Below are 232365 nucleotides of genomic sequence, written 5' to 3'. Positions count from 1 at the left end.
ATACTATGTCATCCTTACTTCTGTGCTGGTGGTGGTGGTGGTGGTGCTGCCTTCAGAGCTGGGGTCCCAGCCAGCAGCTGCAGCTCTACGGCTGCCCAGCATTTAAGGCAACGCCACCATCAGCAGCAGAGCAGTAGTAAGGGTGGTAATACCATGACACGCCTATAATAACCTTGTGCCCCTCCCTCCCCCCCCCACTCCTCCCTTTTGGGTCAGGACCCCTACAGTTACAACACCATGAAATTTCAGATTTGAATAGCTGAAATAATGAAATTTATTATTTTTAAAATCCTATGACCGTGAAATTGGTAGGACCCTATAGATAAGTAAAGCAAGTGCCATAGGTTCAAATGGAGGTCCCATGAGGTATCTGAGTATCAGGCTGAGATCCCAAGAAGGCGTAGGATCCTTAACCTGGAGGTAAAGTTCCCTAATCTCTTAATAAATCTTGAGGACACAGGGTGAGCAAACAGGGAAAACCCTTTTAGTAGGGAATGAAATGCTGATATCGCGTCCAGAAGAACCGTAATGGAGCTCATTGATAACCTGATTTTTTCAAGTATCAGGGGGTAGCCGTGTTAGTCTGTATCCACAAAAACAACAAGGAGTCCGGTGGCACCTTAAAGACTAACAGATCTGTTAATCTTTAAGGTGCCATCGGACTCCTTGGTGATTTTTTTCAAGTTTTTACTACAAGATGGCTGAGAGCGAAGAGGATTCAGGCACAAGATGGTGAGGATGACACCAGTGGTTGAACCTTTTCCATCTCTGAAGGTAAGAAATCCAGGCTGACTCTCTTCTGCTGTAATGCCTGTTGTACTTCTGTTGAGCAGGTGGACTCTAATCCTGTGAACCATCTAGGAGCCATGTTGGTAGGCAGAGGACCCCTAGGTTGGCGTGAATCACGCAAGCTGCATCCTGGGAGAGGAGATGAGGGATGGACGGATGCCCGAACCCTGGCAGGACGTGCAGGTGAAGCAGGTAAGGAGACCAAGCCTGTCTCAGCCAGGTCGGTACTATAAGGATAACCCTGGCTTTGTCCTGTCTGATCTTATTCATCACTCTTAGTAATAGCAGTGTTGGAAGGAATGTGTAGAAAAGGCCCTTTATCCTGGGAAGGAGAAAAGCATTCCCCAAGAGTGGCAACCTAGGCCTCCTTGTTGCTGAAGCGGTGAATAGGTCCACTTCTGGAAGTCCCCATCTTTGGAATATCCCATGAAGGATTTGAGAGTCCAACACCCCATTTGTAGTCCTGGGAGAAGCACCTGTTGAGCATATCGTCTGAGACATTCTGGGCTCCAGGAAGGTAAATGGCTGAGATCTGAATCTGATGGGCTATACCCTAGTCCCATAACTTTATAGCTGTGGTACACAAGGAGGGGGAAATCTTGTTCCTCCCTGTTTGTTGATCTGGAACACGCAAGCCACAGTGTCCATCATGATCCTGATTAAGTTGCACCTGCTGAGGGGTAAGCACTGAAGGTAGGCATTCCTGACTGCCCTGAGTTCCAACTGGTTGATAGGGAAAGCAGTTTCCTGAAGTGACCATCTGCCCGGAGTTGCAAGGGTTTGGAGCTGTGCTCCCCAACCTACCAGTGAGACGTTCATTGTCAGTTGTTGTTGGTGTTGGGCGGATAGAAGGGACGCCTGCACAAACAATGAGTTGATTTTTCCACCAGTCTAGGGAGTTCTTCACCTGGAGGGGAACCGTGACGTGTTTTGTCCAAGCTGTCTCTGATTGAGCAAGAGGTCCTTCTGAACCAGCCCTGAAAGCAGCGGAGGTGTAATCTTCCATGTTTGGTGACAAAGGTGCAAGCTGCCAGATGAGCTAGTAGCTGTAAATCGTTCCTTCCTGCAGTTCGGGGACTGCCTTGAATTGTCATGACCAGATTTGCCAAGGTCATGAATCTCTCCATCGGAAAGAAGGCTCTGGCTGCTGCTGAATCCAAGTACACCCCTTGTATTCTCTGTACCGGAGCTAACATGGATTATTTACATTTAGCTGGGGACCCCAGTCCTAGGAGAAAGCAAGAGATTTCTGGGTGGAGGTCAGCACTGCTTCGTAAGATCGGCCCTCGAGTAGTCAGTTGTCGAGATACGGAAAGGCTAAAATTGCCTCTTGCTGAAGGTAAGCGGCCACTACCGCTAGAACTTTTGAGAATACCTTTGGAGCTGAAGAGAGGCTGAAGTGAAGTACTCAGTATTGAAAATGCTCCTGTCCCATGGTAAAACATAGTTATTTCCTGGGTGAATCGCTACATGGAAATAGACGTCCTGTAGGTCGAGGGCCAAAAACCAATCTCCTGCATCTAGAGAAGGAAATATAGCTGCCAGAATCACCTCTGGAACTTCTGAGACTTTGCAAATTTGTTGAGTCATCTTAGATCTTCCTCAGTGTCCTCCAGCGGGGAGGCCCCAGTAGAAAAAGGAGGCGAGTCCTGTGGTACTGGGAAGCAACGGTAATCCAGAGATCGGGGTCTCGGTACCAATAGTCATTCGGTATTCATAAGCAGTGAGGACTCCGGCTCGTCTAAAACTGACAATCCCTGATGCAACAGAATTCCGGTGGGTACCAACGAAGCGGTTGAGTTGGATGGTACCATTAACCTGGAGCACATAGATACTGGGGCCGAAGGTGTCTAGCGCTTGAATTTTTCCCAGTACCGACAGTGCCAAGTGAGAAAGCACCGATGGTAAGTCTGATGTAGATGGTGCTGTTTTAGAGAAATGTCTGTCCTGGACCTCGTTGTCCTTCATACATGGTGCCGTGGGCCTGCTGGAGCTGTGCTTCTCCAAAGCAGTCTGGGATCTCCTGGTCCTGCCGGTACCGGAGGAAGAATCCTTCGCCTTCACAGTACGAAACCAAGAAGTTGAGGCCTCCGACAGCACAGACGTAGTGGGAGATCGAGGCCTTTTGGGAGCCATCTCCTGGTGGTGGGAGACTGAGCTCCTCTTCTTCAGAGCTTTTCCTGAAGTCTTCGCCCTTTTAGGGGAGACCGGAGCCAAGGTCGAAGGGGCACTGGATCTGTCTGGAGACAGATATACAGGGGGAGTGAGTCTCCTGACTCGGAAACAGGTCAAAGGAAGCACGCCATCATCAGAAACCTCAGTTTGGTCTCCCGATGCGTCTGTGCTCTAGATTTGAGAGCTAGGCGAAAGTTACACTTTTGACAGATATCAGACTCTCACAAGCAACGGATGCGCTTAGAGTGCCCGTCACAGACCAGGAGACGTAGTGTTTGAAGTCTGGTGAGCCGGGCATGCCCAGCCAGGCCAAATAAGCTTCCTGGAAAAAGGAGAGGGGGAAAAAACCCAAACCACTCACTGTATCTAATTCTATACTGACAACTAACGGGAACTAGAAACACGAAACTAAAAGAACAACTGTAGAACATTCAAGGCTCCATCTCAGGCCAAGGCTGTAGAGAAGGAACTGCTGTTCGCCCGTGCAGATCTGTATACCCTTGGTGTGCGGCATGAGGTTGTATAGAGCTTGTGCGCAGGCAGAACCACACTGCTAACAGAAAATCTCTGATCCAGGGCTCGAGAGGCATACGTGTGCCTGAAACGGAGCACCCATCGGGACGCTACTCGAAGAGCCTGAATTTATATCACTTTTCATCTGAAGGAGTTTTATAAGCTATACACTGTGATCATATCCCTGTTACAGACACCCAGAAATGGGAGATGGAAAACAACCATGTAATTGTGAATTGTATTAGACGAATCTACCAATTATAATTATATTTTAATTATAATTTAATATATAAAAGGAGAGGGGGAAAAACCCAATAATTATATTTTAATTATAATTTAGCAGATAAACAGCACTAGGTCACTACTCCCATCCTTGAGCAGGGTAAGGGGGGAGGGATAGTTCATTGGTTTGAGCATTGGCCTGTTAAACCCAAGATTGTGAATTCAATCCTTGAGGGGGCCACTTAGGGATCTGGGGCAAAAATCAGTACTTGGTCCTGCTAGTGAAGGCAGGGGGCTGGACTCTATGACCTTTCAAGGTCCCTTCCAGTTCTATGAGATAGGTATATCTCCGTGCAGCCTATTCATTGAAAAGTAGGGCTGGAAGGGACCTCCAGAGGTCATTTAGTTCAGCCCCCTGCGCTGAGACAGGACCAAGTAAACCTTGACCTTCCCTGAGGGGTATTTGTCCAACCTGTTCTTAGAAACCTCCTGTGACGGGATTCCAACCTCCCTGGAAAGCCTGTTCTGGAGCTTAGCTCCCCTTAGAGTTGGAAAGTTTTTCCTAACATCTAACCTGAATCTCCCTTGTAGCAGATTAAACCCATTGCCTCTTGTCCTGCCTTCAGTTCCTCTTTATCGCTCTAAACACATTTGAAACCTGTTACCAGGGCTTTGTCCAGCCTTGTTTTAAAGATGAACTCTAAAGGAGGGGGAAAGAGTGGTTGTGCTCCTTTTGTGTCCTTATGATGCCGTAACAAGAGAAGGGTGTTCTTATTTCCCTTTGTGAAAGGGGTTAGTAGTTCAGGCTGTGTTTACCTGTGGGGTTCCCTGAGTGATGCAGGAGGTCAGCGTGGATGATCACAGTAGTCCCTTCTAGCCTTATCTATGAATCTGCCCTAGAAGATGGTATGGCAGGCTGGAGAACTGGTAGGATTACATCACGTATGCCCTGGCAGGGAAAGCAGATTGAACGGGGGGTGTGGGCGTGTGAATATTTCTGTTTAAAACTGAGTGTACTTTGTTGCTTGAGAGAGAAATTTTCCCTGTTAAGGATTCAACACCCTGTTTCTTCAGTTAAGCGCTGGGAGATCTCCTGATCTGCACTTCTGACTCGCCAAACACGTCCTCAAACCAAAAAAAGGGGGTGGGGGTGGGGATGGACATTCCTGATTTTTTTTTTTTAAACTCTCAAGCCTTCATTCTAACTCCTAAATAAAACAGTCACACCCACCCTGCACCCGTATTTCCTGCTGTCCTGTAAAGGTTTCAAGCGCTGTTGCCCGTTTTCCTTGGGAAACCCTCAGTATAGAGTCTTGCCCTCTGCAAGTACTTCCTAATCTGGAGCTAATTGCTCTCTGCTCCATTAAGTCTCGTTAAAGCGCCTATGCTCACCTGGAACAATTTGTCTACAGTCTCATTCCCAGGTTTCTCTTCTGCATTGTGTCACAGGGCGAGACATGCTTGCTTCAAGCGAACCTGCAGCCGGTAAACTATGATGGGCAGCCCAGCATACAGGCCATTGGCACATGGTGCAGGAATTTCATGCCGCACGGAGCTATCCTTTGACAAAGCACCTTTCAGGACTAGTTGGCCTTTGCCCTCCTCCCTTCAGAACGTGAGCCCCCACCAATAAGCATGGGAGGCAGGTGGGTCACTGAGGCTCCGATCTCTTTTATCTGCACTCCATACCCCCCCCCCTTAGCTTCAAACGTAACCGGCCGGATTGATTTCTGGCCCCTTGCTACTGAACTATAAGCCTGAAAAGCTCACAAACCAAACCCTGCGACGCCAGCAAAGGCCTGTGCTGTGTTCAAAGAGACACATAGAAGCTTGCTCAGCTGGGTGGGGAAAATCAAGCCCAAGAGGCCCCTGCGTGGTCCATCTCAAGGGGCTCACAGCACCAGAAACAATCTAGGTGCCAAGTGGGAGGCCCCGAATCTGGTGGGTCACAGAGGCAGAGTCTCCGTGCCTTGTGGAGATGGTTTCCTACAGGTCAGGACCGGGGGGGACACTAATGTGGTAGTAGGAAGGAAGCTTGGTCCACTGCTGCCCTGTGGCATTTAGTCTGTGGTTAAAGCTTCAGTACCAATGTCTTTCAGGAGGGCTGAGGTTTTATCTGCACCGTGGATTTGCCCAGATTCCAGCCCCTGCTGTAGCTGCCCTGCTGCAAACCCCAAGCGTAGCCAGAAGCAGCCATCCGGTGCCCTGGGGTGCTTTAGCACAGTTTCAAGGGTGGCTATAAATGGGGCAAACCCCAGCCTAGATTGGGTCTGAGTTTGTTCATTCAAGTGCTGGCTTGGGACCTGCAAGAACTTCTGGCTCACTGTGGTGTCTGTCTGCACTGTACACTCATCCTCGCATTCTCAATGTCTTTATTCTTGCTTGTGCCCTAGAAACCTACTGCCCCGATTCCCAGCATGACGTCTATGTGCAGCGGCTTGCAGGGAGCTGTTTAAAGGGCACCCAGAAGCCCAGTAGAATTGTGGCAGCCATGTCTCTAACTTCATTCCAAAGTGTTAGAGAATTGGGTGTTTCTGGCCGCTGAGTCTAGGAGGCTCAGAATTTCTTCATCAGCCCAGGTGCTCCCGAGCGCTCTCCTGGGCCCAACCAGCAACGTTTGGCATCGCTGCCTCGTTTGGGGCCATTGTTAAATCAAGATGAGTTGCAATCACGGATGGGAGAACTGGTGAGAAATCATGCACTACAGGATCGCAGGGGCCAGGCTTCCAGTTAACAGGATGCCAGGACCGTGGCGTTCAGTAATGCAGACCGCAGCAGCCCCCAGAGGTGTGACCAGGATACTGTGGGTCACGAGGGGATGGGGGGGGGAGAGCCAATTGTAAGATGTGAGCAAGTTGGGCTTGTGTGTCTTGCCTACATTAGTGCTGTACGGCTGCAAGCTAGCACACAATGAGACCAGTGTTGCGGGATGATCACGCCAAGGCTACCCAAGGTATAAAGATGGCTTTAGGATGTTGGATGCCTGTATGCTCTTTACCTCTCCTTGCTTTAAAACACTGAAGGGATACGTGTCAAAGGCACAAGGGGCTGTTAGGTGCCCCCTCCCACTGACTTTCAGCTGCCTTTTGTGCTTATGACAGTCTCCCTAACTGTACTCTCCCTCACCCCCAGGACTAGCACAGTCAGAGGCTTCCCTTAGATTTGCTTATCATTGGTTATGTTGACGTCTGCAATTCTTCTTGTCCCGACGAGCAGTCATTTAACCATCACAGGGTTTGCTGTCAGCACATGATCGACTCAGACCAGTTGCTAGAGCTAAGTGCAATCACCATACGTGAGGCCTTCAGCATTTGTAACTTTATTGCAGAAAAATCCACTATTAACATATTTTACAAAGAAAGTTGCACTTTGGTGTTTGGCGAGTTCTGTTCCCCGCCCCCCTCCCGCCCCTGGGGGGCAGAGACGCAGGCGTGGCTGGGACAGTCAGTCCTCTCCCTTCAAGCTGTGTGTAGAGTGTCTCGTTCCGGCAACAACAGCTCCACCGACACCCTTGCGCCAGCTTCAGCCAGGAGGAAGTTCCGCTATTTCCATCAGCGCTGTCTGTGCATCTGTTGGTGCCAAAAATTGGCAGCACCCTGCCCTCCAGCCGGGGAAACAAGGCTGCAGCATGAGTGAAATTTCTGTGGTTCCGACTTGGGAGTTTGATGCCTGTGAAAACTGCCCTCTAATTTTCACACAACGAGAGGGGGAAAAAAAATCTATTACACTCCCTCCTGCAGTTACTTTTGGGGGTGTCTCATCACAGGTAACAGACCCAAGTCTACAGCCAACAGGAAAACCCTAACTACTGCATGATCTCTTCACCAGCTACTCCCAAAGCCACAGAGCAATGCAGGGAGTGGGGAAGTCACCTTCTCCAGCTCGTCTGCCCTGGTTCCAGACGACCAGTTCTCCAGCTGCATGGCCCGAATAATCTCCATTACAGCCAAGGATAGGACTTATCTATGCCCTGCTGGTGGGAGACTAGGCCCTCCCGAAAGCTAATGTGGGCATCGCATGGCTGTGAAAACGGTGCAACTTCATGGGGCGGGGGCCTCGCCGGAAGAGATGCTGACTGCCCACAACTCCCCCAGACTTTGCTGGCCTGAGGGAGCACAAGCACCGGCTGCCAAGACGACAGGCTGAGACCTGAGAAAACCAAGGCTTTTGTATGATACCAACTATCCCAGCATAACTCTCCACAGCGAGACCTCGCCAACCGCTGCCCAGGTCCCAGGCACAGCTGAGAGGGACCCCCGAGGAGCCTTCAGAAGGCGTAACAAGATAGGAAGTAGAAATAGGCAGGAGCCACTGTATGGGAAGCGAGAAACCCCAGTGTGTGTGTGTTGGAGAATGGGGACAGGTGGTAACACAGAACAGAAAAAACCACACCGCCTCTCTCCAGCTGCACACATGGACGAGACGCATCCTGCCCAACACGCTAACGTCTGTCCCTAGGGAGCCCAAAGGCAGCTGGCTGCCCCCAGATCCGCTCCTGTTTGTTTGCTTATTATGCAGCCGCAAAGGCTCCCAGGAGACGCAGGGGCAGAGCTAGCAGCCGCTGGGACTGTTCGAGGGACTTCAGAAGCAGAGGAGCAGCATTTCTTGACCTCCAAACCCAACACACTGGAGGGACAAGGCACAAAACAATGGCAAAGGCTAGTTCGGGGGTGCGGGGCACAAAGTGCCCTTGAGAGCCGCCAAGCAGCCTGGGCCAGGCTATGTCGATAGCGAACTAAGGAGCTCCCCGCTCGCGGTACTGGGGAGGGAAGTCGTGGCGCAGGGCAGCTGCCGGCCACCAGAGCTCAGAGCAGGTACTAAGTGCAACAAGCGACTCTCTGATACCCGGGAGAAGTTCCCTTCCCACGCTGAGGCGACCACGGGGCAGCCTGCCTGCGGGGAATGGTTTAGGCTTGTGCTGCTGCCTCGAGGGAGAGAACCAGGGATTTTGTTTTCTTTTGAGACAGACAGGAGAGTCCCACCCGAGACAAGGCCACACAAGCCCGTTATGTCGGTTCCCTCCCAGCGTGAAGAAAAACCTCCCGCTCACCCCCACCCCCAGGGGCACATTCTCCTCCCGCAGCCAGGGGGCTGTTTTTCTGGGGGGCAAGGAGGGGATTGCAGTTTACCACAGTCCTGCTAGATTCTCTGGAAATTCAGGAGTGGATCCCACTCCTGAACAACATGTGCAAAAAAACACAAAGCAAGAGGGAGCCAGTCTGCTCCCCGCCCTCGTCTCCCAGTGGGAAGTAACATTCTCCTTTGCTTGCCTTGTGAGGACCGACACTGCATTTCCTGACACAAGGCGCATTGTGAGAGCAGCAGCTTCTGAGACTTCCAAGCGAGTCGGCAAAACATCAGCTCGGCCCTCAGGCTAAAATGCAAGGTGACAAGCCCCTCTCCCATCTCCTCAGCATTTTGAGGAGGCTTAGGACCCTCGGTGTATGGAGAGCAGAGGGAAGGGCCAGTGCTGGGCTCTAACTGGCTCCAGCTCTCAGAATAAACTTTAAAACCAAACTTTTACAAAAGTTTTTTAAAACAAACCAACCCACCCATCTGCAATGAGTGTTTCAGTCAAGTGCAAAATCAAAGCCGCCTTCCCCCCATCCTCAGGGGATCTTCCTGAACCAGATCCTCAGGGGCCTACTGCTCAGGGAACTCCAGCGCTCCCCCAAATCTGGATGGAGGGCCCTCTTGCTGCCTAGTAGGTGTAGAGGGAGAGGGGCGTATCCTCCATCATGTCGTCCTACGAGCAAAGGAGAAAGACACACATTAGTATCGGTCATGGCATGGAGGGGGAACTGGTCTAGATCTGGGGTGCTACTGCATCCGAGGAGAGGGGTCCAGCCAGTGCCAGGCCCACAGCCCCTCCATTCACAGTGTAGCTGCTTTGCCATTTCCAGCCCCTGTGCTCCCCGAGCAGTGCCTCCCTTAGTCCCTGGCAAGGGCTCGCCCTCTCTGGAGGCGCTACCTTCCCTTCCTCCTATGGCCTCTGGAAGGGGCCGGAGGAGGCAGGTGTAGGAACACGGCTGGGAGACTCCCCTCCCCCACAGGCCCACTCATACAGCTCAGATGACAGAGGAGAGTCTCAGAGAGAGGCCTGGTCCCAGCCTCTCCCTGGAGGTGTCCTGGGACCGGGCTCTCTTTCCCTCATCCCACCCCTTCAAGGCCACCACCAGTCCGGCCAGTGAGGTCCCCCATCAGCAGGATTCATCAAACAGATGGGTGGTCTCTGCGGAAGGACGCGAGGCAAACACCACACCGCTCCCAGCCCAAGCCGCGAGGTCCTAGGATGGTGAATGTATCGCTGTTCCTCTGTGGTGTCACTAGGCAGGACGACCGGTATGAAATGGTTACTTACTGTAACTGTGGTTCATAGCTAGAGAAATTTGCCTAGCAGTACCCATAGGGGGCGACGCTCACGCCTTGTGGCCATAGCCCCTCCCTCCCCTGGCTACCCTCCCTCAGTTCCTTCGCACCGAATGCCAGGACCCGAGAGCCCAATGCAGAGGGGATGGAGGGTGGGTTGTGGAAAACACACCTGCATCACATCTCAAAGAACCACAGTTACTGTAAGTAACCGTTTCGTCGTCTTCGAGTAGATGCGGACGCGTATTCACAAGCAGTACCTCCCCCCACGCCCCCAGGAGGCAGGGCTCGGAGTCTACCTAAGCCTGCCAAAGCCTGCCTCCACCCTGGAAGATGCAGTTATGGCATAATGGTTTGTGAACCTACGTATCAACGACCACGTAGCAGCCCTGCCAACGTCCAATATGGAACGGCACTGAGGAAGGCTATGGGCATTGCTTGCACCCGAGTAGAGTGAGCTCACACCTACTGAGGGGGGCAGAACTGAAGCTATTTCATATGCTGTCTTGATGCAGAGTGTTACCCATTCGGAGATCGTCTGTGAAGAGATCACCTGACCCTTCATCTGATCTGCATATAACACAAACAGGCAGACGAAGCATGAAACGGTTTAGTCCAGTCCAGACAGAAGACTAGACATCTACAGTATGGAGACGTTGCTGCTCCGGAGATGACTGCAGCTTAGGAAAGAACACAGGTACCGTCTGGTTCCAATGAAACCGAGAAGCCACTTTAGACAGAAATTTTGGATGTGGTCGTAAAGTCACGTTGTCTTTGGAGAATTGTGTATAAGGAGGCTCTGCCATCAGGGCCTGCAACGCTCATGCTCGCCTTGTGGAGGTCCTTGCTACTAGGAATGCAGTTTTCTGACACAAAAGTGGAAAGGGACAAGATGCCAGGGGCTCAGATGGAGGTCCCATTAAGGTCGCTAGGACTGAGTTAAAGTCCCACAGAGGAACCGGCTCTCGGACCGGGGGATGTAGACGAAGGAGCAATTTTAAGAATCTTGCTACCATGGCACTGGAGAAGACAGATCTTCCCTGAATGGGGGGATGAAATGCTGATACTGCTGCCAGACGTGCTTTCAATTAACCGAATGCAAGCTGCAGGGACTGAAGGTGCAGCAGCTATTTCAAAATGTCCTGGATAGAGACCAGCCACGGCTGGATTCTGCGGGCTAATGACCACACCAAAAATCGCTTCCATTTCACTGAATAGGCCATCCTGGTGGAGTGTCTTCTACTGTTAAGGAGGACTTGGACAGCTGCCGAATGCTGCTCTTTTCCCCCCCCTTCAGCCACTCAGCAGCCACATTGTGAGATCCAGGGAGCTGAGCACAGGATGCGAGGTGTGGCCTTGGTTCTGAGTAAGTTGGGATGGGGAGGCAGCGGTATGGGAGGCCGAATAGACAGTGCGAGAAGGTCGGAGAACCAGCACAGTCTTGGCCAGGCCAGGGCAACGAGAATGAGTTTGGCCTGATTCGCCTTGAACTTGAGGATGACCTGAGGGACGATCAGGATCGTGGGAAAGGCATACAGGACAGCCCGCTGCCAACTCGATGCAAAGAGTCAGACAGGGACCCGAGGTCCCCCCGGAGAGCAGAACAGATGACATTTCCTGTTGTCTCTTGTAGCGAACAGCTTGATTGTCGGGATGCCCCAAGCTGTGAAGATGACCCGGAGAGCACTCGTCTTCGAGGACCACTTGTGACTCAGGGAAAAATACCTGCTGAGACAGTCCGCGCGATGATTCTGAACCCTGGGCAAGTGAACGGCTATCGGATCGTTCTCCTTAGCGCTGATCACCTCTAGGCAAAACAACCTGGAGTTTGCTCCCCCTTCTTTGTTCCCATAATACATCGCAGTGGGAACTGTGTGAATCTCTTGATAGGCATAGCATGCATTGTAGATGGCCCGAAACTACAGCACATTGATATCGAGCGAGGCCTCCCGCTCCAACCACAGCCCCTGTACTGTCAGCGCTCCCAGGTGCACCAACCCAACCCATCAGGGACGCGTCGGTAACAACCAACCTGGTTGGCAAGGGCCAGACAAAGGAAACGCCTTGGCAAATGTTCTCTGGACACATCCACCACTGCAAGGAGTCCAGGACCAGTGGATGAAGACAAATTAAACCGTCTAGAGGGTGAAGAGTAAGACAGTAAACCATCCTGAGCCGCATTTGAAGGGGGCAAAAGCGCAACCTTGCAAACTGGACCACGTGCATGCAAGCAGGCATGGGGCCCTGGAGCCTCAGACACATCTGAACTATTGTGGGAGGCTGAGACTGCAGACTAAGGCAAAGATGGCGAATTGCCTGAAAATGGTCGGTTGGAAGAAACGTTGGACGTCGTGGAATCTAACGGGGCCCCAGTGACCTCTCTTTTCTGAGTGGGAGCCAAGGTTGACTTTCCAGTTTTTAGAATGAGACCCAGATGATGGAGCAAGTGCACTGTGATGCCGATGTGAACAAGAACTTCCCCTTCATAACCAGCCGTCCAGATACGGGAAGATGTGAATTCCCTTCTTCCTGAGAGATGCTCTAACAACCACCATGCATTTGATAAAAAACGGGGGGACGGAAGAGAGGCCGAATGGAAGCACTGTGCACTAAACGTGGTGTTTTGCCACAACAAACCGAAGGAACTTTCTGTGGCTTGGCAAAATTGCCACATTTAAGTAGGTATCTTGAAGATCAAGAGCCGCAAACCAGTCGTTCTGAGACCATGCCGGGAGAGGAGTCAATAGGGACCATTCGGTACCTCATGGACCTGATATTTGTTGAGGATGTGAAGGTCGAGGACAGGTCTTACTCCTCTCATGGATTTGGGTACCAGGAAATACTGGGAGTAGAAGCCATGACCCTGGTGTTCCAGCAGAACCTCCTCCACTGCTCCCAAAGCCAGCAGAAAATGGACCTGCTCGAAGAGCACTATCTCATGAGACGGGTCCCTGAAGAGGGATGGGGAGGAATTGGATAGCATAACCCGACATGATGGTGCTTAGGACCCAGCTATCGGTAGCAATCGAGCCCCAAGCATTGTGAAAGTGGCCCATCCTGTCCCCAAAGTGGGGAGATGAGGAGGGAGGAGCAACCACTGGAAGTTCCAGCGTTCCAGAGAGGGCATGTGGACTGGCCGAACCCGACTGCTTCCTCCTGTGGGAACTATGCTCCTTTCTGGGGTAGCCCCAGTGCCTCGGAGAAGTGAAAGTCTGCTGCTGCTGTTGCATGTCTCTGCATGGTTGGCCCCCAAAGACTGCAGGGGAGTCCTGGAGTCCCTGAAGGAGCGCAGCATCTTTTCAGTTTTGTCCAAGAACAGTGTTTGGCTGTCGAAGGCCAAATCCTCAATGGATTACTGGACATTGGGGCAATGCCCAAATTCTGCTTAGCCACAGGCAGTACCGAAGCTGGCATGCTTAGCCGATTCAAGGAGGGTATCACTGATAGGGAGGGTGACTCTCCCAGGGGCAGACAGCTGCAGGATGTCCACCAATTTGTGGGTGTTCTCTTGCAAGAACTCCACTTGGATACTGCGGGAAGCAGCTACATGCCACAAAAGGTCTTGGCACACCTTAAAATCCTCTGGTATCGAAGGCAAGGATGAGCGAGGCAGCACAGCATCGTCTGGAGACGGAGACGAGGCCCTCAACTGAACCAAAGCTGGATCCTGTTAAAGGGCTGATGGACCCGGATGGGACGACTACGGAGGCTACACCAGTGCTTGGGCCTGCAGCGGATCAACAGTCACCACTGCAGACCTGGCCAGTGATTTCGCCTTCAAGCAAGACAGAGTGGGACCTCCGCAAAGGAGGAGAGTCCCACAGATTCCAAGGAGGCCACTGGCACGGATAAGGCATTGGTAGCCAGCAGACACCGAGCCAGAGAAGAACGCCAATCCTGGTACCCATAATGGTCTGGTCAGCGGTCCCCCATGCTGGTCAGGGGATGGAGCGCAGGAGGATGACAGCTCCGACTCAGAGGTTGGGGAGCCTCGGGATCCCGGGGATAAGCGTGGAGTGAGACCAGAAGAAGTGAGTAACCGACTTGTCCATTGCCCAGAACGAGGCAGGAAGCGGTGTTGCCCATGGAAGCGGTACGGTCGGCACCGAGCATGCCGGTGCCGGAAGCAGTGTCAATCCCAAAGTCAGCAGCAGCAGCACGGGAGTGTTCGATGGTACCGATGTCGAGGGCGGTGAAAGGCGCCATGGAAGCATTTGCTGGGCCGACTGCGGTGGTGCCAAGCAGAATCCCACTCCCGAGGTCCCCTATACCGATTCTGGTACTGGCTCTGCACGCTGGGGTGCGGTGCAGACAGACCTGAGGGTTCAGTGGCTCGTTCAGTCGACCGACCGGACTATAGACGACACAGTCCTGGACCAAAGAAGAGGTCAGGACCAAAAGGCAAAGGAGGTCTGTAGCTGCCTGGTATGCCGCTGACCTGGAAACAGTCGGTACTGGCATCTCCCTCATTGGTGCTGGACTCAGACACCCGGGGGCCAGAACGGGAGTCAACGGTACAGGGTTTCTAAGCTCCCTACTCAGAAGAGTTAGCGGTACTCGCACCATCCCACAGGCCGGTACCTACTCCGTGCCAGCCCACGCTTTTCCTGGGGGAGGCAGAAGAGTCACTCCGAGATCTGGAGCAGTCCGGAGTAGTATTATGCAACCTTTTCCTTGGCAGAGGCAACAGGGAAGGGCTCCTCCGCTTCTTCGGGGAGGCAACTGCTCGGGAACGTGAAGCGGCAGCGCTCTGAGTCCACGGGCGATCTCCAACCCGACGTGCGCCTCGGGACCGAAGCAGGCGCTGCGTCAGGCGAAGGTCCCGAGCCACTTGAGCCTGTCCCCTGAACGACGTGCAGATCGCACAACGCTCTTTAATGTGGGCCTCGCCAAGGCAGAGCAAGCACCGTGTGTGGGGATCGCTCCCCCACGCAAAGGACAACGTTTAAACCCTGGTGAGGGCATCCTCGAGGAAAACAAACAAATACAACTAACACAAAGGGTACTATCTATCTAGCTATCAGAGGAAAAAACTAAACTCGCTGAGATATTGGGAGGTTAAGACCCTTAAGCTCTGACTCCAGCCGAGGGGTGATAAGAAGGAACTGAGGGTGGGTCAGGGCAGCGCTGCTTCATGTAGCCAGGGGAGGGGCTGTGGCCATGAGGCATGCACACTGCCCCCTATGGGTACTCCTAGGCGAATTTCTCTGGCTCCAGTGTGCTGGGCGCGCACACACCTGACTGGAATACATGGCTGCATCTACTCGAAGAAGAACTTTGTCTTTCAAAGGCTACATAGAGTGATCGCTTCACCCACCATGGAAATGCAACCTCCTCTGCGGGGGGACATAGCAGCTGTTTAACAGCCACCCAGGAACACTGCATAACACATCAGGGCAGGAGTGAGGAAGAATACTGACTCTGGATGTCAGGCTGCCTTCACACTGTCTGTCTGTCTTCTGGAACAGGGCTGGCAAGGTGGATCCTGTCGCTAAATCTCTCGTCACCTGACATCCTGGCAATGAACCTTGGAGGAGGCTCTCCAGACCCCCCCCCACCCCAAGCCCCGCTCCCCTCCCAGTCACTGGCATGAGGAATGAGCCGAATTCCCTCTGCGCAGCTTGTCGCCGTCGCTGCTAGCACGGCTAAAGGGGAGCTGCAGCGTGGCCTGGCCACACAGCTGGGAGCCAGCCAGGAACTCAAGGCACAAGGGCCCTGGGCAGGGCGGGGGCGTTGCTCACCATGGGCAGGTCCTGCAGGCGCCGGAACTCCATCCGGCTGTGGCGCTGCCGGTATCTCAGGAAGCCCACCAGGGCCAGGATCCCCACCATGATGACGAACATGGAGATGACACCGATCACCAGGGGGTCGGCCCCCATCGCGCCGGCAACAGCGGAGCTGGGCAGGTCTGCAGGGAGGAGGAGACGGTACCGAGAGGGTAAGGTCCCGGGGCTGGAGCAGCCAATCCCAGTCTCCCCCTGGGCTCTGCCCTACAGCACCACAAGGGCTCCCCCAGCTCAAACCCACAGGTCAAATGCCTCTCCCATGCCCCTGCACTTGCTGCGCTCTCAATAACCAGTTAGGGAGAGCAGAGATCGGAGCACTGGGGCCTCGAGAGCATTTACCTTGACCATCGTCGTCTCCCACATCCAACACAGAAGCCTTCTCATGCACAGGATCGGCTGATGACTGCCCTACAGTTGTTGTGGCTGCCCTGTTGGGGGAGGAAGCTCTGGGGGTTACCGTGGTGGTGCTGGGGGTGGTAGTTGCAGGTGTGCTCCCTGTTGTCATGGCAGCAGGGACGGTAGTGGGCCCTGCGGTGCTCTCCTCTGTGGCATTCTCCTGGGCTGTTTGTGGGGTGGGTTCAGGGTTCCCTGCAGTGGGTTCAGGGTTCCCTGTCGTGGGCCCCAAGGTGCTGGATGCAGAAGGCTCCAGCTGGGAGCTGCCCATTGTTGCTGCACAGAAGAAAAAGAGGCAGTTACCTACAAGGTGAAATCCTGAGTCTGCCCATCCCCACCCTGCATGGCCTGGAATGGGTGGCAGGCGGCGCTGCTGGCACCTAGGGGACATGCCCAGCTCCTGGCATGAGCCCAGAGCGCTCTCTGCTCCAGGTTCCCCCTGGGATCCTCAGGGAGGCAGTGGAGAGGCCCTGAGCCCCCTGCTGTTCTGTGTCGAGCTGTTCAGAAGGCCACCAACTGGAGCCCTGGCTCTGTGCCGGAGAACAGAGCGGGGTGGGACGTGGGCAAGGCTTGGGAGGGCATCTCAAGCCTTTCAGGCTAGCAGGCCGATTCCCCCATCGAAGAAGAAGATTCTTTAGCACCAATGAACATTTACTTCTTCTGGAGGTTGAGAGAAAGTCTGAAAAGGCCATTCACCCTGTCTTGTCCTCCCCCCCACCTCTCCATGGCTACGTCCCATCACCTCCAGGTGGCCACCAAATGATGCTCATCTCCTAGCAGAGGAATCCCCACAACAATGCCCCAGAAGGAAGAGCAGGGATCCCCGGCAGCCTGTGGACGTGCCTGAGAGCTATGGCACTGAAAAGGGCGACAGGACTGTTGGTCAGGAATAAACTACACGAGCCAGGACAGCCGGGGCGCTGCCCTCAGGGGAGCCTGCCTACCACTCTCTGTGACAAATGCCATACAGATTAATCACCAAGTCAGTAAGTAGTTCACAACCTGTCAGAGCCAGAGAGCCCCCTTCAGAGCCTGGGCGTGTTGAGGGGAACAGGTCTCTGAGCTGAGAGCCCCTCTCTAATCAGCAGCAATGCCCAGAAAACCAAGTCAGTGAGAGTCCCCATGCCATCCAATGGGATTTTAGGGCAGTGTGGCAGACCAGGTCACCCTTGGCCACCCTGCCCTTTAACACGAGGCCTAGAATCAACAGCAATAGCCTCTCTGGAAACGTCGTCAGGCCAGAGAAGAGAGATTACGCTGGCAGCTGTGACCTGCTGCCATTAAGGATCCCAGCATGCAATGCGCCCTGCTCAGAGCTACCTAGCCGCACTGCATGCTGGGATTTTCCTCACAGTTTCTGGTTGATGATGGGGGGCAGGGGTAGCTTCTATCTATCCCATGCTACAGAAGTTAGGGGTTGCTCGCGCAAGCTGCCAGCCCCAGATACCAGCTGGGCAATCCTGCTTTAAAGCCAGCCGGGCCAGGTACTGCTCTCACTTATACTGGTGTGACCTCACCGCGGTCACGAGAGCTGCTCTGGATCGACGCGGGTATAAAGGAGAGCAGCATTCGGCCCCTGGGTGAGTGTGCTTGTTACCTAGGAAGGAAAGGGTTAATTTGTTGTACTTTTGAGGAAAGATGTAAGGGCCTTTAGCAGCAACGGTTTATAACTCTCCCCCTCCCAGGACAGCTGGCTGATGTGGTAAAAGCCAGGGAGCAGCTTCCCCATCTGCATATGAAAGAGGAACCAGCAGCTGCCACAAACCTTTCCCACTTGCCCTAGCCTCAGGATCCCCCTTTCACTTACCAAGGGCCCAATCCTGTGAGGTGCTGAGTGCCCCCGACTCCAGGCAAAGTCAATGAGAGCAGAAAGGCACTCAGCACCGCACGGGGCCAGGCCTTAAGTCCCCAGGCTGGGTGTGCTGTGGGAGAAGGTGCCCCCTACGCACGGGTGAGCGGCGGGGTAGCGAGAAGCCTCACCCAGCGCGTCCTTTGGTGGCTGATGCGTTGGAGTCACAGTCGCGGCGCCAGTCGGCCCCGTGGGGCTGGAGGGCTCTGTTCCATTTTGGCCAGGCTGGTTTGCATCTGTGGTGTTGGCAGCCAGAGCCGGAGGGGGGAGCTCCGAGCTGCTGTTGGCCGACAGGTTCTTATTCCGAAGCCCCGTCGTAGCATCCGCTGAGACGGCTGGGGCAGGAGTCTGCAGCCTGACGCCGTTGGTGGTGGTTGCGTTGGGATCGGGTGGGATGGACTCATCCAGCTCGACAGCGCGGGGGCTGCTAAAACTGGGGTGCATGGCCGCCCCGTCCTTATCGGCGCGAGTCACAGGAGGGGCGGTCGCCTTCGGGCTGAAGCCACCAGCCTCACTGAGTGGAAGTGAGCCTGGCCCGGGGCTGGGCTGAGCTGGTGACACCGCCTGGTCAGTCAGGGTCTCCTGCCCATCTCCTAGTGCAGGAAAGAAAGAAAGAAACGCTGAAAGGGGCCATGTCCATGCCACACAAGATAGGGGACCCAGGGTATAGGCGGGCTAGGGAGGGAGGGCAGGAACCAATCCCCAGCTGGCCTATGCTGCATACAGCATTGCACAAACAATAGGGACCAGAGAAGGGGTCCGGGCAGCAAGCCTGCCTCTGGAGCAGCAGGCGCTGGTCTCTACCGAAGGCAGGATGCCTGATCAGATGGAGCCACATCAGCTCCACCGTCAAACCTCCCGCTCCTATCGCACTGTGCAGGATGGACGTGACTCTGGAACCTCTCCACACTCACCTCAATACTGGGAGTTCAGTAAGAAGAGTGTGTCCGAAGGCCAAAGAGCCACAATTCCACAGTCAACAAAGAGGATGACCGCAAAAAAAAAGCCCACCCTGGTTCAATCAGGAAGTGAAGGTGCCATTTTAAAATAAATTTAAAAAAAAACATAAAAGGACAAAAAGGGGAAGTAGATAGCAATCATTATAAATCAGAGGTTATGAAGGGTAAAATATTGATAAGGGAAGCTAAGGACACGAGGGTGAAAAATTAAAAAGGTCTCTAAATATATTAGAAACAAAAGGAATCTTAACAATGATAGAGGCTCATTACTAGATGGAGATGGTAAAATCGTTAATGATGCAGAAAAGACAGAAATGTTCCATAAATATTTCTGTTCTGTATCCGTAAAGAAGGAGAATGATGTAATCATATGAGGATGATTAACTACTTTCCAGACCCTTGGTAAGGGGGAGGATGTTAGACAGCATCTACGAGAAACAGACATTTTAAAATCAGCAGGCCCAGATACCTTGCATCCAAGAATTCCAAAAGAGTTGACTGAGACTTCTGGCCCACTAATGTTAGATTTTAAGAAATCTTGGAATAGCAGGGAAATTTCAGGACTGGAAGAATGCTAATATTGGGCCAATATTGTATTCAAAAAGGGCAAGCAGGATGAACCTGTTTACTGTACGTTGGTTAGCCTGACATCTATCCTGGGCAAAATAATGGAAAAGTTGATGCAGGATTCAATAAATAACTAATGGGAATATAATTAATGCCATTCAACATGGTTTTATGGAAAACAGGTCTTGTCAAAACAAATCTGATTTCACTTTGATGAGATTATACATTTGGTTGATAAAGACAACCATGTAGATGTAATAAATATGTTTTGTACTGCACTTAATTCAGTATCCTGTCACTCTGATTAAAATATTAGCACTATGCAATATCAAAACGCATGTTAAATGGACAGAGCTGACTGCCAGATCTTAAAAAGCAGCTGTCACTGGGGAACCCTCATTGAATGGGGGTGTTTATAGTGGGGTTCTGCAGGGTACTAGGCCTGACGCTATTCAATATTTTCATCAATGATTTGGAAGTAAATATCAAATCACTGTTGATAAAATATGCAGATGGCCACAAAGACTGGCGAATGGCCAATAAGGAGAAGGACAGGGCAGTCATACAGAGGAATCTGGATGACTCAGTAAGCTAGTCTGTGAAAACAAAATGTGTTTTAATACAGCCAAATGCAAAGTTGTACATCTAGCAACAAGGAATGCACCCCATAGCTACAAAATGGGGGACAACATCCTGGACAGCAGTGACTCTGAAAATACTGAAAGTACTTACTCATGCTCTTAACTTTAAGCACATATATAATGCCTAGGGTGACCAGATGTCCCGATTTTATAGGGACAGTCCCGATATATGGGGCGTTTTCTTATATAGGCTCCTATTACCCCCCACCCCCATCCTGATTTGTCACACTTTCTATCTGGTCACCCTAATAATACCACTGATGCCAACTGCACGTACGTATTTGCAGTATTGCGGCCACAGCGGGGAGCCCAAGTGGTGCACCACACACAGTGAGAGGCCAGACGGTGTCAGTTACACTCATGTAGGTCTTGCCCTGATTCCAGCCATCAGCGGCCTGGCACCAGTACAAACCCCTAGTGTAGGTAAAGCTCGCTGCAATTTGCATCAGTCCAGCTTAGGCTGGTTTCAAGAGCTTAGACCCCCCCCCCCCCCCCCATCGTGTCTCCCTTACAAATCTGGCTCCCAAGGAACACCGTGGAGAAACGCTGCCAGCATCGTGTTGGGATCTCTTGACAGAGCTGAGAGAGGCCGGTGACACAGCAAGGAGATTGCATGTTAAGAAGGCATGAAAGAGAGAGAGAGAGTGTGTGTATGTGTCCAACAAAAGGCACCAAGCTGAGGCCTTAGAAGGGAGAGGCTGATGGAGCTAAATTTATACAGGCTAAAGGAAATGGTATTTATGGGATTGTGAAAGCCCTATAAATATCTGAAGGGAAATATACAGCAGAGGACTAAGATCTAGTAATAACAGGGTTGAAAAATACACCGGCATAAGTAGGGGCTTAGGGACTGGCAGATGGACCCGCTAAGCTCGCGCTGACGGTCTAAGACAGTGGGTCCGAAGTGTTGTGTGCCTACCGCTACCCTGCCCTACTCACAAGCACTGGGTAAGAGGCCAGAAGCTCCTTAGGCTATGCTAGGCAGCTCTCAGCTGTATGATAGATCCTCCCATCATACACACCCACCCACTTCTCCACACCTACCCACACTCACACTCTCTCACTCGGAGACTGCACTGTAAACAGGCAGTACTTGTATGGGGGCAGGAGGAGGGGGTGTGAGAGGGGCTGGTGGGCCAGCACTGCCCCAGGCTCACAATGCCCATTCCCCATTCGGAAGCTGCTCAGAGCTGCGTGCAGACGCTCACCCAGCCGGCTAGCTGGAGAAGGGGGAGCCGAGGAGGGAGGATCGGCTTTGCCTTTCCAAGGACAGGGCAGGCTCCCAGCTGGAGGCCAGAAGAGCAAAGTGCCCCTAGAGTCCAAGCTTCAGAGAACCAGCCTGGACCAAAGCAGGGTGCAGGGTTAACCCACGACCTCCCGCCTCTCAGGTGCTGGCTGTGCAACTGCCCAGCCCTCATTGCCGCTGCTGGGCGGACTAGCCCTGCCTCACACGGGAAGGCGCGAAGCTGCATGCTGAGGAAGCGCTGAGCTCCCGGGCCCGGGGGCTGAGTTCCCCAGTGCTAGGCTGGGGTGCTGGCTCTCAGAGCGGACGGGTGGAGGGAGTCAGGGCATGGTGCGGAGCCACGTGAGGCTGGCTGAGGCCCTCTCGGCGTAGGGAAAGGGACGGCCTGAATCTCGCGCTTTCCATGGCAAAGCATGCTGGGAAAGGGGAGGAGCTGGGGGCCCTTGAAATACCAGCTCCTCTCCCTTCGTTTCAGCCCGCTGTAGGGAAGTTGGCCCCGGAGGCTGACTGAGCTCCTGGGAGTCAGCGGGTGTTGGGGGTGCAGGTAGGGACTTGTCTAGGCTAACAGCCTTCGGGTTTTAGCTGCTGCTGGGCTGTGGGAGCTCTTGGTGATTTATATTGCTTGGGGGAGCTGGTCTCTGCTGGCTCATGGTGCAACAGACCCCTGGGTACAGGAAACCCCTTCATCTGTCCCTGTGTACCCCCTGCCCACTCCCACGGCGGGCAGGGCCCTCCTGTCACTGCTGGGGGTTGTGCTGTACCCAGGAGGCAGGGCCTACAGAGTCTGTCTGCCTGGCGAGAGCCACCTGGCTGTGCTGAGGGAGCAGATGACACCCACCCACCCACCCCCCGCCGGAGGGGTTCTCGCCTCCCTTCAGGAGCTCTGCCTGCGGGCCTCCCTCCTGCAGGGGAGAGGGGGCAATATGGAACTAGTGGGGGGGTCTGGGTGAGATGGGCTGGGCTTTGTCTCTTCTTGCTGCCCCAGCAAGACCACTGAGGTGTGTGGCCGGCAGGGATCTTAGTGTAACCGTCTTTGAGGGGCTCCTTGGAGCTGTGGTTTAGAGGGCATGGTACAGGGAAGCAGCACGTAAGGGGGCACTTGAAGGTATTAAAAGAAGCTGTGCGTAGCTGGAGCCGCTGATCTGTTCAGCTGTCCCTGTGGTGCACACCGAGGCTACTCGGAACGTCACATGAGCAGCTAGAGCAGAACTCCGAGCTGTCTGCTCCAAGAAGCCGACCCCCGGGCCTGGAGCTACAGGAGAGGCTTTGCACCACCGACAGCAAAACACTCAATCCTGCTCCTAACCAGTACATGGTTACAGCCAGCTCATAGCTGGCTGAGCAAAGCGCGGCCTTTACCCTTTAACGGGATGCTGTGGCCATTAAGGCCAGAGGAGGTAGTTTATTGGACGAGAGGAAGATGGTCCTGGGGGCAGTTGGCATCTGGGAGAAGGAAGGTACAGGGCTATCCCAGACCACTCTTCCCGTGAGGGCAAGGCTCCCCTCTCTCCCAGCCAGCACAAACAGGGGTGGGGTTATTAAACCCACCTAGAGAGTGTCAAGAGCCTGACTAGCTGACTGAGTGGGTGACTCAAAAAAGGAGTCTCCAAGCTAAGCCAGGGAAGAAGCTCCTGAGACCACGAGGAAGAACTCGGCTAGCACCTGAGGGGAGAGTCTACAGGACAGGAAGGGCCAGGACCGGAACTGCACAGACCCAGAAGGAGGGCTGTGAAACCTTGAATCTACAGGTATGTCTACACTGCAGTGTAAGCCCAGGGCTAGCAATAACTTGAGGCAGCAGACCCTGAGTTTGTTAACCTAGGGCTCTAGCATCTACACTGGATTACGTGGGCCGAGTCCCACATCCCAGACTTCCTAGCGCCCTTCCAAGATGTGGCCACTCTAGCCCCTTGTTCATGGGGCAGTAAGTGAAAACTTGACTGTCCACCAAATCTGACTGGCCAGAGGAGAAAGAAAAATCAGCCTGTGGGATACTCTTGGCAGACTCCCAGAACATGAGTCCACCGGGGCTGCATCTACACTGCAAAGCAATAGGGCTTGAGCCCTGGGTCCCAGCTTGACTCAGGCTTAGACCCTCCACCCCCATGGGGTCCTGGGACCCTGTATCCGAGCCCTGGGTTAGAGTGATTTGTGTGTAGACAGAAGGGGGGTTAGGCTTGAGCCTGAGTTCAAACTCTGGGCTTACATTGCAGTGTAGACATCCCTAAAAGGGAGCTCTGGGGGGAGAGAGAGAAGCTGGTTAATCTGAATAAAATAGTTCCAAGGCAGGGGGAATATTGTAGTCTGGATGTAGGTGGGTATAAGTGGGTTATTCTCAGAATTCAAGGGGAAACTGAGGCAGGGTGCCTGCAGGACCATTCCAGACCCTGAGGCAGTGCTCTGGGACTGCACCCACCTACGACATGCAACACTACGACATTTCTGTCTGTAATGTGATCACTTTTAAAAACCACCTCTGATCAGTTTGGAGCAACAGCTCAGCGGCATAACAGCTGCCCCACTCAGCTCACTGAACATTAACTCTGAAACCTAATGATGACCAGTCAACTATTTCCTGTTGAATACCAAATGTGTTGTAGAGCCCTTCGCCTACCCAAAGATTCAGCACTTTTCTCTAACTACTGGATTCAGCCTCTCCCTTCGAGGAAACCGGCACTTCAGGAAAGGCAAAGAGCGCACCAACACAAGCGAAGATGCAGCTCCTTGCAATGACCTCCGGCTGGGGAACCAGAGGGGATAGAGTTTCCTGACCAAGAGGAGTCCTAGAGGAGGAGGGTTGTAACCATTTGAGGGGGAAAATGCACCCCGTTGCAGATACTGGTGGGAAATGCAGCCTACTCCACGGTGAGAGGAGAGGGCTATCTGCTAAGGCCGAGAGCCATCTAGGTATTGCAGACGGCTCTGTGATGCAATGCTGTTACAATACTAGATCTCCAGCGTTAACCTGAGCTGACACCAGCTCTGAGACTAATACACTATAAATGTGCCATAGTACAGAAGAAGAAAGCCAGTTGAGCATGAGCTGCAAAGGCTTAGCTCAGACTTCATAGCCGTGCCCCAGCAATCCGGCTGCAGTGTGCCAGGCTAAGCGATTGAGGGGTTTATTAATAAAAAGAATCTGTAACCAGCTCCAGATCTAAATTGCCTCCTTGGTGAGGCTGGAGACGTCTGCACCAGGGGCGCGAGCAGAGCTGCTGCTGGGCCTTGTCCCGAAGGCTTCTGCTTTGTGCCTGCGCTTTCCTGGAGAGTCCAACGTAAAGCGTGTTTCACCCCCCATCTCCCAGCACAGGCAGCCTCCCGCTCGGAGCCAAGGTCTGCAAGGCCATTCTAGAGACAAGCAGGGTTCCCCTCACACAGGGACAGACGGCCTCCCGTCTGCCTGAGGAACCAGAACCCCCCAGTTCCATGTGTCTTGTCTCTTGGAATCCCAGCCAGGAGCCCCCCCGGCTCCCTTTCGGAAGCAATTCATTAGCCAGATCCAAAAGCTGGAAGCGCCACTCTCTGAATTAAACTAGGGCGTGGCCAGCAGCAGCTGGGCCTGGACCCAGGCACCTTTCCCCAGCTGAGAAGACCGAGGTAGCAGGGTCCTTTGTTCCCCCTGTGAGATTGAGCTGCGTGGGAGGCACAGCTGGTTCCAACCTGCAGGGACCAGGTTTATATTTAAACCCAACCACTGTCCTAGACTCTCAGGACGCCCAGCATGCTGCTGACACGCACTTAGCAGCTCCATGTGACCCTTCAACCCCGAGCAAGGCCTGTGCCCTCCCAGCTCCCTAAGTGACGGACAACGGACTTGGATCTTCCTCCAAAGGTCAGGGACCAGGAGTAAATCTCAACAGCTGCTCACGCCGATATTTCCAGCTCCAGTCAATAAAGCAGCAACAGCCTGGTCAAACCCCAATGGATCAAACGCACAGCAAGGGTCAGAGGGACTCTGATGCGTATCTGTTACACGGGGGGCAGGTGACAGACTGGCACTGCATTAACTAGACTGATGGGTTTATGGGATCTTCAGTATAGAGCAGTCTGAGAGTCTTGTTCTCAGACTCTCTTGTTCTCTATGTTCTTCCCACTGGAATCACTGCTGGGGAAAGGTGCTCGCTTGTCCCCTCTTTATCCACCGAGCAGATACAGCACATACAAGGGCAGGGCAAGGGGCCTCTATGCTCCCCCTCAACCCTGCCCTGGGAAGCCCATGCGTGAGGAGGTCAATCTCCTTGACCCATTCACTCTGTGGCACCTCTTCTGATTCTGCCCAGGAAGCCAATTGAGATGGGTTGTTAGACGGGATGCCTGCCCACCAGCTCCTGATCTGGGGAAACGCTTTCAGGCACTGCTGACCTGGGCTGGATTTGAATTGGCAGCCTTACGGCGAAGGCTGCATGTGCCCTCTCTTTTATCTGCAGCAGCGAGGTGTTTAGGTCTGGAGGGTTTCAGCAGGGGGAGGCAGCACGTGCACTGAGTCCCTTCCGAGACTTAGAGCAAGTGCAACTCGCCTCCCCCCCCCCTCCAATCTTGATATGCTCCTGGCTACCCAGGCCAATACGCAGTGGTCATTAAAGGGGTATCCAGTGCTTTCTCGAGGTCCTCGCTCCCCTGCCTATCTTAGGAATCACTGCTAGCCCCCTGCCCATGAGCCCAGGAAGCAGGACAGTAGCACAGATGGGAATACAGCATCTGGCTCTGCGGAAACCCCATCACTCAGCATCAAGATAAGTAAGTTCACCCTCGGGCAGCACCTGTGCTGGAGGAGTTTGTGAGCATCAGCAGCTGGCATTAAGGAGACGGGGCGTGTGCAGAAAGTCTCTGTGCCTCTTCTTCCCCCCTCTCCCCGAACTCTGCTTCTCCTTCCACTTGGAGCTCTAGCCCGGTCTGGGGGAGGAGCTGTGGAAGTGGGGGCCGGTACCGACAAGGCAGGGGCTCCTGGAGAGGGTTTGCAGGGAGGAGTACTGGACTGAGGATGAGGGGCAGAGATGTTGGCAGAGAATGCTTGACCAGTCCCTGGTAGGCAGATAGCAGATGTTGGCAGCTGGGGGCTGTGTCCAGCAGGTGCAGGGTTTCACCGCCTTCTCCATCAGAAGATGATCAAGGAGATGATCCATGCCGCAGCCCTAGGATTAAGGCTCTTCCGTCAGAGAATCCTGCTTTACTTAAAGGCTGCATCACTAACCCTGCACTTCCTGCAGCCCATGGTAAACATACAGCTCAGTATATAACTAGTGAGCACACAGTCACTCTCCAACCCGCCCTCCCCCCACCAGGGGAAGTCCGCGTTCAAACGACTCTAGCTGGCATCCTATACGCCAGCCCTGAAGACACTTTCTGAACCTGACCACACTTGCCCAGACGAGGTTTCCTGCGTGTGTACGTGTGCAGCCTGCAGCCAGGAAGGCACAAGCTGGCACCGTGGGGAAATGCACCACCTCAGGCTGCATGACCTGCTCTGGGAGGAGTTCAGTGGAACCAGTCTCGTTTCCACTGAATCCACCCCCAAAACCAAAGGCACAGGGTAAAAGTGTCTGTCTCTGCTCAGAGCCCTGGCACTGGACTAGCAGGGGGTGGTGTGGGCTGGGACGCAGGCACGCTGAGAGCTGCAGATCAGGAAAAAACCTGCACGCCCCTAGAGCCAGGCCACCAGCCCTTTCCGTTCATGGGCACTACAATTACCCAAGCAAACATTTAAAGAGATGAAGACCAGGCTAATGAGTTACTCAGCGTCCTAATGAACCAGACACAGTGCCTGGGCTTGAGGACAAGCCAGGAAGGAGCAAGCATAAAAGGCATGGGAGGGAGACAGCTTACATATCGATGGGACAGTCTCAACAGCCGCTGAGAGTGGAGAGCCAGGAACTGTCTCCTGTGACAATGGCAGGGTAGCGCCTTGTAAAACAAACAGCACTGGCCTCCCGGGTGCTGACGCACCCTCCCAGGAAAGGTCACAGCACGCAGGGAACAATTTGTATCGTGGGGATGCTGAGAGCCATTGAACCAAACAGTAAACCCTGGATATGATGGAGACCACATCAAACCAGGAGGTGCTACCACACCCCCAGTGCCCCTAGTTCCAGCCCCTATGTCCGCACGCTTGCCAACAGGAGAGTGACTTCCTAGCCGGTAGCTACAGGAAGCAGAGTGCCAATGGACAGCCATTCCCCCCTCACATGCATTTCAGCCCTGTCTGGGGGATGTATCTTGCACTAAGCCCTTCCAATGGGGTGCCAACAAAAAAAGACCAGCGCCAGGGACCAGCCTAGAGACACCAGCGGTCTGATCGGGTACGCCAGGGGTGGCCAACCTGAGCCTGAGAAGGAGCCAGAATTTATCAATGTGCATTGCCAAAGAGCCACAGTAATAAGTCAGCAGCCCCCCAGCAGCTCCCAGTGTCTCCCACCCGCCAGCAGCACCGCTGATCAGCACCTAACCCTCCATCCCTGCACCTCCCGCCCGCCGCCATCAGCTGTTTTGTGGTGTGCAGGAGGCTGGGGGGGGGGGGGGAGGAGGAGCAAGGGTGCAGCAGACTCGGGAAGGGGCGGGGGCCTTGGGGGAAGAAGTGGAGTGGGGGCTGGGGCTTGGGGCAGAGCCAGGGGTTGAGCAGTGAGCACCTCCCAGCACACTGGAAAGTTGGCACCTGTAGCTCCAGCCCCGGAGTCGGTGCCTGTACAAGGAGCCGCATATTAACCTCCGAAGAGCCGCATGTGGCTCCGGAGCCGCAGGCTGGCCACCCCCAGGGTATGGTGACACTCAGAGGTGGCATAATGGGAAGAGCAAAGCTCAGAAGCGGTTTGTGATGCTGAGCACAGGTGTGAGGGTCAACAAGTATCGCTTCAGAGGGGGAGGCAACGGCTTAGCCAGCGGAGGCCCCGCACCTAATGCTGAGACGAAGGTTGGGAAGGCCTGGCTCAGGGCTGCTCTTGATCAAGTGACGTCCTTGCTGCCAGTCAGCGAAAGATCCCATGAGAGCATGACACCCTGCTCCTCACCCCTGGGAGAGGGGTTCTGGGAATCTCCTCTTGCCAAGCCTTGCACCTCTGTTTAGTTCACACCTGGGCACTGTCCATGGGCCACGCTGTAGCGAATGGGCTCTCTTCCCCACAAGGGACTGCGGAGATTGCGCTCCGGGTGCCCCCCCCAGCTGGGATTTTAAAGTCGGTTCCTTGTTGTAACTTGCAAGCTTAATCAATCGAAGAGTAGACAGAAGACTTGGCATCAGCTGAGACCTGGCCTTGATCCTTAAAATACAAGAGTCAGAGGCACCAGCAAGAAAGCATTCGGAGTGTTACCAGAAAACTAACCCCCACAATGGGGCCCCTATGCATCAGCAGGGAGGCCAGCCAGCTATAACTCTGTATCCAGCACCACAACAAGTACAAGCCTCATCCACATCCCCACTACAAAACCAAACCCCACCAGGGGAATGGGATGATCCAGAGGGCCAGGGGACGGACTACAGCATCAGTCACTTCTCGACTGCCACTCCAAATCCAGCCATGGGTGGTAAGGACCAGAGGTCACTACCGTCCGATGGCTGCTTCGGGACCGGTGTGAAATGAGCCGGTGGTTTCATAAGGGGCTAAGTGTCCACATCACAAAAACCACTCCCGCAATTGGCAGCGTTGCTGGCGTTTCCCGCAATGGTGGCCAAGGATTTCCTGGGCCGTGGAGGCAGAGGAAACAGTCTGCTTCTCGGCACTAATGCCACCTAGCACTTCTCGTCTGCAGATCTTCCCGCGCTTTCCAGTGTCCACAGCCCCCTTTTACAGATGGGCAAACAGAGGCACAGGCGGTAAAGGGACTCGCCCAACATCACACAGTAAGTCTGTTGCAACCTAGCACTGTGCCCCCCCTTAAATTCTCCTGCTCCCTTGTAGCCCATCTCAGCTTGCCCTGCAGTGTCACAGGGTGGGGTCCCTGCTCCCCCATCTTACTCTGAGCTCCTTTTTCTTCCATCTTTGAGCACTGCTCGCTACCCAGACAATCCTGGTCACTTCCCTCACTAAGACATATGCCGGGGGGACGGGGGCTGACTAGTTTTAAAACAAAAGCTTCACAGCACTAACACATTTCACTGTTAAAGGAAACACTGGTCACCCTTCATAACAAATTGCGATGGATTGATTCAGGGATGGCAGAGGGGTCACAGCAGAGCCACTCGCCTCTCCCATCCATCACCATCACAAGCCCCTCTACTATCCTCGTCTCTGGAGAGACTCTAGTGCAGAAACGTTCCTCCTGCCGGTGCACGTGCTAGGTTATTGCTCCCTGTGGAGAGTGAGGGAGCTCTGTGCATTAGCTCCGATGTGCCTCAGTTTGCCTGTCTGAGGTTATCCTGTTTGACAATAGGGATTTAAATTAAAGGAGGCCATTAGGAGGAAGCGAATCAATGACAAAGATGCGGCACAGTCCAAAGAATACCAAGGGTCACCGAGGAAACAATGAGGCAGGTATTAATTGGGAAATGTCCCCTGCCTGTCTAGCAAGGTTTATTCGTCCCAGACCCGAAGCTAGGCTCAGCGGGGTTACTCAAACCTTGGAGACGCTGGCCTAGGGAAGAAGGGAGGGTTCAGTGGGCTGTCAGGAGCTGCTCCGCGAACTGCAGCCTAGGGAGACAAGTAACGGCTGAATGGGACTTTCTAAAGTGTGCAATGAACGACGAAGGCTTACCTAAGGGGAAACAGGTGGACCGGCCATGCACAAGGCTTTGTTCTGAAGAAGCAGTTTGAGTGCCTTTAATCAGCTGCTATCACAGGCTCCTGAAGGGGAAAAAAAGGCTTGCAGGTGCAAACTCACTTGGGCCTGTCAGTTTGACAGTTGGTGAACAGGGGGCTGGAGCCCTCAGAGCTAGCCCATGAGTGGCAGGAGAGGAAGGAAGCAAGGGGGTGCCCTCAAGGGGGACTAACAGGATCTAAAGTGCAGCCTCACCCTGTAACGGAGACCCTGCCCAAGTGGAGTTTTTAGAGCGGGACTCTCTTCCCTTCCGAAGCAGTGCTAGCTTCGGGGGCCACATTCCCGCCCTCCAAGAGAAGCTCTCCTGTCTAGGCTGGGCTGTAAACGCAGGCTCTCTTAGATCACAGGCCTTCCACCTCACTTGCCGAGCTGGCCCTGCCCGTTCCACCTTAACTCCTGTGCACACCACTGTTCTATGCATCTCTCTCCTCAGGGCAGCAATGAGACAGCAGGGGAGGGAGTTGGAGCTGTGACAATCCAAGCTTTATGCATTGCTGCTGCCCCTCCTGCCCAGACTGCTAGTGGAGACGTCTATCCTGGGAGCAAAACAAACAAAGCAACCCCAGCACAGCCCAAGGTGGCGGGGAGAACAAGCTGGCTTCATGGACCAAAATACTCTACACATTTATTTTTAAAATCAAGCCCAATGCTGCCGAAGGAAGCGGATTTCCAAAGGCAGCAAAGAAAGACACTATTGAAAGAAGCTAACACAGGCCAAATCCTCGCTCTCTCAGCAGAGAATGAACGGACGAGTTAGAACAAATGGCCCGCAGCAGCCGGAACATTTCCAGAGGGATCCTCCCAAGTCCCTTGGTTTTTTTAACAAAAGAAAGAGGGCTTTAAATGGGCGTGCATGCAAGTCTCTAGCACTTTAAACACCGATCACCAGGCAGACTTTGCCGGAGTTCTAGCTTGACTGCAGTAGCGGGACCGGATAGGTACGAGTGTTAGCAATGTCGGAAGTCCTTGGATAGGCAGGCGGGCTGTTGCCCCAGCCATTTTTAGAAGTGCCATGTAGCCCTGCTCAGCTTGGTCTAGGGGAACTAGTTCAAAAGTGACAGAAGCTTCCAGGGCCTGGTCTACACAAACTTTGTATTGGTTCAACTATGTCAGTTAGGGGGGACTTAACTGAAATACGTCAACCAGGACAAGCCCTAATGTGGACACAGTTACGGGGCATTAAGGTGCCTTGCACCAGTAGTTTATTCTCCTTTCCATACAGGCACTTTTATACCAGTACAATTTTGCTCATACTAAAGCTTGTACCAATATAGTTAGAGCACTAAAACTCTTGTGACTAGACAAGACAGAGTCTCGTTGGAAGTCAGGAGCCTGCGTAACTTCTGCAAATGGGCATTAAGGACTTTAGAAAGTTTTACCCCTAACGGCAGCACTTAGCACCTGCCCAAGCCTCACCTGCACTAGAGATCCCAACATTGCAAGTGCTGGTGGAGCTGCAGCAGGGGGACTACTGCTGGCAATTTTTAGAAAGTTTCCTTGGTGGAAACGGGGTCACAGAGGCAAAGAGGTTCAAAGGATGTTCCAAAAATCCTGAGTTCTAGATGACACACACACACACACACACACACACACACACACACACACACACACACACACACACACACACACACACACACGAAAAGAACATGAATGCTGCAAAGCCAAGAACTTCAATGTTAGGCACAGTCAGAATTAAGGCTGCTCATGCAACTTCAATCCAGCTTCCTTGTGCAGCTGCAGTACGACACAATCTTCAATTACATGATCAGATGATATTTTTTCCACAGGACCTCTGCCTCATTCAGGGCAAAGGACGGATGGTGCAAAATCAATGAACAGCTATTCAATATTGTTTTCTCCATATTGTTCAATGTATTGCCCTGGGCCTTATTTACTGCACACTATTCAAACCCGGCTCTGAAGACAATGTTATTCATTGCCTCGCGGACTCTTCTGTGGTGCCCATCAGTAGGGTATCTGAGTGCTTCACACACTGCAATTCCTTTTCCCAACCCCTGTGAGATGAGGAAATGCAATTATCCCCACTGGGGAGATTACTCAAAAAATGTCAATTAATTGAGATGCCTAGCATGATCTAGCACTTTGTGTGTTCAAAGCACAGCTCCCACTGACTGCAACTGCTTAGTCCTTCTTCAAATCAGATCCCAGGGTCTCAAGTGAGTTACCCAGAAAATGAGGAACACACAGTTAGTGACCTCCTGTGAAAAGTTTGGTTTAAGGTGATTTGACTAGCATCCCATAGGCACACTGTGACAGAGGCAGGGACAGAATCCAATTCTCCAGGGCAGCATCCTTTCTCTTCCTGCATCCCCTGCCGCAGCACTACAGACCTTCCACAACCGATGAGGCAGGGATCCTCTAAACAACAGCCTCCTTCGCGCACAACCCTGCTCCACCCCAGAGCAGGTCTATTTCTATTCTGTGCAATGAATGAGGCAGAGGTCCCGTGGAAAAAAATCATAGAATATCAGGGTTGGAAGGGACCTCAGGAGGTCATCTAGTCTAACCCCCTGCTCAAAGCAGGACCAATCCCCAGACAGATTTTTACCCCAGTTCCCTAAATGGCCCCCTCAAGGATTGAACTCATAATGCTGGGTTTAGGAGGCCAATGCTCAAACCACTGAGCTATCCCTACAATTGTGTAGTTAAAGAATGGATCCTAAAGCATACACACAAGAGGACTGAATTATGGTTGCATGGGCAACTAAATAAGCAATACTGCCAAAAGGGGTTTTTAGTAATATAACCAAGCCTACACTAGGGGTTTTGCAAGGACAGCTGTGTCGGTTCCTCAGGTGGTGATATTTTTTCACATTCCCAGCTATGCCAGCAACACGTTTATGTGTAGACCGGGCCCGACTTTCAAGCTCACACGGGAAATCAGTGGCAGAGCAAGAACTGAACTGTTTCCCCCAAATCCAAGACTAGTGCCTTCACTGCCGGAACGTCCTTTATCTCATTCACAAGCTGTCTAAAAATCCTGCCTGATGTAATGATAAACCTTCCTGTCCAGGTCATAAGCTGACCAATGGCTAACTGAGAAAGCAGCTAGTAGGAAAAAAGCCTCCTGTACAGGCAGGTTATTCCACAGCTGTCCACTACAGGGTGTGTTGCAGTTCCTCTGAAGCAACTGGAACAGGCAACTGTCAGACAAGATACTGGTCTAGATGGCCACCGTCCGAAACCCATATGACAATTCCTAGGACTGTGAGAGGAGCTTGGTATCTTACCATAGCCAAAATACAGACACACTACTCTGATGTGGTTACAGCCGATACGGGTCAATGCATGCACACAGGATTTTTTCCCAGTGCAACTGTGCATTGGCCACACACACACCACACTGTGTAATTGTGCTGGTGCATTCTGGGAAAACACAGGCAGCTCTCCTTTACTGCCTCAACTGCTGGGGCCAAGGGCTGAGGCAAGCGGGTGTCTCCCACGGTGGACTCTTTTCAGGTTGTCTTCCTGCACAGAGAGCTAGGACTGTCTCACCTCACTACCCAGGCACTGCTAGAAGGCCGAATCCGTACAGCAGCAGAGCTGTGAGAACCAGGATGCAGCCTGAGTGTTGTGCAAGGAGTGTGCTTAGGAGGCAGGTGTTAACATGGATCCCGTGTTAAGTCAACCACGTTACACACTCAGGCTAGGTCTGCACTGCACAATTAATCAGCAGCCTGGTCCAAGCACTCAAGTTAGTTTAGGCCGGGAGTGAATATTCCCACTGCAAAGCCACAACCATGTTACTATGTCCTTCCGTCTCTGCGCCTGCCCATGTGTGTCTGGGGGCACTGCAGTGAGGACCAACAAGAAGAATTCTGCACATCTAGGGAAAAGAAGGCTCAACTGAACATGGCAGCTTCTACATGCAAGTTTCTGATAGCCCTGCAATTCTACAGTAAGTGAAAAGTAAAGGGGGGGAAGTTTTTCTCCCCCAGACAACTGCTTACACATCATGCAAGGCACAACCCAGTGTCATCCTCGGTAGATTTCTCCTCCCCAGGAGCCTAGATTCTGAGCGACCCCGCATCAGCCACAGCGCACAAGCCGTTTGGCAGGGGCATGGGCTGCACAAGTCACATTCGGGGCAGGGTTAAGTAACAAACAGCTTTTCACTGGGTCCAGTGTGAGGTAGGAGAAAGGTGCGACATCCCTTCTGGCAGCAGATCCCATGAGACAAGCTTCTCCTCTGACAAACGGAGCAGGGGGTTGAGGGCCCTTGGCACCAGTCAGGGCTCAGCCCCTTGAAGTAAAGATGGGCCCAAGCTGCAAAGAAGTTTGGATCCTAACCAGAACTTCCCCAAAGTTCAAGAGATTTGCATCTTGGATTCTGGCTAAGGATCCAAGAACATAGAAACTGCCACATTAGAACAGACACAGGGGCAAACTAGCTGAGTCTCCAACAGTGGCCAAAAGCAAATAATCAAAAGAATGAAGAATGCCACAAACTGTACCTGGCTGTAGCCCAGAAGTGGAGATTTTTCTGATCCCCAGCTGATCACCCACTTATACCTTGAAACAGGTTACCAGGGAGGTAGGGAAGAAAGAAGCCTCATGGGATGGGGGTATCTACCCCACACTAAAAAGAACAGGAGTACTTGTGGCACCTTAGAGACTAACAAATTTATTTGAGCATAAGCTTTTGTGGGCTACAGCCCACTTCATTGGATGGTTGGTAAGACAACTCCCACCTTTTCATGCTCTCTGTATGTGTATATATATATCTCCTCAATATATGTTCCATTCTATGCATCCGATGAAGTGGGCTGTAGCCCACGAAAGCTTATGCTCAAATAAATTTGTTAGTCTCTAAGGTGCCACAAGTACTCCTGTTCTTTTTGCGGATACAGACCAACACGGCTGCTACTCTGATACCCCACACTGGCACTAAAAGGGTTAAACTGGAGCTAGAGAGCTTAACGAAGGCACCAGGGCTGGGAAGGCCCATCTGAAGACGAGGCCCAGCTGCAGGAGGAGGTGGGTGATGAGCATAAAGGGAAGAAGCCCAGAGGTGAAAGGATCCTATAGTCTCTCTCTGGTGGCTGGAGATTGAAGGAAGGGCCTAGTGGGCGGCAGATGTACAGAAGCCCAGGAGGGGATTGTGGGGAAGGCCACGGTAGGAAGAAGTCAAGGGAGGCAGCAGAAGCAGATCTCAGCTGTTGGCTGCAGGGTCCCTGGACTGGAACTCAGGGGAGAGGAAGGGCCTGGGTTCCCCTGCTGACCACAGGGAAAGATGGTGCAGGAACACCCTGATGGGGGGGGGGGGGAAAGAGAGAGAAGCACTATTGAATTAGGAGCTGGGTTTCAGGTAGAAAGCCCTGGGAGGTGATGCGCAGCACCAGGCCAGGAGACCAACCGTGCAGAATAGAGCCCTGAAGAGTCTGCCAAGGAGCGAGCCCTGCTAAGGGTGAGGAGTTATGTTTGAGTCCCGTTTATTGGCCCAGAAGAGAGAGGTCAAAATCTGACCGGGCTGGCATGAGAAGAGGCTGACCACTACAGGGCCATAGCAGCTGTCAGTGGGGCGCACTAGATTGGGGAGAGGCTGCTATGTCATGCCCAGCTATGGGGGTGAGGCTCCAGGGATGAGTCAACCCATCCATACCCTCCTTTAGTATTATGTGCTAAACACTCCACCCGTCATTTCAGCACAATTGCTTAGGGCCACCTCCAAAGCCCACTGACGTCAATGGAAGACTTTCCCCTGACTTCACTGGGCTGAGGATCAGGCCCTCATACTTCTCCATCTCTGCCACTTCTTCTTTCCGAAGGCCCCAGACACCTAACCCTTCCCCCTAATCCATAGCTCCCACTCAGAGTGAGCCCCTAGCGCGAGCGCTACTGATTACTATCGCACACAGGCAGGGCTCTGATGGCAATTAAGGTTCTCTAAATGCTTAGATCAAAAAGACAAGGACAAATCCCACTACTGAAATAGTGCTTTACAAAATTAGTCTCCCTTCTGGAATATGGAAACATTCCCCTAACTCTTAAGTAGTCTCATTGATATGGGGTCAACTTATGCTGTAGCCTGTGACTTTTAACAGTGATTGTTCATTACCGTGAGTTTTGGGAGTACCTGGTATAAACTGCAAGAATGAAAGAATGCTCTCTAAAAAAGTGCTCGATTTGTATGAGTATTAAAGTTAGCATTCCTGTTTTTATCCCCTAGGCATGAGAGCTACATACAACTCTGAGCGAAGAACGCTGATCGCTTTTCCAACATGTTGGGTTTACTTCACCCCAACTCTGTGCTGGTAAATGGTGGGTTTGGCATCTCATGAAGGGTCCCCATGCTGGCATCCCAGCAAGCAGAGGCAGGTACTTAAATTACTGTTAATTGTTTGGCCCTTCTACAGAACCTTCAATCCACAGACTTCAAAGCACTTTGTGAAGGTGAATGACTCAGCCCTGTAAAGTCACTGCTTCCCACCCCCAAGATAGGTCCCGCTGGACCTACACAGAACTCAGGTCTCCTAACCCCGCAACCTGCAAGAGCAACCCCCCTTCCAATGCACTGAAGTGTTCTGGGAGGCATTCAGCATCAAATACTGAAGGGTTTCCTAGCTTTGTTGATCCCCTTTAAACAATGTATTTGTATTTTACTGTAGCACTTAAAAGCCTGATCCATGGACCAGGACACCACTGTGCTAGGAGCTGTACGAACACAGAACGAACAGCCCCCGTCCTAAGGAGCGCACAATCTAAGAATAAGCAAACGGGTGTACAAGGAAACAATCCGAGGGCATTGATCAGCACCATGAGCAGCAGTGTCTTGTTCGGCACTCACTGATGTATGTTGTAAGAAGTCTAAAAGAAGTACAAGAGGCAGGGGTGAGCACCCTGAGGCAGAAGGCAGTAGCGGCAAAATCTATAGCTTGAAGATCAATGACTCAGCCCCAGAAGGATCTGGATCAGTGGTTTCCAAACTGGGGTACGCGTACCCCTAGCAGTACACAAGCTCTTGGGGAGTACACGAGAAAAATCCTGTAACGGCAGACAACGCATTTCATTTAGTAAGACTTGGCAATCTAATCACAGGGTCACAACAAGACACCTATCTCAGATGGGGGTACGCGGTAGACTATGTTACTTGGAAAGGGGAACAGAGCCCAAAAACTTTGAAAACCACTGATCTAGATGAATCCCACCTGTCTACTCAAAGGATGGCAGGGCCTCGTCAGAGGTGGAGAGACATTGACAGCAGGTCCTGACTGGGCCAACCTCCCAGCGGGAGCTTGGGTGAACAGCACTGGCAAGGGAGTTTATCCCTGGTGGCGTTCACCAGGTGACCCGCGTTTCTCCTACACACCTGCGTTGCGGGATGGGATCGGACCCAGGCAACGGGAGAGCCAGCCCCAGGCACTCTGCTCTGGCACCAAGCGCACCCATCACTAGAGGGGAAGACCAGCTCCTGCCCTGCCTGGTGCAGACCTCAGGTGCCAGCCAGGCACCCACCCAGCTGGGGCAGTGCTTAGGGCTCCAAGTAACAGAGGTGGTGAGGGCACCATGCACCAGCCCCACACCCCAGCCAGCCCCCTGGGGGCCATGCGGAGTTACTACCACCGGGAGGGGAGGGTGCCCCCTGCCTGGCATGGGCGGGGGGGGGAGGAGCTGGCGCGGTGCCCCCCCGGGTATGGGCAGAGAGGGGGCAGAGGAGCTGGGCGGGTCCCCCTGGGGCATGGGTGGGGGGGAGCTGGCTGGGTGCCCCCCCATGGCACACAGGGCCGTAGCAACAAAGAACGTGGCCCCCTCCGAACGGTGGCCCCCTCCGAACGGTGGCCCCCTCCGAACATATGTCCTGGCGGGGCCCCTTACAATGCAGAAACTGGAATGCGGTATTTATTTTGCCACTTTTAGGGGCCCCCTTCCTTGCGGGGCCCCCTCCGATCGGAGGGTACGGAGGGCGCTCGCTATGCCTCTGATGGCACGGGTGGAGAGGGGGAGAGCTGGCTGGGTGCCCCCCCAGGGCACGGGAGGAGGAGCTGGGCGGGTGCCCCCCCTCGGCACAGACGGAGAGGGGGGAATTGGGCAGGTCCCCCTCGGGCACAGGCGAAGGGGGGGGGGGAGCTGGGCGGGTGCCCCCGGAGGAGCTGGCTGGGTATGGGCAGAGAAGGGGGGAGCCGGGTGGAGGGAGCTGGCAGGGTGTCCCCCCGGCATGGGCGGAGGGGGGGTGCTGGCTGGGTGCCCCCCTGGCACGGGCGGAGGGGGGGGAGCTGGCCGGGGGCCCCCTGGCACGGGCGAAGGGGGGGGAGCTGGCCGGGGGCCCCCTGGCACGGGCGGAGGGGGGGGAGCTGGCCGGGGGCCCCCCTGGCACGGGCGGAGGGGGGGGAGCTGGCCGGGGGCCCCCCTGGCACGGGCGGAGGGGGGGGGGGAGCTGGCCGGGGGCCCCCTGGCACGGGCGGAGGGGGGGGGAGCTGGCCGGGGGGCCCCCCCGGACACGGGCGGAGGGGGGGGGCTGGCAGGGTGTCCCCCCGGCACGGGCGGAGGGGGGGAGCTGGCCGGGCACGGGCGGAGGGGGGGGGCTGGCTGGGTGCCCCCCCCGGGCACGGGCGGAGGGGGGGAGCTGGCCGGGCACGGGCGGAGGGGGGGGCTGGCTGGGTGCCCCCCCCGGGCACGGGCGGAGGGGGGGGGCTGGCTGGGTGCCCCCCTGGCACGGGCAGAGGCGGGGGGGCCGGGGCTGGCGGTACCTGGCAGCGGCAGCAGCACCCCGCAGAGGAGACAGGCGGCGGCGGCGAGGCGGAGCAGGGCGCGGCCGGGCCCCTCCATGCCGGGCTGGGGGGGCGGCGGGCGGCGCGGGGGGATAAGGACCCGGGCGGTGGTCGCGGGGGGCTCGGAGCCGTCGCGTCTCGGTGCCCGGCGCCGAGTCAGGGGCGGGCGGCTGCTGCCACGTGGTTCCTTCCCCCACACACTGGGCGTGTCCCCCCCGGCCTCACCGCCCCCCGGGTCGCCCCTCCCACCGTGCTCCCCGCCCCCGCCTCCCACCCCCTGACTGCCCCCTCCCCCGGGACCCCCGTCCCCTCCTCCGGGCCGCCTCCCCATCCCCACGCCCCCCCGTGCTACCGGCCCATCTAACCCCCCCTGCTCCCCACCCCCTGACTGTGCCCTGGGACCCCTGCCCCCTACTGCCCCCCACCAGACCCTCAGTGGATCAGCCTCCTCCCTGTCCATCCCCTGTGCTCCCCTCCCCTATGCCCAGCTCCCCCCCCCCCCCGCGACTCCCCTTCCCCTGTGCTCCAGGGAACCCCACCCCCTACCTGCCCACTATGCTCCTCTCCCTCTGTCCACACCCCCGGGACTCGCTGCCCGCACCCCGAGGACCCTGTGTCCCGTGCTCCCCTCCCCATGTCCCCCCCACTGTGCTCCCTCCCCTGGGTCTCCCCCGGCCACCTCTCCCCCAGGAGGACCCTTTGCCCCCTCCCCCCTTGCTCCCCTCCCCCATGATTATCCTCTGCCCCACACCCTGTGCCCTCCTCAGGTTACCCCACCATATACATACTCTGGCCCTGGTCTCCTCTCTCTAACCTGCCCCTCAGCCCCAGGTGCTCCTCTCTTTGAACTGCACTGCTGCCCTCCCCCTCCCTCCTCTGCTGGGGCCTTCCCTGCGCTGATCTTCCTCCCCCCAGCTCCCCAGGGGGCACCCCTCTGATCTGCCCTCCTCACCCCACAACCACCCCTTATGTCCTGCTGTTCCACCAATCACCTTTTCTAACCCCAGGCAGGCCGGGCTCTTTGCCATTGGCCAGAGCTGCCTTTATTGGGGGGAGGGGGAAGGGGAAGCCCTAGGAGTTACCCCATTGCCCATACTATATTATATATTATAAGGCTTGGCTAAGGTGAGGGGGGTGGACACTCAGCCAAGGGGTGAGATAGGAGCCTTATTATGCGCTGATGTTTGGCCCACTGATGACCCCCTTCCTTTCTTGGGGTAGAGGAACAAGGATATTTGTTGCACAACATTTTGACAGAATGCTCAATGTCTAAAGAGAGATCTTCATCTGCCGACAGGGTTCCATGTAATGTATGCCCTTAGCCCTGTTTATTCCCAGATTGTTTCCCAGGTCAACAGACACATTTAGCTGCCTCGGGGCCAGGATTTAGAAGGTGGCGGTTTTTCACCCCATCTCCCATCCTGTCGGACAGATCTTTTTGGAACAGATCTCGCCCACACCCTAGTTATCTGCAGCCAAGATTTTCAAAAGTGCTCAACACCTACAAGTGGGGATCCAAGTTCCCATTGAGGCATCAAAATAAGTGAACATCTTCTTCAAAGAGGCTCTACACATCTTGTAGATATTGGGCACTAAGCTCTTGCAAATCTGCTCTTTAGTAAGCACCCCAATGGATGCTGGATCCAACACCAGGTGTGAATGCAGAGTACTTGAAAATCTGTCCCTGAGCTCTTTTGAAAATTGGCCTGACCTGTCTAGTCAACATTTAAAAATAGGAAACATATTATAAAGCCATGCTGCCAGCCAGCTGAGGTGGGCTTGGCCATAGCATAGTTTGGTTCACATTGCTCTCAGAAAAATAAAATTCCAGCCTACAGTGTAATTTTTCCCTGATAGCCACCACAGTTTCATCAACGAGTGGAACTGATCTGGCACATGCCAGGAAAAACTAGCGCTTCTCTGATGCCCTCTCAGCTTTTGCAGACTCAAAGATTTTATTTTTAAAATAAATTAAGTTTCAAGCCCTTGTGGTTATGAGGAAAACTTCACCAATGTGACATAATGCAGTTATCTGCCTGAGTCTGCAGACAGGCATCCTGAAGCAACAGATCCAAGAGATATGAACTTCCCTACTGCATCTCAGGGGGGTTTAACTCCGAAGCCTAATTCTTAACTACTTTACTTCTGACCACTTTAGCAGAAACAGCCGGCTGTCCTGGAATTATGGACAGAGTTTGGTTCTGTGGATGGATGGAGCCTGAGTATAGTCCTCCAATTTCTTCCTTCCTCACTCTCCAATCTGACACCTAGACAGGGCCCAAATAAAAAAGGTTGAAAACTACTTTCCCCCAATGGTTTTGCCTTTCTTTATTCATTTGGCAAATGTTGATAGATTTTCTTCTACTGAGTTATAAATGGGATTGAAATTAACGCGGCTCTGTGGGTTTAACAGCAGCTGAAATTATTATAGCCTCTTATCAAACATCTTTGTCATCAATGACTATCACCAGAACTCTTGGAAAGATGTTTGGTAGCTCCGTGTTGCTGCTGAGCCACCAACGGAATACAGAGTGGATTTGTATGGATTCGAGCAGAACAGAAGTAACTGTTGTTGTTTTTTTAATTTCTCAGTGACTAGGTGGTAATCTTGTATAGAAATCATAGTTAGAATCTGGTAAAAAGTTATAACAATCGAGAGAACATATTTGGGGTCAGGTGGCCGTGAAAGTGTATATTTTAGTTGGGGCAAGTTCTGTGTTTGTACAGGGCCTAGCACAGTGGGGTCCCAGTCTGTGACTGGGGCTCCTAGGTGCTACTGCACTACCATGTGTCACGGTTCAGGGCAACTGCACCTGTATTCCCCCTTGTGGTCCACCAAAGGCACCCATGCTAAGCTCTCAGCTCCTCAGCTGTCACCTCTTTGGGTAGAGACCCATGTCTCTCTCCCTCCTGACCAGGGTTTTTCCAGGCTGCACAGTTCCCTGCCTACACTGGGATATCCCCAGCAAGCCAGACTGCCTAAACAGGCCAGCATCTGCACTTTGCTTTCTCTTTGCAAACTTATGAACAGCGAAGTTGCCAGCCGTTACAAGTTACCACACAGCCCTTTCTAACAAAGCACTATTTATTCCTGAGGTAAAAGCATTATACAGAAAACATATTTCAAAAAAACAATACAAGTTCCTACAAGAATGCTGAAAGCTTACCAGAGGTCACCCATTGGTCTTAGGGGACCTCTGTAGGCGAAAGACCTTTCCGGGAAGAATTGGGGGACAACTTGGACAGAAGGTCCTTTCCGTTGACTGGATCAGAAAGAAGGCCCTGAGGCAGTTTAAACTCAGGCTATTTATCCAACAGTCCTTTCTTTGTCTGTTGGTCTCTGGAGAATCCAGTGTGAGCCAGTCTAGGCGAGCCTTTCCAGGTGCTGGGACTTCGCTGGAGGCGTTACCGCCTGAGTGAATTTGCCTAATCACCTCCCACTGTTCTAGTCTCTGGAGAAGCCCTGGTTCTCCTCCCCCATGCAATCACATACAATCCCTGACTCACAATGATACATAAACTTCAGACAGTAAGATCTCCCAAAGATATCATGGGAAATTGCCCTGTTACACCATGTATGTGCACCACTGCCCTCTACTGGATGTAATCAGAATTGCTCAACTTTGTGTTGTACATAGACCCTCTATTGCCAGCAGATAATTTGAACTTTTGGAATAACAGCATCTGAATTTTTTCCACCACAGTATTCTGAGTGGTCATGGTGTGCAACACAAGGACATCTAGGTGGATAGATGTAAGATGGATTCAAGGGCAGATTTTTCCTAGGAAGTCACTGCTAAGGATGACTGTATATAACCCATTGGCTCTTCTGTCTCTAATACCCTGTTGAAATACGTGCCAAGGTCTTGCAAGCTCCTGACTCCTCACTTCTCAAGAAGGTGGTCTCTCTGGAGACACTGAAACTATATATGTTACAGCTGTCCTATGGATAGAGGGGCCTTGAGTTGTCCAGGTTACTAGTCCATTTGCTTTAATTAAGCAGTGACACTTGATACAAGATATTTTCAACAGCATAGAGATTATGAAGAGCATCATGCTGCTATCATGCCCTAGAGCAGTGCCTCTCAAACTTTTGTACTGGTGACCCCTTTCACACAGCAAGCCTCTGAGTGCGACCCCCCCTTATAAATTAAAAATACTTTTAAATATATTTAACACCATTATAAATGCTGGAGGCAAAGCGGGGTTTGGGGTGGAGGTTGACAGCTCACGACCCCCCATGTAACAACCTCATGACCCCCTGAGGGGTTGTGACCCCCAGTTTGAGAACCCCTGCCCTAGAGGCCGGTAGTAAATATCCTGAAAAATATGTGCAAAGGCGACCCCCTGCAGGTCACTGCTATAGTTTACCAGTTCTGCTCATTATTAATTATTATTAATACACATAATTGAGCACTCTCAGTATGTTCACGTCTGTAGAATACAGAAAGTACACAGGAAGCTACTGTATCGAAGTAACACCACCTTTGTGATGACACTTACTGCTCTTCCATCACTGGAGAAACACTAGACAGCTATTTTTCATTCTATTACTGGTGCAGAGTTAATTATTGTGATTCAATATTATCATTAGATGTTACAAAACAGCACAGTAGTCAGCGGAAGATACAAAGGAACTTGGAAGCTACAGTGAATCTAGTCTTTCATTCCATTTAGCAGAAGACTTGGAGTTCACAGCTTGAGGGAGGTAGAACGACAATGAATACAGAGCGAAAAATACCATGTGGTATCCATAGCAGCTTCTGAAATAAAGTTACACACGCAATGATCAATGCATTGACTTCTGCCAAAGTCATGTTCTGTTTTGCAATGTGCTTTAGCTTCTGTCTGCTTGTTTCTGGCTGAAAACCAATGTATGGACCAGACCAGAGATTATAATTATGATGATGTAATTTAATACAAGGAAGCAGATACACCATGGGAAAACAAGGGAATTAGAAAGAGCAGGAGAGAGACAACCTTACCAGCCTGTAACTATGGGAGAGTCACATAAATACAGTGATGTGACACTGGCCTCTATTGGAATGGCTCAGCTGGTTTCACAGGCCCCGAACAATTAACAATTATACGATATTTCCCTTCATCGCAAGCAGAGCTGAAGACTCTGAGTGTTATTCCCACTGCTGTCATGACATTCCAAGCAGTCACTGAGTGCAACATAATGACAACTGTGAAGTCCTTGGTGGCCACAGATTGGTTGCACTACAACACACAGGACAGCTGTTCAGACATCAGTCATGGAGATATTGTCAGGGACAAGATCAGGATAGGAGGCTGCATGGGAGAAGTGGGGGGAGAGAGAGCATTTGGTGCATTGGCAAGGAGCAGCAGTTCCAAGCACTAGACTGGGACTTAGAAGATCTGGATTCTATTCTTGGCTCTGCCACTGACCTGCTGCATGACCTGGGGCAAGTCACTTAATCTCGCTGTGCCCTATAGCCCTATAGACGAATGAGTGGGATTCTATTCTGCCTCACGTGCCCTCGGTAAAATTACTAGCTCCATTCTTATCGCAGAAAGGTTGGTGGCCATCAGGATTTATCTTTGATCAGACAGACATAACGACGTGGCACCCAAACTGTATGCACTACATATCTCTTCTGGAGGTGCTTTACACCTGGGGTGCTACTCAAAAGTGGGACTCTGTATGGCTGAGTTATAAACCGTCTGCAGAAGGGGGATTCTGTTACCAAAGGGAACATTGCTGGCAGCAGAGTAACGAAAGCAGAAAAGATAGCCCGGGTGATTATTTTTTTCAGGATCAGTGCATAAGACGAGCAAGTTTTGATAAACAGCAAATCACAACCTAGGGAGAGGAATTTGTCAGAGAAGGGAAGATGCCCCCAGGTCACTAACAGCACAGCAAAAGGGAGCATTTGCTCTGCATTTTTCCAGGCTGTTGCATCTCCTCTGTCATTGCCTCCGATGTGGAGAGAGATGCCATTAATCTATTTTTGATAACTGTGACGCAAGCAGTGAGCCTGGCTACAAGGCTGGAGGCTTCTTGTTCTCCCTCTGTCTATCGCTCCTCATTCATCTTTTTCCCCACAGGGACACTTCATGGCTACGTAACCTAGGGGGAAGGAAGAATGGATAAAAACAGTTCAATAAAAGAGATCAGAATAGCTCCAGAGCTATACTTGGGGAGACATAACAAGCATGGTGGCGCTGATGACTCAAGGGATTGGAACTGGGCTAAACAGCTGGCAGGCTGGGGGAGCACTAGGTCTGGAAGCTTAGCCACAGGACAGGGTCTCCTTTTCCTCCCTACCCTTTGGGAGGAAGAGCAGGGGAGCTCAGTTAAGGAACCGCTGTGTGGTGCTTTTCCTTCTCAACTGTTGAGGTTCTTTAGAACAAGAGAGCAGTTTGAAAGAGGGGTCAGTAGGCCGGACTGCCACGAATCGGTGGAGGAATCCAACAGCAGCAGACCCTAAAGACAGACAACAACTGAACGTGTTTGAGGCAACTAACATAGGGTCAGGGTTTGGATTTGAGCGATTCATGGCAGTGCGGCCTACTGGCCCCTCTTTCAAACTGCTCTCTTGTTCTAAAGAACCTCGGCTTTCAATTGAAAAAAAATACAAACGTCTCTAGCTGTTATGGTTGCGAAGAAAACGTAACGAATGTGAACAGAGTGCAAGGAAAGCAGACATAAGTCTACAGACAACCTGCAACCCTAACTCTGAGAGGTGTGAGCTGCCCCGTTCATCTCAGAGAAGTGTTAATTCAGCTGATCCCTGAGGAGAGTTTAAATGTCAACACTGCTAACGATTTCAAGCCTCGTGTGGGAAAAGAGAAGCAGGTACCCAGACCGCAGCATGCACTGTGACTCACCGCTAAGCGTGGTGCCACGTGGCATTGGGAAGATACCAGCACTTATTGTCTTTCCTCCAATCAAAACGCTGCCAAGCCCAAGGAGCCCTGCCGAATCCATGGGCACATTCAGGCCTCCCAGAGGGGAAGCACTGCTCGGGGAGCCCAGTGGAGCTCAAGGAGCTGCGTGACCATCCTTTGAACATCCGCACAATCTATGGCAACTCAAATGGCAGAGCATGGGTGGAGCTTGGATAAGTCCCGTTGCCTTTTTCCTTCCAGTTTGACCCCTGCATTGGACGAAGATTCTGCCCTCTGAGTCAGCGAGAATTCCTCTTGGAGCGTGAATGTGGTATAGCAGGTCCACCTTGGGAAGGGTGAAGAAAACTCCTCCTCTTGTGCCTGGCCTCTTCTGCAGGCTAATGGAAAGGGTTGGGGTCATGCCCCCCGCCATCATCCTTCCTTCACTGCTCACAGTGGAAGCGTTAGCAAACACATGAGTCTCTGGGATTCTGGCTAGCCCCTGAACAGGAGTTCAAAATAGAGGGCCAGGTTTTTTGTGCCCTCATGTACACACCAAAGCTGGCTCACGGATATCACTCCCCTGCTGTGATGTTTCACTGCCCCAAGCTGAGCAAAGTGCAGACAATAAACCGCATAAGTGGAGCAAAATGACATCTGCTTTTTCAAACTCTTTCAGTCGAGATCATCTCGGGTGTTATTGGTAACAAAATTTCAGACTTCTAACCTGAACATGTCCCATAAAATGGGGCGGGAGGTGAGTGGGGGAGAACTACAGTGACCATAACCCCTATCAAGAATACATTGTCTCAACCCAGCTGATGTTATTGCATTTTAATGTATTATTTAGATTGTGGTAACTCCTAGGAACCCCACCCATAGACCAGAACGCCCTTGTGCTAGGCTCTCCACAGACAGATGGTCCCTGCCTCAAAGACCTTACAAGCCAAGGCAAGTATAAGACGAGGCACCAGATGGGTCTGACAAAACACCCAGGGGGAACACCAGGGAACAATGAGCAAAAAGCCGTGCTCACCGCACACCAGCTGCCTAGCCATTAATATCTATCTGCCCAGGTAGTTCTTTTTTTGTTTCTAATCCAGACTTTCCTCACACTGCAACAAACCTCTAGCTACCCAGGGAAGGTCTGCACAGGTAAAAAAATAATAATAATAAGGCCTGCACTAGCAAATCTCAGAGCCTGGGTCAACTGACTCGGCTTGCGGGGCTAAAAATACCAGTGTAGATGTCTGGGCTTGGGCTGGAGTCTGGGCTCTGAAACTCTCCCCCTCGCTGGGTTTCAGAGCCCAGATGCGAGCCCCAGCCAAATGTCTACACTGCTATTTTTAGCTCCACAGCATGAGCCCAAGTCCGTGGACCTGGGCTCTGAGTCCTGGATGGAAGCTGGAGGCATGTAGGTACGTGTAGCGGTCAGTAGGTTTCCGGTGTAGGGTGGTATTTATGTGACCATTGCTTATTAGCACAGTATTAGCTACACTGATGACATCTTCATCATCTGGACCCATGGAAAAGAAGTCCTTGAGGAATTCCACCATGATTTCAATAATTTCCATCCCATCATCAACCTCCGCCTAGATCAGTCCACACAAGCGGTCCATTTCCTGGACACTACTGTGCTAATAAGTGATGGTCACATAAATACCACCCTATACCGGAAACCTACTGACCGCTATACTTACCTACATGCCTCCAGCTTCCATCCAGGACACACCACACGATCCATTGTCTACAGCCAAGCTCTAAGATACAACCGCATTTGCTCCAATCCCTCAGACAGAGACAAGCACCTACAAGATCTCTATCAAGCATTCTTAAAACTACAATACCCACCTGCTGAAGTGAAAAAACAGATTGACAGAGCCAGACGAGTACCCAGAAGTCACCTCCTACAGGACAGGCCCAACAAAGAAAATAACAGAACACCACTAACTGTCACCTTCAGCCCCCAACTAAAACCTCTCCAGCGCATCATCAAAGATCTACAACCTATCCTGAAAGATGATCCCTCACTCTCACAGATCTTGGGAGACAGACCTGTCCTCGCTTACAGACAACCCCCCAACCTGAAGCAAATACTCACCAGCAACCACACATCACTGAACAAAAACACTGACCCAGAAACCTATCCTTGCAACAAAGCCCGATGCCAACTCTGTCCACATATCTATTCAAGTGACATCATCGTAGAACCTAATCACATCAGCCATACCATCAGGGGCTCGTTCACCTGCACATCTACCAATGTGATATATGCCATCATGTGCCAGCAATGCCCCTCTGCCATGCACATTGGCCAGACCGGACAGTCTCTACGCAAAAGAATTAATGGACACAAATCTGACATCAGGAATCATAACATTCAAAAACCAGTAGGAGAACACTTTAACCTGTCTGGTCATTCAATGACAGACCTGCGGGTGGCAATTTTGCAACAGAAAAGCTTCAAAACCAGACTCCAACGAGAAACTGCTGAGCTGGAATTGATATGCAAACTAGACACAATCAACTTAGGCTTGAATAGAGACTGGGAATGGCTGAGCCATTACAAACATTGACTCTATCTCCCCTTGTAAGTATTCTCACACTTCTTATCAAACTGTCTGTACTGGGCTATCTTGATTATCACTTCAAAAAATTTTTTTCCTTTTACTTAATTGGCCTCTCAGAGTTGGTAAGACAACTCCCACCTTTTCATGCTCTCTGTATGTGTATATATATCTCCTCACTATATGTTCCATTCTATGCAGCCGAAGAAGTGGGCTGTAGCCCACGAAAGCTTATGCTCAAATACATTTGTTAGTCTCTAAGGTGCCACAAGTACTCCTGTTCTTTTTGCGGATACAGACTAACACGGCTGCTACTCTGAAACTGGTCACAGTAAATCCAATTAGTTTCTCCGAGAGCTCCTGATTGAAGGAAGGGTGGTTAATTACTAGATCAGCCTGACCTGGGAAGAGCTAAGGAAAGAATTAGCCCGTTAACTGAAGAGTAGAAAAGGAACACAGGAAGGCTACGCAGGAGAGAGAGGCTAGCAGTCTCTGGCAAAAAGTAACGATGATTGTAGGACTCTGTAAATAGAATTGCTGCATGGGACTGTGAGAGGGGCGTGGTTGGTAAAACACAAATAAAGTACCCAGCAGCTGTTACAAACCGGAGGTGTCAGAGCCATTTGTGCAAGAAGACAAGAGTGGAGAGCTGTGGCTCCTGGGTATTACGATAATACAAATCAAATATAAGAATAATTAGTCAATTTATTATAGACGTGATCCTACAACGTGCTGAGTGCTCTGGCCCCTGTCCAGCAAGGCACTTACGCAGCTGTTTCACTTCAAGCACATCTTAAGAGCTTTGCTGGATCAGGCCTGGCAGCATCATTTAACACAAGTGCATTTGTGATCACGTCTACAGTGATTAGGATGTTGTGGTATCAGTGCAGGATACCCAGAGTGTAGATGTTATGATTACCAGAAGTGACCTCCTTATATTAAGAGATTTTCAAGGCCAGAAGGGACCACTATGAGAGATCCTAACCCAGTGGCTCCTGTATCATGCCCATCACTTCTGGTTGAGCTAGCACTGTTCTTTTTAGAAAGACATCCAGTTTTCATGCAAAGATTTCAGCTGATGGAAAATCCATCACCACATCCCTGTTGCCGGCCCAGAGGGCCCGAGGGAGCAACAGGGTTCGTTGCCCGGTGTGCGTCGCACCAATAGACACACCAGGGTGGAGAAGCAAACCAAATTTATTCAAGAGCTCTGAATAGGCACTAGGAGACCAGCATGTCTCAAATCAAGCGCAGCAAATACAAGCAAGTTTCCCATTTTATATTCCAAGCTGTTTGTGTACAAGCCTTTGTTCTGTTCCTCCCTTACCCCTCCCTTCCCGACAGCGGTTACAGCAGGCAGTACATTGTGGCGTGTTATTAGAAAAGTTCTCGTCCACATGTTTATCTTTAACCTTGCAAGCTCTACGTAGTAGGCCTCCCCCTTCCCCTTTCCCCCCTCGTTATTCATAGATTCATAGATTCTAGGACTGGAAGGGACCTCGAGAGGTCATCGAGCCCAGTCCCCTGCCCGCATGGCAGGACCAAATACTGTCTAGACCATCCCTGATAGACATTTATCTAACCTAGTTATCACTACTGCTTTTGCTAGTGTGAGCGAAACTGCAGCTGTCTGCTAAAAAAGCTGACCGTTACATATTCTGCTTCAGCATTTAGACTGTTAGCATGGAGGCTGGTTAAAGTTCACAAGATGGAGTTACTGTGGCTCACTTAGACCCAGAGCAGGGGGGTTTCATCGGCACTTATGGCCTTCCACCCCCCCGAGTTACCTGGTAGCTATGCCTAGTGACGCCAACATCCCTAGGTAAGTTATTCCAAAGGTTAACTCCCTCACTGTTAAAAATGTGCACCTTTATCTCTTGCTTTAATTTGTCTAGCTTCAGCTTCCGGCCATGGGAACTTGTTCTGCCTTTGTCTGCTAGATGAAAAGTGCCCTTTACTTCAGAAATTTTCTTCTCATTTAGGTACTGGGATCAAGTCAGCTCTTAAGCTTCATTTTGTTAAGCTTTTATTTCTCATGACAAATTTCTCAAGCACATTTTCCAGACCTCAAATCATTCTTGTTGCTCTTTTCGGAACCCTTTCCAATTTGTCAACATTCTTTACGAATTGTGGACCCCAGAACTGAACACAATATTCCAGTAATAGTCTCACTTAGACAGCGGTAATAACACTTCCCAACTCTGGCTTAGTATACCCAGGGCTGGCTCCAGTTTTTTTGCCGCCCCAAGCAAAAAAAAAAAAAAAAAAAAAAAAGCGCTCGAATGCTGCCCCTTGAAAAGTGCCGCCCCAAGCACATGCTTGGGGCGCTGGTGCCTAGAGCCGGCCCTGAGTATACCTCCCCCATCCCGCTTATGCATTCATGTTAACAGCTGTCTGGAATTTATGAGTAGTCAGAGATTTGATTATTTTGTAAAGAAGAAACATCCTTCTTTCATCCCACTGTCCCAGGTGCATTTCAAATGCTCTGAGGCAGGGAGTTCCCCTCCTGTCTCCTATTACCAGAGTTCTTTTTATGTCTGTTTTTAGTGCCACCGGGTGCATTAACCATTGCCTGCTCTTTGCAAGGCCTGTGACGCTCAGACAGATAAAGTGATCTCTTTGGGGAAGGCAGTCATACTGAAAGAAGAAAGATGTAAACCACAAACCACAGAACTGTTTTCTGGAGTATTTGATCTCTAAGCAGGACAACCAGCACAAGGGCAGCAGGAGGGGGAGAAGGGGGAGCCCCCATAGTGAACAGAGCTTCCTGTAGTGGTGTTTTCAGGATGTGTAACTCTTGCCTGTTCTTCCTGAATGCAAACAAAAGATCATTACAAATAAAGCAGCACTGTGATCTCTGCAGACCTTTCTCTTTGATCTCTTTCCATCCAACATTAGTTTTCCTCCTTCCAGGAAACAATGGAAAGCTCTATAAGCCATTCACCTTCTGCAGGCTTTAGTACCAGAGTTTTGCAAGTGTCGCTCAGACCTGTTCGCCGGGGAGCTGCAAATAGTCAGCATGTAACTTTGGTTTCAGACCAGGCTGTCGCTGTTGATGTATGTACACATGTGGTCATCAGCTCAACCCACGCTCTTCTGCTCCAGGCCTCTAGCACTTGAGGTAAAGAAGAGTTTCCGTTATCTGTCAGCAGTACTGGGGCTCATAACAATATCCCCTTTTTAAGTCCTCTTACAAATGTGGATCATTTCCTCACGTAATTATGAGCATAATGTCACAAGTGATGGGCACATTAAAAATAGATAGATCGGGGTGGCCAACCTATGGCTCCGGAGCCACATGCGGCTCTTCAGAAGTTAATATGCGGCTCCTTGTATAGGCACCGACTCCGGGGCTGGAGCTACAGGCGCCAACTTTCCAATGTGCCAGGGGGTGCTCACTGCTCAACCCCTGACTGCCACAGGCCCTGCCCCCACTCCACGCCTTCCCGCCCCCTCCCCTGAGCCTGCCGTGCCCTCGCTCCTCCCCCCAGTCCTCCAGAACCTCCTGCACGCCACAAAACAGCTGATTGGGAGGTGCAGGGAGGGAGGGGAGACGCTGATCGGTGGGGCTACCGGAGGGAGGGAGGCACTGGGGCAGGAAAGAGCTGATGCGGGGCTGCCGATGTATTACTGTGGCTCTTTGGCAATGTACATTGGTAAATTCTGGCTCCTTCTCAGGCTCAGGTTGGCCACCCCTGAGACAGATGAACAGTGTTTCTACAGAGCAAATGAGGCTTGTGATTACTAGATTGCACTGGCATAGGGTAGTAATGTTACTCCACACCCCCAGTTCATATAAATTCCTGCATATGAAAGTTGCCAACAAAGACATCTGTAGTTTATATTAGAGACACAGATTGAAATCATGTTGAAATGCAGAAACTGGGTGACATTTTTGGAAGGACAGTGTGGGCGAAAGAGAATGTTGTTGCTTCAGTAGGCATTATATCCCAAATAGTTGGAATGGCTACCACAAGGTGTCACCTTGGAGCTAATTAATATCTGCTTTAAAATACCAACTGGTATAAGAGAGTTCTGGGGAATAGCTAGATTAAAAAAAAATGTGTTGCAGGTAGTTTCACTGAGAATGAAGCAGCAATGGACACTTAATTCTACAGGATTCCCACCACGCTGAATATTCACAATCTGCTGCATGGACATGAAAACACTGAGATGTTTAAGTTTGGTTTACGCAATCTTTTAAATTTTGCTTGAGAATGAACTGTTTGAATAAACTGCACTTGAATTTAAAGCCCCAAAGTGTAATTTAAGGGAATTTCTTTTGAGTGAAAGGGGCCATTCTTGAACTCATGCTGTCAAGAGGGCAGACGCTTGCAATTTTGCTACAAAGGCAGCTGTCCCCTAGAGCAGGGATAGGCAACCTATGGCACAGGTGCCAAAGGCGGCACGCGAGCTGATTTTCAGTGGCACTCACACTACCCGGGTCCTGGCCACCAGTCCGGGAGGCTCTGCATTTTAATTTAATTTTAAATGAAGCTTCTTAAACATTTTAAAAACCTTATTTACTTTACATACAACAATAGTTTAGTTCTATATTATAGACTTATAGAAAGAGACCTTCTAAAAACGTTAAAATGTATTACTGGCACGCGAGACCTTAAATTAGAGTGAATAAATGAAGACTCGGCACTCCACTTCTGAAAGGTTGCCGACCCCTGCCCTAGAGCATCAGAAAACAGAAGTAGCTGACAGATCTGAGTAGTTCTGTCTGCTTTATTGGGACAGCTGAATTAGGTTCTGATGAGTAACTTAATAATTCTCTATGTTTAATTGTAAACATTGGATAGTGCTCTATGGCTGAGATGTTAGCAGAATACACATTAGGGTATGTGGGGAATGTGTGAAGTTTTGAGTTTGTGGTAAAAACAACAAGGAGTCCTTGTGGCACCTTAGAGACTAACAAATTTATTTGGGCACAAGCTTTCGTGGGCTACCACTTCATCAGATGCATGGAGTGGAAAATACAGTAGCAGGTATATATATACATTAAAAGATGGGAGTTGCCTTACCAAGTGGTAACTGTTTTGTTATTTTTTAGCTAGAGGAACTCAAAAGAAAAATGGGGAAAAATAAGATAAAATTTAAAAAAAAGAGAGTGCTTTAAAAATGTCTCCTCTGAAAAAGTTAGTAAAGATTTTTCCATTAAATTGACATAGAAAAGTCCATTGAAAAGTTGTGCAAAATTTGGAGACTAAATTTAGTGACTAAAGTGTGAAACAGACTCTAATCATGCTTTAAGTGTAAATCTCAACGCAACTTGAACAATGGAGTTGCTACTGATGCTTCCATTATGAATGTGAATCAAACTTTTTTTAGACTAAATTAGAAAGAGTAGACTGCAGAATCAATAACAATACACAGAGAAAATATTATATATTGTAGACAGAACTGGTAGCATTGCGATAGTTAAGGTTGCCTGACACTTCCTATTCTGAGATGGCTTTTTTAAGTTGCTCATAACTTTGCCAAACTTGAACTGTTCAGGCTGAAATTGTATGTTGTTTATGTATCAAAAGCAATTAACTGAAACCCAGGATAGGTAAGTCTCCATTAAACTGTAATGAAGTGACATTTGTTGAGAGACTAGCCCTGCAGAAGTCATTCAAAAAAGAATGAAGAGATGAAGAGTTTTTTTGCAGTTAGCTTTTCCTTCGGTTTAGATGAGTGTGTATGTTTATAATATTTTGCCTTTCCATCTGAGACTGTCAAATCACTTTATGGACATTAATGAATTAAAACTTACAACCCATTGTGAGGTTGATAGATGTCATAATTCCCATTTAGCAGATGGGGAAACTGAGGCACAGAGGGCCAAATTTGTCCCTGGTATAACTCATTCCAGTGAAGGCAATGGAGGCAAGACTGGGAGAGAGCTACTCTTCACAGCATCATGTCCCCACAACCTGAACAGATTTTTACAGTGCAAGCTAGTACAGACTCTGTACTCCTTTCTCTTCATGTGTCATTATATAATGCCTGCATCTGTAACTTTCACTCCATGCATCTGAAGAAGTGAGGTTTTTTACCCACAAAAGCTTATGCCCAAATAAATCTGTTAGTCTTTAAGGTGCCACTGGACTCCTTGTTGTTTCTGTATTCCTCTGTGCATGTTTCCCTCTGTGCACAAAATGTCCACTTCCAGGTTGGTATTTGCTATCAGGCAAAATTTCTTCCCCTTGCTTTATGTGTCTGACTACTTCCAAAATGCTGAAATCATTACATCCCCCTCAGAGGATGGCTAATATGTGACCTAATACATCTTTCCCCTCTATTTTCTATGTAATTTCTGTCACCACATATGTTTATTTGTTTGAGCACTAGGTGTCACCATAACTTTATACTCGGGTCAGATACGTGCAGCTTGGCACACATGGTAGGAGTAAATACCCTCAAACAGGGGCATCTAAATTTTGCTCACCTAATGGAACCATGTTGACAATTTTCCAGAAGACCAATTAACTTGTGTAAAATGAATGAGGCTGCAGGTATTCTGATATTTAAACTAGAGGTACGGCCCTATGGAGACAACAGGTCCTGGCATGCAGAGCTCTGTCTCAATCTGATCAGAGATGTGGTCCATAAAGATGGCAGGTACCAGCAAGCTATCACAATACTTCTGGATTAAATGCTTCTGCTTGTGCCTTCAGTAGTTGTCTGCAACAAGGATAACAGCCTGCTACCTGCTCACGGCTCAGGGAACTCTTGAATTGAACTAGTAGAGAGAGTTTTGGGGAGCTGAATGATCAGAGTTCCATCCGCATTGATCACTGTGGGGTCTGTAACAAAGTGACCAGGGGTGATTTACCACAAGATGCCCCGGCGGGGATGTGAACTAGTAGGAACCTTTACCACTTGGGGCCATGTTGTCTGGGGAAGAATATGTAATAACCATGCATAGTGTAGTGTGTGTCCCCTGGGATTATAACAACTCACTGATTGCTAACACTCATTTAGCACAGGTGCTACTCAGCCTTGTGCGTTTGGTGCTGAAGGTCACAGGATTGAGCCCTGCAGACAACCCTGGGTGCTTGGCCATGGTCAGTTACACAGCCACTGGTAATCCAAGCAGAAGGCTTCCCTGTTGTCTGAGGCAGAGTGCATCAGTCCCCCCCCCGCCGCCCCGCAGGTCAGGCCCTGTCTCCCTCTGTGTCCCCCCCCCCACAGACCCTGTCGCCCCCTGTGCGCCCCCCCCCAGGTCAGGCCCTGTCTCCCTCTGTGTCCCCCCCGCACAGACCCTGTCGCCCCCTGTGCCCCCCCCACAGGTCAGGCCCTGTCTCCCTCTGTGTCCCCCCCGCACAGACCCTGTCGCCCCCTGTGCCCCCCCCCCCACAGATCAGGCCCTGTCTCCGTGTCCCCCACACACAGACCCTGTCGCCCCCTGTGCCCCCCCCCGGTCAGGACCTGTCTCCCTCTGTGCCCCCTCTGCACAGACCCTGTCGCCCCTGTGGCCCCCCCCCACAGGTCAGGCCCTGTCTCCCTCTGTGTCCCCCCCCACACAGGTCAGGCCCTGTCTCCCTCTGTGCCGCCCCTGCACAGACTGTCTCCCCCCTTGCACAGACCCTGTCTCCCTCTGTGCCCCCCCTGCACAGACCCTGTCGCCCCTGTGCCCCCCCCCCAGGTCAGGCCCTGTCTCCCTCTGTGGCCCCCCCGCACAGACCCTGTCGCCCCTGTGCCCCCCCCCCCCAGGTCAGGCCCTGTCTCCCTCTGTGCCCCCCCTGCACAGACCCTGCGCCCCTGTGCCCCCCCCCACAGGTCAGGCCCTGTCTCCCTCTGGGTTCCCCCCCCCCCCCCAGGTCAGGCCCTGTCTCCCTCTGTGCCACCCCTGCACAGACCATCTCCCCCCTCGCACAGACCCTGTCTCCTCCTGCAGGTCAGGCCCTGTCTCCCTCTGTGTCCCCCCCCCGCACAGACCCTGTCGCTCCCCTCCCAGGTCAGGCCCTGTCTCCCCCTATGCCTCCCCCGCACACAGCCCGGCTGCCCCTGTGCCCCCCTGGCCCTTAGAACGGGTGGCGCAGTGCATGCTGGGTCCTGTTCGCACCACGGCTCCGGACCAGGCTCTCGCCCATCACCCCTCCCACGCCATTGATGCACTAGCTGTTGACAGCTTCACGCCCACTCGCCTCAAAAGCATTTCTAATTGGCTCTTATATTTGTCAATCACCATCAAACTCACTCTCATTGGACAATCTTTTATTTACACACCGCCTTCAACGGCTGGCCAATCGGTTTGAGGCGCCCCTAGCAACGCCCCCTCCATTCCCTCCTACTCAGTCCCTTCCCTTGCTTCCTAGTGGGTCCGGCTGTTGCCGGAGCGTTGTTGCATTTCATTGTGGACGGCCGAGATGGCTGTCAATCAAATAATGTTGGCCAACCATAAGGGGGAACTCTTTGATTGGTCGAGCTGGGCCTGTCCATCAAGCATCCAGCGGTGCCGATTGGAGGCAGTGGTTGGGGCGTTCATCGTTCGGGGCCGCCCCCTGTGTTGGGGCCTGGGTCGCTCAGTCGCAGGCGGACCCACGGTGGCGTTGAGGCGAGGGGGGCTGGGCCGAAGCGAGGCGCTGGCGGGATAGAGGCTGGAGTCTAGGCGTGAGGCGGGGGCGCAGCGGCCCCTCCCCTTGGGCCCGGCTGGTGGGGGGGCTCGCCCCACATGGCCCCCCCTCACTTGCGGCGGAGGCGACAGACCCTCCCCTGGGCGCTGAGGGGCCGGGGGTGCCGGTGCGGGACGCGGCTATGAGAGACCTCCCGGCGCGCGGGCCCTGCTGCCGCCCGGGCCTCGCTGCAGGTGAGGGCGCGGGCGGGGGGGAGCTGCCGCTGGTGTCCGTCACTGCTGCTGCGGGGAGGCCCGCGGGGCGCGGCGGGGCGGGGCGGGCTGGAGGGTGCGTGGGGGCACTGGGGCTGGAGGGAGCAGCTTGTCAGGGGGCGTGGGGGGAGCAGGGGGTCATGGGGCGGGGGAGGAGAAGGGGGTCGGGGGAAGAACGGGGGTCATGGGGTGGGGGGAACAGGGGGTCGGGGGAAGAGCAGCTTGTCATGGGGGGTGGGGAGGAGCAGGGGGTCGGGGGAAGAGCAGCTTGTCATGGGGGCGGGGGGAAGAAGGGGGTCGGGGGAAGAGCAGCTTGTCATGGGGGTGGGGGGGGAGCAGGGGGTCGGGGGAAGAACGGGGGGTCGGGAGAAGAACGGGGGTCATGGGGTGGGGGGAACAGAGGGTCGGGGGAAGAGCATTTTGTCATGGGGTGGGGAGGAGCAGGGGGTCGGGGGAAGAGCAGCTTGTCATGGGGCGGGGGAAGAGCAGCTTGTCATGGGGGCGGGGGGAAGAAGGGGGTCGGGGGAAGAGCAGCTTGTCATGGGGGTGGGGGGGAGCAGGGGGTCGGGGGAAGAATAGGGGGTCATGGGGTCGGGGGAAGAACGGGGGGTCGGGAGAAGAACGGGGGTCATGGGGTGGGGGGAACAGGAGGTCGGGGGAAGAGCAGTTTGTCATGGAGCAGGGGGAAGCAGGGGGTCGGGGGAAGTGCAGGGGATCATGGGGCGGGGGGAGCAGGGGGGTGGGGGGAAGAACTGCTTGTCATGGGGCTGGGGGGAGCAGGGGGTCGGGGGAAGAGCAGCTTGTCATGGGGGCGGGGGGGAAGAAGGGGGTCGGGGGAAGAGCAGGGGGTCATGGGGCTGGGGGGAGAAGGGGTCGGGGGAAGAGCAGCTTGTCATGGGGCGGGGGAGGAGAAGGGGGTCGGGGGAAGAGCAGCTTGTCATGGCGGCGGCGGGGCAGAAGGGGGAAGAGCAGCTTGTCATGGGGCGGGGGAGGAGAAGGGGGTTGGGGGAAGAGCAGCTTGTCATGGGGCGGGGGAAGAGCAGCTTGTCATGGGGCGGGGGAGGAGAAGGGGGTCGGGGGAAGAGCAGCTTGTCATGCGGCGGGGGGAGCAGGGGGCCGGGAGAAGAGCAGCTTGTCATGGGGCAGGTTGTCAGGGTGTTTGGGGGAGCAGGAGGTTGGAGGGGGACCAGCATGTCACAGAGTCGGGTGGGGAGCAGTGGGTCCGGGGCAGCATCGTCTCTTCCTGCCCCACGGGTTATTTTGCAGTCTGCTGCCAAAAACCATAATACTGGGCTTGGTTAAACAGGTGCACGTGGGTCTGTTTGCGTTGAGATATTTGGATGAAAGGTGCTATTAAAATCCATAGCATTACAGTGGAAGCTCCTTAAGCAGCCACCTAAGGTACAAACACAAATCCAGCCACTCTGGTACAGGGAGGGTTCATCGGAGCCGTCCTTGTTACCACTGCATGTCCATACTTTAAAGTTATCACTTCAATGCCAGGAAGGCAGTGCTTGGTGTGGGTTTCACTGTTAGTATTCCTTTCTGTGGCACACCACCAAACTTGTGTTAATGACAGACTTGGCCATGCAGGTGTATGTTTATATTTTTTATGGTTTTCAGATGAAAGATGCTTTTTAAATTTAAATGATATTTCTTAGTACTGTATATGCCATTCCAGTTACTGTGGAACTTTTAAGTGCTCAGGTGAATACTGAGTCTTGTGAGTTGAAACAATTGCAGTTATTATTTGATGGAATTGTTTTTGTATCTTATCCTGAGTTCTCTGAGAGACTTTTATTTGTATTTTTTGTGTGGTAATAGGTTGAAACTTATGACCATTATTTAGGTTAATAATATGAACTGTTCTTTAAAAATGAGCTTTACATATCCTCTGAAGTAGTAATCATTTTTCATAATCTGAGATCAGAATTATAGCATCTCACTCAATCTGCAGATCAGTAAATTTATAATCTGCACATGGAATGATGCATTGGAATTTATAACTTTAGAAAAGTGTTTTATGGGAAGGTCTGACATGCCAGTGTATGTTCCATAAACATTTCTACCAAGTCTTTTTGGCTTGAAAATGTGTGTATTATTGTATAATCTGCTAGGTCAATAGAAGGTGTGTGACCGCTGTCTGGCCCTTACCGCCTGGCCACAGACATCTGCCATATAATTCCACCTGCACTAGTTTTGCTCTGGCTTCATGTAAACAGCTGCATATAAAACATGATTAGCTTGTACTGCAGATCTTTGTGGCATTGTCCAACACTTGATGGAAAGTGTATGCTGTCTTTCTAAATTCACTGGGCTAAGTCATTCTTGTGCCAGTACATCACCTGTTTCTACTCTGAAGGGTTGAGGGATTGGGGGGCGGGGGAGATGAGGATGGGTATTTCTTGCTTCAGTGTATAATATAGTGAGGCACATGGCAAAAATGAAATTATCCAAAATTGAAAGTGTACAGTGCCTGTAACTTAAAACATTATCCTTTAATAATAATAATAATTAATAATTAATGAAAAGGTTTAACTATTACAAGATCCACTGCATTGAAACATGTATGTTTATAATTGTGGCTCTTTATGCAACTGATTTCACGAATATTTGTGATAGGTCACAAAGCTGGAGGTGGAGGCTCTTCCATTAAGCATACAATCAGAAAAGAGCAACAAACAGTTATGATCTGTTAGCTTATTTGGTTCCTTTTTTGTATTATTCCTGTAACCCAGAATTTTTCATATAAGGATGTAATGAAAGAGTATTATTACAGGCCACTGTTTTGCAAATGAATGCAAAAATGACTCTCTTCTGGGGTGGGGGAACAGTCAATATTTGTGTAGAGCTTTGAAAATGTAAATTATGTAAGCTGACCTCTGCTCTGACCTTCATTCTCTCTTCAAATTTTAATATATTATTAAAAAGGAACTAACAAAATGCATATGCAGCAATAAATATATCTCATGATGGGTCACTTGTATCCCTCCCGCTATACCCCCATCTGTTGTCTAGCCTCCCTGTGTTATGTCTGATTTAGATTGTAAGCTTCTTGTCACATGGACCTGTGACTTTTTTTATTGCACACCTACCATGCTAAATAAACAATGTTATATATTGTTATTGTTATAGTTGTTGTAAATAGTTGATATGCAGAACTTCTGTGATCTCTGTAGTCACAAGGTAAATAACTAAACTGCCTGTGCTTTTGAAGGCACGCTTTTGAAGGCATGCTTTATGTGTTTTAGCTCTGTGAGTTTATAAATGACATATAAAAGCCAAGTGTGCATTATTGTGACATGAAGTAAAATCGTCTGTTATTTCAGCCAGGTTCTTATCTTTTCTCTGGCTGAAATGTTAGGAGAGATTTTAATCTTCTGTTTATGTTCTGTAAATTGAAAAATAAAAGTTTTTAAAATGACTATCCCTCATGAATGGGAATAACCTAACAGATCACATGTTTCTCTTCCCTTTTTACACTCATCTCATCTCTCATCTCTTCGTTTTATCTTTCCCAGCACTTCTTTATCTTTTGTTCCTGCCTTTGTTGGGCTGGATTCTTCATTGCCTTATGGCCTGTTTGCATTGGCTGTGCTGATGCGAAGGGGCTGCAAAGTACCCCTTTGCTGCTTCCTATTTCCTGAGAATACTCCAAATGCAGAGGGGGATAGCCCCAGTGAAGGGGTGGGAAGGGATATGACCAATGCATTCCTAGGCCTTGACTATTAGGTGTCTTGGCCTCCAGGGCATTATTTAGGGTAACTCTTACCTGTGTTGTGCCTAAGCAAGCCCCAGCAACTCCAGAATCCAGGAGGCAAAAGCCACTTCCTCTCAGTACTGCTCTGTGTAGGGATGGACAAAGTGGGGTCATTATGCCTTCTAAACCAGTGGTCTCCAAAGTGGGGTGCGCAAGAGGATCCTTGGGGGTGCGCGGCAGGAGGAGCACTTTTTTTTCCCATCCGGTGGGAGTCCGAGCGGCTTTTTCTTTTCTTTTCTTTTCTTTTTTGCTTCGGCAGTTCAGGTGGGAGTCTGAGCAGCTTTTTTTTTTTTTTTGCTTCGGTGCGGCGGGGGTGCGTGCTCAAAAATTTTTTACTGATAGGGGTGCGCGATCAAAAAAGTTTGGAGACCACTGTTCTAGACAGCTCACATTTCCTGTCTCTCAAAAGGGATATGTACCTTGCCTGAAATGGATTATTTAAATACAGCAAACATGTGTTGTAACCAAGCTAAAGCAAATCATAAACCTGTCTTTAGCCTGCTTAGCATAGGGTCTTGTGTGTGCTACAAAGTGGAACTGTTACAACTAGGTTAGGGGACTAGCAGGTGGTTACCAAGTCCCTTAATAGGGTTACCTTTAAATTAAATGGACCCTAGAAGTTATTGGCAGGAACACTAAGGACATAAAAGTTAGTATTTCAGGCTTATTATTATATTTACATTTCCTGAATGAGTGTTAGATGCTTAAAAATGTTTCTGACCATTGTACTTGCTTGAATCCCAGGTTCTGTGTAGGGGGTTAATGACCGGTCAGTCCCTTTTACTGAATTCAGACTTGGCTGGATTCACAAATTAGGTGAGATGTTTGTTTCAGCTCAGCCTCTTTTGGCGGTGTATTGGCCTCACAAACTACCACACAGTTTAGCCAACTGACAGTCTCTGGACCAGTGGAGCAGGGGTAATGCAGGTCACTTCTGAGGAACTTGGGGTCTTTTTGTGGAACGCATACATTATGATAGCACTGGCTAGAGTCAAAGTGGCTCTTTCAGGAACAACAAAGATCAGAGAAATATAATATGAATATAAAATTAAAAATTCAGGATTTAGCATTTGTTTGTAGCTCAATATCCTGAGTTTAGCAGGGCCAAATGTCTGATGTCCTATAGCGCTAATGATGGCACTTGTGTATATTTGCACTTTAATGGTTTTACAGTGTTTTGAAAAGAGAACTAATTCTCACAGCCCCATGTGAAGGAGTAAGGTAGATATTATCATTTTACTGATTTGGGGGTGGGGGAAAAGAGACAGCAGTTAAGTTACTTGTTGAAATGGCACATCAAGTCAGTGGCCATGCAAGGATTAGCACTCTTGCGCTCCTAGCTTCTAGTTTCATGCTGAATCTACTACACTATACAAGCTTCTGTAGCTGTGCAGTCAGGGGCAGCCTATGGAAAATCATTGACACTGGAACAACGTTCTGAGTTCTTGATGTTAAATCCACCATATTTCCAGGTTTGACATGCAATTAATTATGCTTTACTAATAGATGTGTCCTAATATTGTGGACCAGTGTTTGGGCTACATGTGGTGATGCATAGGGAAGAAGTCACTGCTAAATCTTTGCAATGGTAGCTGAGCCTGTGTTCCCATAGCTAAGGACTCTGCTGCAAAACAAGAAGTGGATGGGGAATGACTGTACATCCCCTTTTCCTCTCCAGTCACCTCAGCTGCCTGCATAGATGACATGTCCTTGGACTGTCTGACCTAGGAAATTATATTGTATTAGAACGCATTAACTAACGTGATGTATAACTTTCAGTGTAGCCAAGTGCTATTGGGTTAAATGTGACAGCTCTTGCTCTACATTTGCAACGGGATTGTTTTGGATTCTGTTCAGTGCACTTAATTTACTACTTGGTATGGTTAATTAAAGTACCTCAGACTTACTTGACAGTTAGTTAAACCCTGGATGATTTAATTGAGAATGTGATCATTAGTGTAATTGGCCAAAATGACACTAGGCCTGTTTGGAATGCTTCTTACTTGAAATTTTCCTCTTTCTAATGCTGCATGTACAAACCTAGTGAGAAAATGAGACTAATACAATTCCTACCCTAGTAATTTCCATGGATATTTTTTACACTGAGTAACTGTCTGGAAATTAGACTAGCTTTAGGTGGCCTAGATGAAGGAATGGGTTACTTGAGAATCCAGATGGTAAAACCTTTCGGGTTTTAATTTTTCAATGTGGGACTTATATAGATCTTCTCAAAGTTTTCACCATGTGATTTCAGTAATAAAGGATGGTGCATGTGTAGTTCTTTTTTTGAAAGAACAAACTAATAGGGAAAGCATATTGAGAGACTGATTTTTTTCTTTTTTCTTTTTTTACCTCCAGTTGGATTTTCTTCACAGAATTCTCAGGTGGTGGTGTTTTTTCTTTATTTTTTATTTATTATTTTTTTTTAATGGTACCCAGTTGCTTATGAGGTTTTTCTTATTTCTCTCCTGCTTGATCTAACATCACCTTTGTTGTGCTTGGTGATTGCTAGCATAGGGGACAACAATAGTCTCTTGTATCTTATTTTTATATACAGTTTCACCTAAGAACTTAACAAACTGTGTCCCCAAGTGTGCGAAGAACTCCAGTGGCTGGACCCCTGTGCCCAAGTGGTGCCTGACTGAAGTCTGAGGAGCTCTGTGGGTATGCAATTAGACGCCCATGTGAGTTGACTTGGGCTAAGGGACTGTTTAATTGTTGTAAGCATTTGGGCTTGGGCTGCAGCTCAGGCTCTAGGACCATGCGAGGGCCCGAGAGCTTGGGCTCAATGTCTACATCACAATTGCCCCTTAGCTCAAGCCCTATGAGACCATGTTAACTGGAATGGGCCAGACACAGGTGTCTAATTGCAGTGTAGACCTAACTTGTGCAAATTCAGGGGCTTACTTCATGTGAAATCCAGTGCAGAAGTGAGGCTTTGATTGTAAGCCCTTTGGGGTAGGAACTGTGACAATCCTCTGTTGAGACAGCACCTAGCACATTATGGGTGCTACTGCAGCATAAATAAGTCATATCCCAACTTTGTGCCTTCCACTAGTGCTATTTTATCTAGTCCTTCTCCAAAGATGGGCTCTGTCTAAACAGGAAATATAAATGAGTTGCTGCTGCGTTTCCTCTTTGCACCTTGTTCACTATTCTTGAGCACCTTCCTCTTCATCTCCTTTCAGGGCTTTGGAGCGGAGTCCGGAGCTGGAGCGCGGAGCAGCTCCGGAGCAGTGGAGCTGCAGATTTTTGCCTGGAGCCGGAGCAGAGCCAGAGCACAGCTCCAATGCCTTGTCTCCTTTCCTAGTGCCTCTCTAAATAATCAACCAAATGTTAAGTTCAGATCTCAGTTGAAGCACTAAGAATTATTATTATTAATTTTTAACCTACCTCAGAAATTGTCGGAGCATCAGCCTTATGGCTCAGCAGGGGATGCTTTTCAGAGGCATTGGTGCTGTTCTCTTCTCAGTTGCAGTAATGCCAGGCGTCATGCCTGTGCTGCTGCTTCTGTAGCACTTTCAGACTATAGCTCTCAGAGCAAGAATATGAGGTTAGAAATTGAACCTTGATCTCGTGCATATCAGTGGGCCACAACAGCATAATATTCAACGAGCACAGAACCCAAGTGTGGTCAGCTTGTATATGTTGTGGGAATTTGCATGGTAAATTCAGCTTAGGAAAGTGTTCATAGAGTTTTATAGGAACACCACCATATCCTGCATTGTGAAGATCAAGCAATCCCTAGCCAATGTTATTAATACTTTCTCCCTGATTTTCAAGGATTTAGTCAAATAAGTGGTAGGATACTTGAACAATGCAACATATTTTTTTATTCTGTAACTGCTTCTTTCCTTTTTCTTGAGAGTATAATCTGAATGTTATTTGGCATTGCAAAGTAAAGTTCACTATTGAACAGAAAAGGGGTTACCATCTGTTTTCTTGGCATTTTGGCACTGAAGTAACATCTTCTATGAAATAAGACATGCATTGCATACAAAACATGCTAATAAACAATATTGTTGTGTGTCCAAGGGACAGCTGGTGAGCCTCCGTTTTTTTTAAATGCCCTTTAAAACTCAATAGACTATTTTTAAATTGGCATTTATAACTGTTTCAGGTTTAGAGTTCCTACATCTGTGTAAATAGAAGTATATGATTTAATTGGGGATTGGTCCTGCTTTGAGCAGGGGGTTGGACTAGATGACCTCTTGAGGTCCCTTCCCAACCCTGAGATTCTATGATAACTGCCTCATCTGTTCCTTGTCTCATTAGTGACTTCACTTGTCCACTTTTCAATATATATCACTGTTTTTTCTGCTTCAAGCTCCCCTCTTTTTTCCTTCTCTTTACCCTTAAAAATCTGTTCACTTTGTGATGAACTCAGATTCTCCAAGGACACATTGAATTGCTGTAAATGAGCAGTTAAATATGAAAAGATGAACAACCTAGTGAGCCTAAAGGTTTAAACAAAAAAGTAGGCCACCTGTCAAGTTTGCCAGCGCAAGTTTGGTTTAATAGGCTCCAGAGTCATCCTGATTACTTCATTGTCCTCTTTTTAAAAAAACAAACAAACAAACAAAAAAACCCATTCCCTTACCGGTGTTTTTTCCTTTTCTACTTGGCAAACATAGTTTATGTTCTGTGTTTTGAATTGAACGGAAATTAATGTAGCTTTAAATAAAGAAAAAAGAACCCCAAAACCACTCTGGAACTTTACCTTGAGTGGTAACATCATTGATGTTATAATAGACTTGGAACTAAATCTTCGACTGTCATTGCTCCATTGACTTCAATGGAACTGTGGGCAGGTCTACACTACAGCAGGGATTGAAGCTTTGAGATCGATCCACTGGCAGTCGATTTAGCAGGTCTAGTAAAGACCTGCCAAATTGACTGCAGATCGCTCTCCAGTCGACCCCTGTACTCTACCCCCCGATGAGAAGAGTAAGGTAAGTCGACAGGAGATTTTCTCCTGTCGACCCCCGCGGTGTAGACCCTGTGGTAACTTGACCTAAGGTATGTCGACTCCAGCTATGTTCACGTAGCTGGAGTTGCGTAGCGTAGGTCGACTTACTGCAGTTATGTAGACATAGCCTGTGATAATTTACACAGGTTGAGGGATTCAGAGTGGTAGCCGTGTTAGTCTGTATCAGCAAAAAGAACGAGGAGTACTTGTGGCACCTTAGAGACTAACAAATTTACTTGGGCATAAGCTTTCGTGGGCTAAAACCCACTTCATCAGATGCATGGAGTGGAAAATACAGTAGGAAGGGGTGTGTGTGTGTGTATATATGTATGTATGTGTGTGTATGTATGTGTGTATATGTATATGTATAAATAAAATCAGCAGGAGGAAAAAATCACTTTTGTGGTGGTAATCAGGGTGGCCCATTTATAAATTTATAAACTAAGTTTTTAAATTGTGTAATTTACATGGATGGGTCATTACACAAACTAAAAACTATTTCCCTATGCTAATTCCCCCCCCTCCCACTGTTACTCTCACCTTCTTGTCAACTGTTTGAAATGGGCCACCCTGATTACCACCACAAAAAGTGATTTTTCCTTCTGCTGATAATAGCCCACTTTAATTGATTTGTCTTGTTAGAGTTGGTAAGGCAACCCCCATCTTTTCATGTTCTCTTTGTGTGTATATATATCTTCCTACTGTATTTTCTACCCCATGCATCTGATGAATTGGGTTTTAGCCCATGAAAGCTTATGCCCAAATAAATTTGTTAGTCTCTAAGGTGCCACAAGTACTCCTCATTCTTTTTAGAGATGAAGGGAGTTGGCTCTGAAGTTGTAGTGTATGGAAACCTGAATAAAGGATGTAGGTGCTGCTGCTACTGACACCTAATGAAGATCGTCCTATATCTGATTTTGATGTGCTGCTTTTTGGACCAGGGATCCTCAGTCAAGTCTTAGTGCAGAGTGGTTTTCTTGTGATGGCAGCAGAGTTATGGGAAGTGTTCATTAACTGTTACTCTAGTACGGTAAAGCATAAAACATTATTTTTCTCGCCGGGTCCCTAAAACTAGTACAGTAACTCCTCACTTAGTCGTCCCAGTTAATGTTGTTTCGTTGTTACGTTGCTGATCAATTGGAGAACATGCTCGTTTAAAGCTGCACAATGCTCCCTTATAATGTTCTTTGGCAGCCCCCTGCTTTGTCCACTACTTGCAGAAAGAGCATCCCATTGGAGCTAGCTGGTGGGGGTTTGGAACCAGTGTGGACCAGCAGGCCCCCTATCAGCTCCCTGCTCCCCTAAGTTCCCTGTGCGGCAGCTACTCAGCAGGCTATCAATTGCCGGCAGTTCAGCTGTCCCTCCGCCCACTGCCATGTGCTGCTCCTGCCCTCTGCCTTGGAGCTACTCCCAGGAGCCTCCTGCTTGCTGTGCGGGGGGAAAAAGGGGGAGCTAATGCCAGGGTGTCCCCCTGCTTCTGCACCCTGCTTACCCTATCTCCATAGAGCGGAGGGGTGGGGGAGGAGACACAACAGGGCTCAGGAGGGAAGGAGCTTGCTGGTACCTGCTGCTGTCTCAACTTCCTGATCTACTTAAAAAGGCAATGTACTTAGAGTGCGGTCAGCATACTTAAAGGGGCAATGCACATCTCTCTGTCGCTCTCTCCCACACACAGAGTGTGTGTCTCTGTCTCCTATGCTGTTTCCCCTCCCTCCATTTGTGCTGCCTTGTAGAGTGTGAGGCTACATTAACAACGTGTTAACCCTTGAGGGCTCAGCTGAGTGCTAGTTCATCATTTAGCGCTAAGGCATTCCCCGGGAAATATCCCATCCTCTTCCAATCATCATTGCTGTGTATTTCCCTGGAATCTAACCCCCCCATTTACATTAATTTTTATGGGGAAATTGAATTTGCTTAACATCGTTTCACTTAAAATCGCATTTTTCAGGAACATAACTACAATGTTAAGCGTGGAGTTACTGTAGTATTAAAAAATCTTAGTGAAATAGAGAATGTATTTTATTTGACTAATTAAAAAAACCTTGTGTAGGAATAGAAGGATTTTTCTTACCGTGTTTGGGCCCAATACTTTAAGTATGTGTCTCTTTAATCTTATAGCCAGAAATATAAGGTATTTCTGGAATCTAAAGATAGAAAAGGCCATTTAAGGTGTCCCAGTCCATCTGTATGTTGTTCCCTTTTGTACGCTTACTAGGATTCTGATTATTTTTCCTAATGAGAGTTAAATTTGTCAGGCTAAAGAGGTGTGAATGAAGAGTTGGACTCTTTTTGGATATGTCCCTAATAGTAGTATCTAATGAAGTTTATGTAATTTTCTTTTTGTTTTTTAGCATCCCACCAAAGCAGAAGAAAAACTACTCAAGCACCTAAGATGTGAGAAATCCCTCCTTTTTCAAAAGGAACCATTTATTTTCCAAAATGGATCGAAGTAAACGGAATTCAATAGCAGGATTTCCACCACGCTTGGAGCGCATTGAAGACTTTGATGGGGGTGGCGGAGGTGACGGGACTGTGTCCCAGGTGGGGAGAGTTTGGACCTCTTCGTACAGAGCCCTGATAAGTGCCTTTTCCAGACTTACACGTCTTGATGACTTCACCTGTGAGAAAATAGGCTCTGGTTTCTTCTCTGAGGTGTTCAAGGTGGGTGGCTAACCTTAGTGATTCTCCTCTTTCAAGTCAATGATGCAGCATTTTGTACAGAGGCTGTGTTCGAGTTTCTGAATGAGGGCCTCTCCTGGTCTGCTAGTCATCTGGAGTTCTTGTATGTGCTTTGCCTAGGGTGAGTGAGTGGTGGGGATCTTGGCAAGTAGCATAAAAATTTCACCCAACCACTTACAATATGGTGTGTCATTTATTTTAGGAAAGTTGCAGAGGAGGATGGGGGAAACGGTGGAAAATTTTTGGATTGGCTTTTTGTTTCTTATCTGTTTTATTAAGTGCATGCACACATTAAATATGTATCTTTTATATGCTGGGAAAACTGTGGTCTGGATGTTTTCCATTTGGCTTTGTAATTGGGCCAGCAGAACTGCACTTGTTTCTTTAGTACAGGTTGCTGATCTTCTTTGCTTCCTAACAGGAGAAGGAGATGTGTTGTGATGTTGGCACATAATTGTGGAATCTGAAACAACATGCTGTAGTTTATTGCACAGTGCCTCTGTACCCTCCTCCTCTTTTTTCTGTTTCTGTCTCTTCTCTTCATTCCCTCCTGCTTTCTTTTCTTTTCTGATTCAGTTTTTCAATAAAAAGAATCTCTTATTCTTTGAGCAGTCTGGGGTTGTGGCAGTCACCTGCTTCTTCTCAGTGTTTGGAAAGTCAGTAAACACTGTAAAGCCAAGATGAGATTGCACAATCTCAAGTTTATTGTGTCAGCAGTGTTCTGCAGTTCTGGCTCTTCTAGTAAGGTTTATAGCCATTTTGATTTTTGCTAGGTATTAGGCCAGGCAAAATATTTTTAAAGCTCTTAACTTTGCTATAGAGGAATTGATAAATGCATTGACTTTTAAACTTTAAGGTGTTGCAGAGATTATTGGCTTCTTTCCCTGATTTTATGGCTTTGAATAAAGTCATACTCCAAATTGTATTTACATCTCTGTGACATGAGCTATAGCATTTCCAGATGTTACACTAGTGACATAACATTTTTGATAGTCTTTTGTACTGTGTATTTTAAAATTGTAAAAGCTCCTAATTCTGTGGTTAAGTGCTTAAATTACCAATCAAAATAAAGGTTACGTTACATAAATTATGATTTTAAATTTTGTTTACACCTCTTCGCACAGAAATGTTCAACACTCCATACGTAGCTATCTGCTTTTGGTGCTAAGGAACAGCCTATCAGTAACTAGAGAAAGTGAATTTATGTTCTAATGGTACACAGGATGATGCTGTTTGTTGTTTTCATTTCTAGGAGCTACTGTAACCTCAGCAGGCCCTGTACGTGCTGTGCAAACAGGCTTTTTAGATTAAATTGCTCGTTCTTAATCTACCACCTAATACTGATGGATTTTATGAGAAAATCCATGAGGAGGAGAAGGCAAATGTTCCAGGCAGAAGAGGCAGCATGGAAGAATGTCAGGGAACAAAAGTTGGTGAGGGATTCAGTGGGAGCAGTTAGGAGCAAGGTGTGGGCAGAGGAAAGATATATTACCAGCATATGTGCTAGTTGATCTACTGCTTTAGTTTTCTAGATGAGATGGTCTTATCATGACAGGCCACAGGGAAGATCTTTGCTTCTATATACGGTTTAGTGTAGGCAAATAATGGCTCCTACTGAGCTTGGTTTTGAAAAATCAATCTACTTGACATTCTCTAGTCCTTTGACAAAGGTATTTAACTTGTAACTCCACTGCAGAGCCCGTCTCTTGAATGAGCATGTTACACGAGGCATGCATTTGACCTATGGTGGTGATGTGGATTTAAAATGTAATATCTCTGGGATCTGTTCCTCCAAAAGTGACGGCAGATCATCTGCAGGGAGAAAAGATGCCCAAATGGTGGAGTCTGGTTCAATTCCCTCCCTCCCCCGCCCCCCAATCTGTAGGACAAGACTTTGTTTCAATTACTGTGGAGCAAAAGGGATGAGAAACGTTTTAAGATGATATTTTGTGATGCAGTTTTAGTGCTCATTTGGATGGTAAGTTTGTGCTCTGCTATGATGTCAGTAGGGCCACCTATGTGATTAACCCAAGTTCACTGATGCTCTGATTTCATATTAAGTTTCTTGATGTATGTCCAGTATAGAGACAATTTCATGGTTCAAAGGATTACAAGTTCATCTTGGTCTGCAGTCTCTAAGATGGAAAATCAAAGTCAAGAAAAATCCAAGATAATTCTAGACATTTTTTTTCTGCGGCTTTGTGAGTGGGTAGAAAATCCAACTTTTTAGCTTAATGAAATTATATGAAATAAGAGCTTTGGTGACACCATTTTGAAGTATACATCAAACATTGGATTAAGAACATAAGAATGGCCATACTGGGTCAGACCAAAGGTCCATCTAGCCCAGTATCCTGTCTTCCGACAGTGGCCAATGCCAGGTGCCCCAGAGGGAATGAACAGAACAGGTAATCATCAAGTGGTCCATTCCCTGTCGCCCATTCCCAGTTTCTGGCAAACAGAGGCTCGGGTCACCATCCCTGCTCATCCTGGCTAATAGACATCGATGGACCTATCCTCCATGAATTTATCTAGTTCTTTTTTGAACCCTGTTATAGTCTTGGCCTTCAGAACATCCTCTGGCAAGGAGTTCCACAGGTTGACTGTGCGTTGTGTGAAAAAATACTTCCTTTTGCTTGTTTTAAGTAGGCTTTGTACCTGTAACACAACCAAGGATACTTTGAAAGGCTAACTGGTTTCAACATGATCAGTTCATTTTATTTGTCTAATTTCTGTGATTAGCTGTAAAAACTCTTTTTTCCCCCCAAGTACAATCCTTCACAATGGATGCAATTGCTTGCTGTTAAATTGGGGGTTGTAATAAATACTAGTTTAAAATAAAGTACCTTTATGTATAACACCTATTAATGCAAAATCATGAGAAAAACATAGCTAATAGCAAGTACAACACGTTGTTTTGGTTTTCTATTGATGGTTGTGTGCCAAGGCAACTCTTAAAATGCACTATTGAATTCTTGTTTTACACATTTCCTATAATAATTGCAGATAAAATTTCTAGTGGAACTTTAAGGGCTTTTAATGTAGCAACAGTGACAAGTGCATCTGAAGAAGTGGGTTTTTTACCCACGAAAGCTTATGCCCAAATAAATGTTAGTCTTTAAGGTGCCACTGGACTCCTCGTTGTTTTTGTGGATACAAACTAACATGGCTACCCCTCTGATACTCAGTGACAAGTTACTTAAATCCAAATGGATGTGTTTTGGGGTTTACGCGGCATGGAGTATTAATCTGGCATATTATTAGCCAGCAGTGTAGCAATTCTAGCATCCTTAACGTTATATAATACGGAATTGGAGCTTAATATTCTTCTGAGCTGTCACACTGCAATAGCTGGTATAGTTAGAAGTAGTTGGCTAATAATTGGCTTCTGGCTTAGACTCCACAGGCCCGTGCAGAACATGAAGGATTGTTCTCAAATTGGGCTGGGCATGAAAAATCTTTTATTAATAAAACAAAAACTTTCAGTTTCCAGCTAGGAGGCAAGTGTACTGCAAGACCTTCAGGTACTGATAGTGCTATAATTTAATGTGGGGGAGATGTGCGTCAGACACTGAAACTAAATACCATACTATGAAACACACACTGTTCATTATATAATACAGTAAGACTGAAGTGAACGATTAATTTGTCTTTTGTTCAGAACTCCTGCGAAAAGCATTTCGTGCTATTAGCTTTATACAAGGCCTTATGTACTCTGCAGCAAGCTGTAATTAAACTCTGTGGTAAGGCTCCTGAATTCTGTGACAGACTGGAAATTCTTCAGCCGCCTTGGGTGGATTTTAAAAACAGGTTTTTTTTCCTGACCAAAATATGCGTAATACAATCAGCCCAGAATTCCCTGTGGCATTTATTTTAATATTGATTCTATTTAATTCACTCTGCCCATGAATTTTCAGTTTCCAATGTGCTGAAGATTTTTGTATTGACAGCATAACGAACTGGCTTGTGGAACCTGTTACTAGGGATTCTGGAAGTTTTGGCAGCTATGAAGGGACAATAGAGGGTTTTGGAAGCCAGGAAGGAATGAGAAGGAGATTGGGATTGTGGGATAAGCACACTAGCTGGGTTTCCTTACTAAAATGATCTTCAGTGAAATAATTAATGTTGACAGTTAAACACCTTACAAAAGTCTGCATTACATCTATGCAGTTACTTTTATCAGTCAAACTTGTAATCTCTTCAAAGAATGTGATCAGGTTTGTTTGACAAAGACCTATTTTCCATAAAACCAGATTGACTGGCATTAAAGACTTAAAGGATAGGAATGTAATTATCAGTTGAATCCCATATATTTAGCTTAAAATGTTGCTCTTGAGCAATCTGCTGAAGGTTTCAGTATATTCCATGTCATACTGGCATTTGATACCCTTCTAGATTAATTTAAAAGATATAATCTTCAGACTTATTACAGTATTTCCTGAGGCCTTGTGTAAGTGCAGTGAGAGGAAGGTAAGTAATGGTGTAAAGCAGACTTGTATTGTACATTTAGAGTACAAAGTAAGGGCCTGGTCCTTCAGCTGTTTTTTTGTTTTGTTTTTTTGTGTTAGACACCTTAAAATTACAAGGAATTTTTTAAAATAGAATTTCTTTATATAGAAATCTACAATTCATATACTTGGCAGTTAAATTTCTCCTTTTTGACAACTTCGTTTATAAATGTTCAATCTCTTGAGGCATAATCACTTTCCTGGGAATGAATGAAAAGCTGGGGAAGGAAATAGAATGAAACTATTCAATAATGTAATGGCATTTTTAGCAAAAATTACATTTTTGGAGGTTTGCCTAAATGTGGCTGTGATGATCTCTCAAGACTGAGGAAGACACTGATCTCAAACCATTAAAGCACAAGTTTCAGTGCTGTTAATGGGGGAGGGGACCTAATTATTAAGAGTTTATTTTGGGTGGAGTGTGGGAAGGAAAGATTATTTCCATTGCACTCAAATAATGACAGTACCAGCATTCCTACATTTAAACATTTTAGCACACACTAATTCAAGTGTGGTGGGCCACTTTCCTTTGATCCTATGCTGATTGAAGCTAAAATTCACTGTGCTGATTCAGTTCCTTTTAAAATCTAAGGCTACGTCTACACTAGAAACTTCAAAGCACTTCTGCGGCAGCGCTTTGAAGTGTGTGTGGTCACGCCGAGTGCTGGGAGAGAGCTCTCCCAATGCTCCTGGTAATCCACCTCCACGAGGTGAATAGCTCTGAGCGCTGGGAGCACGGCTTCCAGCACTCAGAGCCTGTCCACACTAGTGCTTTAAAGCGCTCAAACTTGCTGCACTCAGGGGGGTGATTTTTCATACCCCTGAGCCAGCAAGTTAGAGCGCTATAAAATGTAGGTGTAGACAAGCCCTAAATGTCACTTTAAAAAAAAAAAAAAAAAAAAAAAAAAGCATTTACAAGGACTTCCTTTAGGTCTAAGTTAATACATACTAGATAGCCACACTGCACTATGTGTATGTGACTTCCTTATAATTCATACGGAAAGTTTGTCAATCTTTGATAGCTCTCTTATACATAGAACTAAAAGGAAAGTACATTTTGTAATAAATTATTTTGTTCATGCTTTATTTTTGTATATATGTATAGGCACATTCTTGCACCTCTTGCTGAATCCATGAATAACAGTGTTGTATATTCTTTGAGTAAAAGCAAAGGACTAATCAGTTTCACTTTCTAATTCCATGATCTCATGAGTTTGTAATGTTCTTTTATTTTGAAAGTAAAGTGGCCATATGATCTGGTGGCTGAATACTCTCAGATGCCATGGTTATTGGTGCGGCCAAACGTGGGACTTTTAGCATCAAAAATGAGAGGCCTCTAGTGCCTGAGCTTAAAAGACTTTCCAATATTCAGTGTGTGACTCTCCCCAGCAGGCTGCCAGCTCAAGCCAAGGCAGCACTCACATGCTAATAGAAACAAAAGAAATGTTAAAAGGTCATAGTGTGTTCAAGCCAATTCACTTGTTAGAATAGAACAAATGAGAATGTTATCACAGATTTCAGAGTAGCAGCCAGGTTAGTCTGTATCCGCAAAAAGAACAGGAGTACTTGTGGCACCTGACTAACAAATTTATTTGAGCATAAGCTTTCATGGGCTACAGCCCACTTCTTCGGATGCATCACATTACATATATGAGGCATATGCCCGATAATTACATTTGCCCCAAATGCTTGAAAACTAGTGAAATGCTAATGTTATTATTTTCACTCATCTGAAACTTGTTGATTTACTTTGCACTTAGTTAGCTCTAAATCAAAAGCGTGTATTACATATTAAATAAATAAACTGCACCTACATGCAGTATTACATATTAAATAAATTCTTTTCCTAATGCTAACACCTTATAGTAGCTCCATCTAGGTGGTATTTTCCTAGTTTGTTTATGAGAAGGTCATGCGAGACAGTATCAAAAGCCTTACTAAAGTCAAGATATACCACATCTACAGCTTCCCCCCCATCCACAAGTGTTACCCACAAACCTAATAGCTTTCTTTGACCGGGTAACCCTCAGAGACTTATGGGTACTGGCAGACATTACGTCTCTGTTATCAATTGAACTTACAAACTCTAACCCAGCTGTTACATATTTTACCTGCTTTAACCTCTCAATACATCTCATTTCTTTTCTTAGCTAATAAATCTTTAGTTTATTTTACTAAAGAAATTGGATGTCAGCATTGTTTTTGGTGTGAGATCTGGAGCATCCATTGACCTGGAGTGAGTGACTGACCCTTTGGGGTTGGAAGAACCTAATGTGTAGTGAATTTTGGTTCTAGTAACATTTCATCATAAAGTTCATTTTGTCTGGATGGTAAAGAGGGGCTGGAGAGCTTAAGGGGACTGTCCGTGGCTCCTTGGTAAGACTAACATAGTAGTCCAGGAGTGCACATTTGCTACGGGCTTGGTGAAATCTAATTATGGGCTATACCACCAGTTTGGGGGTGTCTGCCTTGTTTTTTTGAGAGTCTGACCTGAGATTGGCACTCTTAACTGTAAGCCATACTAGACACCGTGACCCAGAATCTTAATGGAAGTGAGAATTCGCTTTAGATCAGGTGGTAAACTCCTGTATTTTTGGTGCTGGAGGTTCTGGGTTTAATAGATGTTCATGCTCCTGGTGTCTGTATTTACACCATCTTTCTTTGTTATAAATGCATAGCATAAGTACTAAATATTACTTATCTGTTAGGAGTCTCGCATCTTGCTATAAAGTACATCTGTTTTTAAAACATACTTTTTAATAAAAACCTTTCAACACTCACCTATTAAAAGCCTCAAACCATTAACTGAATTTAATGCTCATTTAAGGTGCTGGATTGACAGTCATGGAGTCCTCTTTTCATAGAACTCATTGCAAACTTCTGTCCATCCTAACCCCTCTTTCCCTCGCCTCTGATGCCCTGCTAACTTAGCCTAACCCTGATTTTGAAGGGCCATGCTATGTATAAGACTGCAGTGGGACCCAGTTTGAGCTGCTTCCAGGGCTAACTACATGTGTTTGGCTCAAACAGCAGGCTGCCTTCAGCCCAAGCTTCTCTTTTCCTGAGATGTTCAGATCAACTGTGCAAGAGGCCAGTGGATGTCCCCAACACATGTCCCCTTCCAAAAGCAGTAATGTGACCTTCATGTTTGCCTGGTGGAAATAAGGGAGGAATCACCAAGTGAGCAGAACTGTGAACAAATATCGGGGGGAAATAGAAATGCAGAGAATAAAAAAAATGTGTGGTGTGGGGAGGGAGGGAGAAACAACCCACCCACCAAAAAGGACAAGGGGGTGGGGAGAAAATGGATGGAAAGGAGAGGCAGCAAGAGCAACATGTGAACTAGGGGTACAGTACAAGAAGACATGGGTGAGAGGATGTCAAGCCTCGATATATTCAAAGAGGAGCCCAACCGGGAAAGAGTTTGGAAACCACAGACATGGGACATTTCAGGGAGCACGCTTCAAACCTGGAATCCTTAATTAACCTTGTGTGTTAGCAGGTAAATAAACAATAAACCATTTGAACCTTCATGTTTTAAATATAAATATAAGCCTGCACATTGTTGACAGTCTCATCAGAAAGGCCAAAGATGGAATTGACATGGAGACCGAACTGCACTCTCATCATTGGAGGTGGTCACATTGGCTGGGTGATAAAGCTTTAATAGCCACTGTCTGTGCGGCACCTGTTCTCTGCATAAATAGGACTTCAGTCTCCAGGTGGTCAAGCCAGCACCTTTAAGTTGCACTGAATTAATTTAAAGCCTTTTAAAAAAAAAAAAAATACTACTAAAAAAGGAGGAAATTCTGGGAGTTCAGAGTAAATGTATCATTTTGTGCTTTTTATAATATATTTTTATTTTTCACATTTTATTTAAACATTAATCTTAAATGTTAGGGCAGGTCCACACTAAGCCCCCAGTTCGAACTAAGATACGCAACTTCAGCTACGTGAATAACATAGCTGAAGTCGAAGTATCTTCGTTCGAACTTAAAGGTACTTACCGCGGGTCCACACGCGGCAGGCAGGCTCCCCCGTCGACTCCGCCTACTCCTCTCGCGGAGCAGGATTACCAGCGTCGACGGCGAGCACTTCCGGGATCGATTTATCGCGTCTAGACAAGACGCGATAAATCGATCCCAGAAGATCGATTGCTTGCCGCCGAACCAGCGGGTAAGTATAGACGTACCCTTAGGATTGCTATGGCATTTGAAGACAAACATGCAAAAGCTAAAGTGTAATGAGACAAATCCATAACTAGTGCAATTGTAACTGATTGGGATTTTAGGATGAATTTGACCCAGAGTATAATACTGAGTTGTACGGTTGTATGTGTTTTAATAACCTCTACCACACTTCCCTCCCCTCCCGTTTTGTCTCCACATTTGAAGCCATGGTTGCATTCTTGAAGGGGGTGATAATATTCACAATCATTAAGTAGGAAGAGTACTTGTGTGTAATTTTCACTTTATAAATGAAGGCAGGAAAAATGCTGGTTTTGAGCATATTCGCTGTTGGGATATGAGGTTTACTGATGCTAACTACTTGTAACCACAGCTTGTTTCATGCTGCTTATGCAAGTTAATATTTTTGGCTTTCTGGACTTACAGCATACTAAGCGGACAATGTTTTTTCTTGTCTTTTTTAGTACATTAGACACCACTGCATTTAGTTTCTCCTAAGAACTAGTCTTTGTATTGGCCACTAGATATAATCGCTCTTTTCAGTGTTGCCTTTGCTATGTTTTTCTTTGTACAGACTTAATGATAAAATATGCTCTCTTTTCCACCTACCATGGTCGTTGTAAATGCAGCAGATGATGCATCTTTCTTATACTTGCCTTGCTTCATATCGCCCTTCCAAAGTAAAATAAAACCTTGTAAGGAGAGCCATTGGGCAGAGAGTGGCTTCCTAACCAATTTCCATCATTTATATCGTCTAAACTCTTATTTGTTTCTCTCTCCTTACAGTTGGTTCTTAGCTGCTGCTGTAACTGTCAAACACAGGTGAGGGAGCTCAGATATTGAGGGAAGATTTTCTTGTAGAAAAGAAGTATTGATTTCAGCCACTCACCTAGGGAGCTGACTCTAATAATTAATCATGAATGGAACTAGTGGCGCAAATGAGCAGTCTTCTACATCAATGGCAGTAAAGGTTTGTTGAAGTCCCCTCCCCCAACAAAAACCTCAGAAATTATTTGATTACGCTTAGAAATAAGACGGCAAAATAAGAGGCAAACCCTGAAAAACCCTTGCCTACACTAATATCTCGGACATTTTTTCTTTCCCCGTTTGCCATTACTGAGCAGAGTCACATTTGTACATTATATTCTACTGCTTCATATGCGTGCACCTAACTTTGCGGAAACTCTAAATCTGCAGGCAATTAACGTAGTCGCATACAAATGCTAAGGAGGCATTTCTGAGATGCTATATGAAGTACCCTGATGTGTTGCTTTCTGGTATATCTATATGTAAAGGGACCCTGCATATTTTCTCTGTTTGGTGACCTGTGCATGCTTTGTCCTATTTGTGGAAGACTTGGCGATTCTGTCAAAATGGTTGAAGGACTAGTCATGCAGATCTACAACAGAACAGATTCTGTTTTGCTTTCATCCAGAGATACAGGTGTAACTTCTCTAGGTTTCTTTTCAAGCAAACTAATAGCACTTCTAATTGTGGGTAAAAATAATATAAAGGCAGAACTGCAGTAGAAGTCAGCTGATAATATCCGCTAAGTCAGCCAAATCACACAGGAAACCTCCAACCCACATCTGCATTTTCTGCTTGTCACTACTTAATCTACAGGTTCTCGCTATCATTTTCTGACATGTCCTTCTGAGCAGCACTATCACTAGGCCTGTACTAGGAAGATGAATTTGTCTGTTGCATTGAGGAATGTCCTTTGAGTTAGCCTGAATTAGTGTAACTGATGGAGTAGGCAGTCTTCAAACACAGCTTAAAATGTAGAGGTGAGGATGCACAATACCCTTGATATTTGTGGGTCCTGCATAAATCCGTTTGACTGGTGTGTAAAGGAGTTTTTTATTTATTTCATATAGATTTATATAAATGTTAAGAGGGCACCTGTTCACATGCTCTTAATACCCTTGACATAGCATATTATTTGTGATGTATGTAAGTACTGGAATACTGTGTACATTTATAGTGTCCACATTTTAAAAATGATGTTGAAAAATTGGAGAGGGAGCAGAAAACAGCCACAAAAATGAATTGAGGGCTGAAGAAAAAGTGCCTTACAATGAGGGACGTAAAGCTCAATCTGTTTAGTTTATCAAAAAAGATTGAGAGGTGACATGATTCACAGTGCATAGGTACCTTCTCATTGAGAAACTACTGAGTATTAACGGGCTCCTCAGTCTGGCAGGGAAAAGGAGCACAGGAACCAATGACTGGAAGCTGAAGTCAAACAAATTCAAATTGGAAATGAGTCACAAATTTTAAGAGGGTGATTAGCCATTGGAACAAACTACAAAGGGAAGTGATTTGTAGTTCACTTCCCTTCACTTCAAATCAACACTTCAAATCAATGCTTTTCTGGAAGACGTACATCAGTCAAACGCAAGTTTTATTGGGCTCAGTATAGGGGTAACTGGGTGAAATTGAATGGTCTGGGATATACAAGAGGTCAGTGGATGATCTAATGATCCTTTCGGGCCTTAAAGTCTATGAATAAGTTAATTGCAGCAGTAGAGTTCAGTATAATAACTACCATCACCACCACCACCACGCCATGCAACTTAATCTCCTCTCCTCCAACAATTCTCCTCCCTTACAATTTCCAATCCACTGCACTCCCATTTTCAGATGCTTGTGAAAAAAAGGGGAGCTTCACAACATGGCCGGAAGGTGATTGGACTATTTCAGATTAAGTTGGGGGAGCGGCGCAAGGTGATCTGGTTCTGGCTGAAAGCAGAATCTGTGCATTTTACCCCTTTCCTGTTTTCTGTGTAATTTGAATTGTAGCCTTGCTCATCTGTCTCACTAGCTATACTGAATTATCCTCCTTGGCTTTGTTTTAAGGGGAAAAATAGGGTACGTTTGCCATCATATTAGCTCAGTTGAGTTAGCTTAACATAAGTGAAAAACCCTGTTAAAATTCAGGCTTTTCAGTTGCCTTACGCTAACCCGATGGAAATATCACGATGGAAAAAAACCCACCCTTTTTGCCCACCAAGACCTACGCACACCCAGTAGCTCACAGAGTATCTTTTATTGTGCATTGTCCCTCACTCACAGAAGTAGTGGAAGGGTTAGGATATAACTACTAACTAGAATTTTTAAAAATGTAGGCGTTAAAGGGAGATGTGTAGAAAGAGTACTACAAAATAACCAAAGTGCTTTTGCATGTTGACATGAAGTGATATTTGAGGAAAGGAACCAGTCTGTCTGCCTGATCTGGATGCCCCTTGAACTGATAATGGTTTTGCATTTCTTTAATGCCTTTCAACATTCAGATAGTTCCATAACCTCTTTGAGATAGGTGAAGGACATAGAGGGATCCCTTGACCCATCACTGAAATGCAGCCACTGTTAACAGTGTGCAGCAACACTATGCAAACACTTAGGGCAGGCAGTGAAATATATTACTGTATCCAGATGAAACTGTAGAGGGAATTCAGAGGAATTTGGCCAGGACACTGAGCGGCAAAACAAATATTAAATATAAAATATGCATATGGGCTCTTTAATGACTGCAGGTAGTGATAACCTCAGTTTTACATCTCATTCAGTAAAATTGTGATCCCTTTAACATCATCCGGGGACAATGATTCATTATGGAGCTTGAGGGAAGAATTCTATCTACTACTGTAAACTGCCAGGACTGTTTCCTGTAGCATCTAGAAGTTCAGTGGAGACCTCCCGTTCAAGGCATTTTTCTCCTTTACACTGACATTCATGAGTCAACAGCTTCAGCTGCTGAATCCTTAGAGTCCTGTTGCTTATAGATTGCAAATGAATAGGAACATGGGTGGTTCTTCAAGTTATTGTCTACATGGATTCCACACATGAGGCTCATGCATGTGAGATTGGATTCTTTTGGCCAGCAATGTCCATTAGGGCTGTGCCTATGGCCTAGATGTCTTTGCACCTCCTCGCCCAAGAGTATGCGGTGCTGAGTGAGTCTGACCTTCTTCCCTCAGTTCCTTCTTGCTGCCCATGGCAGTGAGACAGAATCCTTGCTGTGTCCTCCTGCTGCTTTGCATGCTGTGCTGGTTGACTGGTCTTGTTGCTCATTGGTGACACTGACACCCACCCACCAAATTGCTTATTTTAGTCAGGTTCTGGTTTTTAGGCTAGGAACCCCCAGCCCCTCGCTCCCCTGATACTGAGGCTCTATCAAAATGGCAGAAGCAAAATCTCTGGGATTAAGGACCTGTCCCTGACATGACACTTCAGTGCCACTCAGTGATGGGCACTCTAGGTGCCTATTTTGTTTGGGAGGGATGTTTTCTTACACTATGTACTATATGTATATACCTCTGACAGGTAGGAAGGAGCAGTGCTCCAGAATTGAGCTGCTAAGGCATAGGAGAAACTGTAGGCCAAGTGTAATGGGGTGTGTGTGACCCTAAGAGCATCCCAGGGCCAGGGGCTCACTGACATCCGGTTTCAGCAGGTCTGACCAATTTAGTGAACCCCAACTCTCTGGTTACGATCTGTATCTAAAAGGTGTCATGTAATATGGCATTGGAAAGCTATATAACTCAGGCTTGCTTGTTGCTAACTCTGAATGTCCCGGGCAGGTATAGTAGTAAAGCTTTTTAAGGCACATAAGGGTTACAGAGCAGGCAGTGACACAACCGCTCACTGGTCTGGATTGCACCCCCAGAATGTGACAGGCAGTGGGGGCGGGGGGCAGGGAAGAGAACAGTGGTGGCACAAACTTTTTGTGACTGGTATCCAAAATAAATTCTGTTTGATTATTATGTGGGCCATGAAAGCTTAGAGAGAGGTTACTGAGATGTGTATTTAGTGGTCTACTTGTACCATCATAAGAACAGCCATAATTGGTCAGACCAAAGGTCCATCTAGCCCAGTATCCTGTCTTCTGACAGCGGCCAATGGCAGGTGCCCCAGAGGGAATGAACAGAACAGGGAATCGTCAAGTGATCCATCCCCTGTCGCCCATTCCCAGCTTCTGGCAAACAGAGGCTAGGGACAGTTTGGACATCACTCTAATGTTTCTCTTAAGCAGCCACCACACAGCAGAAACTAGAGAGAATCCAACAACTTTATCTGATCTAGTAAATTCTCTGATTTGTGGTAGTCTTGAAAAAACTTTAAAATATCAACTTGAACATCACATTTCTGTCTAGAAAACTTTGTACCTGCCGCTGTTACAAGTAAGACTTAACATTACTGTGACTGAAAGAAATTAGCAAAAAACATTATTTTTTGAGTTTCTTTCCCCTGTTTAGTCAGTCAGCTTCTTCCTGACTGAAAAGACCTTCCTCAGCATCAAGAAGGGAGCAGAACAGCCATTTCAGTCTTTTAAAAAAAAAAAAAAAAAAAAAAAAAAGTTTAGGACCACACTATTTAAAAAATGTTCAGTGAGAAATTGTTTTTTTAAAAAAGCTTCAATTAATTACATAAATATTAATGTTATTAGCCACATGGAAACTTCTCTAATTGTTTGTTTTGACCTTTTAAAACTTCCTATGCTAAATTGTTGGTGTATTGCAGTTAAATAGGGTACTTACTTACAAGATGATAAAGGTGTTCAGATACTACGGGCTTGTCTACACTGGCACTTTACAGCACTGCAACTTATGAAATAACACCTCCCTGAGCGCTGCAAGTTTAAGCGCTGTAAAGTGCAGTGTAGACAGTGCACCAGCGCTGAGAGCTATTCCCCTCATGGAGGTGGGTTTTTTAGAGCTATGCCACAACTACACAAACCATGTTAAAGCACTGTCATTGTAGCGCTTTAACGTTGCCAGCGAAGACGTGCCCGTTGGCTAACAGGCAAGACAGAATAAACTAGATAGTGACTGCACTTCTTGTTGATTGCAGTGATTATTTTTTTGTTGGTCATTTGTGAAGTGTGTCAGGCCTTTGCTTTCCTTCTGGATGAAAGGGCTATGTTAATGTGAGTCATTATCATTGTGTGGCTTTCCAGTAGAAAAGCAGGTGGCAAGACTACACTGGCACGAAAATATCTCTCTTGTCTTAGACCTCACAACTTTTCAAGCACAATTAAAATGATCTGTGAGCTTTCTGTTCTTGGATGGAGATATAGTGGGCTGGCTGCACTGGGATTTTTTGATTTTTTTGCCAGCTGGCAAAACATCCATGTTTGTGTAAGCCCTTTCACAGCAGGGTACTGAGGGAAAGGTGCAGGGTTCCTGTTGTTCATATAAGTGGACCATGTTGGCATACTTCCAGTATTAATGTGAGTGACCTTATGGAAGAGAGTACATAGCACGGGAGGATCGCTATGATGGACCTTTTATGTGGGAATTTTTAGTTTGTTTCTTATAGTGACAATACAACAGGGAAATAGGATGCCTCTCAGATGATGGATTTTAATGGTTTGTGGCTAGTGCCTATCTGTGTGCTATAGTGGTGGAGCATGTTTGTGCCATTGATGAATATATCAAGTATAGAAAGGAAAAGTTCAAAGAAACTACTATGGATGTACTGTAGTAAATTGAAACGCTCTCCTTTTCCATCCCAAATGCTTAGGATATACTTTGACCTTGACAGTGGATGTGAAGAAGTTGGGAGGCGAGGAGAGAATTCCAAATTGCTTCTATTTAAAACTCTTGTCATCTTCTGTCAGGTCCAGCTTTCTGTCATCAGCAGATGAGTAGTTTTCTCTCTTTTCTGAATTGCTTGATTAGGCCTCCTATTTGTTGGACTCTTGGGGGTGGGTGGGTGTTTGAAGATATGGTAAAGGTTGGTGAGAGGACAGATGGTTCTGATAGAAACTGTTCTTGGTGTGTTTGATCATTTCGAGACAGCTGATTGTGTCGGTGGGCACACATGTGTCAGAAAGATGAATGTTACAGGGACATTGATCAGAGCTCATATAGACTGGCCGTGTCAGTGTGGTAGAAATGTTTCCTCTTTTCAGAATCTGCATGGGGAATTTAAAGATCAACAAATAAACTATTTTTGGGGTACCTCTACCTCATGACTAACAAGTTTTTTATGCAATGGAGAGAGATGATGATGTGCATTTGAGGCCAAATCTTGTGCTGTGACCTATTAGAGAAGGGATAGCTTGTGGTTTTTCTTATCAAAGTACTGGTGCACAAACTGAGCTGTTTTAACTTTTCTTAATCTTAGAAAATTTCTGTAGCTTATGTAAATACTGTAATAATATTATAAACATTTTGGTTATACATTATAAAACCAGCGCAATCAAGGGAATATTTAGCAGATGCTTTAACTTGGGTGGTGAGATGATACTGAGTAGTACATGGGTAGCCGTGTTAGTCTGGATCTGAAAAAAGCGACAGAGTCCTGTGGCACCTTATAGAGTGCCTTATAGAGAGTAGTACATGGACATCTTCAGAGTGCTCCATAGATTTAAAGTTCTCAACACCCCAGGCAGGTAGGTAAGTTTAGTCATCCTCGTTTTATAGATGGGGAGACTGAAGTATAGAGGTGAAGTGTCTTGCCCAGAGCTACTCGATGAGTTAGCGACAGAGCTGATGTTAGAATTTGGGAATTGACTCTCAGCCCTATGCTGTCTCAACACACTTTGTTGCTTTCTTTATCTTGGCTTTGTCATGACTTTTATAGCATAATGAAAAATTAAACTAACTCCCTGGGTTTCTTTTCTACTCCCACACCACTCCCAATTGCCACTTCTAAGTCTGAATCTGAGTTTGCTCATAGGTCTTTCAGGGCAGTTTTATGTAGAAAATTTTATACCTAATTCAGCTGAATAACCCCCCCCTTTCTCCTCCCCCTGGCTGTGCCTGCTTATATCTAATGCCAAAGTCTGGAACAGTAGCCCTCTGATTGAACTGTGTGCTTTCTCTCAAAATAAGATTGTAGTCCCTTTTTGGCTTTCTTCATTTGACCAAGAACAAGCTAATGAAAGGGAAATATGCACAGTTCTGTATCAATAAATGGATTGTAAAAAACCAAACCAAAACCCCATACCTACTGTATTGGGCTCTGGTTCTAAATTTACAGTGCACCGTGGAGTCAAACATAACCCTAGCAGAAAAATGAAGTGTTTTTTTTTTTAAAAGCATATAATGAATGGATTTACAAAGTAATAAAAATTGTATTGCTTTTTCATTAGTTGTCAAATTTAATTTGGTTCGCCAAAGAAATATTGGGTAAAACTTATTTGACCTTAGGTGTAGAATATATCACAGTAATTGTAAACTCACTGCTTTGCAGGACCAGCTATTTGAAGTAACCTTCAAGTTGTTGGACTTGGCTTTTGGTTTAGTTCCTAATAACCAGTCTGTTGTGGAACTAGCGCAGTGGTGGGCGAACTGCGGCCACTGGAAGCTGCGGATGGTCAATGTAAACAAACTGTCTTGCGGCCCGCCAGCAGATTACCCTGACGAGCAGTGTGCAACCCACGGGCCGCAGGTTGCCTACCATTGGCTTAGGTAGAGTGGAAGCAATAGATTTAATGTTTGTTTGTTTTTTCAGAAAACTTTTACAGTTCCACATAATGGATTATTTTATAAACTCTTAGTAAGCAATTGCCTAACCCATATTTAAAGAGGTAAGGAATTATTTAGTGGATCGAAAGCAGAGAGTTGACAATACAAGTGTATATTCTTTTGTGCAAGGTTGTAGGAAAGGATTCTACAGGGCTCTGTATTTTAATTAGTACTGTCCTTTTAAAAAAACAAGAAAAAACCCACACCAAAACACCCCTCTCTTCAAGCTTCAACAAATGAAATCACTAAACTTAGAGGGTTCCAAAAGGGAAGACACAGACTCAGAGGGATGTAGCTGTTTTACAGGGTATATTCGATCAGACTTTGAGGTGGATGGATTATGAAATTTAACTTGCCTAAGTCTAAAGTTATGCACTTGGATAGAAATCCTGTCCAAACAAGGTTGTAGTTTAAGTGGTACTGAACTAGTTAATGCTGTAGAGGAAAGAGTTTCTTTTCAAGTGTGTAGTGACAGTAAAGACGACTGAATAGGATGCATTATGAGGAGTGGATGGTGTTATTGAAGACCCAGGGTTTTGTGCTAACTGTTTATAAAGACTACTTTTTGAGTACAGTGTCCAGTTTTGTTCACATTACTCAAAGAAAAATTATAGCTAAACGAGAGAGAGTGCTCTTTAGGGCATTAAAATTAAGGGCACAGAGGGACCAACTGTAAGGAAAGTAACAAAACTGGGGTTATTGATCTTGAGAGTAGATGACCTTATACAAGTATTTAAATTAGCTAAAATTTATTATAAAACCTAAAATTGGTGAACATAAGAATGGCCATACTGGATCAGACCAAGGGTCCATCTAGCCCAGTATGCTGTCTTCCGACAGTGGCCAATGCCAGATGCCCCAGAGGGAATGAACAGAACAGGGAATCATCAAGTGATCCATTCCCTGTTGCTCATTCCCAGCTTCTGGCAAACACAGGCCAGGGACACCATCCCTGACCTGTTTGGTTATTAGGCACAGCAGAACTTCAGGTTTAAATTGTGGAAAGTGAATTAATACATATAATAATATAACTTCCTAAAATCTTATTTTATATAAGTGGTGGATAAACTGAACGGTCCTCCAAAAGAGGTAGTGGAATTGAGCAGAATGTATCTGAAGGGGCTATGTCAGCTTAAATTTGCCTCAAAATTAATTTTATAAAACCCAGTTATAATAAAGCCTAAGACCAATAGAAATACTTTGACAATTGATTTTAATTCCAATGCAAACAATACTTAGGCAAACATTCCCCTGCAGTTGTTGAAAACTAAATATTTGCTGCAACATTAAGTATCTGAAAGTGAAACTGATTTTTGTTGCCCAACCTGAGAGGTAGAAAGCATAAATGATGACACATGAATTGGATTGTTAACATTTTCTCTTAATATCTGTTGTGTAGTGACATAGGTAAACACTTGTTACAACTCAAGATTTTTACCTTGACAATGTGCCATTAGCAGCGTAAGAGGAATGGTTGTGGAATTTTATAATGTAAAGGAGAATTTGTTTATTGCTTGGTAATAGCCTTTTTGGGGGGGTCAGGCAGCAATACATGGCTGGTCATTCTTTTCTACTCCCATTTCTCAGTTTGGCTTAGGGTATTTTGTGTGTGTTTTCTTGCACAAAAAAAGTAAAAGCTTAACCTTTTTCAAAACTTCTAGTAATTAGAAGTGGGAATGGAGCCAAAATCTCATGCGGGGGTGTGTGTGTGGAGAGAACTTATGTAACAAAATGGACTGCTTTGCGATATAGATGAAGAGTTCCTCTCTGTCTGTCCTGATATCCAAAGACCTCTGTAGGGTTGACTCTAGCTACCTTCCAGATCACCTCTGTATCAGCAACCATGATTTCTCATGACAGCAACCTTCCACAGGAACAATGAAACTGTCATCCCTGGTTGAGAAGGAGGAGGGAGCAGGGCTATCGTGCATTGGAGACAGCTTTCAGGGGATTTCGAGTGTGTGGAACTCCCTCCCTCAAGAGACTGAGTGACCATGGAAATAACTACATTTGGAACTAAATAAAACGCATTTCTTCAGTGTACTTTTTCTTCAGTTTCTTTACGCTTGCTCATACAAATATGAGCAAATTTACCAAGCTTTTTCTCCTACAAGTAGTGACAGAAGAGGGAGAAATGGTGGTTTTTAAATACTTGGGAGGTACTCAAGCACTCTGGTAATGGAAAGCCATGTTAAAGGCTAGAGATGGCATAGTTGTTGTTAACTTGTTTCAGACACGAAGGGCATATGTCCTGCTGCTTGTCATATGCTACTCTGTTAATGGCTCATTGACCTTACATTTCCTGCCATTAAAATGTCATCCGCTCATTTTGCTTTTATTCTGTAGGTGAGACACAAAACTTCAGACCAGGTGATGGCTTTGAAGATGAACATGCTGAGCAGTAACAGAGCAAATATGCTGAAAGAGATCCAGCTCATGAACAGGCTGTCACATCCAAACATCTTAAGGTACTGTTTTTTTCCCTATTGGGTAGGAAGAGGGCGAGAGAGGGTTCCTAAGAACCTTTTTTTAAAGGTTTTTGTGTATATCTAGAATTTTATGGATCCACAAGATAGAGAGCCTCTAATTTTAAAATAGGATTTTTCATACTAGAGCATATTACGTAGCTTGGCATTCTGCATGCAGTAATAAGCAATAACTGTTTCCTCAGACGAACATGAAAGTCTTCATAACGTAATTGTCCCTACAATCAATCAACTGATATGAAGGAAGAGATTTGATTTCTACTTTCTGTCTTAATGTGCATAGTTAAAACTATTGTGAAAGGGTCACATAATAATCAAGCTTCAGTATTTTAATTGATAACTACCTATGGGGATGAATTTCACAGGTTAACTATGCTTAGTGCAAAGTTGTATTCCTTCCGCTTTGTGTTAAATTTGCTGCCCTCTAATTTTGAGTGTTCCCTTGTTTTTGTATTGTGAGACAGGATAAGAAGGATTGAAGACTAGAAATTAGAGTTAAATTAGTCTGCTCTGATTAATACTTCTCTTTTCAAGGGTAAATCATCCACGTTTTGCAATAGCTTGTCATATGTCATTTCTAAATACTTCTAAGCAGCTATTATTGTTGCCACCCTTTGTTCCTTTTCAGTCTCAGCCATACTTTCCTGAAGGTTAGGTGACAAGCAACAGGCACTGCTTCAGCTGAGGCCATAACATTGTTAGAATCTAATGTTATGATGATTATCATCTGTACTGTGTACCCAAGTAACATGGGTACACTGTACAGATGATAATCATCATAACATCCTGGCAGGCATCCTGACTGAGCTATGATATTGACTGAAGTTTTTTCTTGGGGAGTCCATCAAGTTCAGAGCCCGTCAGTGTTTGTAAGAAGTGTAGACTCATTTTGCCAATGTGCATTACCTTACGTTTACACAAGGTTAATTTATTGAAACATTACTCTGCAAAATACCCCCAGAATGTTTAAATCTGTAATACTTATTAAATTGAAATGACAGTTTCCTCTTCCTCCTCCATATTCTTAAATAACTCAGGTCCCAGTATCAACTCCTGGAATATACTCACTGTTAACTTTTCTGTTCTTTGGAACGACTCTTAACCAGTTATTAATGCAAGGCAATATACTTTACCCCTTTACCTCATTTGTTTCCCTTAATAGTCACTTATGAGGAACACTTATCAGAAGTGTTTGAAAATCCCCATGAAGTACCCCACCAGTTCAATCTATTTTATTATTTTTTTCCAAATAACAGTTTGGAGAGGCACAATTTTTTCTTACAGTAACCATGCTGGTTTGACCGTATCAGATTATACTTATCCAAGTGTTGTACTAATCTACCCTTAATCAAACTCTCAGTCCATTTTCTGTTTACCAAGGTAGGGCTCACTGGTCTAATTCCCAGCATTTCTGTTGGTGTTCTCTTTTATTTTATTTATATTTTTTAGGGGCATCAGGTGGGCAACTTTCAGTTCTTCAGGAACAATAACTTTTTATAAAGAATATTCCTCACTTCATTTCATTCTGAATACTCAGATGTGTGGCGTGTGGTCCTCCTGGGCAGCTGATAGTTGCACTGGAATACAATTTGCAAGTGACTTTGTTTTACAATCAGTGTGTCTCAGTGCTTTCCATATCAAGTTTGCAAAAAAGATGAATGTTCTAATTGCCAGTCCTACAAACTTGCTCTGAAAGTCAACCTGTTTCTTTTCTGGCCTGTGCTTTGTCATCACCAGTAATAGAGACTCTGTTGGCCAAATGCTGCGTTCAGTTACATCTGAGTAGCCCTGTTGCTTTTGGTGGGGTTGCACAGGTGTCAGTGAGAGCACAAGTTATTGGGTCTAATACAGGGGTAACTGGGTGAAATGGCCTGTGACATAGGACGTCTGACTAGATGATCTGATGTTGCCTTCTGGCCTTAAACTCTATGAATTTATGAATAATTTGAAGACAATGGTGTTGCACAGATGGCTCTGAAAGGGAACAATAATTCTGTTGATTATACGCGAACCAGAAGATAATCCAGTTTGCTCTCCCAGTGGTTCTGCAGGGCTGACAGTAATAGATCTTTATTCCCTCCCACTCACCTTAGGGAAGGACATACAACTCTGATTATGTAAAAATGACCCCTTCTTATTCAGCTCACCTGTTTTCTTGTGTGTGTTCACTTTTTCAGAGTAGAATTCACTTAAGTTTTTCAAATTGCTTGATTTGAGGCTTCCTCCTTAGGAAAAATTCATTGTCTATTAAAATTGCTGATTTTATCTTTCCTATTGGAAAGTGCCCTTGAAATAGGAATTTCTTCATTGTCTACAGTAAATACCAATATAAAAATTTTATTTCACTTTGCCAGTTCTTCATCTCTCTCACACTTACTCCATGCCAGTTGTTTTTTCTTTCTATTTTAGGTAATTGATACTTTGTGTTTGTCCTCTTCAGTTTTATTTCAGACTTGAGCCCTACCTGGCACAGTGTATTTTCCAGTCTCCTTAGGACGATTGTGGCAGGATTTCCACCTTTTAAGAAGTTGTCCCTCTCTGTCCCCCAACTAATAACATGAAGTGCTACTCTGTTCAACATGTGTATTTTACTTTACTCTTTTTCATTTATATATTTTTGTACAGAGGTCTATACACCATCTGTGCCTCTAATTCATTGTTGTAAGAAATGAGCCGACAGGCTGTTAATCCTGTTTAGTACAATTTTTTTTTTCATGTATGTATGCATACCTGACATGCATTTGCTTTTGCAATATATAGTGGTGAGGGAAAAAACACACATGTAAGTCTCATTTAACAGTAGCCTGGATCACTATCCGATGTAGATCCTGTCATTAGGAGAATGTTCTACAATAATATGGTTATGTTGAAGGGTTTTCTGGGATGACTTTCTGGGATTCTTGTATTTGGATTTAAAGAGAACCATTATTTCCTAGTAAAATTTTAAATTTAAATTAAAATAAAAATTAAATAAAATAAATAAATAAATAAAATTAAATAAATAAATAAATAAATTTTAAAATTAATGGAGATATCCCATCTCCTAGAACTGGAAGGGACCTTGAAAGGTCATTGAGTCCAGCCCCCTGCCTTCACTAGCAGGACCAAGTACTGATTTTGCCCCTAGATCCCTAAGTGGCCCCCTCAAGGATTGAACTCACAACCCTGGGTTTAGTAGGCCAATGCTCAAACCACTGAGCTATCCCTCCCCCCAGGGATTTAAAGACTATTCTGTAAATTTACTATTCTAAATCTATTTACTATTTCCTAGTAAATTTTACGTCCTTTGAATATGTAACTTTTCAGTTCCAGGGATTTAAAGACTATTCTGTGCTTCAGCTTGCTTTTAACACTCTTTTCTTCATCACTTTTTTTTAAATCTGCCCCCTAAAATTCTCTTCCTTTGTTATTGCTAGGGAAGGTGTTCTCTCTAATGATATCAAACCTAATTGTTCTGTGGTCAATGTTTAACTAATGCATCTTCTTCACTTGACTCTGAGGTGAACTTTGGTCTTACATAATAGGTAAATATAAGTCAATATCTCTTAAAAGCTCTGACGTGCAGTAAAAAACAATTGTTTTATGGCAGTGGTTTTCAAACTATGATTTCTAAGTCACCAGTTGGCCATCTTCCTTGTGTTCTGCAGACTGAAACCTTTTGAGAGCCATGCTGTGTGGGGGTTTTTGTGTGGTTGGGAGGATCTTTCTCCTAGGAAGTGGTTTGCAAAATTATATCTCTTTCCTCTCCACATTAACATGTCTTCCTGGTGTAGTTAGTAGCCAGGAACCTCTTTATCTCATTGACGTTTATTGTTCTACCCTTTGTCTGACACTAAATTAGGTGGCTTCTTTTCACAAGCATTCCTGTTAACCCACACTTAACTTAAATATTCTAATATAAAGTTACTTGTTTTTTTTACTGATAAAATCACTGTCATCACTCATATTAATTAATTTCATTTGTTTGAAATTCTGCTTTTGCTTGTCTGCTGGCTGTATTGCCCCATCCTTATTGCTGGAAATTCCTGGCTAGTTTCTTTCTCCTAACCCACAGCCACTTACAGCTTTGTAGACCCAAGTGCATCTCAGCACTTGATGGATTTCTTCAACTCTTGGTTTTATGGGGAGTATTTATTTTTTTTTTCTTTTATTGCCAAGCGTCTAGTTTGCGTGCAGCTAAGGTGAAAGCCCATCATCATCCTTTGCTATGCCTGTGGATTGTCTTTCTTATTTCAAAGTAGTATTTAGGCACAAGAATGTCAAGATGCTCTAGTTTGTTTCCCAGGGCTTAGTGAATATGTATTAATCTCTATCCATATCCAAGGTTTTAGAATCATATGTTGCCCCTGGCTCTGGGAGTGGAATAAGTAGTCTAGCTGTGTTCTTTGTGTCTTTCATATCATCACCAATATTAAAAGATTCCGCTGCCCAAACTCTGCCCTCAGCCAGCGAGCTACCACAGCTGGGTCAGATGAAGTGGAAAGTTAAATCTGGGTCTCCACCTGTTGGAGATAATGCATCCCAAGCTGCCTTGCTGCCACCCCTGGCAACCTCATGTACGTGTTGAACGTGAGAATCTACAAAAATAGAATCTTGGAGTCTCCAACACAATGTACCTTTGAGGAAAATGAAAAATTGCCAGTGCTACCCTAGGGATTATCTCTGCGCACACACAAAAATAAAACAAAAATGGAGCCACTTTGTCCATCTCTCTAAGGGATATTTTTGAATATATTTTGGTACCTTCTCTTGTAGCTATATTGGCACGGTGGAGCTAACAGAAATAAAAAGCAGTATAAACTTAGTTCTGCCATTAAGTCAGCAGGCATGACTCTGAACACACACTGGGAATAGATCTGTTGAGTAAGAAGGTGCCATTTTTGCATAATCATTTTCTGGGCCATAACTTAACTTGAAACCATCTATTGAACAATGTAAGCCTTAAAGAGAAATGTAGGAGAGGAATCTTGGTTGCTGATATTGACATGCAATCATCTCCAGAAGTTCCAACCCAAGGCAATCTACAGGACTCTGATCCTTGTGAGATCAAAGCTCTTTTGTCCCGCTCTGTGTTCTACAGTGCTCACTAATGGAGGAGACTGTTAACCCAAGTCCTCCCTCTCCTGTGCTGTCTTTTAGATTAGTGCACTTTCAGTATGTGATTGAATTGCAGTCTTTAATATCACTCCTGTTTGCATGAAAAATGCTTCTTTATTTAATAAGTACTTTAGGGCCCTTTATATATAAAAATGTTCTAGACACAGAAAGTCTTAGCTCATGTCTTAAATGTCCTCATGGGAGCACTTTAAAATATTGCTGTGTTTGGCAGCGAACATGCAGGCAGATTGACTCATTGATTAAACCCCACCGTCTGCAAATGTAATAAAACTAAAATAAAGTCTGTGTATGTGTGTAGTTTGAGCTGTCTTGAAGGAGAATTCCTTTCATCTGCTCGCACATACAAATTCAGCATCCTTGAAATATAATGCCAATCTAGTTCCTTTTGCTGCAGTTGGTCCCCATCAAGCTCCCCCATCAGTGGAATAACTTGTGATTTGAGTATGTTACAATAGGCTGACTGCTGGCATTGTTTATTTTAGCACCCTCAATATGTTTATGCTGAACCATGATTTGTAATTAACAGTTGGGAGTCAGAAAATGATTTAATAGATTCATTTTCCCCTATAACCTGGATCATCAAAATAATTCTTTTAGAAATGGTTTGCACATACTGGTATAACATATTGTTGGAGAATAACAGAGTTCTCACCTTTTGTTTGTTTGTCTCTGCTTCCACAATATATAAATGTAAATAAAAAATTATGAAGTTGAAAAGGGGCTAGGTGAGATGACTTACCTTTGGACTAAAATGTGATATGGATTACAGTGTCAACAGTAAAAAGTTGTTAAAATGCATTTTTATTTAGCATTACATCTAGTACAGTTAACTATGGAAGGTTTTTAGTGCAGATTTAGTGAAGTCCTTCCCTGTGTCTGTTGTCACATTTTGGGGTGCAATCCAGACCAGTTAAAGGTTTGTCATCTCCTGCCCTGTTACCCTGGGTGCCTTAAAATGCTCTGCTGCTGTAGCTCCCTTGTCTGGACACTCCCAACCAGCATACAAACATGCACTGAGTGTCTGTGTTGTAAGTAGCCCTGGTTCAGTCATTCTGACTCCAACAGCCTGCTTGTTACACAATTCTCCGCCAGTCTTGGTTACTACTAGCCAAGTGACCCCAACATAGCCTCAGTCCTGAACTTCCCCCCAAACTGCCTGCCTTGAAGTGTCCAGTCCTCTTCTGGACCACTCAGAGAAATAATGAAGTTAGTTTGCTGCTTTAAAGAGACAGCACCTAGCAGCTTGCCACAATAATTGGAGTTAACAATTATTTCAATTTAAACACAGCACTGGGTTGGTTTAGATTAAAATAAACACATTTGTTAATGGGATGTAGGCTTAGTGATACCAAGTAAAAGAAATAAAGCTAGAAATGGTCACAAGCAAATAAAAGTAAATTTTAGACTTTTAGATGTGTATTTTCAATCTAGCAAGGCAGTCTTTGTTTAAGATTGTTTGTTTGTTTCTCTCACCAATTACTCTTGGTTCAGCATGGTTGACTGTCTCTGAGTCAGGATCTTCCACAGAAGTAGGAAGTGGTGTCATCTTGTCAACTTAGGTGAAAGATAACACCTCCCCTCTCTTTATAGTCCTGTAAACCTTTGAAAAGCATCTCTCTCAAAATTCATTGACCCTGCTTCCAGAAGCAGAAAGGCTTCCTCATGAGTGCAGTCTGCATCTACCATCGATAATTATTTCTTCCCCTGGTTAGCTTGATGGCCTTCTTTACCTTTTTATGTAAATGTACCTCCATTGTCTCTGATGGTGACCAGGTTGGCTAGACAAATAAATACCCAATTCTTTGTGATCCAGACATGCTGACTCCCCAGCCACCTTGTGACCTTTGGTTCTGTTTACTGCATGTATAAATTGCAATTCCATTGTTCCTGGCCACCCTGCTTCATTTGTATTCAAGACCTGGGCAGGCCTGTTTCTACTTTGCTCAAATAAAGACTTTAAAACATCGTATCAGAGGACAAAAATAACTTCACATATGGCATTGTTATATTCCACAATGATATTAATGACCAATGTGATGTTTAGTTTTCAGACGATACCTCACGAGGTTTGTACAAATATCGTTGAAGTAATGTGTGTAGGGTTTGAATACAGAGTGCGTAGGGTCACGTCCAGACTCTGCCGTCCAAAAATATTCAGTGCCATGGTACAAGCATATTTATATAAGCCCTCACTTTCTCGGCACTGAAGACAGTGCATCTCACCAAGAGGAATAATCCTTAATGGCTCAACAAGCAGGTCTACTTCTCATCCAGAGAAATGGAATCTCACTCGGGGCAAAGAATTTCTAAATCTAACTAAGTAGTTGTATCTTCTAAATTGCAGCTGCCTACATTACCTTCAGCACAATTATTTTTCAGCAGTATTTGGGTTAGCTTGGAGGCTCACTGTTGCCTGATACAGCACATACAGGAGCAAGTTATCCAGGAATTTGGATTGATGGAGCTATGTTGTTGTTGTTGTTTATTTATTATGTCCTTTAAATCTGTTTTCCAGATTTTTAAAAAACTTAGATTCTTTCGTAATGATTAAATGATTCAATTTATGTTGCTTGTAAATATATTAACACTGTCTTGGTTTCTTTTTGCTTGCAGGGCAGTTTCTAATAGTGTGGGGTTTTAGAAATGTATTTGTGATCTAGCCTGTTTGTATGAGCTACTGAGCCGTGTTTCAGTTCTATTTAAGGGGTAGAAGCATCTTTATTTCCCAGACAGAAAACCAGTATTTCTCATTGTTGTTAATTTTGTTCTTGTTTCTAGGTTTTGAACTGCTGCCTGTTCCTGCAGTATCTGAGTGCTCATAGTAGTAGGCTGCAGAACATGGCATCTTTTTCTGTTTGTTTCTCTCTGATAGAGACACTGTCAAATCTTACTGGCCTTATCTTATCTTAGCTTTTATACCTTCTGAATGAACAGATAAAATTATCTATTCTTTGGTCTCAAACTTTTCTTCTTTTTAATAAAACCACAAGCTGTCACATCAGTATCTTAGTGCTTTGCGTTTATTGCTTTCTATTCCTCTTCAACTTAGATGTGGGTGTGTGAATACCCACTCAGGCCTTGGCTACACTCAGGACTTCCCAGCGCTGCCGTAGTCGTGCCGCCAGCGCTATGAGAGCTCTCTCGCAGCGCTGTAAGTACTCCACCTCTCCAAGGGGAATAGCTTGCAGCGCTGCGAGCGAGTGTGCAGCGCTGCAGGCTCTGATTATACTGGTGCTTTACAGCGCTGCACTCGCTGCGCTCGGGGGGGGGGGGGGGCGTTTTCACACCCCTGAGCGCAGCAAGTTGCAGCACTGTACAGCGCCAGTGTAGCCAAGGCCTAAATGGCTGTTTCAATTTTACTAATGGTTTTAGTATTTAAAAAACAAAAAGGCCTTTGTGAAAACCTGCTGTAGGTTACTTTTCTTCTGATAGACTATATTTTTTACTATAATGGATGTGGAAAGATATATTAAATAAGAAAATTGGAATCAAATAATTTGGTGGTTTGATATTGAGATCGCCTGTGACCCAAGCAGTTTAGCTGACAAAATTTACAAATTCCACCAGAACAGGTTAACACCATTGAAACTTCTGAATTCTACCTGCTTTTTGTCCAATTATTTTTCTTCTGTGGCCACCATTCACCATTCCCTTCGACAAAGAACAGCCTTGTTTCACAAACATCTCGTTGGATTAACATCAGACTTGATTTAAATAAATTTTAAAAACCCATTCTTTTCCAAAAGATCTCCGTCTGTCATGGATGTGTGGGGTTAATTCATTCTTTTATGTGAAATGTTTGAAGATTCTTAGATGGAAGCTCCACATTTAGGAAAAAAAAATGTAGTTTTTTTGAGGAGCCAAGTAGAGTTACCTGGATTTTGTGGGTCTGAGTGAGTTAGTGTGTGAGCTTCTGTTGGAAGCTGTTTTACAAATTTTACTATAGAGTTCCTACTGCCTAGATGTACTGTATTAACTTCCACATTATACAAGTAGCTAAAATGGATAATCTGAGTCCAGCTTCTTTTGTCAGATATATTGCATAAGCCATGAGACTTATGTTCCTACGACATACCGTTTGATTCTTGTCTTGAAAGAAAAGGAGGTATAGATTCTTTATAACCTGTTTTAGATATCTGGGGTTGATTGAAATGTTAGTGTATGTATTTGCCACAAGGTGCAACCTTTTTAACTGAGCAAAAATGTTGCAATAATAAACTTTATTAACAGCAATATATCATCAGTCTTCTTTGTTTCACAAAGGACAAAATACATTTTCAAGCTCTCAGAACTTGTGCAGGAGTATCCGCTGCAGTCTGGGATCTAAATGTCCTGGAAGACCAGAATTGCATATCAGACTTGGTGGTTTTGTGAATGAAGCTGTAATTCTGTGTGGTGTAGCTCAATAGCCTTAGTTTAATCAAATGTATTTTAGAGTTTGCCTGCATAATGTCAGTTACTTCTCGAACGGATGTATTTCTGACCTTTTAAAGGTTTTTAAATATGAATGACCTATTTACAGATTTCCTTGTAAGTAATTGCCCGTAGGAGAGAAGAGGCAGCAGCTGTATAGACTGGATATCCAAAAGTCTCTATTTCTGAACTCACCATAGTTTTGCATTATATGAACCAGAGAGTATTTACATTTTCACTTTTTCCCCCATGGTAAAGAAAGATATTATATGGGGCAAGAGCGATGGAAAACCAGAGTTTATGGTGCAAGTTCCATTTTTTTTCTCCTTCTTACAGAAAACAGATTTTCACAGCTCAGCTTATGCAAAGGCCCTTATCTATACTGTTTTTCTTGGGTTGCCTGTAATTTACCAGTCAGCTGTTAGACAAGAGAACAGTAGGGATCATTCATTTCTTCAAAAGCAGCTTAGCTTAACTAGTACTACATGTCCCTTGCATCATTTTGTTTTTAAATACAAGTGTTTTAGGGTATAAAAGGTCATTATTTCTACAAATAGACCTTCACAAGTTTCCTCTGTCACATCCAGAATGGTCACATTTACTGAAATCATGCATTTCCACTCACACCCTTTTTTTGGGTGGGGTGGGGTTGAGAGTGCATGGAAGAGTTCCTCAGTCAGCCATTAACACAACTTAATAGTCAACATGTTTTTGTCCCCCAAGTGATCAAATTGTAAATGATACAACTGAAAATGGTTGTATTATGAAGCAAACACCTCATATTACAGTGATATGGGATCAACTGTGCACTTCTGGAGTCTATGTAGTATGTAAAAAGTCAGGCTTTAATGAACTTTCTAATGGGAGGCCTTGAATTTATTACATTCTGCTTTACTAGTCTTCATTCACATTTTGCCACATCCAGGGTGACATCTGCTACACAAATTGCCCTTTTGTGGTGAACACAAGGAGCTTAACCTGGTGGGGAGGCGAGGTGTGGAAATGAGATTCTGATTGCACTCCTGTAACCTAAGGCTGAATGTTTAGCATGCTATTCTCTTCATTGTGCTTAAAAACTAAGGACGATAGGTGCTTCTGTAGTACCAATACTAGGCGCTCCAGTCATGGACACGGGCCCCATTGTGGTAGGTGCTATACAAACACACCACAGAGAGATGGTCCCTGCCCCAAAGAGCTTACAGTCTAAGTAGTTGATTACAGTCTGGGTGGTTTGAAATCATATGATGACATAGTCATTCAGGGTAAAATGTTCACTTGCCCTATGTGACCGTGCAGGAGAATATGGGAGCATAAAGTGCTTCTCTTCTCCCCATACCTTTCAATAACAGCCAGCACAATGTAGCCAGTGCAGAAGGGGAAGTAATTTGCTATTTGTATTGGCTTGTAGCCAATTACTCAGCTTGGCTGTCCCTCCCCGAGCAAGTGGGAAGCAAGGTAATTAATTGTAACTCTGACCCCTTTCCTTTCCCCTGGTGACGTAGCTATATGTTGGCCTTTCCTCAAGGCTTGGAGAAAATGACAATTTACCCCTTAGTGAGTAATTTTCCACTTGAGTTTGAGTCTTGTCTCCTGAGCTCTATTGAACCGGGCATTCAAAATATTGTACCATAGCCCCTCACCCTTCTGTTAAGCTAGGATTTTAAATGTTCCGACCTGAGATGTGCAGTTTTCACTGAACTGATTCTTGCTTGTTTCTAATGCTTGAACATTGAACCGCTTCCTCTCTTCACTTCTGTTGTTTTTATTTATATATTTTTAAAAAAACCTTTGTTCTGTGTTTTGTAGGTTTATGGGTGTCTGCGTACATCAAGGACAACTGCATGCACTGACTGAGGTAAGACTGTTTATGTTCAGTACTGAACCGTTCGTTGTGTGTACTCCCCTGGGGCCAGATGCTACATTTTGTTGAGTAGCAGTTACTCATGCAAGTAGTCCCACTGGCTTCGATAGGATCACTTACTGTAAATGTTACAGAATCAGGTTCCTTAATTGTGTTTCAGTAATAGACTTCTAACACCCAACTTTCAAACACGGGCCCTTAATTAGATGAAAAATCAACATTTAGGTATGTAAAATGGCCACTAACAGAGTATCCAAAAGGCCAAGACTATAACAGGGTTCAAAAAATAACTACAGTGAAACCCCGCTATAACGTGCCCTGCGATAACGCGAATTCGGATATAACGCTCCGGCCGCCCCAAGCCTTCCCCACTGCCTCTCCCTCCCCCCCCCGTACCCCCGCTTCTCCTTTTGGTGAGAAGAGCCATTCTCCTCCCCAGCTGCTCCTCACTCTTCCTCTGCCCCTTGCACATCTCCCCTGCTCTCCCCAAGTGTTTCCTTCTCTCGCTGCATGGCTGAGAGCCCCCGCTGCTGGAGCTGCACCCTTTCAGTTACTGTTATGAGCAGTTCGCAAACGCACAAGTCGTTTTCTGCTCAAGAGAAATTGACCGGCTTGAAACTGACCGGCTTGAAATGGTAAATTTTTGTAACCTCGCTATACCGCGACCCCACTTTTATCGCGATCGAATTTTTTGGACCCCAATCATCGTGTTATAGCAGGGTTTCACTGTAGATACGTTCATGGAGGATAAGTCCATCAATTACTATTAGTAGGGATGGTGTCCCTAGCCTCTGTTTGCCAGAAGCTGGGAATGGGCGACAGGGAATGGATCACTTGATGATTACCTGTTCTGTTCATTCCCTCTGGGGCACCTGGCATTTATGCTTTATTTTTCATGCGTTTGTGGGAGGGGCATCCAAATCACAAATTTCTTCCTTTTCAAAATGTTTTCTTTGTCCCTTCCTGGGCTCTGTGGTGTGGCCACCATCCATCCAGCAGAGGTAGGCTAGACCAAATGTTCCCAAACTTTTCTTACTGCGTACCCTCTTCTAGATCTACCAGCGGCCCTCGTATCCTTACCCTTCTCATCACTGATACTTTTTGTTCTCTTCTTAACATTACCTGTCTTTAACCATCTGTCCATATTTCGCTGTTACATACAGCTATAGTTATAGGGTGACACATACAACCAAAACAAAACCCTGACTCAGTTCTGAGCTCAGTCAGACTGGACAGTTGCTGGGCAACTGAACCCGCGCTGTATGGTGATTGGAGGTGAGGGCTTTCATTGTTATGTTTTGAAGTAAATTAATGCCTGTATTTTATATAACAAATTCCCACAGAGTTTCATCTTTGTAGCCCATTATGAAAATGCAATAAATACAATAAATAATAAAATCCACCGTTACACAATTTCTCTTGCGTACCCCCCCAGATATGTCTTGTATACCCCCAGGGTATGCCTACCACAGTTTGGGAATGCCTAGGCTAGACTTTGTGCCCTCTGAAGCTCAGCAGTGTTTTTGAATGAGCCAAGGTGAGCTCTTGCTACCTCCATGGTGTTCCCAGTTCCTACTGACTCAGCAAGGGACTAAGTCAGTCTGAACTGGTGTGATCTCCTCTGTGGCAGAACCTTGTACAGCTGCTACACTATGACCGTCCTTGGGTGTAATATGATTTTAATACAGTTGCTGTAATTGCTATCCTGATTTTCCCAAGCATGTCTTACGTATTATATCTTAATCTATTGGAAAAGAGCTTGTTCAATAATTCATACCAATGTACTCGTAGGGCAGGGGTGGCCAACCTGAGCCTGAGAAGGAGCCAGGATTTACCAATGTACATTGCCAAAGAGCCACAGGAATATGTCAGCAGCTTCTCCCAGTGCCTCCTGCCCACCGGCAGCCCCGCCGATCAGCGCCTCCCCCTCCCTGCCCGCACCTCCCAATCAACTGTTTCGTGGGGGAGGAGCGAGGGCATGGCAGGCTCAGGGGAGGGGGCAGGAAGAGGTGGAGTGGGGGCGGAGCCTGGTGCAGAGCCAGGGGCTGAGCAGTGAGCACCCCCCGGCACATTGGAAAGTTGGCGCCTGTAGCTCCAGCCCCGGAGTTGGTGCCTGTACAAGGAGCCGCATATTAACTTCTGAAGAGCCGCATGTGGCTCCGGAGCCGCAGGTTGGTCATCCCTGTCCTAGGGCCTCGGCTTCTTAAATAAGTTGGAGCACAGAACACTCACCCTGGGAGAGTTGGGAGTTGACCAACTTGTGTGATAAAGTATCTTCTACTAAACTAGGTACTGTAATAAAATTGGACATGAAGTCATGTTTGGAGGATAAGTTTCTACATCCGATGTTGCAGTTTTTTCTTTACATGATACTGTGTTTTTAAAAAAGAAACTGGCATCACATTTCATGTGGTGGTGGGAGAGACATAGCAATCCTCATAATTCAGTTTTGCTCCTTTCACACACTGATTTTGTTGTGCTGTGCATATGATGTATACAAGAAATGCACTTGTTTTTCCCCCTAGTGACAGCATTTTCACAGAGGATATTTTGTTTCATTATGACATTTTATTGAGTGTCTTGATAAACTCCCCATAGTTGTTTTTTTTTTTAATATGAATAATAGAACAAAAAATTTTTGCTTAGCAATCTTGCATGAACTTCAGTGCTTTTAGAATATTTTTTACAGGACAAAAATTATTTAAAACTGCCTAATATGAAAACGTGTAAAAAGCCACAATACTGTCAATGCAGCTTTTTTTGTAACTTTGTATTGCGCAAAAATGTATGTTGCTTTTTAAAAAAGGTATGAGTGAGATCACCTTTAATTATTATTTACCAAAAGGAATCTGCCCACCATAACCATTTGTGAATTTTTTTTATAGAATTCAGCCAGTTGTTAGAGCACAAAAAAACATTTCAAGAGGTTAACATGCATATGATTCCATTAATGATTAAAATGGGGAGGAATATCTAATAATACTTTGTCCTGCCATGAGTGCAGGGGACTTCTCAAGATCCCTTTCTGTCCTATGATTCTTGAATGCATATACACATTGGCTTTGAAGTTCAGAATTCATTGGAGGTGAATGCGATAAAGGAGGGACAGGATAAGTTCACACCTTTGCTGCTGTTTGGCTGAAGCACATTAGCAGATTTTAACAGCTGTTTTTTCACAATGGGAAAGAGATGTTTTTAAAATGAAAACTTAGACTTTTCAGAAAATTGCAGGATGCAGCAGATTTATGAGAAGACCTTCAAACTGTGAGATGGACAGTTTTCTCAATCTCTGTGATATTCTCCAGTACTCAACAAAGTTGTTTTAAGAATTTTTTCTCTGTGCGTTTAAGTAAAACTCCTTCATGCCTATTACGCAAGCATTATTGCTCGTCTCTTTTGGGGTCTTTGATCAGGCTAAGCAGGGAGAATGCCCCCTCCCTGCTGCTAAACGTGTCCTAAAAGTGATCGGACTTCATTATGCGCTACTAAAATCTTAGAAGATACTACTGAGCATGCTCAGAAATGACATTTTCCTCCCAGATGCTTATCGTTTTAAACACCTCTTCAAAAAACAAACAAGCAAACAAAAACCCAAGAGAAACTTCCTATGGAGAAATAGCTAAGTTTAGAGGTGCTTGCTTGCTTCAGCAATTTCTGAATTCTTGTTTTTGGTTACCAGTAATTCAAAATAATAGAAGAGAGAATCCTCAGTCTTTCACAACATTTTACCTTTGGATTGAGGCAAGAAATTAGATGTTTCAGACCCAAGAAGAATGTTTGAGTTATGATGAAATGTTGTATGTAACTTTAATTATAGTGTTTGCTACTGCCCAAGTGAGAACTAAGGTAAATTTAACTAACAGCCTACATAATAAAATTGCTACATATGGGCATTTGGTCATGGAAGCAGTGAACACATGCAGGCATTCATTTAATACAGTAGCTGTTTTGTGGTTTATTAGTTCATACTTGTACAGTGCTCTGAAAATGTAAAGTGCTATATAAGTTCTGAGTAATATAAGTATATAAATTCGCAGTCCAAGTTTTGCCAGTTATACTGTCATTCCCCCTTCTGGAATATTGTGAACAATACTGGTCACATAGCTTAAAGGAGTTTCTGGGGCTTGGGGAACGGGCAGAAGTGAACGGCTAAGGGAATTGGTAGTAGGATACATATTCTTTACCTCTAGTGCCACGAGTTCCAATACAGCCCAGGGTGACAGTAGTGACCAGAACTAAACTACCATCTGGTGGCTGTTCACTAGTTTATGTGAAATAAATTGGTGTCATTCCATTTTCTGGTTAACGTGTCCCATTTAACAAAATCCACCAGCTTGGCTGATTCTAATCTTTGTCCTTATTGGCACTCTCAGGAGAGCTGTCCAGGACTGAACTGGACACAGAGGTTGAACTATGTTATCTTAAGAGGCCACTGCTTTCTAGGGCATGCATGAGGCAGTGCAAGCGGAATCTTCCATTACTGCAGCCTAGGGTTGCCACTTTTCTGATGGCTGGTAACCGGAATCCCGAGGCCCCACCGCTGCTCCACCTCTTCCCCCACGGATAAAAAAACTGGACATCAGGACTTGTCAAATGGCACTTGGACACACAAACTGAAACCCGGACTGTCTGAGTAAAAACTGGATGGCTGGCAACCCTACTGCAATCTGTGCTGGATCTGTTCTTTGGATAAATGGAGGCCTTCGGACTCCGACAGCACTGAAGATTTTTCTAAATTAATTACATCTATTTCCAGACTATGAAAGCTGCTTAAAAATAAAATAAAATAAAATATTTTGTCATGAAATCTGTTTAGTACAGAGGACCTACACTTCTACTGTGGTTGGGAGCAATTGGTATATTTTCAGAAGGATAACAGTTTGGAAAAGAGTCTGGAAAAGAGAAGGCTGAGAGGGGACATAACAGTTTTCAAGTATGTAAAAGGTTGTTACAAGGAGGAGGAAGAAAATTGTTTTTCTTAACCTCTGGGGATATCACAAGAAGCAAGGGAGATTTAGGTTGGACATCAGGAAAAACATCCTAACTCTCAGGGTGGTTAAACACTGGAATAAATTTCCTAGGGAGGTTGTAGAGTCTCCATCATTGGAGATTTTTAAGAGCAGGTTAGACAAACACCTCTCAGGGGTGGTCTAGATAATACTTAGTCCTGCCACAAGTGCAGGGGACTGGACTAGATGGCTTCTTGAGGTCCCCTCCAGTTCTATGATTCTGAAGATTTAAAATTAACATCTGAACAAAGAATTTAATCATGTCTAATTTATTTTTGTATGTATTTGTTCCTGTGACAAATTGTAATCTGAAGAAAGCTGAAGCCTTCTAGCAAATGTAGTGTAGTGTACATTAATTTTCCTGAGGCATGCAAATACCATCAAGTGGGAGGGAAGTAGCCGTAAAATCAGTTAGAGTAGCTCTGAGAATTGTAGAGGTCGTCCTCTGGCTGTTCAGGATCTGTGTTACCAGTATCTAGCACTTTACTGCTGGCAGGTGGCAAGTAGTGTTACATTTAACAAAACTTTTTCCATGTGTCTGATCATACAAGAAGCTGAGCACGCTGAGATCTGCAGAACAGAAGTTGTCTGCTTGTGGAAAGTGTTGATATTCTGGTGCTTGGTTTTGTTTTGTTTGTTTTTGGCAGCATTTGTACTCGTTTTTAATTGTCCCCCTCAGAAATGGGTTTTGATTGAAAACTGTCTGGCCAAGAATGGAAAGAACTGTCTGCTAATGCATGGGGTTTCCAAAATATAAAACTGGAATTAATTGGACTGGACTGGGACTCTGGATATGTTATAATTCCACAGCATAATCAATATTGAATGTGTTCAATGTGCTATTCAGACTGGAAGCTGTGGCATCTCTTTTGAGCAGTAGTACAGTATGTACCCTTGCAAGCACACCATTAAAAACATTTGGAAAGTGGAACTGATGCTATAATACAACAGGGCTGTAGAGTGCAGAGGGGGACATCTGGATTTGCTTCATTCAGTAGATAGCAGCCACTCATTAAGTGTTCACCCTCCTTGTGCAACTTTTTCTCCAAGTCCCTTGCAATGATTCCTCTGATGAGGCTCTGAGTAAGGGACCAGTAAGATTTTTATAAAATGCTTTTCATGCTGAAGATATATGAAACCATTTTACACACACTCTGAGTTTTATATATTCACAGTGCAGCATTGCTGACGGGAAACTGAAGCCCCGGGAGCCTTGTGTACGTCAGATGAAAAAATATTGCTATAAACTGTTGGTTGGGACATTTTGAGCTTGCAGCGTCTGCACAGTGCCACACAAACAACACATGACTCTCATCCCCAGGCATTTTACAAGCGTCGATTGTGCCAGATGGTAGCAACACTGGGCTTGTTACCACCAGTCCAGTGTACAAAAATTTCTCCCCATTGTGGACATTGTGTTGTTGCTATCTCATTCAGCCAGTCCTTGTAATTCCATCCTCCAATGTCTGGGGAAATTACCTGGAAGCCTCTACTGTTAGCATCAGTACTGGGCCCTATGGGTTAGGTGTTTCAGGAGTCCCAGATCCATTGAGGCAACCATGGCTGTAAGATGCTGTGTGTATCTGCTTACAGTCCTGAGGGAAAAACTGTGGGAGATGCTGGGGAAAAGTAGGGAAATAAGCCTTCTAGTGCAGTTGATGTCCCTTCAGTGGTTTCCTGGCTGAGGGTAGATTCTACCTCTGCTCAGCAGTTCTTCACACTAATCACTTTGTGTAGTATGCTTTACAGATGTTGCACTCTCAGGTTCCTGGAAGAGTGTTGAAGTGTGAAATGCTTCCTGAGTCCTCCAAGTGCTGCAGCACTGCTGTTTGCTGCAATATGTGCTGGCAGCCTGTAGTATGGGAAGATGGGGTGTTAATGTGTATAGGTGTGCCAAAAAGCATTACAAGGGAAATATATTAAGTGCTGCTATAGACATTTCTTTTTTAAAAGAAAACCTAAAGGGGTTAATTGAACCTGCGCACAGTTTCAACTTAAGGAGGTGTTTTTTAAAACTGTGTACTAAGCTTCAGGAAAAACAGTTTACAATGCAAATACTTCCAGACACGTTAATTTTCATCTCAGACAAGGGGATTCCTATTGGATTGTTCTGTCACATTATATTTGAATAGCTTATTGAACAAGACACTGCTACTTTTACTCCCATCAATCATAATCTTCTGTCATTTGTCTTGAGAGAAGAATGCTGTTATGTAGCAGTTCAGAATTCCCCTCGCCCCTTGCTCTGTGGATCCTTATTTTATATTTTGTGCTCATAATTCCAATTAGTGCTAATGGAAGCTTCTGTTGCTTTGGTAGGGAATTTTTTTTGTCTCTAGTGTGTCTGTTTGCATTCACTGGGAATCACTTTCCCTCCCCATCTCCACTCTAGGCAAGTTTTAAATGTGATCAGTGGGATTTGAGGTCTCGGGGTGGCGGGGTAGTTTTATTTATAGTACTTATAATTTACTGCTGGAGCCAAGCCCTGATTGGGAGGAGAGAATATAAAAAGCTCCTACTTCCCAGAATTGTTGTTAACTTACAAATTAAACATCTAATAACCAAGGCTTCCATGCTCTCTTCTGCTTCCATGAGCAAAGAAGAACCTGCAATTGATTATCCTCCTCAGGCATGCTTCCACTTCCCCTTGGAAAACCTTGAATGGGGTTTTGGCTCTGATTTGGGGAGACAGCTAGGCACCACTTGATTCTCCTTCGTCAAATCCACAGGCTACAGCATAGTCATGACAGGTAATGCAATTCTTAGTGATCATTATGCATCTCGGGGGGCTTTGAGACTCTCAAAATTTATTCTTTTCCTAATACACAAGGATTCCAAGAAAAATCGACAGGTACGAAAACCCCTGTGGGTCTGCATTAGTTCTAGGGCCATTCTATGCGAGGGGTTCCAGAGCACATCAACATCCTTCGTTTTCCCAGTGATCAGGGAGATTGGCCTACCTATTTGAATGTCCAGATTGACTGGATTTGTGCCACTGTCTCAGGCTTCTTGTGCCGGCCACACATCACTGCTGTGAAAGGACCCATCCACTGCGTTCTTGAGTGTTTTAAGCCCCTGGGGCCTGATCAGTGCCTGGCCACTGCTCCAATCTTGAGCTCCCTAGGCACACTCTCAGGGCACAGACCCTTTGTCTGGCACCCCCTCCTGAGAACTGGAACTCGCTGACCAGCTGACTGGCCCCCAGGCTCAGACTCCCCCATCACTTTAAACGTACCCTCTCCCAGAACTCCACCCCAAGGTGAGTACTTTCTGGTTTGCTGTTTAACTCTCTTCAGGAGGCACGTGGCAATTGTGAAGCATATAACTCACAGAGACACTTTGCACAGATTCTAATACCATTGCTGTTTTATATTTAGTCATATAAGCACAAGACAGTACTGATAATTTAGAAAACAATATGCATCCTAACTGTAATGTCCCTCTCGAGCACACCCTTCCCTTGGGAGTCCTTGGGGACCATCTGGGCTCAGGCAAGCAAGAAGAGTTTCCCCTGCCTGCCTCAAGGCTGCATCCGCGCCTATCAGCTTGAGCTGCTGAAAGGGGCCAAAGATCCCTTATAGATCTGTTCCTCCCTTCCAGTCTTCTCTGTCAGGTGACTCCCTTTCCAGCTTCCCCAGGTGACCAGAGACCCCTGCCAGGCGACTTTGTTGCCAAGGCAACCTCTTCTCAGACAAACCCAGTTCTCCTGGGTAGGAGCTATCTTATTCTCTAGAGCAATTTCATTTCAGTGGTAGAGCATTTCATGTCAATTACTCTCTCTTCTATTCTGCTTTTACTATTTCAGCCCAATGTGGAGGCAGACAGTCGAGAAGGTAAAAGGTTGCACATTCAAAATGGAATTGGCTGCTTGGCAAAGATACGTACAGAGTTCATAATCTCACACAGAATTCATAGATCATACAAACAGATTCCCCTGTTGGTTACAGTCAGTTCATAGAAAAGAAGTAGAATCCACAAGGGCCATTATTCTTGCTCAGTTCAGGAGGCAACTTAGCATCACTGGATCTCCAGCACTCTTCCCATCATGTCCCGATAGCCAACTATTCACCAAACAGTCGGTTTGTGTTGTGAGAGTATTTCCTCTGCAGTACTGCAGGAGCCTCTCCTTCAGGTTAGTATTAGTTCTTCCAAAGGGTGACAGTGCTGTTTCTGCAACAGAAGAGAATAGCAGTAGTTCCCTACTTCAGTGAGGGTAGCCCAGAGTATTGCAATAATAAAAGAAAGAAAGCTAGGAGGTGGCAAAGGGTGGAGACAAGAAAAGGGAAATTAAAAGGGAAGTAGAGACACCCAAATTTACCCTATTAGAAATATGTACTTGTCAGGCACGCACTAAAACTCCATCTCCAGCAAAACCAAAATGACAGAAGGGAAAGGGGAGGGCCCTTCACTTGACCCTATAGTAAGATTAAACATCTAAACGTTACCCTTTTAAAACTTTTGGTCCTTTTCCCCCCTTCCCTGGTGAAGTATTGTGCTATTCTGACACATTTTTGAACAGAACCCTGACTCATAAAATAATCACATCAAAAAGCTACCATGTTACTGCAGTTAAACACACATTCCTCCTTTGGCATGAATTTTCTCTTTGGCTTGTGCAAGTCTTTTTCCAGTGATCCAAGTGCTTAGTAGTGGAAATCTCTTGAGATATTTTAGCACATATTTCATGCAGCTAGTTTTAGTAACTGCCTAAGCCCTTTGAGAAACAGGAATCTGGTGTTTGGCAGTCATTCTTCACAAGTAAAGGATGAGTTTTTGTTACTTTTATACATGGCATTGATTCTTTTCCTCCTGACTATGCTTGCCTACAGCCAGCCTGTACTGATATAAAGCTTGCAAACTAGAATTAAGACTGTTTGTATACCTTACTGTCTTGTACTTTTAATTAGCCAAATGACTTGGAATCTTTAGTTTGAATATACTTGGTTGGGGGAGCTGGTACCTTGTTTTCTATCTAGGTATTTATACCATGTATTCCTCAGTACAGTGTCTGAGCACTGGTTCACAGGGAAATGTTCTTCCATTTTCTTGTACGTTTTCCCCACCAGTTTTGGTGCCCTGCCTTATTTATTCTTATGAGCTGAGTTTTTAAATCAACATTTTTAGTGTGTGTGTGTGTGTGTGTGTGTGTGTGTGTATATATACTTTATAAACCGTGCTGGTTTTGGAGATTTGACCAGAGTGGCAGGATGTCTACCTCAGGGTGTCATGGACTTTTTGCAGTTGTTGTGAATTTAACTAATCCAAGCTCTGCTCACCAGGAGGAAAGGGAAGATTGGCTATGGAAACTTTCTCTTGGAACTTTTTGCTGACTAAACTATGAGAATTTACCTGTTAATCCTAAACATTCTCGTTTTAGTTTAAGGGAGTGAATTTTGGATTACAGTGTTCTAAAAGACAGAAATTCCCTTTAAAAAGGCTAGGAATAGCATACAATGCTGCTGCCAGAGGGCAGTTTGTCTCTCCCCCCTGCCTTTTTTTTTTTTTTTTAACACCACCCAGTTCTGTGATGCCTCAGCAGAACTGCTGTACAAGTTCTGTAAGAACTCTTAAGTATGTGTAAAATTCTGTTGATTAAATTTGGGATTAAAATGATCCCTATGATTTACAAGCCAATGCACAGTGTGAGTTTTGGATTAATAATGTAAATCTTTATTTGCATTCCCTGTTTTTTCTTTGATTCAGTTCTTTCTAGGTTTCCTGTTACAGTTGCAGTTTCTGCTTGTTTTTTATTTCTGTTTTTCACATAAAGGAAAACAGGTAATCCCTGCATCTGGTACAGTAGCAATGGCAGTGGTGGTTGGGTGTGTGTGGCATAGACCAGTATCTATAAGAAAACTAGGCCTCTCCAGAGTGAAACTGAAAAGCCTGTGAACTCTGACACCAGGGTGATCGGTGTGATCTGAGACAGATAGTTATTTGCTAAATATTCTCTAGTGCAGTATGGCCACCTTGTACTGAACCTCAGGTGGATTCCGGCCATAGAGCAAGTGTATCTAGTTCCAGGAGGATCATGCCTGTGCATTGGGGATCTTCCGGTGGGACAAAGCGGGAGTAGCTGCTCCTATTCTGCCACTTCTTCCTTCTGCTTCGAGCATAGGGCTGGAGGAAAGAGGGTTGTGGCAAGATTACTCTTACGTTGTGTCAATCCTTCACTGCCGTTTTGTTCCTCTGGGGTCATTAGCAGCTTGTGTAAGAAAGAGCAGCTCTCAGGCTGCTCTGACTCCGTGCCGGGGGTTCACGCTTGCACATAATGGCTCAAAGATCGGGTGGGTGGTTTGGCTAGACCCCAGAGTTTGGCCCTATGGCGAGATTAATGATAATTTTGCATGAAGCAAAATAGTTAATGTATCTCATGACAGCATCAGGATGGACTCCGAAAACTGCAGTTGAGACACTCTTGTGCAAGCTGCACTAGGACTTCCCCTGCATTCACGTACGGGGCCTGTCGCAATCTGGCCTTAAGTGAAGAAACGAACAAATGAGGAGATGACAACACAAAAAGGGCGTGGGAGAGAAGGGCAAGAAATATGCTCGCTTGCATGTTCTGAGAGTAACACACATTTCTGATGTTCAAGAGATTAGTTGAGTATTTAATCTCTCTGTGACTGTCTTCCCTGCTGTAAAATAGGATTAATGCCTCTTCCAGTGGTGCTGGAAGAGTTATTCCATTGTTTTGCAAAGGGCTTTGCACTTCTAATAGCACTTTCCATCAGAGAATTTCAGTATGATGATTATTGCAGTAATTTTTTTTAAAAGAGCAATTTTTTTATGTTACGATAAACTGACGTAGATGTTAGGACATCTTTAGTTCTTTAGTCTAGTCTTGTCTTATTTATAAACCTGAAGTTATTTAATTTTACTGCAGGAGTAGTAGTAAAGGGGAAATGAACCTACAAGTCATGGTGCCTCTGTGGCCAAGTACTTGCTAAATCTGTCCTGTGTGAACGGTTGTACAAGGGTGCTGTAAAAACATACAGAATGTATTTACATCTGCCGTCTGTGTTCTCCACTTTCTGACTAAGGGTACGTCTGCAGTACGAAATTAATTCAAATTTATTCTATTCGAATTTTCGGAAGCGATTTTATACATTCGGTGTTGTGTGTTCCCACTAAAGCACGTGAATTTGGCGGAGTGCATCCACAGTACCGAGGCTAGCATCGAATGTCGGAGCGGTGCACTGTGGGAAGCTATCCCACAGTTCCCGCAGTTCCCGCCGCCCATTGGAATTCTGGGTTAAGCTCCCAGTGCATGATGGGGCAAAAACATTCTTGCGGGTGTTTCTGGGTGTGTATCGTCACTCGTTCCTCCCTCTGTGAAAGCTACGGCAGACGCTATACCGCCAGCAGATGGTGCAATACGGTGCACCGCCTCTCTCCTGGTACTATGAATCCACCTCTCATATCCTCCCATCTTTCTATCTACTCTTTTATCTAACCATTTCCCGCCGTTTTTCGGCCATCGTGAACTGAGCCGCACAGTTTCCACCGCAAACCCTGCTCTCCCGCTCTTGCAGCTCTAGCGAGCTTCCCGCCTCCGTGAAAGCTACAGAAGACGTTTTGGGCAAATGTCACCAGAGGTGAGGAGGCAGAGGATGGTGTGGATGAGAGACCTGGATTTGTGCTGGGAGGAGCGGGGAGATTGGGATGGAGAGAGCACAGATGCAGGTAGAGCCGGTGGAAATTTAGCAGGATGAGGATGACTAGGATGGGGAAGTGGAGCAAATAGTCAGTGAGAGGAAGGAGGTGGACAGATGCTACAGCCCAAAAGAGGAATGTGGTGAGCGATGGGTCAGAGGCAAATGGATAAGGTTATAAAATAAATAAATAAACTTAAGGTCAAGCTTATGGGAGCTGCCCCTCACGTAGCTGGAATTTGTTGTCCCACCCTGCCAGGGATGGGGGAAGAACGTGGCTGGGCTCCACCACTGAGAGGATCTGGGGTGGGGGACACACCAGGACAGGAGCAGTTCTCTGGTGTTTGTAGAAGCTCCCCCGCAGGTAGCTAGAGTGCTTTGTCCCACCCGCCAAGGAGGGGTATTGGTAGCGCACAGGTAAGGACACTTATTTGTAAAACGTGACATTTTAAAACCGAACGGTGTACCTTTCAATCTTTGACTCATTTTGCAACACAGAACAACCCCAGCGTGTCTAATCCAGTGAAGTGTTGTTTCACTGAAGTTAAAACAAAGTGCTTATTCTAGACTTTGTTTATATTATTTTCCTTGGGAACCAAATATTTTGTGAACTATTTAAAAGAAGGGGTGGGGGGAAAGACTTCAGTCCCCAAACACAGCTTGATACACTTCATGTGGTTTTAAATGGATATTTTTGGTATGTGAAGTGTCCAGGCTTTAACTAACAAAAGGCAGGAAATTCAGAGTTCTGGCTGAAACTCTGTCGTCAGTTCATCCCCTTGCACCCAGATGTTGTAGCATGCGCGTAATCCCTGACCCTGCAGTTCTCATGCAAGCAAAATGGACAAAGGTGTCTGGGAGTTTTGACTAAGTAAAGTCTCTGCAGCATTGCTATCGCCAAGTGTTTAAGCATGACAAGTCAGACCCTCTCTCTTCTCCCCCCCCCCCAAGCATGAGGTTGGGTTTAAAAAAAAAAATCATGATTTTTTAAAAAACAAAAACAGGTTGTTTTATTTGACTTCTGGGTTTGAGCCCTTTACACTTGGATCACATTTTTCCAGCTTTTTCCACAACTGTGAGGCTTAAACATAATTTTTTTTCCTAAAAATGAAAGTTAAGAATCTCAATTACAGGCCTTGAGGAGCTGGGACGTTAAGAAAAACACCAAATATTGCATGAGTTGGCCACACTGGATTGGACCCATGGTATGCAGAATCACTCGTTGCTCAAAGCTCCCCTGATGTGGTTATAGGAGAGCTGGTGTGCCTGCTCACAGGGTCATGATTTTGAGGATAGAAGGGAGTTTTAGGGCTTGTCTACGCTTAGCAGTGCTGCAGTGGTGCAGCTGTGTCGCTGTAGTGTGAAAATGCTACTGACACTGGCGGGAGACGTTCTCCCGTTGGCGTAGGTACTCCACCTCCCCAAGAGGCAGTAGCTGTGTTGACATAGCGCTGCCTACAATGGGAGTTTAGTCAATGTAAATGTGTTGCTCAGGGTGCCGCACCCCTGAGCGATGTAGTTATACTAACGTAGGTTTGTAGTATAGAGCACTGCTTAGTCAGAATTCTGAGTTTCCTTCTATTTGTTAACATAAGTCAGATTCTCAGTGATGTTTTTCACATACCGCATATGTGGGAGAGTTTCCTTGTAGTTATGCTGATTTTTAAAAAATTATACAGAAATGCACAAGATTGATTACAATGCACATTTCAGAATTAATTTAAACTATTCTTGTGAAGCCATTGGTTCATTGTGTGTATATCTGTTTTGACAGCTTAAGGCCTGCTCCTGTTTATGCTTGTATGTAGTCACATTAACTTTTATGGATGCGGATGCTTAAAATTAAACGTGTAATAGTGTTTTGCAGGATTGGGCCCAAAGCATGGTTCTCTTTTAAATACAAACGGTTTGAGGTTTCTTTGGAGTAAAGCACCAAAGCTGTGTTTTGGGGAAGAAAGTTGTAAGTTCCATCTGTATTTTCTCTCCCTTAAGTTTCTCCTTCTGTCACTTGACATGACTACATCACTAATTCATTCTTCCTCAGAAAGCAGGACACTATGAACTAATAGCCTGCAAATTTAACAAACCTCAAAACACAAACTTTGCATTGTCCCATTCTCCTAGAGGTGGAATGCTCTGGATGGCCTACAAGGGACTCCAATTTGACTTCTAGTTGCCATCTGCTCCCTGAGCCCCATAGGGAATGGGAGCACTGTCAATTCAGAAAGCTAGTGGGGAAAGAGGAATTCCTACTGTCAGTCAGTCAGTGACCAACTGTTTGGGTGGCATAAATGGACTGAGAAGAGTTGTATCCAATCTCCTTGCACCAGAAGGATGCTGTTGAGTATAATGCTGGAGTGGAAGAAACAAGGAATCAGCAAGGCTCAGAGAAACTTGCAAGACCTGGCTGGGAGTGGGGAGAAGGAAGTAGATTATAGTAAAGAAGAAAAACTGCTTTAAATTGAAAACAGCATGGAATGAAAGCATTATAATTGGACACACTAAAATAACACTGACTTGAAGACAGAAGCCGAGGTTTTCAAAAATAGGAGACTAACTTTAGGCTCCCAAGTCCATGTTTAGGCACCTAAATAAGTGGCCAGATTTTCAAAAGTGTTGAGTATCCACTTACTTCAATGGGAGCTGGGTGCTTAGCATTGTTGAAAATTTGGCCTCTTATTTAGGTAACTAAATATGAACTTGGGAGCTAAAGTTAGACTCCTATTTTTGAAAATCTTGGCCAGAATGTATTGGATTTACTTAGTGGACTTATTGCTCTGTGGGAGTCTGTTGGTAACTTGTTTCCTCAGTTTCTCTGTAATTCTGCATGAAGGACCTTTTTTGAGACAGTTATGTATATCTCTACCCCGATATAATGCTGTCCTTGGGAGCCAAAAAAATCTTACTGCGTTATAGGTGAAACTGCGTTATATTGAACTTGCTTTGATCCGCCGGAGCGCGCAGCCTCCCTCCCCTCCCCCCCCCCGGAACCCTGCTTTACTGCGTTATATCCGAATTTGTGTTATATCGGGTCGCGTTATATAGGGGAAGAGGTGTATTTAAATAAACTGATGTTCTGCACCAGGCCTGCCAAATGTGCCGCTCATGGTAAACTCTCCCTCCTCCCTGACTTCTCTCTCCAAGTGACCCATTGAAATTCATTTCTGGCTGCCAGCGTTTGGTATCACTTTCCTGTTATGTTTCAACAGTGAAAGAAATTAAGATAAGAAGCAGATAAGAGTTGAACTGTGAACAGCAAATTCCATTGTATTTCCCCCCTCCTTCTAGTACAAGATATTTTTGTATTCAGCCTTTTGAAACTAAATCCAGTTCTTAGTTTACCAGTCCAGTCAGTCTCATTCATCTCAAAGGACAAAAAAAAACAACTGGCATTGTAGCTACCTAGCATCTTTAACAATTATTATTTAGTTTAATAGGTCTGAGAAGCAATAAGCTTTTTGACCATTGAAAGAGAGGGGGAAATAAATCTGTATGCTAAATTTTCAGGGTCAGATTTTCCTCCGTTACCTGGTGTATATTGGTAGTTCATCCTGACTGGATACTACTGTCCTTGCATATATCTAATATTAGTGCCATCTCCTGCATCTTTTGGCATGTCCTGTTTTCTGATATTCTTCAGCAATTTTACCATTTTTTCTTCCACCGTAAATATACTCTTAACTACAAACACTGTTGTCAAGTCATTTACACTTTCTAAATTTTCCTTTACTTATCTATCACCTAAATCAGTACGTAACAGAGATCTAATAGACGAGGCCTTTAATATTTGTACTTGTGTATATCCACCTTAATCCTGAACCTCCATGTACTTCACAAACATCAGTTGTCTCCCAACACTCTATATAGGTAGGTGATTATTGGGGTATGTCTACACAAAACTGCAAAAAGTATTAGTGCTTTGAGACGCTACTGGATTTGGATTATGGCCCAGCATGGTTAACCTATCTTGGTCCTGGTCTACATAAGCTGGACTAAACGGTTTAAATTGCAAAAGGCACTGTTGCATTTTAACATGTGGTAGCTTTTGCAGTGTAGACAGATCCTTTATCACACTCGTGTTGCAGATGGGTAAACTGAGTCACAGGTTGAGTAACTTACTTGCATGAGATCATGAGGCGAGTGGCAGATACAGGAGTAGAATCCAGGAGTCCCTACTCCTAGTGCTTCTCTTGAGTGGAAGTGCTCAGGTGTATAGATCTATTTCAGTGTGATGATGGTGGTAGTGTGAACGTGTGCACATGTGTGTGCATATGATGGATATATATTACTGTGTAGTAATCAGGTGGAATGATTTAAATCTATTTTAATCAGCAATTTAAAGCGTGATTTAAATCACCAAATGGAAAGTCTCATTTTAAATCAGTGATATAATCAGCTTTTCCATTTGTATACCAATTATTTTCTAGAGAAACATGCATTCTCAATGATTGACATAACTATTAAAACATTGATTTACAACTAAATATATCCTTTACACTACCTCTTTGTGGTATCTCTTTTTGCTACCTAGGAGGGTACGCTAAAACTACATGCATTTATTTAAGCAATTATATAGCTTAATATTTTCCAATTCTTATTAACTGTACATTGTAGAATAAGATGATCATTACTCATTTACTACATAATTCACTTTTTGCTCATGATTTGTGTCAAGCTGCATAAGGATGGTAACTGCAATTTAATTAAACACATCAGCATATAAAATTAAACAAAGCACCCTTAAATGTTTTGGATACACAAACTTCTATCAAAACATGTTTCACCTTTACAACTAAATGATGCATTAAACAGCGGGATTAACTGAAGTCAATGAATTAAACTGATTATTTCAGGTCAGGCTTGGAAAATTGTCAAATATGCCTAAGAGAAGTGGATTTTAAGTTCCTACTTGCTTAAGTCTCTTGAAAATGAGACAGTCTCCTAGGTTACTTTTAAGTAACAAAAATTTTAAAAAGTCCAATTTTTAGCCACCCTGGTAGAAATTACCAATAAGATTCTGGGGCAGAAATTAAATCTTCCTCTATTTGTACAGTGCCCAGGGCACTATCCCTGCTCAAGAATTGATACTGCCTAGTGGGAGTTAGTACACTCTGGGTATAGAGGTCGGGTTCTGCTTCTGCTGAACTGATTGAAGTCTCAATGTAGAGTTGCTCTTGCTATTGCCTGTGACAGCAATAAGGTACTTTGTCTCCTCCATGCATATGCAATCACTCCATTCCAGTATGAGTTTGCAATATCTAACATTCTTATTTTCATTGTGCCTAAATCTGGGTTGTTACTTGGTCCAGATGGGTGGTGCATGGAGATTATAAAGTTTGCTTTTGTTGGTTAGACTGTTTTTTCTTTCTGTTTTTCTATTACTATAATGACAGGAAAAATGGTTATCAAGGTCAGTTGCATAAATATACTGGGAGTGTTTTCCGGCTCCAGCAAAATAAACTCATTTCCTGGAATATTTTAAGCATGGATATGAATATGTAGTGAGCTTCCTCAAGCCTTTCTTCAAAAATGTACATTGTTACTACCATACACCAGCAGCTGAAACCTAGTCTATAGTAAATTGTTTCTAGCTATCAGGCCAGTAAATGAACAAACAAATTTTAGTTAGCTGGAACATCATGGAAAAAGGGGAAAGGATGGAATTGGGCAAATCTTGACTAGAGAGGATATTGGAGCTATTGAGCAAGGTGTAGGAAGACACTTTTTTCCTTTCCATTCCCCACCTTCCCACACACTTTTTATATCTGGGTGCTGACTACTGTTGCCATTATGTAGCACTTCACAGAGCAGTGCAAACTGATTTGTGTGACCCCCTTGTAAAGTAAATACCCTCCACGCGTGTGCCCACACAACTACCTCTTTTAGAGATGGGCAAGAGACCCCGAATTTGACCTGACCAAGGCCACAGGTGAACTGCTGGCAGAGCTACAGATACACCTCTGGATGTCCTGGATTTTGGTCCTGTGCTCAACCATTAGGTCACATTTCCTGTCTGATCACACCAGAAAGTTTGGCCAACTACTATAAATAGCTGCAACTTCCTACAGCATACTAGGACTGTGGGCTCAATAATTTAACTTTTTTTTTTTAAATCCCCTGATTGGGCCCCTCTGTGATCCCTTGTGCAGGGTCTCTTTAGCTTCATATTAGAGGGGTACTTGCCTGCTCCACCCCATTGCTATGATGTGCTCTGTTACAGTTCTTTTCATGACTTCCACATAGGTAACTTCATCACATCTAATGCCCTGCAATGCACTTGTGTAACACACATCCTCAGCAGTGGGTTATGCGGGTCCCTCCTTGTCCCCCAGTGTCCTGGCACATCCCAAATTCAAACATTCAATGTGTGCTTTTCATCCTTGATTATTTACTATTTGTGTGGTGCCAGCAGCGTGTTAGGCATTTCTGACATGTAAGAGATAAGATCACTGCCTTGAGCAGCTTGGACTAGATGGCTTGCCATATACATTTTAGTTTTAAATTGTACATTTCTTAAATAGTAAGCCAGAACTTTTTCGATTAACTTTAAAAACAGTAAAACCAAGCCTGTAATCTGAGCTACAGCATGGCAGTTTGTATTAGCTGATATCTGAGTTTATGCTAAAATGGTGTTTTGGTATTCCAAGCCTGCATATTTGGAGCCGATAAAGCAGTTATAAAAACTGGTAGGTGCCCAGTCCATGGAGCTAATTATGCCTGCTTGGGCAGAAGGGTAGGTTGGCTGGCTAGAATAGCCTCGTTGTCTTGCAGACAAGAGTCCTGAGGAGAGCAATTTACCCTAGGGCCTGTGCCAGGCCTCAAATCCTCCCAGCGGGCCAATAATGTCACTGAAGATGGTGTTCAGAAAAGAAAATGTTTATATTGTATTTTTTATTTCGAATTTCTTAGAAATAATAAAACTGTCATACGACTTCATACAATTTTTTGCCTACTAGAGAGTTGTTAGTGTTTGCCAGACACCTGGTAACGCTTCAGTTCTGTCAGTTTGTTGATGTTTGGCCTCCGTGACTGAGCAGTTGCACACCTTGCTGCAATCCTGAAGGTTTCATCAGATAGTTGTGTTCGGTATTTTGACTTGTTAATATTCATTGTGGAAAAAAGTGATGCTGCCTCCATGGCTGACTCTGCCCAGCGACTAGTGATGGTATCGCTGTCCTTCTCCCCCAGCCAATGGGAGCTGCGGGGGGCGGCACCTGCAGCAGACAGCGCCGGCAGCGTGGCTGCCTGGGTCTCTCCTCTGCCGGCCACAGTGGGGAGGTTCTCGGGCCGCAGATGGCCCACGAGCTGGGACTTTGAGACCCCCGGTCTTGAGTCTAGTCAATCACAGAGGCTGATGAATTTGATGGATGTCTGGTTAAAATATGGAAAGTGAACATTGTGCTTGGTTTTCCTTTAAAATGGGCTATTTTAAAACTTTTTTTTGATATGCATAATGTCCAGTGTGTAAAAAGAGCTAATCTTACCTTTATTATTAAACACAAGGATTAATTCGTACTTACCTCTAGCATTAGGAATGATGTGGGTCTGCAAGCTTCTTACCCTTGATGCTGCCAAAATCCTGAGCCATGCACTTGTAGTTTAATGCCTGTAGTTCTTTGGTATTATTATGCTTGCTTGCCCAAACCCATGCTTCAGCCTCTCCGTGCTGTTCCATATCATGCAGTCAGGCATTATCTTTAACATCCCCTTCTTAGTTTATCATCTCTGTGCTACACTGTAAGATCAACTGTCACTCAATCTGGTACCTCTCCTCCCCTCCTCCCTTCCCAGTCCCTCCATTCAGTTTCTTGCTGCTATTCATTCTGCATCTGCTATTGCGAAATGTTTTTTTTCTTTCATAGTTCCAGTTCTCCAGCACTTCCCATTCTTCACTTCTCACCCAGTTCATCATTTTAAACGTCCTTTCAAAACATACTGTCCTTTTCCCCACCTTCTTAATGCTAGTGCTGTACTGCATTGACATTTTTGCTACCAAATGAGAAATACTGTTTGTACCATTGCTTGACTTGCTGCTCTGTTTCCACTGTAATCCTCGCCCAATACTTTTGTATTGAAGGTGTTATATAAATAAGGTTTGTTGGCAGTGCTGTGTTGCCATGCTGTTCCCAGGATCTGAGAGAGACAAAGGTAGGTGAGGTAATACCTCTTATTGGACCAACTTCTGTGCATCAAATGCCTCAGCAACAACTATATGGGTGAAACCAGACAATCACTATGCTCTTGAATGAACTTATACAGAAAAATAAGACACAAACACTTTTCACAAGACAATCACTCCATATCTGACCTCTCAGTTCTCATCTTCAAATGAAACCTGCATAATACCTTCAAAAGATGAGCCTAGAATTTAAATTCATAACTGTGCTGGAAACTAAAAATGTGGACTTCTCAGAGACACTGGTTTTATGGCTTATTACAACAATTTGTATACTACCTGCTATCCCTTAACTGCTCAGTGAGTGTGAACCCCTTGCCTGAGGAGGTTGTGAAGGCAAGGACTATAACAGGGTTTAAAAGAGAACTGGATAAATTCATGGAGGTTAAGTCCATTACTGGCTATTAGCCAGGATGGGTAAGGAATGGTGTCCCTAGCCTTTGTTTGTCAGAGGGTGGAGATGGATGGCAGGAGAGAGATCACTTGATCATTGCCTGTTAGGTTCACTCCCTCTGGGGCACCTGGCATTGGCCACTGTCGGAAGACAGGATACTGGGCTGGATGGACCTTTGGTCTGACCCAGTATGGCCGTTCTTATGTTCTTAACCCCTTATGTTTAACAATCAGTCCCACCGTGTATTTAGCTCAGACACTTTGGTTAACTTCCCTATACCTAAGGAAGAGCTCTGTGTAGCTCGAATGCTTGTCCCTTCCACCAGTTGGTCCAGTAAATGTAAAAGATATTACTTCACTTACCTTGTGTCTAATTTAACTGAGGCTATGTCTACACTATCACGGTAAGTTGACCTACGGTACGCAACTCCAGCTACATGAATAACATAGCTGGAGTCAACGTACCTTAGGTAGAGTTACCCTGGGGTTTACACCACGGGGGGTCGATGGGAGAAAATCTCCCGTCGGCTTACCTTACTCTTCTCGTCGAGGGTAGAGTATGGGGTGGACTGGAGAGCGATCTGCAGTCGATTTGGTGGGTCTTTACTAGACCCGCTAAATCGACTGCCGGTGCATCGATCTCAAAGCGTCGATCCCTGCCATAGTGTAGACCTGCCCTGAGGCGTAACATAAGGTCATAGCATAGGTGAGTAGTGTAACAGATAAGTGTCTGGGATGGCCTGGCTGAAGGTGACTCAACTGAATTGTTCTGTCGACAGAGATCCTGAATTCAGTCTTGGCCCACAGTTGTGTGACTACGGAGGGGATGAACAGTGCAGCAGAGGACAGTGTTGAAACTGTGCTGCTGTCATAGCTGCTAGACCTGCACTTTAAGTATATTTTAGTGGGATTATATGGTGTGTTCATTTTTGCTTTCCTGTGTGCACTCTGGCTGAGTCTGAATCAGACACTCGTGCTGTTCTGTAAAGTGTTGCCAACTCTTTGAGTTGGTGTCTTTATAAAAGTCCCAGCAGGAGTATTGTGGTTGCCAAGGCTCTCTGTTCTCAATTACATTTTTTTAAATTTGTTGTTCAAAGGGAAAAACCTTGAAAACATGAATCCTAAAGGCTAACAACCAGAAAGGTTCTATTTGCCAGCAATTATTATTTTTCAAAATCTCATGGTATTTTAGGGCCTGACTCATGACTTTTGAATGCTTGGGGTTGACAGTACAGCTATAGATAACCTGTAGGGAAGCTGTCATGGACTCACAGGTCGTGCCCACAGAAGCAAAACTACTTAAATTGTGCTCCTGTTGTCCCTTGCTGCAGTGCAGTAAAGGATTATTTTGCTTGCTCTGTCTTGTAACGTGAAGCTATGCTATCGCAAGCCTGACCAGGAATCTGTGTTTGAGCCACAGTGCACACAGCTTGATCATGCTCCTGCGCAACTGATCTTTCAAGGAGGCTACCCTCCTGGGACTGGGGTCAGGGGAGAACACTAAAAAGAGGTGTAATATAAACTTGGTTCTGTTGAACCAGCATGCTTAGCTGTCACTTTGGCAACAAGACCATGGCTAGATTTCACTGTGGATAAATGTGTAGGAACAGGATATTTTTACCTTGACTGCAATACTAGGGTCTGTTTCATGCCAATGCTAATCTTGTTGCGTTGAGTCATAATGAAGGGAAAACATATGAAACTAAATAACTTCTTTGGATATCTAGCAAATGAATTTAACGTAACCCTGCTCTCTTGTTACTGTTAGTTTTGTAATCTAATCATGATCAGTATCTGTTGCGCTGCAGGTTAATGATACAGAATTTGTATATCTGTCATGAAAAGGTCTAGATGTTTCTCAGTTTTGCTGTGAGGTCTCTTTATGAAACTTTTCCCAACAACACCCTTTCCTTTCCCACTCTCTTATAGCCTGACGTGATCTATCCCCCGCTTGCATGTACACACATAGGATATATCTACGCTGCAATTAGACTCCTGCGGCTGGCCCATGCCAGCTGACTTGGGCTCACGCCGCAAGGCTGTTCAATAGTAGTGTAGACATCTGGGCTCTGGCTGGAGCCTGGGCTCTAGGACCCTGTGAGGTGGGAGCGTCCCAGGGCTTGAGCTGCATCCCGAGCTGGAAGCCTACGCATTTAAACAACCCTGCAGCCCGAGTCAGCTGGCATGGGTGTTTAATTGCAGCGTAGACATACCCATACAGTACCCGCTGTTGTTGTTACCCTGCAGTATTGCTTTGAGACAACCGCTGTGCTGCAGCCACACTCATTTTGTGTCGGAAAGTACTGGCACCAAAATGTTTCGGGAACATAATGAGGTCCAGTGTTCGTCAAGTAAGAAGGACTTTCCCGCCTTCAGCATATTCTTATCACACAGAGCTTGTTTGTGGTTGCAGCAGGTTAAACAGCAAGTCTCTGGGACAAAGCTTCCTTTTCTTTGGTTGCACTAGCAAATCGGATGTAATGTTTGTAATTCTTTGTGCATACAAGAGACCAGCAGATAAACACTAAAGGCTAAACAGCATTGTTCAGAAATGACAGGTAACTCTTGATGGTGGGGGGGCATAATTTAAAGGTTTGGGGGGGCATGTGACCCCCATGCGTCGCCTCTGGGCTGAGGAGCAACAGCAGAGCCAAGAACGCCAGGGCGCAGTGGCGAACAAGCGCCTCAGGGAGCGTCTCATGGCAACCGTGCTCCACGTGCAGGGGGAGTCGCCAGCTGGTGAAGAGACAAGTGTGTGTCAGGGGCGCAGCTCGGAGCACCAGCCATGCAGAGGCAGCCCAGCTCAGGGGGCAGGGCAGGGAGGGCGGCTGGGCAGCCAGCCAGTGCTATGGCTCCCACTGCGCGGAGAGCCAAGGGCCCAAGCGGGCCACGTGGCTCCCACCAGCTTCTGATTGGCCTGCTCCTGGCAGAAGGCAATGGGTGTACCCCACAGTTGGAAAACCTTTGTGCTAAATGGAAGGCAGAAATATTGTGTGTGTGGGGGGGCACAGTCATATGGCCCCCTCACACTTCGTCACCTCTAGCATTTTTGGAGGGCTTTGGAAACTAGGTCGTCAAGCTGGCCCTGCTGCATTCCCAACCTGGTCAACCCTAACCAAGAGGACGGCAGCTCTGTCTTCCTCCCACTAATTAATTTTGGCCCCTCCTAGTCCTCACCTCACCACTTTACCCAGATATGTTAGGGGCATGATCAAGATACTTTTGTCCAGTCAGGAGGGTGAGATAGGCTGTGCTCTATTTGATCAGTGCCGATTTACACATTAGACCAGTGGTTCTCAACCAGGGGTACATATGCCCCTGGGGATACACAGAGGTCTTCCAGGGGTACATCAACTCATCTAGATATTTGCCTAGTTTTACAACAGGCGACATAAAAAGCACTAGTGAAGTCAGTACAAACTAAAATTTAATACAGACAATGATTTGTTTATACTGCTCTATATACGATACACTGAAATGTAAGTACAATATTTATATTCTAATTGATTTACTTTATAATTATATGGTAAAAATGAGGAAGGCAGCAATTTTTCAGTAAGTGTGCTGTGACACTTCTGTATTTTTGTCTGATTTTGTAAACAAGTCGTTTTTAAGTGAGGTGAAACTTGTGTACTGATTTGTACACAAGACAAATCAGACACCTGAAAGGGGTACAGTAGTCCGGAAAGGTTGAGAGCCACTGAATTAGACAATCAGGATAATTAAACTTTGCCCTCCTTTAGCACCTTCCACCCCAGGATCTCAAAGTGCCTCAAAGACACTGGTGAACTCAGCCTCACAACCCCCTTGTGAGGTAGGTAAGGAGCATTACTTCAGTTTGCATGTAGGGAAACTGAGGCACAGAGGCTGAATGATTGTCTTGAAAACTGTCTAGGACACACAGCAGAGTAGGATTAAATGGTCAGTTTTCATCTTGGCAAAAGGTTAACTGCTAGGGCCACAAGGCACCATGAACTCTTAAGTCCAGTGTTTAATATATCTTAGTAATCTAAAAAAGGGGGTGATTAGTGAGGTAGCAAAATTTGAAGATGACAGTTATTTAGGTTTCTGAGAACTGTGAGGATCTTGAGAGAATGAGTAACAGGACGGCAAACAATTCACTACCAATAAATGTGAAATAATGCACATTGAAAGGGAAAATTTAAACTACTCATACACCTTACTGGGTTGTAAATCAACTATATCAACTCCAGAAAGGGACCTGGGTGACACTGTAGACAACTCAATGGAGACCTCTGCTCAGTGTGCTGCTGTGGTAAAAAAGAAAAAAAAGGCTAATAAGATATTAGGATGCATAAGGAATGGGATGGTGAATAATAAAGAGAATATTGACAGAGTCCTGTGGCACCTTATAGACTAACAGAAGTATTGGAGCATAAGCTTTCGTGGGTGAATGCCCACTTCGTCAGACACATGTGGTGGAAATTTCCAGAGGCAGGTATAAATATGCAGGCAAGAATCAGTCTAGAGATAAAGAGGTTAGTTCAATCAGGGAGGATGAGGCCCTCTTCTAGCAGTTGAGGTGTGAACACCAAGGGAATATTGTAACGTCTTCACATAAATCAGTGATTTGACCTTATCTGGAATATCCAAAATAAAACTGCAGAACTAGATGGGATTCAGAGAAGAGTGAGAATGATCAAGGGCCTGGAAAAACTGTCCTATGAAGAGAGTAAAAAATTGGATTCCTGACCTTAGAAAGGACATTAATAAGAAAGAACATGTTAAAACTATATAAAATGTGTGGTCTAGAGAAGGTAGATTGGGAACTTCTTTTCTCCCTGTCTCAGAGCAAGAGGACATTCAATGATGTTACCAAGGGGGGGGGGGGAAGACTCAACATGGATAAAAGAAAATACTTTCTCACATATAATTGAACTGTGGAACTCCCTGCCACAGGAAAGTTGAAGCCAGGAACTTAACAAGATTCAAAAAGGGACTGGATATTTATATGGACATAAAGAATATCCAGAGTTGCTATAATTAATGATGATTTTGTGGAAAGGATATAAAATCGTATGCTTCAGGTCTTAAGTCAATCTTTAACTCAGAGATCAGGATGATGAGGAGCAAATTACCTCATGTCTGCTTCCTGAAGGGTTCTTAAACCTTCCTTTCAAGCATCTGGTAATGGCCAGTGTGGGAGATAGGATGCTGGGCTAGATGGATTGTGGGTCTGATCCAGTCTGGCAATTCCAATGTTCCAAGGTTACACAGAAAATTAACATCTGGGCTGTGAATAGAACCCAGCAGCCCTGACTCAGTTTGCTCCTCTCGCCACTGGACCAAGCATGTTTCCCTTCGGATATATTTTTTTATCAGCATGTTAAGACCTGTCTGACTTGAGCTTGAAATGGGACAGACATTTCGCTCTGCAAACTGGTGAACATGCCAGTAAACTACTTGGACAGGTTTTCAAGTCCTGATTAACACCAGGGCAAAGTTGCTGAGAATTTCAGTTGTTATACTTAAAGCAATATAGGATGCATTCTTCCACCAAATTGGTATATACAAATTAGCAGCCAGATGATGCATTTTTAAATACAATTTTAGTGACACTCAACACTTTATCTTTCCTTTTTGATGATGTCCAGATATTAAAGCACAGGTACTCTTTGCCTGTTTGGTCTGGAAAAGACCAACGTTCCTGCAAAGCATTCTCCTTTGCCTATATATTTGTCTCTACCCACAACTTTTAAGTCCCTTTTTGTTCCTTTCCTGTGTACGTTAGCACTCATTCTCTGTTGGCAGTATTGGACATTATAATATGAGGTAAATAATATTACCTTCCCCCGGTGATGAGATGACCTAAACTGGAAAATATCTGTGTCCTAGACCAGTCCCATAAATGGCGAACTGGTCCGCTTTCATGAGACTGATCGTCCTGGCATGAGAAGATGGGAAATCAGTGTGGGCTCCCAAAATCTGGCCCAAATTGTTGGGCACGAAGCCAAAGAACTTTCTTTTTTTTCTTTAATTCTTTTCAGATCTTTTAACTAGATTGGAAAGCTAGAAAATAACCTCTGTGCTCACGCGTCATCCTGATTGTTGCATAATAGTAAAAACTAATTAATTGCAAGGTCAATACATGATAATGCATTGGCACTAAAATATGAACCTTTGGTCAGAGCATATTAAAAGAAGAAAGCAAATTCTAGGGAGAGAATATTGCGTGTGTGTACTCATGCCAGGTGCCGGAGGACTTCCTGGCTCTCAGGGCTCAGCGAGTGCAGTGAAATTAATTGACATTGTTTCTGAATAGATCTCCAGATTCAGCTAATCTTGCAATGTACCCAATAATGCCATCTAGATTTTGGAGTCACCTATTTTGAAAGATACCACGCTGCAGAATAGTCTTTTACCTAGCCACTGGGTAGCATGCACTGTTTCTGTGGGGGCTCGCATCCTAGCCTAGCAGTAGAATTTCAACTGCCATGTGTTGTCTCTTAAAAACAAAAACAACAACAAACAACAAACACCCTAAAACTCTAAACTGAACTGTTAACATCTAGGTCAGCTGTTAATTTTTTTTTTAATGGCACATCTTGTTTTGTTTTTTTCAGTACATCAACTGTGGTAATCTGGAACAGCTGTTAGACGGTAACCAGCATCTGCCCTGGATGGTGAGGGTGAAATTGGCATATGACATTGCTCTGGGACTCACTTATCTTCACTATAAAGGCATTTTCCACCGGGATCTTACATCAAAGGTACCAAGTATATAACAAATGGAACTATTTAAGGGATATATTGTGCTCTAAAAGCACCACTTTGCTGGCTAATATTCTCAGTTGCCTGGTTCTTCACCCCTTCCAACAATGAAGCTCTGTTACATAAAATGTCATTTAAGGGATTGTGAGAGAAAGTTGAAACAGTTGATAGGATTAAAACTATTTTACAGAAGAAATGATGTTGAGAACAGTTTGTCCAGAAACCTTAGAAGAGAGGTCGCTTGTAAATGAGTTTGGATTAGGGTTTCTGAGAAGGTGGCTGCAGAGCTCAGTTTTTAATTCATAATTACTTTCAGTAATTTATTTAAAACTCTGGGCATTTAAGCATAAAAATCTAACAATTGGAATTGGATTAAAATCATATAGGGAGTGGAGGTAGGATGACCATATTTCCCAAAGAGAAAACAGCACACCCCCAGCTGCTTACCCGAGGGCCCTCCTCTCCCCCCGAGACTGTTACCCGGTTGCTGGAACCCTGCAGGGGTCCCACATGCTGGAACGCTGCTTTCCCCTCCCCCCAGCCCTGCCTCCCCCCTGCCGGGCCCGGGCTGGCATCTCCACTCACCCCCTCTGTACCACACCCCACGTTTTGTCAAAAGTGGGCATTTGTCCTGTTTGCTCTTGCCAACTGATCAATTCAGCAAGAGCAAATGGGACAAATGCCTCCTTTTGGGGAAAAAAAAAGTTGGGCCGGCTGGGACAGGGCTTAAGGGACTGTCCCAGCCAAAACGGGACATATGGTCACCCTAAATTGAGGAGATTATTTGAAACCCATTTTAAAATCTCTCCGTTGCTTTTTATTTCTTCTTGTATTTCCCAGGTGGTGTCCAGTGTGAAGAGTAGAACAGTATTGGTCTCTCCATAGCTTTAACCTTGGCTATCTTCTTTGTCTCATTTTCAAATTTCCCCTTCTCTCCACCTAACTTCAGCAAGAGCTGACCAGTCTACCTAAAACGTCACATGGTCTGGAATGAGCTAAAAGGGGGAAGAAGGGCTTAACTTTGGGGAAATAAAGGGAGGAAGTCACATGTGGAGTCAGCAGGCCCTGGGAAGGAATAGTGTCTATATCAGGGGTTCTCAGACTGGGGGTCGGTACCCCTCACGGGGTTGCAAGGTTATTGCATGGGGGGGTCGCGAGGGAATATTCTCCCTGGGAATATTTTGTTACAAATTGAGGGTTTTTTTACTTTAGAACATGTAATAAAATTACATACAATATTGATTAACCATAGGTACTCCATAAGAGTATTGTATTAATAATTTTCCATCTTCCCAGTTCATAAAGAGTTTTAGCCCCCCTCCTATGAAAATTTTTTGGGAAGACAATGCGGCCTAAAAACTCCTTTTATTCCTTCTTCTTTCTATCAATCAAACCACCAATGTAAGTAAAGAGAACATGTTGTGCTGACGTTCAGAACCAAAACCATGCAGGCGTAGTCAAATGAAAATCCATTTTTCAAGACCTCTGTGAATGCTCTTATTGTTTTAAAGCTTTGCATAACTGTTGTTCTTGGTATCTGTCCTATCAGCACCTCAATGCTGTCTATTGTTGAATGGTCTAAATCAGTGGTTCCCAGCTTATTTACTGCCACGGCACATCTTGACACCTTTAATTATTTTGAGGCACACCACCACATTTTCTCCAAATAAACTCATTAATATTCATGTGCCAAAGTAGGGTTAAAATCAAAACAACCATGGTGGCTAACATTCTATTGTGATCTGTCTTTTGTGCCAGAATTAACATTTTCAACAGTGGAAACTAACATTAAAGCTAAATTTAAAAACTCTGGACAAAACCATGCTCAGCGGAGACAGTGACATGCGCTTGAGAATAATATTTTGTGATGAAAAGCAGTTAATAATTCATTATTTCTTCTCATTGCTAAAATAGTCTTCCCAAGTGTGTGTAACTTTCTTCTCTGTTTTTAAATGCAATATAATTAAGTCCCACACAGGGTATTGCCAACCTCAAGAGATCAAAAAATGAATGAGTCAGACCCCAACAAATCAGGAGATTGGCCCCCCAAACGTGGTTATTTACAAAGAGATTATATTGGTTTTTTTGTCTAACGATTGGTGAACTGCCCCTGTCCCTCCCCAGAGCTAGAGAGTATGTTAATGCTGCATGCTCCCAAATGTATTGGCTATGAGGATTTTGGCCCCCACATCTGCCTGTCCCCTGTCCAGCAATAAATTGTGCCCCCCAACCTTCAAATCAGTCTTGTGCCCCAAGTTTCCAAATCAGTTCTGCTCCCCAGCCCCATCAGTTCTGTCCTCACCCTCCACCAGTCCGGTCCCCATCAGTTCTGCCCCGCCCTCAGTTCAGTCTCCCTTGCTTCTCCTGGGGTTCTTCCCTCCTCCCAACACTGGGGGGCTGCAGCAGGGTCCCTGCTCCCCTTCCAGGCTGGGGAGGGGCAGCTCCACGAGCTCTTTTCCCCACCCCGGTGGCCTATAAAAGTGGGGAGGGGCAGAGGAGCTGACCTGTTGCTCACAGGATGGGTGGGGGGAAGAGGGAGAGATTGAGCTCTGATTGGTTTTTCTGCCTGGAGGAGGTGAGGCAGATGGCCAATCAGAAGGCGGCTTCCCCCCTTCGTTTCCCCTCCCACTCCCCTGCTCCGCAGACTAAAATTTTCTATCTTAATGTCACTTTGGGGAATGGAATGTGATGCATGCATAATATTTGAAAGGGGCCTCATCCCGGAGAGCAAAAGTACAGAATGTGATCTGGCTCCAACACTAATTAAAATAAAGGGAAGGGTTTTTTTTGTTCTCACATGTAGTTTTTTCAAAAAATCCCGCAGCACACCTGGCACATCCTAATCCTCATTTAGAAAATCCTCCACTCTAAGGAGAGCCTGCTGGTAGTGCAGCAGTAAAACAGTCTGTGATGTTGGGGTATGGAAAGGGCTACGATAAAACATCAGAATTGATCCACAAAACCAGTAGGTTTTGTTTTTAAAGCACAAAAGGTAGAGTTCATTAATAGGTCACAACGGAGGTTGGCAGGCTAAAAGTTTGAGCCAACAGCTGTGTTGTGAGCAGCCGAGCAGTACTGTCTGTTTCCTCCAATTATGTGGTGAAGGGGGTGGAGGGGTCGTCACACAAATACCTAGATAGGGTCCTTATCTTCTCTGTTCTTTGGAGGAGAAATGCACACAACCCCTGCTCTCAAATGGACAGATATTTGTGAATTTCAAGACAGTGACTTTTGTATTTCATGTTGTATTATTGTGTTAGTGAAACATACTTCAAATTGAAACTAAATGCTGTGAAAATTATTCTTTTTCAATGTACACCGTGCTGGAAGAGTGAATTTTGCTTTGGAAGAGGAAGCTGTTCCCATTGTCAGGTTTTAAACAAAGTCAGAATAACTAACTGCAGCAGACACACATCAACTATGTAGGCCAAGTGCCTTTTGGCTACTGCTTTTGAAGACGTGGCTAACATCCTGTGGTATTCAAGTGGCTTTGGATCGATGCCAGGACACTTACTGCAAATTCAGGAAAGATTTGACATGTTTTTAGCCTTAGAATGGAAACGCTGTGGCATGGCTTGAATTGTGTAGGTATGGGATGAGCGGAACCATCATTTTAATGCTGTTTTTTTTTTTTTAACTGCTCCTCTTTCTTCAGTGCACGATGATCCATATAAATCAAATGAGGACAAAAACAAGGGATTCAGAATATTTGCAAACACCCAAGCAAGCAGTGAGGATAAGGGAATGCGGTTTCCAGAAAACTGCTGGAGTCTGCTATTAATGAGATTAAAAGTCAGTTACTGTACAATGAAGCAGTTTCTTCTTTCTTTACCTATTACGCTCAACTGGGGCTAGAACTCACTGCAAAATATCCCACTATAAGAATTACTTTTAATAAGGGGGTTGTCTTATAGTAATACTATAGGAATTTGGCATGAATGGATTCCCCCTACAGATTTTTTACTTTTTTCCCTTTTGGCAAACCGTGATTCCTTATTCCTTTCGTAGTGCAGAAATCATCATCGCTACGTGTCGTTTACTCCATTGAGTATGGTTGCAGGAATGTGCACTATTCTGGCAATAGTGTGGTGCGTGGCAGTATATTCATTGTGTTAAGACCCACAAAAATGGAGACTTTTTACAAGAAAAAAATCCTGAAGTGAAACTGTGGAATTTTTTTTAAATTCAATTTTAAAATGTAGGATTATATGCTCCCTTTCATTTACCCAGTGTGAAGAGCCACAGAACAGCACAAATCCTACGGAGGGAGGGTCAGAGTGGGGAGCTCAGCTCTGCATAGCTGAGGAGGTAAGATTAGGGGGCAGATTTAGGGCAACAGCCTAACTTGAACTCCATCAGAAGTTAGGAAGTCAAAGCAGCAGTAACCCCCTCCCTTCCTCCCAAGTTATTTTCAAACCATGGCTGGTGTGTGTGAACAAGAGACAATGCTAGAGTGACCATATTTCCCAAAGGGAAAATCGGACGCTGTGTGGGGCTGGCCCAAGCTGCTCGGCTGAGGGCCCATCCTCAATGTGGAGCTGGCCTGAGCCACTTGCCCGAGGGCCCCCCCACAATGTGGGGCTGGCCCGAGCTGCTCACCCAAGTCCTGCCTGCCCTCCATGCGAGGCTGCGGCTGGTGTCGCTGCTCGCTCAAGCCCTGCCTGCCCCCCTCCCGAGCCCCCACATGGGGCTGGCATCGCTGCTCCCCCACTGCATGTTCCTCCTCACTCCACTTTGACAAAAGTGGGCCTTTGTCCCGTTTCCTCTTGTGCAAACTGCAGTTTTTCAAAGACTTAAAACTTTGTCAGATTTGGTTGGATTATCATGGGGAAAGCAAAAGACACATCCCTGGCACACAGGTCACTTGTTCAACTCCCTGCTCCAAAGCATGGGGATGCTAGAGTTTCTCAGCGAAAAAGTTACCAGTATTTAACACAGGCGAAACAACATATTTTCCCCATGCCTCTTTCTTGGAAACAGCTGAACAGTTTTATCTGAAATTTCCCCCCCAAAAAATCAGCCTGAAGCAGATACCTGGTGTGGAAAATTTCAGCCCAAACTGTTAGTTTGACAGAGTTACAAACAACTGAAAACAGGGTCTTAGAATGGGAAGTGTCAGGCAATCTTAACAGGTAGCACTACCAGCCTCACCCATACTAAGCTGTTGGGGAGGGGGGAGGGAGGGAGGAATCATACTCTTCACCCTGTATTGCTTGCTTCTTTTTTAAAAAGAAACTAGGCAGTTCAGTTTCAAATTTTGTTTTATAGTCATTTTTTGTCCTCATTACTGTCTGGCTCTCTTGTACTAGCACAATGCTGGTATTTGGATCCCAACACTGCGGGGCAATGTTCACATGCACAAAGTTGTCTTTCAGTGTGAATAATTCTAATGCAGCTTTGGTACAATCTTATTTAAATGAAAAACGTAATTTTTGGCTTAAATGAAATTGTCCTTTGGAAAACATGCTGTAATTTTAAACTTTGCCTACTGGGATTAAAGTTGCTGTTTACACTTCATTGTCAGCATTGCTTTTGATACTGATAGGATGGCTCTTTAAAACCAGCTGACACATCCCAGTTGACTTTTAAGTATTTTAACTAAGTAGCTGTCATCATAGGATTGTGAATGAGTAACATGCCTGAATTTTTCTGTATGTCATAGCCTCGCTCTGTATATAGTGAAAGATAAAATGGTGGAGATGCTTGGTCTGAACAACTTATTTTTAACTCTGAAGTTTGTGAATCTATTTATTTTCATCCGTGTTTATGGAAAATAGAATGTTGCATTTGCCCTAGTAGGATTATGCTGTGCAAAGCAGATACTAAGCTCCCATAAAATACAAAGGGGCCTTTATGTTCTCTCACATCTGTCTCTGCATAAACAGCTATGTTAACCCTTTAGGGCTGTTGTACAGAGTTCCTTTCTTTTATTGAAGTGACTGTCTCAGCAAGGACTGAAGTCTCTCCATTTAAAAAAAAAAAAAAAAAAAGTCAGATATGGTGGTGTTGGGTTGTGTAAACCTCCAAAAGAAACAGAGTCTCTTTATGGAGGTGTCCCACAAGAAAGCCTAGAGAAGTCATGTTTTATTGCATTGCGTCTTACACAAATAGTCTAGTGGTAGGTTGGAAGAGCTTTCTCAAAGGCCATATTGTAAAGCAGCCTGGCATTTTATTTCATCGGCCATTCCTGCTGTCAGCCTTTCCATCAGACAGGGGTTTGAACTCTGTATATCATTAGTGGAACTTGGCAAAAAAGTTCTTCTCACTGATGTAATTGCTTTTCTTTGCCTTCTCCAGAACCTGAGCAATATCAGCTTGGTCAGGTGTTAGAGTAACTGTACTCCGTGTGCTGCACTCTCTTTACTCAATAGTTTCTCTATTTTAATTTAGTCCCTTTTCCACTTGTTAGCCCCCCATAATACAGACTTTTCCCCTTTTAATACCTATCTTTTGTGTTTATCTTAAATTAATTTGGAAGTTGAGAGTGATGTGCACTCTGAGTGCAGCGCCTATCATCCTTATTTCTTATTGTGGGACCGGCAGGAGACTTTTCAATAATTGCATCAAAGGTCCATTAACTATCTTGCCCGTGCTGTGGACTGACACTGCAGCATACCAGTTCCAGTGAAGCTTGGAGGATGAAGATGAATTCAGTGGTGCTGAGAATATTCCTAAAACCTTATTTGAGGTCTGGACCCAAGTATCACATCATAGAGTGAAGCACATCAGTGTGGAATGCTGTTTTTTCAGAAAATTGTTCTATTGTTTGACATGAATCCAGGAAACTCTAGGCGTGAAATCCTGGTCCCATTGATTTCAGTGGGTCCAGGTTTTCACTATAGGTGGGGTGAAGACTCTCAAGGCTTGCCTACATACAAACTTGCACAGATTTAATTAATCACTTTAATTAAACTAATGTAAACCTCTGAAGGGACACCCTTATTTGGGCTGAGTGTCATATTTCACCTGTTCCCAATTGACTTAAGCAAAACCAAAAAAGCCACTTTTGTACAGAAATAAGAGTGTCCCTATGGGTTTAACTATAGTATGTCTACACTGCAAAAAAAGGTGTGGACTAACCCGAGTTGAGAAAACTTGGGTTAAAATAACAGTTGAAGACACAGCAACTCAGCTTTTAACTTGGGTAAGCAGTTTGAGTACAATCCTGGCAGTCCTCTATTCTTGAACTTGGACTGCTAACCCAAATTAAAAATTGAGTTGCCTCGCCTTCACTGGTATTTTAACACACCTTTGTGCAGTGTAGTTATACCCTCTCTCTGTTTAAATTCACACCTCAGGTTCTACCAGGACAGCTTTTCCAGCTAGACAAGGTCTCAGACTTCCACCAACAAAAGCAAGGAAATTTAGGAGTTCAGATGTCCTCCTGGATTTAACCCTGAGCAGCACAATGTAGCAGCACAGTTGATGATAAATGCTTTGTAGGTAAAATCTGAGGCCTCAGGCTGCTCCCACTGTCTTCTGGGATTATGTAAGAGCTTACTGGCAAAACTATCAAACACAGAGCTGAGAGGTGTTGCTAGTGTGGCATAGTGTGGCCTTCTTAAAAGACCCACTCTCAAGCCGCCCTGTGCCTCAGAGAACCCAGTTTGCAAGTTTCACAGATTCTCCTACATATCATTGAGTTTACAGCTGTAAGCAAACATCAGCTGGGAGCTATTCTGAGTTACATGTATCTACACATGTGGATTATTAATTGGCAATAGTTTAATGTTGCACTTGGGAGCTGCAGTTGATAAAAATGCCATACATCTTCATTAAGTAATTTCTTTAGACTGAGAGTTGGTATATATTGCTGGCATAGGGACAGGTTGTGACCAGGGCATTGAGGAATTACAAGATCACTCTGTCTGTTGGCATAGGCCCACTGTTGCTTTTTGTAAAAATAAGGTTTTGCAAAACCTAAACCCAGGAGAAATGTTTCCATATATTTTTAATTCCAATGAAAACGGTTTTTATTTGGATTACATGTTCCCTGCAGTGTTTGTAAACCAAACTTTGGAGCATTGTGCTAGTGCATGAAAGCCAGAAGGTGAAACAAATTAATCCATTCTTGCTGACCAAATTGAGTGAAATACAAAAAGGAAAAAAAGAAACAGTATTAATGGCAAGAAGTAAAAACTAGATTTTAAAAATTCCATTAATATGAATAATTGAAGGGGTTAGAAGACTTGTTGGAATTTATAGAATGATTTTTTTTAAAACCTGACCTTTTTGAAATTTGATCTTTGAATATTTAATAAAATTTAAAACATGACATTTCACTGCATTTACCATGGGAAAGAATTGTACTGGTGAACTTTCTAGTGTTGGCACATGCTTATTTCTGTACAGAATACAATGAAATGCCACCTCAGTTTGAACCTTTACAGTAAGAGTTGAGAAATGTTTTATCCCTCTAGGATTTAAATGCATTTTACAATGAACAAATGCTTAAACATTGGCAAGCTGAATGAATGTGTTCTTTGACAGGAGATAACAAAGGCCATAACTGAGACACTGAAGTGCACTTCGGGTCAGTGTGGTTCACTTACCCTTGTAAAAATTTATGAATCCCAAAGTGAACTTTATTATCGTTTAGTCACATTAAACAAATAGGACTTTGGAACTAGGAATCTAAGGTACCGTTCAGCATTTTCGCTGCATGTTCATGAGAGCAGCATACTTACATTTTTCCTCCTTCTGATTAAAAGGTTATTTACTTTATGGGCTGGACTAGAGTCAGCTCTGGATATGTAATCAATGGTGACCTGGACTTGATCTTTCAGACAAGAGTATCACTATCCTCAACAGTTGCTTCACTCCGACAAGCTAACACGGTGGGGATTGGTGAGGAGTTTTTGTTCATCCAAGCACTATAAAGCTAGCAAACTGAGTTTCCTGATGCTGGCTGATACTGCAGGGTGCCACCCTGGGGAAGTCTGCAGAGGCATTGCTAGCTATCACTGCCCAGTGTATCTTTCTGTGGGCGGCACGGAGCAAGGAATGCAGAAGTGGAATGAATTCTTCTGCAGGGAGCGGGGCAAAATGAGGAGGTCAAAGAAACCCAGGAAAAACAGAAACCAGCTGCCAATTCTTTCAGTGAGGAGGACGATATCTTGCACTGATCCTTTCATTAATTTTCGCCCCCAAAACACTGCCTGCGCCGATGCTACGGGTCCTGAGTCAGCTAAGCACATGCTTAAATGTTTTGCTGAATGGGGGCCTTAGAAAGGAAAAGATGCTAAGTCTCTGATTAGCTATTTCCTACCAACTACATCCTTTAAATGTGCAGTGGGACTATGTATTTGACTTGATTTGAGACTTAGCAGCACATTCAGTTTCCTGTAGCTTATTTTCTACCGGAAACTGTTAGTGTAAATCAACAAGTGCCTTTAAAATACAGTTTTGTAAATGGTTAATGTATCAAAATTACAGTATGAACATATTTAAAGGTCATGCTTTTCCTCATGTACTGTAAATCCTACTAAGTGGTGTACTGTGTTCATACCCCATAGAGAATCTGTCTTGTTGAGCAGTGTTTATTTCAGGTTTTACCAGTACAGGGACGAAATCATTTTAGCTCTTGCTGAAGCCTAGATACTTGCTGCCTCTGGTTTTCTGTTGCCTCAGCAAATTTGAGTGGATTATTAACAAAATATAAGACTGGTTGCATCAACTGAATCTTTGACGGGCACATGCCTGACTTTGGTGTTTGTGTGTCGTTGGGTACAAACAAAAGTCTCCCATAAATGAATATCTTTAAAACAAGCTTTAAAAACCTTGCTCCAAATTTGAAAACCGTACGGAATTTCAAACCCAGACAATATTTTAAACTTTCCTCCTTTCTCTTTACATTCAGAACTGTTTAATAAGGCATGATGAGAACGGTTACTCGGCAGTGGTGGGAGACTTTGGTTTAGCTGAGAAAATCCCGGATTGCAGGTATGTGGATTCTTCAGTACTAATCCAGATGAAGAGTAAGAGTGTGCTGCAGTTATATGATCTATGGAGCTGAATGCCTGAGGGTTGTTACGCTTTGCTGTAACTCACAGAAAACAACCTCTGATTTCAGTCTGGAGCTACAAGCTAAATGGAGATGGGCAACCACTCCAAGCTCTTAATTATCACTGTGAACTATAGACTTCGATAAAAGAACAGGAGTACTTGTGGCACCTTAGAGACTAACAAATTTATTAGAGCATAAGCTTTCGTGGGCTACAGCCCACTTCTTCGGATGCATATATGCATATATGCATCCGAAGAAGTGGGCTGTAGCCCACGAAAGCTTATGCTCTAATAAATTTGTTAGTCTCTAAGGTGCCACAAGTACTCCTGTTCTTTTTGCGGATACAGACTAACACGGCTGCTACTCTGAAACCTATAGACTTCGATAGTGGCACTGTTTCTTTCAATGCTCCAATGATCAGAGAGCTCGACCAGGCATTTCAATAGGTCTCCAAAGCAAGTTTGATTGATTGATTGATTGATTTGATTTTGTAAAGAACTGTCTATTATTCTGAATCTGGGTGATTTCTACTGAATCCTCGCTTCAATGATTCCAGATATTTTAATTAGCTGCTTCTTGGTTTCACAGCCAGTGTTCAAAAACATTAAAGTACAGGCCTCTTTCACCTCTGGTCTAGTAGTTGAAATTCAGGGTTGTAAGAGGTGTTACTGTCTGATGGGCCTATTGTGGAATGAGATGATGATCTCCATCCATTTGAGGAATGAACAAGTGACTGAATCTCACAAAACACCATCACAATTGGCAGCTGGCTGTTTTTTTTTACCCATCCAGTATAGAGGCCAGGGATTTGATTAAGCTATTCGCCCTATCTGTATATAGTCCTGTGTATTCAGGATTCTGGGGTCATGGAATTTGTCAAAAAATTATGCCTCAGAATCTAAGTTCTAATTAAAATAGCATCTAGCCTATATGACTGTCAGGAAAACACCAGGAACATGAACAATACAGTATTGTTTTACTGAGACTGCAAACAATCTAAAATGATAGCTCAGGGAGTTGTGAAGCTCCCCATTCATCTCAATGGGATGCTGACTCTGAAACACTGTTAACTTTTTCTACTATTGATAAATTCAGCAGGAACATCCTGTATTTATTTCTCAATCCCTCACAACCTCCAATTCCTTCAGGTGCCAAAAGCCTGAGCAGTCTATTACCAAGTCACCAAAACTTCCAGCTTCTCTTTCTCTTACAAAGTTGGTAGTACAGTGATGCATTTTCAGCACACGTTTTTGAGATACACTGGAAACCAAGAATGTAGGAATAGCCTAAAATAAATGTAACTTAGTATGAAAATAAATAACACAAGAGCTACTGTATTGACTGCATTATTCATTTTTAATTCAAACTTTAGTTTTCAAATTTGAAAAGTGCAGCCATGTAATGTCCAATTTACTGACCGCTATGCCCTAGGACTCAAGGGACTGTGTCATAGAATGTAGATACCACTAATCTCAGAGGCTCAGTTTTTAGAGGTGGTCCTTGAAAATCAACGTTGCAGCAAGCTTGCACTGCTTCTGTATGTGTTCGTGAACAAGACTGCAGTTTCCAAATGTATGGAGATATTGTAGATCAGATTAATACAAATTAAAATAATCTCTGTATTGACTGCTTCTCTTAGGTTTGGCTCAGTGGGGAATTCGCCAGATAACCTTACTTAGTGAATTTTTGAAAATTTTTAATAAAATTTGCAAGTCACCTTTCAAGGTTTTTGTTTCTATTTATTGTGTGGGCCTCAGACCAGACTGACTTCTTTCTGACTGGTGAGCAGAATCTTTCTGAATCTTGACAGCCTGTCATCACATTGTCAGGGATAAGACTTCCCGGGTGGAATACCTTTCAGAACTGCTCACAGAGAGCTCTCCAATCACATAACACAAGGAAAACGTCTTTCCCTCCTTAAAAATGTACTTGAAAATAAAGATCTCTGTGAGCCCCAGCATAGGTCAAGGGACCTACTCTGCTAACAGCTTGGATGCTGAGGATGTCCAAAGACTTATGGCTATAGAGTTTAGAGCTATGGAGGGGGCTTACAGAAAATGAAATAAATAAAACTTGTTTCAGCAAATTGCAACAGCCTGCTCCTTCATATACCATCCCTGGACTCTCAGATCCTTTCCATGTACAAAAGAGTAGAATCCAAAATGAATTATATGGAAACCACTCACACTGTCTTTTCTATGCTGAAAGCTGCTCATAAAATGTTTTAACCTTGTATTTGCTGAGTAATTCTCTCTCTCTCTCTCTCTCTCTCTCTCTCTCTCTCTCTCTCTCTCTCTCTCTCTCTCTCTGCCTCCCCCACCCGTCTTGAATGTGGAAAGTGAGAAGCTTCCAGTGGTAGGCTCACCCTTCTGGATGGCACCTGAAGTTCTCAGAGATGAGCCTTATAATGAAAAGGTGGGTATGTTTAAATGAGGCGTGGATATTGGCTGTTTCTTTTCGGTGCAGCCTTGGAGGTTTGGGAATATCATGAGTTTTAAAGTTGTCCTGCCACTGTGACTTACTGCACTTTTCCTTAGCAGAGTTTGTCATAAAGGATTCTGAAGAAAGAATGTTTTCTACACTTGCTGCGAGGGTACCGATTCTGACTATAGCTCAGTAGAAACCTAGATAGAATTAAGTGGTCCTTGTGGACTTATGCAATTATTTTTTAATTGAAAAATAAAAGATCCACATTTTAGGGTAGAATTTCTACATTTGACATGCCCAGATAAAACTGCTAGGGAAAACGCTTTTAAGTTCCCTTCTTCTGAGGCATTAAGAAATGGCTCTGTCAAAGGAGAGCAGTGGAGAAGAGGTGACTGGGACCTAGAAAACAATATTTTCAGTCAAACTCTGCTTAATGCAGCTTTATCCACTTGGCATCCCAGAGCCTCTTGCTAGCTGTTAGCTGATTTCCCTCCCGTGAGTGCCACTCTCTGTGGTAAAGTCCACACTCTGCCAGCATTCAACACCAGTGTGTCTTGTGTCCTCCACCTTTAGTTTGCAGAACTGAAGCAGCTGCACAGACATTAGCACATCAAAGCATTCTCAAAATTCCAGCTATTTAACTTGTGTTTGGGCACTTTCATTTCTAATTTAGGTCATGTCTACACATACCGCGCTGCCGTGGTGCAGCTGTACTGATACAGCTGCGGCCCTGCAGCGCGTCTGGTGAAGACGCTCTATGCCAACAGGAAAGAGCTCTCCCGTCATAAAAAAACCACCTCAATGAGCGGCCAAAGCTATGTTGGTGGGAGAAGTTCTCCCACCAACATAGCACTTGTGCACATGTGCACTTATGTCGCTGTAACTTACATCACTGAGGGGTGTGGAATATTCACACCCCTGAGTGACATGAGGTTTGCTGACAAGTGGTAGTGTCGACGTAGCCTAAGAATGCCACTTTACCCGATTTCCTTGGGGCATAAAGGTCTAAAGGAGAAGCAGTTGTAAGCTTTCCCACCAATGCAGCTGCTTAGTGAAGACGCTCCCTACGCAAACAGGAGACCTGCTCCATCAGCAGAGGTACTCCACCTCCCTGAGAGGCGGTAGCTGTGTCGAGAGCAGAAGCCAGGGGTTAGGTCGGCATAGTTATGTCACTCAGCAATGTGGATTTGCACACCCCTGAGCGATGTAGTTATACCGACATACATTTGTATTGTAGACCAGGGCAGGGCTAAGTGTCACATAAGTATGCCTTGATCCCTGAGGGGGACGCCCTGCTACTGCTCTGTAGACCTGGCTTTAATATTTGCTCAGGTTTAATAACTTGGGCAAATGCCAGATGGCAAGAATCTGTGAAACTCTGACTCCCTGAGAGCAAGTGATAAATGAGTCTGTCCTGTGACTGAACACTGCATCGGGAAAGGGGAGCAGGATTTCATTTGTCTTTACACTGCCAGCGCAGCAGTGTCTGAAGTAAAATGTAACACTCCAGTGCAGGAATTTTATTATAACTGCACTGTGAACATGTTTCCACTAAATGAAAATGCGGGAAATGTTACTGACAGTTATTCGTCGTGGGGCTCTGGGGGTGGATGGCTGCTCTGGACAGCCTTTGAAAATCACCCTGTGGTCAGGAGAAACCTAGTGGCAGATAAGAAGGCTGAGTGTTGATAATTAAGCTATGTGGTTATTTTTTCCTCTCTCAGGCGGATGTGTTCTCCTACGGTATAATTCTCTGTGAGATTATAGCCAGGATACAGGCAGATCCTGACTATCTCCCTCGCACAGAGGTAAGTGGTGAGCATGTATAAGGCCTGTGGGAGGTGGGGAATGCTCATGAGTGATGTTTGGTCATTAATAATTGCAGCATGGCTGCCAAAGACATGATGAATGGCTGTTACCGTTAAGGGGGCCTCTGACAAAGCATCTGTCCTTTGGCAGAGCTTCTTGCAGAGAATGGCACTGAGACCACATTTTTAGCACAGGGTTACTCAGCCTTCCTCCAACTGAAGATTGCATTGGAAACTTGCCAGAAGCCCAAGAGCTGCATCTAATTGGCATAACATGGAACAGATTGCAGCCACCTTCCTGTTTAATACAGAGGGGCAGCTTGAAGAGTCTGCTAGTTTCAGCAAGCAGCGCTCCATTATGGATCAATATGGAGTGCTGCATGCTGGGACCAGCATTCTCTGTGGGCCACTCCTCTTTATTAAACAAGTGGCCATGGTACACATTTTGACCCAGCCCTATTTTAGTTTATACTGTATTAAGCACCATGAACCTGATCCAGAATCCTTTGAAGTCAGTGCAAATGCTCCCATTGACTTCAGTTGGTTTAGGTCAGGCCCCATCTGTTGAGTAGTTTTTAGTCTTCTTCTTTGGGCTGATGTGAAATTCCCTCCCGCTTCTCCAGTTCAAAAAATTGATAACCACTCAGGATTTAAGATGTTGTGAAGCAAGTGTTTTCCTTTCTTCTGTCTCCCTTCAGAAGGGGACACCTTGAGGGATCTGATGATTTTGCAGCTAGTCCCAGTGCAAAATTTTGCAAAGTTGACCATTTCATCAGTTGGCTGTGATGAAAATCTAAAGTTTCCGGTTTCATCACAGACTAACTATGCAATTTACACAGTTTGAACTAATGATGGGAAAACATTGTAATAATACAGAATAGAGCTCCCAGAACCACATGAACAACATTGCATGTGAAAATCTCCTTTGTATTAGTCTACGAACTGTGCACTGTTCTCTCCACTGATGTGATCAATGGCATAGCAGCATGTGCCATAAAATCACCTTGAATAATAACATGTACTTCAAAGCTCTCAAAGGTAGGACCAAATCTGAAAAGCAGTGCTTTTAATTTTATATCTTGCCTCACTGGAACTGGACCAAGCCAATAACCTTAACTTTTTAAACCTATAGACATGATTCAAAACATTTTAAACATGGTGAATTCCCTTCCCTGATCAGCTTTCAGGTTTTGGCAGTTGTTTCTGTCTCTCATTCACTCTACCTGCATGGTGTCCCCCCTCCAGACTTTCCCTGTCTCTAGAGGCTTCCTGTTCTTCTTTTTCTGCACTTTGTTTCATGGCCTGTTATGTTTTACTGTTCACTTTCCTCCCTTTTCTTTCTAATATCTGGTTTCCATGTCCTATTGTCTTTATTGCCCTTGCTGCTGCTGCTTTTTTCCTCCTCCTCTATCCCTTCTTACCGTTCAGTTTATTTCCTCTCTATCCTCTGCCCACAACTTTCATTCTCCCTCTCCCCCTTTCTTCCTGTCTTATTTTTCCTGACAGTAACAGACACTGATCAGTCAGCAGCATGTGTTCAGATCACTGTCAAAGGGCAGTCTTCTGGATCCCTAGAGTTTTCATTGGGTGTTGAGGGATCTGTTAAGTCTCATTTTAATATTGATTGAAACCATTCAACCAGTCCCAAATAAAACAAACGGAACATGGTGTGACATTCCCTTGGGTACAATCTGGACAGATGGCCCCTCAAATCTCCAATCTGGGGTGTCTTTTACACAGCTTTACTGTGAGAACAATCACTCCTGGACCTGCTCTCACACAGCCTCTAGCATGCAAAATCACTCCCAGCTGAATTGTATGAGTGTTCTAGCTAACCACTCATGAATTACATTACAGGATGACACCAGTAAATTCCCAGTCCCAGACTTCTCCCCAGAAATGTGCATGTTGTACTGCCTCACTCTTTCCTTCTGTGCAGTACAAGCTCATAGAAAGTCTGTCATTTCAATAATAGAAGAGGATATGCACAAATCTTGTTATCCCAAATGGAGGTTCCCAAACACTTCAATCCAAACACTGGTTTAGATAAAACAATAAAACAAGTTTACTAACTACAGAAAGAGAGATTTTAAGTGATTACAGGTAATGAGGCATAAAAGTCAGTATTAGTTACAAAGAAAATAAAAGATAAAATGCAAACTAATAACTAATTTACCAAGCTAAATGTATTCAAAGCAAAGGCTGTTCTCACCTCATGCTTTTTGCAGTCTTCACTGACTGAAAGCCTCCCAACCAGGACCCCTCCCCCAGTTCAGTTTCTTCGATCGTTGTTGCTTCCATGAGCAGAGAGGAATGGAGAAGAGAAGTGATGTGTGTTGAGTGTCCTCTATTCTTATACCTTTCTCTCCTCTTTGAGGATTACCTCCAGCTGGGGTATAGGCGATAGCCAGTCTGTCACACAGGAGCCCCCAGCTGTTTCATTGCCAAAATGTAAATTTCTCATTCATACCCTTCTTCCTGCCAAAGAATGGCCATTTTCCCACGCAATAGTCTATTTGATTATGCTGACGCCTGTCTGAGGTGCTGACTAGCCTTCTGTCTCCGAGGAACTGGTTTGAGCTGCTTTTCTAACCTTGGAACATGTTACAGCAATGATATACCATAAAATCTCATAACTTTACATACAATGCTGCTACACTAATTTTATCAGAACAATAATGTTCAGTAGGTTATGAGTTTTCAAATGATACCTCACAAGGCATACTTTGTACAAAATTTATCATAGTCTTGTAAAAGTGGTGATCATACATGCAAAGTGTGTCACACCTGGGTCCCTTCATAATTCTGTCCTGCTTTGAATAGCTGTAAACTAAAACAATAGATACACATTGGAATTGTGCAGAAATCTGGAACTAGAAGGTAATGAATTATGACCCGGTTCAGGAAGAATGATGGCTTTGAAGTCAAATCATTCTCCTGAAAGCCTTTTCTAGCAGATAATCCCCATGGGAAATTCAGTCTGCCCACTGTAGTGCATGAAGTTTTCTCACAAATGCTCATTTCCCTGTGGCTGCTTGCAGAGGTGGTGTTAATGGTTATTCCTGATAACTGTATGTAGTAACCCATGAAATGAAGATGGTTGGGGAAATAGAGGGGAAATATACATCAGGACACTCTTTGTTCTTTCTGTTTGTGCAGAATTTTGGATTAGATTATGATGCCTTTCAGCACATGGTGGGAGATTGTCCCCCTGACTTCCTCCAGATGACCTTCAACTGCTGTAATGTGAGTACTCTGCTCAAAGGAGAAGAGCCAAAACCAGTGCCCTCCAAAATCCAGCACTATAGTTTGTTAAAAAAAAAAAAAAAATCTAGTGCTCACTCAGCTTCCTGAGCCAGTGGGACTGGCATGCGGAGCAACCTCTAGCAAACTGCCCATGTGTGCTGTGGTCAAAACCAGTTGTGTTTTACTAGCATTACTAGGGTAACGAATCCCTTAGAATCCAGCCACCATAGTGCTTAGACCCGCTGATTTATTAGAAATTAATTCTCTGATGTCTTTCTATAAAGGAGGACTGTGTGGAGTGGAGCAATGTACAATAAGCTTTCAGCCAGCCATTGGCGTAAAACTGTAATGATACTTCGCTGTGAGGTAGCACTTTACATTTTGAAAGCACTGAAGAGACATTGACTGATGTTTAGGTTCCACTCTCCTGTTTTTACAGCTAGCAAAACTAAAGCACGGAGAGATGAAGGGCCAAATTGTCAAAAGTGACCGTTTAATACTTCTTTAATGTCCCTCTGAGTGTTCCGTGTCTGGATGTGCACGCCCATGCACTCTTAATTGGAGATTTTGTCAGCAATGTCTGCAGATCTATGCCTGCACCCTAGAGACCCTTGTGATCCGGTCTGAAGGTGTATAGGAAGGGGCTGGACCTGCCGCCACTCCAGTTCCTTCTCAACCACCTGCAGCTTGAGACAGAGAGTTTGCTACCACTCTCTGTTAACCTTTGGTATTTTCTTTGTTTATAGTTATTTAACACAGTTTGTGCTTTTTTGACAGGGGTGTGTTCCCTTTCCCCATTTCACTTGTCTGATCTGGGCCTGTTCCCCCCCCCCCCCCCCCCCCCGGGCCTTGATCTGTGGCCTTGAGTATGGGTTACACAAAGACCCCAAGCTTCAAACCCTGCCAGACCTGCCATAGGATTTCCCCCCCACCCCACAGCAACAGACATTCAAGCTTCCTCTGCTGCCTGGGACAGACTCAAGTCCTGCTCAGGTTTTAAAGCAGACCTAAGAAATAGGGGGAGGGCAGATTAAAACTCCTTTGATGGAGCACTTGGAGACCGCGGGGTATCGCACAACGTTCTCCGGTACCATCTCATTAGCCAAACAACTACTGACCTCCAGTACCGATGCAGTTACAGGACCCTCTCTGGGCCCCAGTACCAACTCGACCACCAATACTGGCACCACTTGCCCTTCTGATAGACATGGGGGTTGACACCTCATCTGATTCAGAGGTGTCTATTCAAAGTTGCTCCATTTCTAGCCTCCCTCCGTTGAGGTAAACTCCCAGCAAGAGATAAGAATGACAATGTTAAGATCCTGCAACCTTCCCTTAAGCCCCACTACAATGGACTTATTGGAACCCATGGGCTCCTTATGGTGTCCGTTTCTGTAGGGTCCCATCTTGCAAGAGGACACACCAGGAACAACCACCAACGCTCTTAGGTCCTGCTCCACAGGAGGGTCTTAAAGAGGAGCAAAAGCCAGCTGAGGAAGAAGAAACACGACCTTCCCACAGATCCTCCTCCTCTCCAGAGGAGCTGTCATTCCTGCCCAACTAGCCTGTGCTGATGACTTCAAGGCCTTACACGTTCGGTTGGAGGAGATACGGGAACCCCAACATTTCCTAATGGACAGCCTTCATATATCCTCAGGGCAAAATCGCCTTCCCATCAACGATGCTCTGGTGGTGTCCGTCCATATGGTTTGGCAAACTCCAGCTTCTGTGCCTCCGGTGTGTAAATGGACTGACAAAAAGTACTACATCCCACCCAGAAGGTTGGAGTCTTTTTTTTTCTCACTCCACGCCCAGCGCCCTGGTTGTCCAGGCATCTCTCCACGCCTCACTCAATGTTGCTGACACAGCTGCATGTTCTGTAGCTACGGCAATAATCAAATGCCGAGCTTTTCGGCTGCAGTCCTCTAGCCTCCCCGGGAGGTACAAAACACCATTGAGGACCTTCCCTTCGAGGGCCTCAGGTTATTTAGTGACATCACAGACTGGTCCCTTTGTTCTCTTAAAGACTCCCGGGCAATACTAATGAGTTTTTTGGGCACCAGAGAACCTGCGACAAGCAGAAAATACCATGGATTGCAGACAGCTCAACGGTCTCACCAAATCCAGTACCAGCCCATAGGACCAGCTTGAACCCCCGGAAGAAGCCCAGGTTCACTAAGAAAGGGCTGTCTTTTGCAGCAACCTCGCAGTCAGCAAAACCCTGAAAACAACTGCTTTGAGCATTGGTCAAGGGTCACAAACTCTCCCACTGCAGATCCTATGCTGCACCTATCCCCCCATCACCCTTACGGGTATTGTCTTTCCCATTTTCTACCTTTTTGGGAGCTCATCACCTTAGACAGATGGATCCTGGAGATGAGTTCTCCAGGTTACTTCATCCAGTTCAGCTTCTTTCTGTCCTCCGTCCTCACCCCCGTACCTCTTCAGGGACCCTTTTCACAAGGGTCTCTTGAGGCAGGAGGTACAATCCCTCCTAATGCTAAGGGCAATCAAACCTGTTGCACTGGGCTTTGTCAGAAAAGGGTTCTATTCTCAGTACTTCCTGGTCCCAAGGTAAAATGGAGGGTGGAGACCAATTCTGGACCCCAGGACTCTGAACACCTTTGTTCGCTTTCAGTGATTCAGAATGGTAACCCCAGCAGTGATAATTCCCTCCCTGGACCTAGGAGATTGGTTTGTCTCCCTTGCTCTTTAGGATACTTATTGTCATATTGTCACTCACTCCTCGCCCAGATGCATGTGACTTTTCATGGTTGGCAGGGACCACTACCAGTATAATATCCTACTCTTTGGCCTTTCCACTGCCCCAAGGGCTGCCGCAGCCCATCTTCTCAACATAGGAATAATAATCTTTCCCTACCTGGCTGGCTGGCTCCTGAAAGGTTGCTCATTTCTCAAGGTACAGACAACAGCCAGTATGGCCCTATTTCTGTTCCACTTACTAGGCTTCCTTCTCGATGCAGAAAAGTCTACCCTTACACCCACTCATCAAATAGACTTCATCAGCGCCACTCTGCTTTTCCACCACTACCAGAACATACCTGCCCAAAGACAGATTTGTCACAATGTCCAACCTTGTTTCTACAATACCATACAGCCTGCAAACTACAGCAAGGGCTAGCCTGCAAGTCCTGGGCCACGTAGCAGCCTGTATGTTTGGGATACCCTTAGCAAGACTACGCTCTGTGTCTTCAAGCCTGGCTGAGAAGCATCAGTGTCCCCAACAAGCACAGTCTAGCCAAGTGGGTGCCCGTACTTCAGAGGGTCCTTAATTCCCTAAATTGGTGGAAAGGCCACAAAAAGGTGTTTGTGGGAGTTCCATTTTTTCAGCCTCTGCCCACAAGGATCATCACTACAGACTCCTCCCTGATAGACTGGGGTGCACACCCCCAAAATGTCACAGCTCAGAGCAAATGGACCCCTCATTGGGAGTGTGCATTACATCACCTCAGGTGGAGATCCTTCATATCGACACATTAGACTTCAGAGCTGTTTGTTACACTTGCCAGCATTCCCACCCCACATCTGGGGTCATCTGATCAGAATATTGCTGGACAATAGAGCAGCAATGTATTATATCAACTGACGATGAGGAGCAAGGTTCCAGTCTTTATTCACTGAATTGCTAAAACTATGGAACTGGTGCTTTATCACACCATATACGGATCTCAGCAGTTTATCTACCAGGAGCACAGAACACAATGGCGGGTTTCCCTATTGACCATGAGTGGGAGCTGAACAACAAGGTATTCTGAGAGATGTCTTACCTAGGGTCATCCAGAGAGAATCTCTTTTTGTGATGCCATCCAGTGCAAACAAGGGGAGTGTGTTTCCACAACTTGACTGGAGATGCTCTAGTCATCCCTTGACCTGGCATATTGCTATATGCTTATCCCCTGATGCCTTTCCTGCTCAAAGTCCTAAACAAATGAAACCAGAAAAATGAGTAACCTGCCTCTACCATGATAGTGCTAAGAGGATGGTGTAGTTCCCAGAGCTGATTTGCATATGTCTGTTTGTCTAATCCCTTCTCCACCTTCCCCTGACAGCGAATCTCCTTGTCCAGGAGTCGGGACCCACCCCCTCTTCACCTCAAGGCATGGCTACTAGATGACTCTGTGCTGTAGAACAAGTCTGCTCCCCAGAGCCACAAACAGTGTTGCTTAATGATAGAAAACCCTTGACAAGACAAACTTACCTCCAGAAGTGGAAACGCTTCCAGACTTGGTGCAGCCAGCAGTCTATATCTCTGCTCGAGTCCTGACACACGTTCTGGATTACCTGCTGAATTTAAAAACCAAGGCTCATTGCTGAACTCCATTAAGGTTCATCTAGCTGCCATCACAACTTTTCATCCCTTCCCCCATCCCTTCATTTGTCCCTTAAAACCTCGTTCTTCACAGCCATCATCTCAGCCAGGAGAGAGGGGAGCTTGGAGCCTTAATGGCTGACCTACTAGTGTTCTCTTGTGGTAAGGTGACACTTCGCCCACACCTTCACTTCCTACCTAAAAGTTCTTCAGAATTCCACATTAATCAGGAGATTCACATACTGGCGTTTTTAAGAAACGCGCCTCCATACGCCGGACGAAAACAGAGCTCTTGCCTTTTACCTAGATGGGACTAGGCCCTTTAGAGATTCACCTAGAAGGAATGAAAGGACAGGCGATTTCCACCCAAAGACTGTCCAATTGGGTTGCAGGATGCATCTTAGTTATGAAGCCAGGTGGGGAGAGGGAGGGTTGTGTCCCCAGCCCCATACTTGTTCCACCAGGATTCAATCTACATCTGTAGCCCTACTGAAAAATATATCCGTCTCCGACATCCGCAGGGCAGCCACCTGGTATTTGGTGCACATGTTTTCCCACCACTATGCTCTTGTGCCTTCTTCGAGAGCTGACGCAGCTTTCGGGGACACTGTTCTACAGTCCCTACTCAATCCATCTCCTTGGCACCCTCCTTTGTAACTGAGGTACTGCTCAGGAATCTCCTGATGCGGAGCATCCATAGGGACACTACTCAAAGGAGAAGAGGAGGTTTCTTACCTTGTACAGGAACTGAAGTGCTATGAGATGTGCATCCCTATGGGTGCTGCACTACCCACCCTCTGCCTTGGAGTCTTTCGCTGGATTTTCATGGTTTAGAAGGAACTAAAGTGGCAGCAGGTCTGGCCCTTCCCTACATACCCCTGTACTGGCGCACAAGGGTGTCTAGGGTGCAGGTGCGGACCCACAGACTTTGCTGATGAATATCTCTGATCAAGAGTGCCCAGGCATGCATACATTCTGACATGGAGCACCCCTAGGGGGACACATCTCGAACTCCAGTTACTGTAGAAGGTAAGTAACCTCTCCTTGTGGCTGTCTCTCTTATTGGGTGGCCAGCTTACAGTTTCTTTTAGTCGTGATTTTGAGGTACCTGAGCACCTGAATGAATTCAGTTGGAAATGTGGGTGCTCCCAATAAATTCAGTTGGATGTGGGCCCTCTGCTGCTTTGATAATCCGATCCAACAGCGTCAAGCTGCACAGAGCCAAAAGCAGCCTGGTCTAGAGGAATTGGGGGAAGGGAGTCAGGAACACCCAGGTTCTGTTCTTGATGCTGCTAGTGACTTTTCCCTATGACCATGGGGAAGTCACTGCACCTCTCTGCCTTGATTTCTCCATTAATTCAGTGAAGAGAACACTTCACTGGGGTGTTGTGAGGATCGATTAATGTTTATTAAGTGCTTTGAACATTTGAAGTATTCTATACAGTGAGTGCTAAATAGCTTGATTAGAGCTAGGGTTAAAATGTGAGCGTTCCCAGCTCCCAGGGCCAGGCTTAGTCAGTTAGACCATGGGGCATGATTAAAAGCCGCTTCCCAGCACTAGATGCTTTTCTCTGAGAGGGGAAATGACTTTTATATTCTCATATAAGGCTTAGGTTTATTTACAGAAGGAGAATTGTTACTTATCGGCTCGCACCAAATGTGCTTCCCAATTAAACGTTCCTTCTCGGAGTGTGACTGTGGGCCCAAAAGCAGCACCAGGAAATAAATTGAAACAATTGCCCCACAGATTTAACCATTAACAAAATTCCTTTCACTGTAGGACATGTTGTAATTCATTCAACAAATACACATGGCGAAAAGGAATCCAGATAAGGTTTCCTTGAATCTTTACACACTCTTTGTGCTTTGCTAGTAAGCAATCTTGCTCGTATACCTCAAGGTCTGCACTGAGGGTGGAAGCAATCATATGTCATGTTCTTATTATTTCTATTTCACAAGTCAGCAAACAGTAATGGAAACTGTGTGGCTCAGCATAATTAGCTGCACCATAAATATGCAGAGACCTGGTGTTTCCTGCAGCAAGTGACAACATTTAAGGCTGCCTAGGGAGAGCAGTAAAAACAGAAATACAAGTTCAGTGCATAAAAAAACTTCTGTAATTCGCCGTTTTGGTTGAATTTAAACATGGCCAAGCCAGGAAATCCAAAATCGAAGTCCCCACTGCAGCTATAAGTCACACTGCATGCAAACTTACAAATGAAACCAAGTATGTTCATTCCAAAAGTCCCGTGGGTATAAGGTGGGCTGTGGGATCTATGGTCTTGAGGGCTGAATCCTCCGCTGCACCAGAGCAGATTTGGAGTAGCTGAGGAGGGAAGAGGCAAAGGTGTCTCTAAGCTACCTTTCTGCTGCCTCTACCCCTCACAGATCCTGGCCTAAGAGCCGTTCTAATTTCTTACAGCTTGCAGTGGTCCCCGGGGTCCATTACATGGATAAGGATTGCCAAAGCAGTGTGCTCTGGCGCCACCCCTTCCCACTTTCTGTGGCATGGGGAGAGATTAGAGCTGGCTATGCTGCCTTTACGCCACCCAGATAGTCTCCTATGTCAGAAATACCCAGCTGCCCTTTTGTGCCATTTAAAGCAACCAGAATGGGGCTGAGGATTTGGTCATGTATTCTTTATTGTTCTATGTCTGAATTCTCCGCCATAGTATTGCATCCCTGGCCAGTGATTTTAGTTTTCGTCAGTCGATTCCATCTCCTAGGAACTGCAGGGCAGTTTCAGGGAAGCCTTTTACAAAGCATTGGTGCCTCCTGAGCATTGTGTTGCGGGTGGGATCGGTCTGAGGCTATCTGTACTGCAAGGACTCTGATTTTGGAGTCAGGAATTTCTTCTCTGTTTGCCTCTAGCTGATGGTCTTCCTTGTGTTTCTAGCTTTGCATTTAAGTTAATTTTTATCTGCAGAATTAAACCTTTTTACATAGAGCAGCTTAACACACAACCTGTGCTAAGGCCCAGTATCTAGTAGGCAACCCCCGTCTTGAGTAGCCACTTGAAAGGGTCACCATGGTTTCCCATAAAGCTCGTTTTAACCTTTACCTAGAGACCTGTTTCTACTAGGCAACAGATGTTCACTGACTCAGTGGTGGTCCTGTAAGATGCTTTTCACAGTGTATTGGCTTTATCTACCTATATACAGTCTCTAGCTTCTTGTCTGCTGCAGGAATTCTGTAGTAGAGATCCAGGACCAACATACTGGGCACTATGTGGAAACGAACAAGGGCGAAGTGGAAAGCAATAATATTTAAAGATGTCAGATTCTTGTCTAATCAGCGAGGCTGTCCGGGCAGCTTTTCATAACAGCCGCTAGTAGTTCAAGGAAAAATTTAAAAACTTTTAAAATAGTGACATGCCTACGCAGGAACAAACAGCTCTGAGTATAATTTGCACTGATCCCGGCATCCTTTGAAACTGGATGGCTATGTAATCCTTCAGAAGTTACTGGGATCCAGAAATGAGATCCTGGCACTATGAACTCCCCAATACAAATAGAAACATTGCACTCCCCCTTAAGGAGTTTGTTTAGGCTCCAGACCATGTCCACTACATAAGAAGCCTGAGGCTTGACAGTTAATTGTGAAGTCTTCCGTACAGCTAGGCTTAGATTTACTAATGGACATAGGCTGTGATACGTACTTGCTGTTTTACCCCCACTTACTGTCACGAAGTTTGCACTGGGCATGGAATTATGTTCCACTTCCTAACAGCCCCCACCAAATAATCTGAATTTACTAAATTCCTGAAAATTGTCCCTTCATCTACACAGCTCTGTAGATAGGATGGCTTGGAGGAGACTACTTGATTTATTTGGCTTTTGCATACATTCACAGATGGACCCAAAATTACGTCCTTCATTTGCCGACATCGTCAAAACACTGGAGGAGATTTTAAACCGCCTGAGAAATGAGGAGTCTGAAAGAGAGAGGAAGTTGCTGAATCTGGATGGCCCAGAGAGAAAACCTATCTCGATTTCCAAAGGTGTGAGTGAGGGGGGTGCATTTCTGCAATGCCTGTTAGAGATGACTGTAGTGAAGATAAAGTGCTTCATGTCACAAGGGACAGTTCCTTCTACCCACTTCCTGTGAAAAATGTAAAAACAGAAGTAAGATTTAAGACTTTTTTATTTTTCTCCCAGTTCCTTTAATGAGCTCCATCTTGAGCAGTGTGCTGGAAAAACCTTGCTTCAGTATCTGATCATAAAGGGAATGCAGGCGCTCCCGCTCTGAGACGGACGGATAGTCTACCTAGACCAACAATGTCTGTCTGTCGCTCGGGTATTACAAGCACCTGACAACGAAGTGCTGACATGGCCCATGTAGAGGAAGATGCTACCCCTGACAGGCACTCTTAATCACAATGACCTCTCTATCTCCTCGCACAGTACCACACATTCCTTACAGGCCCTGTTTTATAGAGGACGACTTCAGACCAAAGTTATTGGCCCTTCTTGTACGTTTCCTTCCTTCTGTAAAGCCGGATGCCTTAGTACCACGGGTCAAACTGTACACAGGCCTCTGAGGGAAAGGACATTTTTTAGAGACCTCTATAACCAGTCAAAAAGCTGTAACTCCTACTGTTGCAGTTTTAAGCTCTCAAATCGTGCAAGTAGCCAGAGCTACAAATAAGTGTTGTAAAGCAGTGAGGGGGTTCCAGGGCCTCACAAGTTGCTGAGGGGTTTGGGATGGCAGAATGAATCCTGGTAGAATTGGATTTGGAGGTAGATAGTGGTGCATGATAAATGCAATTTTTCATGTCCTGTCAGTGTGGCACATGGTTTATCCCCACCACACCCTGGTATAAATATAGTTCTCTGGTGTATGTACATGTAGCATTTGTGCAGTGCTTTGGGATCCTTCAGGATAAAGGGCACAGTAGATACAAGATTTTTATCTCTTGCCCAGAAATGCTGTGAGCTCTGGAGAAAAGACTAAAACCGAAACCCAGTGGTGGAATGTTTGGTGGCCTGGAGTGCCTTCCTGTGCAGCGCCTTAGTGCCACCTAGTGTGCGGAGGGATAGGAGCTATTGTTGCAGGATAGTGAGAAGTCTGACTAGTTTGCAGCTTTTATAGAGTTGGCTTTTGGGGTTGAAACCCAATAGTCCACTTTTAAAAATCAAAAAGTTCTACATTGCAAACAAAAGAGGGTGTGTACCAGTGGGGTGCTGGCTAGGGGGAAAGCATGTGCCATGGGAAGCTCCCCTTCTTACACTTACTTTTTCTTACTCCCTCCATCCCCAGCAGCTCTCAGGTTCCCATAGTGATAGGGAGCTCTTACACAGCATTCTTTAACTGACCTCTTTCACTCTGGGCCAGTCATGTCCTTCCGAGCACAATCTAAACTGTAACAGGGTCTGAAGGAAAAGTAGGTATCTATATGCATCTATCCCGCAAACAAAAATCCTGAGAAGAAAATATTCCACTTCCCACCTAATCAATCAGCATTGCCCTGTGGTAGCTGAGGGGGACTTCCAGAGGCACCAAGCGCAGAGAGGCTCCCAACTCCAATTGAAAGTCAGTAGTAGTTAGGAGCTAACTCTCAGGAGAGCCTTGTAAAAAATTTCCTCCTGAATAATTATGAATATCTTTTTCCACCCTGTTCTAATGATGCAGCTTTTATTACATGGATTTAAACAGTGTTTATAACCTCTTGTTACAAAGTCAAACTACTGTCTCCCTAGTTTCTGCACTGGATAATGTACTGTGTGAAGGCTCATATGGAATTTTAATCTCTCCACTTCCAGAGGGAAGTATTGATTTTTTTTGCCTTCACCTTTCACAGCACGGGGGTGTCTTCAGCTTTTGTGAAAACCTCACTCTCAGCGTTTTTGTGTTAGTGTTTTGTGCTCTAGCTTTTTTTAATGGTAAGTTTCCTCAACAGATCCTGCACTTGAGTTAGTTCTGCTAGTATATGGGACACAAAAGAGGCTAGAAAAAGAAAACAGCTACTAACTATCCCCTGCAAAAGATCTGTCCATTGGCCTGTCAATTTATTGACGTGGGACTTGACGCACCACTCAAAATGTAGGGTTTGTATAATCATTCATATCAAAGTTTGTAAAACGACCATCTCCTTTGGGTTTTCACTTCCCTGCTGTATTGTAAAACCAAAACTAGCATGGCTCCTCGTGTGGACAGATTTGACCATAAATAATAGTTAAACTGACCAGTCTGAGTGAAATGAAGAAAGTAAAACTGCACCAATGGTGAAAAGCAAATTCAAACTTCAGAATTACTTCAGTTTGAATAATTTAAGAGTTTAGTAGCACAGGGAAGCAATACTTTTAAATGATTATTTCAGTTGTCCTTTTTAAATTTAAAAAAAAAGTCGCAAAAGGATATGGCTCCATTTTAGGATGCTAGATGTGTATCGCTCTGCATTCAGCATGCGCTGCACTTGGGAATGACGGGAACAAAACTTTCCAACCTTCCTTGCCAACAGGGATCACATGCAGGAACTCACAGATAACCCAAGAGCGTGTGTTTATGGAGGATGCTCCCTGTAAGAGAGCATCATTTATAAGTCAGGAATCTTCCCCCTTCCTTGTAAGGTTGTGACCCAGCTGGAGTGAGCCAGGCCAGCAGCATGCCTGGCCACAAAGCTAAAGGTGTTTCTCTTCTCCTATCCAGGGCTGATTGAAAAAGGACAAGGAATAAAGCGATTGAGTTCACTGGATGACAAGATCCCACCCAAGTCACCCCGCCCACGCCGCAATATCTTGCTGTCACGCAGTCAGTCGGATATCTTCTCCCGCAAGCCTTCCCGGAAGATCAATGTACAGGACCCCTACTACACACCAAGCAAGGGGGCAGCACGGAAAGTCAACCCCTTCAATGCCAGGGAAGATCTGAAGGGGGGGAAGATCAAATTTTTTGACATGCCAAGCAAGTCTGTGATCTCCCTTGTGTTTGACTTGCACTCCCCAGAGGCAGAGGACTGCCTGAAGGCTAGCCAGCTCCTGTCCAGGCAGGCTTATAGCACGGACTGGCAGGAATTTTCCTTCTCCCCTGGGAGGCGGTGCAGATCTCTCCCAGTCTCTCCCGAACTTCTGCATAAAGATTATGTCCCTTTTGGGGGTCTGTCTTCAACGGTCAGTAGGTGCGACTCGACCCAGCTAGGGGCTGAGATGCGGCAAAAACTCCTGAGCAGCAGTAAGTATGGAGTATCAGAAATCCCTCCCTTTCAGGTCAGATCTCACAGGCAGGACTCTCCTTCGGTGCCAGAGCAAGAGGAGGACATGGACTACTCTGATGGGCCAGAGTCCCAGGAGGAAAATGGATTCTGTCCTGTTAAGAACACAAGAGAGGAGCCAGGCTATAACCAGCTGCTAGTGCAGGCTCAGCCCGAGTCCCTAAGATACAAGGGGCGCTCAGCCCAGAATTCAGTCAACTCTGAGGAAGGCAGCTCCTTGAGAGTGTTTGCGAGCTGTGCCTCCTCTGAAGACATGGAGGTGGAAGATGAGATCCGGAAGAACTCGCTGCCAGAGTTCAGTGTTAACCCCTCTGTGGAGCTTGGCAGAGAGACATTGTCATTTGAAGTCCTGGATATGGACAGCTCTGCCCCACTTTCCCTAGCACCTCCTAATACGTCAGCAGCTGGCAGCACACAGTCAAAATGTGACATTTAAGGAGAGGGCTTAAAACCCAGATACATTCTTGTGGGAACACACGGTCCCCATTCACTTAGTTTTTAACTTTTTCCGGTAGTGCTAAGTCTTGGATATTTCAGTGGCTCATAGAAACCGGCCATCAAACAGGAGGCTGCAAAGCGCATCTGAAGAGACAGTATTTTTTTTATTTTATTTTTAAATGTGTACATCATCCCTTAGCTCACTACAAGAGGCAACTACTGCATCCAGCATCGGGCAGGATGCCCACCTGGGGTCCCATAAGGTCCCATAATCATTGCAGGGCTGTATGCAGCAGGAGCTTGGTAGTGTGTAAGTGATTTGAACCCCAGCCCTGCATCTTTCACTTTAGCACTCTGTCTACCTGGTGCGTGTGAATTCAGCTGGGAGCCTTGTCTGATATTGGAAGAAAGGCTCTCTTGGACAGTGCCAGGCAGATACAGATGCCTTCAGATCTCTAACAGGCTCTGCAGGCTCACACCACACTCTGGAACAAACTGATTTCAAAAGCAAGGAAAACACAAATCTTCTGCCTGTAGCAGTCTGAACACTTAGCAGCACGCCAAGTACCTGCTGAGTAACAGGAGGAAACCATTCTCTTGTATGCTTCCTGTTCCCTGGGATTCAGTTTCTGATACAGTGATCTGTTAGTCCCAGTGAAACAAGCTGGCTTGACAGCCTTGGAGACTGCAGACCCGTGTGCATCCCTACAGATATAGCACAGGACACAACACTTTAGGTTTTCCCCCATACACGCAGCCGTCTGTGTATCTAACCTGCCACCGAGGGAGATTACTGTTGGGTTGAAAGAGGGGTAGCTCAGGCACATTCATTCACTGGCCTCTTGTGAAACCATAAATAAAAACATTTGTCCATGAGGAACTGAATTGACACCATGAACTCTTTCCACATACACCCACCAAACAGCATTCTGGGAACAACTCACTACTGACCTTGGCCAGGCTTGACTCAGTGACCCAGAGACCAAAGGGTCCTGTTATCCTTGTCCAGTTCTGTGAGACATCCCATTCCTCCTCATGTGGTGCCGTTGCCACTGCAATAACAATCTGTCCCTATGTACACCAAGTAGCTTGCTTAATAAATTTGTCAGAGACTAAAAACCTACAGTGCGATGGAAGTTGACAGCAAAGCTTTCAGCTATGTGCATGCAAATCTAAAGAAACCTTTCACTGAGAAGGGGATTAGGACAGACTCACAAGAAAGGCTCTCGGCTTGTTAGAGGCACTGAAGAAAATCAATTTCTCCCCATAAATTCCATGTTCTGTATTGCTTTGGCAAAAAGAAAATAACAGGCACATGTATCTCCATTTGCTTCTGCCTTCAGCAACCGTCTGAGTGCAGTTTTATTTTTCCACCAGAATGTAAATTTGAAAGAAACAATAGTGTGTTTAAAGCCAGCCACTGCGGGCACATTTGTGTGTGTCTGAGAGTCAGGTGCTAGCCCTGCGGTAGATATACATGGAAAGCTTGTCCAGTGGTTCTATTTGCACAGCTTCCTATATGGTCCTTTCACCTGCACTTCCCCAGATTAGAATGTGTGGGGTTTTGTCTGCATTAGCATTCCTGGTTCTCACCGGGCCGCATAGCAGCTTCTCTGTAAGACTGACATTCACAACAGCCCCTCTGTATCACTTAATGGCCCCTGGTACTGGAGTGAATTTCTCCCCAAGTACTAACTTGGAAACTCGGGTTTCAGCGCTGCAGCCTTGGGAGGACTCGGCACTGATGATGGGAGAGGAAATATAAAGCAACAGTGTCCCTTGATGGAAATGAGGTTATTCCTCGGCTTGTCTCACCCCAGAGAAATAGAGGATGAGGAAGAAGGGGTTTTTAGAGACCAGCTAGGAAGGTTGTTTGAGAACAAGGGACACAACCTGGGCTTGTGGGGTGGTAAATTATTGTCTCCTGGCCCATGGATTACTTAAGATTTCCTCTCTCTAAGTGCTTGCGTGAAAGTGGCCAGCTGCATTGCCCCTTCCCATTGACTGTGAAGAATTAAATAGGAATCCCTGGGCCTCCTTGAATTCCTTAGCACAGGTCTTGCCAATGGGACAGGTCTTGGTAGCTTGAAAGAAAAAATGAGATTGTCTAACCCTTCTTTGCTCCTGCACTCCCCCTCCGTCACAAAGGTGCTGATTTCTAGAGCAATCCTTTTTTTCCTTCTTTGGTAGTTTTTCTGTCTTGTGTATCCTCTCTGGGCGGTTGGGAGGCTACAGAGTATGGAGCTTCTTGGCTGGCAGGTGCTACCCACATACATGCAGTTTCTGTTTAAGGCTGAGAAACTGTCAAGCTAATCAAAGTAACAATCATCCAGCTGATGCTTGTTTTACAGTTGTAGCCTTTCGCAAAGGAAACCATCCTCACCAGCTGCTATTTTGTCACAAGGCAGGGTTAGGATTGTGACTTCAGGCAAATGAGCAATAACAAGAAGTGTTTCTATCTGGAAGCATCACTGGGCTGCAGGGAATCTAACCCGCATCCTACTTCTGCCTTCAGTCCCACTGCAAAGACTGAGTAAAGAACTGCGCCTCCTTGTTTGTTCATAGATCTTAAAACAATGATGCTGTTGCAGCAGCATCTCACTGGGGATGCGTGTTGCACTGGAAGTTCTGCTTTCACCTCTTCTGTTAAACTTGACTGTGAAGCTCTTGTGGTGACAGGCATGGGACACATCCATGGCTCCAGTCCGACTGACCTCTCCTGCCCTGGGTGAATTGTTTCCTTGCTTCAGTATCTTTTAAAACCTGTATTCCCCAGCCGTTTTATAAACACCATGGCTAAAATATTTTTTTTTTTGGGGGGGGGGGAGTATTCCATTGTTTAAACAGAAAGCCAGCTGCATTGTGTAGGGCACGGCCCTGTCGTTTCCAGCCCGTGGTGCCGAGTTGGAGATGGGTCACAGAGATGGAAATGCCAAGGAACGGTGATGGACTGTTAGCATGACGTCTTTCCCAAGTACCAGGTTATGTGGTGGGAGTGGCACATGTATGTAAGTCTGGTTTTTCAATTGGTAAGTCTCAGAAAACCAAGACTTTCTGCAGTCTGATTTGGTTAACACTAACCGTAAACTGTCCATCTGGCCACGCAGAGCCAGGCTAGACTAGATTGGTTAGATGGAGCTTGGTCGCTTGTCCCTCCACAGATGCTGTTGTCCTACACGGTGTAGTTAGTAGCCCATACTGTGAGGCAGCTTCTCCCAGCTATTGATGACCATTAATACAAACTGCTAAAAATGAGTTCAGGCAAACCACTCATTTTACAGTAATGCGATTAAAAGTTGTTTTGTTCTGATTTAATTTTATCATGTTTTTGACTTTCTAATGGTCGTAATTCTGGCTTTTTAAACTATTTCTAGACACTGCTATGTCTCCTGAAGAAATCTAACTTAAATTCACTTCAGCTCTTTCTATGTTGGATTCATTTAAATGTCTGTTATAAGCTATTTTGTTGTTGTTGCTGATTGGTGACATACAAGTAAGAGAGCACATGTGGTAAATTGCTGCCCCTGAAAAGAAGCAGATGCAGGGCAAAGGGCTACAATAGGTTTATTCTACTTTGTTGAAAGGTGTTGATGTACAGAACATTTCTTGCCAGTACAACTAAAGACACTTGAATAATTCCTGTTTGCACTTAATGCTATTGTTATACTGCATGTCACTACATTTCTATGCAAAAACAAATAACCTTTTTGGGCAGGTGGATATTTGATTAAATAAATTTAAAGATCTTTGCAAGATGATCTATTTTCATATTTATGAAGGAGTTTTATGTCTTAATATTTTGCAGTCTGTAAATAGCTAAACTTGTAATTAAAGGCTTAGGAAGAAGTTTGTAGCCTGTGTACAATAGTAAGTTAACACTGCCAGAAAAAAATCTTTGCAAAACAAGTTTTTTCTAATATTGTGGATATTTATGAATATGTAAAGAAAGCAAATCTTGTTTTTATGTTGATTGATCTTCTGACTTTGATGTTTTTTGAACTATGGAAATGGTGTATGTTTTATTGGAACTGCAATAAGAAGTAACCAAAGATGAATCTAGTTAAATATTTTCATAATTTTTTTTCTTGGTCAGTTTTGTAAACTGTTTCCCAACTTGCTTTCAAAATAAAAATAAAACAAAATGCTGATTCTTTGGTCAAAAGGACAAAAGTGGAAAAACTGATTATCCCACAAGCTCATTAAAGTGTTCACAGTTCCTAGTTATGAAATAAACATTTGGTTTCATATAGCACCTTTATAAAGTGCGGAGTTACATGCAGTGGTACCAGGGGAAAAAAAAGGCCTCACACATGCATCCTATGCAGGGCAATGTTGGCATCCAGGTTACTTATCCGTTGTCTCTTCCCAAAGTGTCTTATGCTGCTCAGCGCCTGGAAACTGACTGCCCCACGACATCAGCAGCCTACCTTGTTCTTTGGCAGACAGTGAATGATGTTGCAAAAGGATAGAAAACCAGAAGCATGTATGGTACTGTAGAGAGACTAAATGAGACAAGGGCCTAGATCCTCAAAGGTATTTAAAAGCATCTAACTCCCATTGATTTCGGTGAGAGTTGGCTCATCTCCTCAAAGGCACTTAACTCTCTGAAATCAATGGGAGTTAGATGCTTAAATACCCCTACCCTGAAGAACTGATCTAAAATAGAAATAAGACACCTAGACTGCAGTAAAGCCAGGTAAGGGATGTTCACTGTCTTGGGTGTTTTGCGTATGTACACTTGGGGTTGTGATCATTGAGTTGATGTTTTAGTGAAGTTGGACATGTCTATGTGCATATTTGTTTGTTTTTCCTAAAGTTCATTAAGTATTTTAGGGAAAAATTGTCAGAGCGGCCACCAGCAAGAGTTAGTGGCTGCACTCTGAAGCCACCAAAACATTTGTTGAGAGAATCCCTGGGCTAGATGCCTTTGCAGGTAATAGTGTTGTAATACAACACAGTGTGAGTATATTTGATTTGGTACCACATGACATTTTGATTTTTAAAAAGTGATATAAAATATGGCATACATTCAGTAGTTAAAAGATGGCTGATAGGTCTCAAAATGGAATTGTAAATGATTAATTACAATCAAATAGGTGGGTTTCTAGTGGGTTCCTGCAGTGATCAGGTTTTGGCCCCATGCTATGTCATATTTTTATTAAAGAAAACATAAAATCATCACTGAAAGTTTGCGGATGACACAAACGGGCAGGAAGCAGTAAGTAACGAAGAGGACAGGTCACTTACACAGTGATCTGGAGTGCTTGGAAAGCTGAGTGCAAGCAAACAATATGCATTTTAATATGGCTAAACGTTACAGGATGGGGGATTCTCTCTTGGGAAGTAGTGACTCTGCTTTGGGGATGGATAATCAGCCGAACAAGAGCTCCCAGGGAGATGCTGTGAACAAACAGCTGATGCGATCCTCGGATGCATAAACAGGAACGTTAAGTAGGAGGAGAGAGGTTCTTTGATCTCTATTTGGCACTGGTGTGACCGCTGCTGGAATTGTGTACACAGTTCTGGTGTCTACAATTCAAGAAGACTGATAAACTGGAGAGGGGTCAGAGAAGACCCACAAGAATGATTAAAGGATTAGAAAACCTGCCTTACGGTGATAAGCTAAATAGAGTAACTCTTTGAGACTAACCAAGAGCACGTTGATGGTTGCCTTGATTACGGTCTATAGGTACCTACAGGGGAAACAACTTCAATCTGGCAGAGAAAGGTATAACAATCCAATGGCTGGAAATTCAAGCTAGACCAAGTCAGATTGGAAATAAGGTGTAATTTAAGAGAGAGTAATTACCCTTGGAACAATTTACCACTGGCCATTTTTAAATCCAGACTGGATGGTTTTCTCAAAGCTCTGCTCTAGGAGTTATTTTGGGGCCGTTCTGAGGCCTGTGTGGTACAGGAGGTCAGACTAGATGATCACAATGGTCCCTTCCGACCTTAGAATCGCTGAATCCTGCTACAGAGAGAGATGGAGAAGCCTGCTGTTACGTAGGGGTTAACCACAACTTGGCTGCTTCAAAAATCATTCCTTCCTGCTGAACTGTATCAGGCTCCTGCTGTATTTGGTTACTCTTGGTGTCCACTGGCCCTGGGTCAGTATCGTCCCCGTTTCCCACAACAGTCTGCTGCTGCTGGAGCACAGCGGGGAACTTCCAAGAAATGAAATTCAAGACCAAATGAAAAATTGGCTAAACTGGTGGGAATAAGAGTGAAGGAAAGATGGTAGGATAAGAACAGAGAACTACTCTAGTTATAATCAGCAAGGAAGAGAGCAAGCTGGCTTTGTGCTATGCTATGGATGTACACCCCTTTCTAGACATGGATGAGGGCCTTTTCCCAGCAGGCCCTTTCTGGGAAATGCAGCATGGCCCAGTAGGTGAGACTGAAATACTTTTAAGTTCTATTACTAGTTATGCCTCTTATTTTCCCAGCGTAGCAGAGTTGCTGTTCTGCTTTACTTAACGTTGAGTGTCACTTTCTGTTTAAAGTGCAACTATTCAAGTGCTCTAAAAGCCACACATTATTCATAGACTTTAAGGTCAGAAAGGGCCACAGACCTTCACCCACCCACTCCTGAAATAGACCCCTAACCTCTGACTGAGCTACTGAAGTCCTCAAATCTTGATTTAAAGACTTCACGTTAGAGAATCCACCATTTACACTAGTTTAAACCTGCAAGTGACCCGTGCCACACGCTGCAGAGGAAGGTGAAAACCCCCCAGGGTCTCGGCCAATCTGACCCAGGGGAAAATTCCTTCCAGACTCCAAACATAGCCATCAGTTAGACCAGGGGTCTCAAACTCAATTTACCTTAGGGCCAGTCCCAGTCATCAAATCCTCCCAGCGGGCCAATAATGTCACTGAAGATGGTGTTCAGAAAAGAAATGTTTATATTAGTTTTATTATTTCTAAGAAATTTGAAATAAAAAATACATCATACGATTTTATACAATTCTTCGCCCACTAGAGAGTTGTTAGTGTTTGCCAGACACCTGGCAACGCTTCGGTTCTGTCAGTTTGTGGTTGTTTGGCCTCAGTGACTGAGCAGTTGAAACCTTCAGGATTGCAGCAAGGTGTCCATCAGAGAGTTGTGTTCGGTATTTTGACTTGTTTATATTCATTGTGGGGAAAAAGTGATGCTGCCTCTGCCCGGCGACTAGTGATGGTATTGCTGTCCCTCTCCCCCAGCCACTGGGAGCTGCGGGGGGGGGGGGGGCGGCACCTGCAGCAGACATTGCTGGCAGCATGGCTGCCTGGGTCTCTCCTCTGCGGGCCGCAGTGGGGAGGTTCTCGGGCAGCAGATGGCCCGCGAGCGGGGACTTTGAGATCCCTGAGTTAGACCCTGAGCATGTGGCAAGACCCACCAGGCAGACACCTGAGAGAATTCTCAGTAGTAACTCAGAGCCAGGAGCGTAGCTAGGGGGGGTGCAGGGGAAGCAGCCGCTTCCCCTCAGCGCATTTTCCAAAAGCGGCGCCTTAGTTAGGGGTTACTGTGGCGCCAGCGGGCAGGGCCCACGCTCCGCTCTGAACCTTATCCTGCCGGCCGGCGCTGAACTCCTGCAGGCGAGGGGGGGCGCAGGGGCTGGTTCCTGCGGTGGGCCGGGGCGGCGCCGGGCACAGGAAGCGGAAAGCGGCGGTGCTAGCAACTGCAGCAGTGGGGCTGGTACTGGGAGCAGCATGGAGCAGACGCGAGAGGTGGGTGTGGGCGGCCCGGCTCCCCCTGCCTGGGGCTCCTCCTCTGCAGCGCTGCCTGCCGCGGGGCTGGGGCTCTCCCGGGGCTCTGCCCTGCATGCGCCCAGCACCCCCGGGGCTGCTCCTGCCTCCCAGGACTGGCCCCAGATCCCCTCCCCCAGGGGCTGGGGTCCTGCTGCGGCTTGCGCCCCTCTGCCTCCTCCGCGGGGCAGGCAGCCTCAGGGGGTTGAGGCCGTGCCACCCCTTCCCCATCTTCCCCCTCCAGCAGCCCCTGCACCGCCCTGCCGGGCCTGTTCAGCCCTCGGCCCCACCGGGTCCTGCCCTCATGCAACCCGCCCCTACCGTGGGGCGGCCCGGGGGAGCCGCAGCAAAGCCCCGCCCGGAGCTGGTGCAGGAGAGGAGCGGGGCTCTCAGCCCAGGCTCCGGCATCAGCCTGCAGCAGGGAGTGGAGCCACCCCCCCGCCAGCTCGGCCCAGCCCGCTCTTAAAGGGACACGGACCCCACTCAGTGCAGAGGGAGCAACCATAAATAAGGCGCCCCCCCTTGGCTCCTCCTCTGGCTGCTCCGTGCCACCCCCTTGGCTCCTCTGGCCACGCTGTGGCCATGCTGCGCCCCCCCTCGGAGGGACTGGTGGGGGGAGGGCCAGGCGCAGGGGAAGGGGTGGCAGGTGGGCGCTGCTCGCTTCTCCCGGGGGCTGGGGGGAGCGGAGCAGTGGGGCGGGCAGCAGCTGGCGGGCAGATCCCCTCTCCCCGGCAGCTTCCTGGTTCCCTCGCCCAGGCAACCCAGCAATTTTTTCAAAAGCGGAGCCTGTCGGGCTGCCGCTGGGCTCCTGCAGGCAAGGGGGGGGGCAGCACGGCCGGACTCCAGAGGAGCCAATTGTGGGGGGGTGGCGGGCACGGCTGGAGGAGCAAAGCGGCTGGCTCCTCCGCCATCGCGCCCCACGCTCAGCACAGCCGGCTCAGGGCTCGGCGGCCGAGCACTCCGCAGCTGGCTGGCAGATCCCCTCTCCCCGGCAGCTTCCTGCTTCCCTCCTCCTCTGTCACTTCCAACTGCTACATCCCCAGTTTATAGCAAAAATTCTTTTGTTAGTCCCTAAATGCATGATCTTGCTCTGTGCACAATTAAATTTCATCCCATTTTTATTACTCCAGTTTACAAGCTCATCCAGATCATCTTGTATGATATGGGCAATACCTCTTAGCTTTGTCTCATCGCAAATATTAGCACATTCTCACTGTGCCAAGGTCAGTAATAAAAATGTTAAATAAGGTTGGTCCCAAGATCAGTCCCTGAGGAATTCCACTAGTAACCTCCCTCCAGCCTGACAGTCCACCTTTCAGTACGACCCGTTGTAGTCTCCTCTTTAACCCGTTCCTTATCCAGCTTTCAATTCTGATATTAATCCCCATCTTCTCCAATTTAACTAATTTCCCATGTGCAACTGTATCAGATGTCTTACTGAAATCCAAAGTATGTCCTTAACTACTTTCTCTTTCAAAATTTGTTCCCAGATCTTCCATACAATTGAGATCAAATTAACAGGCCTGTAATTTCCCAGATCACTCTTTTCCCTTTCTTAAAAATAGGAACTATTTTAGTGATTCTCCAGTCACAGGGAACAATCCCTGAATTTACAGATTCATTAAAAATCCTTGCTATTAGACTCATGGCCTAATTCCTTTCATATTCTTGGATGGAGATTATCCGCCCCCTGCCCTCTTCAGTCTCATTAAGCTGTTAGAGTTTGACTTCCACCTCGGATGTGGTAATCTCTACTTCTGTATCCTCACTGCCACTAGGCACCTGCCACTACCCCAAACTCTCCATTAGCCTCATTTAAAAACTGAGGTAAAGTATTTGTTTTCGTGTCAGGCCATGCCAGATAATCTCTATCCCATCCTCAGTGCATAGCAATCCCACTTCTTTCCTTCTTATTTATAGGGCTTTTCTGCTCCCATTAGGTTCAGCCTCAGGAGCACATCCCATAGAGCTCTTCTCTTCTTCCTTGCCCTCCCTGCTTCAGTTACTGCCTGCTGGGCCCCTTCCTCATTTTCCCACTCAGCAGACCTGTTCCTGAGCCTTATTTTTCCTTCACTAGCTGGTCTTTTCCTCTGCCTGGTTCTTGTAGCTGTCACATGTTTCCACTGCCCACTTTCCTTACCCAGCAATCTCCCTGTTGAGTTCTTCAGTCCAGCTGGCACCTACAAGTCTTGACTCTTCCCTTCAGCCTCCTCGTGCCTTTGCTTCATCATCTGATAGTCTTTAAACCACAATTTGAGGACTGTAATAGCTCAGACATAGGTTAGGGGTTTGATACAGGAGTGGGTGGGTGAGATTCTGGGGCCTGCGTTGTGCAGGTCAGACTAGACTATCATAAGGGTCCCTTCTGACCTTAAAGTCTATGATTCTATGGTCTGCTCGAAACCCCTTCAAAACTCAACCATCATTTCCACCTGATCTCCAAGCCTCGGATCTTCTCCTCCATCAGCTCTATCAGGCTACACTTCATACAAAACTCTTTGCTGGTACCTGTTCTAGGATCATGTACGTTCTGCAGTTTCCACATCCAGTCATCTTCATTGTCCCTTCCATTGCTCGAGTCACTACCTCTGCCGCCGCGGTAGTGTCACAGCCTTCCCACCTAAAGTCCTGCTAAGGAAAAAGAGAAAACCACCAAAAACCCAAATGCTCCTTCCCCAAACTCCCGTTTACAGCTCTGCGTGCTGGCTCCTGTGCCACTGGCTGCCTTTATAGGCCCCCTAATCAGGGCTCTGCTTCTCTCACAGCACGCTGCCCCCTCCCAACCGCTACAAACTGAACAAGGTAAAAAACAGTGATGAAGTGGGAATGCTCTTAATGTTTTGTCTGAATACTGTGCGTGTGCCTGTTTCCTCGGTGTATAGAACAAGGGTGTGTGATTGTTGCCGAGATTCCAAGAGGGCAGGTGTGACTGATCTCTGGCTGCTGGGCACAGACAATGGCCAACATTCTGTATCCTGGCAACTGATGTCTGGGGCCGTGCCTCTCCAAGAATCAGCCGGAGGGGTCGGAGAAGGAAGTGAGGTGCAGGCCAGGTGACCTGGGGGAAAGAGATAAAGGAAGGAGGCAGGGCAGTGGGTCATGACTGAGGCTGGGCTGTTGGGGAAGCTGGTCAGTCTCCTGGTTTGGGACTCAAGGGGGGAAGCCCTGGAACCCCCAAGATGGCTTTCCTGAATGTTCCTAATTTCTGTGCTAACTGTTCCTGATGACTAATAAACCCTTCTGTTTTCCAAGCTGGTTGAGAGTCACTGACTGTGGCGGTGGGGTACATGGCCCCTTTGGGGGGGCATGTAAGACTTCCCCTGGTGCCCCAGCCAGGTGGACTCACCGCAGGGAGCTCACAGAATGAACAAGGCCGCTGAACGCTCTGAGGCCAGACCCAGGAGGTGCTGGAGCCAAGGAGGCTTGCCCTGGTGAGAATGTGCCCTAAGAGGAGACCCACTGCCCTGGAGTCCTGACTGACTTCATTCAGAGCGGTTCCAGAGCACCGAGCCAGTGACTCCCCTTCCGTCTCCAACAGAACTCCCACCCGAACTCCCGTTTACAGCTCTGCTTGCTGAAATTTGCTGTGCCTCAGGGAGGTGCGGTATGGGGCAGCTGGTCCAAATTTCAGGGCCCGTGAGCAGGAAGTTGCTGAGATGCAGCACCTGGCTTGTCCAACTTCTGTTTGTACAGAGCTGGGGCTCAACTGAGGGTTCTAATCCTCCCCAAGCTAACCTGGGCTAGCAGAACAGCCTCCACTCTCTGTTGTGAGGGGTTACATGGGAGTTATTCAAGGCTAGATCAGGAACAGGTCAGAGCATCAGTGGTTCAGCCAAAACAGGAATTAAATAGTACATGCAGCAAGATAAAGGGTCCTACTCGCTGTAGGATTTTCAGGAAGCCCCTGGGTGGCTCAAGGAGATGTGCTGTGGTGATTGTGCCAATGCTGCATCCCGACTCAACGATCAAGCCCTACCTTGGCAGAGTTGGGAGAATGTGTACTGTGCCTGTCCCTTATTCTCTGCCTCCAGGCTCCAGGGGCTTTTTTGGAAGCTTTACTCGGAAATTAACATTTCTGGTGAAGAGCAGTATTTTAAAGTGCTCTGAACTCCACATGAAGACTCTGATTTTACTTGACAAGTATTGTTGTAGGAATGTTAGCATTAAACACCTTTCCTCAGGAATTAAGGTAAGATGATGAGAGGAAAGCAGGTCACTTGGTCAAGGGGTTCCTAATCCCCAGTTCCTTTCCCATGAGCTATTCCCAACACTTCCGCATTAGAATTTTTTTTTGCAGAGTAGGGAATACTCAGGGTGGAGGGAGGTCAGAGCAGTGTGTGTGTGTGTGTGGGGGGGGGAGTGGTTGGGGAGCTCAGGCCAGAGGGGCCCTGTCAGCCCCACCTTGTCCCTGCCTGTTTGAACAGCTTCCCCCTTCCCTTTGTCCTGGCTGGGACAGGGAGGAGACATGCCACCCACTCTCAGCGACATGTGAAAAATCACCCCCCACAGGGAGGAGAAATGGGATAGCAGTAAACCGCCAGCCCCTGGGAACCCACCCCATAAGGTGGGAAGATACTTGCCCCCCACCCATGAGCAATATGGGAGCTGGGGTGTCCTTCCTTCTCTCTGCCCTTACGAGGGAATCCAAACCTCTGGAAACTAGAGTCACAATTCTGGCCTCTTACTGCCCCCCCACCTGCAAGAATGGGTTTAGCTAAAGCAGCCTCCCTCTTCCTCTATTCCCCTTGCAAAGAGAGAGGCAGGCCGGCTGCCTATTAAAGCTACCCCAGGGAGCTGTGAGCTAGGCTGTGGTTCTTGAAAGATGCATCCCCAGGCCATCGAATTGGTGAAAGTCATGGCAACCTTAGAACAGAGCCCCCACCCCACTTAGAGCAGGAGCTAGCCAATGCAGTCTCAGCCCCACAATGCTGCTGCCCCTGGGTCAGGAAGACCATATGGAAATTCAGGTAGGGTGCAATTTAATTGTACAGAAATAAAACATGACTAAGAACTTGCTCCCCTCCTGCTAAATTCTTCACATACTCAGTGAAGAGGCTCCGAGTGCTGGAGGAAAACACAAAACAAGAGTCTCCCAGTTCTAGCCACTAGCCCAGGCCAGCTTCATTTTCTGGCTGTGGGCTTTGGAGGATTTAGAAAACAAACTCTTCACTATCTGAAGTGGCACCGATTTCCCACTGAGATACAACTTATTGTGACACTCTGGCAGCCATGGGTCCGAGTCTCTGCCCTCTCCTTTCTTAAGCATCCAGACATAGCCCATGATATAGCCAGTCATGAAGGCATCAAAGCCAGCTCGGTGAATGCCCCCTTCCGGGCGGCTCTCCTGAGACTTCCCGGCACAGGATGCAGTTTTAGTTTCAGAACAGCTCTGCAGGTGGACAGTCGAGCTTTGCTCATCAGTGCCCACCTGCTGCCCTTTGACTTGGTCGCTGTCCAAGGTGCTTCCTCTGGCAGCGAGGCTGATGTCTGTTTCTACTGGGGGGGCAGCTGGGTGAGTGCTGCTCTCCTGGTCTGTGGCACCCCCCAGATCCTCCTCCATCTTGACGTCTGTTGCACTGTCAGAGCCAGGCTCACGGTCCACGTCAATCGAACTCTCCACCTCCAGCAGGGGGCCCTCTTCACTGGACACGTTCCCTGCTGGCTCTGCAGGGGCAGGGACCATCCCAGCACCCAGACTGCCAGGACAGCTTTGTTTGCGTGGAGGACCGTCCTCCCCATTCTGAGCCACCTCCATGTCCTTCCCCCTTCCCGGACTTCCCTGCTCAGACTCTTTCACAGACTCCTCTGCATTCTTCCGTCGCCTCCACCTCTGCTTCCGCTTCTTCCGCTTCTCCTCTTTAAACTTCTCATCCTCGTCGATAATGAGGTCGATGTTGTGAGACCGGGAACACTTCACTCCGTTTGGACACCAGCCATAGGCCTAGTGGGAAAGGCACATGCCATAAGCAGCGACAGGAATGAGCTTCATGTTTACAGCTACGTTACCCAATGAGTGGGGAGAAGCAGCGTCAGCTGCACTGGGCATTTCTCCCAGCCTGACGCTTGTGGCTCCCTCTCCTCCGGGTACAGCAGCAGTTCAGGGTGTGGTCTGAACCACCAGTGATCCTTCCTGATGGCCTACAGAATGGCTGACACCCAGGGAGCGGAGTGGAGGCCAGGAGGAGATTCTCTTTAGGAAGTGGTCTGCACAAAGAAAGCTAGACACGCGAATGTGCATGGTGGGATTATGGCTTCCTCAGACACACCGGAAACTGGCCATGGTTAAGGCTGCGAGTGTCACGGAGGTCATGGATTCCCTGACTTCTGCAGCGGCTGGTGCTGACTCAGGGGCTGCCTGAGCCAGGCAGCCCCTGGGCCACCAGCAGTTTGGGTGTGTGGGAGGGGGCTAGGGGAGGCACATACCTCAGAGTGGGGGGCTCCCTGGCACCCACTGGCATAGCCCTGCAGCGCCTAGGTGGCGGAGGGGCCGGGGGTCTCCGTGCCACATGCTGCCTGAAGGCCCTGCCCCACAGCTCCTATTGGCTGCAGTTCCCCCCACTGCCTAGGAGCTGCAAGAACGCGGAGCCAGGTAGGAAGCCCCTGCCAGCCCCGCCAACCCTCCCCCCAGCACCAGCAGGGTCCTGCACTGCCCTTCCCTCCTCCCCCCAGAACACCCACAGCCGCCCCCCACCTGTTTTAGTCACAGCGGGTATTTTTAGTAAAAGTCATGGACAGGTCACGGGCCTGTGAATTTTTGTTTACGGCCCGTGACCTGTCAATGACTTTTACTAAAAATAACCGTGACTAAAATGTAGCCTTAGCCATGGTCAGACCGGAGCTTGTGCACCAGTAGAGTTACACCACAGATGAATTTGATCTAAAGTATAGGAGGCTGTATACTAGCTCAGGCCAGCAGGCCAACTAGTTCAGTAGCTTGCGGACAGTTTCTTCTGTCTACAGGAAGGTATTAGAAACCCTTCTGGAGGCAGCTGTGGGATAAACTGTCCACAGAAAGTTCTTTTAACCCCCATTAGTCAGAGGCTGGCTTGTTCCCTCAAGCAAGCGTGTTTATATCCCTTCCAGAACAGTTAATCAGTAATACTCCTATTAGTCACACAAGTGTCTAATCATAGAATCATAGAATCTCAGGGTTGGAAGGGACCTCAGGAGGTCATCTAGTCCCACCCCCTGCTCAAAGCAGGACCAATTCCCAACTAAATCATCCCAGCCAGGGCTTTGTCAAGCCTGACCTTAAAAACCTCTAAGGAAGGAGATTCTACCACCTCCCTAGGGAACCCATTCCAGTGCTTCACCTTCACCACCCTCCTAGTGAAAAAGTTTGTCCTAATATCCAACCTAAACCTCCCGCACTGCAACTTCAGACTATTACTCCCTTCCTGAATCAACAGAACTTATGGCCTCAACCTGTGGCAGTGAATTCCAAAGGCTAATTGCGGGTTGGAAGAATGTTTCCTTTTCAGTTTTGAATTTGCTACCTTTCAGTGTCATTGTATTATGAGACTGGGTGACCAGAAGGTCCCAATCTATCTCCCCCACACCATTTATTTTGTATGTGTTTGGCTTTCTATACTTGTGTCTGCAGGACTAGGTGCTGATACTACTCACCGAGAATGTTTCGCAGACTTGGACCTTATTTGTCTCTTCCACCTTGTGATCGGTGTCTGCCATGGAGCAGTAGCGATAGTCTATGTATGGAGACATGCTTGCGGGGTAGTTACAAAACTCAATGGATAGGTGCTGGCTGCTGGAATCCTTCCGCTTGCAATTCTCTCGTTTGCTGGAACACACAAAGATTCAGTCAGGCTCTTTGCAGAAAGCGCAGGGCAGAGCGGGGAAGTCCAAAGGGAACTGTTCTCAGAGGCAGCTTTTCGCTAGTTATTTTTCTCGTCATGAGGCATGTTTAATAATAGTTCCTTCTCTTCGGCCCTAGAGAAGGGTTCTTTCCATGGGCAGCGATCTCGGGGCACTTGGCTAAAGCTGTTCAGAAGGCACATGCGGAACTCTGACACAGCACAGGAATAACTTAAGGGATCAGTTCTCGGGGTGGACGACTTCCGTTAGAGTCAGGAGGAGTTCTGACTAGAGGGCCTCAGAACAGAAAACAGGCAAGTCAAAGAGCTGACCTAGGGACTATCCAGCCGATTCCTGCAGTTCTTGCCTCCTCGTTCCCAAAACAAGTGCTAAAAACAGCTTTAAAAACCACTGGGTGAAGTTTAGGGGAGAGATTCAGGTGGGCTGCACCACTGCCAGTCATCTGGTTCAGGGCCAGATTCCTACTGCAGCTAAAGCAGAGGCCAGAGAGTGTAACAACTGCAGAACTGGGGCCTTGAGCTATGGTACAGATAGACAAGACCGATGTACGTGGCTGCTTCCAACTCCAGTCTGCCAGGAAATGCCCCCACAGCAGGGAGAATTCTGGGTGGGATGAAGAAGGGAATGCTTACACCCCGGAACAAGGAGCACACGCCCCTCAGTGAGACATGAGCGTCGCGGTTCAAGGGAAGGCCACAGCAGAGAAAGTGCCCTAGTACTGGAGACCTGACACCTGTTTGCCATGGCAGCGGAAGGGCCATCAGCAACCAGTCTGATTTTAACACCAATATTTCAATTCCATGTATAGCTGCACTGAGTCCTCTGCTGGATTATTTTAATAAGGGGAATCTGCAGAGACAGCATCTTTCCCTGCTTAGATGTTTGCCTTCCTGGTGCTTGTTCTCCACCTGAGCGCTAAGGAAATGAGAGCTTGTCCTCCTGCCACCATCCTTAGGCTGGAACAACAGGGGAGAGGCACAGAGTGATCATCTCTATGGGATGCGTGAGCAAGGCGGTGTAGTTCGTGTCTGGAAGCCAGCGAACCTCCCCCAAGCCCTCAAAGTGCAGGAAGTGTCACATACCATTTCTTGTAGGCGTACTCCAGGTAGGAGGCTACAAAGCGGGTCTCGAACTCGGAGGCGTATTTGGTATCGTATATCCCAGCTGGGAACATCTCCGAAAGGTCAGCAGTGAAGGTGCCAAGACTGTCAGGGAGGTGGGCGTAGAAGCACTGGTACAGGAACACCAGATCTATCAGGCCATTGTGCAGAATGAGGGGTTTCTTTGCTCGGATCAGCTCCAAGAAGAAAGCACGAACGTTCTGGCTCTGGTTCTCATTGCCCTGGTAAGGCAAGGGTTAAAGTCAGGGAGCCTCAATCTGCCCATCCAGCTGCACTTACCCACTGGCTGTCTTCAATATAGCCACTGTGCGCCCTATGCCAGGAAGCCCTTGTCCCCAGCCTCTGTTACTGAAGCGAGACCCACCCACTGCTCGTTCTGGACAGGGGAGTGGCCCAGCAGCATGGGGACAAGTGTCTCCTAGAAAGATGCAGGCTGGACGTGAGGGGAGAAGAGAAGTGAAGCCACTTGGAGGACAGACAGTGCAGTCAGGAGCCCCACAGCCAGCCTTTCAGCACCCTCTCCTGGCTCTGGGGATTAGCTAGCCCCTAGCAGCACTACTCAACCCACAAGGCATTTCTGCACACCAGCCCAGGAATTCCAGAGGATCATGGAAAATGAATGTTTTCCCATCCACCAGGACCTTAACAACATCCCTCACCACTGCTTAAAGTCATGTACGCCCTTTTGGACCCACGCATTTGACCTTCAAGAATGCAGCTACAACCCTGGTGAAGCTTGGAAGGCTGAATGGAGTTCACAAGAAGTCACAAACACACACCTTGTGAAAGACTCAACACAGAAGATCCCTGGCTTTGATCTCCCACAAAGCTCATGAGCAACCGTAAACCCCATCCGCCCAAGCCATGGCAGATGTGGATACTTGCTGCACAAATGGAAAATTAACGACCCTCTGGTGTGCGACTGTGGTCACTCAGAACAGACGATGGAACATAGAACAACTCAATGCTCGATTCACAAATACGAAGGAGGCATCACAGCAATACCCCCTGCTACTCAGACGCAATTACCTGGCTTAACCATCTAACTTGTAAAATTATAGTTGTTGCTCTTTTACATCATTTACATCAGCCATGCGAAGAAGAGTGAGTAGTAGTTTGGACCTCCGTACTGGATCCACACAATCCAGCTCCATCTCTCTCTCAAACATCACGTAGCCCCAGCTCCGAAACCCCCAAGGATCGCCCTTTGTGACAGCCTGGAGCAGACAGGGCTGGGGAGCAGATTTCCTCCTCCAGCGTGGAGGGCTGTACCTGAGCTCCCCTTTAATGACCGTGATCCGTAGGATAAAAAGAGGGGCCCTTGTGACAGGGAATCTCCCCAGTGCACATAGGTACCTTGTCATTGCCCTTGTGGTAGGGAATCCCCTGCGAGTACTGTTTGTTGAAGTCAAAGCCATGTTGCACCAGAAACTGAACTGACTGAGGTTCGATGATATACTCCTCCATACACAGCAGGGTCAGGTTGTAGATTTGGCAGAGGTACGTATTCTCAGACTGAAGAGACAAATCAACAGGAGAAAGTTAGACAGACCAGTAAGACAAGTCATACAGCAAACAGCCATGGCCTGGGACTCCTAAGCAACTGTTTCACTAGCGGCTGGGACTGGAAACAAGACATGGGAACTTAAAGCAACGTCTCCCACCACTCACCTTCTACCGCCCAGTCCAGCCAGGGACTCAGACCTCCTGCAGTGTTCCAAGTGCCTTTGACTTCAGCGAGAGCGGATGCTGGGCTCCTCACCGTGAGCCCATTTCAGCAGAAACTCTGCTGCCTACAGAAGTGTGTCCTATAATAACAGATCTACTGGCACATGTATCTCTAGCCCAGCCATCCACTGAGAATCAGCAGCATCATATGAAAGGCTCCTTTCGCTAAGTCACTAACTTTTAACTAAGGCACTGGCTCCTGCTACACTTTGTCCAGATATGACGACAGACAGGAGTGGTTTGAGCTGGCAACATACCTTGTCTGGGAGATGTTTGAAACAAGCGATTCCTAAAGACAGGACAGAGCGTGTTCTGGCAGCACTGCAGACAGCTTTGTATCTCTCTTCAATACATCTGCATTGAGAGAGGAGAGGTCAGCTGGGGCACCAATAAACAGACTCGCTGCAATGACCGCACACAGTACTGCTCTCCTTGAGGCACAAACTACTACCGATGGCAGCTATGGGGGCTTCAGGTTTGTGTGGCAGACTAGTCCCCCCCTTCCCTACCTTAACGATGAGCCCTTATTCTGGACCCCAGGATATGCTGTTGCTGCTCCTGTCTCCCTTTCACCTTGTACAGTCTCTGCACCAGGGAGATCGGGATGTTCCCACCCCCATTGTTCACAACCACAAGCAGCTCAAGGTCCAGGATGTGTGAGAGCACAGGACACAGCTAACTGGAAGGAGGTGGGTCCAGGTTGGTACCTCTGGTCCTTTATAAAGTCAACTATAGCACAATCAGAGCTTTCAGTTCTGTGAACTACACAGTGCGTCAGTCAGCAACTTCCACAATCACAAGTCTGAGGCCAGCTCTCTCCCAGTCCCCAGCTGGAATGGTGCTTTCAGCGGAGTCTCCCAGTGACAACTTCCAGAAGGAACTGTGCTTGCAATGTGGCTGCTAGCCTCACTCTGTTCTACCAGCAGGACAGAGCATCAGGGGTAACAGCAAGAAGAGGTTCCATCCGTAACAGCAGGAGTAAAACCACTTTGGCACGAAGGCACCCAAAGAGATGATATTTTAAGACAAGCAAGAAAATGGATGTAAAAATGAATGCAGCATTCCATCTAGGAGCAGGGTTTGGCATTCAAGAACAGCACGTTACTTACTGGTTTAGCAGACTCTTCCTCGCTCCGAGACCACTTAGCTCCTGCAAAGAGGGGAGATTTGGTTAGTAATCATAGGGTTCCCTCCCCTTAAAGTCCAATGCAAAGATTAACATCTCCTCAGAGTGAACTAGCAACAGAGGGTCCTGTGGCACCTTTAAGACTAACAGAAGTATTGGGAGCATAAGCTTTCGTGGGTAAGAACCTCACTTCTTCAGATGCAAGTAATGGAAATCTCCAGAGGCAGGTATAAATCAGTGTGGAGATAACGAGGTTAGTTCAATCAGGGAGGGTGAGGTGCTCTGCTAGCAGTAGAGGTGTGAACACCAAGGGAGGAGAAACTGCTTCTGTAGTTGGATAGCCATTCACAGTCTTTGTTTAATCCTGATCTGATGGTGTCAAATTTGCAAATGAACTGGAGCTCAGCAGTTTCTCTTTGGAGTCTGGTCCTGAAGTTTTTTTGCTGTAAGATGGCTACCTTAACATCTGCTATTGTGTGGCCAGGGAGGTTAAAGTGTTCTCCTACAGGTTTTTGTATATTGCCATTCCTGATATCTGACTTGTGTCCATTTATCCTCTTGCGTAGTGACTGTCCAGTTTGGCCAATGTACATAGCAGAGGGGCATTGCTGGCACATGATGGCATATATAACATTGGTGGACGTGCAGGTGAATGAGCCGGTGATGTTGTAGCTGATCTGGTTAGGTCCTGTGATAGTGCTGCTGGTGTAGATATGTGGGCAGAGTTGGCATCGAGGTTTGTTGCATGGGTTGGTTCCTGAGTTAGAGTTGTTATGGTGCGGTGCGTGGTTGCTGGTGAGAATATGCTTAAGGTTGGCAGGTTGTCTGTGGGCGAGGACAGGCCTGCCTCCCAAGGTCTGTGAAAGTGAGGGGTCATTGTCCAGGATGGGTTGTAGATCACTGATGATGCGTTGGAGAGGTTTAAGCTGAGGGCTGTAGGTGATGGCCAGTGGAGTTCTGTTGGTTTCTTTTTTGGGCCTGTCTTGTAGCAGGAGGCTTCTGGGTACACGTCTGGCTCTGTTGATTTGTTCCTTTATTTCCTTGTGTGGGTATCGTAGTTTTGAGAATGCTTGGTGAAGATCTTGTAGGTGTTGGTCTCTGTCTGAGGGGTTGGAGCAGATGCGGTTGTACCTCAGTGCTTGGCTGTAAACGATGGATCGTGTGGTGTGTCCGGGGTGGAAGCTGGAGGCATGAAGGTAGGCATAGCGGTCGGTGGGTTTTCGGTATAGGGTGGTGTTAACGTGGCCATTGCTTATTTGTACTGTGGTGTCCAGGAAGTGGACCTCCCGTGTAGATTGGTCCAGGCTGAGGTTGATGGTGGGGTGGAAGCTGTTGAAATCATGGTGGAATTCTTCCAGGGTCTCCTTCCCATGGGTCCAGATGATGAAGATGTCATCAATGTAGCGTAGGTAGAGAAGGGGCGTGAGTGGACGAGAGCTGAGGAAGCGTTGTTCCAGGTCAGCCATAAAGATGTTGGCATATTGTGGGGCCATGCGGGTGCCCATAGCGGTGCCACTGGTCTGGAGGTATATATTGTCACCAAATTTGAAATAATTGTGCGTGAGGATAAAGTCGCAGAGCTCGGCAATAAGTTGTGCTGTGTCATCATCAGGGATACTGTTCCTGACAGCTTGTATTCCATCTGTGTGTGGGATGTTTGTGTAGAGAGCCTCTACATCCATGGTGGCTAGGATGGTGTTTTCTGGGAGGTCACCAATGCATTGTAGTTTTCTCAGGAAATCTGTGGTGTCACGGAGATAGCTGGGAGTGCTGGTGGCGTAGGGTCTGAGTAGGGAGTCCACATATCCAGACAGTCCTTCAGTGAGAGTGCCAATGCCCGAGATGATGGGGCGTCCAGGATTTCCAGGTTTGTGGATCTTGGGTAGTAGATAGAATAACCCCGGTCGGGGCTCTAAGGGTATGTTGATTTGTTCCTGTGTTAGTGTAGGGAGTGTCCTGAGTAGATGGTGCAGTTTCTTAGTGTATTCCTCAGTGGGATCTGAGGAAAGTGGCCTGTAGGATTTGGTATTGGAGAGTTGTCTGGCGGCCTCCTTCTGGTAGTCAGAGTGAACTAATTACCCTGCCACAAACTGTTAGGAGGCAGCTAAACTGAAGAGCTAGGTGCCAATTTAAATCCTGTTGCACGTTTGACAGAAGAATGCTCTCCTTCACCTACAGGCAGGTACTGCCTGCTGCATCACACAAGATCGAAGGGTGCTTCAGATCAACCATCAAGCCCTTTGGGGTGCAGGACCTCAAAGGAACTAAACAAGGACAGCTCACCTGGGCTATTGTACACAAGTCAGGGCAGTGTATTGCAGAATGGACGATGAAGAAGCTGGCAAAAGGAAGATAAAAGATCTCATGGGTTCTATGAAAAGAGGCTTGAAAACTAAGGTTTATATTCTGTAGTAAGAAGATTCAGATGGGCCCTTACTGGCCATTCAAAGAAGGGGGAAGCCTCAAGAACACAAAACTAACCAGTTTACATCAAGGAGAGGATCAAAATGAAGCAAGACGAGGATTGGGTGGAATTCTGGAGAAGCCTCCCTACTCCAAGGATAACGAAGTGTGTGGAACAGACTCCCAGAGACAGCCACAACCATATCAAATAGGCACAAGCATAGTGGGGACAAATGGATATGACAGTGCAGAGACAAGAGCTAGAGGGCAAGAGACAGCATCTCTCCTTCCATCCCCAAGTGTAGCATTGAGATAAAGAGTCACACATCTTTGATGTAGAAAAGTAGGGGTCCTTGTCCCACTCACCGTGTCAACAGCTATGAAACTAGAGGTTTTTATGGCCAGGAGCATGGACGGCCACAGCTCCTTGAAGTTATCATTCTGGACATCAATGACAGGTACTTTCAAGCAGGTCATCTTCACGCAGGTCATGCTGCTTCCAAAAATGAGAGACAAAAACTCAAGTTATTTAAAACTTCAAGGAGTCATTGACCAAAGAGAATCTCCAACATAATGGACACATTAGAAATGCTGACCACTATTTTGCAGAGACAACAGAAGAGCCAGTTATGATCTCCACCAGGAACTCCCACCGATTTCAACCAACAATTCAGCAAGGCAGAACCAAACCCTCCCAGTCAGTGGCAAAGTGTACTCCCGGGGAACAACCCTGTGCCAGAGCTTCTGAAAGGGGCTGCTGCCCTTTGTTCACAGATTCTTTCATGAGCAAGTGTGCATGGATCAGAGCGGAGGCGGCATCGCTGAGTACAAGCTACGCCGCGCAGACCATTATGTGCCATTCCTAGCCAGCCTCTGCCTAGAGCAGGGGTTCTCAAACTGGGGGGTCGCGAGCTGTCAGCCTCCACCCCAAACCCCGCTTTGCCTCCAGTATTTATAATGGTGTTAAATATATAAAAAAGTGTGTTTAATTTATAAGGGGGGGGCACACTCAGAGGCTTGCTGTGTGATAGGGGTCACCAGGACAAAAGTAGCCCCTCTCCCCCCTCCCGGGGATAAACGCCCCCCCACCGCAGCCCTCCCGGGGGATAAACGCCCTCTCCCCCCTCCCCCACCGCAGCCCCTCTCCCCCCTCCCGGGGATAAACGCCCCCCCACCGCAGCCCTCCCGGGGGATAAACGCCCTCTCCCCCGCCCCGCACCGCAGCCCCTCTCCCTCCTCCCGGGGATAAAGGCCCCCGCCCCCCACCGCAGCCCCTCTCCCCCCTCCCGGGGATAAAGGCCCCCGCCCCCCACCGCAGCCCCTCTCCCCCCTCCCGGGGATAAACGCCCCTCCCGCGGCCCCTCCCGCGGCCCCTCCCGCCTTTCGGGCCCGCGCGGGCTCCTTGCGCTGCACCCCGGGACCCGCCGCAGCGCAGGGGGCGCCCCACGAGCCCCGGGCCGCGGTGCATGCCGGGACCTGTTATTCCAGGGCTCGCCCAGCCCGTGACTCACCCCGGGGCCCGCACGGGCGGAGGGAGCCGCAGCTCTCACGGCGCCGCCATGGTCCCGCTTCCGGGACTGGAGACCGGTCCGGAGCTCTGGCCGGCTGGGTCCTTCCCTTCAGGCGGCGCGGTCGGGCTGCCCGGACAGGTGCCTGTCTCCGGCTCACTCTAACCGCCGCTCTGCGCCCTCGAGGCCCCTCCCGAGCGGCAGCTCCGCGCGCGCAGCCACGCGCCGCACGCTCCTAAGCCAACGAACGTTTTTATTCATCAGGCGTTTGGAAAGGGCAGCCCCGAGTCCGAGCGGGGTCCTTGTGAGAGGCCGGACGGGGGAGGCGGCCGGTCTTCTCGGACACGCTGATTGGCTAATAACCCCTGATCCCGCCTCGTCCCTCGAATAGCTGATAGGCCAGACCTGTAGTGTCCAGTCCCAACAACACGGGAGGTGCTGAGCGCGAGTCTCGCTCTGATTGGCTCCTGCGCGCCTGGGAGCGGGCTCTGATTGGGCCGCGCGAGAGCGAAGCAGGTTCCCGGGAAAGCTGGGCGCGCGGGGTGAGTGCGGGAAGGGAAGGCTCTGTGCGCGCGGCCCCTGCTGCAAGGCGCCCGCTAGGCTGCGGGCGTCGCTCTCCCCTGGCTGCCGGCCTGCCGCGCGCCCGGCTGGGGGCAGTTTCTGGAGGCTCCCCCCAGCGTGCGGGGTGCGCGTGGTGTCTGGTTCACACACTACCCTCCCCCCCCCCCCCACGAGGTGCACTGAGTGTCCGGTTCACACACCCCCTGAGATTCACGGGGTGTCCGGTTCACTCCCCCCCCCCCCCGAGGTGCGCATGGTGTCCGGTTCACACCCCCCCCCCCACGAGGTGCACGGAGTGTCCGGTTCACACATCCCCACGAGGTGTCCGGTTCACATACCCCCTGAGATTCACGGGGTGTCCGGTTCACTCCCCCCCCCCGAGGTGCGCATGGTGTCCGGTTCACACACACCCCCCCCACGAGGTGCACGGAGTGTCCGGTTCACACACCCCTGAGATTCACGGGGTGTCCGGTTCACTCCCCCCCCCCCCGAGGTGCGCATGGTGTCCGGTTCACACACACACACCCCACGAGGTGCACGGAGTGTCCGGTTCACACACCCCTGAGATTCACGGGGTGTCCGGTTCACTCCCCCCCCCCGAGGTGCGCATGGTGTCCGGTTCACACACACACACCCCACGAGGTGCACGGAGTGTCTGGTTCACACATCCCCACGAGGTGTCCGGTTCACATACCCCCTGAGATTCACGGGGTGTCCGGTTCACTCCCCCCCCCCCCCGAGGTGCATGAGGTGCCCGGTTCACACACACCCCCCCCCCCACGAGGTGCACAGAGTGTCCGGTTCACAGATCCCCAGGAGGTGTCCGGTTCACACACCCCCCCGAGGTGCACGGGGTGTCCGGTTCACTCCCTTCCCCCCCCCCCCACGAGGTGCACGGGGTGTCTGGTTCACACACCCCTCTCCCCACGAGGTGCACAGGGTGTCCGGGTGTCCAGTTCTCTCCCCCCCCCACTAGCATGCACAGTGGCAGTGGGAGGGCGTGTGGTGTCCAGGGGGCAGGTTGGAGCTCTGGGGATGGAGGGTTGTTGGAACTGCTCAGGGCATAGGCGCTGACTGCGTGGGTCTCCGGGGCTGGAGCACCCATGGGGAAAAATTAGCGGGTGCTCTGCAGCCAAGCTCCCCCCACCTCTTCCCCGCCTCCTCTCTTGAGTTCACTGCGTTCCTGCTCCTCCTCCTCCCTCCCAGCATTTCTGCCCACCACCAAACAGCTGTTTGGCGGCGTTCCGGGAGGGAGGAGTTGGGGAAGAGGTGGGGTGGGGACTTGGGGAAGGGGGTGGAATGGGGGCGGGGTGGGAAGAGGTAGGACGAATGTGGGTACTTGGGGGAAGGGGTGGAGTGGGGGTGTGTGTGAGGGCCCTTGAGGGGGTCACCATAACAGTACCCCATTCACTCTTCTGTCCTCAGCCTGGCGATGAGTAAACTCCGGGCAGCAGCTCACAGCGGGCGGGGACTCCAGCAGGGTGCAGGGGAAGTGAGGAAATCCCCAAGGAGGTGCAGGGAGAATGTATCATCCCATAAAGGTGAAACGCTTTGGCTACAAGGATCTTATTGGGACACTGGAGTGAGGGTGACACCGTGACGATAGGCACAGTGTGAACGGCTAGACACGTACCAAACGAGAGCAGGAGTGAGCCAGGGTGCAAAGAGACTCAGGCAAATAAAACCATATTTTGTAAATAAAACCCTGCCCGTCATGGAATAATGTGCAGCCTCAATCTGACCATAGAATACGTTAATTCACGGCTGATCCTAATATCCTGCACTTGTACAGCACCACTCTCAATGGAGCCCAACTCTCTGGACTCCAACCTGCACCTTAAGTGCCATTTGGTGCTAAAATGGCATTGTGAGGTTCCTTGTTTCTTGTCTCTCAGTAACTGCAGTTCAGCTGTGCTCAGTTTACAAATACATATAAATTTCCTCTAACTGCCAGCCCTGCAAAATCACTTTTGGGATGTGAGAATCAGTCTAAGGGCTTGTCTTCACTACCCGCCGATCCGGCGGGTAGCAATCGGTCTATCGGGGATCGACTTACCGCGTCTAGTGAAGACGCGATAAAATCGATCCCTGATCGCTCTGCCGTCGACTCCGGAAATCCACCACGGCAAGAGGCGGCAGCGGAGTCGGCGGCAGCGCGGCAGCGGTCGACTTTCCCCCGTCCTCACAGCCAGGTAAGCCGACCTAAAATACGCAACTTCAGCTACGGTATTCACGTAGCTGAAGTTGCGTATCTTAGGTCGGACCCCCGCTGTAGTGTAGACCTAGCCTGAGCTGTTTCTTCCTCATGCGCTAGCAAGGACCAAGATTTCACAAGGTGAGCTTGGTTAACTACTCTGCCGATGTTGTATGAGCTGGATAGATTGCAGCTTCCTCGTACAGAGGTGGGTGAGTTCTGCTGGGCTAAGGGCAGTAAAAAGTAGTTGAAAGCTTACTTTAGTCACTGAAATCAGAAGACTTGGCTCTGATACACGCAGGGAGTTGACAGTCACATTTTCAGAGACATATAACATTTGAACCATAAGTTTCTGCTTCTTCCTTTTTTCAACATTGTTTGTTGTTGCACTTCCAAAAATAGACTGGCTGGTTTCTGGTCAGTTTCTCTGCCTCCTTCTCTGCTAGACCCATGTTGTTTGTCTCGGCTTCCTCGCCCCTGACATTGAAATCGCTTAGCCAGAAACTTATTTTGGTTAATGCATTCAGCTGAGCACAGAGAACACAGTCATAGAAGTGTGTACTAGTTAAGGGTTGGCATGCTCCAAGTTGTACGAGACACATGGAAAAACAGTCCCTGCCCTGATGAACGTACAGTCTATGAGACGACAAGATGCAATGGGAGACCCAGGTAAGGGTGGTAAATTAGAGGCTTTTTTTTTTTTCCCCCTCTAATCTGACATGTCTCTCCACTTCTGTAATGTTTAGGAGGGGAAGGCATTTGATGAGGGCCAGTATTTGTGGTGAGTCTGGTAGAAGTGAGGCTTTAGGGGGAAATTTGAGATTGTAGAGGTCTGGCGCACTGGGACCGGATGAATCCTAGAAACAGCTAGTGAAAGCCTTTTGGGGCCACACACCCTTCATGGTTTAGTGCAGGCTTGTCAAGGCTATTTTCTTTGTTTCTAGTTGTTTGTCCAGTCTGATGGAAAGACCTCCTTTGCCTCAGTAATGAAAGAGCAGCCAAGCCCTACCCCCCCCCCCCCCCCCCAGCTCCTTTAACCACTTGTCCTGTCTTCTGACTGGCATTTAATGTCTCCTTGCAGGCATGTTTCCTCCAGTGTCTGCGTACCATCTCTTCAGCCACCTGGCAGAAATCGAGGCCTTTCGGAAGAATTTGCTTGCCTGGTACGACAAATGCAAGCGTGACCTTCCCTGGAGGAAATTGGTACGGCAGGAGTGGGTCACCACAATACGTGGCTGGGTTTCCCCCAGTTTAAAAGATCCTGCCGTGATGATCAAAGCACTGTCCTTCCCTATGAACCTGTCAGATTGCATTAAAACTGAAGGGGCATCTAAAATCAGATTGTATCTTTCTCCACTGATGTGGTTTGTTTCCTTCAACTTGGGTCCTACAGGGAAACTAGACATGTCAGTTTCACCATGCGTTTCTAGTCAGTGTCAGGTTTTCATCCTTGGTCCCATCTATTGGGTTTGAGCTTCTAGTGCTGCAGGGAGGTTTTTATTTATCCTTAGCCCCTGACTGTTTGCTTGCCTGTTAGTTTATATTCCCTTGTTACTGCAGAATGTTCTGTTGTTCCCACTTTGTGCCAGCCCCAGATCTCACCTCTGTCCTTGCTAAGCCCACAGTAGCATTTGCCTGTTCCATGGTGGAATGGCTGGTGTGGTCAGAGATGAACTTTCACCGCTGTGCTGAGAATTATGTGGGGCCACCATTGTCCCATTTAAAAATCTCCGGTTCTGGTACCTGTGTGTGGGGTGGGGTGTGGGTGACCTTAGGGAAGGTTTCTCTGTTGGGATTCTAAACTTTCAGGATAAACTTTAGCTGGAGAAGCATCTAAATCCCTCACGCCAAGATCAAGAGAGATTGCAGCCAATTTTGTGTTGGCTTTCAAATGGTCAGACCAAATTCAGCATTAGTGGAAACGTTTGGGGGCCAATCTTTTCTTTAATTAGTATCTAAACTGTGCATAGAAAACAGGTAGTTGCTCACCTTTTCTTATTTGCATATGCAAATATATGTTTTGCATGTGTTTATGCAAATGTTTCCTGTGCATCTTTGGCCCCATTGTCTGAAAAAATAGTCCTAGCCCTGACCCTCTAACCTGACCTTCCTAAGAAACTCTGCAGGAACAAAGTGCTTTCCAAGGAAGGTTTTGAATAGAGCTGTTTTCAGGTGGCCAATAGCAGCTGGAAGCTGCAAATCCCAGCTCTCTTGGGATTCCTAAAACTCCTCCATTTTAAGGAGCTCTTATATCTAAATTGAGTTACACTTACAAATTTTGTCCTCTGCCAGTATTTGAACCAGGGCTCAGATATCAAACACTTCCCAAGAGGAGCTGCTCTTCTGCAAGCTAACTGGTGTCATGCCAAACACTGGTGGCGTCTCACTAGTGCTGAATTTGACTCTCTCTCTTTAGTGCAAATGACCCTATCCGAACAAGGTGTGCATCCCCATCGCTCCCTGAGCAGAGTCCAGAGCTGAGAACTCTGTCCAGTTCCCTGAAATTCCCTCTGCCTTCTCTTTCAGGCTGCAAGCGAATCCGATACTAACAGAAGAGCATATGCAGGTGAGACAGAGAGAACACAGGCTGTCTGCTTGGGCTTCTTTTCTCAGGCAGGTTTGTCGCGGCAGATCGTCTTTGCCTAGCACTGCAGAGTTAGCAGGGTGCATTGTGGGGGATGGCAGCGTCACTGTGGAGAAAAATACTCCGAACAAATCACGCTGCTCTCCCAAAACCAGACGCAGCCCAAAACTCCTCTAGACTCTTTCTGAAAGAGGCCAGCAGCGTGGCCCTGGCAAGGACCCAGCATCGCAGGGACGAAGCTGGACAATGATGGTGCCGCCCCCTTAGGCTCAAACGGCCTGGTCTGAGAGATGCAGGAGAGCAGCATGAGACAAATGGGGAGAAAACTGGTTACCAGTAGATCTTCTGGGCAGTAACTTTGGATACGTCAGTGGCCCCAATTCTAAGCCTGCTTCAGGTATAAGGGACTAGTGCAAGCTTTGGGAGGCTCTGCTTTCGCCCCAGAGAGACCTTGTGCATAGGCACAGGGCAAGGTGTTGAATTGGGAGGGGGCCTTCCAGTCCCCCACGGTGCTCTTGCTTTTCCTTTGTGCCTGCAGTGTGGGTGTCGGAGATCATGCTCCAGCAGACGCAGGTGGCTACGGTGATTGACTATTACAACAGGTGGATGCAGGTGATTGTCCTTTGTCTCCTCCTCCTGCGCCCGGAGCCCTGAATTTCTGAGCGTGTCTGAAACCTCGGCCATTGCATGTCTCGTCCCCGGCCTGCGGGTCAGCCATGCGTTCGGGTTCGTCGCGCTCTGCAGACCCGTCCTGTGCCAGCCAACAAACCTCTGTTTCCTTTGCAATGTAGAAATGGCCGACGCTGCAGGCACTCGCCAAAGCTTCCCTGGAGGTGAGAATCCCCCATGGCAGGGGCCTGAAAACGCCCCCGTTGATCTTTAATCCTGGGCCCTTTGCGACTAGTCTTAACCCCTGGCTGTGTGTCTTGGGAACAGGACGTGAATGAGCTGTGGGCAGGACTTGGCTACTACTCGCGAGGGAAGCGGCTGCAGGAAGCAGCACAGAAGGTATCCTGGTGGGGGGGCAGTTGTGGAGGGAGGGGGTATTTCCTACATCCCTCCTCTCCATGCTAGTGCCCGCTGGCTGGTGTGGGGGGAAGCCCAGTGCCACGGCTCTGTCCCCAAGTGCTAGCCAAAAGCTCCAGAGTGGGGCATGGCTGATGTGCCCAGCTCACGTTGGGAGACGCCAGGTCCCTACTCAGCTCCCCTCTCCCCTCAGGTGGTTTCCGAGCTGGCAGGTCAGATGCCCGCGACGGCCGAGGAGCTGCAGAGGCTGCTGCCGGGAGTGGGGAGATACACAGCAGGAGCCATCGCCTCCATCTCCTATGGGCAGGTGATGAGAGACCCGGCGCTGCCTGTGTGCCAGCGTTGCCGCGGGGGTGTCAGGCTGTGCTGGCCTTGGCGCCTCAGCCGTTAGGAGGGTTGGGGAACATGCCTCTCCCTGGGGCTGCCGTTAGCAGCTCATGGCCCCTCCTTGCCCCAGGGCAGTTCCAGTGCTACTTGCAATGGTCCCCCTGCCTCGCTGAAAGCTGGGCTCTCCCAGGGGGGTCTGGGCACTGAGAGGAGCCTCTTGCTGCTGCTTGGGCACTGGGAGCCCAGACCAGCTCCAGCCCTCCGTGGGGCACCCTCCCAGCAGACTTGCTTGGCCTGGGGATTGCTGATCCCTCCAGTTACCCCTCCCTGGGACCGGCCTGGCCGAATGCCCTCCCCTCCTAGGGGCACGAGCTCGCACATGCCCTGAGATGGTGACTGCTGCTCTTCTGTCTCACGGGCCAGGCGACGGGAGTGGTGGACGGGAACGTGATCCGAGTCCTGTGCCGGGTCCGATGCATCGGCGCCGAGTCCAGCAGCCCGGCTGTCACCGACAGACTCTGGTAGGGGATTGTTCTCATCCCAGGAGGCGAGGGGGGGGTGGGTTGTAATACAAACAGGAGTAAAGTACACCAGGGTGGCCCGGGGGAATCGGTCACGGGAGGCAGCTCTTCACCTCTGCTTACCACGTCATTGGGGCAATCGGTTGCCTTGCAGCCCAGTGGATGCTCAACAGACAAGCAGTAGCCCAGTGGGCAGGACGTGGCTCCCTTGTAGGCCCATACAGGGCGTAGGCAGGGATTGGATCAGCCCTGGAGATGAAATCCCCCACCCCACCCCCAGCTGCATACAGGATCGTGCCTACTGGTGCATGCAGCAGTGCAGTCCCCTAGGCAGCACTGGAGACCAGCGCTTACGAAGTACCGTCCAAGCGCCAGCGAGAACGGTCACAGGAGCGGCCGTGTCGCTAAGCAGGGGCTGGGATTCTCGGCCGATCTAAGCAGACGAGGAGCCGGCGCGTGGTGGCTGCAGCCGGCTTTCAGGGGTCACTGGCCAATCGCGTGCTCTCAGGCGCTCGGCACGGCGAGAGGCGCCTTGGAGAGTGTGGGCCTGCGGCCGTGTCTGCTCGTTGCACCAGGGGTTCCCAGCCTTTTCACGGGCTCACTAGGCAATGAGATTGGCTCTACAAGCCAATGCCGGCTGCCTCTAACTGCCATGAAGCTTGGGCTGCTCCCATGGATGGGAACCTGGGGTTTGGAGCCCCCCGATCCCCACTGTCGGAGAGAGCCATCACTGGGAGGAGGTTGCGGGGAGGTCCTGGTCCTGTGACTCTAGTAAGGTAGGAAGAGGGAGCCTAGAGCACTAGTCACACTAGCCCAACGTACTAGAACAGGAGCAAGCCCCAGTGGCCGAGAATGGCCCAAGCCTCCTCCGCCCTGGGTCTAGCTGGTATCAAGGTTCTGAGCCTCTCCCCAGCTGCGGGTAGGGCGAGTGGGTGCCTGTTTGCGGTGGGCTGTTCCTCTTCCCAGCTGATGGGATCTACCCCTGGTGTGTGGTAAGGAATGCTCCTCTTGTAACCAGCCTGCCACTTCTCGCTGCTCTTCGTCGTAGGGATTTGGCCAATGCTCTGGTTGATCCAGCCCGGCCAGGAGACTTTAACCAAGCCATGATGGAGCTGGGAGCTACCGTGTGCACCCCCAGGGCCCCGCTGTGCATCGAGTGTCCTGTGAAGCCCCACTGTAGGGCGCGTTGCCGGGTAGGTATTGTGCTTTTCTGCATTCAGCTCAATCCCAGTAGGTCAGTGGTCTGTATGTAACCCCCACGCCCTTCATAAAAACGTTTGCTACTAGGAAGGGGGGGATCGAGCCCCAAGTCCCATTCCCTGCTTTCCCACCGCCTCCCTCTGGACCCCGAGCAAGTCACTTCCCTGCCTTGGGATTCCCTCTGAGACGGCTTCCCGAGAGCCCACTTCGACTCCAGATTCCATCAGTCGGGGATTTTTATTGGGCGCACAGCAATGTTACGCTGAGCTGAGCGGACTCAAACACAGGGGGGTGGATGCAGGGTACATCCCAGATCCAAAATTACACAGAAACCTTCTTCCTTTATGTGCATTTACATACAGTATCACATTGCATTTCCTCTACATTGCATCACACCTTCTGGGACTGGCTTGGTTACGTGGTAGGAACCAAGCCCTGTACAGAACGCTCTGTCCATCCATGACTTACTCTTTACTTCAGCGTTACGTTCCAGGATGATCCTGTATGCTGTGGTTCTTCCCACTGTCAGTGGTTCCCTGCGGGTTCCTCCTTATCGTAGCTAGCACAGACATTCTGTCTCCAGCCTGCTGATCCATTTACCTCCCTAATCCTGTCTCCCGAGAATGGAGGCCTCATGCATGTCTAATTATGCCAAGCCCGCCTACGCTCTGTAAACTGAAGGTGGTGATCTGGAGACATACACACACTCCCTATACGACAAGCTGCTGTTCTTTGGGGTTTTGGTTTTGGAGCTTGGGAACTCGAGATGGAAGAGCCTGGTGGGGTCATTGAGGCGCATCCCTGGGGCTGGCCCAGAATCCCGCCCTGTGATATCGCCAGTGCTGGGTCCAGTCCAGGTTTAAATGACCCAGGCTATTCCTGCCCTTTCTCTGGGCGGGCCGGTTCCACAGGCTGATCAGTCCCAGCAGTGGGAAACCTTCCCTGACAGTGATCCGTGTTTCCAGCTAAATGCTACCTATAAACCATTGGCCCTTAATGTCATAGGTTCATGGGGCCAGAAGGACTGTTCCATTGGATCGTCTAGTCTGAGCTCCTGTCTAGCACAAGCCAGTGAATTTCACCCGGTCGCCCCTGCTCGAGCCCAGCCAGTTGCGTTTGGCTAAAGCGCACTTTTGTCCGAGTGTAGCCAGCTGTTCTGACTACACTCACTGTGTTCAAGAGACCAAACTTAGCCAAACGTATTGTCCGAAGATAAAACGGTGCAATATGGAAAGGAGACATACGCGGCCTCTTTCCAGGGAGCGGTTTGTATCTCGCAGCACGTTCACCTTGCGCAGAAGTGTGCTTCGGAACCGTGCATTTCAACGAGCGCTAGTTACAGTGTGTCTTGACAAGTTATAAAACTCGACGGCACTAAAATCCAGCACACCTTGTTTTGTTCTGTCCTTTTCCTGTCTCTCTTTTGGATGCTACGCTCTAAACCAGCCGTCTTCAGAGCTGCCTGCACTAGAATATAGAACAAGCATTTCTTGTCTTTGGCAAGTTCTCTGTTAGCTAATGCCAAAGCTGACTTCGGCTTTGCAAAGAGTTATGAGATACTCAGCACGAGTGAACAGAATTGTAGCAAGACCGTAATGCATTCAGTTAACATAACTTCCCAACACACACATAAAATGTGTAGTATATTAATGCTGTGTGCATAATACCCAGACTATGCCTAACCTAGATGTATTGGCCAGTAGCATCTTTCGGAAAGGCATCCAATCTAGATTTAGAGACATCAAGAGATAGAGAAGCCACCACTTCCCTTGGTAGTTTGTTCCAGTGGTAAATCACCCGCACTGTTAAAAAGCTTGGTTCCCCTCTCCCTGTGGCGTTTACCCCCTTGGATGTATAGTGTACAAGTTCCCAGACCTGTTCACGCGTGGGCTAAGCTCTCTTCTGACTCCTGGCCGCAGTGTCTTTGGGTACCCACGTCTTGTAACGTGTCATCAGGGGGCAGCTTGTGGCTGGTGCCAAATACAACAGACGCTGCAGCGTGCTGCCAGGTTTGAAATGGCATAAGAACGGCCACAGTGGGTCAGACCAACGGTCCATCTAGCCCCGTATCCTGTCTTCCGACAGTGGCTGGTGCCAGGTGCTTCAGAGGGAATGGACAGAACAGGGCGATTTTGAGTGATCCAGCCCCTGTCGTCCAGTCCCAGCCTCTGGCAGTCAGAGGTTTAGGGACACCCAGAGCGTGGGGTTGCATCCCTGGCCCTCTTGGCTAATAGCCATTGCTGGACCTGAGCCTTCCATTGGCAGCTGAGGCCTGTAGCTGACCCTGTCCTTCCTTTGCAGGTGGAGAAGGAACTGGAATTCGCCTCCAAGAGGCTGCTGGGAAAAGCCGCCTCCAGTTGCTCCCAGGCGCCTGACATCGAGGAGTGTGGTAGGTGCTGGCCGGGGATCGCCACCTCTTGCCGTGCTCTCGAGGCTTAGCCCTGTATGGAGAGCACGTCTTGACCCCTTCGCCCCCGGCGAGCTCTGAGCTGGTGGGGAAGCCCCGCCCCGGGGCACAGCGCGGCGAGAGGCAGCAGCGGGGGCCAGGCGGTGTGCGTGAGCGGTAGGGCTCCTGGCGGACTCCCCTGCTGGCCCGTGCAGGTGGAGTGCCCCAGCTCTGCTGGGTTACACTGTGGGGATTAGTGTCACATAGAGGCTAGTTTGGGACGTGGGGGCGGGGAGGTGCAGTGACTTACACACAAGGAGGAGACGTTATGGGAGTGTCTGTTGCCCAACCTCGAGGGGGTCCCCCCCAACACCTCCTTGGGGTGCCTCGTCTGGCTGATCCTGGGCTGAGCTGGTGCCTTCTTGGGAGCCCCGTGGCCAGCCACTGGAACAGCTGCTCTCGGGGCTGGAATAAATCCATCAGAAGCGGGTTATGGGGACCCTGGGCCTCCTCTCCTCATGCCGTGAACAGGGCAGAGGTGCAGCCCCCGATCCCCAGGTCTGATGAGGGCCGGTGCAGTGACACGGACTGACCTGGTGCCGCGTCTGATTCACAGCCGCCGCCACTGCAGGCAGCTGCTCCTTGTGCCCCCCTGCCACGGAGCCCTGGGACAGCAGCCTGGGCGTGGCCAACTTCCCCAGGAGAGCCGCCAAGAAGCAACCCCGGGCAGAGCGGACGGCCACGTGTGTGCTGGAGAGGAGAGGCCCCCGGGGGGAGCCAGAGTACCTGATCGTGCAGAGACCCAGCTCCGGTAACTCGCAGCTCGGGTGTGCGCCAGGGTGGGGATGGAAAGGGAGGCGTTGGTGTCTGTGGGAACGGAAGGATCGCTGCCCCAAGGGACTGGGCATGCTGGGGGGGCAGGGCTCACTCATCCCAGGGGGCCGGTGAGAGAAAAAGCCCCTCACTGCTGTCTGACCTCGACAGGCATCAAACACCCACAGCCAGCCCTCCTTGGCTAGCGGGAGGCGGGGGGGGGGGAACATGGGAAGGATCCCTGCAGGGAGACCCCCGCCGGGGGCTCTGGCTGGATTAGAGAGGTGAGCATCTGAAAACAACAACCCGGAAACGTCCAGAAAAAAATGGTTCTTTCCCCAGACCCGATAAGGAAAAATTGGAAAGAAGCTGGTTAGATGAAGTGTTTGCTCTGAGTGACCAGGGACAGGGTTACGAGGGTGATGCTGTTACTGCTGCTCTTCGGTACTTCTAAACGCTCTCGAATAATAACCAATAAGTATTTAACATGAACAAAACGTTTCCCTGGCCACATGAGGTTCTTTATCGACGTGATCAGGACAGATCTTTTTCCCCACTGCTCCTGAGCCCAGAGAACAGAACCTTCCTTTCGGTTTACAACAAGACTGCCGTGTTCTGTGCTCGGTATTTTATACAGGAACAGCTGTTTTATCCAGCACTTTGCCAGCCGGAAACCTCTAAAAACCAGCATTTCTGATCGCCATTAAAATGTCGGTTTATAGTCCGGTTGCTGCGGGGCCAGCCAGGGGCTGGGGCGCGGGAGGGGGTTTGGAGCGCGGGCTCTGGGAGGGAGTTTGGGTGCGGGAGGAGGCGCAGGGTGCCGGATTCAGGGGCCGCTCACCTCAGGCGGTTCCCCGCAAGCGGTGACCTGTCCCGGCGGCTCCTAGGCGGAGGCGCGGTCAGGTGGCTCTGCCTGTTACCACTGCCCCTGCCCCAAGCGCTAGCAGCGCAGCGCCCATTGGCTGGGAACCGTGGCCAATGGGAGCTGCGGGGGCGGAGGCAGCGCGCAGAGCCGCTTGTGGGGAGCCACCTGAGGTGAGCAGCCCCCGAATCTGGCCCCCTGCACTCCCTCCCGCGCCCCAACCCGCTGCCCCGAGCCCCCTCCAGACCCCAAACTCCCTCCCAGAGCCCACGCCCCACACTCCAACCCCCTCCCTCTTAGTTAACTGGCATTTTTCACTTACCGGCACCCCCCTTCCCCCAACATGCCGGATAAAACAGCTTTCACTGTATATTTTTTTCCTATTTGCCAACAGGCGAAAAACAAAACATGTAAGTACCTTCGTGTGCAGCTACAGTCCGTCCCCAATGCTAGGTATATTTGTCATTGTTATTTGAATCAAAACTAAAGAAGTTATACTTGTTTATTTCATAAACATCTCAAACAGGACTTTCTCGTGTGCTAACTAAATTGTACGTAATACATTTCGCATTCTTGAAGAAGTAAATAAAGCTTAGTTTTGATAATCAAATAACTACTTCAGATCCTTTCCCCCCCACCCTCCAAATTTCCACTTTTTTCCACCCCTCTCCCCAATGGCTTTTTTTCCCCCCGTGACTTCAAAATTGCCAGAAATTGTCCATCCCCAGTCTGGATACAGCAGCGGAGGCGCAGGGGCTGTGCAGGGCCCGAAGGTGCAGCCGTTCTGTCAGTAATGATCCTGACTGCAGAGCAGGAGGGGTGATCAATGGTCACGGGCGCCCCAAATCCAGCCACTGGCAGCAGGGCAGCTCCCCTGTGCCTTGGGCTGTCTTTGGGGGCTCCTGGGCCTGACCCTGCTGCCTCTTCTCCTCTCGCTTCTTGCCTGCTTGGCAGAGACTTTACAACAGCCTCCAGGATCGACCGCGTGAGCCCTGTGCCTGCTCTGAGCAATACCCGCAGGCATCTGGAGCGCTCGTGTTGCAATTGACACGGGGGGGAGGTAATCAGAGGGACGTGATCTTGAAGGGACAATATCCCGCAGCCAGCCAGGGCAGGAAATGCTTGGACAGGCCAGTCAAGATGCGCTCTGTCCCAAGAGGCTTTTCCTAGCCCTGACCCTGGCCTGTGAGCAGAGGAACGTTGGGCCCTGGGTGTGGTGGGAACCAGCTGCCGCCCACAGCGCCCTTTGGAGATGGAAATCTGGCTGTGCCAAACGTGGCCTGGCTGCCCATTCCTTGCTCTCTCCCAGGCTTGCTGGCGGGGCTCTGGGAGTTTCCCAGCCTGGCCTTGGGGCCAGGGCTGAAGGAGAAGCAGCAGAGGGAGGCGCTGTTGGCTCATGTTCAGGCCTGGGCAGGAGAAGCCGTGGCCAGAGGACGCCTGCGGCATGTCGGAGAGGTAAACAAGGCCACGCGTCCGTCCTGGGGCGGGTAAAGGGTTCGTGGCGAGTGGGGCAGCTGACGGGAGCGCAGACCGGCCCTGGCGTAGGTCCAGGGCATTGGGGCCGGATGGGGAGGAGCTGTGGTGCTGGGCTCTGAAGCGAGTCCTCCGCCTGCAGCCAGGAAGCTGGTGCCCAAGATGTGACGGCTGAGGGCCAGGAGGCCAGGGAGCGGCGCTAGGTAGTGGCAGAGCAGAGGGTCCCTGGTGCCCTCGCCTGGTTGGTTGTTCTCCTTTGCTCCCCCCCTTATAACTCCCTTACAGCCCCGCCCCAGCCACCGTCACCCTGTCGCTGAGTGTGGATGGCGCTCTGCTCGCTCGCGGTGCAGCCAGAGGGGGGCGCCGCTGAGCAGCGAGTGCTTCCCCCACCTGGGGCTGCAGATCTTTTCCTCTGCATTCCAGGTTGGCCACGTCTTCTCCCACATTCACCAGACGTACGTGGTCTATTCGCTGCTCCTGGGCGGGGACCCCGAGGCGGCCTCGGGTGGGCGGGACGAGGAGCTGGAGCGGCCAGTGTTCCGGTGGGTGACGCAGGCAGAGTTCCAGAAATCGGCCGTCTCCACTGCTATGAAGAAGGTACTCGACCCCACCCCGCACCCCCCGATCCCTGGGAGTGGGGGGAGGGGCTCAGCCCTGTGCATTCCCCACGGGGCTCCTGGGAGTGGGGGGGAGAGAGCTAAGCTTTGGGATTGCTGGGAGGGAGGGGGGCTCAGCCCTGCCCCACACTGGGGTCACGTGAAAGGGGGCCAGGGGCCAGCCTGGCACGACCCCTTGGAGCTGTGGGAAGGGGCCTGTGGCGCTCCCTCTCTTGTGCTTCCCCTAGGTCTGGAAGGCGTGCGAGCGGCAGAGCTGCGAGGAGAGGGGGCCTGGCCAGGTGAGTGCGTCTGCGCCGCGTCTGCCAGGGGCAGCTGAAGCCGTCCGGGCCGGCCCCGGAGCCCGCAGCCCCCCATCCTGCAGGGCAGGCTTCCCCGTGATGCTGTGCCTCAGCCCTGGTTGGGAGGGGCTGTTGCTGGGGCAGGGTCAGTCTCCGGCCCCCCAGGCCTTGTCCTCCTCTGGGGCGGTCGGCTGGGGGCCCCCCTCCATCCTTGCCGGGCTCCCCGGGCCAACGGCAGTCGCCCCACGTGTCTCCGTCCCTGTAGGGCTGCAAGCGGAAACGGGGCGCCGATCCCTCGCGCGCTGGCCAGCAGAAACGGGGCGCCGATCCCTCGCGCGCCGGCCAGCGGAAGGTGGAAGCAGACGGCAGCCTTCCCCCGAGGCAGCTCTCCCTCGACGCCTTTCTCAAGGCCCCCGCTGGGGAATGACCGTGGCCTCCTGCTCCGGCCGGACCCGCTCGGACCGCACCCAATGGTGAGGCCCGTCTGGAGGGGATGGAGGCTCCAGACTCTGCGTTGCTTGGGCTGTTGCGTCCCCCCCAGCCAGCTGGCAGCTCCACCAGGCCTGCCGTGCCTGGCACCCGGCTGGGGCAACACCAAGTCACGTGGACTCAGCCCAGGGTTATATGAGGCCCCCCACGGTCTGTTGTTCCCTGCACGTCTTTCCTGCAGCCAGCCCCGTGCTCTCTCTGGGGTTCCCCCTGCAGAGGGACCCCCTCTAGTGCAGGCTCGCTGGTGTTACAGCCATCCCCACAGGCCACTTCCCTTCCCTGGGAGGCTCCTGCCTTGCAGAGCCCCTAGCAGCCACACGGCAGTGGGGATGTGGGGTGGAGTGAGGAACCTGCGCCTGCCCGGTGCGGTCTCGCTGCACTACGCGGGGAGTTATAGGGAACGTCCTGCCGGCGTGACAGCCTGGGGCCTGGACTTCTCTGCTCATCCCCAGGGCGGGGACAGCATGGGGGTCTGACTGTGTCTGAGCCCTGCAGACGCATGTCCACTGAGAAGTGGGGCTGGGCTGGCTCGAGCCAGCGGCAGGTGAATGTCTCTCCGCCCAAGGCGCGATGCGTTATTCCCTGTCTGGACGAGATCTGGGGGCCCCGCTGCAGCCAGGGGACAGTTCTGTCCAGTCAGGGCATCCCAGCGTTCTGGCAGCGTTCGTGGAGCTGGGTTGCCCCTCCAGGGGTGAGGGAAGCCGACACTCCCACCGTCTCCTGAGTAATGGGGGATCCGGGGCTCTAGATGCAGGACAAAGTGGAACTGAACCAAGTGCAACTACTGTATTTCCAGCATTGCCCATCTCCTCCCAGCAGCCTCGTCCCGCTGCTCCTGGGACACGGAGGGTCCTGAGACCCAGCGGACCCGGAGGGCGACGTCGGACGCTGTGTTAGGCCGCGGGGCGGTTTGCTGCTGGCCCTGCCTTGTACGCCGGCTCCTTTTCCGCCTGCTTTTACTCACTCACAGCTGAGGTTTTAATAAATTTGAACTTTTTCTACAAGCTTTTAAAAGTGGATTTTGGCTCCATTTCATTGTAGCCACCTGAAAACATGCTCCGGCCGCGCCGCGAAAGGGGATGCGAATGGCGCGAAGGGCCTGGCCCCAGCTGCCAGGCAGAGGTCACTGGGCAACCGCTGGAGCTATGGTGCAGGAAACGTGGCATCTGCTGTGAGCAGTGGGGAAGGAGCTTTGTGTGCCCTGAGCGCCACACGATCACCCAGCGGCTCCATCCCACCCATGGGCAGCCTGGCAGTGCCCCTTGAGCAGCCTGCCTGGTGTAGAGCGGATCAGCAAAAACTGACCTGCGGTGGCACCCGCTGGCAAACGGCAGAACTGCAGGAATTCTCTGCTGAACGCATTTAACTCAAACCGGGCAACGTTTTGGGGCCAAATGGTTTCCTCACCCAAAGCAGATCAGGTCGACCCACATGGCTTTTTTTGAAGTGGGTCAGGCTGAATCAGCGTATCCAGGCAGACAGCTAGGCCTTAGTCCAGTCAATTTCCCGTCTAGACAAGTCCCTCAGTGAAAACCCCCAGTCCCCCTCCCTGGGGGCTGTTAACGTGAGCACCTCTGCTGGTCAGCTGTGGGGGTGTAGCAGAGGTGGACTGGGTGGGAGCTGGGACTGACATCAAAGAGATCTGCATTGGGCACCAGCAGCACCCCTGGGAACCCCCAGAAACGAACTCGGTGCTCAGACGCAGTGTGAACTCCGTGGCAATCCCCGCCAAGCCGGCGGGCCGCCCTCTCCCACGCTAGCCCCAGGGTGTCCTTCAGCCACAGCCCCTCGGTGGCGCATTGCAGGGCCCTGCGCTGGGGCTGAGTAGCACAGACCTGGCTCTTTGCAGAAGCAACAGGACACGGAACAGGAAAATCAGTTCTCAGTTTAATGACTAAATTCAAGTGAACAATACGACACTCGCCCCGTAAGCGAGAATCCACTCGCGGCAGGAGCGTGAGCGAAACCCAGCCTGGGGGAGATGCTTGTAAATCGGACCGAAAACCATGAACGGAACAAGAACGTGGGAACAGCTCATTCATGAGGGGCAGGCGCGAGGGGCACGGGGAGGTTAGTGCCTGTGGCATTAACGGCCTGGCTGCAGGGAGAGCCCACGCGCCGGCCCCGGTGAGGACGCCCCACTCGTGCTCCTGGCCCGTGGCGTGCGGGGAAAGGGAGAGGATTCCCAGCCAGCTGCCTTGGCAGAGCGAAATCGCTGCGGAGCCATTCAGTGCAAAGTGAGAACTGCCAAGGGGAGCGAGTGGGGAGGGGGAACTGTCCTGCCCTGGAGGGGGAGAGGGTGGAGCAGACAGGACGTGGGCTCTCCCGCAGCCAGCCCCTCAGAGAGAAGGGTTACAGACATGAATAGTGCTGAGATTAATGCAGAGCCAGTTCTCAGGCCAGCCGGGATATCTGCTCCCAGGGATCCCCCCCCCCCCCCCCGGTCATTCCCATTTGACTCTGCTACCCGCCCCTGCCGTGTTGCTGCCACCTTACACCCCAGGGTGGCCGCAGCGGTTGCTGGGCTCACGGTCCCTAAATCCACCCATAGAGCTTGTGGGGTCCAAAGCTGCAGGCTGAACGTTGGCCGTAAATCCGGCTCCCGGCCCAGGGAGCAGGAACTCAGAATTAGCCAATCCAGCCGTGCCGGGGCGAGGTTGGCAGAGTGGGGCTGGGGGAGGGGGCAGGGTTTGTCTCTGGGGTGGGAACTACCCCATGAATCCCACCCATCAAGGCAGACGGCGCGTCCCAGGGAGCTTTTAAGTAGCTTTCAACCTCCCCGTCTCTGACTGAACAGCTGGTCTGGCTCTGCCTCCTCCCTCCCTCCAGCCAGGGCAGGGCCATCACCTGAGGATGGAGCGCTGGGGCCACCACTAGTCCTTCAGTGCAACTCGCCAGGCAGCCAGCCATTGGCCTCCCATTGTTCCCCAACAGGCGGGGATGGCCCCGCCATGTGACAGCCCACCGGGGAGAAGGCGAGGCAGCCGGGAGGGGCTTCTCTACTCCTGCTTGTCCAGATAGGCCTGCACGGATTTCCACAGGGCCCGGATGTTGCCCTCCCCGAAGCCTGCGGCCCCCCGACGCTCAATCAGCTCCAGGAAGAAGGTCTCCTCAGGGAAGATGGGCTTGGTGAAGATTTGCATCAGGTACCTCCGCTGGTGTGGGCTGGAGCCCCTGCCGCCTCCCTCCCCGTCCTGAGCCAGCTCGGCGTCCAGCAGGATGCCATGCTGGGACAGGAGCCGGGGGTCCAGCCCAGCCTCCCGGATCTCCTCTGCTTTGCCCGCCTCGCTGTAGTAGGCCTGGGGAGGCTCGACGAACCGCACGCCGGCCTGCGCCAGGGCCCGGGCCGTGGAGACGATGTCCGTGGTGTAGAGCCCAACGTGCTGGATCCCAGCTCCGCCGTGCTGCTCCAGGAAGGCATCCACCTGGTTCTTCCCTGGCTCCGGCAGGGACTCGGCCAGGACGAACTTGCAGTCATCGGCCAGCCCCGGCTCGCTGCCCTTCCCGTACCGCATGGTGGTGAGCCGCAGCCCCACGCCGCGCCCGCGGATCCGGTAGCCCTCGGCCGCGTCCTCCTGCCTGTTCACGATGAAGCGCTGGAAGCCGAAGCAGTGCTGGTACCAGTCCAGCACGGCCCGGGTACTGCCCCGCGAGCAGGCGTAGGTAATGTGGTCGAAGTGCGTGGCCTCGGCCGGGTCCTGCGGCCCCTCGGGGACGTCCCCCGCGGTGCGGAAGCCAGGCAGGAACGCCCCCCGGTAGCGGGAGCGATCCAGCAGGGTGTGGCTGACGTTCCCCACGACGGATCTCACCACGCAGTAGGTGACGGAGCCGCCGTCGTCCGTCACGTCAGTGGGTGGGATCGCCAGGGGGCAGCCCCGCTCCTGGAGGCGTCGGGAGATGCTGGGTACGTCCTGCACCTCGAAGCACACGTTGGAGGCCGTGCTCACGAGGTGTGAGGGGCCGACGTCGTAGAGGAATTCCTCGTCGCTGTGGCCCAGCGGGGGCTGCTGAGCCAGTGTGGGCTGGGTGGGGTCGAACGGGAACACGTGGACCGGGGGGGCCTCCCCCAGCCTCTCATTGATGAGGAAGACAGCGGCTCCTTTGCGGAGAGCCAGCTGCCGGGCGCACGCCGTCACCCGCTCCGCGAACAGGTGAAAGCGGAACTTGCCCACCAGGTCACTGACCAAGCCCGTCCCGGCGGGGACGTGGAAGGCGATGTGGGACAGCCGGCTCAGAGAGGCAGCCATGGCGCAGCGGGGTCAGACCCGCTAAGCTCTGCAAGAGAGAGAGAGAGAGAGAGAGAGAGACTAGAGCAGATATCCCAGCACCCAGGAGGGAGCGAATCAGTCCCCATTGCGCTGTATGGCCCAGTGCTCTCTACTGCCCCCTGCTGGGGTCAGAATCAACCCCCATTGTGCTGTATGGCCCAGTGCTCTCTGCTGGGGTCAGAATCAACCCCCATTGTGCTGTATGGCCCAGTGCTCTCTGCCGCCCCCTGCTGGGGACAGAATCAACCCTCATTGTGCTGTATGGCCCAGTGCTCTCTGCTGCCCCCTGCTGGGGTCAGAATCAACCCCCATTGTGCTGTATGGCCCGTGCTCTCTGCTGCCCCCTGCTGGGGTCAGAATCAACCCCCCATTGTGCTATATGGCCCAGTGCTCTCTGCTGCCCCCTGCTAGGCAGAGACTCAACCCCCATTGTGCTGTATGGCCCAGTGCTCTCTGCCGCCCCCTGCTGGGGACAGAATCAACCCTCATTGTGCTGTATGGCCCAGTGCTCTCTGCTGCCCCCTGCTGGGGTCAGAATCAACCCCCATTGTGCTGTATGGCCCGTGCTCTCTGCTGCCCCCTGCTGGGGTCAGAATCAACCCCCCATTGTGCTATATGGCCCAGTGCTCTCTGCTGCCCCCTGCTAGGCAGAGACTCAACCCCCATTGTGCTGTATGGCCCGTGCTCTCTGCTGCCCCCTGCTGGGGACAGAATCAACCCTAATGGTGCTGTATGGCCCAGTGCTCTCTGCTGCCCCCTGCTGGGGTCAGAATCAACAACCCCCATTGTGCTGTATGGCCCAGCGCTCTCTGCTGGGGTCAGAATCATCAACCTCCATTGTGCTGTATGGCCCAGTGCTCTCTGCTGGGGACAGAATCAGCCCCCAATGTTTTTCAGAATCAGCCCCGCAATGCCAATTACTATGGGGGAAGCTGACATCTTGCCTGCTGCACAGAAGCTGCCAGTATTAATGTCATAGGACGGAGAGGCACAAAATCTAAGCCCTCGTCTACACTACAGAGTCAGGTCGACGTAAGGCTGCAGCCGACGTAAGTCCCCCACTACCCCGACCTAACCCCCCGCCCTTTGCAGGAGGCACAGCGCTTAGGTGGGTGTAGCTAGGGCGGCGCAGTGTCCGTGTAGACACGGTGTTGTTTACAGCTTGCAGCTGTGAACCCCGCTGACGGGCGCGGACAGCCCGGGCTCTGGGCTCCACACGGCGGTGTCAGTGCCCGGCAGCAGGGCTCCAGCTGTGAGCCCCCACACCCTACCCCACTTCAATTGACGCAAGCACTCCTGATGAGGACGTGCACCATCGGCAGAAGGAGTGTCGTGTGGACATGGGGGACACCACTGCGCTCCAGGGCCTCTTCCAACTTCACAGCAGCAGCTTCAAACCCACTAGCACAGCGGTTTTCAACCTTTTCCTTTGCGGACCCCTACAAAATTTCGACTGGAGGTGCAGACCCCGTTGAAAATCTTAGACACGGTCTGCGGACCTCCGGGGGTCCAGGAACCACCGATTGAAAAACATCACACGTGACTAAATGTTACCAGTGTGGGGCCTCTGACTCACAGCGGAGCAGTTCCGATTCTGCCCAGCAGAGAGCAGCGCTATTCACACACACCAGCTAGCAAGAGAGCCAATGCCATCGTCATCTGAAATTTAAAACTAATAATAAACGGCAGGGACTGTCTCTTACTCTACATTCTACGGCGTCTGGCCCAATTATTCATCTGTATTATGGTAGGACCTAGCAGCAGCAGCCACGGACCACAACGGGGCCTAGATTTTAGATGTAGTCTCTAGTAGCAACCACACTACACATCATCATAAAATCCCAACTTTTCCCCCTCTGCTTCCCTCCCAGTGAATTTTGTCTTTCCAGCGTCTCCTGCTTCGTGAGGAGACGCTGGGGCGAGGCACTGTCTGTCTAGGGCAGTGGTTTTCAACCTTTTTTCATTTGCAGACCCCTAAAAAACTTTGACTGGAGGTGTGGGCCCCTTTGGAAATCTTAGCTACAGTCTGCGGACCCCCAGGGGTCCATGAACCACCGTCCTAGTGCGTCTCGCACAGCTCAAATGACAAAATCCATAACGGACACTGATTCATCCAACTTCACCAAGTTTCCTTTATCCTGCTTCCTTGGGTCAATGAAATCAACACTGATTCCTAGGGTGACCAGACAGCAAGTGTGAAAAATCGGGATAGGGATGAGGGGTAATAGGAGCCTATATAAGGAAAAGACCCCAAAATCGGGACTGTCCCTATAAAATCGGGACATCTGGTCACCCTACTGATTCCCTCCAGGTTTGGGGCCTGGGGTCTTTACATTACAGTGCCTTTGATCAGACTGGCTCCTCTACCCCTCCTGAGTGACCTCCACACAGGCTGGTCCTGCTCAGAGCTCATTCATTGCAAAGCCAGGATCTGTGCAGGTCTCTCGCCTGACCCGCTCAGCATCCATTACCCACAAACCCTGCTGCTGCCTCACCTGCAGTGATCGCTGGTGTCCTGCCCCGCTGCCTAGGCGAGGGCCAGCACCCACATGGCACCCCCAGCCATGCTCTGCAGGCAGACAGCAAAGAGGAAATGCCAGGGACAGAGCCATTCTGCTGCAAAGGGCAGGGGAGGACAGGCAGGAAATCGAGCTGGCGTGGGAGGAGTTCCCCCCCCTTGCAAGGAGATGGCTCAGGCCCTAGTTTAAAGGGCCCCAGGGTGAGGGCGCTGGCTGGCTTGGGCGGGGGAGACTTGAGAAAGAAACAACCCAGTTAGAAAATGGAGCTTGAAAAGAAATCTGTGCCCAGGATATGATGCGGGGGCCTGGGCTAGCAGGGGGCTGGCCTCAGGGCCCAAGGATGGGCCTTCCAGCTCGGATTGGATGTTTTCTGGTTATAATACACCTGTTGTGCCGGGAGGTACCAGTGAAATCCTGCCCGGCTGCCCCAGTGTACGAACAGGGTGCCAGGTCAGAGCGGCAGATTGGAGGAACAAGAGAGCAGGTGTTAGCAGGGGATGTGGGCTCACGGACCCAACAGGGGATCGGGTTTAAATGGAAATGTAGGAAAATGAGCTGGGGGGTGGGTGGGTGTGTGTGTGTGTGTGTGTGTGTGTGTGTGTGTCGCTGCCCTCTTGTGGTTGGAATTGGAACTGCTCAACTGTGTGCTATAGACCCTGTACTGCAACTAGCTAGGGGAAATTCTCCTTTAGCCCACGTGGTGGGGGGCTTGGAGGGCCGATGCTTCCAGAGTAGGAGGCGCTGAGTTCCAGTGGAGGTCTGAGTGGCCCTGGAGTCCGGCAAAGGGGTTGGAAGGTCGGGGAAGGGATGGATTTATTGTCACCGTGATTGTCTGACTCCCCCCGGGAAGGCTGTGGTGTTGGTGCTGGGTACCCTGGCTGCTCGGGGCTGATGGGGCTGGAAGGAGAAAGCCGAGGGGTTGCGCCCGCCGTTAGCAGGAGCCGCGAAGGCTTGTTCTTAAGGCAGCGGTAGCGGGTATTACGGAGGAGTGAGCAGCTTTATTGAGAGGTTAAAGCACTGTCTGGATCTGGCTAGCTACCCCTGCCGTGCTGTGCTGCTGGCGCTGGTGTGGAGCGCGGGTGGGGCAGGGGACCTGCCCCTATCAGTAGTGGGGCTCGCTCAGTGGATTGGGGGGGGGGTCAAGCCGTTCGAATGCTCTGGCAGTCGGGGTGTCTCCGGCAGGAGGAGCTGGGCCTGTCCCTAGACAGACCTTTGACATTCCCCCCGACTCCTTGCTCCTGCTTTGAGCTCTGGGGGGACGGGTTCATTGGAGGTGCTGACCGCACTAGGACAAGCCGCAGCAGATGCAGCTCACCTCAATTCTGACCTGAAGCTCCCAACCCCTGCTCGGCAAGGCCAGTGCTGGGTTCCCCACCCCCAGCTCTGAAAACGCCCCTCCCCTGACACACGATCTCCTCTGTTTCCACCCTGGCCTCCCCCATCCAGCTCAATCCAGCTCCAGTTTGACCTACAGCCTCTATGCTGCTTCAGCCCAGCAACGGGCACCAGCCGTGCTGAAGTGCGAGGTGGTTTCCGCTTCGCCCTGCTCGGCTGGGGCCGGGGCACTGGGAGCACATGGCAGCGGATATTGGCCGATGCTCAGAGCTTAATTTGAGCCAGGGCTGAGTGCAGGCACCTCTGGGCTGCCAGTTCAGAGCCCCCTGGGCTTGCCACAGCAGTTATGAAAGTTAAAAAAATGGCTTGAGCCCAGCCAGCCCCGGTTTCATGATGAATTAAGCACTGTCTATGTCGCTGAGCGCTTGGAGCGCTCCCTGGAACGCGAATCCTCCGCCTGGGACCCCTGGCCCGGGCGCTGTTTGTCTTTGCAGACGGGGCCTCAGGTTCAGAGCAGAGCCCTTCCCCGCCGTATCATGTTTTTGCACAGAGCCCCCTGCCATAGCTGCTCAAATATTTGCTGAGAGCTCACGTGTGTTTCCCTTTTCCGGTGTCCAGGCAGCGAGTTTCCCCTCTCTCTTCCCAAGCGCGGCCATTATTCAGTGGCCTGCCTGTAAGCTTCCTTGCTGAATTCCCCCCAGGTAAAGAGAGAAACACCAATAGGGGGGTTAAGTTAGGTGCTAAAAAGAAGCCCCCTGGTCATGGGTTAATGCACCAGCAAAGTGGCAGCAGATCTGTGTTCTTACCCTGTCTGACACGCATGTCTCGGAACGTGGGATAACTCACAGCCCTGCTGCCTCAGTTTCCCCACCTGAGTCTGGGAGTAGTGTGGCTCCTGGGGGGGGGGGGGGGCTTTGAGATCCTTCTTGTACAGATGGGGAAGCAGACACTCAAAGGTTAAGCAATGTCCCCAAGAGCATGCAGTGAGCCTGACCCCCAGGCCTGAGCTCCCCCCAGTATTTTGTCAATAGCCTTCACCCTAACTGGTCCCTGGGCCACGTCCTCTCCCCAGCCAGCCGGCTCCCTCCCTGCTAGTAGCTTTCTTCCCCAGCAGGCAGGCTTGGTCTCTGAGCAGAGATGGGCCAAACCAGCGCCTACCCCCTACCAGCACCCCAGTTTTTTCTCTACCAGGCCTGAGGGCGGAGAGATCACTGTCTTGCTACCTGGCGAGGCAAACCGTGCCAGCCACGCACAGCAAAGCGCCAACAAACTTCCCTCTCGCCAGCCCCTGTACAAGGGATTACATCCCCCACCACTGCTGGGCAGCCACCTCTGGGGCAAACCAGAGCAGCTGTTTAGGAGGGGAGACAGCAGAGAAAGATCCTGCCTCGAGCTGAAACTGCGGCTGGAATTGTCCACGCTGGGACACCAGGGTTAACTCCCCATCTCTGATTGCCAGCAGAAAATTGAGGTGTCGTCTTGGTGCCGGCTCCTAAGACCGCCTGCTACTGACTCAGCAATCAGGGCCTGCTGTGGGTTTGTCTCCCACCCGAGCAGTGCCACCTCCCGCCCCGCTTATCTGGCAGGAGCGCCTCCCCCCCCCCAGCCTGGTGTGTGGGGGGGTATTTACTTGACCGCTTTTAAAGGAACATTGCGCCTTTTCCCAGCTGCGCTGCCGGGAGGGGCTCTGTGCCCTGGAGGAGCTGGCTGTGACAGCTGCTGCAGGGGAGCCGGGCAGGGGCCTTTGAGCGAACAAGGAGCGGGGCTGGCAGTTGGCACCGGGAGGCACTGGGGGTGGGGGAGCTCTGCGGCCACCCCCAGCCTCCTCTCTCTCTCTGGGCGGAGCAAGCCGGGTGAGGAGATAAAAGGAGGGCAGGGGCTGGGGGGGGGGGATGTGCGTGGCCAGCCCAGGAGAGCGCAGAGCTTGCCCCGAGGACAGCGGCACCAGACACCGGCGAGAAGGCAGAGTATCTCCGGTCTGTTTCCTTTGGGCCCAGGCTACTCCGAGGATGCTGGGGGTGAAGGGCCCGATCCTGACAAGTGCAGGGAGTTGTGAGTCCTGTGGGGATGAGGCCAGGGACGTGCTCTGTACACAGGGCTTGGAACAAATTCATGGCTTGGGAGGGGTGGGGAAGGGGTTTGGGGACATTGCAGGGCCAAGAGAGAATTAGTACAAAAGGGACGATACTACAAACAGTCTCTCTGTTCTCAGGCCAGTGTCCAGGGGGTTCACATCAGTCGAGGCTGAGGGGGTGGGGGGGGATGTCTTCGGGGCTCTGCATTCGACGTGTTGGTGCAGCGTGGCAGAGGTGTGACACAGGGTTAACCATCGGGCCGGGCTGGATTTATTCCCCACAAGGGAACTGAAAGGCAGAAAAGAGCTGGGTGAGATTTTTCCCAGTGGAAAAGGCAGAAAATGCCCAATGCTGTGTCCCCTCCCCGCCCCCCCCCCCATGCACACGGAGGGCTCTGTTTGCCTGTCTGCCGGAGAGCAGTAACCATCAGGCCATAACGTGCTGTAGATGCGACTGCCTCTGGGGACTGGTGCTCTGGGTTGCTGGCTGGCTGGGTGTTTAAAACCTTGGCTGCATCATTCCGTGAGCTGCAGCTGCGACGTTCACCAGGAGTAAACGGGGCCGTGTGGGGAGGAAGACGGGGGACAGCTGTAAACCCCATTAACCAGGGGAGCTTTCAGAACGGGCCAAGTGGGGGAAATGGCAATTATTGGGCTAAACACCTAGGGACGAGCCCTCCCGCTCCGGACTGGGATCCTGGGGGCAGGAATGGAGCGGTTTGCTTTGAATGGCTTTTTCTACTTTGCACTCACTGTATAGAGTGACTTTCCATGGTGTGTCTGTGCTTTACCACACTAATTCATTAGCCCTAACGACCCCTCTGCAAGGTAGGTCAGACTAGTTATAGCCTCTGTTTTACAGGTGGGGAAACTGAGGCACAACAGTACTGTTCTTGGCACCCTAAAGCTGCAACGGGTAAGTGAAGGGATTCACCCAAGATCCCATAGCAAGTCACTGGCAGGATTTGGAACAGACTCCAGGAATACTGGTGCCAAATCCCCTGATCTAACCACTAGGCCCCATTCCTCTTCCAGAGATGGGAACAGAACCCAGAAAGCCTGATTTCCAGTCCCCACACTAGCCACTAGACCCCACTCCCCTCCAAGAGCTTGGCTAGAACCCGTGTCCCGGCTCCCGTTGGCATGGGCGAGCCATTCGAACACTGCCTTCTAGTCAAGCGCGGGCACTGAACGGCCTTACATGTGTGGCGCTCCCATGAAAATCAATGCAGCTCTGTACTACCAGGCAAATGTTGCAAAAGCCACCACTTGCTCGCTAGCCGGTACAAACAGGGACTTATCATGCCACTACAATCGGCAGCTGTTCTACACAATGGAGCTGCGTTTCTGTCCGTGGGCACAGCTGAGCCTTTATGTCCACCCAAGCAGTGAGAGTGTGGGAGGCTGGGACCGGCTTGGTTGGGTTTTGTTTTGAAGTGGCAGCTGTTCCTCCCTCCCACCCCATAAAGAATATGTACGGGCTGAAGGATGAAGGGGTTTGATAATGGGTCTAGGGAGGGCCCCTATCTTTAGGTCACTGCCAGGATCCCTGGAGAAATAGATTGTGTTTGTTTATGGTGCACACTAGCTTGTGGAACTCACTGCTGCAGGATTTTATATAGGCAGCTAGCTTGGTAGGATTGTTAAAAAGATCAGGCTCCTTTAAGGGTGGATCACACGTGCACGTACATTAGCTGGGATACACGTGACGGGGCTTTTGGTCCACACGGGCTGGTGCAGCGAGGGGCTCCCTCCCTGTTGAGTTGGTGCTGACTCCAATAGCCCAGCACAGCACGAGGGGGTGTTGTGCTGCAGGAGGTGCTGTATTTCAGCAGAGCTCCCCCAGCACTGTCCCCAAGAGAAGGGGTGTTAGCCCAGCCGGCAGGTAATTAGACTCCGCTCTTTCCACTGGATGTGGAATTCTCCCCTTCTGTTGGGTGCCATTGCTGTGGGTCACGGCTGCTGCGTTCCACCCCAGAGGTGGCTGCATTTCAGTGCTGGGCGAACAATGCCTGTATTTACAGCATTGTTGGTAAAGCGCTTTGGGATGCTCCCAGGTAAATGGCGCCGTGGAGATGGAAGTCGTTCTGCTCAGGCTCCTTGGGGATCGTGGGGGAGGGGCTGTAGAGGTGAGGGTGAGCCGTGTGCCCCTGCGTGGGTCTGTCTCAGGAGTTAGTGTCTGAGCTAACCTGGAGCCCCCGAGGAGCTCCGCTGGGGGAAAAGTGGCTGCGGGTGTCTAGCCGACCCCGTCTCGTGTCTCAGCTACTCCCCTTCTAACCAAGCAAGAGCGATGGTCAATGCCAGCATGTCTCTAACACGCCTCTCGCTCCCCAGGCGGAGGAGGGGTGGCTAGGATGGGGCTCCCGGCCCTAGCCGTGGCCACCCTGCTGGGGCTGGTGGCGGCCACGCTGGCAGAAGTGGCCGAGAACAGGACCCGGCTCTGCCAGCCGGCTCCGCAGTGGGAGATCAACGGGACGGCCCCGATGACAGGGGCGCTGGGGCGCGTGACGGTGGTGGCGCTGCTGAAGGCCAGCTGACAGTTCTGTCTGAAGCAAGCCAACAGGTGAGCAGGGGCCGGGTGGGGAGCAGGAGCCAGAGCTAGGCAAGGGGGCGTGGGGAGCAGACATTGCGACGGTGGTGGGCTGGTGGGTCTCTCAGTCCATTATCCAGTGGGCAATTGCCACTAATCAGCACTGGCCCCTTTGCTGGCAGCCTCAGCAGAGGGACTATGGAGGCCCATGGATCCCCCTTTCATCCCCAGCGGTCAGGGGCAGCAATCCGGGGCAACGTCACGTCCTTCCTCTTTGGTGTTTGCGCTGGGGGCGGCGGGGTGGCCGGGACACAGAGTATTAGCGAGAGGCGGATCCCGTGGCCCTGTGCCTCACCCCCGCTCTCCCCACCTCCCCAGTCTCGGGGGCTTGCGTGAGAAGCTGTCCCAGGACGGGCTGGCCGACATCAGCTACATGATCGTGAACGAGAAGGCGCCGCTCTCCAGGGCCATGTTCTGGGAGCTGAAACGCCGGGCCCCGGAGGGGGTCCCCGTTTACCAGCAGGAGATCTTGGAGCCGGACGTCTGGCAGATCCTGGACGGGGACAAGGACGACTTCCTCATCTACGACCGGTGAGTGCCTAGGAACTGGCAGCCCCTCCTCAGGGCCGTATGCCCCTCTGGGGCGCACACCAGCCGCTCTCGCCGGTATGCCTTCGGTTCTGAGGAGCAGGCGCCGAGTGTGTCCAAGCAGCCTTGAGCCAATGGCTCCTGGTCAAGGTAAAGAACCGGCAGCATTATGGAGCACATCCAGCCAGGCTGCAGGGCTCCAGGGACCTGGCTAACCCCCCAACTGGCCTGGTCTGGGGGGGGTGTAACCCAGTGACACACATAGGGAAGGAGCAGCCAGGACTCCTGGGTTCTATTCCTGCCCCTGAGAGGGGAGCGTTGCCTAGTGGTTATTGGATTGGAGGCCAGGACTCCTGGGTTCTATTCCTGCCCCTGAGAGGGGAGCATGGCCTAGTGGTTATTGGACTAGAGGCCAGGACTCCTGGGTTCTATTCCTGCCCCTGAGAGGGGAGTGTTGCCTAGTGGTTATTGGATTGGAGGCCAGGACTCGTGGGTTCTATTCCTGCCCCTGAGAGGGGAGTGTGGCCTAGTGGTTATTGGATTGGAGGCCAGGACTCCTGGGTTCTATTTTCAGCGTCACCGCTCATTTGCTGTATGACTTCTAGGTAGGTCACTTAACTGCTCCGCACCTCCCCTGCAGGAGACGTGAGGTAACTCGTGCCAGTGAAGCGCGTGGGGATCCGGGGAGTATTGAACTAGGGAAAGGCCAAGCAGTGGTGGCGTGTTATCCTGCTGCTCACGCTACCGCTGCTGAGCCTCTATGGCCACGTAGCTGCTGGCCGGGGGGCTCGAACCTGGCCGGGGGGCACCAGCCCCCGCCGCCCCAGCTGTTTGCTCTGCTTCTGAAAAGCTGGGCCCGAGCCGTCTACCGTGAATGCCCGGGGGGAGGGTATTGTTAATTTATTTATTGCAGTGCCCACAGCGGGCCAGGCATTTTCCCGAGCGGCCAGAAGGGGCCGCCCTGCCCTGAGGCGCTCACAGTTGGAGGGTGGACGGACAGACAGACAGACGAGCGGAGGCCAGCAAGGGAGTCTCTGCACAAATCCCTGAGCGTCACTTCACTCAGATCCTGCTCCACTGATGTGGGGGCCGGCCCCATGATCCATCACCAGCCAGACTAAACTCCCCGCACTATGGGGATCCAACTTCCCCGTGTCTGTGCCCATCACTCTGCCCCCAAGGCCCTCCATCTCCCTGCCCCTCCTCGGCACCATCCGCCCCCTCCCAGCTCGGTTGTGCAACCTACTCCCTGCCTTGTTGGCCTAACCCCGCTATCACCTGCTCCATGGAGCCTTGGACTTTGGCCGGTGGAGAGGCCGGCTGGAAAGCCTGGGGGCGGGGGTGCTAATCACACAGCACAGTCAGCAACCTGCCCTGGGGTGTGCTGCTGGGGCAGGGGAACTGCCAGGAAACCAGAGAGGGATTCAGACTTTGAAGGTCACAAGCCCGTCCTGGAGCTGTGGTTTTTCCCACCTGCCTCCAGTCCCCTGTGCGTCTCCTCCCCTCGGCCCAGAGGCGCTGGCCTTTCCCCGGCTCTGCTACTGACAGCAGCCGAGAGTGGAACAGCCCCACAGCCCCCAGAGCCCCCTCCCTTTGCCCACAGCCATTGTAAAGCAAGGCAAAGATGCCCCCCCTATGTCCCTCTGGCTCCACGCCCAAAGCTGCCCTTGTACCCCCAGGGCTGGGCATTCCACTAGCCAGGGTGGTGGAGAAGCATTTCCCGAGGCCCATGTGTGCTTGGGAACAGGGACGGGGTGTTAGCACTAATCCTCCCCCCCCCCTTCCTTCCGCCCAGCCCCACTTGGCATAACCCATCCGTGACCCCCTTCTACGCAGTCATTGGTCTCGAACTCGGGCCTTCGTGCTCTACCCAGCCTCTAGCCCCTGAGCTGCAGGAGAACCCCGGGATCTGTTTGTAGCATTACAGCTGTTACGCTTGTCTCGTGCCCGTGGCACTAGAGGGTGACAGTCACTAACACGTGAGCGGGTCTGATTCCTTCCAGCAGAGGGCAGCAGCACGCACACACACGTCTTGTGCATTCTAATGGCGACACCAGCCCTTGCTCTTAAGTCAATGCTCCGTGCAGGTGTCTCGGGAAGGCGCAAAGGTGGGGCAGGAGACGGAGGGGATTTCTCACTAGGGGAGCACTGGGCTTTCGGGGCTGGGAGGGAAGGCGGAGCTGGTGTTAAGGTAAATTGAGGAGAAGCTCAGCATCTCAGCCTAACCTGATAGGGAACCCCAGGAGGTGCTGGACTGGGAGTCAGCAGCCCTGGGTTCTAGTCCCAGCCCTGCCACTGGTCTGCTGGGTGACCTTGGGCGAGTCACTTCCGCCCTCTTTGTGCCTCAGTTTCCCCATCTATAAACCAGGGACACTGCTCTCCGTTGTGAAGTGCTTTCAGATCTGCTGATGGAACACACCAGATGAGAGCAGGGTGGCGGGGGGTAGATGCTGGCGAAGGCCTTTAGGGTTAGGGGTACCGAGCTGAGTTCCTGCCCAATGCACCTTGCTAAGCCAAGAGGCTTGTCCTGCCCTGTGGGACACCGGCCTCCGTAACTCATCCCCAGACTTTGCTCTGCAGGTGCGGCCGGCTGGCTTTCCACATCCCGTTACCCTACAGCTTCCTGCACTTCCGCTACGTGGAGTCGGCCGTGCGCGTCACCTACGCCAAGGACATCTGTGGCAACTGCTCCCTCTACTCCAACAGCAGCCTGGAGGTAAGGAGCAGTTCACGGGGCAGCCACAGGGCCCCCGTCCCGTTTGCACTGACCCGTCCCATCCCCCTGACCAAGCCACCTGTGGCCTCATGGTGGTCACTATACTGCACCCCAGGGATATTCAGGGCAGCGGCAGGGAGAGCTGCCATCCTGTTCCCATAGCACAGCCCCCTGCTAACCGCAGGAGAGGAGACTCCCCACTCTAGGTTGGCAGTATAGGGTTTATGGTAAGAACATGAGTGGTTGTATTGGGTCAGACCAACGGTCCATCTAGCCCAGTGTTCCGTCTTCCGACAGTGGCCGGGGCCAGGTGTTTCCGAGGGAATGGACAGAACAGGGTGATTTTGAGTGATCCAGCCCCTGTCATCCAGTCCCAGCCTCTGGCAGGCAGAGGTTTAGGGACACCCAGAGCGTGGGGGTGGGGCCCTGACCCCACCTTGGCTAAGAGCCATTGATGGACCTGTCCTCCATGAACTTATCACTGCTGTTGTGAAGGCCAAGACTATAACGGGGTTCAAAAAAGAGCTAGATAAGTTCCTGGAGGATAGGTCCATCGATGGCTCTTAGCAAGGATGGTCACAGGCAGCGACTTTTCAAACTGCCGGGAGGTGCTAGACCCCGGCGCTGCCCCAGGCCCCGCCCCCACTCCAGGCCCTGCCCCCACTCCACCCCTTCCCCCAAGGCCCCACCCCCACCCCGCCTCTTCTCGGCCCTGCTCCGCCTCTCCCTTCCCCCGCTCCACCCCCCGCCTCTCCCCGCCCAGTTCCACCCCCTCCCCCCCCAGTGCACCACATCCTCGCTCCTCCCCCTCCGCCACAGCATCTTGCACGCCATGAAACAGCTGCTCTCGGCAGGTGGAAGGTGTGGGGAGGGAGGGGGAGGCGCTGATCTGCGGGGCTCACTGGCGGGCGGGAGGCCCTGGGGGGTAGGGGGGCAGCTGATAGGGTGGGCTGCCAGTGGGTGCTCAGCACCCACCATTTTTCCCTGTGGGTGCTCCGGTCAGCGCCTATGGGGATGGTGTCCCTAGCCTCTGTTTGCCAGAAGCTGGGAATGGGCGACGGGATAGATCACTTGATGATTACCTGTTCTGTTCATTCCCTCTGGGGCACCTGGCATTGGCTGCTGTCAGAAGACAGGATACTGGGCTAGATGGACCTTTGGTCTGACCCAGTGTGGCCGTTCTTATGTTCTTATATAATTATTTTTTGAACGCAGTTATACTTCTGGCCTTCACAACATCTCCTGGCAAGGAGTTCCACAGATTGACTGTGTTGTGTGAAGAAATACTTCCTTTTGTTTGTTTTAAACCTGCTGCTTATTAATTTCATCGGGTGACTCCTAGCTCTTGTGTTATGAGAAGGAGTAAATAACACTTCCCTATTCACTTTCTCCACACCAGTCATGATTTTATAAACCTCCATCATATCCCCCTTAGTCGTCTCTTTTCCAAGCTGAAAAGTCCCAGTCTTATTAATCTCTTCTTATACTGAAGCTGTTCCATATCCCCTCATAATTTTTGTTCCCTTTCTCTGCACCTTTTCCAGTTCTTTTTTAAGATGGAGTGAGCAGAACTACACACAGTATTCCAGGTGCGGGCGTACCATGGATTTATATAGAGGCGATACGATATTTTCTGTCTTATTATCTATCCCTTTCCTCATGGCTCCTAACACTGTTTGCTTTTTTGGCTGCCACTGCACATTGAGTGGATGTTTTCAGAGAATTATCCGCAATGACTCCAAGATGTTTCTTGGGTGGTAACAGCTAATTTAGACCCCATCAGAGACTCTCCACCCCCTGTTGGCAATATAGGGTTTATGATCCCACTGTGATTCTATCCAGTAGGGGGCAGTGGTGACACAGACCCCCTAGCCAAGTCATTCCAAAGCAGTGTACATGCATGTCCGTCTGTGTAACACACCAGCCCCTGATGTTACCTTCCCAGGCAAACGGCACGGCACAGGGACCCGAGAGTCTCACCCAGGCTCCTGAACTGGAAGAGAAGGAACAGGAGCTGTCCCCCCACAAGAGCAAAGCCCAACACCATCACCACCACAGAGCCAGCAGCAACCACGCTCCCCAGGCCTCCTCCCACACCCACAGCCGCCACCGAGACCACCGCCGGAGGCAGCAGCCGGAGGTGCCAGCACACCAGGAGGAGGAGGAAGGGGATGTGGTGTAAAGGGGGTGCCCCAGGGGGCTCGGTGGGGTGACCCCCGTGCTGTGGAAATGCCACAAGCTCACCGCGTGGCCGGATGGCCGGGCTCATTCACCAGTGTGGGACTGTCTCCCAGGCACCTCCCACGCGCAGCTACCCCACCTACACAGCGCTCCCCGGTGGTGGAGAATGGTATAGCGCCGCCCAAACGAAACCTCTTTGAAAGTGCCACTGAGAACGCAGCACGAGCCCCTTTGGCAGCAGACACGGCCCCACTAGGCCCCCCATCCCCGAGGCCCATCCCCTCCTTGCCACGTCCTTCCCTCTGCACCGCAGCTGCCCACGGGGAAGATCCCCCCACCCCGCCCCAGACACATGGCGTCGCCGCAGTCTCTCACCCTGGGGCCGATTCTGACCCCTTCCTCCACGGATCCCGCCTGTCCGCGCTCAATGAAGCCCGTGGCGCAAACCGGGCTCCCCCGGTCACCACAGGCCGACGCTGCGCAGAAAAGCGCATCAGGGGAGCGGGAGTCAGAACCGGCCTCCGCTGGGGGGCAAGGGGCTGCGGGCAAAGTGCTGGGGGGGGGGCTCTGTTCCTATAACCCCGAGCCCCTGTCCCGTCCCCGCGCCTGGATGCTGCTGCCCACCTGCTCCTGGGAAGGCAGCCGCTGGGGGACGGCATGGGGCCAGGGGAAGGTTTGCTGTGAGGCTGGGGCACTTAATGACGTGAATGGGGCAGTGGGCCATACCCGCCAGCCCTCCCTGCCCCTCCCCCAAGCTGTCCCAGCCCCATAGATCTGCTGACCCTATTTTTCTCCCCACACGTCCCATCCCCGCAACTTTGGCCAGTCTGAAGGGGCACATGTCGTCTATCCCCCCCCAGGCCTAAATGCGATGGTGCCACAAGCCCTTGCCCCTCACAAACCCATCAGCCGGGGCGGCAGCCAGGGCCAGGGGAGCCGTCCCATGGGCCCCAACGGGTGGGGGAGAGGGGGTGCGATGGGGCGGCCGGGGAGGGCTAAAGAGCCCTCATGCAGAACAACCGTGCAAATAAACCTCTCTGGCGTGAACCGGGCCCACCCCTGCTTTCCACATCGCCTGGCTGGGGATTCCCATTTCACAGGCTCCTTCTCCAGCAAGCGGGGCGAGGCAGGGGCTCCCCCGGCCCTGCGGTGTAGGGAGGAGGGCAGCAAGGAACCTGTCGAGCTCAGGGTCTTCTCCCCTCTCCCCGCGGTGTGTCTGGCACCCAAGCCAGGCGCTCCTGGGGGTGGGCAGGGGGTCGGGACAGGAGAGAGGCCAGCTGCGATTGGCCATCTCCCTCCAGGGCAAAGCACTCTCCACCCTGCTTCTGTAGCAAGCAGTGTCAAGGCCACATCCTCTCCCCCAGGGGCAGGGGGGATGAGATGGCCTCTGTGCAGCCTTCCGCACCAGGAATGCAGCTCCCTGGCTTTGCAAGCTGGGCGGCTGCAAGATGGGAAGTTCTCCTGGGCTTCTGGTCATACCCGGGCCCCTGCGGCAGCCCCAGCTGGGGCTGGAGGGCAGCTCCTTGGGGAACGTGTCCTGTGTACATGCCGAGAGAGGTCTGTACCATATATGCCTGTGGTGGCTCCCCAGACATGGGAGCAGCAGCTGGCCCCCGGGGCACGTCTGCTGCTTTTGGACCAAACAGGACTTGCTGGGGCCAGTCTAACCCAAAGCAGCCACTGCCTGGCAGAGGGCGATTGAGAGGGAAGGAGGCCAAGGGAGTATGGTTCAGAGACCAAGACAGGGATAGAAGCGCTGGGATGGCTGGAAGACGAGGCAGGCCGGAGGCTGACAGCTGCTTGGCTCTCCCAAGGTGGCTTGTCTTCAGCTTGGCCTTAGCCCTCCTGAAATTCACTCCAGAGCACGACCTGCCCCTTGCAAGCCGAGATGAGACACCCCCCCCCCTTGTCTTCTGGCAAGCAAATGCCACAGCAGCAGCTTTATACTGTACATTCAGACAGGCTCTCCCAGGAGGCCCAGCACGGAGGGTGCCGCCCAGGAGAGGTGCAGGCTGGGGGCAAAGGGCTATGCCCTGATCCACGGTTGTGGCCCTGTGTGAGGAGCGCAGCATAAGGGAGTAGCAGTGATGGGGCTGGAATCTCTCCGAGTCTGTCTGTGAAACACGTGTGCTGGGACTCGCCGAGGGACGGTTCAGCTGCGGGGAGGAAAGGGCTGTCCTGCCTCCCTTGTGTGGCTTCAGGCTTTACGGTGCTCCTGGAAAACAAAACCACCACCCTGCCGCTAGCCGCGTGGCCACTGGCTGCCCCTTGTGCGCCACCTCACAGACAGACAGGGCCGGCTCCAGGCACCAGCTTAACAAGCAGGTGCTTGGGGCGGCCAAGGGAGAGGGGCGGCACCTGCGGCAATTCGGGGGCGGCAGGTCCCTCACTCCCTCTAGGAGCGAAGGACCTGCCGCTGAACTGCCGCCGATCGCAGCTTTTTTTTTTTTTTTTTTTTGCTTGGGGCGGCAGAAATGGTGGAGCCGGCCCTGCACTCAGAGGTTGCCCTACCGCACCCTGGCTCACTGGCCACCCCGTCTCTTCAGGGGCCCTTGGAGAACTCCCAGTTCACACCAGAATTTGAACAGTCCCCAGAAGGGATCCCCTTGATTTAGTCCTCGCGGCACACTGCCCCTCCAGCCCCCAACGCTAGTTCAGTGTCTCTCTCCCAGCAGCCAGCACAACGGCTTTGAAAACGAACAGACTTGTGTAGGCTTCACCCCAGGTGGTCACAGCCCTCTCCTTCCTCAGGGCCTCTCAGTCGGGCTCTCCCAGGACAGATTTCTCCAGCTTCTTCCACTTTCCCCCTGCAGGTGCTTTCTTACTCTCTACACCCAAACTACAGTTTCCTGGGCTCCCCTTTTCCTGCCAACTTCCTGCTCTTTTTATCCTGGGAGCACCTAATTCAACCCAAGTGTAGCTCGTCCTCTAATCAGGGCTGGTTTACCCCCAGGATCTCCCTGCCAATTCCCTTCAATCCCGACCCACAGCCCCTCTTCCGTTCCAGTCCTGGGATCTCCCCACAGCTCTGCCAATGTCCTTCAATCCCGACCCGACGCCCCTCTTCCGTTCCAGTCCTGGGATCTCCCCACAGCTCTGCCAATGTCCTTCAATCCCGACCCGACGCCCCTCTGCTGTTCCAGTCCTGGGATCTCCCCACAGCTCTGCCAATGTCCTTCAATCCCGACCCGCCGCCCCTCTGCTGTTCCAGTCCTGGGATCTCCCCACAGCTCTGCCAATGTCCTTCAATCCCGACCCGACGCCCCTCTGCTGTTCCAGTCCTGGGATCTCCCCACAGCTCTGCCAATGTCCTTCAATCCCGACCCGCCGCCCCTCTGCTGTTCCAGTCCTGGGATCTCCCCACAGCTCTGCCAATGTCCTTCAATCCCGACCCGCAGCCCCTCTTCCGTTCCAGTCCTGGGATCTCCCCACAGCTCCGCCAATGTCCTTCAATCCCGACCCGCAGCCCCTCTTCCGTTCCAGTCCTGGGATCTCCCCACAGCTCCGCCAATGTCCTTCAATCCCGACCCGCAGCCCCTCTTCCGTTCCAGTCCTGGGATCTCCCCACAGCTCTGCCTATGTCCTTCAATCCCGACCCGCCGCCCCTCTGCTGTTCCAGTCCTGGGATCTCCCCACAGCTCTGCCAATGTCCTTCAATCCCGACCCGCCGCCCCTCTGCTGTTCCAGTCCTGGGATCTCCCCACAGCTCTGCCAATGTCCTTCAATCCCGACCCGCCGCCCCTCTGCTGTTCCAGTCCTGGGATCTCCCCACAGCTCTGCCAATGTCCTTCAATCCCGACCCGCAGCCCCTCTTCCGTTCCAGTCCTGGGATCTCCCCACAGCTCCGCCAATGTCCTTCAATCCCGACCCGCAGCCCCTCTTCCGTTCCAGTCCTGGGATCTCCCCACAGCTCTGCCTATGTCCTTCAATCCCGACCCGCCGCCCCTCTTCCGTTCCAGTCCTGGGATCTCCCCACAGCTCCGCCAATGTCCTTCAATCCCGACCCGCTGCCCCTCTTCCGTTCCAGTCCTGGGATCTCCCCACAGCTCTGCCTATGTCCTTCAATTCCGACCCGCAGCCCCTCTGCTGTTCCAGTCCTGGGATCTCCCCACAGCTCTGCCTATGTCCTTCAATCCCAACCCGCCGCCCCTCTTCCGTTCCAGTCCTGGGATCTCCCCACAGCTCTGCCTATGTCCTTCAATCCCGACCCGCCGCCCCTCTTCCGTTCCAGTCCTGGGATCTCCCCACAGCTCTGCCTATGTCCTTCAATTCCGACCCGCAGCCCCTCTGCTGTTCCAGTCCTGGGATCTCCCCACAGCTCTGCCTATGTCCTTCAATCCCGACCCGCCGCCCCTCTTCCGTTCCAGTCCTGGGATCTCCCCACAGCTCTGCCAATGTCCTTCAATCCCGACCCGCAGCCCCTCTTCCGTTCCAGTCCTGGGATCTCCCCACAGCTCTGCCAATGTCCTTCAATCCCGACCCGCAGCCCCTCTTCCGTTCCAGTCCTGGGATCTCCCCACAGCTCCGCCAATGTCCTTCAATCCCGACCCGCAGCCCCTCTTCCGTTCCAGTCCTGGGATCTCCCCACAGCTCCGCCAATGTCCTTCAATCCCGACCCGCATCCCCTCTTCCGTTCCAGTCCTGGGATCTCCCCACAGCTCGGCCAATGTCCTTCAATCCCGACCCGCAGCCCCTCTTCCGTTCCAGTCCTGGAATCTCCCCACAGCTCTGCCAATGTCCTTCAATCCCGACCCGCCGCCCCTCTTCCGTTCCAGTCCTGGGATCTCCCCACAGCTCTGCCAATGTCCTTCAATCCCGACCCGCAGCCCCTCTTCCGTTCCAGTCCTGGGATCTCCCCACAGCTCCGCCAATGTCCTTCAATCCCGACCCGCCGCCCCTCTGCTGCTCCAGTCCTGGGATCTCCCCACAGCTCTGCCAATATCCTTCAATCCCGACCCGCCGCCCCTCTTCCGTTCCAGTCCTGGGATCTCCCCACAGCTCCGCCAATGTCCTTCAATCCCGACCCGCAGCCCCTCTGCTGTTCCAGTCCTGGGATCTCCCCACAGCTCTGCCAATGTCCTTCAATCCCGACCCGCCGCCCCTCTGCTGTTCCAGTCCTGGGATCTCCCCACAGCTCTGCCAATATCCTTCAATCCCGACCCGCAGCCCCTCTTCCGTTCCAGTCCTGGGATCTCCCCACAGCTCTGCCAATGTCCTTCAATCCCGACCCGCAGCCCCTCTTCCGTTCCAGTCCTGGGATCTCCCCACAGCTCCGCCAATGTCCTTCAATCCCGACCCGCTGCCCCTCTTCCGTTCCAGTCCTGGGATCTCCCCACAGCTCTGCCTATGTCCTTCAATCCCGACCCGCCGCCCCTCTGCTGTTCCAGTCCTGGGATCTCCCCACAGCTCCGCCAATGTCCTTCAATCCCGACCCGCCGCCCCTCTGCTGTTCCAGTCCTGGGATCTCCCCACAGCTCTGCCAATGTCCTTCAATCCCGACCCGCAGCCCCTCTTCCGTTCCAGTCCTGGGATCTCCCCACAGCTCTGCCAATGTCCTTCAATCCCGACCCGCAGCCCCTCTGCTGTTCCAGTCCTGGGATCTCCCCACAGCTCTGCCAATGTCCTTCAATCCCGACCCGCAGCCCCTCTTCCGTTCCAGTCCTGGGATCTCCCCACAGCTCTGCCAATGTCCTTCAATCCCGACCCGCAGCCCCTCTGCTGTTCCAGTCCTGGGATCTCCCCACAGCTCCGCCAATGTCCTTCAATCCCGACCCGCCGCCCCTCTGCTGTTCCAGTCCTGGGATCTCCCCACAGCTCCGCCAATGTCCTTCAATCCCGACCCGCAGCCCCTCTGCTGTTCCAGTCCTGGGATCTCCCCACAGCTCTGCCAATGTCCTTCAATCCCGACCCGCCGCCCCTCTGCTGTTCCAGTCCTGGGATCTCCCCACAGCTCTGCCAATGTCCTTCAATCCCGACCCGCAGCCCCTCTTCCGTTCCAGTCCTGGGATCTCCCCACAGCTCCGCCAATGTCCTTCAATCCCGACCCGCTGCCCCTCTTCCGTTCCAGTCCTGGGATCTCCCCACAGCTCTGCCAATGTCCTTCAATCCCGACCCGCCGCCCCTCTGCTGTTCCAGTCCTGGGATCTCCCCACAGCTCCGCCAATGTCCTTCAATCCCGACCCACCGCCCCTCTGCTGTTCCAGTCCTGGGATCTCCCCACAGCTCCGCCAATGTCCTTCAATCCCAACCCGCCGCCCCTCTGCTGCTCCAGTCCTGGGATCTCCCCACAGCTCTGCCAATGTCCTTCAATCCCGACCCGCAGCCCCTCTTCCGTTCCAGTCCTGGGATCTCCCCACAGCTCTGCCAATGTCCTTCAATCCCGACCCGCCGCCCCTCTGCTGTTCCAGTCCTGGGATCTCCCCACAGCTCTGCCAATGTCCTTCAATCCCGACCCGCCGCCCCTCTGCTGTTCCAGTCCTGGGATCTCCCCACAACTCTGCCAATATCCTTCAATCCCGACCCGCTGCCCCTCTTCCGTTCCAGTCCTGGGATCTCCCCACAGCTCTGCCAATATCCTTCAATCCCGACCCGCAGCCCCTCTTCCGTTCCAGTCCTGGGATCTCCCCACAGCTCTGCCAATGTCCTTCAATCCCGACCCGCAGCCCCTCTTCCGTTCCAGTCCTGGGATCTCCCCACAGCTCCGCCAATGTCCTTCAATCCCGACCCGCTGCCCCTCTTCCGTTCCAGTCCTGGGATCTCCCCACAGCTCTGCCTATATCCTTCAATCCCGACCCGCCGCCCCTCTGCTGTTCCAGTCCTGGGATCTCCCCACAGCTCCGCCAATGTCCTTCAATCCCGACCCGCAGCCCCTCTGCTGTTCCAGTCCTGGGATCTCCCCACAGCTCTGCCAATGTCCTTCAATCCCGACCCGCCGCCCCTCTGCTGTTCCAGTCCTGGGATCTCCCCACAGCTCTGCCAATGTCCTTCAATCCCGACCCGCAGCCCCTCTTCCGTTCCAGTCCTGGGATCTCCCCACAGCTCCGCCAATGTCCTTCAATCCCGACCCGCTGCCCCTCTTCCGTTCCAGTCCTGGGATCTCCCCACAGCTCTGCCAATGTCCTTCAATCCCGACCCGCCGCCCCTCTGCTGTTCCAGTCCTGGGATCTCCCCACAGCTCCGCCAATGTCCTTCAATCCCGACCCACCGCCCCTCTGCTGTTCCAGTCCTGGGATCTCCCCACAGCTCCGCCAATGTCCTTCAATCCCGACCCGCCGCCCCTCTGCTGCTCCAGTCCTGGGATCTCCCCACAGCTCTGCCAATGTCCTTCAATCCCGACCCGCAGCCCCTCTTCCGTTCCAGTCCTGGGATCTCCCCACAGCTCTGCCAATGTCCTTCAATCCCGACCCGCCGCCCCTCTGCTGTTCCAGTCCTGGGATCTCCCCACAGCTCTGCCAATGTCCTTCAATCCCGACCCGCCGCCCCTCTGCTGTTCCAGTCCTGGGATCTCCCCACAACTCTGCCAATATCCTTCAATCCCGACCCGCTGCCCCTCTTCCGTTCCAGTCCTGGGATCTCCCCACAGCTCTGCCAATATCCTTCAATCCCGACCCGCAGCCCCTCTTCCGTTCCAGTCCTGGGATCTCCCCACAGCTCTGCCAATGTCCTTCAATCCCGACCCGCAGCCCCTCTTCCGTTCCAGTCCTGGGATCTCCCCACAGCTCCGCCAATGTCCTTCAATCCCGACCCGCTGCCCCTCTTCCGTTCCAGTCCTGGGATCTCCCCACAGCTCTGCCTATATCCTTCAATCCCGACCCGCCGCCCCTCTGCTGTTCCAGTCCTGGGATCTCCCCACAGCTCCGCCAATGTCCTTCAATCCTGACCCGCCGCCCCTCTGCTGTTCCAGTCCTGGGATCTCCCCACAGCTCCGCCAATGTCCTTCAATCCCGACCCGCAGCCCCTCTGCTGTTCCAGTCCTGGGATCTCCCCACAGCTCCGCCAATGTCCTTCAATCCCGACCCGCAGCCCCTCTTCCGTTCCAGTCCTGGGATCTCCCCACAGCTCTGCCAATATCCTTCAATCCCGACCCGCCGCCCCTCTTCCGTTCCAGTCCTGGGATCTCCCCACAGCTCCGCCAATGTCCTTCAATCCCGACCCGCAGCCCCTCTTCCGTTCCAGTCCTGGGATCTCCCCACAGCTCTGCCAATATCCTTCAATCCCGACCCGCCGCCCCTCTTCCGTTCCAGTCCTGGGATCTCCCCACAGCTCTGCCAATGTCCTTCAATCCCGACCCGCCGCCCCTCTGCTGTTCCAGTCCTGGGATCTCCCCACAGCTCTGCCAATGTCCTTCAATCCCGACCCGCAGACCCTCTTCCGTTCCAGTCCTGGGATCTCCCCACAGCTCCGCCAATGTCCTTCAATCCCGACCCGCTGCCCCTCTTCCGTTCCAGTCCTGGGATCTCCCCACAGCTCTGCCAATGTCCTTCAATCCCGACCCGCAGCCCCTCTTCCGTTCCAGTCCTGGGATCTCCCCACAGCTCTGCCAATGTCCTTCAATCCCGACCCGCAGACCCTCTTCCGTTCCAGTCCTGGGATCTCCCCACAGCTCCGCCAATGTCCTTCAATCCCGACCCGCAGCCCCTCTTCCGTTCCAGTCCTGGGATCTCCCCACAGCTCCGCCAATGTCCTTCAATCCTGACCCGCAGCCCCTCTGCTGTTCCAGTCCTGGGATCTCCCCACAGCTCTGCCAATGTCCTTCAATCCCGACCCGCAGCCCCTCTTCCGTTCCAGTCCTGGGATCTCCCCACAGCTCTGCCAATATCCTTCAATCCCGACCCGCCGCCCCTCTTCCGTTCCAGTCCTGGGATCTCCCCACAGCTCTGCCAATGTCCTTCAATCCCGACCCGCCGCCCCTCTGCTGTTCCAGTCCTGGGATCTCCCCACAGCTCTGCCAATGTCCTTCAATCCCGACCCGCAGCCCCTCTTCCGTTCCAGTCCTGGGATCTCCCCACAGCTCCGCCAATGTCCTTCAATCCCGACCCGCTGCCCCTCTTCCGTTCCAGTCCTGGGATCTCCCCACAGCTCTGCCAATGTCCTTCAATCCCGACCCGCAGCCCCTCTTCCGTTCCAGTCCTGGGATCTCCCCACAGCTCTGCCAATGTCCTTCAATCCCGACCCGCAGCCCCTCTTCCGTTCCAGTCCTGGGATCTCCCCACAGCTCCGCCAATGTCCTTCAATCCTGACCCGCAGCCCCTCTGCTGTTCCAGTCCTGGGATCTCCCCACAGCTCTGCCAATGTCCTTCAATCCCGACCCGCAGCCCCTCTTCCGTTCCAGTCCTGGGATCTCCCCACAGCTCTGCCAATATCCTTCAATCCCGACCCGCCGCCCCTCTTCCGTTCCAGTCCTGGGATCTCCCCACAGCTCTGCCAATGTCCTTCAATCCCGACCCGCAGCCCCTCTTCCGTTCCAGTCCTGGGATCTCCCCACAGCTCTGCCAATGTCCTTCAATCCCGACCCGCAGCCCCTCTTCCGTTCCAGTCCTGGGATCTCCCCACAGCTCTGCCAATGTCCTTCAATCCCGACCCGCAGCCCCTCTTCCGTTCCAGTCCTGGGATCTCCCCACAGCTCTGCCAATATCCTTCAATCCCGACCCGCCGCCCCTCTTCCGTTCCAGTCCTGGGATCTCCCCACAGCTCTGCCTATGTCCTTCAATCCCGACCCGCCGCCCCTCTTCCGTTCCAGTCCTGGGATCTCCGCACAGCTCTGCCAATGTCCTTCAATCCCGACCCGCCGCCCCTCTGCTGTTCCAGTCCTGGGATCTCCCCACAGCTCTGCCAATGTCCTTCAATCCCGACCCGCCGCCCCTCTGCTGTTCCAGTCCTGGGATCTCCCCACAGCTCTGCCAATATCCTTCAATCCCGACCCGCAGCCCCTCTTCCGTTCCAGTCCTGGGATCTCCCCACAGCTCTGCCAATGTCCTTCAATCCCGACCCGCAGCCCCTCTTCCGTTCCAGTCCTGGGATCTCCCCACAGCTCCGCCAATGTCCTTCAATCCCGACCCGCTGCCCCTCTTCCGTTCCAGTCCTGGGATCTCCCCACAGCTCTGCCTATATCCTTCAATCCCGACCCGCCGCCCCTCTGCTGTTCCAGTCCTGGGATCTCCCCACAGCTCCGCCAATGTCCTTCAATCCCGACCCGCCGCCCCTCTTCCGTTCCACTCCTGGGCTCCCTTCCTGCTAGTTCCGTCCCAGTAATGAGCTCCCCAGAGCCTTTCGGCCGGACTGACTTGTGTGCTAGTTCGTGATGAGGAGGAGGCAGCTCCATTGTTTGTACTTTTTTACATTACTTAAGATGCTTTCAGCTGCTGCTTAAATCCGGGGCTGGCGGGGGGGAGGGCAGGCTGGCGGGGGGACAATGACGGACAGTCAGGGTGACTAATGGTTAGAGCAGGGGACTCCAAGCCAGGACTGCGGGCTTCTATTCCCCATTGTCCAACTGACTGGCTCGCTGACCTTGGGCAAGTCCCTTCACAGATTCTGCCCCCTTCATGTAGCGAGTCACCCCATCGTTTCTGCAGGGCTAATTGCTGAGTTAAATCAAGGTGGCAGCATCTAGCCCTTCATCTCAGAGGGCCTCAATTTCCCACTCTGTGAAATGGGGCTAGTAAGACAAACACACATCTTCTCGCCTCCCCTTTGCAAAGCCCTTTGAGAGCCTCAGCATGGGGGTAGCCCTGTCGATCCCAGGATATTAGCGAGACAAGGTGGGTGAGGTAAGATCTATTATTGGACCTACTTCTGGTGATGAGAGAGACCTCCCCCACCTTGTGTGTGCTGAGTGCCAAGTATTCACGAGGGGTTAACTGGCCGAGAGACGTGAGGTCAGACCCAGATCCTCACAGGTTTGGGAGTTAGGCACCGAAAGACCTTTGCGGATCTGGGCCTCGGTGCATTTGCGTCTGTACTGCAATAACTTCTGAACGCCACGTGCGATCGATTCCAAAACGCCAGGGAACATTCTAGGCCTCAGTGGGTACCAGACCCCGCAGCTTCACCCAGGTCTGTGATTGGCTATAGATCAAAGACCCAGCCGACAGCTGGCAGTACCACCTTCCAGCGCAATGCCAGCCTGTGCCCAGCCTCCCATCCGAGTTCACCATGTTAACACCACGAGAGACATCTCTCCCAGACAGGAAGATTTGAGACTGGGGAGGGCAGAGGGGAATGGGGGGCATAGACAGCCCATGGCACAAGCGGAATGGGAGGGCACACAGAACTCCTGGTGTGGGGAGAGGGGAAAGGGGGGATCCTGGTATGGGAGGAAAGGGGGCATAGGGGGAAAGGGAGGATGGGGGGATTGGGGAGAATAGGGGACATGCAGCCCTTGGCATGAGGGGAAGGGGGTGTGATGGGGTGTACACCCCCCACTGGCACTGACAGTGTTAAGGAGAGTTTGGGAGCTCAATTCGGGCCGGGGCTGCACTTGTAGCAGGAGAGACCGTGGCCCTGATAGAAGGGTGACCCTAGAGCGGCCATGGAGCCTGAGGTGAATGCAGGTCTCCAGTGGGGCCCAGCTCCCGCTCACGGATGTGCTCCTGGTCTGGACTTGCTTCTGTTTTCACACACATGGTACAGTCACGATCCCTTGTACCTAAGCTGCCGTTCAGTTTTAGTTCTGGGATCCGTTCCTCCTTAGCTGTCAAGACGAGGTTTGATACAGAACTCCCCGGCGTCGGACAGCGTCATCTGTAATGGTTAGAAAATCAAGGATGTTTTAGGCCTGGTGGCCTGAGACCTCCAGGACGTGTCAGTCAGACTCAAGTCCCCCATGATCACACAGCCTTTTTTTCCAGCACATGCTAGATAAGAGCCAGCCACCCTGCTCCCTGGTGTGATTTGGGGGGTCTGTAGCAGACACCAACTGGGGCCCCATCTAGATCTTTTTCTGTTAGGACATCAGTTCCTAAGCTTTCAAGATCACTTTCTTGCAAGTCGAGGGGGGCCAGGCCCACCCCCACTTCTCAAAGTGGGAAGGCTATCTATCCCCGCCCACTTTTTATCAGCTGTAAGGGTGAGCGAGGGGGGCAGGGGGTGGAGAGGCATGAGCGGGGGGGGTCTTGGGGGAAAGAGGTGGCGCGGGACTGGGGCTTCAGGGGAAGGGGCAGCATGAGGGTGGGGCTTCAGGGGGGAAGGGGGTGGTGGTGCAGGGCCTCGGGGAAAGGGGCAGTGTGTGGGGGGGCACAGTTTGGGCACTGGTGACCCCCCCCCACTTTTAGGGACCTTCCACCGCTCCTGTTCCAATTTAGCAGTGACTCAGAAACAGGTGATGCCATTGATGTAGAGAACCGCTCCCCTGCCCCTGGTGCCAGCTCAATCTGCCCAGCTAGGTTATAACCAGTGAGGGGAACATGCCAATGCTGCAAATCACCTGTCAACAATCCTCAGTCAGCCCTGCCCTGCTGCAGCTGCCGCAGGTGTGGGGCCCGGAGGCGGGATCTGAGTGGGCAGATCCTGCCCAGCCCAGCTGGGGGCTGACTGGGACCAGGGAGTGGGGCTGTAGCTCTCACTTGGGAGGAGAAGCCAGGCGGGGGCCCGTCAGAGCCTCCCTGAGGCCTGAAGCAGGGAGCCCTGGTGAGCGTTAACTAGAGAAGCCAGGTCCTGAGTGGAAAGGCTGGGTCTGGCCACGGACTGGGATGGCTGCCCCTCCCGGGTTTCTGTTATGTTTGTTTGGGAGCTTGGATACTCTGGAAGGGGTGGAGCTTTGGGGTAAGTCAGTGCTGGGCTACGTGGGAGGTGGCTATTGGACCACTGATGGCCCAGAGGGAAACTGAGGCAGGGTGACTAGTGCCATATGAACCACAAGGGGGTGCTGCAGCGACCAAACCTGCCCCCTTCTGGGCTTGTGATTGGCTGTCCAGGCCTGACTGTCAGGATCTAGTGGTCACACATAGGCCAAGCGGGCTGGCTGGCTGGCTAATGCCTGTGTCACCATTGTCCACCGCTGGCTGGCCCCAGGGCTGCTCAGTGGCCGGTACTGCTTGCAGCGGCTCTCCTTTAGCGGAGACGGCTGGGGTCTGCATTGCTGCAGGGCGAGGAGCTGAGTTTGAGCCCGGCTGCTTCGAGGAAGTTCTGAGTGGCCACAGATTTGTCAGTGGTGTGGGGCTGGGGGCTGATGCTGTCAAGGGGGGGGGGGGCGCTTTGCAGGATGGGAGCCTTTGTGTCTCTGGCTTCTGCAGTGGCTGGGAGGAAGTGGCAGCCTAAGAGAAAGGACCGCCCACTGGTTAGGGCACGACCTGGGTTTGATTCCCTGCTGTACTACAAACTCCCGGTGCGACCTTGGGGAGTCGCTTACTCTCTCGTGCCTCAGTTCCCTTACCTGTACAATGGGGATCCAGCCCAGGGGTGTGAGAGGATAAATACAGTAAGGCCTGTGAGGAGCTCAGGTCCTGAACCCATCACCGCTGGTCAGGTCCTGTAGTGCCTGGTGCAGTTCTTTGAAGTACCAGCAGGTGTCCCTCCAGGTGCAGCTGGTAAATAACTTGCCTCCTGGCAGACTGGGGATGCCGCAGGCAGGCACCGGTTTGAATCCCACAGAGGACCCTAAACAGCCCCAGCTGGTTCCTCTTCAGAGCGAGGCGGAGAAGCTGCAGCCCCTGAGGAGAGGGCCCCAGGGAGCAGCTGGAGCCTTGCCAGAGAACAGGAGACTTCAGAGGTGCAGCCGCTGGCTGCGAGCGGAGCCCTCCGCAGCGCCGGGGGAATCTCTCTTCCCCCTCATGTTGTTAGACCAGGCTCTCAAGGCTGCTGTGCTGTTTGCTTATCCCCAGCTGGCCTGTGCTGGGGCATCCTTGCTCCCTCCTGAGCGGTTCCTGCTCTGCGCCGGGCTGGGAGTAGGGGGGACATTGCCTCCCTGCAGATGGGACCTGATCCTGATCCATTAGGCCTCAGAGAGCTCTGTGGTGAGGGATGTCCCCAGAACCTTCCACTGGATGGGGTCAACACTGCTCTGCTGTGTGTCATAGGCCCCGTACTGCCCTAGGAGAGTCCATTCTAGCTCCAGCGGTAGGGTTTTGGAGCAGGAGACCCCCTAGCGCTCTCCCCGCTGGTGCTATGTATTCTGCCTGGGCGTGGTGCGCAGCGTGAGAGCAGCCGTAAGGTTCTGGTTCACCACAGGTGTCTTGCAATGTCCCTGAGACTTAGTGGGGGCAGGGAGAATAGCAGGGCACATCCTGCTGTGCTTGTTTCTGCACCAGCTGCTGCTCTCTAAGCGAGATCCTTGCCTGGCTGCCTGGGAAGCAGCTTCCCTCTGCAGTCAGCAGGAGAGGCAGGGCTGCCCGGAGGATGGATTCTGCACTGGGATTGGGACAGTCGGCTGCCGGCAGCATGAAGGAAATGGGGACCCCTGTCAAATCTCCCGGGGAGAGGAGCTGTTTCCAAGGGCGATAGGTGCTGCTGGCAAGAGCCCAGGGGAAGCAGTGTCTGCAGCTTCATCTAGATCCCTGTGGCAGGACTGGTGTGGCTGCTGGCAAACCAGCCGCCGGCGGCATCCTCTTTCTACCAGCTACAATTGAGGGGGAGGGATAGTTCAGTGGTTTGAGCATTGGCCTGCTAAACCCAGGGTTGTGAGTTCAATCCTTGAGGGGGCCACTTAGGGATCTAGGGCAAAATCAGTCCTTGGTCCTGCTAGTGAAGGCAGGGGGCTGGACTCAATGACTTTTCAGGGTCCCTTCCAGTTCTAGGAGATAGGATATCTCCATATATTCTATTCTATTATTATTAATCCTGTCTTTCTACACTAGCCGGATGCACAGCCCCGGAGAACCTCCCAGTTCTCGCCAGAGGCCCCGTGGGGCCAATGCATGCCAGCTGCCCCCGCTCTCTCGAGGGTATAGTTTGTTCCCCTTCCTTCTCCTCCCTCTGATCCTCTATGCTGAGCAATCTGGCTTCCTCCCCTGTTCCCAGCAGCCGGCAAGGGCACCTCTAGCCCCTGCTCCTGCCGTCAAGAGCGGGGTTGTCGTCTCGCTCCAGCAGCCGCTGTAATTGAAACAAAGCAGGCCGGGCCTTGCGGGCCCTGTTCTCGTTGCGTATCTCGCCCACGCTGCCGAGACAATGAATCCATCTTATCGGGACGCGGCTGGGCTCCTTGTCAGCAGAGCGAGAGAGCGGCTCCTGGTCGGGGGAGAAGAGGGGTGTCTCCTTCCCCCGCCCACCCAAACTGAGAATGAGTGTCCCTTTGGGGAGGGCAGAGAGGGCGCCTTGGCCTGCCAGTGAGCAGCCCCGTTTGCTCCAGTAACGGAATCAGTCTCCCCCGGGACGGGTGTCTGAAGCAGCACCACTGCAGGAGGCGGCAGGGTCCTCGTGCTTGTCACCATCATGGAATCTGGTCTTCTAGCGGCAACTGCTGCTCCCGAATCCAGGGATCCCAGCGGATGGGATCGAGAATGTCTCATTTGTGTTTCATAGTCCCTGTACTGCTAACCGTCATTCTCCTAGAGCTTTCGTGGTGGAAGAGCTTCTGGAGAGAGGATCTGAGTTCTCCACCCACTGTGGCCATGACGTTTCCACATGCAGCACAGCTGTGACGTTAACTAAGTTGCTGAATTTGCTGCAGTTTTCCTCTTAAGCGGCTGAAGGTTTCTGGATGGGTTCCGTGTCTCTTGTCCGTAAAGGGAAATGGGACGGTCTGCCTACGCGTTTGCTATTGAACTGGAGTTCTTAGTTGCTGGGATCCGTTGCTCTCGGTTAATATGTGCTCTCCAACGGCAGCCTGGAAGGGATGGAAATCTTCCCGGCAGGTGGCACCCAGGGGCCAGAACGGTTTGCCTAAGACGTCAAAGGAAACATGAGATAAGAGGCCTGGACTGGTTGGTCTTTTTGTCATTAGCAAGTACCAAGGCAAGAGGAACAGGTTTCTGGCACACGCGGGCCCAGAGCCCGTCAGACATGGTCTTGGCAGGGCCGTTTTGAATTCCAATTCCACCTTTGTTCTTCTGGATTTTTTATTCCCCGCCTCTGAAGCCTGCCGCGGAAAGGAGATTAAGACATTCTGAGCTGGATCGTATGTGTGTGGGGGTCACTACTGCCCCCTGCTGGGTGGAACTGGACCTGCCCAGCCACGTGTCACGCGTGACGCGACTGACGGCAGTTCTCCTTTAGCTTTAGCAGCACGGGCCAGTTGAGTTAAAGGTGTTAACACAACTCAGTCACTGTCCGACACCACACAACATTAACCAACGTCCAGGGTTTGGTCTATAGAGACCTCAGCCTGCATCGTACCGGAGCAAACACCCCCTTCAAAATCCTTCTGACCTTTTATTAAAGAAACAGAAAAGAAGGGAAAACAGCGAAATAATATAAAGTTGTCAATAGGGCTTTTATTTCAACACCAGCCCTTGTTCCCTCTCCCCTGAGCGGAGAGTTTTTACAAGGGAAAACGGCTTGTTTGACAGTCTCTTAGATGGGATCAAAGCTGGGGGGCCGCGGGGGGCAAATAAGTGAGTTGAGCTGAGCTGCTATTGTTAAAGTCTGATCCCATGGACGGTGTTTGGATTGAGCTGGAGCTGACAGAGGTGGCGACGATGGCTGGGTCTCTCTGGGCCCGTCTGGTGAGGACCCCTCTCAAGATCAGTCCACATGAACTTCTTCAACTGTAACTATAAATACAAACAAAAGAGATTGGAAAGAACTAACTGAAGCTGTCTAAGAATTGGAGGTTTTGCGTATTTAATTATCTGGGGAGCCCTGCCCAGGCTACCAGGATCACTGGTCCCATGCTAATGCTGCTGATCTCTGGGCCCCTGCCCTGGTAGCTGGGAGCAGTTCGGGAAAGCCATGAACGTGTGGTGAATTATGGGATGGATCGGAGAGAATTCTGGGCTTTTGACCCACAGTTCCCTATGATGCCAGCCAGTATCCCACAATTCCCTGCAGCCAGTTGCCATCAGGCAGCGTGGCAGGCTCTGAGATGCCTCCGCGCGGCACGCCGTGCTTGCAGCGATCCAGCGTGCACCGGCACAAGGGGCCCCGTGCGAATGGACGCCAGCGAAACAGCCTTTCCCGCTGCAGGGGATGGATCGATCCTGCCCAGGTGCAGTGGCTGCGGGCGCATGAGCCCTGCGTGATGGTGGCACAGCATCACCCGTCTCCTCGACGCGGGGCCGAGTTGACTTGCTCTCCTGCTGCGGCTAAGGTATTAAAACAACTCAGCCATGAAATGAGCTCCTTCCTCGCCCCTTAATGGAGCTGTCCAAACTCATCCACGTGCGAGTCAGGGATTCAGACGGGGCTCCCTGCCGCCTCCTGCCACCGTGCAGCACGGACCCGCCTCCAGGGGCAGCCTGCGTCTGTGACTCCCGCCCACTGTGCGTCCCACTGCGGTGCACGCTGCTGGGCTGCTGCAGCTTGGAGAGAGACACGCACCCAACTCTGCCCCGGCCTGCGACCTCCGACCTTGCTCCCGCTTTGGCTCCCAATCGTCTCTATTCATCACCGCAGCTTTCTTTCCTGCTGCTTCCTGGGTTTGGCTCCACCGACTCTCTGCAGGCCAAGCCCCCTTCTCGTTTCTCCTTCGTTCCCCATCAGCTCTGTGTTCTTGGGGAACCAGGGCGCAGTACCCAGCCTGGCTGACTCCCGGAAGACCTTCCCCACCCCAGCCTCTGCTTGAACCAAAGCCGATCAGAAGAAAGACTTACAAAAAGCAATGAAAGGGCCGTGGGGGAGACACCTAGACCCCTCTGGACAAGGGGGACAGAATTAAGGAAACTCCCCTGGCCTCATTTGCTTCAAGGATGGGTCAGGGAGGCATCCCCATTAGCATAAAGAATGGAGAACAGAGATTCCAAGGCAAGAACCGCAGGGAACTCTGGGACCAGAAAAGCAGGGAAGCACTGCATGATGGGGGATCTCTGCTCCAGCTGTTAATGTACCCACGCCTGCACACACCCAGCTCAGTAGTTGTCAGACCAATTCTAGTAATAAATCCTTTATTGATATCCACAATACTGAAGCTGCCTACCTGCATTGTGAGCTCCCTGGAAGGAACACCGCCCATAGCCAGGAATGAGCAGTTCCTATTCTCTAGCCTGAACAAAACAACTTTGGTATCCTCCCTTGAGCCATCACTTTACCCATAAACAAATCTAGTGTTCTCCCTTGAACCATTGGTCTTTCCCTACAAAAACCCCTACCCATGCTCAGGGCCGGGTCCAGGCACCAGCACAGCAAGCAGGTGCTTGGGGCGGCCAACGGAGAGGGGCGGCACGTCCAGGTC

General features: G+C 49.2%; 5 protein-coding genes across 6 annotated transcripts; 3 read left to right on the top strand and 2 right to left on the bottom strand.

Annotated features, from left to right (window-relative positions):
* The first annotated feature begins 57148 nt into the window (after positions 1–57148).
* TESK2 (testis associated actin remodelling kinase 2) lies at positions 57149–158176 on the top strand. Its single transcript, XM_065409529.1, has 12 exons — positions 57149–57205; positions 68304–68613; positions 88150–88271; positions 99627–99675; positions 127499–127645; positions 131877–131954; positions 137506–137588; positions 139992–140067; positions 141804–141887; positions 145047–145133; positions 153316–153463; positions 156112–158176. Exons 2-12 carry the CDS (start codon positions 68392–68394, stop codon positions 157107–157109), a joined length of 2094 nt encoding a protein of 697 aa, XP_065265601.1. The 5' UTR covers positions 57149–57205; positions 68304–68391; the 3' UTR covers positions 157110–158176.
* Positions 158177–169804: 11628 nt separating this feature from the next.
* Positions 169805–180638, bottom strand: TOE1 (target of EGR1, exonuclease). 2 transcript variants are annotated; one of them, XM_065409049.1, is made up of 8 exons: positions 180565–180638; positions 179420–179546; positions 176634–176674; positions 175782–175878; positions 175153–175311; positions 173758–174017; positions 172469–172640; positions 169805–170783 (listed from the first exon to the last, which is right to left on the bottom strand). In XM_065409049.1, the coding sequence occupies exons 2-8, from the start codon at positions 179543–179545 to the stop codon at positions 169941–169943; spliced, it is 1698 nt and encodes a 565-aa protein (XP_065265121.1). In that variant the 5' UTR covers position 179546; positions 180565–180638; the 3' UTR covers positions 169805–169940. The 2 variants fall into 2 exon arrangements, with proteins under 2 accessions (XP_065265121.1, XP_065265122.1); XM_065409050.1 differs by lacking the exons at positions 176634–176674; positions 180565–180638 and having other exon boundaries at positions 179420–179496.
* A 432-nt stretch (positions 180639–181070) lies between these two features.
* MUTYH (mutY DNA glycosylase) lies at positions 181071–195830 on the top strand. Its single transcript, XM_065409390.1, has 16 exons — positions 181071–181103; positions 182548–182663; positions 184398–184519; positions 185843–185882; positions 186439–186512; positions 186692–186733; positions 186837–186908; positions 187120–187233; positions 187677–187774; positions 188823–188967; positions 191276–191363; positions 191977–192171; positions 194345–194490; positions 194932–195105; positions 195353–195403; positions 195669–195830. Exons 2-16 carry the CDS (start codon positions 182555–182557, stop codon positions 195828–195830), a joined length of 1632 nt encoding a protein of 543 aa, XP_065265462.1. The 5' UTR covers positions 181071–181103; positions 182548–182554.
* A 3061-nt stretch (positions 195831–198891) lies between these two features.
* On the bottom strand, positions 198892–200139 carry HPDL (4-hydroxyphenylpyruvate dioxygenase like). Its single transcript, XM_065408794.1, has one exon. It carries the CDS (start codon positions 200137–200139, stop codon positions 198892–198894), a length of 1248 nt encoding a protein of 415 aa, XP_065264866.1.
* Positions 200140–208442: 8303 nt separating this feature from the next.
* On the top strand, positions 208443–214104 carry LOC135883092 (selenoprotein Pb-like). Its single transcript, XM_065410131.1, has 4 exons — positions 208443–208651; positions 208997–209209; positions 211787–211922; positions 213868–214104. The coding sequence occupies exons 1-4, from the start codon at positions 208443–208445 to the stop codon at positions 214102–214104; spliced, it is 795 nt and encodes a 264-aa protein (XP_065266203.1).
* The last annotated feature ends 18261 nt before the right edge of the window (positions 214105–232365 follow it).

This window comes from Emys orbicularis, chromosome 8, assembly GCF_028017835.1.
Source record: "Emys orbicularis isolate rEmyOrb1 chromosome 8, rEmyOrb1.hap1, whole genome shotgun sequence".
Taxonomy (NCBI): Eukaryota; Metazoa; Chordata; order Testudines; family Emydidae; genus Emys; species Emys orbicularis.
This window is presented reverse-complemented; position numbering and strand designations above follow the sequence as displayed.

Excerpts from the sequence above, each read along its gene's own strand:
- TESK2 (XM_065409529.1), top strand. The coding sequence starts at position 68,392 with ATGGATCGAAGTAAACGGAATTCAATAGCAGGATTTCCACCACGCTTG. Across the intron at positions 88,272-99,626 it reads TCACATCCAAACATCTTAAG|GTTTATGGGTGTCTGCGTAC; the intron begins GTACTGTTTTTT and ends TGTGTTTTGTAG. Across the intron at positions 141,888-145,046 it reads ACTATCTCCCTCGCACAGAG|AATTTTGGATTAGATTATGA; the intron begins GTAAGTGGTGAG and ends CTGTTTGTGCAG.
- TOE1 (XM_065409049.1), bottom strand. The coding sequence starts at position 179,545 with ATGACCTGCGTGAAGATGACCTGCTTGAAAGTACCTGTCATTGATGTC. Across the intron at positions 175,879-176,633 it reads AGGAAGAGTCTGCTAAACCA|ATGTATTGAAGAGAGATACA; the intron begins GTAAGTAACGTG and ends CTCTCAATGCAG. Across the intron at positions 174,018-175,152 it reads ACCACAAGGGCAATGACAAG|GGCAATGAGAACCAGAGCCA; the intron begins GTACCTATGTGC and ends TTGCCTTACCAG.
- MUTYH (XM_065409390.1), top strand. The coding sequence starts at position 182,555 with ATGAGTAAACTCCGGGCAGCAGCTCACAGCGGGCGGGGACTCCAGCAG. Across the intron at positions 187,234-187,676 it reads CCTCCATCTCCTATGGGCAG|GCGACGGGAGTGGTGGACGG; the intron begins GTGATGAGAGAC and ends CTCACGGGCCAG. Across the intron at positions 195,404-195,668 it reads AGGAGAGGGGGCCTGGCCAG|GGCTGCAAGCGGAAACGGGG; the intron begins GTGAGTGCGTCT and ends CCGTCCCTGTAG.
- HPDL (XM_065408794.1), bottom strand. The coding sequence starts at position 200,139 with ATGGCTGCCTCTCTGAGCCGGCTGTCCCACATCGCCTTCCACGTCCCC.